At 43.3% G+C, this 288,358-nt stretch overlaps 2 protein-coding genes across 5 annotated transcripts; both read right to left on the bottom strand.

Moving 5' to 3' along the window:
• Window positions 1–1,191: 1,191 nt before the first annotated feature.
• FZD5 (frizzled class receptor 5) lies at window positions 1,192–7,463 on the bottom strand. Its single transcript, XM_059168231.1, has one exon. The coding sequence runs from the start codon at window positions 7,461–7,463 to the stop codon at window positions 5,691–5,693; it is 1,773 nt and encodes a 590-aa protein (XP_059024214.1). The 3' UTR covers window positions 1,192–5,690.
• Window positions 7,464–59,496: 52,033 nt separating this feature from the next.
• Window positions 59,497–243,631, bottom strand: PLEKHM3 (pleckstrin homology domain containing M3). Of its 4 annotated transcripts, XM_059168228.1 has the most exons (9): window positions 243,481–243,631; window positions 222,665–223,837; window positions 218,595–219,517; window positions 202,271–203,206; window positions 176,107–176,252; window positions 164,361–164,554; window positions 139,144–139,207; window positions 90,263–90,420; window positions 59,497–65,767 (listed from the first exon to the last, which is right to left on the bottom strand). In XM_059168228.1, the coding sequence occupies exons 3-9, from the start codon at window positions 219,193–219,195 to the stop codon at window positions 65,590–65,592; spliced, it is 2,277 nt and encodes a 758-aa protein (XP_059024211.1). In that variant the 5' UTR covers window positions 219,196–219,517; window positions 222,665–223,837; window positions 243,481–243,631; the 3' UTR covers window positions 59,497–65,589. The 4 variants fall into 4 exon arrangements, with proteins under 4 accessions (XP_059024211.1, XP_059024210.1, XP_059024212.1 ...); XM_059168227.1 differs by lacking the exon at window positions 222,665–223,837; XM_059168229.1 differs by lacking the exons at window positions 59,497–65,767; window positions 222,665–223,837 and adding an exon at window positions 77,021–90,016.
• Window positions 243,632–288,358: the final 44,727 nt, after the last annotated feature.

Below are 288,358 nucleotides of genomic sequence, written 5' to 3'. Positions count from 1 at the left end.
CCAGGATCACGAGCCTGTAGATGGTGGGGCTGGACCTTGAATCCCTAGCCATCTAGCTGCCAAGCCTTTAGGCATAACCCTCCTACTGCCTCTCAATCCCGCTTTCATTAATGACCAGTTAAAGACCTCTAGATCACTAAAAGAGTAATTCCGGTAATGATTCCAGTAACACTCTGGACCCACCTGTTTCTCCAACCTGCTAAGTTTCTACAGTCCTTTTGGCTCCAGCTTATGGCTTTGCCCTGACCCCCTTTCCCGCCGCGGGAAAATAAGCAATGTGAAAGCCCCGGGAAGACACGCCAACCAGAGTCCTGAACACAAAAGGTACTGTTGCTCTTCTGTCAGGATCCAGCTCACCTAGAGTATTTTCAGTTCTGCTTCTCCCAACTGCCCCAGCTTCTATGGGAATCTGATAACCTTCATAGCACTCACGCTGACATTAAATTACGTACTCTCATATCATTATTCACCTCTTATCGGATTTGTCTTATCTCCCCCAAACAAAATTTTAAGCTCCTAATTACCCAGCTCCTCCTCTTCACGGAGGCCCCTGAGCCTTGCTGGAGACAAGAACTGGAGGCAGTGGTTGGCTGACTGGGAGCTAATCTGCATTTTGTCGAAGCAGCAGCCAGCAGAAAGTCCTCTGACGATGGGATCTCGGGTTTACTGAGCATCTGTCCAGATTATCAGGGACATGCCAATTCCAGAGCAATTTCTATCCTCTCACCTGGGCTCCCTGACTTGTATGTAGAGCTTACTACCAAGTTGGGGGTCTAACTGCTGAATGACTGTAAACAGTTTTGAGAGTCCCTGCTCCCCAAGTGGAAACACAAAACAACAGTGTCACCTCTACTCAAAGAGGTTGAGTTGAGAGTACAGCTGGAGGGTTGATAAACTAGAACACAGTCTCGGGCAATGTCTCGGGTCTTACGAGTATTTCCCTTCATTTCCTCAAGTGAATCACGATTCAGTCACAGGATCGGCAGGAGAAACCTATGAAGAATATTCAAGTAAAACATGTCTCCATTAGTTTTGCTTCTGGTGACTGGAATTTGCTTGAATTTTCTATCAATGAAAACAATGCCGCTTTAAGCACATTTGAGAAATCAGATTATGAAATCAGAACCCATCTATCTGCTCAGGTACTCTTAGAAAGCAGTATGTGTCTTCATAAAAGCATGAGGAGAAAAAGACGTGTACAGCATCTCTTTATTTACTTTACCATTGCTTTAATGCACTTTAAAATTTATCTACATCAATTGGGAACAAAGAAACAAAAATAGACATTTCTTTGTTTTTCATAAATAACTACTCTCCATATTTGATAAAAATTTCAAACCATTATTTTACCTTCCCACAAATATAATACATACAAAATCTTTTCTGAAATAATAAGGTCAGCAAATGAAGGATCTTGAGACTAACATAACCACATACAACTGCTGTTCTACGGACTTCCAGGAACCAAACAAGAAACAAAAACTTCTTAATCAAGATGCTCTGGGTTACCTTTTGTTAATGTTATGGATTCAGAATTATAATCATCTGCCAATAATGCTTTATAGAGTCAAGTTGATTGTCTCCAAATAGGATACTGCTGGCTCCGACCTGTGAGTTCTGGATCTGACAGGACAGTGAGGAGGCACGACAGGCACTGTGCGTCCGTGAAAATCAGAAAAAGGACTGAATGTCCTGGACTCCAACTACTGACTCGGTATGTGCCTCATTTGGCTCAGTAATAAATTCACCTGCACCAAACCCGTATCGAAAGTCACTAAATCTCTCATATATATAATATATATTACGTATATACACACCCACAACACACACACACACTACACATACAGTTTCTAACAACCTGGAGTACTACTGTCTCAAAATGATGTACCGTGGACATGATCCTGGCTGAAATAAATCCTGGGAATTGTCACTGAGCTGCTAGAAGCTTTTCGAGTTCTGAGTCGGGTTACTTAGTGACTTCCACCCGGCCTTCCCTTTGCCCGGCTTTAATGCCTTGGTAGCTTTCTCCCCCTCAGAATCACCCTCCCCCCCCACTCCAGGCATATTTTCTTTCCAGGATCCCTTGACTGGACTTCGGAGGCAAGAGAAGGCACGCGGAGAGGGAGCAGGCGATTCGCAGCCACTGTCCCTCACACCTGCCTAGATTTGTGATGTTCTCTGTCCTTTTTGCCACAGTTGGTGTAAGAAAGCAGTTACTCGAAGCTTTGTCCCTCCTACCCGCCTTGGTCTTTCTGTAGAGCACAACAGTGAAAGCAGCCCCTTTAGCAGGGCTAGCAGTTCATTAAAATATACAGCTACATTTCCTAGCTCTGGGGTTCCCATTCTGGCCTTGAGAGTGCAGGTCACCCACACTGTTGTTAAGGTTCAGTGTGGGATCTATGAGGTCTTCTCCTGGCAGCCAGTGTCGGGATTAGTGCAGCCCTGGCCCAGGAGGAAACAGTCTAATGAATATCATCAACTTGGAAACAGTGCTGTCGGCACAGGATTTAAGCTTGTACATGCGCACAATTACACACAACACACACACACGCACGCACACACATGCCCGCACACACACACACACACACACAGGCCTGTCATTGCGAACAGTCATGTGGAAAGATGACAAAGGTTTGCAAAGATAAACCAATAAGGCACCAAGAAAAATTATTTTCAGCCAAGTTAGACAACATCAAAATGTGAGGAGAGAAATACTGTAAGTTAAAGAGACTTCCTAAAGTCTGGCTAACCGATTCACTAAGAGGTCACATTAGTTCCTTTCGATAACCTTCTACATCTTCACCCCCAATCTATGACGTGATAGAATGCTAAAAGCTGAACCGTGAAAGGGACAGCCTGGAAGCTGTGCATGCCATTCAACGGAACCATAAATCCTCTTCAGCGGCACAAAGCTATCTGTGAAGAAGTTGCCAGACTTCTCCCCCTGCCCCGCGACACACAACCTTTCACTGTATTTGTTTTCATGAGTATGGATTGTTTGCATAATAAAAATACAAACTGGGGAAATAGCGCGTGGGATAGAAGCAGAAGGTGACCATAAACAGATCTGACCTCTCTCCTCCGGGCAGGGATGGGGTGGTGGGCAGTAGTAAGACCCGAGGGAAGCAGGTGGGCTTTTATCCTTGCGGGAAGGGGGAGAGAGGGCAGGCGTGAGAACACAGACTGAAAACAAAGGGGCACCTCTAAAATCGGTTCTACAACTAGACCCCAAAAGACATTACCTACATCGCCTCTCCTTGGCTTTGTGTCCTTTGTCAACACCCTTTTTCTGTTTGGTTTTGTTTAATTGGTCGTTCTCTTAGAGTTAGCATGTTGCCAAAATGAAAAAAAATTTTTTTAAAGAGGAATGAATCCACTTTTATCCATTTCATGCCACAACTTTTAGATATACTGTGCATCATTTCCAGATCCCTCCACAAAGAAAATGTAAGGGGGACAATGCAAATTAATCACAAGGACTGGAGGCAGCAGAAAACTCTATGTAATTTCTGGGAAGACACACTAAATGAGGGAAGGGGTCAAGGTGATCACAAAAGGTCCTCATTTGAAAAACAGAAGAATTGGCCCTCAGACAGGGGATCTACTCCAAGGTTCCAAGCCACAGCTTCTGAGTAAGGACAGGAATAAGATGTGCAAAGTTCTGTAGTTCTACGTACTAAATTTTGTTGAATCCACTGAAATTTTACCTTGTGCATTTTTATAAACACAAACAGCTTTTGAGAGTCTGCAAAACTATAATACCAGGCTTCTCCCTCAGCAAAGGGTTTCAGTTCACTATGGGAACTATGCAGGTCTTTCCTTAAAACCCATGAAGTAAAAACTGACCCGGATTTAAACCTTACTTTCCCAACTTTGGTATAAACGAAGCTCAAATGCCCAGACTCGTCATTTTCCTAGGGAGCCATTCTAAATTTTCCAATTGTTTTTGCTGTTTTCGCTTCCTAAATATAGTCCCCACTCAACCCTGGTCACTGGCATTTTGCAGGCCAATGCACTCTCGCCTCCTTCCCCAAGTCATGGCCTCAGACTCTTCACGAAGGAACAGTTAAACAGATTAGAAAAGCAAACAGAATTCTTTAATAGGGAAGAAATGTGTGTGTGTGTGTGTGTGTGTGTGTGTTCATACATAGGCCTTCGTATATATACACGAATGGTTAAGATGATTTAGAAAAAGAAACAGAATTCTCTAACAGCAAAGTGCATGTGTATTTGCATGTGGGTTCATGCAAGTGTGTGCTGATCAATACATAGGTTTTCTCAGGGGAAAAAAAAAGAGAGAGAGAGAGAGAAACAAATGTGGGGGAGAGAGGACAGCTTTCCCCTACAGCAGCAGGACCCTGATCCATCCTGTGTGTCATTTGTTTTGAGAGACTGCAGAAAGCCGCGTTGTGCTGCTTTGGGACTATCTGACTATTAAACTAGTCCAAAGTCCAGGGACACTTATTTTTCCCTCCTTGCTGCCAATGTTTGTTCACAGGTAGCCAGCCTCCCTCCCCCCAGTTCAAGCACCCCATTCAAGGGTGGGTGTGGTTTCTTAATCACAGCTCTCCAGGAGAGGAGGAATAAGAAAAGCAAAAAGACTGTTTAACATGATAAAGGAGGTGGGCTGGGTGGAGCAGATAAGAGAAGTGTTGGAAATTTACTTAATTACTGGAGGTATGTTTAGTCCTTAAATCTAAAAAAGCAGCCCCTTTAACAACTATCTCTAAGTATTTCCAGAAGAAGGGAGTGGGGGTTTACTTTGACCAAAATCAGAACACAGGTTCTTAAAAAAAAAAAAAAAAAATGGGATCACTGAAGCCTATTAAGAACCACCCACTCCTCTGGCACAAAGCTGCCATTTTACCAGTCTAGAATTCAAGCTCAACCAATCACCATCCTTTAGGTTTTCAATTTCCTAAATGTTTATACCGGCACGCTATAATGCCACCTCTAACTTATTCAAGACAACGCTGGGTGCTGTTAAGAATAAGAATGATTACAAGTACTACAGAAAAGAAAATGAAGCTCGATAAATAAACAAAATCGTCAAACACTCTCTAACCTTGTCACTTTGAGGGGGCCCTAACCTTGGCATGAATTGGGGTTTCCCCTAATTCAGGGACTATAAACAGAGACAAGCAGCTCACCTTAAAGCATCTTGGACACTTTAAGCAGTGAAAGGAGAAAACAAGCTAAGAAAGCACACCCAACAACTCCCCAGTCATAGCAACCTAAACTTTCACTATTCACATTTTTTTTAAAAAAAGACACAAGTATAGGAAATATATTTTCCCAATTAGACCACACAGTTCAAAGAAATCTGAACCAAGCGGAACTTCATTATAATGCCAACCTTAGGATTGTAAAGCCCCCAAAGCAAAGGTAAATTTTGTTGCCAAAATGCAACAAAGTTAAAAATTAAGAAAACTACATATAAATTAAAAACAGGGTTTCCCTAAAAAAAAAAAAAAAAAGGTAGTAAGAAACGCAAAATGGAATACACGCGAGCTGAGCCCCTCTGAGAAGTCCTGGGACAGGTGCTCCTTGAAAGGGCCCTTTTCCCCTCTCCAAGTTGCCCCAGGAGGGGGCATCAGCACCATGAAGGTAAATGGAAGTGAACTTGGCCAAGCTACCAAACAAAACCTCCCCTCCCCCCTCAACTCCCGGTCCCTCTGGGCCTCGGCCTCCTACACGTGCGACAGGGACACCTGCTTGTGGTAGGCGGCGGCCGCGGCGGCGGCCGTGGGGGGGCCCGGGGGCCCGGTCCTGCCCGTGAGCGCGGCGCTCGCGTCATAGTCCCCGGCCGCGGTGGCGCCGCCGCTCTTGTGGCCCCGCCGCGGGCGGCAGCAGCAGCGGCTCGTGAAGCGCCGCCACGACTCCACAGTCTTGCCGGACCAAATCCAGACGCCCGACGTGATGCCCACCACGAGGCACATGAAGTACTTGAGCATGAGCACCCAGTACTCGGGCTTGGCGCGCGGCTGGCCGGCGTCGGGGCCCGGGCACGCGCAGGTGAGCGCCGCCTCCCAGCTCTCGCGGTAGTGCTGCTCGTACAGGTAGCAGGCCACCACGATGCTGGCCGGCACCGTGTAGAGCAGCGTGAAGATGCCGATGCGGATCATCAGCTTCTCCAGCTTGTCCGTCTTGGTGCCGCCCTGCTTGATGACGCTGCGGATGCGGAAGAGCGACACGAAGCCCGCCAGGAGGAAGAGGGTGCCCACCAGCAGGTAGAGCACCAGCGGGCCCAGCACGAAGCCGCGGAGCGAGTTCAGGTTCTGGTTGCCCACGTAGCAGATGCCGGCCACCGGGTCCCCGTCCACCGAGCTCAGCGCCAGCGCCGTGATGGACTTGACGCTGGGGATGAGCCACGCGGCCAGGTGGAAGTACTGGGCGTAGCCGGCGATGGCCTCGTTGCCCCACTTCATGCCGGCCGCCAAGAACCAGGTGAGCGACAGGATGACCCACCAGATGGAGCTGGCCATCCCAAAGAAGTAGACCAGCAGGAAGACGACGGTGCACAGCGCGGGGCCTGTTGTCTCGTAGTGAATGTGGCTATGCTCGCGGCTGCAGGCGACGCTGGCATGGCCCACCACCAGGCGCACCAGGAAGCCCAGCGACACGCATAAGTAGCAGGCGGACAGGAAGATGATGGGGCGCTCAGGGTAGCGGAAGCGTTCCATGTCTATTAGGAAGGTGGCCACCGTGGTGGAGGTGGAGATGAAGCACAGCACAGACCACAGGCCAATCCAGAAGGTGGCGAACGTGCGCTCATCGGGGCTGAAGGAGGGCTGGTAGCAGGGCACCGCGCAGTTGGGCACCTGGCCCGTGCGCACCTTGTTGTAGAGCGGGTGCGACTCCTTCAGAATGGGCACGAAGGGCTCGCGGCACTTGCACACCGACGGGCCCCCGGCGGCGCACTCGCCCCCGGAGGCCGGGGCCCCTGCTGGGCCTGGGAGGGTGGGTTTGGCCGGGAAGGGCCTGGGGGGCGCCGTGGTGGCCTCGCTGCGGTTGTAATCCATGCACAGGACCTCGGCGTCGCGGCCCAGCACCGGGAGGCGGTCGCAGCTCATGCGCTCCGGCCAGGCGAAGCCGTACTGCCGCATGAGCGGCGAGCAGCCGGCCTTGGCGCGCTCGCACACCGAGCGGCAGGGCGGCAGCGGCTTGTGGTAGTCCGGCAGGCAGATGGGCGTGTACATGGAGCACAGGAAGAAGCGCAGGTCCGGCGAGCAGTGGATCTCCACCAGCGGCCAGAACTGGTGCACCTCCAGGCCAGCCTCGTCCTGCGTGTCGTGGTTGAACTGGTTGGGCATGTGCGTCAGGTTGTAGCCGATGCCGCGGCACATGGGCACTGTGATTTCCTGGCACACGGGGGCCTTGGAGGCAGCCGCCGCCCGGCCCGCCAGCTGCGCCAGGAGCAGCAGCAGCAGCGAGGGCGGTGCGGACGGGTCAGGCCGAGCCATAGCCCCCTCCCTACCCTCGCCTCGCCTGCCGCAGCCCGCGCGGGGCCCACGCAGCCAGGGGAAACCCGGCCGGCCTTTCCGCCGAATTGTGTGTGGCGCCGGGTCTGGCAACCTGTTGGTTTCCTTTTCTCTTAAATCCGTCCAAAGAAAAAATGTTTCGGGAAGGCGCTGCCTCCGCAGGCAGCGCTCAGCTCTTCTCCAGATAGGGTGGGGAGGGACGGTTAGGGCTCCGATTCCAGGGCAAGTACTCTTTAAAAAAGAAGCTGGGGGGAGAAGAAAAATTGCAACCACTCCCAATTAGAGGCGAGTCAACGGCACAGTCCCCGCAAGCGCTCTCCAAATCTCTTAAGTTAACGTCTCTCCGTTCCTTCCCCTCCTCCTCCGGGAACCAAACTACTGACTCCCAGCCCATCCCCAGCCCCCCACCTCCCCCAACTCCCTCCACGCTGGGCCCTCCGGGCTGTACCCCGGGGTTAGAAAGCTCAGCCGCCTGGAAAAGGGCGGAGGAACGGGGAAAAGAACGGGGAGAAAAGGGAAGGCGCGGGCTCTCACCTTCGCGGATCCCGAAAGAAGCAGATAGTCGGCCCCCAGCCTGGGTTCTCCGACCCCGGGACACTCGCTCAGATATGCGACTCAGAACGGGCTGGCACCCGGAAAGTTTGGCGATAGGCTGGGTAATCCGAGATGCGGCACATGGCAGCAGGTGGGGGCGTCTCAGACAGGGGGTCGCACCCTGAACGTGGTCGCCGCAGGCTGGTCACTCGCCCTCTCCTCCTCCGGGGCCCCCCGCATGATCCGAGCGGGGCAGAGCAGGAGCAGGCCGTGCGTTCCGCCGGGGGCCGGGAGCCGGACGAAGGGCGAGCGCGCCTGGCAGCACCTGGGCGAGAGGAAGGCGGTGTGCGGCCCCCAGGGGATCCCGCTGCCTCAGTGCACCGCGAGCAGCCGGCGCTGGCCCCGCCGGCACTGCATGGTGCTCGCCCGCCGCCGCGTCCAGCCCGCTGCTCGCCTCCTCCCCTGCAGGGGGCTCCGCGCTCCAGCGGACGCCTGGGGGCGGTGGCGGCGCTCCCGGGACGCGCCCGGCTCGGCTCCTCCCCCGCGCTCTCTCACTCTTTCGCCCACCTCCGGCGGGTACAGAACGGCGCGCGGCGGCGACAGCACCGCGGACACCGACGCGAGCCGACTGGCCTGTCCCGCCCCGCCCGGGTCACCTGCCTCTAAAGCCTGCCGGGAGGCTCCGCCCCTTCCCCGCCCCCTCGCGCTGGGGCTCGGTTGGTGGGCCGCCCCGCCACGTTCTCCGCGCGTCCCCGCCCATTGCCCCGCCGGCTCGGCCTCTCCCCCGGCGCCCTCCGGCCCCGCCCGGAGCCGGCGGGCGGCGAGCGCGGGCCAATAGCGGGCGGGAAAGCGATGGGGGGGCGGGGAGAATGCTAATCGCTCCTTCCTGAGACCCCAGGCGGGAAACCTCTGCTGGAAGTCCCTCCCGACGTCTCCGCGGTGGCCCACCAGGACAGGGCTCGCCGTCCTGTCATAGACTAGCTCCTGAGCCCTCGCTTCCAGGGCCGCACCAGCTCTCCCTGCAGCTAACAGTCCTTCGCTTTCAGCGCTCGAAGAATCATTCTTAGCCGCGGCACCTGCCTCGCTCCGCGCGGTCCTCGTACCAGGTGAGCTCACGCTGCGAGGAGCGAAGGCTTCTGGAGCCACTACTGTGTGTTAGCGCGTTAATCGCTCGTATGTCAGATCTTCACGGTTCTGTGACACAGGTACTCCCTACAGGTGAAGGAGCGAAGGTTTTGAAACTTGACCGAGGCGACCGAGCTAGTACTTTCCCAGGAAAGCCGCAACAGAGGCCTTCTTCAGCCCGGTACTCCGAGCTCCTGGCACACAGTAGGCGCTCAAATGACAACTCGGTATTCGAACCCACGCAGCTACATCCCAGTGTTAACCCCCTCGCACCCCAGCCGTGCACTCTCCGTATCCCCCGGCCTTCAACCTTTACTTTAGCATGTCGTCACAAAATCTTACTGCGGTAAGAAAGTGGTTTTCTTCCAGTCTTAGGAAGACTCCTGAGATGGAAGCCCTTTATCAGTCGAAGTTTAAAATCCCAGCCAGTCCCGAAGTCGCCTGCAGGGAGAAGCGGCCCTGGCTCGCGGCTGGGTAATGGGTGGACGCCCGCCCCCCACCCCCCACCCCCGGGGGCTGCCTGCTGTTGTGCGGAGCTCCCGCGCGCCTCTGGGGAGCCAGGTCGCAGGGAGCAGCCCCGGCCGGCGAGAAGACCCGCTGGGTGCCCCCGCTGCTGGAACACACAGTGGCGCTCTCCAAATAGGTTATTACGCTGCAAGTTTTAAATGTCCTAAAAATGCCTCTTTTCTACGTGTTCTAATTAGGTTGGAAGACTGAGGTGTTTAGCATTCTTGAAATTCATTCACACACTTACAAAGAGGGTTTGAATTGTTTCCCGCTCCCCCACCCCTTCCTTCCCCTGGGAAGAAGGCAGAAAAAAAGCGGGAGGGCCTAGGTACTTCAGGGAGTCAGGACTGGGCTAAGCAGCTGAGATAGATAGACAACAGTCATTGTCGGGTCTCCTGTCCTGGATCCCGTTTGTACAGTCTGGGAGACTGAATTGCAGAATAGCCCTCTCCCTCTTGCTCATCAACAAGGCTTTGTGGACAATAACGAAGAATATGTGCATTAATCCCAGACTAGAAGTTTAAAATGAATAAATACAATTGTTTCACAAGCATCAAAACTATGAATAAATATGTTTACAATGCACCTTACATCTTTCAGTCCCTGAAATTCTACAGGTGTTCATATTTAACCTCTTTTGTGTTTTGGAAACAATTGGCACTCTGGGTCAGCAAACATCCCAGGGTTGAAAGTAGTGGGAGTTGAAAAGCTATGGAATAGCAATCAAAAAGAAAGGGAAACCCTTAGTGGAAAGTATGTGCAGACTGTGAACATGCCAAGCAAGTGCTGTCTCACTCTGTGCCCTTTATGCAACGTGTGTATTATTGGAGATGGACAAGTGGTGGCTAATAATAAAAATTATTTGAAGTTGGAGAATGTTAATCACTCAGGCTGGAATTTGGCCAGAATACTTGTGTTATTTCATTTGGTTCTGATTCAAACAGTGTTATCCACTGGTCTGTAAACCTCTCTCCTCTTAATCAAGAGCAAAATGTTATTTTTGCTTGGAGGTCTCTAATAATAGTAGTAATAACAGCAGAAGACTTTCCCAGAAGAGACTTATTTTGTATTGTGTAGTTTTGGGATATCATTTAAATTTTTGCCTTTTTACATATATTACTTCAATTTAAAAGCATTTTAAAACATGCTGATTGTTTCACATGTGCTAGGCCGCTAAGTAATTCATTTACATCACCTCACTGAACCCCTCACAACAATCAGATGGAACCCGGAACTGTAACAACTTGCTTGAGGTTGCCTATCTAGCCCATTGAAAGGATAGAAATCAAAATGTTCTCCTGAGTCATAATTTATTATTCAACAAGCTGGATAATACTACATGATCTTTTAAAGGTGCAGTTTGTTAGCACCTAGAACGTTGCCAAGCATTCTCTTGTATTCATTGACCCATCTGTCCTTTGATCTAGCCATTCGTCTATCCATCCATCCATCCATCCATCCATCCAAGAAGCCAAATTTCTGAGTTGAAGACACAGCTGCCATGTTAAAGAGGTTTCTACAAATCCAAATTCATGAAATCCAATTTAAATTACTGTTTGAGTTATGTTTTTTAACTGATGAAAATACAGAGGACATTGCTAACCATTCCACCAAAGAAGTGTGTAATGTTCCCAAAGTTTCGAGGTACTGGCTTTGGATTTGGTTACCAGGGAATAGTTGGAGCATTTTTAATATTACTAGGTTTGTGTTCCTTCTATGCGTATTATTCTGTTGAGACACCTGAGAGTTCAATGCTTTAGGAAAGATAGGTAGACTTTGTGTACTCTTCGGTGTCTTTGTAATCAGACCTAGAACAGTATGCTGCACATAGATGCCCTCAATAAATATTTATGAAATAAACTGGGGCACCTGGGTGGCTCAGTGGCTTAAAGCCTCTGCCTTCAGCTCAGATCATGATCTCAGAGTCCTGGGATTGAGCCCCACATCAGGCTCTCTGCTCAGTAGGGAGCCTGCTTCCCCCTCTCTCTCTGCATGCCTCTCTGCCTACTTGTGATCTCTGTCTGTCAAATAAATAAATAAAATCTTTTTTAAAAAATTTATGAAATAAATGGATGAGTGACTGACAACATGAGTGAGATTAACTTTCTAAACTTTAGCAACTGGCATTGAATCCCTATGACCTCTGTCTGTGAGGTTGTCCATACCCTGTTAAACACAGCATGAGTCCAAACCTTGTCTCTGCCTTTACTAGTTGAACCATCTAACAGCTCCAAGTGCTCTTTCCTTCCCTGTAAAATGAGATACAAATAGAGTGGTAGTGAGGGGTGAGTGAGTTGATACGGTAGAGTGATTAGAACCTCATCTAGTACCTGGTAACTATGTAATAGGTCTTAGCCATTATTATTAGTTTCTACTATGGTTCATTCTACTTTTCTATTTTCCCAATCTTCGATATTTTATTGTGTATATTAGTTTAATATTGGGGGAAAAATTACACTTTTTAGATGTATTTTATGTATGAGCACACACTCAGCTGTTAGCAGCTATCTCCGGTACTTAGACATCAGCTCAATTTTTGCCAAAGTAGGGATCATTTCACTTGCCCTGAATCCAAGCACAACCAGCCAATGAGTGTGCGAAGGTGCGCAGGGCTGGCCCAGGAGAGACCCCGCCAGCCGACATGAATCCCACACAGGTGTTTCCAGACTAGCTCCTTACCCATCCTAGCACATTTCTGATCACTTCTTTTAGCAGATCAGACACTTCTAGGTGAGAAACCGCATTACTGACCAGAAGATTAACAGGATAAGTCCTTTCTCCATGTGCATAATGAGAATGTCTTGTTCACATTATAAGTGGAATAATTCTATGACGACCTTTAGTCCTTCTTCCTCCTCCAATGGTGGGGATTATAGCAAAGTAAAAGCTTTCTCTGCCCCCAGAGGAAATGGAAGTACTAATATTTCCCACATTGAACTGTGGCTCTCCACAGCACATTATGAGCATGTGGGGGAGCTTTAAGAACCACTGATGCTTGGGCCCTATTAAATAAAAATCTCTAGTTCGGAGACTTCTGAGATCTTGTTATTTTGGTTTTGTTTGTTTATTTCTTTATTTTTGCTGCTTTGTTTTTAACTCTCCAGGTGATCCTGATTTGGGGCTAGGGTCAAGAATGACTGACATAGGTGGTTCTGTTAACCATAGATGGTTCTGTCCCCCCAAGCTCATATCCAGCGGGATCTTCTGCAGAAAGGGTTATTCACATCCGTATGTAAATGGAATTCCTCGGGAGAAAGTGCCGTCTAATTGCATGTGAGTCTGTCTGGGCTGTGGGCAAAACTGGGTGAAGCAACAGGACTGTGATTTAGTGATGAGACCCTTAACCGCAGTGAGGACTATAATAACATTTTTACATGTATAATCTCTTTTACCCCCAAGAACCTGGTAAGGCTGATATTATTTCCGTCTGATAGATGAAACTGAAGTTAGACGAGGAATTTGTTCTATAAGGTTACACACCTTCCGACTTAGATTTTTCCCAACTCCAAAGCCTCTGCTGCCATCAACTGCAGACTGCAAGTTAAGCCCAGCAGAGAGGGTCCCGAGAACCACCAGAAGGTAAATCTTGAGATAAGCAAGTCCCCTTGTTCCTTTGCACCCCTCTCCTGGGGACTAGGATGAATCTTCAATTCTGGGGTGGTCTCTTGTGGAGGGGGTCCGATGTGTGAAAACACGGAGGGCTCTGCCTTCATCTAGAATCCAGTGTGAATTGAGAGCCAACTTGTTCTTTGGGCTTTGCAGCCTAAGCATGAGGTGGGATGCCCTTTAGACTAGAACCTTCCTGGTACCTTGGCAGAAGAAGCTCTGGTTCAGTAAATACTGATGGGGCACGTGCCATGGGCCAAGCACAGGTGCCAGGGTGGCATGGACTTTCCAGGCAGGGCATGGTGGAAGCACAGCAGAGGTGCCCATCCTGATCTGGTGGCTGAGGGAAGCCCCAGGCTGTGCCTGGAAGGCTGCATATGAGTTGGGCAATCTATTAGGCAGGGTTTGGCACAGGAAATAGAAACTCCTCTAGGTATTTGGAGCAGAGGAAGACAATACTGAGAATCAAGCAGGGTCTTGCAGAATTGTTGGAAGGGCTGGAGGCACAGAAGTCAGCGGGCTACCTGAATTATGGGGTTCCAGGGACCACTGCAGCGGCTGTGTCCCAGAAGTGACAGGACACTGATTCCAGCATTCAGTGCCTCCGGCATCACCTCTTAAACTCTTCTTGCTGGCAGTGGCAGAAGCAGCATGGTGCCTTCTCCTAGCATCTGCCTGCAAGATCTCACCAGGATGCACCTGTTTCATATGCAGACCCAAGTTGCAAGAGAGTCTGGGAAATGTAGTTTCAAAGCGTCCAATGTCTCCAACTAGAAGAAAGGCCTAACAGAATCAATTCCCAGCATCTGCTACAAGGGAGAAAACTGAGAACTTCCTAGACAGAGGAATCAGCACAAGGAAAGGGCATGAGGCCATGACAGAGCACGGCGCAAGGGACTTTCAGGGAGTAACAGAAGCGCCCGAATCAAAGTTCTTCCCTGAAAGCCCACTCTTGTCTAATCAGTGTAGTTTTAAACTTAGATCCCTATGTATACTCTACATGTAGCACGCTTTCATTGCTATAGTACCTGACTTACTCAACTTACTACTAAAGCAGAAGGAGAAAGGAAATGAACCGAAAGCACAAAGAAGAAATAAATGAAAGTATTAGGCGGTGTTCATGCACAAAGAAAACAGAACCTTAAGCTTCCCCAAGCTTACTGTTGCAGACACTGTTGCTGCTTGAGAGCCCCTCCTCTTTCTCTTTCCTAATAGGACCCCAGGTTTTTTGTTTTCTTTTCTTTTTAATCTTTACTCTTTTGCGCCTAGCCTCAAGAAGTTACACGTGATTGGTCCAGCTGATTATGCTGCTGATCGATATTTAGGTGACACAGGTGCACAGGACACAGTTCTGGCCAGTCTGGGAGTAGCCAATGTGAAGCAGGCTTCTCTCTATTATTTTGTCTGCGTGCAATGCCTGCCATTGTGGGGACTGTCTCGTAACCATGAAAGAACTGAGCAGACACACGGGAGGGATGACATTGGAGCTGCCTGAGCTGCCTGCCTCCAGACTTCTTCTTACATGATGGAACACACTGCTAATTTTTTTTAAGCCTGTTGAGTCAGTGTTTTCTATCACTTACAACTGAGAACATCGTGACTACTCACACACAGTCCGCGGGTTTAGAATGAGGATCTGCCCACTTAAACTTGGCTAGTAGAAATCTCTAGGGGAGATTTAAGGACAAGAATTTATACCCTCCCCCCCACTTTTTTCTTCTTCTTCTTTTTTTTAACCAGAAAAACTGTTTTTCATCCTTCAAAAAGTATTCGAGACCCACTCAGATTTCATTCCTGTCTGGCTGAGTTATCATAGGCTGTATTTTCACAACCCTTCCACCACGCCGCTGTTGGAACATTTTACTCCTTCTCTTTTGACAAAGGGTTATGGAGTAACTGTTACAGGCTTGGTCATCTTCTAGGCACCGAGGATACCGCAGGGAACTAGAGGCATAGAGATTCTAGTCTAGCAGGAAGACAGAAAATGACCAAAAACATTTAAATGTCCTGACTCTTATCAGAGGGTGAAAAAATAACCCCGTGGCAGCATTTAGAAGAGGAGGGGCGCCTGGCTGGCTCAGTTGGCTAAATGTCTGACTCTTACGACTCCACTCATGATCTCAGGGTCTTGGGATCAAGCCCCACCTCGGGCTCCGTGCTGGACATGGAGCCTGCTTGGGATTCTCTTTCTTCTTCTCCGTCTCCCACCCTCTCAAATAAATAAACAAATATTTTTAAAAGTACAAGTAAAAGAGGAGGAAATAACTACACTGAAGTTTATTTTATTGTGCTGTAATTATCTGGTCATGTATCGGTTTTTTCCACCAGACTGCATGTTCTTACAACCTTGTTCCTCCTCACCCCTTCCCTGAGAGATTGTGTTTTCCAGAGGTGGCTGCAAAAACATCTCTCATTCCACGTGTTCTGCGGTGTAAACCTGCCACTCCCCATGAGGAGGGAAGTAGGAGGTCCGATGCCCCCTCCCTGAGCCTCAGTGAGCTTTCGAGGATTTTGACCAGCGGATGAACTTGGAAGCGAAGCTGCGGGACTTCCACGGATCGGTCGTAGAAGACCATGCAGCTTCTACCTGCTTCTCTTGGAGCACCTGCTTTCTGAAATGTTCCTTCTCTGGAGCACCTCCTCTTGGAATCTATCTGTAGATGCTCCAGGTGACGGCCCCAGCTGAGTGAGCGTTCAAGTCATCCCAGGCCAGGAGTCTGATACATGAATAAAGAAACTTCCAGATGACTCTGGCCCCCAGCCTCCACTCCTCCCCAGCAGTTCAATTTTCCCAACGGAGGCCCCAGGTATCACAAAGCCGACCCAAGCCATCCCCGCTGTGCTCTCTCCTAACTTGTGATCTAGAGCTTCCATGAGCCTAATAAAGTGCATACTGGTTTACACCCGAGCGTGGAGTGCTTTGTTATACCGGGACGATGACTGGACTATGCAAACCTGCCTTCCTGTGAAAGCTTCGATGACCAAGTAGACAACTTTTTTCCTTTTTGCCTGACCCAGCTGGTGAGCAGCTTAGGCACTGAAGCTCGAGAACTTTCATCCCGCTTTCATCCTGTTGAACCTCGCTGTTGATGATATGCATGTGAAATGTCTAATCTTTTAAAACACAAATCTTTACCATTGATCTTAATATCCTGCTGCAGTGAGTTCCCCAGGTCAATTGTGTGTAGTGGGAAAAAAGTACCTGCTTTTATCCATTTTAAACATGCTTCCTTTTCATCCTATCTTGTCCTCTTGTTCTTCCCCAAGTAACGATATCTCCATTTGGTGGCTACCTAGACACAGAGAACTGAGTTGAGACAATAATCTTGCTTTGAGGTGGTCACCCAGAAGGCCTCGGGTGTGCAGCAACATGGAGCAACGGATTCTAGCTTGTGACTTAAAGGTGCTGGGGCACTCCGTTCTAATTAGTCATAGGTTTAGTGCCAAGCTTTAAAAAACTAGTCTCTTTAAAAAAAAGAAAGTCTCAGGGGCACCTGGGTGGCTCACTTGGTTAAGTGTCTGCCTTTGTAGGGGCACCCGAGTGGCTCAGTCCATCAGTGTCTGCCTTCTGCTCAGGTCATGATCCCAGGACCCTGGGATCGAGCCCCTCTGTGGGCTCCCTGCTCCATGGGAACCCTGCTTCTCCCTCTCCCATTCCCCCTGTTTGTGTTCCCTCTCTCACTATCTCTCTCCTGGTCAAATAAATTAAATAAAATCTTTTTAAAAAGAAAAAAAAAAGCCTCTGCCTTAGGCTCAGGTGATGATCCCGAGGTCCTGGGATCAAGTCCTGTATCTTGCTCCCTGCTCAATGGAGAGTCTGCTGCTCCCTTTGCCTCTTCCCCCGTACCCCCCTCCCAATAAATAAATCAAATCTTAAAAAAAAAAAAAAAAAGAAGTAAATAAAATAGTCTCTAAATTCTGCTCGAGGCAACGGGTACCTTGTGGGGCTGGTAAACGGAGCACAGCGTAATGGGAAGAGCATTGGCTAATACATGTGGCTAATACTTGTGAGCCAGCTGTGTGTCCTTGGGCATATCAGTTAACCTCTCTGGACCTCATTTCCCTCAACTATGGAAAGAGAAATTTCAACCAGAGGGCCCGCCACACCCTTTTGCCTCCAACATTCAATGAAGTCTGTGTTTTTGCCAGTCGTTCTGAAACATCTACATGAATTCTTGGGAAGAAAAAGTCTGTACTCTCAACAGTTTTTCCCTTTTTTGTTCTAAAGTGGGGCTGGGAGGACCCCTGTTCCCCCTGAAAAAAAATCCTCCAATTTTTGGAGAACACATGTTATCTTTTTCCAAAAACAGAATCCGCACTAGGCTTCCATGACCAAAAATAGATTCTTCCCGTGCGGGATAAGTGACAGCTCCCGCAGCCTGCGTCCTTGGGGTGTGGCGGCCGGATCACCCCCAAAAGCCACCTGCAGGCTTGCTTCCCAGGAGCCCGGCCAGTCTCACTGCCGTAAGCCGGTGTTGGCGCGGGCACAGCTTCATACCCAGTGATGAGGAGGGATGCATGGGCGACGGCCTCTGCTGCCTGACCACCTCCGGGAGGAAAAAGAATATTGTCCAGTGAGCAGTGTAGTAGGAAAGATTCAAGTGAATCCCAGACAGTCTGAGATCTCTTCTTCCCCAATCCTTTTTTCCATACAGCAGGAGAAAGCAGTCACCGTCTGGGGCAAAGGGGAAGGCCTTCCGTCTCACTCAGCCTGGACTCACTGAGCTGCTTTCCTGGTCTGCAAACGTGTCTTCAACAGCTGGGATACTTAGAACTTCATGGGCTCCAGCCCCCTTCTTCAGTTCTGCATCTCGTTTTCTCTTACTGAATGCTCACTTGCCAATCTCAAGTGAGGGGAATGCATCTCATTGCTGATTTTTAAATTCATTTCAGAATCACCACTCTTTTTTAATTTTAAGATTTTTATTAATTTATTTGACGGAGAGAGCACAAGCAGGGGGAGTGGCAGACGGAGAAGGAGAAGCAAGCTCACCAGTAAGTAGGGAGCTCAATGAGGTGGGGCTCGATCGCCAGACCTTGGGATCATGACCTGAGTCGAAGGTAGATGGATAACAGAGTGAGCCACCCAGGCGCCCCCAGAATCACCACTCTTGAAGGGCTACCGGGTTGGGAGGACAGACTGCTCCTTGCTGTTGGGTTGGCAAACTCTATCCATGGCAAGGAGAAGCGTGAGAAGGCCCTGCTCCCCAGAAACTTATTTGCAGGGTTATATAACCCCTGAGGTCTTTATAACTCATGGTGTGTATAGACTCTTAGGTTTAGGGCATGGAGTCTTAGACTCTTAGACTTCAAGTAACAAGTAGCAGAATAACAGCAGTGAAAGTGATAAAATAATATATCTAATTCCTAGAAAGACTTTTTTTAAAGTGTGAATTCTAGGGGCACCTGTGTGGCTCAGTCAGTTAAGAGTTGTCTGCCTTTGGCTTGGGTCATGGTCCCAAGGTTCTGGGATCCAGCCCAGTGTCGAGCCCAGGGTCGAGCCGTGCTCGGCGGGATTCTGCTTCTCCCTCTCCCCCGCCCCTCCCCCTCCACTCATGCTCTCTCTCTTGCTTTCTCTCTCAAATTAAATAAAATCTTCTTTTTAAAAAAGTATGAATTCTAGGGGTGCCTGGGTGGCTCAGTGGGTTAAAGCCTCTGCCTTCAGCCCAGGTCATTATCCCAGGGTCCTGGAATCAGGCTCTCTGCTCAGCAGGGAGCCCTCTCTGAGGGCTCTTCCCCCTCTGTTTCTGTCTGCCTCTCTGCCTACTTGTGATCTCTGTCTGTCAAAAAAATAAATAAAATCTTTTAAAAAAGTATGAATTCTAAAGAAAAACCCTCCCCTATCTTCCTTAGTAACGTGTCTCGTGTTCTAAATGATCACACACACCGCCTTCGTGATCATCATCATAATCTGCAAAAATGTTTTGATGTTTTCATTAAGACCATCGAGAAAGGCTTGCAAACATCCCAACAACATCTATGCCAACACTCTCCGTTGTACCCGTGGGAAAACTGAAGATCATGGAGGATGCATTATTTGGCTCTTATTTAGTCACTTAGGTTATTTGGCTAGACCACATCACAAGTGTAGCTGTTTCTTAGAACAGCGCTACCCCTGCTAGGCTGCCTCGGTGTGCTCAATGACTCCTCGGCTGTAGCTAAAAGGGGAACCTAGTGTATCCAACACCACAGTCTGTTCCCCCTTCTGCCTTCCTACACACACTCTAGCTGGGGGATGACTTTGAAGGCTTGCTGGCGTCAAAGCCCTTCAGCCCAGATGGGCTATGCTGCACCAGTGCTTGCTGCTCAAAGACACACTGCAAAGATGGGTTCCTGTTTAAGTAAGCGGTACCTACAGAGCTGCTCAAGCAATGGGCTGCATTTTTTTTTAACTAATAGATTTTATATTTTAGAGCATTGTTAGGTATACAGGAAATTAATCAGACAATCGAGTTCCCAATATCCTCTCCTCCCACTCACAGCTTACCCTATTATTAATATCTTGCTTTAGTGCGGCACATTTGATACACTAATGAGCCAGTATTTATATGTTATTATTCTAAGGTCCATAGTTTACATTAGGATTCACTCTTAACAAAACTAATGGGAGAAGATATTTGCAAATGACATATCTGATAAAGGGTTGCCATCCAACATATATAAACAGCTTGTAAAACTCAACACCCAAAAAACAAATAATCCAGTTTAAAAATGGGCAGAAGACGTGAGTAGACATTTTTCTAAAGAAGATGTCCAGATGGCTAATGGACACATGAAAAAACACTCAGCACCACTCATCATCAGAAGAATACAAATCAAAGCCAAAATGAGGTATCACCTCACACTGGTCAGAATGGCTAAAAAGAAAAACATAGGAAACAAGTGTCGGCAAAGATGTGGAGAAAAGGGAAACTCTTACCCTGTTGGTGGTAAGGCAAGCTGGTGCAGCCACTCTGGAAAACAGAATAGAGGGGCACCTGGGTGGCTCAGTGGGTTAAGCCTCTGCCTTCAGCTCAGGTCGTGTTCCCACGTCCTGGGATCAAGCCCTGCATTGGGCTCTCTGCTCAGCAGGGAGCCTGCTTCCCACCACCACCCCCCGCCCCCGCCGCCACCACCTGCCTCTCTGCCTACTTGTGATCTCTCTGTCTGTCAAATAAATAAGTGAAATCTTTAAAAAGAAAGAAAAAAAAAGAAAAGAAAACGGAATAGAGGTTCCTCAAAAAGTTAAAAATAGAACTACCCCATGACCCAGCAGTTGTACTGGTCAATGTACGCAAAAATACTGATTCGAAGGGACACATGCATGCTGATGTTTATAGCAGCATTGTCAACAATAGGATAATTATGGAAAGAGTCCAAATGTCTATTAATTGATGAATGGATAAAGAAAATGCGGTATGGGGTGCCTGGATGGTTAAGCATCTACCTTCGACTCGGGTCATAATCCCAAGGTCCTGGGTTGAGCCCCACATTGGACTTTCTGCTCAGCAAGGAGTCTGCTTCTCCTTCTGCCACTCTCCCTGCTCATGCTCTCTCTGTCTCTCTCTCAAATGAATAAACAAAATCTTAAAAAAAAAAAAAAAAGGAAAGAAAGAAAGGAAGACCCTGTCCTTCTTTAGGGGAAAAAAAAAAAGATATGGTATATATGGACAATGGGATAGTATTCAGCCATCAAAAAGAATGAAATCTTGTCATTTGCAATAATGTGGTTGGAGCCAGAGAGTATAATGCTAAATGAACCAGATCAGTCAGAGAAAGACAAATACCATATGATTTCACTCATATGTGGAAACAAAACAAATGAATATAGGGGAAAAGAAAAGGAAAGCAAACCAAGAAATAGACTCTTGACTCTAGAGAACAAACTGAGGATTACTGGAGGGGAGGTGGGCAAGGGGAGGGCTAAGTAGGGGATGGAGATTAAGGAGGGCACTTGCTGTGATGAGCACCAGGTATTTTGTTCTACATCACTAAGTTCTACACCTGAAACTAAACGAAGGAAGGAAGGAAGGATTCACTGTTTCTCTTGTATACTTCTATGGGTTTTGACAAACACTTTTCATGTATCTACCATTATAATATCGTACAGAACAGCTCCCCCACCCTAAAAATCTCTCGCGTTTCACTTAATCATTACTTGCCCATCACCCACCCCCAAACTCTGATAATCTCCAATCTTTTTTACTCTTTACAGTTTTGCCTTTTCCAGAATGTCATTTAGTTGATCATATAGTACATGGCCTTTTCAGAATGGCTTCTTTCCTTTATTAGTACACACTTAAGTTTCCTTCATGTCTTTTCCTGACTTGATATGGCTAGAAAGCTTATTTCTTTTCTTTTTTTAATATATACTTTTGGGGCTTTTTATGTTTTTATTTTATTTTTTGACTTTTTAAAAAAGTAGGCTTCACGCCCAATGCGGGGCTTGAACTCACAAACTCACACAGAATTGTGTGTCCTACTGACTGATCCAGCCAGGTGCCCCCGGTGTCTTTTTTTAGAATAGTTGTAGGTCCACAGCAAAAGTGAATAGAAAGGACAGAGAGTTCCCATCTACTCCTGCCCCCTGCTTCTTTCAAGGAGTAGTATACATTTTATGGTTTCTCCATGTCTTTTCATGTTTGACGACTCTTTTCTTTTTGGTGGTGAATAGTATCTCATTGTCCATACATACCACAGTTTACTCATTCACCTACTGAGGGACATCTTGGTTGCTTCCAAGTTTGGGGAATTATGAAAAAAGCTGCTATCAACATCTGGGTTCAGGTTCTCCTGCGGACAGAAGTTGTCAGCTCCTTTGGGTAAATACCAAGGCATGAGCTTGCTGGATTATCTGTAAGAGTATGTTTAGTTTTGTAAGAAACTTCCAGACTGTCTTCAAAAGTGGCTGTACATTTTGCGTCCCCTTCAGCAAAGAGTGAGAGTTCCTGTTCCTCTACATCATAGCCATCCTTTGGTGTTGCTATTCTAACAGGCATAGGGTAGTTCCTCGTTCCTCTAATTTGCAATGCTCTAATGACATATTGTATGGAGCATCTCCTCAGATGTTTCTTTATAATCTGTGTATCTTCTTGGGTCAGGTGTCTGTTCAGATCTTTGACCATTTCTTTAAACCGGGTATGTACGTGTGTGTGTGTTTTTCTGGGTTATAAGAGTTCTTTGTATGATATAGAGCCTCTATCGGATATGTGTTTTGCAAATATTTTCCCCATATCTGTGGCTTGTCTTATTCTTAACAATGTCTTTCATAGAGCATAACTTTTAAATTTTTTTTTAAAGATTATTTATTGGGACGCCTGGGTGGCTCAGTTGGTTGGACGATTGCCTTCGGCTCAGGTCATGATCCTGGAGTCCCGGGATCGAGTCCCGCATCAGGCTCCCAGCTCCATGGGGAGTCTGCTTCTCTCTCTGACCTTCTCCTCGTTCATGCTCTCTCTCACTGTCTCTCTCTCAAGTAAATAAATAAAATCTTTAAAAAAAAAAAAAAAAGATAATGATTATTTATTTATTTATTTGACAGATCCCAAGTAGGCAGAGAGGCAGGCAGAGGGGGGGGGGGCAGGAAGCAGGCTCCCCTCTGAGCGGAGAGCCCAATGCAGGGCTTGAGACCAGGACCTGAGATCATGACCTGAGCTAAAGTCAGAGGCTTAACCCACTGAGCCACCCAGGTGCCCCAGAAGTTTTTAATTTTAATGAAGTCCGACCTGAATTTCCCTTTCATGAATTGTGGTGTTTTATCTAGGAAGGTGTTTTAATGACTGTGAAACAAGCCCTAAAGAAATCCCTGGACTCCATGATGCATCTTGAAAAATCTTGGGAGAGACATCGTAAGCTGGCCTTCTAGCATTTTGAGGTGACTCCTGGCTCAGCAACAGCCTGAACTAACTATGGCTAGACCGTCCCTGCCTCTCAGTCACTGACCGTGCCACTGCCAACTTCTCTCTGTAGCATGTGTGGACTTCAGCTTGGATTTTATGAGGAGGACAGATTTCAACTGAAGTTTTGGATTTACCATTGCTCCTCCATCCGTGATGATTTACTAAATAAGTGATTTTTCTGGCGCTAGCCAAGTATTCAAATCTCTCTAACAAAATTATTCACTTGATCCCATCTTTCTGACACAAACAACTCTCACTTATTTTTAAAAGATGGTAAGTCACTTTCTTTAAAGAAAACATTTTTGACTCTAACATAAGCATGAAACTTTAAATTGGTAGTGACATCATGCAGGAGAATGAGACAAAAATAAATAGTTGTAACAGTTCTGTGGACAGTTAGATGATCAGTAATTTTCCAAGTATCCTTGTTCAACAGTAGACCCAGCTCTTTTCTATAAAGCAAATTTGGCAGTTGTCACTTACAGAATTTATCTTCTTGACCTCACATTGCTGTCTGCTTGTTTGCAAACTATACTGCAGAATGTCTGATATTTGTGCCAATATTATTATTTCTTAATCTACTTCAGTGTGGGCCACTCTAAGGCCCGAATCAATGGTGTTCACAGCCCAGCCCAGAATCTTCTATGTAAAAAGCCCCTATAAGTATTCATTGAATTAATTTGTTCAACCTTTATCCAGTAATACTTACTAAATTATACTTGCCATAGTACTTACTCAAGAGAATTATAGTTCTGAGGAACCACATGTATAAAACAATTTTAAGTGAACAACATTCAGGAAAATAATCCCAGATTCCTGAAATGTTAAAATATAGAACAAAGGAGGAAAGAGGAAGAGTATATTAATGATGTTCAAGTATATGAGGGCGTCCTATTGGGCAAGATGGCTCTTCATTTCCCCACAGACGAAGAGAAGAGGTAGATACAATTGCAATAAATAAAATGGAGATTCAGGACGCATATAGGGAACAAATTTTTTGACTCTAAGATTCCTGGAAACTTGGTGGAGGTAAGCAGAAAGCACAGATAAGAGAAATCAGAGTCTCCTCCAAAGGATGCAGAGCTGAGTTGACTTAGGTAAGCCCCACCCAGATGCTGGAGACAGGGGCTGCCAATTTCCCGTCCACATGCTCTCGGTCTTCACACTTACAAATTAATGTGCAACAAGCAAGTCACGGATTGCAATAGGAACTCAAATCAGTGCCTCTTCCTTCCTTATTGGACCGGTACACGAAGGTGAGTGGTAGGAACAATAGTTATGAAAACATAAAAGTACTTACTAGGCGCTCTGCTGGAAACCAAAGGCAAAGACAAAATGACTTTTGGGGGCGGTCTTGTAAATTTGCAACATCTTGTACTAATAGCTTATTTATGGAGCCCTTGACATATGGGATGACAGGGGGTGGACACCGACGTGAGGTAGGAAGTCCATTGTGAGCGCCAGTTAGCAGGTGAGGAAGCAGCAATTCCGTGAGGTTACCTACGTGACTAGCCCAAAGTTTCTCAACCAGTGAGTGACAGAGCTGGACGTTGAACCCAGATGTTTATCCGGGTGTCCCTGCTGTAGTGCCCAGTGACCTCTGGATTTGGGCAAGCCAGTCCCACCAACCCCTGGCTACTCCACGGGACTTTCTGCTCTTGACTGCAAGGCCAATTCTGAGACCCAGGCCCACTGCAGCCCCCAGGACCTCTGCGCTGCCTCTTAACTGAGGCCGCCCATGGCAATCACCTGGGAAGCTTTACAAAAATGTTGATTGCAGGGTCCCACTCCTAAGGATTTTGCTTTAATTGCTCTTCAGGGCAACTTCAGCAAGGAGGTTCCTGTGCAACGTTTTATCGAAGTATATGGTGCATGTAGAAACGTGCACTGCCCTAAGTATACAGCACAGTGAATTTTTACAAAGCGCAGGCACCTGGGTAACCACCACCCAGCTCAAGAATCGGAAGGTCAGGATCGCCTGAGAAGCAGGCCGGCTCCCCGCCCCCAGCTCACCCAGGCCCCAGCTCACCCTGCCCCCCGCAGCTAGCCTGCCTTCGGACAGCACGGTCCCCTCCTGAACAAAGTTCCTCATTTATCAACAAGTTTGCTCAGCATTCACTTCTTAGGGCAGGAATGCCTGCCATCCTGAGGGTTACCGAAGTCACACCTACAGACCAGGATCAAACACAGTGTGGAGCGCTTCTTGCGCACCCAAGCACCTGCCTGAGCGCTTGGCACACCCTCCCGCCCAGTCCCGGGCACACTCAACACGCACCTTCTTGTATCCCCCTACTTTACAGATTGGTAATCGGAGGCACCAAGAGATGACATCAGTCGCCCGCGGGCACACAGCTTGTAGCTGGCAGAGCTTCACAGAACCTTCTCGAGCCGTCTCTCTGCTCTGGTTTTTATTTTAAGTATCTGTACCAACCGTCCTCTGCCCTTGAATGCCTGGACAGAGTCATGGCGCTCTGGTCGCTCTCGTTCGAGGTGCAAGGAGCTGGGGAGGGAAGGAAAATCCTAGAACCACCACAGGTGCTGGGATGGACGCTGACCAAGGTGTGGTCTTACCTCCCTCTTTTACCTTTTTTTTTTTTTTTGTGACAGAGGGAGAGAGAGCACAAGCAAGGGGAGCAGCAGGCAGAGAGAGAGAAGCATGCTACCCACTTAGCAGGGAACCTGACAGGGGACTCGATCCCAGGACCTGGAGATCATGACCTGAGCGGAAGACAGTGGCTTAACCCACTGAGCCACCCAGGCGCCCCTCCCCCTCTTTTTCAGAGGAGGAAAGAGCCCAGGAGAGATTTGGGGTGCCTTCAGCTGAATGAGGGAAAATGCGAGAGAGGGGGGAAGCCTTGTGGCCCTGGCTGGGCCGCGGGGCACCGACTTCTCCTCTGAGCCCCAGATGCAGGAGCGCAAGGCCCTCGGTTCCCTCTGCGGCCGGGATGTGAGGTTAGCCATGCAGCTCGAACAGTCTGGCGGCGAGCTTCTAACCTAAATGAGATGGAGAACGGATGAGCCCAGAGCTGTCGGAGTTGGAAACGGGGTCCTCTCGGTGTCCCCGGTTGTGCTCATCGGGTGTGGATTGAGCGAGGGCACTCCTGGCCTTCATCCGGCCGGGGAAGGGGCCGGGCACGAGACACAGCTCCGCCAGAAGTTCTCCTTGAAAACGTGGTGTGCCACGCAGGCCTTATTCCTCCAGCACTCCCAGAAAGCAAAACAAGTCTCAGAAAACGTGGGCTTGATTGCCTTTTTATGTCCCTCCTCTAAGATGGCTTTGGAGTTTCTTGCAGATCTGTCCGCCAGCCCACGCCCCTAGAGGCCGCCTCCTCCCGCGGGTCCCCACGTCCCCGGACCCTGCGTCAGTTGCTCTGGTCTTTGGACAGGAGACTTCCTTGGAGCCAGAACGCTCACTCTGTTGCTCTCTAATTTTTTTTCTTTTTTTTTTTTTTTTTTTCAGAGCCAGTTTTCCAATATAAATTACACCCTCAATTACTTCTCTCTTCCTAGAGCAGTGAATCACGCTCTGAGAGGCTGTTAGGGTGGGGACAGCGGGAGACAGAGCCCGGAGGTTCCAGCCAGTGCCTGCTTGTCGCCCTCCTTCTCAGCTTAACCCCCCCCCCCCAACCCCCACTCCGCAGCAGCCGGTGCGGCCTTGCACTGAAGTCACCAGCGACAGAAGCCCCTTCAGTGGGCACTCCTGCGCCCCCCTGTGCTCTGGGCACCTATATGAAGGCGAGGTTGCTGCTTTAGGGAACTGGCCTCTGCTTGGAGGCAAGAAGAAACATCCTAGCTTCACTAGGATGGCTTGATATTTGACGGACATTGTAGACTGCATTAGGGCCTCCAGGCCTTATTCCTTCCTCCGCAACTATGCTCTGCCCTGTGCCTCTGCAGCTCTTCCCGTCAAGAGATGAGGATGCTCTCTGACCCACTGATTCTGCCCATGACACCTGCTTTGGCCAACAGGATGCCAGCAGATGGGATGTGAGCAGAGGCTTGAAAGCAGGCTTACGTGGTTGAGCTAGCCCTCCTGTATCTCTGCTGTTTCCACGACAGGAGCCTGCCTGGGCTAGGCCCCTGGTCCCAGGAGGGAGATGAGAGATGTGTGGAGCAGAGCTGCCCCAGCCGGGCCCGCCCCGCCCTGCCCTGCCCAGAGCAGTCCAGCTGCCTCCGGATGCCTGAAGAAACCCAGCCAAGATCAGCAGTTCTGCCTACCGAGGTTGGAGAGGTGGGAGCTAGAATAGGAAGTGATTGTTATTTTAAGCCTCTCAATTTTGAGGTGGTTGGTACTCTAGCAATAGTGACGAGACGATGACGATGATTATATGAGAAACAAAGGACTTGGCAAATGGGAAGCCATGGGAAGTGAGCAGAGGGGAGAGGAGGGCTGTTGAATAAGCTCTGGGCCCCGAACCTGAAGACGAGTTAAAATCCACTCCCCTCCCGAATTCACTCTGTAAACTTGGGCAGATCATTTCTGGGTCTAATCATAAATTACAGAGTTGGCTTGCAAACTATGAGGGCTTGAGAAAATGTTGGAAAACTGATACGGGCCCTAGAACTTCATTGGTAGGGAGTTAAGAGAGGGATGGGGGAAGGTAGGAGAGAGGTCCCCTGCCCAAATGAAAGGGACAAATCTACTGAGATGAAAATTGGATGATTTTGGAGAATATGTTTGGCCTAAGGCTGGGAGCTAGATTTGGAGCCTAGATATAAAGTCTTGTTTCCCCAGACCAAAGACTCTGGGATACATAAACATTCCTGAAAATGGGAGCTCTTGGGTAGCTCAGAGGGTTAAGCCTCTGCCTTCAGCTCAGGTCATGATCTCAGGGTCCTGGGGTCAAGCCCCCGCATCTGGCTCCCTGCTCAGCGGGGAGCCTGCTTCCTCTTCTCTCTCTGCCTGCCTTTCTGCCTACTTGTGATCGCTCTCTGTCAAATAAATAAATAAATCTTTAAAAAAAAAAAATTCCTGAAAATGGGTTATAGAAGTTGACTTCCTGACAGATCTTCACTCAGAACGAAGCAAAGTTGGGGACAATTATGGAGTCTTTGGTCAGGTGGAGAAGTAACAGGCCAGACTAGCAGTTAGATGTGCTTCTGTGAGCTCTTTTCTTGGCCACTTTAACTTTTCTTGGTTGTTTATTATCTGACCTTTGACAAGTCACGTATCCTGTGGACAAGCAGATGAAATACGGGTTATTCATTTGTTATGTATTGATCATGGGCTACATTCCAGGAACTGCTCGGGGCAGTACGGACAAATCAGGGAATAGGACACGGTTCGCTGGCTGTCTGCCAGCTCAGGCTGGATGAGACGTTTAAACATTGTCATTCATACCAAACATATAATACTAGATCCTTTTTTGGAGGGCAAAATTATAGCTCAGAGAGATTAGGTGGCTTGTCCAAAATCAGACAACTTGTAAGAAAAAGCTGAAAAATTACACTTTAACCTTAAATCTGTGTTGTTTCTATTCAACTATGCTGACTCTTCCAGTTGGTTGTTTGATTTTATTTATAAAAATACTGTGTGTGTGTGTGTGTGTGTGTGTGTGTGCACCTGTGTGTGTGCTGGGTGGCTCAGTCAGGTAAGCATCTGCCTTTGGCTCAGGTCACGATGTTGGGTTTCTGGGATTGAGCCCCACATCCGGGTCCCTGCTCAGTGGGGAGCCTGCTTCTCCCTCTGCCTCGGCGGTCTCTCCTGCTTGTGCTCCTTCTGTCTTTCTCTGACAAATAAATAAATGAAAATCTTTTTAAAATGTTATTTTTATATACTGTTTTAGAAGTACATCTCTGTATATGAAATAGAGTTTGGTGCTTGGATTTTTGTTGTTCTGTTCGAATTCTCTTAGTTTCCAGGACTATGAAAGTAGGTTCCTGAATTGAATAGGGACAAAGCTTAAATGCATAAAAAATAAGGAATGGTTTAAGTGTGTTCTGCTCAATGGTTTACTTTGCAAACATTAACTGGGATGGCTATGTCTCAAACATTATAGGTGAGAGTTTAAATTGTTATGGTTCCTCCAGGCAATGTGAAAATACATATCAAAACTGCAAATGAATATGCTTTTTGTTCTAACAATTCTCACTTGAGAAAGTTGTTCTATAGAAATATAGATCATGGAAGTACAAAATTATTCAAGCAGCTGGAAATAACCTGGAGATACTGATACTGGAAATAACCTGGATCCTTTAAATCAATCTGCACCAGCACTAATTGACTTTGTCTTATTTGGAAGGTGCTCAGATAGATTTTATAAAAGATTTAAAATGACACGTGGGAAGGTCCTTCTCATCTAGTACGGTCTAGCTGGGGTATACTAATCTTTCTATATAAAGACAGCCAGCCATCAAAACCATCACATGATAAAGACTGAGTGTGGAATCAACCTTAGGTTAGGATGAGGAGGAAGTGTGGGCTTGAGGGACTCAGAAGTCTTCAGGAGAATCTCATTTAAGTTAGGGAAGGGTTTAGATAGGACCAGAGATTTGCGGGAGCCAGGCAGGAGGCTCTCTTCACTGAGGCCGAGTCTGGAATGAGCAAGGCAGACTGGAGGCAAAGAGGACCTCTTTGGTGGAGAGGGGAAGATGGGCTTACAGAGTGACTCGGTGGTAAGACCAGAATGGTGAGTTGGGGCGAAACCGAGGAGGACGTTGGACGCCAAGATAAAGATCTGGAATTTTGTTTAGGTGTTTGAGCCAGGCCAGGGGCAACATGCACAAAACAGTGTTTGGGGGAGTGTAATCTAGCTACCTGATACCGAATGGATTGTAGCAGAGTGTGTCTGAGGTTAGCACACTCCTGGAGACCTCGAGCAGGAGTCCAGGGACCGGGAAAGGAGGCCCGAGCTAGGTTGGGAGCCGGAAAAGTAGAAAAAGGAAGCCAACACTAAGGTGTTACTCCTTCACCTACCCTGCCTGGACTTGATTTTGACATTCCCCTGGCAAGTCATAATTACCAGGACAGTTATTATCTTGGGTTTTACAGGTGTATAACACAGGCGATTGTGTAAGGATCCGAGGGTTACGGACCCGGCGTTGAGCTGCGCGGCTGGCTCTTTGTCTGCAGACTCTTAGGGATTGAAAACTAACGTGGAACATGTTTTCCAAGGCACCTAGCTTGCTGCTCAGAAAAACCATAAACACAAGTCCACTTCCCGAAAGCCAAGACTACAGGGTAAAAGTAGTTTTTAAGAGGTATTTTTCTAGTATTCAATCACAACTTTAACTGAGGTTTTCTTTTCTTTTCTTTTCTTTTTAGATTTCATTTATTTATTTGAGAGAGAGTGAGCTAGAGAGAGCATGAGCAGGGGCAGAAGGAGAGGGAGAAGCAGACTCCCCACAGAACAGGGAGCCCAACACAAGGCTCGATCCCAGGATCATGACCTGAGCTGAAGGCAGACACGTAACAGACTGAGGCGTCCATAATGTTTTCATTTAAAAAGAGGGTTGCTAAAAGAACCTGTAGCTCTTCAAAAATTAAGTAGATTTTGAGCGCCATCATGTAAAGAAGTCCATGCTTCATCGTTAGCTGTGGGAAACGGCCACCTCTCGGTAGCGTCACACACTACGCCTGCTAAAAGCATCGTATCTATTTTAAGTGTGACACCGGAGAGGCCACCCCCCAGCAGGGGCACAGGGGATGTGGTGGGGGAGGGTGCAGAATGGCAAAGCCGCTTTTCTGCTTCTGAGTAGTCACAGTATTTTACAAGCAGGTTAGGGCTTGTAAGGAAAAGACTCCTGCAGACATTTCGTTACACCCCAGGGACGCACAGCTCCCACCTGCTCACGCCTATTAGACGAAAACAGACAAAAATGCTAGTGAGGGAAACAGAGGCAGGAGAGCGATCGTAAAAGTCTTCCTGGATCTGACAGATCACTTCTCCGGGGTGACTCCCCGGTAGAGCCTGGTGTGTTTCCTTGAGCAAGCTGTGTCTCTCTAGGCTTCCGTTTCCTCAGGTCTGAATGAGGATGTTGCGATCAAACAAAATAAGATACGTAGAGCATTCCTTCACACACTGTGGCCATCTCTAAGCTTTTAGCAATCACTGGCTATTGTTCTTCTCCGCTTGGCACCCCAAAAATCTAAAAATGACCTTGTACTTTTCCTTGACTCTTAAGTTATTTACTTGCTTGATCCACGCCCCCTACTAGGAGGCGCACTCCTTGAAGGTAAGGTGCTTAATTAACAATTACTTTAGGGACTCCTGGGTAGCTCAGTCTGGGTTAAGCATTTTTTTTTTTTTTAAACTGGATTAAGCATCTGCCCTTGGCTCATGTCATCATCCCAGGATCTAGGAATCGAGTCCCGCACAGGGTTCTTTGTTCACAGAGAGGAGTCTGCTTGTCCCTCCGCCTGCCACACTCTCTCTGACAAATAAAATCTTTTTAAAAGAAGTTATTTTAATTGTTTTTCTTCCCTGCTGAAAAAAATAATATATCACTACGGTGTTGGGGGTGGTGGGCAACAACTAAAACTCTCCCTTCATCTCAACCCTAAAGATAATCATTATAGACTCCTTTAGATATTCTAAAGGGTTGGGACAACACTGAGGCCCCATTTCGGTAAAGGGCCAGAAGGTAAATACTTTTGGCTTTGTGCCCACAGGGTCTCTGTCACAAGAACCCAACTTTATCCTTCTAGCGGGGAAGTAGCCGCACAGAGGACCTAAACACATGGGCGTGGCTCTCTTCCAGGAACACTTCATTTATGAGAGCAGGCTTCAGCCTGATCTGGCCCCGGGACAATCGTTCTCTGCCTCCGGAGCTAGAAGACTGCTTGCTCTCTGATAGAAATATATTGTGATCCACACACACAATTGTGCATTTTCTCATCCATATATTAAAAACAATTTTTTAAAAGAGTAAATCAATTTCAATAGTATGTTTTCTCAAACCCATGTTTTTATCAAACATATGATCAAGATAAATAATTACTGGGGCGCCGGGGTGGTTCAGTCAGTTGAGCATCTGACTCATGATTTCGGCTCAGGCCGTGATCTCAGGGTCATGGGATCGAGCCCTGTGTGGTGCGAGCCTCTGTGCTCAGTGGGGAGTCTACTTGTCCTCTCTCTGCTTCTCCTCCTGCTCCTGCTCTGTCTCTCTCTCAAATAAAAATCTAAAAACAAACAAATATGTAAATAACTATGGAAATATTTTGCATGCCTGTTTTTGTACGAAGTCTTTGAAATTTGCTGTGGATTTTGTCTTACAGCACATCTCAGTTCCAACTAGTCCCACTCCAAGTTTCATGGCTACCAGGTGGACAGCTCATGAATCTAGGTAGCCTTTGTATGTATGTAATTACATATATTTAAGAAAATAAGACTAGTATAATATATAAGTTTTTTTTTTCACTGAGTAATCTTTCTGGATGATCTTTCTTTATCTTCCATAAAGATTAATCTTTTTATAGAACTATCATAAGATCCAGCAATTCCAGTTCTGGATATTTATTAAGAAGAAAATGAAGGGACACCTGGATGGCTCAGTCAGTCGTGGGCTGCTTTGGGCTCAGGTCATGATGTCAGGGACCTGGGATCGAGTCCCGTGTTGGGCTCCTGGCTCAGTGGGGAGCCGCCTTCTCTCTCTGCCAGCCCTCCCCTACTTCTTCGTGTGCTCTCTCTGATAAGTAAATAAAATCTTTAAAAATAAATAAAAAGGAAAAAGAAAGTGAAAACATTAATTTGAAAAGATATATGCACCCCTATGTTATTATTTACAATATTATTATAATATTATTATATATTTGTAATCATATATTAATTATTATTATATTATTATTTATTTATTATGTTATTATTTACAATATTATTACAAATTATTACTATTATTTACAATAGTCAAGCTTTGAAAGCAAACTGTTAATCAGTGGATGAATGGATAAAGAAATTGTGTATATACACAATGGAATATTACTCGGTCATAAAGAGAATGAAATCTCACCTTTTTTTAAAAAAAAAAGATTTTTTTTTAAAAGATTTTATTTATCTGAAAGAGGGAAAATGAGAGAGAGCACACGAGTGGGGAGGAGAGAGAGAAGCAGGCTCCCAAGAACAGGGAGCCCTACACGGGGTTCGATCCCAGCACCCCAGGATCACGATCTGAGCTGAAGGCAGACGCCCAACCGACTGAGCCACCCAGGCGCCCCTTAATTTTGAATTGGTATTTAAAATAGTTCAAGAATTGTCCCTTTACATAATATATTTTATCTATCTATCTATCTATCTATCTATCTATATATCTTTAAAGTAAATTCTTGGGAGTTGAATTGCTGAATCGAAGGCTCGGATGATATTTAACTTGCCAAGCCGGAAATTCTATCCTGTTTTTCTCTGTGTCTCTAGCATGTCGGCACTCAGTGAATAATTGTTAAATGAGTGGATAAGTTAAAATCTCACACCACTGAGAGAGAGAGGGAGAAAAGGGGCAGAGGGAGAGGAATATTATGGCATAAAGTGGAAACAGTCAGTCGCACATGAGGGAGACAAGCAGAAACACACCGAGCTGGTGTAGGGACTAGTGCTTGTGTAACAGTCAGGTAAGCTCCTCGGAACTCAGCCCAATTCCCGTCTTAGAAAGTCTCCAAGCCTTGGGACTTGGGCTCCGGGACTGTAGGTTTCACTGGGAAACTATTCCCTGCATCTGGAGGCCAGTGTGAACCCCAGTCTCCCTGTGGTGGACAGGACAGAGTTTCTAGTTAAGGGTAGGGGGAGAGGTGGGAGGTGGTTAAAGCTGCTACTTCCTCCCAGGAGCGTTGGGAAAACCCCTGCTCCTCAGGGATGGGACAAGTTCCCGACGTTGTGGAGTCCCCTCTGGAAATCTCTCATACCAAGCCCACTCCCCTTCTGGAATGAAAGGAGGCTCAACAACCTGGTACCAAGGGGAAAATGAGGTTGCACTCTCCGATGGCCAAGTGCAGGCCCAGAAAATTTAAGAAAACCTGAATTTATCTTGAGATCGTCCCTGTCCCCCTTCCTGCTGAGAATTCTCTGGTCTGTCTCCCAAAGCAGCCCTCTGGCCACACTCACAGCTCTGCCTCGCCTGGCAGGCCATGCTGGGGTCTCTCAGCTGGCCTGCCCCCACCCAGGCTCCCTTGCTCTCTGGTTCATCCAACCCTCCTCCCCACCCCGATGGGCAACCCCATCCTAACACCTGCCCTCCGTAGCCGTCTGGAAGGCAGAGCCCAGCTTCTTTGTCTCCCCAGAGGCTCGCATGGTGCCTGACACACAGTTGGCACTTAATAAATGTTAGTTGAATAAAAAGACGAAATAGTCTCTGGACTTTTTAGTTTGCCGTCCATGGCATTTGGCCTTCTATATGGAATAACTCACTGGACAAGCGTTGATCAGGCACCAGCCATAGGCCAGGCATGGGGACAGGTGATAACATAGGGGTTCCAAGCGCACGGAGCTCATGATCTGGGATCCTTTTTTGGTTGGTTCTGACATTCCATGGCTCCGCGGACACCCACGGATTGTTCTGTCCTGTTATTCACTCACACAAATTTATTTGAGCACCCATTCTGTTCTAGCACCATGCTATGTCCATACTCTTTCATTCTGTGTCCAAGGTAACACTGGCCCCATTTTATACACAAAGAAAATGAGATGAAATGATTCCGCCAGTCTGCCTATGCCCAGGAGTGAGCGGGACCAGCGATCCGCGCCAGGCGGGCTGTGCCCGGGGGCCACACCCTGTTCATCCTGCGGCCCCACAGCCTGTCTAGGCCCCTCGGGGAGGTGGGAAGAAGCCCTGGAGACCAGCGGGAAACCCCTGTATGCGGGGGGGGGGGGGGGGTGGTGGCCAGGGGCTGCTCTTTTTGGCTGGGACACCAGGCAGCAGGACAGGGAGAGACACCCCAGAATATCCTGAAAGTCCCCGATGGCACAGTTCCTTCAATTACTTTTCTTTTCATCCGTAAACCTTGGGGCTCAGCTTCTCACTATAACTTCTTCTTCTTCATCTTTTTTTTTTTTTCCTTAAAGATTTTATTGATTTATTTGATAGAGAGAGAGCAAGAGAGGGGACACAAGCAGGGAGAGTGGAAGAGAGAGAAGCCGGCTTCCCAGGGAGCAGGGAGTGGGGCTCAGATCCCAGGACCCTGCGATCCTGACCTGAGCCGAAGACAAACGCTTAACAACTTCTAATGACACACTTTGTCTTTAGGTCTTTACTCCAAGTTTCTGAGGGGACGCTCCCAGCCGGGAAGGTTGTGGGCCCCGCAGGACGGGGATCTGAAGAGCCTCAGCTCACTTTCCAGGTGATGTTGGTCTTTTATTTTGCAAAGCAAAGTGCAAGTCAGTGGTGATATTGCTGGTTGGGGACTGTCCTTAGAGGGCACGCTGCGGCATTCAGGAGGGAGAGGCAACCGATCTGCTCCTAGGCCTTCGCCCAGCACCGAGAGGCCCTGCAGCCCCACAGGCCTCCTGCTCCAACACTTCTCACAGCTGCCAAAACGCCTCCCTCCCAAGGCCATGCTTTCAGGAGCAAAGGAAAGAAAAACAAGAGTAAGTCATTTTGATAAAATAAGACCTAATGGATCCAGGGAAAATTATTGTAATCAGAGCCACAGTCATGGTACCGGCCAGGAGGGGAAAAAAAAAAATCGTAAAATAATGCTCACATTATCCTCTATTTCTCCCCCTGCCCGAAGTTCTACTTGGAGTGGTGTACTTTTAAACATCCTGAAGATGTTTAAAATCTTGCCAGAGGCAGGAACACAGAGGGGAAATATTCCTGCCTATAAACAAATGGGAAAGTTTCATGCAAGGGACTGAGAATTTTGAGACTTAACTTGGAATTGGCAGTGGGAAAATGTAACGCTCTGGAAATAATGATCGCAGCATTAGGTCACTTGGGCAACACAGCCGTCCTGCACAGCCTTAAAATGTGGCCTCAGCCTCTTCGCAACGTGAAGCCACAGGAAGGACGGGTCAATTCATTTGTTCAATGGTCAGTGGTCTCTGACGTTTGCAGGGAACTGGGAGAGAGCCGAAGTGAAAACACAGCTCCCCAAAGCTGCATACAGCCTCACGGGAGCAGCGGGGAGACATGTGTGTTGCCGGAGTGACTACAGGGTCGGGGGTAGGAGAGATCGGGAAGCCCAGGGACTGTCTCTCAACTTGCTGGGCTGCTCCCCAGCACCAACCCCTGCAACCTCACCGATGGAACTCCCCTCTGCAAGTGCTCAAGGGCCTCCCTGCTGCTTCCCACAGCACAGGCCTCTCCCACCAGCACGTAGATCTGGGTTTGGATCTCCCGCTCTCCTGGGTTATGGAGGAAGGAAGAAGAGGTGCAGAACCCAGGAAACTGGCCCTGGGAAGCTCCAGAAAGCCCAGCGCATCACTTACGCTCAGTGATGGGGGGCTGGCTGTGCTTTCCCGCCTCGAAGTCAGGGCAAGAGGTCTGAGAGTGACCCACCTACATTCTCGAAATCATCTGTTTCCACCATCCATCTTGTTAACGTGATTGCTGCTGTTTTCTAGGGAGGAAACCGGGCCCCGAGGGACTGATTTGCCCAAACACAGAGCTGGCTTGGGGCTGAGGCTTCCAAATCACAGTCTGTGGCATCTTCTGTTCTAGAATGCCACATCCTCCCCATTCCAGCCCCACCCCCACCTCTCTGCTTCCAGTTCGTCCTGATCATGAGGTCCTGAGTAAGAATGTGTAACATGTTCAACTATAATCCAGCATCTCTGCTCCCAGATATTTGCCTGTGGGAGAGAACACTCCTGCCCTCCAAAAAGCTTGGACATGAATTTTTCTGCACCTTTATTCCTAATAATAGAAAACTGAAAGTGGGCACCTGGGTGGCTCAGGCAGTTAGGCCTTCCGCTCAGATCATGATCCTGGGGTCCTGGGAGTGAGCCCCATGTCCGTCAGGGAGCTGGCTTCTCCCTCTCCCTGTGCCTGCCACTCCCCTGCCCGTGTTCTTTCTGTCAAATAAATAAATAAAATCTAAAACAAAACAAAACGAAACTGAAAGCCGGTGTTCATTGACAGACGACCACACGAACCGAGGTAGGTCCATGCCTTCGAATGTTGTTCATCAATTAAATGGAGCAAATTGTTGATGTTATCCCAGATGTTATGCTGAGGGAGAGAAGCCAGACACAAGTACCTGGTGTACGATTCTGCTTATATAAAGTTCTAGAATAGGCTAAGCTGGAAATCAGATCCGTATTTGCTTGTAGGGGCTGGAAGGATAGGGAAACAGAAGGGGTCGGGGAGGAGATTAACTGGGAACGGGCATGAGGGAACTATTTGGGATGATGAAAATGTCCCATGCCTTGGCAGGGGTCTAGATCTCGTGGGTTCGTACATTTGCTGAAACTGATCAGTTGGTATAGTTAAGATCCGTGCACTTCAGAACTATAAGTTTTGTCTACATTTAAAAATAGGAAAAGAGGGAGGTAGTATGTGATTGTTGCAAAACTTTATAAAGAAGTAATGAAGCAAGCAAAAACTTTTCTTACATCCAAAGCTCACACTTTCGGGCTAACCGCTATTATTACATTATGTAACCTTCCAGAGACTCTTTCTGGGCAAAAATGGGCTTCCCCTGCTCCCTGTGCCCCATGACAATGTGTCCAGCTGAAGGAAGGCCTTCCAGCGAAAAGACTGAAACGGGTTATATCTGAGTGTCAAACTGTTCCATGTTAAAGATGGTTTTTCCCCAATCGAGAAATGGGCAGAGGACATGAACAGACAGTTCTGCAAAGGAGACATCTAGATGGCCAACAGACACATGAAAAAGTGCTCCACATCACTCGGCATCAGGGAAATACAAATCAAAACCACAATGAGATACCACCTCACACCAGTCAGAGTGGCTAAAATCAACAAGTCAGGAAACGACAGATGCTGGTGAGGATGTGGAGAAAGGGGAACCCTCCTACCCTGTTGGTGGGAATGCAGGCTGGTGCAACCACTCTGGAAAACAGCATGGAGGTTCCTCAAAAAGTGAAAATAGAGCTATCCTAAGACCCAGCAATTGCACTACTGGGTATTTACCCTAAAGATACAAACGTAGTGATCTGAAGGGGCACGTGCACCCGAGTGTTTATAGCAGCAATGTCTATAATAGCCAAACTATGGAAAGAACCCAGATGTCCATCAACAGATGAATGGATAAAGAAGATGTGGTATATATTTACAATGGAATACTATGCAGCCATCAAAAGAAATGAAATCTTGCCATTTGCAATGATGTGGATGGAACTAGAGGGTATTATGCTTAGCGAAATAAGTCAATCAGAGAAAGACAACTATCATATGATCTCCCTGATATGAAGAAGTGGAGATGCAATGTGGGGGGTTTGGGGACTAGGAAAAGAATAAATGAAACAAGATGGGATCAAGAGGGAGACAAAGCACAAGAGAATCTTAATGTCACAAAACAAACTGAGGGTTGCTGAAGGGAGGGGGGTTGGGAGAAGGGGGCGGGGTTATGGACATTGGGGAGGGTATGTGCTATGGTGAGTGCTGTGAAGTGTGTAAGCCTGGCGATTCACAGACCTGTACCCCTGGGGCTAATAATACATTATATGTTCATTAAAAAATTTAAAAAAAAAGATGGTTTTTCCATGTTATCCTGATTAGAAGCAGTTTGTGGATATTATGAAAGCGTAAAAGAATGCCTTGGTGACATCATGTTTTTCAAAATGGTTTTTCTTTTGGGGCACCTGGTGGCTCAGTCGGTTAAGTGTCTGCCTTTGGCTCAGGTCGTGATGTGGAGTCCTGGGATCCAACCCCATGATGGGCTTCCTGAGCAGCCAGGAGTCTGGCCCCCCACCTACCCTCCCCCGACCCCCTGCCTCCACCTGTGACCACTCGCATGCTCTCTCTCAAATAAACAATCTAAAAAAAAAAAAAAAGTTTTCTCTTCAGGGAGCCACATTCTCTTAACTCTCCCACCCCTGGTCCCAGGCTCCCCTGGCCTCACGCTAGTCTCACTCTCTCCTGACATCTCAGGTGGTGCTCTTTAACACCCTCTGTCTTTTTTTTTTTTTTTTAATATTTATTTATTTGAGGGCATCTGGGTGACTCAGTCGTTGAGCAGCTGCCTTCGGTTCAGGTCATGATCCCAGCATCCTGGGACTGAGTCCCACATCAGGCTCTCTGCTCGGCGGGAAGCCTGCTTCTCCCTCTCCCATTACCCCTGCTTGTGTTCCCTCTCATGCTTTGTCTCTCTCTGTCAAATACATAAATAAAATATGTTTTTTTAAAGATTTATTTATTTGAGAGCGAGCGAGCCAGCAAGAGGAGGGGCAGAGGGAGAGGGAGAGAGAACCTTCAGCAGACTTCCGCACTGAGTGTGGAGTCTATCTCAGAACCTGATCCCATGACCCTGAGGTCATGAGCTGAGCTGAAACCAAGATCTGGAAGCTTAATGGACTGTGCCACCCAGGCGCCTGCCTCTTTGCAATTTCAACTATGCAGAACACAGTCATTTCCATGGGCTCAAGCCCCCCCGGGGTGCGTGGAGAAAGTGCTCCTCTTTCATAGTCCAGATGTGTGCTTTCCCAAGCGTGAGGGCCCCTTCTTAAAGTCTAAACGCCCCAGAGAAATTCCCTATGACACTTTTAATATTTATTGAACGAGAAAGCAAATGGAAAGGAAAAGCTATTGATTAAATAGATTTGCATTTTATCAATGATGACAGCGTTTACATGCATTAAAATAATAATATTAATAAGCAGCTAATATTTCTTGTGTACTTATTATGTGCCAGGTATTTTGTTAAGTCCCCTATACAGATTATCTATAATTCACCCCCCAACCCCATAGGTAGAAATCACTGTCACCCCGCGGCATACATAAGGAAGCTGAGGCTCAGAGAGGGTAACTTGCTCAAGTTCACACTGCCAGGAAGCAGGCTGAGAACGCTTGATCTTGCCTCCTTTATTGACTTACTCTGTGCACAATGCTGGTGTGCTTAGGAATTCCCTAGCCCCGGGTTAAGCTCAGGGCCTCCTGGGAGCGGAGGGAGTCAGGAGGGAGGCACAGGCTATGTGGGGCACTAAGGCAGGTGCATTGCGCTTAGCCTGGACTCGAGCGCCGATGTGTTTGCTAGCCCGGGCCCTTCCTAAATCCAGCCTCGTCCAACCCCCTGAGCAAGCCATGCCTGAGTTGGCGTCTGTCCGGTCTGGCTTGTCCCTGGGTCCCCAGAGGCTGGAGGGGTTAACAGTTGAGTACCTGTTTGCAGACCATTAGAAACAATAATCACCTTGCCAGTAACCTGATCTACTTCCAAAGAAGGGTCTCGGTTTTAGCAAACAGATTAAGTGGCCCCGTGAAGTGGAGGGTGCGCCCTCGTCACCTGCCTAGACGGCATTTCTTCTGGGCCCTTGGAATTTGTGTGGCGATCTAGCCAGGCCCAGAGGCCACGTCTGGACTCACACCCTTCTGGCGGCTTCTTCCCCTGGAATTCTGAAAACTCTGAACTTCCCCTGGATCTGACACAAGCCCCCACGGGGCTCTTTTCCAGGCCCAGCCATGGGAGCGAGCAACTCTAACGATGGCCCCAAGATCGCGCGCGTGCAATGAGTCCTCAAGGTGCGCCCCACCAACCCCCTTGCGGTCTTCCCTGGTCCTCGTGTTCCCCCCTCCCCCACTCCGCCCAACCCCAACGGAGCCTTAGCGCCCTGATGCCTCCCATTCCAGCGGAGAGACAGAGGGACCACTGTGTGCAAGAGCCTGCACTGCTGGTTAAACCTTCAGGAATTTGGCAAGCGGGTGGTTAAACGTGGCCATCATTAAAAATGAAATAAACCTATAATTACATAAATTATATTTAAAACAAAGGTAATAAGTACTCGAAAGCCATCACTTGCTAATTGCTTTCTTATGTTTCGTGGGTGTCTGTGCTTTGGGGTTATTCACGTGGGTTGTGTCGGAATAGCGGATAATCTGTGCCGCAGTGTGCTACCCGACGTGCGTCCAGGCCCTCCGTTTCCTGACAGCGTGTTGGTCCCTTGAGATCAGCCACGGCGGGGGTGTTGACGCCACAGAAATGGGCAAATGTACAAATCAGGGCTTGCGTTTCCCCCACGGCCTCTCCTCCCTCGAGAGCTGGTGGTTAAACATTCACCAGCGTCCCTGGGTTGAGAGAGGGTGACTAATTCGGCAAGGTCCCGAGCCTGCCCCTGGACCCGAAGCTCACCGTCATGCTGCTCTACCTCTTAAAAAATAATAAACATTCTTCAGCACGTTGATTACAAGAAAATAAAAGGGTTGAAGGAGGATTAACGATTAAAGATGAAAAAACTTAAAAACGTAATCTCCCACAATCACAATATGTACCTTATTTGTATTCTGATTAAAATAAAATGTAAACAAAATTGATGGCATGGTGAGGCTCTTGGAAATTTGGGCCCTGACTACATAGTTGATGATATCCATGAATTATCCTGACTTTTTGGGTGTGATAACGTCATCATTTTTTTTTTAGAACACTGAGTATTTCAGATGAAATGACATGCGAGGCAAGATTAACTTTAATAATAATAAAAAAAGGGGGCGCCTGGGTGGCTCGGTGGGTTAAAGCTTCTTTCTGCCTTCTGCTCCAGTCATGATCCCAGAGTCCTGCGATGGAGTCCCGCATCGGGCTCTCTGCTCAGCAGGGAGCCTGCTTCCTCCTGTCTCTCTGCCTGCCTCTGCCTTGTGATCTCTGTCAAATAAATAAAATCTTAAAAAAAAAATAAAAAAGTGAGTGCCCTTATAGACTAGTGGTTCTCCATATGTGGTTCCCAGACCAGCAGCACTGGGGAAAATGCAAATTTTCCGTCCCACTCCAGACCTACTGACTCAGAAATTCAGTGTTAACAAGCCCCCAGGGTGACTCTGAGGCCACGTCCAGTTAGAACGACTGGTTTAGATGAAACAAGATTCACCTTGAGTTGATGATCATTGAGACTGGGTGACACGTGGAGGGGATGGGGAGTCGTATGCACAGGCGACATCTTCTCTAGAAGTTTAAAGAATTAATAGACACAGGGAGCGTAGGTCTGACGGGGAGGGGTCAGGGTTGCACGAGACTGATGGATTCTCTCGGATGCCTTCACCAGGTCGCATCGATAGGCGCGTCTTTATTGTCTTTTGAATTAAAAATCCAGGTTGGGGCACCTGGGTGGCTCAGTGGGTTAAACCTCTGCCTTCAGCTCAGGTCATGATCTCACGGTCCTGGGATCGAGCCCCACATGGGGCTCTCTGCTCGGCAGGGAGCCTGCTTCCCTCTCTCTCTCTGCCTGTCTCTTTGCCTACTTGTGATCTCTGTCTGTCAAATAAATAAATAAAATTAAAAAAAAAAATCCAGGTTAATGGGTGCGTGGGCTCCAGGCTTGAAGCTGCCTCCTGCCAGCCCTGGTTCAGCCAACCCCGGCTCTTCAGGTGTCTCCTACCCGCCCCGCCCCTTCATTTGAAGCCGTCTTGTTTATAAGGTTTGATCCTGAAATTTCAGATCTCTCAGCGTAGCAACTATTTTACTTTTCAACTTCCACCTAAAGCTGTGTGACTTGAAAATCGCCCCCCTCTAGACCTGCTTTATCAGCTACAGACGTGATGCAATTAATTAACTAGATGCAGCCTCTCACCACGCGCGCGGCTTAACTTCCAGCCCATTGTAGCTCTGGTTTACTTAGCAGATAGGGCCTAAGAGCCTGTGACTGTTTACCTCCCTCTGGAGGGGCTGTCCTGGGCAGATGAATTCATTAGTTGGTGTTTGCCAAGCGGCAGGAAACTGCCCCCCACCCCCACCCCCAAAGAATTAGGTGAGTCTTTATGTCTATCTATTTATTTTCTGTGTAAAATGTTCCGAGAAACTGAACTTACATCCAAGTTAACGTTGCTGTCTGCGCTGCTCCGTCTGCAAACTCCTCCGCCCCCCCCAGCCCCCCCAGCCCCCCCTTCCTCCAACCCACTTTTTTTCCTGTCTCTCATTTCCGCTATTTCTCCAACTGGAAAACTCTTTGGATTTTGTCCCGGAGGATGGAAAAGGTCTGCCTGTCCATTAGATGGGATATTTGAGGATTTTGAGTCTTGTTGGTTTAAATGCCAAATGCCTCCCAAATCCTCTGCTTCCTGGTCCTCTCCAACCCACCCCGCCTCCAGGAAGCTGTCCCCCCCCTTCCTTTCCTCTTTCCCTGCCCTCCCCTCTCTTCTTTTTAAAAAACAGTCCTGTTGAGGTTTTGTCAAGAAATAAGCACAATTTTTTCCCCCTAGGAACTGTGCTTCCCAAAACTCTTGGAGAAGGACGGAGAGAAGGAGTGGCCATTTTCTTGCAGACATGGGGGCAGAAGCAGAAGGGGGGGGCGGAGGACCTTTGGGAGCAGTGAGGACGTTTGAACTCCGCCTCACCTTTCTCAGTGATTACTCCTAGAACAGGATTTCTGAAGTGCACTCTATAGGGCGCTGGCGGTAGAATGCAGTTTCCTGGGCCACACTCCAAGCCAACTGAATCAGTTTCTGGGAATGGAATCTGGGCATCTGTATTTCTTTTTCTTTCTTTTTTTTTTATTTAAGATTTTATTTGGGGCGCCTGTGTGGCTCCGTGGGTTAAAGCCTCTGCCTTTGGCTCGAGTCATGATCCAAGGGTTGTGGGATCAAGCCCCACATCAGGATCTTTGCTCAGCGGGGAATCTGCTTCCTCCTCTCTCTCTGCCTGCCTCTCTGCCTTCTTGTGATCTCTGTCAAATACATAAATAAAATCTTAAAAAAATAAAATAAAAGATCATAAGTAGGCAGAGAGGCAGGCAGAGAGAGAGGGGGAAGGGGAGCTCGATCCCAGGACTCTGAGATCATGACCTGAGCCGAAGGCAGAGGCTTAACCCACTGAGCCACCCAGGCGCCCTAGCACCTGTATTTCTAACAAGCTCCTCAGACCACATGGGTGTCCACTGACCTTTGAGAACCCGGATCCAGAGGGGAAAGCTGGGGGGTCCCGTTCACTGAATGCTTTCTGGATGTCCCGTTCTGCACAAGGGAGAGAAATAGCTTGGCTTCGTATTTTGAAAGGGCAAACTCCAGGTACCCTTTTAAAGAAATGAGTATTTCGTTATTTTGTGTTCGTGGTATTTACTGGGTGTTTGGTATATGCCAGATGCTTTATAATCCGCACGACCCCTCCCTATCTGTATTCCTGTTGTACCCATTTTACAGATGAGAGAGATGTAGAAGACGTAAAATAGTTTGCCTACCTCACGCCATTAACCTGTGGTGTCTTTCGACTCCTGTATTTCCGGCTCAAGGCTGAGCTGTCCCCTCCCAAGCCGAACTGCTGTGGCCCTATTTCCCACACAGGAAGCTGAAACTCAGGACTTCACAGGTATGTTTTTATTTTTACTGACAATCGTTCGTAATACTCGCGATCTGAAAGGTCTCCTTCTACCCTGGGCGTGCGTTAGCCTGTTCTCTCCCCCTGTAGCATGTCCTTCCGGTCAGACAGGGCGGCAGGCCTGGGCCCTCACTGCCGAGCTGCCTGGCAGGAGACTCCAGCCTTCCTCCCCGGCACTGGGGGGTTATGGACCTATTTTAAAGTCATTCTTAAAGTCATTTTAAAGTCACTATCATTGTGATAAAAGTTAATCACAAGTTCCCATTTACTCCCCCACCCCCATTCTCCTCAGAAGCAAGTTCTGTGATCAGTGTAGGGTGATTCCTTGGAGACCTTTCCCCGGGCTTGTGCACGTCCGAGAGATTTCTTCTTCTTAACATAAGTGGAAAGGTATTGTGTACAGCAACCTTTTTCACATCATGACTTATCATAGACTTCTTTCTTGGCGTCCCTCGTTCTTCTAAAAATTGTTTCTTAATTTCTTAAAGGATTTATTTATTTTATATATTATACACACACACACACACACACACACACACACAAAGAGCACAAGTGATGGGGAGAGCCACCCAGGTGTCCTGCATTTTTTTAAAAAAAGATTTTATTTATTTGAGAGAGACTGAATGAGGGAGAGAGTGAGCTCAAGCAGGGGGAGAGAGAGGGAGAAGCAGATTTTCCAGTGAGCAGGGAGCCGGACATGGGGCTCGATTCCAGGACCTTGGGATCATGACCTGAGCCGAAGGCAAGATACTCAACCAACTGAGCCACCCAGGCGCCCCCACCCCCTGCATTGTTAATAGTAAAGGCACACTCAAGAAGTTCAATGACGGGAGGAGAAAGAAGGGTATTTTTAAGGCATAATTAGAAAAAAGAAGGATGATGGTGGGTTGTTTGTTTGTTTATTTGGTTCTGAGGGAGAAAGAGAGCAGGGAGGAGGGGCCGAGAGAGACCGTAAGCAGGGCCCGGGCCGAGTGTGGAGCCCCACTTGGAGCTCAGTCTTACCACCTGGAGACTATGATCTGAGCCGAAGTTAGGGGTTGGACGCTTCACCGACTGAACCACCCAGGTGCCCCTAAAGATTTTATTTTTTTAAGTAATCTCTATACCCAACATGGGGCTCGAACTTACAACCCGGAGATCAAGAGTCGCACCCTCCCCTGACTGAGCCAGCCAGGTGCCCCTAGAATGATAGTGGTTTTTGAATCCAAGTTGGGAAATAACTTTTTTTTTTTTAAATTGAGGTTAAATATCCATAACATAAAATTGGCCATTTTAACCATTTTAGGTGTCCAGTTCAGTGACATCAAGCACATTCACATGCAGTCACGGCCCCCTCCATCTCCAGAGCTCCTGCATTCTGCACTCCTGAAACAGTGAAACAGGAGCTCCGCCCCCCCCCCCCCGCCCCCACCAACCCCATTCCGTCCTACCCCTACTCTACCCGGTCCCACCTCTGCCCTGGCAACCACTCTTCTACTTTGTCTCTCTGAATCCGACCGCTCCGGCTCCTCCTCTGCGTGGGATCACGTGGTATGTGCCTTTCTGTGTCGGTAAATTGCACTCAGCATCCTGTCTGCAAGGATCATCCCCGTAGTAGCATATATCAGAATTTTCTTCCTTTTTAAGGCTCACAGTACCTGGTATGTATAAACCACATTTTGTTTTTCCCTCTTCTATCAACCGTTCCCACCTTTGGGCTATCGTGACTGATGTAGCCGTGAACCTGGGTGTGCAAAGGTCTGCTGGAGTCCTGGCTATCATTTCTTCCGTTGGTACCCACCCGGGGAACTGCTGGATCATAGGCGATCCTGTCCTCGCTCATTCCTTCTAAGACCACATCCGATTCCACTGTATCTTTCCTGTGTTTCCTGGCAACTTAAATTCACTTTTCTATGCACTGCCCACAGATATGATTTTTAATGGGATTTTAGACAATCTTTATGTAATTTGGATGTTCATTCTTTTATCTGTTATACACCTGGCAAAATTTTCACATTTAAAAACAACGTTCTACATCCTTCCAGATCCAAACACTTGTCCTTATCTCTGATTATTTAAGAACTATTTATTGATGAGAATTTTTATTATTCTAAAGATAAGAGCACACAGGCGGCCATCTGGACAAAGCACAGGGCCTACCTCGCGGAAGGTGCTCGGTAAATGTTTGCTGAACGACTGAATTACTTTTGGATAGTTCATGGTTTCATCAGTTTCTTTCTTTCTTTTTTTTTTTTTTTTAAGATTTTATTTATTTATTTGATAGCGATCACAAGTAGGCACAGAGACAGGCAGAGAGAGAGGAAGGGAAGCAGGCTTCCTGCTGAGCAGAGAGTCCTATACAGGGCTCAATCCCAGGACCCTGAGATCACGACCCAAGCCGAAGGCAGAGACTTTAACCTACTGAGCCACCCGGGTGCCCCTCATCAGTTTCTTTTTAAGGATTCACTGCAATCCATCTGATCCGGAAGCTCAATGAAATCCTTCATGATAACTCCTAGCACAGCTCTCCTTAAGTTTAAACTGTTCTACCAGGCTCAGGGGGGAAAAATACTATTAAACCAAATTGCTATGAAAGTCACAGATCATTCAAGTTTCTGTTATTTGAAAAGCACGGCAGGGAAACGGTCCTGCGGTGGGCTTTGTCAAAATGAGGATAGTTAGTGATCAAATAACCCGTAGACTAGAAAAGCGTGGAAAAGGGACCGTAGTTCTTCGCACAGTCCTCCTGCCTCTTCTCCAGAAAAGATTAGTACAGGCTTAATGTGTACCAAATAATTTGCCGAACACTGCACATCTGTTATTTAATCTTTAACATAATCTTGCAGGGGAACCGTAAACATGCATGTTTGACAAATGTGGAATGGGTGGGCTTTGCTCAGGAAGGCTGAGTCACTGGCTGGAGAGCTCGTGGTCCGGAGTGGAGCTGGGAATTCATCCCTGTGCCTTTGGTGGCAGGCACTGAGGTCTTGGCCATTTTTTCATCTGTGTCCATGGTACCCCAAGACCCGACCAGGGTTCCTACTGGGAACCATGGCCAAGAGTGGGCGACCTTGCTGGGGGACACGCATGGAGCGGGAGCAGGAAGGTTTGCTCGTGCCCCTTGGCAGGCTGCGGAATGTAAGTTGGGGTGACTCTGTGAACTTCAGAGCGCCACAGCTTCCCTGGATGACCCCTTCCCCCTCCTGAGACTGCTTCCCTGAGACGCTGCCATGTTCCTGGGGCCGGAGGGGCCTCTAGGATACAGCATGAATGCTCCAACTTGTCATCGCTGGGGAATGGCTCTGCCCCTCTGCGGGATGACGCTGCTTCCCAACAGTAGCCCTTAGGGATCCCTGCCTTTTGAACCTGAGCACACAGGGAGTTTGCAACTCCCAGCTTAATACAGGCATATGTTTGTTCTTGTGTTGCCTCTGAACTTTGTTTCCTGTCACACCGGACAGACGGTGACATCTCCAGGGCCAGAGGCTCTTCTCAAATGTGGCACTGGACCCAGGTACTGACTGATAAAGTGTTGTTTTCAGTGGACAACCATTTCGGAGCCTCTGAGACCTTAGCGTCCGCTGCAAATAAGTGGTATGAACAACTGTTCTCAGAGAGGAGAAGAAAGATTGAATTTTATATTTCCAGAAAGAATGCCGTGTGCCTGTTTGTGAATGCCATCAGTCAGACTTTGAGGGGAGCAAAGTTCCTGCTGGCCTTTCCCTCGTGCTCATCCCAACATCTGGTCTTAAGTGTAGCTCCTTTCCTAGAATTGCCGGCTCTGGTGTCTGTTAAGTAGGAAGCACCCCTAGGGAACCTGGTGGGGGTGGAGGCAGCCAAAGTGAGAAGAGGACCCCCGTTTTACTTGGAGGCATGAAAAAGTAATCTCTCCTTTGGATGACAATTTAAAATAGCATTTGGAATTATCATTCCTACAGGGATATTGTCTTTTCTTGCAAGAGTGTGGATCATTTTATTTATTTTTATTTATTTATTTAAAAAGATTTTATTTATTTATGTGACAGAGACCACAAGTAGGCAGAGAGGCAGGCAGAGAGAGAGAGGAGGAAGCAGGCTCCCCGCTGAGCAGAGAGCCCAATGCGGGACTCGATCCCAGGACCACGGGATCATGACCTGAGCCAAAGGCAGAGGCTTTAACCCACTGAGCCACCCAGGCACCCCAAGAGCGTGGGTCATTTTAAATGCCAAGACACTGTGGGCTCGGTCTGTGATTTTACCTGCACCTTCCTGATCCCCCACCGCCCAGATCTGCTGTGATTTCTACTCCCCCAGCTGCTCTCATCTTTGAAATTGTCCCAGAGTGATCTGCCGTTACCGGCATCAGTTACAGAGTCCTCACTGAAAGAAACAAGGCTCCTTGTGGATGGAAGTGTTTCTCTCTCTCTCTCTCTCTCCCTTGAAGTCTTTAACACGCCAGCCGCCAGATGACCCTGCACTGGTTCGCACCCAGACTGTGACCTTGGCCTGGCAGGCTCCTCCTCGGAGGTCCCTCACTAATGTTAACAGGAATCCTTTGACAACTTGGGAGGAAAGGACTGTAGACTCGTCTTCTTGCCCCGGGCGACCATCACAGACTCCCTTGCCTGGGCTGGGCGCTCCTCTCCCACCTAGGTGTGGAAGGCTGCTCTTTCTGATTTGGAGGTGAGACCACCTGTGGCTACTCCAGGGAGCCCCACATCGCCGTTGTCAGCAGAACGTGCATAGACAGAAGTTGGTGGTTTCCGTCGAAGGAGACGGAAAAGCTTGTTTCCCCTTTCATTGGAAATCTTCCTCCTGAGGTGCTCAAAGACTGTCATTTGCACAGATGTCCTTCCGCACAGACTTGCTCCTTGGCCACAGCTGAGACTGACTGCATGAGGGAAGGCTGTGCTGTCCAAGTGGGAGCTTCAGCCACCAGCGGCTGTTGAAATTTATACTATTTGAAATGAAATAAGGTTAAACATTCCTGTTGTGCGTTGCACTGGCTATGACCGTTCAAGTGTGGGGGGGCATCCATAGGGGCCTCAGGACGCTCCTGGCATTGCAGCAAGTTTGACTGGACCGCGGTACTCTAGGGCACGCCCCTTACCAGAGGCTGCCTTACTGGTCCCAGCGGGGGTGACATGTGCTGTGGTCCTGAGGGACCTGCGTGACACGGGAGTGAGGAGTGTCACCATGAGAATGCACGCCGAGCACGGTGTGGTCACTAGAGGGAAAACTTGATACTTTGAATCAACGTGTACTTCTTTCTCTCTCTCTCTTTTTTTTTTTTTAAGATTTTTATTTATTTATTTGACAGCGATCACAAGTAGGCAGAGAGGCAGGCAGAGAGAGGAGGAAGCAGGCTCTTTGCCCAGCAGGGAGCCCAATGCAAGGCTTGATCCCAGGACCCTGGGATCATGACCTGAGCCGAAGGCAGAGGCTTTAACCCACTGAGCCACCCTGGTGCCCCTCAACAAGTATTTCTTAAATACAGCACTTCATTCAAGGTCACACAAATGAGCATGGGAAATCCTGACACATATCTGTTGCCTTGGAGTTCATTCATAATTTACATTGACTGAAATGGCCTAGAAAGAGGGCTAAAGACAAGAGAAGTGACAGAGGGACACGGAAGAGATACGTAGGCGGTGAGCCTGGTGATGGGACTCTGACTGGACAGTGTATGGAGTGTGCAGTGCAGACCTCATGGTCTGGAACTCATGGTCTTCAAGCTCTAAGTCCGAGTGGGCTCTCGTCCACTGACCACTCTTAAGCCTCCTCCTTGGAAGATTCTGGCATCTTGGGCTCCCGTTACCCCTCCCAAGCACAAGGCTGAGGGTGGAGAGCCAGTGCCACCAGCTCCTCACCTAGAACTTTCGGGCACACCTTACCCTTCTTGCCCTCCTCCAGGTCTGGGGCACCTGAACCAGCCCCCCCCCCCCCCCGCCCTAGAAACAAGCCCTTAGGAGGCTCCATTCTTTGCTCAAGCCTCCCTGGGACTTGCATTTCCTGGCCTTCGTGTTTGTGACATGGCATGGGCCACTATCCGAGAATTTCACTTCTCATTTCCTGACTGAATCAGGACGTGTCCTTTTTGCAGGGGTGGGAGGTGAGGGAGCCAAGGCATCCACCCAGAGCCCAGAATAGTCCCCATGGCACAGCACGGAGAGAGGAAGGAAGAACTAGTGTGAGGGCACCGTGGGCAGCTCTCCTGTCCAGCAGACAGCGGGGAAGGAAGCCAGTGTGTGTCCAGTGCCAGGACTCCTCCCTCTGGTTAGGATCTCTCTTCTAACCCTGCCACACTCATCACAGCACTTTAGGGCCAGCTTAGTAGCCCCTCCACACACACACACACACACACACACACACATGCATACACACGTACACATGCACAGTGAGCCAGCCCGGGTCTACAGCCACCTGCCCCTGGCCACTCCCATCACCGGGGGTTGCGGATTAGAACTCTGGTCTTCAAGTTCCTGGACGTTCCTCCCACCAACCCGTCCATCCCAGGTAAATACCTGGGAACAGCCCATGGTTTTTTCCACTTCAAACATGGAAAAGCCAAAAAGAGGAGGCAGACTGATTAGACAGTCCTGGGTAAATTCTGAAGGCTTCGTTTCTAAGGCGGGGAGGGGGGGGGGTGGTGATTTTATTGAAACCTTGCATGGAGCGGAGATCCTCATTAGCTTATTTATAAAATACATTAATCGGAGTCTGGTCTGACCCCAGGCGAGGCAAAGGGGAGGCCGATGTAATGCCTTTGAAGGGACATAACAAGCACAAAGAGCAGAGTGAAGTAGGTACAAGTTACGAGTTGACTGCGTCCCGCTTCGCTGTTCCAAGAAAACTGTTAAAAAGTAGTAACCCGTGAATATGCTCGTTCCCTGGCAAGTCCGACTCGGTGAGTCTTTGCACTTTCTAGAAAGTGTGGTGTGGGCTAGGTGGAAGATGAAAGGGAGAGAGAGGGGGAGAGAGACTGTGAGTATGAATGCGAATGAACTTGGGCTTTCAGGAGACCAGCCTAACTTTAGGGGGGCTTCTTTGTCTCAGAGAACGTTCCTTGTCCCTCAGCTCTGGTAAGCACCGAACACTTCCGCTGGTTTTAGGGATCAGGGAGGGGGAAGAGAGGGAGGAAAAGCCAGGGGGAGGTTGTGTGGTCAGCCCCAGAGCGGTCGATGGATGCGCCGAGTGCATTCTAGCGCGGGAGTGAGGGCTGCTTTCCCAGGCCGGTCCTGGGTTTAAACTGGGGTCTCGATTTTACAAGCAGAAAGGGCTCTGAACAGGAGTTTGGCTGACAGGAGAAGTCCACGGCCCCTGGGCCCTGGATAGAAGGGCTGGGCCTCGGGGGGCATCTCGCCGGCTGCAAAAAGGACTGGGCTGCCCGGAAGGCCCTTGAAACAAATAAAACAGTGACTCTAAAACGTACCCATATGCTACGTTCTTACAGAAAAATACCCTCTGTAATTAGTTACAAGCTTCAGAGAACAAAATCCAATTTACCTGTCAAAGAGAAAGGCTGAGCGGCTGCTGGGGGCGGGGGGGCGGGGCGGTGTAGGGCAGAGTAGTGGGGGGGGACACGGCTCGCAGGCCCTTCCCTCCCCACAGCCCCTGCTTTTCTCCCCCCCCCCCCCGCCCCCTTCACTTGTGAGGACTGGGGAAAAAAAAAAAAATAGGAAAGTTGGAAAAATCCTCTAAAGACACACAGTGTTCCAAGCACAATCAGGCCACTAATTACTGTTAAGCCCGAGCCCCTTTTTGTGTTCCAGGTTGGGGGGGGCGGGTTCAGCGTGTGGCAACCTCTCGGGTCTTTCATGAGTTCAGGCTAACTCCTGAATAGCAGATTTTTTCCCTTCTCTTTTCAGCGTTCGCTTGCAGCCTTCCCTTCTTTTCCTAGGGCCTTCGTCTTCAACTTCACATTCTCCTTCTGTTCTCTCTCTCTCTCTCTCTTTTTTTTTGGTGCTTTTTCCCCCCCTCCCCCCACCACCTCCCCTTTATTCTTTTTGCTTTTCTGATAGCATTTTTCTTCTGGCGTGGTGTTTTAAGTCTCTAAATGAAACTTGACTGCCCCCACGGCCGGCTGGAGAAGCACAAAGGCCTCCCATTCCACTGGCTACAGTAACGCCATTGTGTGTCCTAACAATGCACTAATTGGTGGTGACAATTGTGGGGCTGGGAGGAAGAGGGGGGGCGCTCTTTTCCAATCAGTGGGCCACCGGGATAAAAGGAGAGGAGCAGGAGGAGGAGGACCGGAGGCCCCCGGGTTCCTGGTGAGAGGAGGGGGGACAGATCTGCTGAGGGGGCACACACCACTCGGGGCTCTTGTTGGGCTTTCTAAATTAAAAATACAAATGAAGGAGAAAGAATTGTTATGGGAAAAAAGTAGACTTTGCCTCAGACAACTTCAGGGTCCTGGTGGTGGAGTGGGGGGGGGGGCGAGCCCCCCTCAGGTCAACTGTGGGAAGGAGAATGAGCCGCCCCCACTTCTCTGTCCAGTGTTCCAGCGTTGCCACTAACGGATGGGAAAGTGGGAGAGGCAGGAGGGAGAAGGCTGTGGGGGAGCTCCCCATGGGATGGTCGAAAGGCAGGTGTTGAGGCTGCTGTGCGGTTACCTCCCGTTTCCACCACATTTCTCAGCCAGGGGAGGAAACCAGAATGGGAGAAGGCTGAGCCTTTGCCTGCTGGTGCATTAGACTCTCACAAAGGCCGGGAGCTCGGGATGGAGACTCTGACCTTTAAACTGGTCCAGAAGCGGAGTTGGGCAGGATTGTAGACCAGAAGGCAATGGTTGCCAAATGATGCTGCTGGAGAAGGCGCGCGAGGCCCCAGGGTGTCCCCCAGAGCTTGCGGGAGCCTCCTAGACACGGGGCTCCCGCCGACACCCTTCCTTTGCACAGAATGACTCACCTTCTGAGACCAACGTCAAACATACCCTCTCCCGGAAGCGCCTCCTGGCCAGGTGGGGCCGGCCCACACCCTCTTTCATGCTCTCGCTCTGCACCCTGAAGACCACAGGGCCTGGCCTCTAGTCCTCTTTTCTGTGTGTGCCAGGCCCAGGGCTCAGTGCCCTTATCCACGTCATTTCCCCTAAACCTCCCAACAGCCCCAGAACTGGGGGATGATTTTTATCTCCATTGAGAAGGCAATGGGGAAACTGAGGCCTCTTAGCCTCCCTAAGAGGTTGGGTATTGCACTCAATCAAGGTCACCCAGCGTCAAAGCAGAGAGGCCAGGAATCTATCTAACTGTTGCAACAGCTGTGCTGGCTCCCAGGACTTATTTGCTTCCGTGCTCGCCTCCCCTGGCCCAACAACTCCCAGCCCCACCCCCCCACCCCACCACACTGGTCCCTGGAGAGTGGAGTCTGCGTCTTTGTTGTCTTTGCACCCCTAGTACCCAACACCGTGCATGGCATACACAGGAGGCCTCCAAAAAGGTTTGCTGACTGAAGGGGGAGGCAGGGAGGGCTGAATTATTGGCAGAACTCCTGAGGTTCCCGTGGGTCTCAGACTTCAGCCTGCATCAGAATCTCCTGGAGTGGAAGGTTGCTCCAACACAGAGCCCTGGGGCCCAACCACGCCCCGCCCCTAGTCCAGGCAGAGCCCGAGAACTGCCTTCCAAGGGCTTTCCAGCTGCTGCTGCTGGTCCAGCTGGACAAGGGCTGCCCCAGCGCCAGCGTGCGTGATGCTAACTCTGCCACCGGGAATCCATTCCTTCCGTTATCTTGGTCTTTTTGTGGCGGGAGACCAGAAGTTTTATTAGGGAGAAACTGAAGTTGAGAACTTTTTGATTATAATAATCTTAGGCTTCTGCCTGCTTTAAATAACGACCTTAGCCATTTATATCTGATGACCAAAATAAAAAAACCATGTGCTTAACCAACCGCACTGCAGATAGCAGCATTTCCAAGAAATCCGGATGAGGCTTTTTTTGGGGAGGACTCCTCACACGGCCCATCTCTCCCACGGGTGTTTTGTGCCTTTGCACTTTTCCCCCCCTGGTCTCTTATGCTGTAGAGCGAAATGCTCATCCAAGGGAGAGTGGAAGGAGGAGATTTGAGCTCTTGTCTTTTTGGTGAGGGCATCGAGGGGTCAGCTGAGGTTTGAGGACCAGAGTGTCAGGTCAGCCCAGGAACCAGAGTCTTGGGTCTCAGCATGTGCCGGGAAACCACAGATGGGGACCCTCTGCCACCCCTACAAGTCAAGGGTTCTTTCCAAACCAACCCTTTTCCTTCAGCTCCTCGTTTCAGTTAGTTCCCAGACCCTGGGTAAGCCACTAGCATCGCGTTGGGGATCACCTTCCCAACACAGAGGACAGGGATGGTGGCTCCTGACAGGTTCAGTCTTGTGTGTTCGCGCCGCAGCCTCGGCTGGGAGCCTTGGTTGGGACAGGATGGCAAATGGACCTTGGAAGGCGTCAAACTGTGGTGAGATGTTGTGTGGGAAAGGCATTGAGTGAGAAACCGGCTCTGGCTAACTTGAGGAGAGAAGCCATTGTTGCATAGTTGATAGAATTGAAGGAATAAAAACCACCAGGTCTTTGGAAGAGCGGAGTTCAGGGCAGTTTCAAGGGAGTTGGATAAACAGAAAGCCCCTTTGTTGGTTGTCATCTGCCGGCACACTCAGCTCCGGTCAAGTTCACACTCCGGCTGGCCCAGCTCAGGCTCCGGGTCCCCACAGTCCGACTGTCACGGGCCACCGGGATGACCTGGAACGGAGAGTATTGTCCTCTGAAGGAAGACGGGGACACCCGTGCCTTAAAGAAGGTGGAAGTGGGGTGCCTGGCTGGCTCAGTCGGTAGAACGTGTGACTTTTGATCTCGGGGTTTGCGAGTCTGAGCCCCACATTGGGTGTAGAGACAAAAAAGAATAGAATCTTAAAAAAAAAAAAAAAAAAAAAAAGACAGAAGGGAAGCTGAGGAGGAACCAGAGCCTTTTACAATTTATCAAGCCTTGGGGCCAGGGCACTTCAGGATCTTATCTTTATTTTGTAAAAGCTTTACTGTTTAAACAAACAAAACAACAAAAGATGTTTTTGAGATAATAAGATGAATTCAATTTGAAACAGTATCAGATAGCAAGAAAACATTGTTAATTTTTTAGGTGCATACATAACAGCAGGTAGACTATCTAGAAAAAAATACACTTCTTTTTTCTCTTCTTTTCTTTTCCCCTGCCCTCCTGCCTACCTCCCTCTCCTCTTGTCTCTTCTTTCTTCCTTTCTTTCTCTCTCTCTCTTTTCCTTCCTTCCTTCCTTATTTATTTGAGAGAATAGGAGAGAATCTGAAGCAGACTCTGTGCCGAGCAGAGTCTGACTCCACATGGGCCCGAGATCTTGACCCCAGCCAAAATCAAGAGTCAGATGCTCAACTGACTCAGCCACCTACGTGCCCCTAAAAATCCGAATCTGTTTTAGATGGGTACTAAGGCATGTGGGCGATAAAATGCCATTATGTCTGGGATTGGCTTTGTGATAGTTCCTCAAAAAAGTGAAAAATGGAAAACAAAGCTAGGTGAAGCAAACAAGGCAAAATCTAATAATTTTTATCTTGAAAATGTTTATTTTTATCTTTGAAAATCCTCCTTTGAAGCAGTCTGTGGTGGGCTGCGCGTGAGCTGACTCTTGGGTGCCAGGGGACTGGTGTGGGGAGACTCAGGCAAGGCTGGTTCCAGGGCTCACTGTCTGTGGGACCACACATTGACACGTGATCGTGACAGCTCTGGCACCTGGTGAAGACTGTCAGCCAGTGCCTGGCCTCTGCTTTCCCCTTTCCACCTTGGCGTGGACTTGAACATCCGCGCGCGGGAGTACTTCCCAAGACACCTGTCGTTGGGCATCTGCTCTGGACACTGGGGCTGCTGATGCTGCTTCCTCTGGTGCCTCGGTCAGAGGCAAATGTCAAACTGAGCATCGGTGAGAAAGCTATCTGGGGAAGTTAACCCAGTTTAGAATTCAAATTCACTCCCCTGCCTAAGCAATGGAGATTTATTTCCTCGCAAAAGGCTTGCATCTCAGCGCAAAGTGCCTCTCGCTGGGCTTGGGTATGCATGCAGGGGTCGTCATGGAGAAAGTTCCTGGTTGATTTCCCTAACGGTGTGTGCCTCGTGGTATCCTCGGAACCTGGCATTATTAAGAGCATGTCATCACAATACAGTACAGAAGCTAAGGCAATTTGGATGTCCTTGGGCCCCAAATTAATATGTGCTTTGTATAGTCTTGTAATTTGGGAGGCAATCTTCCGTAACACAGAGAGATGCTCCTTCATACATTTGAGGTAATTTAGCTCAATGTTCATCTGAAAAGATTACTGTGCTCCTAGCAGCTCTTCAGCTTCAGAACAACAGGCCATCCTGGGAGAACAGGGAAGTCACTGAAAGTGATTCTCTTATCAGTCTGTCTGGGAGCATCAGCATAAAAGCTGTTGGAATTTCCCCCTGACCTGCAGCTGTCTGAGATTGTACAGTAGGATCCGAATTGTGGCATGAACTCCTGAACTCCAGCTGATTTGCATAAAACCAGGGGACTAGGAAATAAAGGTGGAGAATTGAGTTTCCCTGTTGTCCAGGTAAACTGGAAGTCACTGCCCATAAATCAGAATTCTTGTACATTCAGCTATGGGAACACTTTATTATTCCTGCTGGACATTTCTGCCCAAGCTGTGAACAAACAGTTGCCAACGGGAGAGCATGAACTCTGTCTTTCTGCTGGGTGTGTTTTGCCTTGGGCTTCCTGGTTCTAGGTACCAGAGGCCTTTGTTATCCTGGGGGAGGAATAATTCTCTATCCCCAATCAGAATCCAATACAATATTAAGAGATAAATTGAAGACATCCCCCCCTCCCCAATCATGAATGTAGTTCCTAATGATGTTGCTTTAGAACAAATCCCAGATAATGTCCGGCAGCCCCAAGTTCATCTCTAGTCGTACTCCTGCCCCGTAACACTACTTGCTGTCTATAGTTGATTTTGAATTAAGTCATTGCTACGCTGGGTGTTTTCCATTTGATAACCATGGGCACAGAGGAGATGATAATTGTTGAGACCCTGAACCCTTTGGAAAAGCTCACGAATGAGGAATAATTGTCATCAAAGTCACTGACTGCGTCCATTCACCTGTACCTGGCAAATAAGGCTGAAATTCATCAGTTCAATAGGTGCCAGCATTTGGAATGACTCTGGTTCATTTTCAGTTCCGGTCCTTCTACTGAACCAAGGCAAATTGGGACCCAGCCTCAGATTTCATGAATTTCCCAGATCTTTCTGGGCAAGAGGCACCTGGTGCTTTTCTATTTTAAACACCACTCTCAAGAGTTGTGAGGTCAAGTTCGCTGGATGAGCCTGAACTGGGAGCAGACTCTCACACGCATGTGTGTGAGGACAAGTGCAGCAGAACCAGGAGGACTGAACAAATGAAAGGGAGAATACAAGGCTCTCTTTGTAGCCCGCTTAGTCACCTGTGGCCATAACCTGGCCACTTCCATTCAGCAGGCTGTCTGGCGAGAGTATATACTGGAGAAACAGGAGCTCACCACACCCTGGAAGAAAATAAAGGGGGTATAAAGGTGAGGTTTTATGGAAACGATTGCACCCCCTGAGCGGCAATTCCAAAGTACTGTTCTCCCGCGTCTGCTGGGAAGAAGGGCGGCCGCGGATGTGAGAGGGCCGCTGAGGCCATGCAGTCCGTCCACACCCCTGTGCCGCCTTTCCCATCGCGACCACCAGGATGCCAAGCGAATGTTTATTTCAGGGCAGCTTGCTTCATTTCATCTAGTGGTTCTTAACTTGCAGAACACACGAGAATCACCCAGGGAGCTTTGGAGAAATAAACACCCGGGCCCCATCCGGAGAAACTCTTGGATTCGATCGTCCCGACTGTCGATTTGCTTTTGTTTTTGTGTTTCTGATGTGGGAACCGCTGATTAAAGCCATCATCTTGAGCTGTCCTCAAAGGACAGGACAGGGGAAACACTGAGGGGAGGGAGATGCAAATCATCATCTCCTGGGGGTTGGGAGTGAGGAACAAAATAGCGTCTCTTTCCATCCTTCTGAGAACGTCTTTGCATCTCTTCCCTCTGAGAATGCCGAACTTCCTGGAGTTCCCCGGCCTCTCCAGTTTACAGCTGGGGAAAAGCTAACCAGTGCCATGAATCCAGTGAATCCCAGCTCCCACTAGATCGAATGTTGGGTTTGGCTCTGTGAAACATTAACTCATTTCTCTTTATCGCTGATTGTAACAGGTTTCTTGTGAGGATGAAGTCCAGTCCTTCCTGGGACAGAAGGGGCGTGAGCCCCAGTTGGTTTCCCGAGGGAGGAGGCGGAGAAGCTGGGCGTGAACAGGGTTAGGCAGGACTTGGGGAGTGAGGCTCGGGGTTCACCTTTGGTAAATGTTTAACCAGAAGCACCTTTACTAGTCTTCAGTGTCTTTGTGAAAGTGAGTTTAAAGGGCGTTTTGAAAGTCTACTAGAGGACAGCTGTTGCACGCCACGGCCTTTGTGGTGCAAAGCAAGGGCCAGCCCAGGCTGAGTAGTGCAGGGACTCGTGACCACGTCTCAACACCAGAGGACGGCTGTCTTTCACATGAACACGACTCTGCTGCTCACTCTTTGCCCCCCAGATCTGGTCTTCAGGAAGACCAGCATCCTTGCCTAGTGGCTCACTGCCTGCCCCTGGTCTGTCTAGGTGGCGAGAGGAAAGCACATCAAGGAGACATGGGGTGGAGCTACGTGCGGTGGGAAGACCTTCCACCGTGAGCTTCCGAGGGTTTGTCTCAGACCTGATGGAAATCATGCCATTTTGGCAAACAAGAACCATAATACTACTACCACATTTTTAAAAATTGCACTCTATTCTTCAGAAGCAGAGGAAGGGCTGATAAGAGTATTGTGAGTTGATGAATTTAGAAAAAAACAAAATCTGTAAGATTAATATTAAGATATTAATATTAAGATAATATGAAGCTCCTTTCAATAAAACTTAACTCTTCACTTTGAATCAATATCCAGAGCTCATCTTGGGCTTTCACCACCCCTGTGAAAATAGTATTTTAATGAAGTTGTTACGAGAACAGAAAGTACTTTCTCTATTGTTTATTGAGAGCGCGATAACTTTATACATTAGGAACTGGTGCACTTAAATTATATGACCGATGACCATAAAAACTCGGGCTCTTGTCAACAACACAACTTTATCTTATATTATTACAGTTACTGATACTTAAAAATGATATAAACAAAAAGATGGATAAGTTATTCCAAAACAAAAGGCAATGAATTCCAGAAAACAGAAACAACATATATGTGTGTGTGTGTTTGTGTGTGTGTATGTTAGCGCATCAGCTATTTCAAAGAGCTCAACACAGAGTGATATAATAGCCCAAACCCAGAACCGTAATTAATTCTGTACTGCGTGAGCAGAACTAAGGGAAAATGACATGGATCTGATCTAGGAGCCAAACAACAAGCGGAACAGAACTCCTTGCACCCCGTTCAATGCTCTTCATTTGCAAACATTTTCGCCTTTACTATTCCTTAAAGACGGGTTTTTTATTTTCCCTCCCTAAATCTTGTATGGTAGGCTTCTGGCTATTCAAAATAAGATTGTGGTGGGTGACTGAAATCAGAACCTAGGCCTCCAGCAGCAAAAGCCAAATTTAATAGCTTGGTGGACCGCCCACGCCACCCAGAAACATTTTTATCACCATGTGTCCAAGAGGCTTCCCACTTCCTACTTGGAAAACAGGTGGTGAAGGAAAAAAGAAAACCTTTATACAATAAAAGAAAACTCTGTTTCTGTAATTTTTTAATCTTAAAAAGGTTAAGTTCACTGACTTTACAGATTCAAATCTGGAGAACTGGTTTAATTCCTCTACGCGTTGGCCTTGGTGACATCATGACATACATTTCCCCTGAGTTTGGTTAATGAAAGCAAGCAAACAAATGAAGAGTGATTTAAAAAAACAAAAAACAAAAAACAAAAAACAAAACAAACAAACAAAAAAACAAAACCAAAAAAAAAAAAACCACACAAAAAATCCAGCATTAAACAAAGTTAAAACATTATGTGGTTGTGTCTTTTCTATTTCCTGGTAGAAGTGTCCACGGAGCTAGGAAGCCCATGTTTCTGCCATTCTACTTTAACAATGTGTTCCCAAAGGAATCCTTCCCTCTCCAGGTTAAGGCACCAGGTTAAACAAAGGTGAAAGGTCAGCCATGCTTGTGGAATGTACAGGTTCTGAGCGCATCTGTACAGAGTGGCCAGCAGGGAAGAAGCGAAGTGATCCGTGTTTAGGCAAAGGGCTTCCAGTGGGTCCACGGAGGAGACTAGAAGCACGAGGCAGTACTGTAAGGCACTCCTATGGGGAGAGACAGGGAAGCCCAGCGTGGAGGATGAGCGCAGGCTCCCGCGGTCTGCCTACGGCTTTCTGGCCAGGAGGCCTGACACCGGCTCTGAGGAGGGGAGATCCAGGGAAGATCCAGGGGAACGGGAGAGGCTGGTCCACAGCGTGATGGTCAGGAGAAGGGAGTCTTTGCTGTGCTAAGAGTTGCTGTAGCACCTGCCCTGGGCAACGACTGTGGCTTCCTTCCACACCTTTCTAGCAGGGTGGCTTCTCTTTCCACAGGAAGGAACGAAAGCGAAATAGCAGTTGTCCCTTTTTTCAAGCTGAACAATGCTTTCCATCACTTTGGAGGCCACTTGGCGAGGAAAGTGCCCCATAACACGATCACTGGGAACCCGTTTTAAATAAAACTCCTGACAACCACGGTTGTGCTGAGGAGGGCATTCCACACTTCCGACTTTTACCTAGAGTTTAACAGTGACTTAGACTTGACTTTGGCCTGCACCCACTAAGACACACCAAAGAAGACCCTTCCAGTCAGAGGGTCTGAATACAATATAGAATTGTCTACCATGGGGAATTTGCTGGGTGCTAGGACTTAACTGTGCCCCATGCCAGAAACCAACACTTGTCTGCTTAAATTAACCGAGTGGGGCCTACTCACCCATCACCAGGCTCTACCTAGAGCAATGAGTTCTACTGGATGCGGGGTTAGAAGAATCGTCCAAGGTACACAGCACACTAACACTCAGCTGTAGCAAGTACCAAGGGAAGGAAAACAGTACCTCTACTGCCTCAGTTCATGTCAAGGAGAGAGTGTTCATTTCGTTGTGTTTCACCCTAAATTCTCTACTTTCTGCCATTATCTTAGAGTAACAAACGTATTGAGTCAGAAAATTCAAGAAATAAGTGGGAAATTGTATGCATCTCTCCTTACTGGGAAAAGTAATAAAAAAGTGAAATAACCTCTGTATTGACTCTTGGCAGTATTAGAATCAAGAGCTGAAGACTGACATCCTAATCCAGCCACTTCAATAAAATGTGGTGGAGATAAATAATTCTGCCTAAACTTACGGACAGCGGCATTGGCTCCACCCTCAGTTGGGAGCAAAATGTATCTCGGCTTCCTCAGATAATGTCTCTCTTTGCACGAAGTGTTCAGTGGGGCATCCGGTCCTACCCCAATACAGTAATTTATGCATGGCGGGTTTTTTTGGCCAACAGGTAGAGAATAAACCCAGAGGTTTGGAAACCAAATCTTTTCAAGGAGGCACAGGGAGAAACCTTCCAGAGTCAATGTGCAGTGTGTACACACGCAGCGACAAACCAGAGGCCAGACCTCATCAAAGTGGACTCACTCTAGCTTCGCCAGAGTGAGGTCAACACCAGGGTTCTTGCTGCAGCCGGAAGAAAGTCATGGCACAATCCTTTTGCAGGAGCCAAAATACCGCTGTTAGTTGGAAACCACAAATCCCCAACACGACCGATACTCCCTTTTTGGTGGAAACCTAGCCGAGTAGAATCAAAAAGCAATTCCCCTCTCAGCGAATCAAGCGGGCAAGCTCCAAAGAGTATTACCCTTTAGTACTACAGATAGGAAGATAAGGGTAATACGGTCCCCCAAAAAGCAGGGACAAAGGGGGATGACGAGCGTTGACGTGGTTTTCCTATAAAGAGGCTTTCAGCGTTGGGGAAAATCAGCGCTGGAAAAAACACGATGCGATTCCAGTTGACTGCTCTTAAAGCACTTTGTGGCCTTCCCGCAGTGGTGCGAGGGAGGTCTATTTTGGGAACTGGCTTCTCTACTGCAGGGTTAGATGCCAACATTTTACCAAGGTTGGACGGTCTCACACATGAGTTTCTGGCACCGTTAGGAGGGATTTCCTCCAGTGATCCACCGGGGAATGGGCCTTTCAAGTGAAAAGTGGTTCCCCGGAGTCGCCCGCCAGCTCTAGGAGATTAATTGGCCATTTTCTCCAGTGTTTTATGTGTGAGTTATTTAATATGGGATGAGAGAGGGAATGTGAGGGGAAAGCAGGTATTAGCTTGGTCTTAGGAAGGTGGTAATCCACGGATTTGCTTTTGTTTCGACAGTTTCTAAGCAGTGGAACAATTACCCAACAGTGCACCAAGTCATTTGGGTGGAAAACAGTAAGGGTGTTCACGGGCTCTAAGGCGTTCTGGGCTGGAAAACGGCACTGTTGAACTTCTCATGACGACCCAATTCCGAAGCTGGCTCCGCTCGGTCCTATCAGATTTGGGTGGTGGTGGCTGTGGGCCGTGTAGCGGCATACAAAAAGGAGAGAAAAGAGAAGTAGCCAGGAAGTAGTCCTGCTTCTGGGTAGCCAATGGCAATTTTTTATATATATATACATATACTTAAATATATGTATATATATATAAATTTTTTTTCTCTTCTGAAAATAAGCAGAAATTGATGTGGATAGAAGGTTCTCCTTAGGAGTTCCCAGGGAGGCCCATATTTAGTGGGACCCTCTCCATGGGCACCGGTGAAGACAGAGGCCTTTAGAACCGGGATCCAGAATCGCACCCCCAGCAGCTTGGATGCTAGGTGCCTGTGAGGTGGGACAGGGGATTCTGTGCCGAGAGCCAGCATGCTGGGCCAGGAGGAGGGGCGTCTGCACTTTGGGGCTCCGAACGCAGGGTGCTGGGGACTGCCTCGCTGACAGTCGGGATCACGGATACATTAATTATGGTGAAGGCAGAAGTAAGCTACGGTGACAGGGAGCTGCGGGTGGAGGAAAAGGCACTTTGCCATCGGAGCACATCTGTTTTATAATAAGCAGGTCTATAATTCTCTTGTGAAAGATCATGTTCTGCTATCTTCTCTGAGGCTGGAAAATATAAATACTGTGTTTCACGAAGAGGAGGAAAAAGGAGAGGGTCAAATTTGTTTGCCTGTTTGCCAAGTGCTTGTTTGAGATTTTTCCACCCTTTATCTTTTTGTGTGCAACATTCTCTGTAACCGGGGTGGGGGAAAAGTCAACCTGCTTTTCCAAGAATAAAAGGCTCTGTAAGGTCTCCTCGTGAAGGGAGCCTTGGCCTTTTAGCAAGTTTTTATGCCCTTGGTTACAGCTGCTGTAGGATCGGAAAATAAATGAAGCTTGTGGTCTGGGGCCCAGGAACTGGCAGTCTGCACAAGTCTGTCTGAAATGTCTGGCCTCTAAGTGGACGGAGGTATCAAGAGTTAGGATCTGGAGGGAGCAAGGTGTCGGGGCGGGGGGAGGGGGGCAGTGGCGATGGGGTTAAATGTATCCTGTACTTCCCGAGCCACTGATGCTCGAGACTCCAACAGCAGTGAAACTACCACACCAGGAGGGCATTGGAGGCATCTGCTCAGTGGCAAGAGAGTCTTCTCAGTAGTCGCCTGAACATTGTCTCAGGATCATGTATCTTTCTGTTCTGGAAAGAGTTCTGGTTGGAGGATGATTTCCAGCACTGTCCCATCTGGCATTCTGGTCACAGCCACTGGACGCGGCTCCTGGGGGGCCCCGCACTGGAGGCCCACCACTTGGCCAAGCAGCGAAGCAGTTTCTTAGATTTCCTACTCCTGTGATATGATTTTAGCACGTTCTGTTTCACTTTAAGGTGGCGATTATATGTGGGATTATATATTTATTTAGACAATATTATTACATTGAATTCATTATAAGTTTGACATTTTCTTCATCCTCTAGCGTGGGGGTTTTGAAGTCCCATGGTACTTTGATTTTGTAAACAATTTTAAAAATGCGAAAGTGGAAGTGACAGCAAAGGTCCAAGTGAAAGTGCAAACACGAGCCATGAGAAATAAAGCGTTTGAAATAAATAGGAAATGCCCACACGAGATTCTGTGAAAAGAAATTGAAGACCATCTCATAGAATGTATGCATTATCTCCACCAGTCTACAAACCGATGTATTTAACCGCAGTCACAGGAAATTTCCTCAGGCCAGCACCATTACGACCTCATCACTATTACCCATGAAACCCCGGGAAAACTGCTCTTCAGAAAGCTACGTTTTCCACCGACTATGGTGGGGGGCCCCGCGGCATCAGGGGGCGCTGGGATTCACACCCGCAAACAGACTGACACATGCAGTCATTGGTCTCTGAGGTCTTTTTTCTCAGGAAAAAACCCGAGATGAACCTCAAAGCCAGAAGGAGCTCTCCTCATAAATTCGAGGGTGCATGCTTTCTGTCAGAGGGAGCGCACACGCCTCATCTCTGAGCCACTTGGCTCGGCTGAGGTGATCCCCACCTGTGTGGTAGACACCGAGGTGACGGCGTCAGGGACACTGGGTCCTGGAATGATCCAGGCATCGTTCCTGTGTCCTGAAGATTTTCATTCGAAACGGACGGTGATGAGTATTTGCCTCAGTTACTCCGTCCTCTGCGAAGGCTAAAAATAAATAACACGAAAATAACCCGAAGTTCTGTGGTTCTGTAGGAGATGCTTCCTCCTGTGTCCTATGTACTAAAATGGCCCTGAGAGCCAAAAAAAAAAAAAAAAAGTCTGGACTCTAAAGCATTGGGTGTAAACCACGTTTTGCTTGGGAGTGAGCTGCTGAAATTCAAGGCTAAGTGTAATTCAGCTACTGGTAGTTTTCTGGAGCCACGGAGGCTTCACGGACCTTTTGGACAGCGATTTGCACAGAACATACATACGGGACGTACTGGGATGCGTGGCTATGTGTGTGAATATACATCTATATCTAGCTGAAGATGAGACATCCTCCTCTTCCAAAGGGATCTGGCTGGCTAGCTAGGAAGCCGCCGGCTGCTGGCTCAGCGAGAGGTCAGTCCCTGGCCTCGGGCCCCTGCTGAGTCAGGTGTTCTGGTAGGACAGCTCGAACATGTTGCAAGCCTCCTCCAGGCTCTCGTCCATGTTCAGCCTCCGCCAGAAAGATTTCTGCTTCTTCTGCAGCTCCCGGCGGACACACCTCGGGCAGGGGACAGACTTCTCTTTGCATTCGGAATGGAAAACGGCCCCACAGCTTTCACACCTGCAAAAGCCAACCACAGAGATGATGACCAAGGCGGGAATGACAAGACACAGACACCTGAAATCCAGTGGCCTCCGAGCAGCTCAGAGAACATTTATTCTGGGGAGCCCTGCCACCGGGAAGAGCGATGACTCATAGAAATGGGCTCTTTCCTTTTCCAAGATGTTCAAGGTTGAATTTCACTTGAAAAAAAAAACAAAAAACCTTTTTTTTTTTTTTTTTTAAACATTTTATTTATTTGACACAGAGAGATCACAAGCAGGCAGAGAGAGAGGAGGAAGCAGGCTCCCTGTTGAGCAGAGAGCCCCATGCGGGGCTCGATCCCAGGACCCTGAGTTCATGACCCGAGCCAAAGGCAGAGGCTTAGTCCACTGAGCCACCCAGGTGCCCCTTTTTTTTCTTTTTGATTAGAACTGGCTAGGGTGAGGCTGATGGCTTACAGTGGAGAGCAGTCAGCAGTCAACTAGCAATGGTGTGATCATGGGGACAATGGGCAGATCTCTGGAAGCTCTGTGGGTTAGTTTCCCCTCCAATGGCCCTGGGGTAAAGGGACAGAGAACGGGAGTGCCGTGTTCCACTGACTGCAAGCGCTCTGAGCACCAGAGACAACCCCAGTGCGTGACCGCAGTGAAAATGTAGCTCCCCACTTCTGTAAACATGGGGTAAGTGGGCCCCTGTTACTCCTTGCCCTCATTTAACAGTTTGGAAAGATAACATGACACATTTTCATTTTCTGATTGTTATCCTCAGGTCTATTGTCCTTCGGAGTTTTCTTTTTTTTCTTTTTTTTTTTAATTGGGAAAAGCCCCACCACTGTAAGCCCATCTTTATAGCACAAGTAGGAAGGGTAAAGCATGGAAAGTTGGGAAGAGAATATTTTTTAAAACACGCAGATTAGCTTATAGAGAGGAGGCATTCCAGGTGGACGACTAGTTTGCTGTCTCGCTTGGTGGAAGCCTGTGCAATAGTCCAAAATGGATTGTTTCTGCTGCAGCGTCTTTAATAGTAAGGAACTGACAAGCACAACGATGGCTGCCCAGGGGGTGGCTGGCCAATGCAGATTACGGTGCCCACCCTTCCATCGCAGAGCGACAAGCAACTATTCCCTCATCTCAGGAGCTCAAGGAATTGGTTTGACCAGCAGCAGTCCCGGGAGGGTCCAGTACGAGGCTGGGTTCAAAGACGACTATGCAGGAAGCAGTTTTCAGGGCTCAGCTTGTGCTCCTTTTGCTTTTCCTCTAGTACCTTGGGCTTCCGTCCTGGGCATATGATGGTCTTTGGAGCACCATTCCCTGGCATGCAACAGACTTAGCCCCGACATCACTTAGGATTCAGAAAGTTTGATGAAAGGAAGATCCTCCCACCCACCTTTGGACCCAGGGAATGAGCGACAGTGGGAGTGGGGTGGCGTGGGGAGGGGCGCAGGGAGGCAGGCCATACTGATCAGCCGAGAGCCCAAAAGACAGAAGCTTCACTGTACCCAGTAGTCTCTGCCCAAGCTCAGCTCTCTGGGCAAGTAAAACAGAGAGGCAGTATGAAAGTAGGCATAGGGTTACTTGGCCTGACTTCACTTCCCACCTTCAAATCACTTTCTGGCTACCTGACTGAATTGTAGGGCCACCGCCCCACCCCGCCACTCAAGGCCTACATTGAAGCCCTAACCCCCAGAGACACTGCCTGTGGAGACACAGGGTTAAATCAGGTCAGGAGGGTGGGCCCTGATTAGTGTCCTTATAAGAAGAGACATCAGAGGGCTTTCTCTCTCTTCTCCCCCACTGTGTGCACCCAGAGGAAGGGCCGTGTGAGGAGCACAGCAAGAAGGTGGCCATCTTGCGAGCCAGGAAGGGAGCTCTCACTGGAAACCGCGCCCTGCTGGATCTTGCTCTGGGACTCCCAGCTTCCAGAACCATGAGCAGTAAATATCTGTTGTGTGAGCCCCCCTGGGCTGTGGTATTTTAGAGGACAGCCTGAGTAGTCTGTGACAGTGACCTGGAGTAAGGCATTTCACCTCTCTGCTCCTCAATTGCCTTGTCTTAACATGCCCCTCAGAGAGATCTTGTGAGGCTCAAAGGGAGTAACACATGAAGCGTGTCGTGGAGTTCCTGCACAGGAACACAGCTAAGACTGCTCCTTCCAGAGTGAGCAGCCGCCTCTGGGTATCTTTGGCAACTCTTCCTGCATCTGATGGCACCGATGTCACCACAGTGACCTGAGGACATCTTGGATCAACCCCCTCGTGGCACAGATAAGAAGACTGAGATTCTAAGAAGGCTAGTGATTGTCTCATGAGGACACACGGAGTTAGGTTGTGACTAGAACCCGGGACTCTGATAGCCCAACCGTGGCTTCGACTGAGGCCGAGTCATGTGAGTGAGGGGAATGCGCCATCCTGGAGAGAAACGTGGGCTTCCAGTCAAAAGACTCCTGTCCCGATCACAACCCTTTCTTTGAGTGATCTTGGGCAAGTCACTGACTTTCCCTGGTCTCCTCATTTGTAAAATGCTGCTCACGGTGACCTCCTTCCTACTCAGTGGGGTTCTGTGGGACACACATGGGTGACTGTATGTGGAATGAGCAGGTGAACATGACATCACCTTTCATGGTGACTCTTGTCCCTGCCTTCCTCATGCTGGAGCCACACCAGTCAGGAGAGTCCAGCATCTCCCGGCCCTCAGCCCCTCCCTCCTTCCAGGGGGATGAAGGTTAGACCCACGTCTCCTCATGCCTCCTTTCTGGGCCAGCTCCACTCCAGTGGCAATGGCTTTGTCCTCCCTGGGTCACACCTCTGTACCTTCCTGTCACTGAAGTGACACTAATGATAGCCTTATCAAGTAAATTTCCTCCTTCCTGCCCCTTTGCCCTGCTGAGTAAGTGATTTACACACCTAGGGATATTGCCCAAGGGCAGTGATTGATAAGGAGAAAACCATGGGGTTCCTTCAGTACCACTCCCTTATCTCTGCTGATACTGGCACCCCCAACCCCTGCACCCTGCTCCAGTGAAGAGGTTGAGTCTTATTGGGTATTTCTGGTGCAACAAACACTCATGGGGTGGCCTAGGGGCTGAGTACACCTGCTCTTTCTAGCCAAAGGTCAGTAACTGCAAAAAAGTCCAAGATAAAAAATTAATGATTTCAGAATGTAACCAAGTCCTCTTTTCTAACCATTTGTAAGCCAGCAGTCATCTTTTGAACTGTATAATGGACAGACTGATCAATGACCTTCCCAAATTCAGACAATCTATTATTAACTTTCCCCCTGATTTTTTTTTTTTTAAATGAAAAGAATAAGGTCAGGAAAAGGAAGGAGGAAGAGAAACTGTTTCTTACATAAAAGTTATGGTGCTTTGTAAGAAAAATGTGCAGGAAAAATAAAGTGTTTGCATTAAAAAATGCAATATATAGGCATGCTCCTCTTTGAGAATATTATTTAAAAGGCCCTTTCACTTTAAAAGAGTTCACTGGCTCCTTAGTGTTTACTGAATTTCCTGCCTGTATTTAAAATATGATTTTACAATCAACTTTTCAGGAACATAGCTTATATATAAGGTAAATTTACCAATGCAATCATCCATGTGGAAAATTGCAGCAGATAATGAAAGAGAAATGTCCTTCAGTGTTCCCAAGTGATAAATCAAATGAAAGCCAGCCAGTTTCATCTTCATTTCGGAGTTCCCCACTCCCAGCAATCAGCAGTTTCGCTGCCTTTCTGGTGTTGGTTGTACACCACAGAGAACAAAGACCTAGGTCCTCCTTTCCAGTGTCCCAAGAGAACGCAACTACAGGGAAACATATATTTGCTACTGACCAAAGCCATCCAGTGGGCTATTCCTGAAAACGTCTGTTGCTCCACTGAATCCAGGGATCTCAACCTCATACTGCTGGCATTTGGGGCCAGAGAGTTAGTTCTCTGTGGTACAGGGCTGCCCTGTGCACTACACGGTGTTCAGTGGCATCCCCGGCCTCTACCCAGCAGATGCTGGTCACAATCCTTCCCCACCCAGGTTGTGGCAACCAACAGTGTCTCTGGACACGGCCACAAGTCCAAATGCCCCCTGGGAGGGGCAGGGAGATCATCCCAGTTGAGAACCATTGACCTAACCTATCTGGAGAAGGCATCGTGGAGGAAGCACCCGGGGGGACTTACACAGTGCCCCCCACTCCTGGTGGAACTCACAAGTGTCAACTGCGGGCTTACACCAACCAATAAGGTCCAACGCAGAGTTACTGATTCATTTCATTTTCACAAATATATATATATATTTTTAATACATCCTTTGGTTAAGATAGCTGAAACTCACAGGCATTAACCACCCCATGGTTTTGAAAACTAATTTAGAACATCACATAAGAAGTCAATACCCACGACACAATTCCGTGCACGCCGTGGGAACCCTTAACTTTCTATCAACTCACTCTGAGTTTTTGGTCTTCCTCAAAAGCCATCCTGGTGGTTGACCCTCAGTCGCATTTATTTACTCCCTGGCCAAGAATATCGGGGCTGTTTCTCTGTGGTGGTCTTCACTTTGTTATGTCCTCTGTAGGCCATCTAGCAAATCTAACCCCAAAACTTCTACTTGCCCCACAAAATAAATTGCTCTTATGTAAGTGGGAAGCAGTTAGGTTTCAGCAACATCTACAGTGACAAGGAGGCCAGAAAATAGTAAGTAGGACACTTACTGCAGAGAGGAGGGCCGGACTGAAGTGAGGAGCCCCGAGTTCTTGGCCCAGGCTGGCCCCACTGTCCCTGGGGCCTTGGGTAAGTTACTTCATCCCTGAGCCTCTCGTTCTCCACAGAAGTAAAAGGGGAAGGTTGGATTATCTAAGGTTCCTTCCAACTTGCAGATTTCGTGCAGGGCAGGGGTGTGGGGCAGGGAAAGGCTGTTCTGGGTCTTACCCTTCTCTTTCCACATTTTCTTGCCCCCAAGTCTGTGGATGGATGAGTGGGAATTCAGCCTTGCCGGCCACTCCTTGGAAAGCCTCAAACTGACAAGCTGGAACTGAATGTGAATGTGAAGTGAAGTGAAGAGCATTACTTTAAATTTTATTTATTTGCAGCGGTTAATCAAACCATGAAATAGCTTACAGACTAGCACATACAGCTCTGGTTATCAGGAATTTGGCTAAAAAAAGGAGCTGACTCTGCCTCTTTCTCAGAACATCTCAATTAAACATTAAGGATTCCTTTTTAGGGATTTTCCCAAACCTCATCAACACCCTCTCTCCCCCAAGGAAAAAACCCTGAAGGGTTCAGTGCTGTGGGGTCTTTATTTTGGGGGTGGAATGGAGGCTGGCTAGAGGCGGCAGTCGTGTATCGTCCTATGCGGAAGACATCTTGTGTTTTAACCACTGGGACAGCCACCCTGGAGCCAGCAGTATGAACATCAGCACTGCGCACGCCATACGATGTGGGATGAGGGAGAAGGAACTCTAGGCCCGTCTCTTCTGAAGCCATGAACTGTCCACATGTGCCCTTTCCTAGGGTTCAGGGCGGGGGCGTAGCATCACCACTGTGTGTCGGGGGGAATGCAGATCTCATTCTCTTAGTAAAGGCATCATCACGCGAGGCTCTATACATTTCATGAACAGTCTTTGACCTAAACATTGCTTATTGACCTTTGGGAAGTGACGGAGACGTTCATACCCTAGAAATCTAACAGCCACAGACAACGATGGTCTTACTCCAGCTCTCAAAACCAAGAAAACGAACCTGCTGCAAATGGACAGAGCTACGTATGTGCAGGGGGGAAAGGGTTGCTTCTCTGATACGGCAAAGCGGCAAGAATTGCCGGCCGCAGACAGTTTCCTGTTCTGGAATGCTGATGATGTGACACCAATTAGAGACAGGCTTGATGGCTTTGTCTGTGTCTTCCAGATTCTAGCTGCACCCAGGAGGGCCACAGGAAGCTGCTAAAGGCCCCTGCCCCAAGTTGAGGTCAGTGAAATGCTTCTGCTCTGCTCATGTTGGATTTTTCTCCTGCTGCATTTTTATTTTTGGCTCAGGCAACGACCTCAGATATTTCATTAGCTTGAAAGTCAGCCTTGAGTTTGGCTGGATCTCTGACAAGTGGAAGGACAGGCCTGCAGAGCAGGGCAGAGCTCTGGCTGATTTCCACTCTGTGGAGCCCACAGCGACGAGGGCGGGGTGCAGAAATCAGTGCACGCGATCAGGCATGCGAGTGCGGTGGGGCATACGGCTACTATGTCAGGCGCCCCACAGAGCCACTAGCTATTACTGGTTTTTCCAAGAAACCAAGATGGTTATTGAAATCTCTTAGCTAAGGGAGGTAGTTATTGGGGCCTGGTTATTTTAATGTTTTGGGTTGGTGTTCTCCCCTGTTGTTGTGAGTGAGTGAATATAAGCCAGTAACTTATAATTTGCTTCAATGGGAAATCACATAAGGTGTATGTCTGTGGATGTACATATGTGCTATGTATGTACTTACTGTATGTACACAGGTATGTATACTGTTTGGTAGATTACAGAGAACATGTAACTAAACTTTCTAGAGTGAAATGAGTTAAATGTGACACAGTTGAACAGATTCTTCCCTTTGTGGGGAAACAGGTTAAAATAAAGGGCGGTCACCAATCCCAGGCACGTGCTGACGGCTGGGGACAGTCCCAGTTTCACAGCCTCTGCCCGGAGCACCCCTTCCGGTGAAGTCTTCAGCCGGGATTACTAGAAATCTACACACCCCAGATGCCCCCCTCTCTTCCGCCCCAGGGGAAGCCAGTGAATGGGGAGCAAGAGCGCAAAGGGCCTGGAAATGCTGGATCACGGAACTGTTGTGGCTCCATGCGGAGTGAGAAACGGGACTACATTGGGGATTATTCATTGTGGGTTTTTTTTTCTTTTTTTGGCGGGGGTACGGAGGTGGGGGGGCCAAAAGGTACCCACGTGATTTGATGGGAATTGAACAAGACTGGAAAAGATCTCGCTCCTTTGGCCAAATGTCTGGTAGATGTAGGTGTGTATGTGCTAGTATGTAAAGCTATTCCAATAGTTTTGAATGGTAAATGCAAATACAGCCAGATTGATATTGGACATTTCAATTAGGCAGCGTTTGTATGCCTTTTGCCCCTGTTTTTATAGAGATTATCCTTATAATCCCTCTCTGAGCTGGGTACTATTTGTTTTCCCATTTTTAATAAGTCAGTCAGTAAATGGATAAAATGGAATGGGATGATAAAGTATCTGGTGGCTGCTTAGGTCCCTAAACTATTAAGTGTGTGATCGACTCTGGCCTTGATTCCAGCCTCCTGACTTGAAATCTGGCTCTCCTTCCCTTTCAGTTACTCAGCACAGTCCCAAATGCTTGCTAAGACTCAAATCATGGGAAGAACAATTGGTATGCCCTGCAGTGATCTTTTTATTTACCTTTTAATCCCCAGAGTTAATTAAGGAAGAGTTTTTCCCCTGATTGCAGACCACAAAGCCTTTGGCTTTTACAAGTCTTGCACTTTTTGTTTGTAAACCAAGCTCAGTTAATAGCTTTAACAAAAGCTTTACTTAAAATCTTGGCTTTGAAAGAGAATGTAATCAAGGGTTAATTAATTCATTTGTTAATTTTGCTATCCCATTGGGAGTAGTAAATCACATTATCTTTAGTGCCAATGCTTAATAAATGCTTCTTGCTAATTTGTGGATGGTGACAAGAACTTCTCATTAATACTCTATGTATATATATGAAATCTTAATAGATTTGATCTGAGTGAAATAGTTATTTGGGGATAGGGAAAAACTAGTAATTCTGACACTTCTCAGTTTTTTTTTTTGTTGTTGTTGTTTTTTATGGTTCATCTGGGTGTTAATATAATTCTCAACAAATGTCCATCTGTTCTTGGGTTTACTTTAGGAAAATCTCATTTATTATTAGAGAAAGTAAAGAAACTGCAGGAAGATTTAAGAATTTTCTGTAATTTCCAGAAAAAGCTAGAACATATAATTGTAACCATGAGAGAATCTTAAGTAGGAGCAGTGGCTTTCTGTAAAAATTTCTAAAGTAGTTCAAAACACCTAAGAGCCGAAGAGATGTTTAGCAATGTCTTGCTACATCTAAGACAAAGGTAGTGAATATAATAATATTTGGCTAATGTAGATTTTAAAAAAGTTTAGCTTATATATGGGCTTCCACAGATCCAACAATTCTACCTTTTTTATGTAAAACTGAAAAATTCAACTGTGAAGTTTTTGAAGTAAGCCTCTTTAAAAGAAATCATTTATAAGGATGATATGTACCTAAGACTTTGAATGGGATTTACTTCTACTTAACATATTATGTATCAGTTCCTCAAAGTACTAAGACTTCTAATGGAGCTAAATAAAAGGCAGTTTTGGGGATAGGTACAATGCAAAAAATTCAGAAGGTAAACCATATCTAAATTTATGAACATGACTGATTGCTTAGGAATAAGTTAGTGATATAAATGTAGGAGGAGGGAGACATTCAAGTGAAAGACCCGAAGTGTTTTGTCATTACTTTCCAAATTAGCTCCCCTAATTTGTCTCCTCTCACAGTACCATTTTCTTAACGAGATGGTATCAACCTCATTTTCTTTTTTTTTTTTTTTAAGATTTTATTTATTTATTTGACAGAGAGAAATCACAAGTAGGCAGAGAGGTGGGCAGAGAGAGAGAAGGAAGCAGGCTCCCCGCTGAGCAGAGAGCCCGACTCGGGGCTCGATCCCAGGACGCTGGGATCATGACCGGAGCCAAAGGCAGAGGCTTTAACTCACTGAGCCACCCAGGCACCCCAGTATCACATCATTTTCTAAGACTCGATGTGTTCGAGGCCAGTGGTTTTCAAAGTGTGGTCCCTGGACCAACCAGAGAATTTCGTAGAAACGAAAAATTATTGGATGCCACTCCAGACATACTGCATCATATATTCTAGGGTGGGACCTGGCAATCTGTGTTTGAACAAGACCTCCAGAGAATTCTGATGAATATAAAAGTGTGAAAACTACTGCTCTAGGCCAATTGTCTCCAAAGACAGCAGGGCTGACATATTAGATAGCAGTTATAAATATTTAGAACAAAAATATGGACTTTGCAAAATGAAAATGGAAAGTGGTATTGTTTTTATATTGGGCTTTGCATTTCATATCTATTAATATTTTCTCATAGCTGATAGGTAAGAATCTCATTTTACTTTCTTTAATTGGAAGTGATATTAAGCTATTCAGATACAGGCTATTTGCATATTTTTCCAGTAAATCAGTTCATGTCCTTTGCCCATTGTCTAATGACTTTTACTTAGAGAGTTTTAAAGACTTTTTATATTTGGGAAGTTAATTCTTTGTTAAATGTGCTAAAAATATCTCTTCAAATTGCCTGTTTACATTTGTCTTTACAGAACTTTAAGCATTTAACTTTTAAAAAATATATTTAAAAGCATTTGCTTGGGGCACCTGGGTGGCTCAGTGGTTAAGCATCTGCCTTTGGCTCAGGTCATGATCCCAGGGTCCTGGGATTGAGCCCCGCATCGGGCTCCCTGCTCCTTGCAGGAAGCCTGCTTCTCCCTCTCCCAGTCACCCTGCTTGTGTTCCCTCTCTCACTGTGTCTCTCTCTGTCAAATAAATAAAAATCTTAAAAATAAAATAAAATAAAAGCATTTTGCTTCCATGGCTTCTGGGTTTGTGTCAAGCTTAGAAAGACCTTCCCCACGTAAGATGACAAAAATATTCACCCATCTTTTCTTCTAGCACTTTATGGGTTTTATTTTTACATCAAAATATTTGATCCATCTGGAATTGATCGTGATGTGGAGTATGGTAAAGTCCGGCATTATTTTTCTTTCTCCAAATGGCTGTCTAGTTCCCAGTTTCTTTCAAGGAATGGTCCATCTTTTGTTCTGCTAATTTGCTGTGCATCTTTATCATGTACTAAATTCCCATATTACTTGGGTCTGTTTGCATACTTTCTGAAATCATGTTCCATTGATATGTCTGTTCCCATGCCAGCACTGTACTGCGTAGTATATAATACATTTTTATAGCTAATGAAAACGGTCTCCCTTCATGTAAACAACTTTAGAGGTCAATTCTATATTGAATATATTAGGAAAGTTTACTGCCACCCATCTGAATGTTAAATAAAAAATTTTTTGAAATATAGATGATCAACTAATTTTAAAAATTTATAGTATAATTTATAAGGTTTATCTAAAATGAAATGCACCTGTGTAAACATCTCAGAAGGTCAAGGACTAATCCTGGCTTTAGATATTTGAGTTTTTATTTTTTTTGTTCATCATTATGTAGTGATAAAGGTATTGTATAACTTTGGGAAGGTAAACTAACAGGTTGTTTACATGTTTATAAAATTAGGAAACACAATACAATTGTTTAACAGTGTATATACTCTTAGTAATTAAAATTATCCTACCTTGCAGGAACCTAGATGTATTATCTTGGAAACATAACTTTAAACATGGTATACATTATTATTGAACAAAGGAAGATGTGAAGAACAATGCATGTTGAACAGTCCCTTTCATTCAGTGTGAACATTATTTAGAACATTTTTACTCTGCATATGAGGAAAAATTGGATAGAAATGATAATTATGCTAAGAAAATTAGTTACGCTATCTATGTACACAAGCAACAAAAGGAGACCTTAACTACATTGTCAGGGAAGCTGAAGGAAGGAAAGAAAAGTCATCTTTCTTGCTAGCTGCTTTGACATTCATTTCTGTCCCTAAGTCCCTTGGCTTGTTCCTCTTTCAAGCATTGTATGAAAACCACTATCGTGCCCCCCCTCCCACCATCTGGCCCCCACATCTCCCCCACTGCCATGGAAAATTTGCTTATCTCTTTTCATTCTCAATTCTGAAATTTTTCTTTCAAATCGGTGATGTAAGCTGCTTTCCAGCTAAGTCTTTTAATTTAAATTTCCTTCCTCTCCACCATCAAGGATTCTTTCTAGAAAAAAAGTGTTAACTCCTCTTAAGAAGGGCTTTAATATACTTCAGGTTCTCACCTCTCAAGGCCAAACTAGATTTTTCAGTTTAAGTCAAGTCAGCTTAAGTTAATGGCTTTCAATGTTGTCTTTGAATCAGCCACTGGTTCATGACTTACTGGTTTTCATAAAAGGAAATTCCCACATTTCTGTTTTTCACATGAATCACTACTTTTTAAATGCTATCTTTTTCTGTTTTCTCATCGAAAGTTTACAAAATTCTTCCCATTATTTTTGTTGAGAACCTCTCCCCACCAACCTACCACCAGCCATCACCAGAAGTGAGACTAGTTAAGGGAATGTAGTATAGTCTTTTGCCCTCCTAAGGTTAGTTTGTGCATTCCCTCAAATTTTAGGCTAGTGCTGTGAGGACAGGGAGAGGCAGAAAGGGGACTGTACTGGAATTCAACAGCCTGCATCTCCCAGGAGCTAGGCCCAGGTGCTGGGTGGGGATGAGGGCTTCCCTGGGGAGGGTGGAAGGAGGGGGTGTATGTCGGGGGTGGGAGTGATGGGCAGATGACTGCTAAGCTTCTCTCTCATTCTACAAAAGTTCTATGCTTAGACTCAACATAATTGAGTCCAAGCGGCAACTGTGGTAGAGAATGAACATCTACAGACTGCCTTTTCTTTATTTTAAGCACTTTGAAAGCATTAGGAACTGGAAGATGATTATTAATGATAGGTATGGATAGCATATGCCAATGATTCCTGAGGCACCATTGAGCAGTTTAATATTCAGAATACTGAAGTGGTTTAATACAAACATGATAATATACATTAGTTGCCAAGATAAAAACCAAAATAAATAAAGGATTTTTTAAAGGCCAATTTAACAAGATCTTGCTATCTGTAGTCCCATAATTTGTTAGGTGAAAAAAGTCTCACAATATCGAAAACATATACTGTAAAACCAAGTTACTATTTTACCTTTTGTAATTCTGAAGCATAAAACAGTTCATTTCAGAACATACAGCTCAGGCTGCAGAGTCAACATTTTTTGTATGGAAAGGTAAACACTCCTGTCTTCCCTATTGTGTATTCAGGTTACTTATTTACAGTCACATGGAGAAGGAAAAAACACACACTAAAAAAATGACCAAAAAGTTGTTTTGAGAGTTAAATGATCTGAGTGGCTTAGCAAGACTCAAGTTTTTGACATGAATGTTTCCACTGGGCCAGAAAAATATATCTATCCCTAACATATGATAGAATGCTAGCTATCATTCAATGAAGTCATGTATCTTGGTGATGTCCACATTTAAGTAGAGAGTTTCCTTGAAATTGGTTTAAAAGTTATTTAAAATAAAATACATGGAAAAGTGCAGATTTGAAAAACTAAAAACAAAGGAAACTTCATGAATTATTTATTGAGCATTTACTATGTGCTGTTCTAAATGCAGATAATTGAGCAGTGAGCAAATAGAAAAAAGTCCATTTCCTCCTGGAGCTATTATTTCAAAGTGGTAGACTGAATCACAATTTGCATTTATATCTTAACCTCTATAGGTAAATTGTATCAAAAAGAGTCAACCTTGCTAAAAACATCATGACAAACTAGCAAACAGACTAATATAAAATGCCAAGCAAAGGAGCTGAATGAAGTTCTAACTTCTTTGTCAGTAAGAGCTTAAAACAGTGTCATATACCAGGTAGGCAAACCCAGAGGTGGAAGGTGACTTGTCAAAGGTCACACAGCAAATCAGGGAAAGAGTTAGGGATGACATCTAGACTTTTGTATTCCTACTCCAGTGATCTTTCTATAGACTAGTCTGCCTCTACTTTTTAAATGGATCTTAATGATTTTAGAACCAATAAAATTTCCTTCCTGTTAAAGTAGCCACCAATAAAAATCTATCTAGAAACTTATTTTGATATGATGTGATAAAAAAGCTGGATATAAAACTATGTACTTAATATATTGTCAATTTTTAAAAAAAGTAGACATGCATACATATGTATGGAGATTCTTCTTCTTTATACTTTTGGTGTACTTTTCAAATTTTCTATAATGCACATCAGCTTTATATGGTCAGAAAATTACAACATGAGTTAAACAATGATGAACATTGTTCTCTACTCAACTCAACAAAAAAAGTTTGTCTGAACTGCTTAGCGATAAGATGATCGCACAGTATTATCCAGACACCTTAACAAGAAGCTTGGTAAGAAATGTGTCTAGGTGGAGATGACAGCCATCTACTTAAATGACTAAGTGACTTCAAGAAACAATGGCAGCAGCCTCACCAGCGAGGACTGCGTTTATAAATGCACTGTATTTATAAAGTGATTTAATGGCATAAAGCATCAGGTCAGCCCTGAGGGTTTTGCACCAGTCTTGACTGTGTTAGCAGACTTTCTGAAACATTTTGACATGTGACTATAAGAGCCACAGGCCAAGGTGAGATGTTATTTACCAAGTTACTCTTTGACCAAAGTTTAAAAGCCAAAAAAAACTAGCATTGTGTTTGAGGGTTTTTTTGTTTTTGTTTTTTGAAGTCAAGGAAAACCTTCATTGACACAATAAATAAGAGCAGGCAGTCATAGAGCCCAAGAGTAGAACGCTTCTTGGTAAGTCATCACTCTATTTCTGCCGCTCAGAAAACCCGTGAGCTTGATGGGCTTGAGTTTTTCTGCCCCCCAAATGTCCAAATGTTCTCCACAGGTCTTTCTATCTCTGTGAATTTATTCTTTTAGAACACAGGCAGGGATCTCACCCTCTATCATCAGTGTCAGAGGACATGGAGAAAGTTCCTTTTCAATACCACAGAGAGGAACAAACAATAATCAGATGGAGACGAATTGTTCCTCAGCAAAGATACCTAGACGAGGAGTCCACACTTTCTCTAGCTGTTTCAGGAATCCCACACCTCGTCACAATGCGCACTGAGTGGCTGCTTCCCAAGAAAAGCCACAGAAAGGAAATATCATTAAGAAAGTGTCTCTGCCTTGGGGGGGGGGGGTAGCTGTTCCCTCCCTTAAGCCCGACCTCGCCAAGGCTGTTGTCTGTTGTCGAACAGGATGGAACAGGACTGCCAAGCGGGCCCACAAACCTGCTAATTAGGTGCACTGACAGTGTTTGTTTTGGAACCATTTACCAACAAAGGAATGTGTCAGGCTGATTAGTGAGAAAGGGGTATGTAATGTGTGTGTGTTTGAGTCCAGATGAGGGAATAATCCAGGTATTCAGTCTGTTTGTGCAAGGACTGACAAAAACGAAACCTGAACAAATAGGACGCTGCAAGGAAAGACCAGCTTCTGGGCAGTGCTGCTCTCTCGTTCTTCTCTGGAGTTCCGATCAGCTCCCCAACCCCTGCCAAAAACTTCCTGCCTAAACACGAAACTCTCTTTCAAGACATGACAAACCATAATTGGTGCCTCGAAAAATGGAAGAGTCTTTGTAAGGCTGCTGGCAAATCTGGGGTTTGGTGAGTTTCTAGGCACCTAAGTAAGCGACGACTTTGGGCAAAGCCATCTCTGCGTTTATCCTCCAGGGACAAATCAAAGGGAATGAGGGCACAGAACACACAGCCCTTAGTGGACTGCTCAAGTCGTGCTGAGAAGAACCATGCATCTCCGCATTTTCTAGGCAAGAAGTGATCGCATATTTTATAATAAAGCAGTTGCTTTCTCTCTTTTAAACAAACCTTTGTAAGTTCGAGGACAGTTAGCTGTTTGGAAACTTCATGTGTGCGCGAAGTTTCAGGAAGGACAGAAGTGCCAAGGCAAAGACCAAAGACCAGGCTGCAATAAGCTGAGGGGCTCAGGGACAGGGTTGTGTGGATTGCCACGAAATGTAAAACCAATTCACAAGGGTTCTGGGACCCTGGGAGGAGCCTATGTTCTTCAGTACAAGCTGGGCCTTTCTGAAATTTGGCCAGGTGGATGAAAGCAACGGGACTTGGGAAGCCTTCTTTCTCAGTAAGTTAATCTAACAAAATCGGTTTTTCAAATGAAAAAGAAATTCACCTGCTATGGGTTTTCTATGAGGCCAGTGTTCATTCTTAATAGACATATGTAGGAAATGTTCTTGAAATGTGTGCAAACTGGACATGGTGTCAGAGAATGTTAACGCAACCGGTAAGAGTTTGGTGTTGATAAGTTCAGGGTTCTGAGCGCGCTCGTTGGAGGAGGGCAAGGAGTGACCAACTACTGTATACAAAGAAAAACTGGCAAGTTATGCTCATTCTGCTTTTCTAAACCTTAGTGCTTCAAAAAACACAGAACCTTTTTAGAAGAGTAACCGCTGAGCTACAGATGACCTCCCCTCAATAGAAGAACACTTCCCCTGGATGCCTTCCCTGGGGCAAGTGAATGTTGGGAACCCGAACAGGCTGATGTTCACACACGGAAACACTTTCAACAGTAGGTCAGTTGCTTCAAGTTTACAGGTAAAGCTTATGTATAAAGTAGTGAACTCAGACTTTCACTGTACTCCTCTATCTTTGCAGTATGTCCCCCCAATTTTATTGAGATATAATTGACATTTAACATTTATTAGTTTCTGGTGTACAACACAACGAGTTGATAGGTGTATATATTGTGAAATGATGACCACAATGTTTAGTTAACATCCATCACCTCATGTGGTTAAAATTTTCTTCTTGTGATGAGAACTTTTAGGATCTACCACTCCTTTAGAAACTTTCAAATATATGCTATAGTATGTTATCTTAAGTCACCATGCTGAACATTACATCCCCAGAACTTATCTTATAACTAGATAACTATAACTTTTTACCTTTTGACCACCTTTACCCCCTGCCTCTGACAACCACAACTCTGTGTCAACAAGTTTTTTTTTTAAATTTTTTTTATTTAACATATAAGTGAGATTGTAAAGAATCCTTCTCTATTTCAGATGGCACAATTATTTTAAAATTTCTTAACTAATCAGTTTATTTAAAAAACTTTGCCAGAGTTCTTAATGAATGCACATGATATGGTAGGGAGAGCTGAACCAAACAGTAACCATTTATGGAATGCCCACCATATGGAACACACCAGACTCAATATTAAGTATAATCTTCTTACAGTATACCTGTAAGAAGTATACATGTAAATACAGCCCCAAATGGTATGGGGGTCATAAAGTCTTGAAGGGCAATATTTTCCATATTGGAAAGCTTGTGGGGGTGATTTGTATGTCAAATGGAAGAATTAACAAAGCCAAGTGGATCAGACAGAAAGGATGGAACTGATGTATGATAGTTGGTATATTTTGTAAGTTCCATGTTAAAATGCATGCTGAGTGTTTTTAAGATGAAGTATTTATGTACTTGTGATCTGGAAGCATTTCAGGATTCAGGAATGGCATCTTCACACAAATGTGTGTAGCAGGATGGTCTCTTCAGCAGCATTACGTCTTTAATAGGCAGAGAAGATTAATGATATGCAGAGATGCCAGAAAGAAAGCGGGAGAGGAGGTAATTTAAGGGTTTAAAAAAAAAAAAATTAAGTCCTGGGTCACCATGTGGATATATGCGACTTTTTTGCTTTTATATTCACTGCTTTCCCTTAAGTTTTAGAGTGGTATCAGTCTACTCTGATGATTTGTAATTCGGAAGTTAGAGCTTTTATTTCTTATTCTCTATCAAGGAGGGTATGTGGAATTTTATTGCTGTTTTAACAGAATGTTTGTCTCTCTGAAAGCTGTGCTTTCTTTTTTCTAGGAGTGTAAATGTTGGATTAGGCTTAAGTTCTGTGTTCCTGGATCCTACTATTGTATTTAAAATCCTGTAACTTGGATTTTAGTGTTTTCCTATTTAAATCAGAGAGAGGTATGTGATTAATTTGTGTTGGAGAAGAAAGACTACCTCAGCGTAAAACTGTGGGCTTTATCGTCTGAATGGACGATAAAGCAGCCCTCTGATCTCATTAGGAAAAGACAAGGCCTCAAGAAGAGTGACAATGAAATTCAGTGTAAGGGGGACACACGAAGGACCCCCCGAGGTTCCTGGCCATTCTGACCCTGTGCCTCCAGGACTCTGTATTTATCGCCAGGAAATGCTCCTCCCACTCCCACATAAGAAATACTGTTCACAGGTCGCCTGGGTGGCTCAGTGGGTTAAGCCTCTGCCTTCAGCTCAGGTCATGGCCTCAGGGTCCTGGGATTGAGCCCCACGTCGGGCTCTCTGCTCAGTAGGGAGCCTGCTTCCTCCCCTCCTCTGCCTATTGGTGATCTCTCTGTCAAATAAATAAATAAAATCTTAAAAAAAGAAAGAAAGAAAAAAATGGACAGAGCAGCAAAGGGGGTTCTCCCTACTCAGCCCGAGTTAGGCACATTGTCAGCTCCCACAGGCACCCCTGGGCCTCGTGACCCGCCTAGCAATGTACAGAGCGGGGAGCTCCACTGTGGTCTCTCCCCACACACCATGGGCCATTTTATCAAAGAAAGGCGTAGTATCTTACCCCCACCCTAATCGAACTCTGTCCTACTGCTCCAAGTGTAAAAACTTTCAGGATGGCACATATAGGGAGAACTCAAAATAACAGTTTGGGGGAGCCTTCTTTAATGACAGAGGGATGTTAATATCTTCACAGTCTTTTAGGGGGTATACTGCAAAAACGGTCTGAAGACTATAGGTATAGAAGAAACTGTGATGGTTAATGGAAAAAGCATGGATTTTGGAGTCAGAGGTATCTGGGTTCCAGTTTTGGCTTTATCTCTTGGGTCAAGTTCATTGCCTCCTCTGAACCTAGGCTTCCCCATTATCAAATGGAAGGGACAGGATTCCCTCAGAGGACTGGCCTGAGAACGAAAGGACGAGGTATGTAAACTGTTGGCACCGGGACCAGTACATATTAGCGCCACGTCTGTTCAACCCCAACACTGTCTCTCGGTCTGTCAGAGACCATGCTCTAAAAATTAATACTAGGACTCGATTGTTAAATGACATATTCATGAAGCTTCCTCCTGCATAACAATTCAATAAGGAAAAGAAAGTCTACAGAGCTGACCTGTGTTTGACACATGGTCATAATCAATTATGCATGTTAGAACCCAGTATATTCTAATACTGAAATATATAGGTCAGTGCTTTCGAGTTCAACATAGAGCTCTCTCACAGTTTTAGAAATCGTGCAACTGCTTTCTCACCTACAATGTCCATGACTCCTATGGGCGATGCCCCTTCTTGGAGCTCCAGGTCTACCCCCTAGACCGAGGCTCCTCCAACACTTCCACACAACCACCTAATGGCCCAGTCTCTTAGTAGAAACTCACAACTGCTTGTGAGCGAGGAGCAGCCATGTTCACTGTGTGTCTCCAGAGTCCAGCCCAATGCACAAACACAGCATGTTCAATAAATCATTTATTCAAAGAATGGATAGTTTCAGTGCTTGTGGAATTTTTTTTTTTTTAACTGAGTGGCAATTATGCTGCTCAAATGGTATTTAAACTTCTGAGGACACAGAGGTGTTGACTTTAGCAAGGTGGTCGAGGATATATGGTGACGAATACACTAAATGCATCATATCTATGATTTTTTACTGATAGATTTTTAACGTAATAATGGAAAATTTCAAACATGTTCAAAAATAGAGAGACTAGTGTAATAATCCCTGCATAGCTATCACATAACTTCAACAATTATCTTTCATTTATATCTATTCCCTCTTCTCCACGGTCACATTATTATTTTTTGCCACCATCAGATTATTTTGAAGCAAATCCCAGGTTTCACATTACTTTACATATAAAAATTTCAGTTATATGTAAATTTAAAAAATTACCCCATTATTCACATTTATTTTTATTTATCACATTTATTTATTCAGCATATCTTTATGGACATGTTTATAAACTACAATTTGATTTTTTTTTTTTTTTAATTGGAGTGGGCAGGGCAGAGGGAGAGGGAGGGAGAGAATCTGAAGCAGGTTCCACACCCAGTGCAGAGCCCACATGGGGCTCAATCTCACAACCCTGAGATCACGACATTAGCGGAAATCAAGAGTCAAGACACTTAAACGACTGAGCCATCCAGGTGGCCCTGCAACTCAACTTCTGATTAAAATTTTTCCTTTAATAAATCTTTTATTAGTGTTTATTTTTGTCCTTTCCCAGAGACTTGCACAAACTGTTCCCTGTGTTTAACTGGAAACTGAACACCAAGAAAAAGATCAATGAGTTCCTGGAAAGTATTATCAAACCTGGAATGCCAGGGAGGCTGGTGAGGACTCCTTTGCTCTTAGACATTTGTCCAAGCTTAGAGAGTTGCATTTGACCAAGAGAGAAACAGAACATTCTGAACAGTGACATATTCCTTCCTGCTGGCTAAAGGATTCCCTCAATCCACAGATGTGCTAATGTGGTCATTCTGATAATAAGAATCTGGCACCTCCGCCCATGGTCACAGCTATCTTAGAGGAGTGATTCTTCTGGCTGTGATGCGGAATCACATGTGGGCACGTTTGAAGACAGATTCTCAGAGTATTAAAAAGAATCCAATAAGTCTCACAGGAGATTCTGATATGTAGTCAGAGGGAAGCATCTCTCCCTTAGTCATGGGATGAATCCTGGGACCGAGGGCCTTGAAAAATGTGTGTGCAACCTAGCAACTCATGTTGGTTTCATATTCTCCAATAAAAGGAACCTGGGCTCCTTGGTGAAATGGCTACTTCTAGGATTAGGGCAAGAAATATATATGATGAGGCTGGGCCATCTGGTAGCATGAGAAAGTACAAAATAAAAAACCGCACAATGATTTGAGTATATCAAAGTGATGCAGGAGCCAGCTACAAGAGCTGGATGGCCAAAGCTAGAATAGTGTGAGAAACAAATTAAGTAATCTTGGATTATAACCCAAAATGTAAAATAAATATGCATGTGTCCATGCTGGTACAAAGAAATACTTTGAAAAAATAAATGGGAAGAAGAGACAAATCACACAGGCAGAATTCCAAATAACTTTGTATAAACTCCACTCCTGAGGGAACTGGAGCATAACCTTCACTCTTTAAGTGTTGGATAATATGGAAAAGGTGGGGAGGGGAAGAGATCCTACTGTGGAAACACCGGACACAAACACTGCAGTGGTAAGTCACGCTGACATTATGTGCCCGTGGTCTGATGGGATCACGAGAATGGCACTTTGTGTCTGTGGTCTTCCTCCCCAAGCCCGTAAAGCCCAGTCTGTTCATAAGAAAAACATTAAGTCCATCCCCACAGAAGGATTCCACAAAATGCTTGACTAGTCCTCCTCAAAACTGTCAATGTCCTAACAACAAAGTGTGAGAAATTGTCAGTCAAGAAGAGCCTAGGGAGATGTTACAACTACATATAATGTAGTATTCTGGAACAGAAAAAAACCAATTAGGTAAAAACTAAGGAAATCTGAAAAAGCTATGGACTTTAGCTAATAATAATGTATCAATATTGATTCATGAATTAAAACAAATATACCATATTAAAGTAAGATGTAAATGGGGAAACTGTGTATAGGGTCTATGGAAATTCTCTTTACCATCTTTATGATTTTTCTCTAAGTCTAAAATTGTTCTAATAAAGTTTATTAACATTGATCAGCTTTGGTATTTGAGTCAACTGTTCAGTTGAATGTGTTGTGGGTTTTTTTTTTAATAGACTTTATTTTTTAGAACAGTTTTAGATTGACAAAAAGTGAGTAGATAGTACAGAGTCTCCATATTACTACCCTCACCCCTAGTTTTCTCTATTATCAAAAACTTGCATTAGTGTGGTAAATTGGTTATGATGAATGAACTAACACTGATACATTATTATCAACTGAAGTCCACAGTCTAAGGTTCACTCTGTGTTGTACAGTTCTATGGGTTTTGACAAATGTGTAATGGGAAGAATAACTTTACTGCCCCAAAATATTCCTGTGCTTTACCTATTCATCTTTCCTTATGTACCGTGGAGCCCCTGGTAATCACTGATTTTATTTTATTTTTTACTGTCTATGGTTTTGCCCCTTTCAGAATGTCATATGGTTGGACTCATACAGTAGGTAGCCTTTTCAGACTGGCTTCTTTCACTCTGTAATATGCATTTCAGTTGCTTCTGTGTCCTTTTGTGGTTTGATAGTTCATTTCTTTAATCGCTGGAAAATATTCCATTGCATGGATATACCACAGTTTATTTATCCATTGACACATGAAAGACATCTTGGTTGTTCCCAGTTTTTGGCGATTATGAGTAGACACACTATAGACATCTGTGTGCAAGGTTTTGTGTGGACATAAATTATCAATTCATATGTTATTTAGAGATATATCATTAACCCCCAAATACGCTGGAATTTTGTAGGTATTGTTCTGTTACTGATTTCTAGTTTAATTACATTATGGCCTGAGAGCGTACTTTGCATGATATCTATTTTTGTAAATTTGTTCAGATGTATTTTATGGCTCAGAATATGGTCTTTCTTGTTAAAACGTTCATGTGAGCTTGAGAAGAATGCATATTCTGTTGTTGTTGGATGAACAACATGAATTGGCAAAGACGTCAATTAGATCCAGTTGATTGATAGTGCCTTTCAGTTTAATGATAAGCTGATTTCTTGCTGCTGGATCTGTCAATTACTGACAGACAGGTGTTGAAGTCTCACTAATAGTGGAGATGTATGTATAGTTGTGGGTTTGTTTCTCCTCATAGTTCTATTGATTCTTTTGCCGCATGTATCTTGACTCTGCTCGTACACGTTGACTATCGTGTCTTCTTGGAAAACTGACCCCATTATCATTAGGTAATGCCTCTCTTTATCCCTTTGTGAAGGACTGGTATTATTTCTTTAAATATTCAACAAAATTAATCCATGAGGCCATCTTATTTCTTTATGGGAAGATTTAAAAACGACTAATTCAGTTTTTTTACTTGTTATAGGGCTATTCATATTTCTATTTCTTCTTGAGTCTATTTTGGTAACTTGTCTTTCTAGATATTTACCCATTTCATCTAAGCTGTCTAATTTGTTGGAATAAAGTCATTTATGCTATCCCTTTATAATTTTTTTAATTGCTTTTTCCTTCCTGATTTTGAGTAGTTGTGTCTTTTCTCTTAATTTCTTGGTCCTAGCCAAAGAGTCATCAATTTTATTGATTCTTCCAAAGACCAACTTGTGGTTTCATTGATGTATTCTTTTTCTATCTTTCATCTCATTGATATCTGCTCAAATCTTTACTCTTTCCTTTCCTCTGCTTGGTTTGGATTTAGTTTGCTCTTTGTTATCTAGACTCTTAAAGTGGAGTTTTTTGGTAATGGATTTGAGACCTTTTTTCTTTTTTTTTCTGACAAGTTTTTCATGGTATGTTTATAGCTGTAGGTTTCACTCTAAGTACTATGTTAGCAGCATTCCATACATTTTGACATGTTATATTTCATTTTCATTCATTTAAAAATATTTCATATTTCTCTCATAATTTATTTTTTCTCTGACATAGAATTTTTTAGGGTATATTGTTTAATTTCCAAATATTTCTTAGGGTTTCTCAGACTGTTTTCTATTGAAGATCTTAATTCAATGTATCAGAGAATATACTTGATATGGTTTCAATTTTTTAAAAATTTATTGAAAGTTGTGGGGTACCTGGGTGGCTCAGTTGGTTGTGTCTACCTTCGGTTCAGGTCATGATCACAGGGTCCTGGGATCAGGTCCCAAATTACCCAATTTTGGTAATTGTTTAGTGGGGAGTTTGTTTCTCCCTCTGCCCCTCCCCCATGCTTGTGCTTGCTCACTCTCTCTCTTGCTCTCAAATAAATAAATAAAATCTTTCAAAAAAAATTTGAAGCTTGTTTTGTGACCTAGCATATGGTTTATACAGTTGGAAGCATTTTTTTTAAAAGATTATTTATTTATTTATTTGACAGAGAGAGAGATCACAAGTAGGCAGAGAGGCAGGCAGAGAGAGGAGAGGAGGAAGCAGGATCCCTGCTGAGCAGAGAGCCCGATGCGGGACTCGATCCCAGGACCCTGAGATCATGACCTGAGCCGAAGGCAGCGGCTTAACCCACTGAGCCACCCAGGCACCCTGGAAGCATTTTTTAATTTAATTTTTTTATTAAACATTGATTGCAATATATATATACCATAAAATTCATTCTTTTAAAGTATACAATTCACTGATTTTTAACATACTCAAAAAAGACCTTGTAACCATCACCACAGTAATGCCGGGACATTTCTGTCCCCCCTAAAACAAATCTGTACCCAGTAGGAGTTACTCTCTTTCGTTTCCCTGATGTCCCGGGAAACTACTAATCTACTTTCTTTCTCTATGGATTTGGCTATTTGGGACATTTCATATACACAGAATATAAAATATGTGGCCCTTTGTGACTAGCTTCTTTCACCTGGCGTAATGGTTTTGAGGTTCACCTACACTGGCAGCATGTATCAGTCAGGTTCCTTTTCAGGCTGAATTGTATTCCATTGTATGGATATACCACATCTTGTTTATCCATTCATCAGTTAATGGACATTTATGCGGTTTCCACTTTTTGGCTATTATGAATACTGCTATGAACATCTGTGTACAAGTTTTTGTGTGGTGTACATTTTAAAGAAGTCTATAATCTCTAGGCTAAGAGTTGGGGACCTGTATTCAGGAAATGAGGTTGGAGTGTGTGTGTGTGTGTGTCTTTCTGTGTGTGGGGCCAACCCAAGTTCCAAAGTTTACAAAGAGTCTATGTTTACAAAGAGTCTTTGGGTTTAAGAAGAGGCCAGAAGGGCTGAGTCAACTCTTAATATCTTCTCTTCACTCTACATGCTTCAGCCCGCCCTGGCTACGTGCCTTCCCTTCTGTTCTGAACCACAGTGTAAGTGAGCCCTGCTGGGTGGGAAATGAGGCATGATTTCATGGCCAAAGAAGCCAGTGCACAGACACATAAACGGTATATATTTCTATGATGCTTTTAGAATAAAAGGAAAAGTGATATGTATCATTTTGTGATTCAAGAAAAGCAATAGTAAAAAACCCCACTCTCAAGTTAGTGGGAGAAGAAAATCATCCATCAATCAATGAATGTGATGATGCCCAAATATTACTTTGGTTAGAAAAATAATCCCACACAAACTCCCACTTTTCTCTCCTTTGGATCCTAAAACTTTCATCACCACACTGCAGCGCATCTGTGGAGAAAAGCATGTGGTGAGCCAGAGAGCTGTTCCCCAGTGTCTTGTAGTTTTATTCCTGGCGGTCGGTCCAGTTTTAGCCTTACTCTAAGTCTGCGATTTCCCATGGCCTGTCACTTAGCCCTGAAGTGTTGTGAGGATTCTTCCTCCCGGATCTTCATTCTAAAAATGAATCTGAACACGCTTCATTACCTAAGAAGGCAGAGATAGGTGACGTTTCTTTGCAACTCTTATCTCATTCTGGATAAAGATAGTGAGGTGAGCAGAGAATAAACATAGGAAACCAAAGGGTAAAAAATGTTCTCCGAGAATAAGGGAAATTGGCTACAAGGTAAGAGACCGAGATACCGTACTTGACTGAAAGTTGTCCTCATCTGACCAAGTAAAAGAGCATGTGACACATTCAGGTGTACTTTTGTAAGACAAGAGATTCTGTACCTGCTTGTTGAAATATCTTCAAAAGGGTAGAGGATCTCTCCATTGTTACAGATTTCACAGATGAACCCCTTCTGGCTACAAAGACTGCAGCTGTACACGTGTGAGGTGGCAAATTTAATGACCTTGCCCAAGAATGGAGCCAGCTTCCCCTCTATCACCTGTAGAAAGAGAAATGGGACAGAGAAGCAAATCCATTGAGAACCGAAGTCTTGTAGACACCGGAGGACTGGAATTCCTTTCCTTTACACAACAGGAAAACCTCTAATTATAATTTCTCAGCAACTGTGAGAAAGAAAAGACATGGTACTTTCACTCCAAAAGAACTGTCTGGTTTAAACCACTGGAGGTTGGAAAATGAAGATGTTGAAACTTCTTCTGTATTCCTCTTTCTCTATAGTGTGATACAGGGAATTGAGGACAAATGGGGAACGCTACTTTATAACCCAACTTACCGTTTTGGTGAGGTATAAGTGGGACGTGGTGGATTTCCCCAAATAGAAAACAGACAAGGTAAATATTAATGTAGAATTTTATGTTGTAAATTCAATAATATCTATCTTCTGATGAGTTAACAGTACAGCTTTCTTACCATCTCCCCTAAAACATGTAACAAATGTGGAAAAATAGGTTTCCTTTGCTGCTAAGTATGAATATAAAGAGGCTGCAATCTGACAGTCTGAGAGCCACACTGATCCCAAGGTTTTTTGTTTGTCTGTTTGTTTTAAATCTCTCAGTGCTTTAGAAAATGAGCCAATTTGATAATTGGGAGATTTTACAGAAAAATTCAGAATTTTGGCTTCTTCTGAAAAATCATCAGATTTAATAAAAGTAGGCCTGAATTCCTATATGCTGAGGATCCTGGCTGTGACTAGGGGCTGCCTGCTCCTACTGAGGCACAGGCTCTAAAGTCTGCCCTTGTCGCTTCTAGGTCCTGCTGTTTTGCATCTGCCTGCCTCCCACCATTACCATGATGGAACCAATGGCTAGTCAGATCCTTCCTCACTTAACTAATACTGAATAGGCCTCCAAGTCTTCAGCAGTTCAATACTAACAAGAAAAAAATCTGCCTTCTCTCTCATTCATGCACACACATGCCGATTTTGATATAAAACAATGAAGATTAATTGGGAAATAGCTGGACATAACTGGTAACATAGCTGGATACTTTCAAATAAATACAGAATTAAAACGACAATTTTACATAAAAATAACATCTGAGAGAAATGTAGTAAATCACACTTCAAGAGAAATTATGATGTCAAGGTGAATAACTAGTAGTAGCAGATAAAAAGACTATAAGGAATGTAATAATGTATTTTGCAAAAAATGAAGCTATTCATAATACTGGAGACAAAAAAACTCAAAGTGGTTTTTAAACATCATGGAATAATCTTATGATGTTTTAAAAATGAATGTAACAGCAGTTAACTCTAAGGAAGGGAACAGTTGGAAAACCAAGTCTTTCACTCTGTATGTATGTGTGTATATATATAGTTTTTTTGCATTTTAAAAGCTGGTTTTTTCCAAACATTTTTGTATTAAGATGCAGAAAAATAAGGTTCACTGCTTTATAAGATTGGATTTTTTTTTTCTTAATAAAGGGGGTGGAAAATATGCTGGCTGTTTTCTGAGTCAAGCAAGTACATTTTCCACCATTCTTTCACTTAATCTCCTCTGCACTTCCTTTAGGAAGCCATAGGTTTACCTGCTTTTATTTATCTTTTCTTAAGAACAATTACATTCAATAAATTCCAGTAACATGGACTCCTAATACCACCACATGATACACACTTTCTAAGAAATAACCACTACCAAATCTTATACCAACCACCGGTAAACACTTTCCAATGTGTCATAGGGTTATTTCTAAAATGCGGTAACAACAGTGCAGCTGGGTTTGGTTTTACTTATGTTACTCTTTCCTAAACAACCAATGTTAATGACACATGCTGAGATGCACTAACAAAATACAGTCCATTTAGAGGAAAACATCAGGATATAGAACAGTCCGGAAACCAGGTGAGTAACAGTTGTTTGGAGGAACTGAGGGTGTAAAGGGAAGACATGGAGGAAGACATGAAAGTTATCATCTAGGATCTAAAGGAGAAGACTGGTCATCTTATGCACAAAGGTTTTTTTCTTTTTTAAAGATTTTATTTATTTGAGAGACAGAGAGAGAGGAGGGTTGAGTGAGAGGGAGAAACAGACTCCCCACTGAGTGTGAAGCCCAATGTGGGGCTCGATCCCAGGACCCTGAGATCATGACCTGAGCTGAAGTTAGATGCTTAACCAACTGAGCCACCCGGGCATCCCGTAATTTTTTTTTTTTTTTCTCTATTAGAGAACTTCTTTGAGATAAAGGCCATGAACAATTTGAAGGCTTTTGAAATATTTCACCAAATTTATACTGACAGAAATGTAAATTAATTCCCACCTGGAGACTTTGATAAGCTTTAAAAAATTAATCTGGGTGGCTCAGTTGCTTAAGCATCTGCCTGGGGTTCTGGGATCAAGCTGGTATCTTTATAATATTTATTCTCCCTATCAAAGAACCTCACCTATATCTCCATTTTATTAAATCTTCATTTGTTATTGCTTAATAAAATTTTGGGTTTTTTCCCTTATATAAGCCACTCACACTATTATTTAGGTTATTTCAAGGTTAAACTTTTATCTAATATTTTTTCTTATTAGCTATTGTTGATATTTACAATATATTGACATTTGTGTATATCTTATATATATTACTGAATTTTCATGACTCCAAATAATTTTTAGGTGAATCTTTTGGGTTTTCTGAATGTAATAAGTTGGTCCCTTCCTTTCTAATATTATATCTCTTACTATGTTCCATGGCTTATTTCATCATCCAGTGATCCTAAAATAATTTTATATAATAATAGTGTTAGCGGATATTCTACTATTTCCATGAGACTCAAACTGGAAATTACGTAGTCTACGGTGAATGGTTCATTTTACACCATCAAACACATATATATTGTCATTTACCATATTTATTAATTCCCTCTCCTTTTTAATAACATCTTTGAGATATAATTCATATGCCATGTAATGCACCTATGTAAAGTCTACAATTAAATGGTTTTTAGTATACTCACAGAGTTGTGTACCATCATCACGGTCAATTTTAGAACATTTCATCAACACTTGCAAAAAACCCTGTACCTATTAGCAGTTACTCCCTCTTCCCCTGTAACCTGTCCCCCTTCCCCCAAGCCCTAGGGAACCAGTAATTTTTTTTTTTTTGTGTCTCTATAGATTTACCTCTTCTGGACATTTCATATAAATAGACTCTCATACAATATATGGGTTTTTTGTGACTGGCTTCTTTCACTCAGCATAATGTTTTCAATGTTCATGCTGGTTCTCTTTTGAATATCTCTGGTGCAAGTCTTTTCTTCCTATCTTGCCCCAGCTATTATCATTCCTCTCTAGATTAACGAAATCATCTTCTAGTTTTATTTTTGGATGCCAGTCTTTTCCCTTTGGCCCATCCTGCATATACACCAATCAGTTTTGGATATCATTTTTATCAAGTATCATCTCTTCTTTCAAATCTTGGTGAATTCTCATTTTGTTATTAGTAAGAACGCTTCACTCATTCATTTCGTAAAATGCTACTGAGTGACTATGTTCTAGGTGCTCAGTGTACGAGGGGACTGGACAAGACCTGAGCTTCCATTTTTGCTTGGTGTGCAAGTGTCTCCGTAAGCTGATTCTACACTACTTATCCAAGCTTATTTTCCATTTCTTACTATGTATCTTCCATTGCGAGAAAATTTTTCCCTGTATAGAATATGCTTCCTCTTTCTCCTGTGCCTTCAGTCATGTCCTTTCCTCGATTTCAGGTTTCACTTAACACTTATTTAAATTTCACCAAGGCTTCATGGCTCAGATCTAGTCAGCTTGATCTGGAAAGCCATTGTTGGCTACTTCAGCTGTTACAGATCTCTTGTGCTTCGTACGATTTACTTTTATATCATATAATTTAACACAGAACTTGATGCTGTTTTGTACTCTTTAGTATCGTTTAACATGTGATTGTTATGCTTATCCAACTAGACTGAACATAAAAAAAATACGACCGATAAAATGTGATTTTATATGGAGCAGTCTAAGAATGTAAATTGCTTGAAGGCAAAGACTGAGTCTCACGCTTATTTTCAGTATCCTCTCTCTGCCACAGACATGAGTTCTTGCTGACTGACCAGGGATGCCTTCCTGTTTTTCTCCCGGGCAGCACAGTTGCGTGTTAGGGCTGTCTTTGTGTCACAAATATTTTCAATCATTCTGCTGTGTGACTTAGGGAGGAGCATAGGACTGCGTGGAGCTGGTGGCTGCTTAGCTGTTCAGGAACTTCTTCTTTTTTTTTTTTTTTTGCTGCTTATAGTTGATTAATTGTTCTTCCTATTTGTTAGCTTAGGGTCATGGCCACGTGCCAAAGAGCTGAAGATGCTGAAAGTTTTTCCTCCAGAAAAATGAGGTAATAGTCTGTGCATTTATTTTAGAATTTATGCACAATTCTTTAATACTATAGAAAAGAAAACGTCATACTTACAGTTTTCCAGAGGTACAGATAAATTTAGGAGGTTTAGAGCCTGTCTTTGAATACAACTGCTAACAGCATTGGAAATAGAAACACTCTTCTGGCTTCTGGTCTAAAGGTTTCATCACTAAGAGAAGTTAAGTGCTAGGTGTGAAATCTCGAGTTCTTTTTATTTTTTATTTTTTATTTTTTATTTTTTTTAAAGATTTTATTTATTTATTTGACAGAGAGAGATCACAAGTAGACAGAGAGGCAGGCAGAGAGAGAGAGAGAGAGGAGGAAGCAGGCTCCCTGCTGAGCAAAGAGCCCGATGTGGGGCTCGATCCCAGGACCCTGAGATCATGACCTGAGCCGAAGGCAGCGGCTTAACCCACTGAGCCACCCAGGCGCCCCTCGAGTTCTTTTTAAAAACTAGACATTACAGGGGGACCTGGGTAGCTCATCCAGTTAAACTTCTGCCTTCAGCTTAGGTCAGGATCCTGGAGTTCCTGGATCAAGCGCCATATCAGGCTCCCTTCAGCAGGGACTTTGCTTCTCTCGTGTGCACCCTCTCTCTCTCTCTCTCTCTCTCTCAAATAAATAAATAAATAAATAAAATCTTTTAAAAAGTGACCACATCCTTTAAAAAACAAAAATCAGGTATATCTTTGCTCTGGATAATTGCTTAAAAAAGAAATCAAGTGGGGACGCCTGGGTGGCTCAGTTGGATAAGCAGCTGCCTTCGGCTCAGGTCATGATCCCGGCGTCCTGGGATCGAGTCGCACATCGGTCTCCTTGCTCTGCGGGAAGCCTGCTTCTCCCTCTGACTCTGCCTGCCACTCTGCCTGTGCTCGCTCTTGCTCTGTCTCTCTCTCTCTAACAAATAAATAAATAAAATCTTAAAAAAAAAAAAAAAGAAATCAAGAGTCCTGACTCCACCACCTCCTCCTGCCTCCGAGAGTCTTGTAGCTTTCACTCCCAATTCCTAGCCATCCTGGTGGGGGCTTGAGGTTAGGGACATATTCCATAAACATCACGAAGATGGTGGCCTCAAAGAGGACCAAAGCCTGAGGAGCCACTACCTTCATGTTCCAACTGAGAACAACATAGAAAAGAGCCTCCAGGTTGCCAGTGGACCTGGAAAATGACTATGGGTTGGACAAAGTCCAATGTCCAACAAGCCAGCAAGTTGGCCAAAAAGGGCAAAGCCTGAGAGAAGTCAGACATGAGAACTCTTTATGCCAACCCCCAACTGGAGCTCCTGCCTAGGGAGTGTTACTGCCTTGAGACAACAGCCGTCGTCATCAACAGGGCCTGACAGGGTAGAAGTTCCACGAACTGTGCATTTAGATCAGAGTTGATCCAGGGGATTCTGATATCACTGAGAGCAAGTCAGGACTGATCAGGACAAAGTAAACCACAGAACTGCTTCCTTAATAAAACCGGCCAAAGCTTGTTTAAAAAAAACAAAACAAAACCAAATCTGACTATCGTCGTTTTTGCTTCTTGACAGCTTGGCTGTATTTTCTGGTGCGTGGTAGTTTGATTCATCTCTCCCAGAGAGGCTGACATTACAGAGTTTTCCATACTGCCTTAGAACTTAGCTGTCTCTGGGTACTGGGAAGCAGCAGAGTGGAAAAGGCAAAGCTGATCTGAGTACAAATTCTAGTTCATCCGCCTGCCAGCCACGAGACGTTGGCAAGTTACTTAACCTTTTCAAGCCTCAGTTCCGCAACAGAAAAATTAGGATAATATCTACCTTGCAGGGTTGAGGATGGATCAGATCTAATCAAACGAAAGCACTGGACACAATGTCTAACTTAGAACAATTAATTAATAAATAATTGCTTACGATTAGTTTATCTTAATCTAAACAGAAACTTTCATGATTTAGATTCATTCCTTCTTTCAAACACTTGAGATTTACAGCAGAGGGGGGGATAAAGGCCTTTTTTTAAATACATCATTTTTAAAGACTTGATTTATTTACTAGAAAGAAAGAGTGCAAGTAGGGAGTAGGGGAGGAAAGGCCAAGGGAGAGAGGGAGAGAGAATCTCAGGCAACTTCCGTGCCCAGCGCAGAGTCTGACCTCACAGCTCTGAGATCGGGACCTGAGCTAAAATCAACAGACACTTAACCGACTGAGCCACCCAGGCACCCTGTATGTCATTTTTAAGGCATCAAAGTGTCTTTCTGTTTGGATGGGATCAGTAGAAATTAAGGTAAAGAGGTCAGTTCCATTCCCTTTAATACTGCTATGAGTAAGAGAGCGGAGCTCACGTGGAAGGCAGAATGCTGGGGAGAGACATTTAACACATCTCAAGCTTGAGCTGTATCACTCACATAAAAGAACACCTTAGCAACACTGGGAAACTGTCCTTCTTAATCTTTTCTTACTTGTAATTAGCACAGGTTAATATAACTTTGGAATAATCTGTCAAAAGTCACAAGGCCATTCCATGTTTAGCGTAACAAAGAGAGTGGTTTTCGTTAACCAAGTGGTCATTTCAGGATGTCAGGAGTGGAGGTGAACTAGACTGACATGAGGTTTATTTACCCTTCGACTGACTTTGCCCAAGTGGCCAGTCTACGTGAACAAAATCATGACAAAGTAATTAGCAGAAAACATCTGTAGCTCTTCCCACATCTCCCAAGCCCCTGCACTTCTCCTTCGCCTTCCTATACCAAACTGCCCCCTTGCTTGAGAAAAAGGCAGATGCCCCAAAGAGGCAAAATGAGTTTGCTTCTGTTTTCCATTACGCTTCATTTCTTGTACTAAGGAAGGTACTAAGTCTGACTGACTTAGTGGGAGGGTGTGCATGTGTGATGATTTCAGAGGTATTTTACTGGTCAGGTAGTCGAAGAATACACACTCTCATCTGTGATTTAGAATTCTGTGTCCTCTCATCACATGCAAGGATAAGGACAAAAGGCAACGACATCAAGATGCTGTTGGGGCGCCTGCGTGGCTCAGTGGGTCAAAGCCTCTGCTTTCGGCTCAGGTCATGATCCCAGGGTCCTGGGATCGAGCCCTGCATTGGGCTCTGCTCAGCAGGAGGCCTGCTTCTCTTCCTCTCTCTCTCTCTGCCTGCTTCTCTGCCTACTTGTGATCTGTCTGCCAAATAAATAAATAAAATCTTAAAAAAAAAAAAAAAGATGCTATCTTCTGCCTAATTTTGCTATTGTTTACTTTTGCAGTCTTTCTACAAATTCTTTGCATGCGTCATTTCAGGTACTTCTAAAACTCAAGGAGCCATCCAGTGTCACTTTTCATCCTCCAGCTGGCTGACCAATACACCAACTATGCTGACCCTTCCTGTGGGACTGCAGCCCACGGAAGCGGCCTGGTTGAACTTCCAGCTCAGGGATACACACATTTTCCCCCCTTTCTATTCTGGTCAAGACGGTCAGCGTTGGAATTTGAGGCCTATGGCTTTCTTGCAGACTAAGACAACAGACTTTATTTGATTTACTTTCTTGCAGACCAATCAAAAATTACAATTAAGTTAAAAAATAACCTAGTGCTGCCTTCTCCAAACCACAGTTTCAGAAACAGCTGCTTATTACTCATGTGTGGCACCAGGAAATTGCAGTGTCATGTTCAAGGTCTGTGGCCAATAGAGATCTGTGGGATTGGCAAAAGGGCACAAATGATTCTTTTATGTCCGTTACCTTCACTCCCTTGGCACCACCACACCATTCAAAATTTACGGGGGGAGAGGGACAGACCACTAGTAACTTGGGCAAGAAAAAAGAAGAAACTCTTTCTCATTGAATTTCTTTATGCATTGGCTCACTCCTTTCCCCTGATTTGTTAAGTTCCCTTCCATTCCAATACAAGCATTCCTCGGCCATCGTGTAACATCTAGATTCTGGGCAACTGTTGGGAACACTGATAAAGAGCGCCGTTGCACACGACAGAGGGCCCCTCCGTAAAAGTCTAACCAGAAGACCCCATTCATGGTAAGCAAAGCCCCTGCCACTCACTAGTAACAAGCAAGCTTGATGAAATGAAAGAACCAAAACTGCTACACACTGTAAAATGATTTCAAATATAATTTAGTTTGCATATGCTTGGCCCAGAGGACCGTGAAAGGTTGTGGTCACTATTTCTCCTTTGAGTGCCATTTCTCAACTTTAACACGTGGGTACCATGAAGTCTGTGATCTCGGTCAGGTGAGTTTGTGGAGAGCTAGGAAAAAACAGTCCATAGATTCTGCTCAGGTTTGAAAACCCTAACACTCATCTTCATTCAATTCCAAATTTTACCGTTCTTTAAGTCCTTAAACATAGAAAAAAAATATATATATATACCACCATATTATTTTTCTTAAAAATAGAAAATAACCAGGGGCACTTGGCTGGCTCAGTCGGAGCATGGGACTCTGGATGTCGGAGTTGTGAGTTCACCCACATTGGGCATAGAACTTACTTTAAAAAGGGGAGAAAAAGAAAATAACTAGTGTAATATTTTCCTATTTCAAAAAGTTTGTTAAAACCCCATTTTCAAAAAAAAAAAAAACCAAACCAAAAAACCATTTTCCCATAACTAGCCTTTGAGCTCCTTTTCATTTTCTTTCTAAAGAGAGACAGGGACAGCTTGAGTGGGGGTAGGGGCATAGGGAGAGGACAGACTCTCTGCTGCTGCTGAACGCAGAGCCCGATGAGGGGCTGGATCTCACAACCCTGATCATGACCTGAGCTGACACCAAGACTGGGATGCTTAACTGACTGAGCCACCCAGGTGCCCCTGAGGTCCCTATAATGGCTCAGGGCTGGAAGTTGGGGCATAAACAAAACTCTGATCAGCTGCTCCCCACCCCGCTCACAGGACAGAAACTTTGGCTAATCAAGCACTTCACAGCAGGTGGATTAGGAGGTTGCCAATTAGCTCTTGTCTGAGCCTCTCCCAAATGGGACAATTTCTACTTAGACTTTGTAAACTATGTGACAATTTAATCTGGTTGATGTAATTGGGTAGATTTGTGAGTGGTCATCATTTCCATCAAATCGCATTCCGCCTCCCACTGGAAAAAGTCTCAGGGAATAAAAGAAAAATAATTTCAATTTCATTTAATAGGTGAGTGGCAAAGGTGAACCGAAGAACACGAATTTCTTATTCATAAAAATATACGGGCTGGGACAGAGTTTCTCTGCAGCAGGTAACGTGCCTCTGGGGCCACTAGAGAACTTCAGTGGAAGCATCACTGCAAAGGGTGAGTACAATTATGTGGTCCACGCGCCGTGAGCCCCAAGACAGGTCACATGGTCTGACTGAGGTACTGTATTTATGAGGAAAATAGATTAAAGAATTTTAAATTGAGATAGTCCCAGAAAATTCTCATGGTACGGTCAGCAGAATTTTGATTCCCTACTGAGTTACTTAGTTGTTATGTCTGAAATAAATTATATGCAGGTCTCTAATGTTCATTTTGGCTCTAGTTAAGATATTACTGACTCACTGAAGAGTAATAAGGAAAAGCCCTAAATGGTCTTTTAAACTCATCTTCCTTACTTAATATCTGAAAAAACTGTAGCCCTGTGGTGATGTGAGCTGCACAAGATCACCCGGCTGTTTGGTGACAGATTCAGATTCCCCTTCCTCAAGGACCTTTCATTACTCTAGGAAGGGGCCTTCCTAAGAGCATCCGAGGTCAGACTGAAGCGTCTAGGTTTGGTTCAGCCTGGGAATTCTGAGGTCCCTGGGTGCCTACTGACCCACCATGTAGAAACAGAGGATTTCTAAATGATTTCAGTCCCGGCCTGGAGGCAAGATGTGCTGTCTACATCTGCATCGACATCTACCCACAAATTTGAACCGAACTGGATCTGCCACTGGTTTACAGGAAGATTTTTTGGTCCAACATATTTGCTCCTTGTATAACAGTATTTGGTCACATCTTGTGTTGTCTTCTGAATACGGAATATGATTTTAAATATTACATTATTCATGGTTAAACTACTGGGAAAATCAGCAGTTAAAGCAGCCACAAGTTCTGTGACAAAAATGGACTTAACATCAACTTCAAGCCTAGCCTACTTACCAAAACTAGAGAAGCAGCTTCGTAAAAGGAGAAGCAGCTACAGCTGGAAAAAGCAAAGCAAAACAAAACAACTCCCTCTATGCATGAACTGTGGGAGAAATAAGAGAAGGATGGCTTTTCAGAGAGACCACTATAAAAGATCTTCCCAGAAAACAACAAGAGACTCCACATTTGAAGGGATACAGAGACACCAGGAGAAATAAAAGCAAAATTACCTGATCATGGACGGATAGGAGAGTCAGAAAAGGCAGAAAGTAAAGAAGGGAAGGAGAAGTAGGGAAAGGATGGAAACAGAAAAGAAAAAAAAAATTTTTTTTAAATAGTCAAGGCAAATTGAAATGCTCACAGAAAGAACCAAGGACAGCGCTGACGGAGGCTGCGAGGGGAGTGGGGCGCCCAGGCTTCAGTCCCAGCCTTGGGGCTGGTGAGCTGCACAACCCGTTTTGTCAGTCGCTTCACTTCTCTGCGCTCGGCCTCCTCAGCCACGGAATCAAGGGACGGCACTACGTCATTCGAAACTGCAGGATCAATAAGGATCCCTCTCAGTTTGAAGATTCTATGATTTTGTGATTAACCATCAGGGAGAACATCAAAAGGAGCTTGCTGAATACCCCCAGGAATGTAGAAAAGGAGTATCTGGGGAGATAGATAAAAGGTGAGTTTGACCAGACTAATTAGAAGATAGCCAAGGAAATTTTCAAAAGAAGTGAAATAATGTCACCAGCTTTTTATTCGTCTGCTTGCTGAGTGCCATTCAAAGGGGGAGTTAATGCTTTTTAGGAATCATCCCCTCACAGGTGTGCAACCAGATATGAGTTTTCCGGAAGACGTCTGCAAATCCCTTCCTTTCATCAATGCCTTTAATTAGTTCAAGTTTAGATAGCACTTATGGACTAAAAGCACAACGTAAGTGCTCACCATTATTATTACTTAACAGCTTTTATGAGACCAGCAATGCCTAAGATTAAATGAGAAACCAAAATGAGTTTTTGGCTAGAAGGCTGTGATCTAGTAAGCGGCTGGATTACTGGCATGAGGAAAAACAACCTTGCCTATAAACCGAAGGAGGTGCTCTTTATTGGCTGGTGTGCCATTGTCTCAAGACGGCTGGTAATTTCTCTTCTTTGCTTCAAGGAGTCAACAAGCAGTAAACCACCACTCACCGCACAGTACTGATTACGATTTCATACATCCTGTTTTTGAAGAATATTATCTACTGTGTTTGTGGCATTCATATGCTGGACATCTCCAGGTGCCCCTACATTGGAGATTTAAATGTAAAAAGAAAGCTCTAAAAGTATTTTAAAACTACAAAAATATTAGAGAAAAATGTGATAAAAAATATTTACATGAGGCAAATATTTTATAATCTTAGAAGCCCTAGAGGAGAGATAAATGTGAATAGATAAAATTTAAAAATTAGTAAAATTTTCTACACCAGGGCGCCTGGGTGGCTCAGTGGGTTAAGCCGCTGCCTTTGGCTCAGGTCATGATCTCGGGGTCCTGGGATCGAGCCCCGCATCGGGCTCTCTGCTCAGCAGGGAGCCTGCTTCTCTCTCTCTCTCTCTCTCTCTCTGCCTGCCTCTCTGTCTACTTGTGATCTCTCTCTCTCTCTTTCTCTGTCAAATAAATAAATAAATAAACCTTAAAAAAAATTAGTAAAATACAAAACACCACTTACAAAGTGGCACGACAGTAACCAACTGGGAAGGGCAGTTCCCGTCATTACCAAAAAGTGCCCATTTTCTTAATATAGAAAGAGTTCTTTTAAAATAATAAGAAAAACACCCATATAATATAATTTAAATACAGGTTAATGAAATAAATAGGCAATTTATAAAAACTACAAATGGCAAATAACATAAAAAAGATGCTCAACCTTACAGTGGAAAAACATGCCAATTAAAATAATACTGTGAAGTTACTTTTTATCAGATTGGCTAGGATTAAAAAACTGTTGATATAGACAACTAATGCAGGGGTAGGAAAACAGGTACTCTCAAGATACTGAATGGAAGTAAGAATTGGTTCCACCTTTTCAGAAGGCAAGTGGCAATACTTCTCAAACTACAAAGCACATCTACCCTTTGACCTGGCAGTGTCGTATTCACTAATTTACACTACAGATGTAGTTACACAAGTGCTCAGGGAAATATATGAGGATGTTTACTGCAGTACTGGTTCTAGTAGAGAAAGAATGCACTGGTTAAAGATTAAGATAACTCTGAGTGGCTCAGTTGATTGAGCATCGGACTCTTGGTTTTGGCTCTGGTCCTGATCTTGAGGTTGTAAGGTTGAGTCCTGCAGTGGGTCCTGTGCTCAGTGCGGAGTCTGCTTGAGATTTCTCTCCTCTGCCTCTTCCCTGCTTGGGCTTTCTCTCTATTTCTCTAAAATAAATAAAATAAATCTTAAAAAAAAAATTAAGATAGCTCTATACTATGTAGCCGGTTAATCTTTATCTACACAATGTACACATGTGCCTAGAAGTCTACAGGATACTATTAAGTGAGAAAGGCAAGATGCAGGAAGTAGTATTGCTTGATCCCATTTGCAAAAAAATAAAAAATTAAATTGAATTAAAAATTAACATTTGTAATGTGTAGAAATGTCTAGAAGACAGACCAGCTATAGTTAATGAAAGCTACCTCTACAGAGTAGTATGTTGGGGGAGAGAAGGGAAGACTTTAAAAACAGAAATCTGTAATGAAATAATCATAAAGGGAAATTAAGAAAACAATCCCATTTACAACTGCATCAAAGAGAATAAAACAGGGGCGTCTGGGTAGCTCAGCTGGCTGGGCCACTGCCTTCGGCTTATGTCATGATCCTCAAGAGACCCAGATCAAGTCCTCCATCAGGCTCCCTGCTCAGTGGGGAGTCTGCTTCTCCTGCTGACCCTCCCCAGCACATGCTTGCTCTTTCTCAGTCTCAAATAAATAAAATCTTTAAAAAAAAAAGAATAAAATATCTAGGAATAAATTTAAGGAGATGAAAGACTACACACCGTAAACTATAAGAAAAACTGATGAAAGAAACTGAAGACACAAATAAATGGAGATACTCTGTGCTCACAGACTGGAAGAATTAGTATTTGATAAAATGTCCATACTGCCCAAAGAAATCTACAGATTGAGTTATATTCCTACCAAAATCTCAATAGCATTGTTCACAGAAATAGAAAAAAACAATCCTAAGATCTGTATGATAGCTAAGGCAAATCTTGAGAAAGAAGAACAAAGCTGGAGGTATCATGGTACCTGATTTCTAACTATATTACAAAGCTATAGTAATCAAATCCATATGGTATTGGCATGAAACAGACACACAGATCAATGGTACAGAATAGACAGCCTGGAAATAAACCCACAGGTATATGGTCAATTAATTTATAACAAAGAAGCCAAGAATATACAATGGAAAAAGGATAGTTTCTTCAATGCACCGTTCTGGGAAAACTGGGCAGGCACATATAAAAGAATCAAACTGGACCACTACCTTATACAATGCCAAAAAGTTAACTCAAAATGGATTAAAGATTTGAATATAAGACCTGAAACCATAAAATGCCTAGAAGAAAACACAGGTGAAAGCTCCCTGACATTAGTCTTGTGAGGATTTTTTTTGGATTTGATACTAAAAGCAATGGCCACAAAAGCCAAAATAAATAAGTGTGACTACAACAAACTAAAAAGCTTCTGCACAAAAAAGGAAACCATCAGCAAAATAAAAGGACAACTAGTGAATGGGAGAAAATATCTGTAAATCAGATATTTAATATACAAAGTATATAAAGAACTCCTACAACTCAACAGAAAAAAAAATCTGATTGAAAAATGGGCAGAGGTACACCTTGGCCAGGGGCTGCACTGCCACCCTGGGCAACTCTGCCAAGGCTACTTTTGCTGCCATTTCCAAAACCTATAAGGCTCTCGCCACTGACCTCTGGAAAGAGACTGTGTTCACCAAGTCTCCCTATCAGGAATTCACTGATCATCTTGTAGAGACCTACACCTGAGTCTCTATGCAGAAGACCCAGGCCTCAGCTGTAGGCATCACATAGTTTTTGTTTTTGTTTTTTTTTAAAGACTGATTAATTTCAGAAAGAGAGAGAGAGAGAGAGAGAGAGAGGAGAGCACATGCACATGCCCAGGGGGAAGGGCAGAGGAAGAGAATCTCAAGCAGACTTCCAGTGGAGCCCAATGAATGGCTCAATCCCAGGACCCTGAGATTACGACCTGAGCTGAAATCAGAGTCAGATGCTCAACCAACTGAACCACCCAGGCATCTCACCACCACATAGTTTTATACAAGAAAAACAAAGTGAATTAAAGCTTGTTAAAAAAAGAAAAATGAGCAGAGGATCTAAATAGACGTTTTTCCAAAGAAGACATACAGATGGCCAACAAGTACATGAAAGGTGCTCAACATCACCAATCACCATGGAAATAGAAATCAAAACCACAGTGAGCTACCACATTGCATTTTTTAGAATGGCTGTTACTGAAAAGACAAAAAATAACAAGTGTTGGCGAAAAGGGGAACCCTTGTGCACTGGTGGTGGGAATGTGGTGCTCCTGTTGGGGTCCATTATCAAAGGAACGAAACTGAGACAAAGTGAAAGTTATGCAAAGCTTTATTCTAGGCCAAGCATTAGAAGTCAGACTGACCTGCCGGGGGAACGAGACTGAGACAAAGTGAAAGTTATGCAAAAAGCTTTATTCTATGCCAAGCATTAGAAGTCAGACTGACCCACCAGGGCCGCCTCCGAGGAGAGCGACCCCCTCCCGATCTCACAGGCTGGTTTTATAGGGCATCACCGCAGACCCAAGGTACGTGGCTTCTATTGTTAAGGCGTTTACTCCCGGAATCGATACCCGGAACCGACACCAGGAACTACTGGGGCGTTTATTCCCGGAATGAAGTCCGTGGATGTAAACAACAATATGGCTACCTAGGCAATATGGAGTCGCTTTAGCTAAGCAGGCCCTAATAGTTAAACAGGTTTTAACATTAAATCGTCCTTAACACTCCCACTATGGAATATGGTAGGGAGGGTCCTCAAAAAATTAAAAATAGAACCACCATGTGATCCAGCAATTCCACTTCTGGGTATTTATCTGAAGAAAGTGAAAATACTAACAAGAAAAGGTATCTGCACTCCCATGATCACTGCAGCATTATTTACAATAGCTAAGATACAGAAACAATCTAAGTGTTCATCGATTGGTGAATGGATACAGAAACTGACACATACACAGAGGAATATTACTCAGCTATTAACAAGAATGAAATCTTGCCATTTGTGACAACATGGCAAACCCAAACCAACTCAAGCTCACAGATATAGAGAACAGGCTGGTGGTAGCTGCTGGGTGTGGTGGCAGTGGGGAGGACGGTGGTGATAAATGAAATGGATGAAGAGAGTCAAATGATACACACATCCCGTTACAAAATAATTAAGTTACTGGGGTGTAATGTACAGCATGATGACCATAATTAATACTATATTGCATATTTGAAAGTTGCCTTATAAGAGAGTAGATTTTAAAAATTCTCATCACAAGAAAAAAAATGTTTTTATCATCACATTTTTTTCTCATCATGAGAAAAGAAATTTTATTGATAATGTATGGTGATTTATGCTGTGGTGACCATTTTTTCACACAACAGCGAATCATGTTGAATACCTGAAATGGATATAATGTCGTATGCCAATTATACCTCAATAAAAAAGGAAAGAAATCTATCACAGACATTCAAAGGTGGTAACTTCTTAGAAGTAAAAGAGGGGTAGTAATAGTAGAGAGGGAAGAGAAATTTAGGTGGTAACACTGGAAAAACAAATTGGTGACTGTGTAGATGATGTCTGTAATACAGAGTTAAATGTTATTTTGATGTTTGCAAACAGCTTTAAGGTCCACACCTGCGTCTTCTTGCACCCCCACACCTGGGCAAGCTGATGGGCAGCCCAAGTGTTCTCGCTTTAGCACCTGCAGGAGATTCAAACCACCCAATCTCCTGCTTCCTATGGGAATCCTCTCCGAGGCCCACCCCCCAACCACAATAAAAGCCTCAAGTCAGTCTGCTTTCCTCTCTCCAGCCATTTTGGACGTGTTGGAGGCTGCTCTGCTTGTCCCCAAGGCCTCAGTTTGTAAGTAACTAGCCTTTTCATACTTTCAGTATGTATATATAGATAAAAATTCCGTTTCTGGCTGTTTAAATAACACATGTGAGTTAACATTTTATAGTAAATGTTTAAGTTGGTTAAAAAAAAAATCAGTGACAGCTCTATAAAGCATGGCTTTAGAAACATATAAAGGAAATTTGCACATGCGTATACATGAACAGTGTAAAAAACAATCTAAGACCTTCCTTTTTTGGTTTTGTATGGCCTGTGTTTTCACTTGTCTCAATAATATGTTCACTTTCACAAAAGTTCTTGAAAACTGCCTATCAGGGAAACTGTCCTGACTGCATTAGACTTAAAGCTTGTATCTAAGGAGACCTGTTTATCTAATCAGAATGTTCCCTGACTTACAGGTGTTTTTAGGTTTGGGAAGGTAACACTGCCCCATTCAATTAGAATGACTTATAAGATATGTGGATTGTCAATAGCCCTATCTAATACCAGGCGATTTAAGGTCAGGTTTTTGTTTACATAATTATCACTGAATTCTAGACATTTAATCTTATCTCCTTAAATACCTAACTGGGAGTTAGTAGGTAAGCAATCAGGATGCATATTGCGTTTTTGACGAATCTCACTTAAATGTTTTCAGTGCCCTTCTGCAGCTCTGCTTCTTCCTTCCTGCCCTCTCAGAAATGACCTGACCCCAGGGCTCCCTCCCCCGAGGCACATTATTTGATCTTGATCACCAGGCTGGTCCCCAAACTCTTATAGTTTTACATGGGTGTTTTTGTAGTCTATAGAGGGAGAAACAGTATTGATATCCTATTTTTTAATCCACTCCCCAGACATTCAGAGGTCACAATAATTTCATACCACCCAGGGGACTGTGCAGGGCAAGTCTGTTACCCAATTTGAACATTTTTATCATGTAGTTTGGTGTCAATCCAAGAAAGAGTCAATGAACTGACTAACCTGCCTTAGACTTGGTCTTAAACAAAAAAATGAAAACTGAAAACTGATTTTACAACAGGACAACATTTAGAGATAAGATCAGGCTCAAAGAGAAAAGCGTTTTTGAATAGCAGGCCCACATGTGACATGTTCAGAGTTGCGGCAAAATCTAAATGGAAATGGGTCCCAAGAAAGGAAGGCCTGTAAAGAGCCAATTTTTCAGAGGGAGGAGGGAAGACCATCCGTGATCTGGTCCAGCATCTAACCTCCTTCTCCACACGAGTAGTCTGCCTTTCTCCCTTCCAGCATCTCTATGCCACTAGGCCACAAGAAAGACGACTCTTTCGATAGCATTTGCTACAGCTGGTGGCTTTAGCCGAGGGAAAACTGTCAAGCAGGTCATAGTTTTGAATGGGTTGTAGAGGTTTTGCTTTTCCTTGGGCTTTCTGTTCTTCAGGAGCATGGGTAACTGAAAAAAGGATTTTACCTCATTCCCTCAGTCACTTTTATTTCTTAAAATTTATTTATTATTTTATTTTTAGTGACGAGCACTCAGCTAATTGGAACTCCAGGCAATTGTAGAGTCGCTTAGGTCAACTGTGAGAAGAGGCTATCTCTCATACATATATTTTAATTGAGGTATCATATATAGAAGATAAAGTACACAGATCTTAGGTACAACTCAATGAATTTTTAAACATGTGTGTGAAACTACTATTGTCCTACCTGCTCTCCCAGTCTCCAGCCCCAACCACGCCAACCCATTCTCTACGCCATCATAAAACACAGATTTGACCAAGTGATAAAAATGGTATCCGTCATTGCATCACCCCCACAGCAGTGACTGACTGTTGAATCTGTGCCAGTTCCCACTGAAGCTTTTTAATTCATTTTTTTTCTTTAAGCTAATACAAGTCAAGCACTTGGAACGTTTGCAGGCACACAGTGAGCATCAAATTATTATTACATACAAGAACCTTAAAAGGTCAATATTTTTCTCATTACCAATTTGTAGATGATAAAACTGAGGTTTAAAAGGCTTAATTCATTTGCCCAAGGTTTCTCAGCTTAGATGTGTAGAGTAGGGAGCTGGACTCCCAGAGCCCAGTTGTAAACACTATACTTCAGTATGTTCTAGAGCTGGTCTGTCTTTCTTTCTTTCCTTCCTTCCTTTCTTCTTTCTTAAGATTTGAGAGAGAGTGTGTGCGTGTACATGCATACACATGAGTGAGGAGAGAGGCCGAGGGAGAGAATCTTCAAGCAGACTCTCCACTGAGCATGGGGCCCAACATGGGGCTCCATCTCACAACCTTGAGATCATGACCTGAGCCAAAACCAAGAGTTGGACGCTTAACTGTCTGAGCCACCCAGGCTCTCCCAACTGGCATTTCTTTAATGAAAACCCCTTGAAACTTCTTCAGCCCCTAGAAGGTAAGTTCTCAACTCCTTAGCATGCCCTCCAAGGTCTTCCCACAAGCTAGGTACACATCCTATCTTTCCAAGCTTGCTTCTAGTTTCTATCTATTGGGCATCCATCTCCTGCTCTCACGATGCCAACCTACCTTGTCATTCCCTGAAAAAGTTTTGCTCTTAATAACTACTATTTATTGCTAACATCATGTATGAATTCTTTTTTTTTTTTTTAAGATTTTATTTATTTGACAGAGAGAGATCACAAATAGAGAGGCAGGCAGAGAGAGGAGCGGAAGCAGTCTCCCTGTTGAGCAGAGAGAACCCGATATGGGGCTCGATACCAGGACCCTGAGACCATGAGCTGAGCCGAAGGCAGAGGCTTTAACCCACTGAGCCACCCAGGTGCCCCCATCATGTAAGAATTCTTGATGTTTTCTATATTTACCTCCAGTTCTTACTGTAACTGCCCCAAATAAGTAGTAGGCTACTCATTTTACAGTTAAGTAAACGGAGACAGATTCAGGGTCTTGTCTTGTAGTCAGAGAGCCAATGTGCACGAAAGCTGGAGTCTGAACTCCAGCCTTATGATTTCAGGGCCCTGTCCTGCTCTCCTATGTGGCCAAATGTCCCCTAGTTTCTAGGGCATTTTTGATTCTAGCTACCACTTGACCCCATCTTGCTCTGCTGCCTTCCACAGATGTCAACAGATCACTTGTTAAGGAGGTTAATGCTCCATTTCCACTTCGGGCCTTTCCAAGTGCATTCAACCTTTGCATCCTAAAAAGCTGAAATGGAGTATTTCTGGAATATTCCTACTGCAGGCCCCAGGGCCAAACAATTAAATGGCAACTCTGCCCAAACAGAAGGGCAAGTCTGTGACCAGAAGAGGTTGCGGTTTCATGGCATGGGCCTAGAGGGCAGAGGAGCTGCTGCCAGTTAAATACCACATACACTTCAGCAGAGCCTCCAGGGGACATGTGACTCATGAACTCCCGGGACATGTACAATTCCTGAGGGATGAGCTAGTCAGCTTTCCAAACATGAGGACAATGGAGGATGGATTCTGTGGGCAGCCAGAAAGGCCAGACTGGGCAATTTTTGAACTGATCTTGAAAAGCATTTTGTCATTGGAATAGCTAACATTCTTGTTGATTATGTAGAATAAAAAATACTGAAGCATTTGAACATTTGGTACATGTTCAGCCCCTCTGTACCTCAAAAATGAATATTAATGTGCAGTCTGGAAAAGTCTAACTTGACAGGAAGTGGCCGGCTCTGCAACTATCTCCTGACAAGTCCTGGCAGCATTTGCTGGGAACATTCAATCATACTTGTATTTAAGATGATAAAAGAAGGTAATTATTTTTTTTAAAGAAAATATTTGTTTATTTTCGGGAGGGAGGGGCTCTCAAGCAGACTCTGTGCTGAGCATGGAGCCTGGTGCCGGGCTCGATCTCACTACCCTGAGATCACAACCTGAGCAGAAACCAAGGGCTGGACACTTAACTGACTGGTGCCACCCAGGTGTCCTTAAAATAAGTTAATTCTTTAGCTGGTTAATCTTACATAAATTTAAACTACATGTGTTTCTTTTCAAGTCCGGAGCTAAGAATTCTCACTGTTAAGAAAAACTACAAAAATTCAACTTGGAATCAGTACAATTATTAAAGTAATTTAAAAAGTAAATTGAGTTGACAAGTTAATTCCAAAGTTGATCTGGAGGGACAAAAGGGCATGCATAAGTAAGACAATTTTGTGAAACAAGAATATGAGGATATATTTGTGCTACTAGATAGGAAAATATCATAAAATTCACATGACTGATACTGGCGATTAGACTTGCTACTGAGGAAACAGGAGTGATTGCTCAGAAACAGACCCCAGGACACACATGTAATTAGATTATGAAGAATGTGGTATCAAAAGTCAGAATGGAAAGGACAGACTATTCAAAAAGGAGCTGAAATGACTGCTTAACCATTTTTGGGGGGAAAAAACCCTTATAACCTCACTTATAGCATGAATAAAAATAAATCCCAGAAACATTATTAAACATACAAAATTATTTTAATAGATAAGAAAATGCAAATTATTTGATTCTGAAAGGCTTTGTGGGAATTAAAGCCACAGAAAAGCATCACAAAAGGGGAAAGTGGACAGATCTGATCTCATAAAAGTTGAAAACTTATTTTTATCAAAACATCATATATAAAATCCAAGGGCAAACAACCAAACTAGGAAAAAATGACACCTAATGTATAAGGAACTCATGCGAACAAACTGAAAAAATAGCCTGTTCCAAATGGACAAAAAATGTAATTTTTTTTTTTTTGGTAAGATTTTATTTATTTATTTGACATATAGCGAGAGAAGGAACACAAGCAGGGGGAGTGGGAGAGGGAGAAGCAGGCTTCTTGCGGAGCAGTGAGCCTGATGCGGGACTAAATCCCAGGACCCAGGATCTTCACCTGAGGAGAAGGCATGTGCTTAACAACTGAGCCACCCAGGCATCCCAAAATGTAATCATTTTTTTAAAATGTAGTAATAAACATACAAAAAAATGTTTAGCTTCCCAAATAATAATAAAAAAATAGATATGCAAAGTCAAATAATGATGAGAAACCTTTTTTTGGCCTCTAAAATTATCAAAGATCGGTGCACATGTGGCGCGTGTCTGTGTGTGTGTGTGTGTGTGTGTGTGTGTGTGTGTAAAATAACAATGGCTGGGGCACCTGTATGTGCCTTAGCTAGTTAAGCCGCTGCCTTTGGCTTGGGTCATGATCCTGGGGGTCTTGGGATTGAGCCCTGCATGGGGAAATCCCTGCTCAGTGGGGGGCCTGCTTCTCCTCCCTTTCCCTCTTTCTAAAAAATAAATAAATAAATCTTAAAACAATAAAATAACAGTGGCTAATGCTGAGGGGCGAACTTCCCATGTTGGCAGGTATTGATCTATATATCCAGAGCTTTTAAAAAGTTCAAACCCTGACCATAATAATTCCTCTTCTGAATTTATCTTAATCAGAAGCTAAATGATTTTATACAAGAATGTATATCTTAGTGTTATTTATAATACAAAATTGGAAACCCCTAAATATCTAATAAAAAGGAAAAGGCATTAAGCAACAGCAATGGAATCTTCTACAAGACAAAAGAGTTAGTGCCTCTGAAGATTATTTAAATTAAGGCAAGATTAAAATTTATATACTGTAAAGAATGAGCTATGTTTTATACCTAATACATGCATAAAAAAGAACTAGCCAGATGTATATGTAATTATTAACCATGCTGGTGGGCTAATAGTTATTAGTGATAGCAGCAGCAGTAGCTCACCTTGGCTAGGTAAGTGATCTCATTTAACCCTCACATCACTGTGAGATCTTATGTTCCCTCACTGCATGTGAGGATGCTGAGCAGTGGACCTGGGACCCAAACTCTGGTCTGCCAAGGGCTGGGATCTGAACCTCTCGGCCCTGCTGCCTGATGGTTACCTTCTCCCTAGTAACTGTACTTCCAAATTCTGTGACATGAGTATACTTTAATAATCTGGGGGAAAACACAACTGTTAAAAAAGTGAATTGGGGCCAAGAAGCCATTGGAAGTCTAGTGTTCTGTTCTGTGACGGCCTGTGGTATGGGAGACTGAGCCACCAGTGCGCCCTTCCACTCCTGCCCTTGGCTCTGAGTTCTCTCTCTTCAATTTCCTATCTCTTTCTCCTGCTCCTCTTTCCAGTGTACATCCTGGAGTCACTTGGTGGGAAGCCCTTGGTGCATGGTGATGCCATCCCGGGGCTGGTCTGGCCTAGTCCTTTTCTTTCCTCTGCCTCTCTCTTTTCCTTCCCTTCTGCCTACCCTTAGACTTCCTACCAGCCCCTGGGAATAAGCCTGGTTCAAAGTTCTGGTTTAACAAAACAAAACAGGGCATCCTGGGGTTAACTCGGCCTTTCACAGTTCTATGATTAAATTGCATTTTTCGGTGGTTCTGCCTTTAAACTCAAACTCTTTTAAAGAGAAATTTAAGGAGAGCAAAACATAGGAAACAGTGCCAAATGCCAATAACATATTTTAGTCGTTTGGGGAATGGGCAGCTTTAGCAACCGCAAATTCCCACTTATGCAAGGGCTACTTGAGCATTTTTCTTTATTGCTTAGTGACAGAAGCCTGGCTTTAGACCATGGTCAGAGTTGTTCTCCCTTGTTTTCTTTGTCTCTCTTCCTCTGAAAACAGTTATAAAAAGCCTGAGTTATCACAATGAGAGTTGCCTAAGCCTAAAGCTCTAATCAAATAACAAAAATCATTTTCCATTGATGCAGTTAGTTTGGAGGAAAGGGCAGATCTGAGTCTGTCTTGGCACCTGCTCAACAAGCTGTTACACCTGCACTCTACGCTCGGGAGGCTTCACACACGTGACTTCACCACCAGCTGGCAAGGCTTTGGTACCATGTGCTCGGATAGGTGTTCCGTCTCCTTTCTCCCAAAGAAAGTGACGAAAGGGGAAGATATGAATATTGTTTTCTGATTATGCTGTCCCAGACCATAGCTGGCACAATATAAAATGGGAAGATATCCTGAGAGTTCCCTTCTATGACTATCAGGGACTATGAACCCAAACATTAGAGTCCAATGTCATCAGAGTTAGATTATGGTGTGGCCCAGCCAGTGCCAGGGCATGGAACTGGTAAGTTGTACTACACTTGGTCACCAAATAAATTGGAAATAAGGTGCCAGTGAGCTCATGTTTCCATAGCTTCTCCTTAAATTACTGGCAAATGTGAACTAGTCCCTCTAGAGAATAAGTGGATAGCAATGGAAATTTTAAGAAACTTTAAAAAAAAGATTTTATTGATTTATTTGACAGAGAGACACAGCAAGAGAGGGAACACAAGCAGGGGGAGTGGGAGAAGGAGAAGCAGGCTTCCCACCAGGCAGGGAGCCTGATGTGGGGCTTGATCCCAGGATCCTGGGATCATGGCCTGAACCGAAGGCAGACACTTAACTGAGCCACCCAGGTGTCCCAAGAAACCTCTTTATGTATTAAGTACTGAGCATTTTGGTGGTAAGCACATGTACAGAGAAACTGTAAGCTAGGGAAAGCATCCTGGAATGAAGCAGCTTGCAGTCATCTGAGCAATCAATTAATATGGGTGTAAGATATTCGTTTCATTGCATAAAAGTCCATCAACTGATTCTGTAAAAATTGCAAATAAAAATAAGAATTAAACAGTTGGAAAAAGATACAAATATCCTCAAAAAAATACTAGCTGGTAGCGCCTGGGTGGCTCAGTGGGCTAAGCGTCTGACTTTTGATTTTGGCTCAGGTCGTGATCTGAGGGTTGTGAGATCAAGTCCTGTGTTAGACACTGTGCTAGGAGTGGAGCCTGCTTAAGAGTCTCTCACTCTGCCTGCTCCCCCACACCGTGCTCCCTCTCAAAACAAAACAAACAACACAAACAACAAAACCTAGCCAAATGAATCTAGCAACATATAAAGCCTCTGTCTTCGGCTCAGGTCATGATCCCAGGCTCCTGGGATTGAGCCCGAGCCCACATCGGGCTCTCTGCTCAGTGGGGAACCTGCTTCCCCTCTCTCTCTCTGCCTGCCTCTCTGCCTACTTGTGATCTCTGTCTGCCAGATAAATAAATAAATAAAATCTTTAAAAAAAAACAAAAACAAAAAAACCAACCTATGAGCAGTTGGGATTCATCCCAGAAATACAAGGTTGGTTTAACATCTAAAAATCAAACGATGTAACAGACCATATTAATAGAATAAAGGACAAAACCAACATGATCATCTCAGTAGATGCCCCCCAGAAAAAGGAAAAAAAAAAAGCATTAGACAAAATCCAACATCTCTCTGTGATAAAAAGTATTTGACAGACTAAGAAAAGAAGGGAACTTCAACAGATACAGGCTATCCATGGAAAAACTCAGCCAAAAGTACATTTAATGATGAAAGATCAAACGTTTTATACTTAAGATCAGGAACCAGACAAGGATGTCTGTTCTCAACACATCAATTCAACATTTTACTGAAGGTTCTAGCTAGGTCGACTGGGCAAGAAAAAGAAAAACTGATAATGATGATGACAAGATTTGGTATATGAAAAAATTGAAAACATTTTGCTAAGATGAAAGCCAGAAAAAAGTATATTTTAAATCAAGACTTTGTAATTATATCCATGTATATTGCTTGTACTCTTGGAGAGGCTGTGACTAACATGAGCAAGTTCAGAGTTATGGAAACATTTATCAGGAATCCCATTCCAAATAAGGTAAAAAGGTAGTGCTAGTGTTAGAGCATGTAATAAATACTTCATTTCAAAAGAGAGAAGTATAATGTATTTTTATTGATAATGAGTTTCTCTCACTTTTCCCCTATCTACTAAATATATTAAATACTCTGAGTACATACTGAAAGCACGTTGAAAGAGTACCATTGAGTAAGATGCCAGGATATTAGGCTGCTTAGGCATCCACATATTTCAGTCTGGCCCTGCTTTCTGCAGGTACTCTGGGTCATGGCTACTCCCAAGTGGAAAAAAGAGGACATTAGTCTGATGGGTCTGGTCCAGGTCTCCTTGTATTGGATCACAAAGGACTCCATACGGATATGGGACTTAGCATCAGACCAGAACAAACCATTGCCCTCTGCTGCTGAAACTGAGGTCATTGGGCACATGAAGATGAGAATCTGGCTGTCTTTCCATAACAATTCTTTAAGGTACAAGGAAAGCCATGTAAGGGACAGGGCTACTCTGACATCTTAAGAGTTTGTGAAGTAAAAACATGAAAGCCAGTAATATTCACCAGAGGCCTCGAACTGTCTCAGGTCTGAGAGCTCTCTTTGTTTTCTTCCTTAGAACATTGACTATGGCAGCTATCATGTTGATTTGGGGTTGCTGGCCAATGCTGGCTTTGAACTTGCCAGATCTCCCCTGGCTAACTCAGACCTATCCTGACAAATCATCTTAAATTTTGCTGGAGTCTTTGAACTTTGCTTCTTGTCTGTGCTTTAGCCTTACAATTAACCCTTCCAACTCTAGTCTTGACACTGGGCATTTGGGGCCTCCTCTTCCTTTTACAACTCTTTCTGCATCTCCAAATGGCTTCCTTCTAAATCAGCTCTGAAATCTCAGAGTAAAATAATGTGTTGGTCAAAGCATGATACGAAAAAACAGAAAAATGACTTTTCTTCTTAAATATGTCCAAGATTTTTAGCTTCTCCAATCTCCTGAGTCCCAGAAACAACAGCAACATTAAAGAAAACAAACAAACAAAAAAACCAATGACTATTCAAGTATTTCTCAGTTGTGCTCTGAACCTTCCACTTTGGAAGTGCAAAATGAAATAAACATTTTAGCAAATATAAGTATTTCAGTGGACTGGGTGCTCATACTAACTATTTCAGAGATCTCTCATCTTTGAAAAACTTTTTTATTAATAATTAGCACTGCAGTCTTGATATGAAAACTATAAACCCGAGAACAGACACGAGTGAATTTCATAAGCAAAATCTCTTTAATAATTTCCCTGAAGAAAATGCTTGAAATGCCCTTTAGAAAGAGCTTGGCATGATTCCATATCACCCTTCCTGAAGTATTTGAGACTGCTGGGCAATGAAGAGGAATCCTACCATGAATGGTGACTGAGCAATGGCACCCAAATTTCATGTTTTCTGGATCAGCACCACTTTTTTTTTAAGGTCTCGAATTTTTACTTCTTCTAAATAAGGATTTGAAAGACAAACACCCTATTGACTATCACTATCATTTCACGAGAAAGTAATGGGATTTTAAAACTAAAAATGTAGATAGAATATGATTTCAGAAAAAATTTTTTTAGCCTATATGGTGGTATTAAAAATACCCCACATTGTATTATTTTTCTCCTTTCTGTATAATTTAGTGAAAACTCCCCCCGCCCCCAGATGAGCCCTCAATCCATAGAGGGAAGGTAGGGAACTTTCTGATTAGAACGAAGGAATCTCTCAATGTTGCCAAACCCACTGCTTTAAAGTTAACTTCAAAATAGAAGAATCAGGACAGTGTTTCCCAAACTTGAGTCATGTGAAAACACTTTCACAAACGTTGTCATAGCTGCATCCCACCTGCAATATTTACTTAATGCTTTGTTTAGATGGAGTCATTTGTTGACTCAAGTAAGTTTATTTAAAAATGAAGGCCTTATATGAATACCATAAATGGAAACCAGTATCCCTTGCCATAAAATCAAGATAACACAACTGGCTGGAAGACGCTGAGCCTCCTGCCAACTCTGTTAAGAAAAAAAAAAAAGATCAGCAGGTGTTAAGGGTTCAAGTCACAGCAGCACCAGAATAAATCTTTGTTTAATTTAACCTCAAGGACAGAAAGAGAATTGAAGGGAATAATTTTCGCATAATGCAATTAAATGTCATTTAATGCCATGTCCATGTACTGTCTGAAGCATCTCTTGTACCGACCAATATCGTTTTGGTAGAAATTCCACGGAATTAGAGGTGTCCTTGCACAGTAATTAAAAGCACTAGTTAACCTGGCCTTCCTGAGTTCAAACTCTGAGACTCTTCCATGTACTAACTGGTGACTTTGAGCAAGTTATTAACCTGCTCAGCCTAAGGTTTTCATCTAAGAAATGGGCTTAACCATAATACCCACTTCACAGGCTGGTTGTGAGGGTCAAATGATGAGATACATGTAAAGCTGGCAGAACTGTAAATAGTACAGTATGTGCTCAAAAATGTTATTTTTTTTTAAAGATTTTATTTACTTATTTATTTGACAGAGATCTCAAGTAGGTGGAGAGGGAGGCAGAGAGAGAGAGAGAGAGAGAGAGGAGGAAGCAGGTTTCCTGGTGAGCAGAGAGCCCAATGCGGGGCTCGATCCCAGGAGCCTGGGACCATGACCTGAGCCGAAGACAGAGGCTTTAACCCACTGAGCCACCCAGGTGCCCCAAAATGTTGTTCTTAATATCTCACACTTTGAGGAATGCCAAATGAGGATACTGAAGGCCTATATTAAGTTGTATCAGAAATATAGTAATATAGCAACATATTTCTGGAGAGACAGAGAGCTAGGGAAGAAGAATGACCATTCTTTAGTAATTTGGATTAAAAGAGTAACTCCGTACACACGCATCTATGGTAATTTATTGCTTATTTGGCTTGTTTCCTTCCATGCCCCATTTCCTTGGCCAAGAGCACTGCTGTGATATATTTTTGCCTTTAAGGCATAATACACAATGCCTTTGACACAGAAAGGTCACGTCATACGAAAGGCTTTCAGGATCTTAACCGTAAGTTGTTACTTAGGTAAACAAGGTCACCTAAATATATGAGGCTTTTAATTATGAAATCAGTGTCCCCTCTATTTGGTGTAAACAACAGAAGTAACATAGGATTTAGCCCTCAGAGAGGCTACATGTTATGATTTAATTCATATTGCGAAATAGAGTGAGGGAAGACTTACTCATCAGTAAATCATCAAATAAATAAGCTAACATCAAAAAGCAGTCATTCTAGGGGGCTCTGGAGATGGATTAGTTGGTCCTGAACAAGAAAGACATATATTAACATATCCTAAGCTGTTGCCTTTCATGTGTTTCATCCCTTTTGTCCCTGGAACTATATTTAGTACAGAGGGAACAACAGTGCTGCCAGGGCAGTTGAGTAGAAAGAGAGGGTATTAATTTAGTAGCTCTTGGTCAAGGTTAGGTAGGGCAAGAGATAGTGGACAAGTACACGTTGAGTTTGTTAAACTACAAGATAAGGTCATTTGGAAATTTATAGTACTCTCCAGACCCTGTGTTGGGTCTACCTTGATGGTGGCCTCATTTACAAGGATCTGGATTTAAAAAATACCTGTCTGCTTCAGTCCCTGTCCACTTCCCAGGGAGGAACCGTCTCTTCCATCTCTCGGACCTGCTTCTTGAGAACACCTTTATTGCTCCTTCCTCCTCTCCATTCAGCTCTGTTCCTTCCTCCAGTGCCCCAAGTTGAACGCGTCAGGTTTTTCCTTTTGCTGTCATCATCCCCCATTTGTGAGTGGCCTCCCTTCTCCTACAGACCTCGGGATTGTTAGGTTTTTTCTGATCAGGCCAAGTCCTCATCCTCCTTTCTTCCGCTTTTTCAGAGGGTTGCTTGGCTTTTCTATTGAATTCTGCATCAAATGTTAACTATTCTTTCTTAAAAATGTTATCTGTCCTTTCCCACGTCTCTCTTCCCACACTGTCGAGGACAATTTTTGTAAATTCCTTCACTCTACTTTTATAATGTCTGTAAGCAATAGAATGTTCCAGATGCTGGAAGTGGAATGAAGTCACATCTTCTAATCTCCCCTCACACCTTTTCCCTAGGACCTACTCCTTTTAGAAAGCTTGGCTTGAGTACTTTAGGGGAGACCATGAAGAGCAGAAGAAACTCCGCTGCAATACAGTAAATTCCTTTCCCCATTGTTTACTGAGTTTGCACGGGTCTGGGGGTCTAATCGAAAAGTGCCCAGGGGCGCTGGGCTGCCTCAATGGTGAAGCATGCAACTCTTGAACTTGGAGTTGTGGGTTCAAGCCCCGCACTGGGTGTGGAGATTACTTAAAAAATAAAATCTTTTTTTCCTTCCTTCCTCCCCCCTCCTTTCTTTTTTTTTTTAAAGAGTGCCCAGGGTTGGAGCTCATTAAACCTTAACTACTAGCAGTGGCTCTAACTTTCAGTGAGTTCTACACCTTATCTATAAATGGTCTCTATGTTCTGGAAATGAACACTTGGAGCTATTTGATTACAATGATCTGAATGGCTCATTTATGAAAATACAGTAGTGTCCTAGAAACATCACTTTACCACCAAAATAAGGAGCACAATTTCCACAGACATTCAGGCAGAGTCTGCAGCATGCCAGGTGGAGTTCAAGTGCTAGGGGTACTAGGGAACAACTCGGGCAAGGCCCGGCTCTTCTGGAGCAATGACTTCCTGTGAGTATTTAAAGGCCAAGGAAAATGATCGCCATTGTACTGGTCAAGGAAACCAGGTTAAAGCCATCCTATTAAGAAGGTCCTTGGTGGATATGCCACTGTGTTAACAAAAGCTCCACCTCCCTGAACTAGGATACATATTTAAGAGTAGGCAGGTTAAAAAAAAAAAAAAAAATCCTAACCCAACCCAAAAGATAATGGGAATCATCTGTTCTGTTCTCATGTGCAAACCTATAATTTATGGAAAGATGGGAAAGAGAAAGTCCCTGAGGAGACCAGGCCAAGTTCTGTGGTGAAAATGCAACTGTATTCAAAGCTCAGACTGGAAGAGGCGGGTGGAGAGGAGCAAGAAGCCGCAGTAAAAATAACATGGCTGCAGGCAGTCGGCTCCCTTTCTTCTCCGTTCTCGACGCCATTCCTGGGCCATTCCTGGGCCATTCCTGGGCCAAGCTGCCTTCCTCCCTTGCCCCTGCCACCCCAGCCCTTCCCCATTCATAGGTTATTAATTTTTCCTCTGTGCTTTTCATTCATTTTTAAAGAATTCTGAACTAGCTGTAATAATCACAATTGTCACAGGTAATGTCAGCAGTGTAAATTATAGGGCATCTCAGGAAGCAGGGAGTTAACATCACATGAGAATATGTGTTAATGAAATGGAGTCACCAGGAATTTTCGAATTATGAAAAGGAGACCATTTCCCTAAATATATGACCGTGTATAATATATATTTGTACACACTTACATATAAAGTAATTTACTACCAAGAATATGCTGTAAGACCTGATAGTAGAAAAGGCGAACATTCTTAAATGCAATGTTACTGGCAGTATCATTCTGCCAAACTCAGATTTTTTAGTTTTATCTCAATATCACGATAGCTACATGTTGTCTTTTTTGATACTTCTGTTGGCTGTTATCACTTTCACTTTAGAAACCACATTATAAAGCTATGAGTACTAATAAATCAACTATTTTATTTTTTTATTTTTAGAGCAAGGGAGAAAGGCAGAGCAAGGGAGAAAATATATTTTTTTAAAAAGATTTTATTTATTTGACAGACAGAAATCACAAGTAGGCAGACAGGCAGGCAGAGAGAGAGAGGAGAAAGCAGGCTCCCTGCTGAGCAGAGAGCCCCATGCGGGGCTTGATCCCAGGACCCTGAGATCATGACCTGAGCCAAAGGCAGAGGCTTTAACCCACTGAGCCACCCAGGCGCCCTGAGGGAGAAAATCTTAAGCAGGCTCCACGCCCAGCTCGTGAGTCCAGTGCGGGGCTTGATCTCACAACCCTGGGATCACGGCCTGGGCTGAAATCAAGAGTCAGACTCTTAACTGACTGAGTCATTCAGGTGCCCTCAACTGCTATTTTAAATGTATTTTTTAAAATGCCAATATTGGGGCGCCTGGGTGGCTCAGTAAGTTAAGCCTCTGCCTTCGGCTCAGGTCACGATCCCAGGGTTCTGGGATCGAGCCCCGCATCGGGCAGATCTAGGCAGGGAGCCTGCTTCTCTCTCCCTCTGCCTGCCTCTCTGCCTACTTGTGATCTCTGTCTGCCAAATAAATAAATAAAATCTTAAAAAAAAAAAAAAGTAAAATGCCAGTATTAGTGTTTTCTGCTGGGCCATTTGAAATGGCATTTTTATTACACTATTTAATATGCTCACATACTTCAATAAAAGTTCAATATATATGTTTTTGATTGGCTCCCTTATCAGCCATGGAAGGTAAATTATTATCCATGTCAGAGATGGAGAAACGGGTCATCTAAACTAGAAAAGATTGGTGGTAGTGGTGGAAAGAAGATGTGAAATATACACCAAACTGTCCAGGCAGGGAATTTTCTTTCTTTCTTTCTTTCTTTTTTTTAAATTAAGATTTTATTAATTTGTCAGAGAAGGAGAGACCACACAGCTAGGGGAGCGGCAAGCAGAGGGCTACGCAGGGAGCCGGACGTGAAGCTCGACCCCAATGTCCTGGGATCGCGATCTGAGCCATCCAGGTGCCCTCCTTTCGGTTTCTAATGTCTGTTGAAGTGTTCTTACTATTCATGGATAGCTTTAACTGCTAGAATAAAACAGAGAAAGAAAGCACCCCGGACAGGGTGCATGATAAAGCCTCATTACAGTGTGTAAATTAACTGAATTTTGTTAATATGACTGAGGGACTTTTAACAATCGCAGCCCCAGAGTACTCACTAACCGCCAGCCGTTCCTCAGAACACTTGATGTATCTGGGACTCCTTTAATCTCACAATCTTATGTGGGGAAATACTTTAATAATCCCCACTTTACAGATAAGGAAACTGAGGCATAACAAGTTTAAGTTATTTGCTCAAGGTCACACAGCAGGTAAGGGGTGTGGCTAAGATACAAGCCCAGGCTCTTTGGCGCCAGACTCCAGGCCCTCAACCATTACAGTAGTACACTGCCTTTCAAAGCACATGCTTCAGTCCTCCAAACTCAGGACTAACCAATCCTAAAGAGAAACAAAAGATCAATTTAGTGAACTCTTCAGTTCACAAATGCTCACGTATGCAGTAACACAGCTTGAATTAATGCACAGCCCCTTTTGAGCCCATTCTCAACCTTGTCTTCCTCTTCCTGTAACTGATTCATTCATTCACTCTTTATTTATTGGGCACTTCCTCTTGCCCAGGCATTGTTTTCAGTAGTGGAGTCCAGGATGAATAAAGACTTGCATTCAAGGTTGAATTTTTCCACTTATGGACTGTTTTTATTTTCATTTATTTAAGTGAGCACTACACCCAACATGGGGCTTGACCTCACAACCGTGAGATCAACAGTTGCATGCTCTACCGAGCCAACCAGGTACCCCTTGTGGATTATTTTTAAAGGTCGTTACAAGCAGGCCTAAGAACAAAGTCAGGTAACATTTTGTTGGGGGGTGTATAGCATAGTCTTGGCAAGAATCTTAAAACTGCATCTTCTCTGCTCCCAGCCTGGGAACTGGGCAGGCATCTCCATATCCTGGGTGGGAGGGGTTGCTCATTTTCTCCCAAATATATTTTCTGTCCACTCAGACGACCCCTTCAGCACTCTGCCCACCTGGAATGTGTGTCTTGTCTTACACATATTTTGAATCCACCATACCACAGAGCATAGTACCTAGCACTTAACAACTACTTAGAAGGTCATGAAACGCAGTCCAAGTCAAGAAGTGCTGGTGCTTTCCTGTGGTGCTCATAACCATTGTTTTTGAAAGAGGCTAGCATTCTTTTTATTGCAGTAAATATAACATCATTTTTAGGTCTATCTCCTAATTCCTTTTGATTGGTTATACTTCACTGATTTCAGCTTCTCCTCCACTGGTAACCATTTCATGGGTAATAAAATCACAACTGAGGCAATTAGTTGGTTTTCCTAAATAGCATATCTGGCCTCATTAGCACCTTGGGAAGAGAAGACTTTAGTCCTTGTGGTGTCCCCCCTCCCCGCCCCTGATGGATTCAGAAGCTCGCTCCAAGGTCTGAAGTTTCTTTGCCTTCCTCATCTGAAGCAGCTGAAGCAACTGGTCCCCCTCCCCCTGCATTATCCCCTTCTGTCCATCCCGTCAGTGGGGTGGAGACTCACAGCTCATAAGTGTGCTGAAGAAAACCCCAGAGGCAGAAACGAGAATAACTTGCTCGTGCTAACAAAACAAACCAGAATACACAGTAGGGGCCAAGACCTCACAGTAGCTGAGTTCCAAATCTTCCCTTATCCCGAGGAGACAGACTGCCTGCCTCTATTCTAAGCTCAGGCAGTGTGGCTTAAGCAAACTCCTAGAAGGAATTCAAGCCTCAAGATCCATTTTCAGCTTCTCCCAGATCCCCGTGTGCCTTTTTATCCTCACTCCATCTTGTCCAGCCAAACGTGAAAGCTTGTGTAAAGACCATTACATGTCTCACTTTGAAAGGACTTGAATGCCCTTATGAACTAGCTTCTGGCTAAAATCTTTAGTCCCAAGGAGACACAGAAAGCAGCAGCCAGTTGGAAAACAAAAAGAGTTGTTATCTTTATGTCAAATTAAACTCAGATCTGCTTAATATCTTGGCCAACTTATGCCACAACTATCTTGGCCCTTTCCGCTACCCCAAAGCCTTTTGTGGCCAACATGTACCATTGTGCTGCTGTTTGACGCTGTGCCAGAAGCCTTCTGTGCCAAAGCCAAGGAACACCCTTCCTTCTTTGGGTTGTGGGGTAGCAGGGGAGGGTTTCTAATTCCTTTTGTGACCACTGACTAAGAGCTGAGCGGTCAACAATTTGGTAAATTATATACACACCTAAAATGTCAGCTGCATCAGATTTTTGTTCTCTATTCTTCCAGTAGCTGAAAGGAACCTTTAGGCTGAAGGCAATTCTAGAAGAGTTAGGTTTTCTAACCACATTCTGTGGGAGGGATGCTAGCAGAATTCCAGGCACACAGGATCTTGAGCAGCAAAGAATCACTGATAAGGACATATGCCAATGATTTAAACCAATGCCAAGGAATGGGAATTAGCCAGTTATGGACACACAAGTGCATACATACACACACACGAAGAGGAAAAGATAGAAGCTCTACCACAAAAGCCCTTTTTGGAAGCAGACTAGCTATAAATATATAAACACCACTGACACAGGTCAGCCATAGCTATGGATCTAGAATATGTTAAGTCCAAACTTTTAAAAAACAAAACAAAACAAAAAGCAAATTCATAGTGTCATAAGTCTGTATGTAATTAGTATGCTTTCTCTTTGGGACTGTAATATATTCTGAGTGTTATCCAGTTCTTTGTTCTGGAATTTTGCTGTTTTTGATGACTACTGGTCCCTGGGCTGGAAAGAACAAAAATATTTTGACCACCATGGCAGCGGTTAAAACTGACCTGTAGAAATTTTAGGGCCTATGGACTATTTGGGGGAATCTGGGTAGGAAGCTGGGTCTGACCACTACGATTGCAGCATCTGTATGGACTCTCCTGGGCACTACTCTGAGGCTAGTGATGGGCGCATTTACCTAGTTTTGTTCCCCTCTTTGCCTTCTATTCCCTCCTACCCAGTGGTAAGACCTGGCGGAGCTTCAGCAGTGGTACGGCGTGGCCTTGCTGTCAGGTGGGTCTGGTACCAGGATGCTTCCGGAAATAATGTTAGTGCTGGTGAGAAATAGTACAATGGGGTGGTTCAGAGTGTGTGTCCATTGGAGAAGAGGTCCTTCAACTGCAGGGGTAATCAAGCAGCTGGTCATAGTTGTTATTCTTTGATTTGATCAGTCTGAAATATTTCATACAAAACTGACACAGAAGAGGAAATGTGCTAGAATAGGGCAGCTTGTATTTGAATTTCAGCGCCTGTACTTTAGTTAGATGACTTTAGGCAAGTTCCCCTCATGTGTACAGGATGGGTAATAATAGTAGTTATCTCAGAGGGCAACTGGGATTAAATGAGATAATCCATGTAGGTTTAGAACACAGTCCGTCCTAAAGTAAGCACTCTGTAATAAAAGTCACATTTTTTGAACATGTAATAAAAAATAGCTACGATTAATTAGTACAATGTTCTCATTTTATAAAGACCAAGCACCAGAGATACGTAGCTTGGTAAAGGACGAACTATGTTCACCCTGGGTCAGAGGTTTTCCCTGTACTCCCTCCTTGACCAAGTGCGTGAAATGAAAGGCCCCTTGCCCTCAGTGAGTCTGGGCCCCAACAACTCTGGGGTGAAGCAAGCGGACCGAGAGTCCTGGCCCTTTCTCTCTCCTTCTGTCTGTCCGATGATCAGTCCCTGCCCCCCAGCTGGCAACCGGCAGAGAAAGGAGAAAAAGATGAAACCCATATCCATTGTTTTACTACCTGGGATTGCCTAGACCTTCTCTCTGCACCCTGACCTCTGCTCCAGCTGAGAATCCATTCAACAGCATCCTTCCCCTGATTCCCTTTTTCTTTCTCATAAGCCTTCCCTTAGGACGCCCAATTCTTCCACTGTCCATTACCTGACTCTACCTGTAGCCTGGACACACACACCGATATCCAGTTCACCAGATGACCCGACTGATGTGTGCATTTTAGGAGCAAATTCACTAGGTGGCATATTACCTTCTGCACATTTTTTACTGGCCAACTTTTGTGTGCTGGGCACTATTGTGCCATGAGATGTTAAGGTATTAGGAAGTTAATTTGTCTTTGAGGGCTATATACAATTAGTGTATTTCACTTGTTTTGTAGGCTGTCCTTCAGATCCTATTTGTGAAAAATGCTTAAAGTCTTAAGCATCCTATTTAAGGATCTTTCGCAAATGGAAATCTTGACATTTATCCCTTGGAACTGAAGGAGCGGGTATCTAGCCTTCATTCCAGGTTTCTTGCAATGCCCAGAGCCCAGTTATGAAAACTGGCAAGGAAGTCCCAGAAAGTAGATAGGTAAATGTAGAGTGGCTCCTACAATTTAATCACTTCTCAAGGATCATGCAACTAGGGTCCCAGAGCTGGGAGGGGCTGTAAAAATTGTTTAATTTAACCTTTCCCTTCACACATCAGGAAAGTTAGGGCTCCAGAAATAATGCAGTAAAGAGTATGAGATCCTCTTGCGAACAGATTTGTGCAAAGCCAAAACTGGAGGAAAAAAGTGGTCCAAGTTCAGTGTCCTGTGTGAAATTGTTATTTAAAGATGCCCTATATCTTTAATACATGGGTTATAACAGGGTTGAGAATAATCCCCTCAGGGGTTAAAAATCCATTAAGAAAAAACACCAACTTATTTTTGTAAAGCCATAAGAAAAGACAGGGATGGGGATATTTTCGGAGTTAAGCTGTGTTTCCACTCCTAAGATTTAATGGAACACATGCATCCAGGGAGATGCATGGAATTTAAACACAATTCAACATCAGTTAATTCTAAGAGTAAAGGTCCTTCAGCCCCGCTCTCTTCCACCTGCACGTTAAAGGAAGCTAGAAAGCCAATTACACTCACAGCAGGGCCTCTCTCCAACTGCAAAGGAAGAATGTACTGCAAATTCTCCGTGTGCTTTACAAGCTAGTAAAACTATAATTGCAGGTGGGAAAGAAACATGGGTTCTCTTTGTTTCTGCCAACAGCTCAGTCTGGTAAGCTCCGCCCTTCTATAGCTACAGAAACAGTGTGGACTCAGTATTTTTTAAGCTCAAAAAATGTACGTTCTATGATTCTACAAAACTTAAAGAATGCATTTTGTTAAAATTGAAAAGATAATCTGTGTACAGCCCACCAAAACGGCACGCAGTCTTCCAAGAGACAGGTGCTGAAGGCGCCTACCTTTGGGGAAGCCAAAATTCAGCTTCTGGTTCATGTGCCTCTTAGCAAGACCAAAGAAGGCTGGTGAGGCTAGACCAGCATGTGATTCTGACTTGTTCTATCTAGTCCAGTCCTCAAGGGAGGTCTCACTGCCTGGCCAGGAAAGGAGTTGGGGTGGGAGGCTCTGGAAGAGTAGTTCCCCTGTGGGGCCACTGGGGAGGTCCTGTCTAGGACCACCCTGGAGGCAGGAGGAAGCCCACCCAGGGTTCCTCTGCTTTCCCTATCAAGGTGCTGGTCCATGCAGTGACTGGATAGCTGCTGCTACAGTAGGACCCGTGGCTGAGTGCCCATTCAGGATCAGAGAGGCTAAACAGGTAGATCAAACAGGACTTCTGTGTGGTGGCTGCAGAGGTGTCCACAGAGGTGGTGACTTGGTACTGCCCGAGAAAGCCAAGGCAGGCCATTTACGAAAGGTCGCCATGTCCTAGCCAACGCTAACCCCAGCACTTGTGCCACTAGTGAAGCTGGTCGCTCCTAAGCTCTGTGTGTCCGTGTTCTAAGGGCTTTACATGTCTTCACTCCTCTAAGCCTCAGAGCAACTTTTGGGGGAAGGTACTATCATTGTCCCCGACTTTGGAGATGAAGTGCTTCTTGAGCTATGAAGAGAAGGGACTTGTCCAAGGTCAACTAGGGAGTCTGGAGAGAGCTGGCATTCGAATGTGGGCAGCCGGGCTCCAAGTAAATCACCCTGTACCATCCAGCCCCTCTGCAGTGCCCAACATCGGGTATCATCCCCCTTTTGGAGACCTTTTCTCCAGGCAGAAACTTCATTCTCCGGTGGCCTCACACTGGCCTGCTGGTCTCCTAAAGGCTCCTGACAGCCATCTTAATTCTGATTTCTATTTAATTTTCCACCTCACAAAGCAGTGCCAGAGAAAGGGAATCTGGTGATACCTTTTGAATATGATTTATGAACCAACAGCTGAGGAAATGGAGGGCCTCCTTGCTGCCCCCTGACCTTTGTCTTCGGCCTTCCTAATGTTTGCATTGCTGCCCTGACCCTGCAAAGTGACCTGGAATAGCTCGCCTGTTTCCTTGTGTGTGTCTACTTTCAGAGCCCAGCTGTCAGCCTGTGCAAGTCTGTCAGTTAGCATCTCAAGGGTTTAGGATGGGGTCTGGAGCCTTTTGAGAAGCACAATCTAACACCAACCTCCAAATTCCTTCTCGTAATTGAGCATTCATTAGTTTTGTCGGAACAAAAGCAGGCATTCTCTATTATAAAGCAGAGGTCAAAACCAGTGGCTGTGTTTTGTTTGGCCTGCAGAGTGTTTAAATATTGAGAAATTTCACATAAAAATACGGATTTCCGGCTTCTCTTGGAAAACGAAAGAGATGACAACTCTGGGGCTACTGGAAAACAGCTGTCCCCTTCAGAGGGGGATGCTCTCTAGTTTCTCATCACGACCTGAAGTCTCCAGTTGGGCCTGCCTCGGGCAAGGATGCTGCTTGCCTGGCCCCTGCAGCAACCCTGTTCGAAAGCCATATGGGTCTCCTTTAAATGCAGAATGGCATGGTTAGGCTGCCCCTGCAATGTGCTTGGCATACCAGTACAGAACCGGGAGAGAATGTTCTCAGAGGACAGGCGCTTTAATCCTGGCCCCGGCCCTGGCACGGTAAGTGCCTAGTACATAATATACCATTTATCACTTGCTTCTTGTATGGACAGATGAATGAATGGCTCTTGGGAAAGAAGTGAATTTCTGAGTGACAAGAAACCTGTTCAACAGCTTACAGAAGTCCAGGCTTATTAATGCTTCAGCAGCTTTCTGAGTGACTCGTACTGCTCCCTGTACCTTTCCTTGATTTGTTGGGCTATAAAGATCTCCCCTGCTGTCAAAAAGATTTTAATCCTGTTTAAAATTCCCGGAGCAAATGTGTTGATGGTTCACTAGGATTTAGCCAGAAATTTAAAAACAGACAATAACAGAGGCTGCCCCAGTTAGCCTTCTAATTTTACCTCAGAAAGATGGGGGCAATATCACTTGAAAAGCAACAAGTTCCAAATGTAGACCAAAGTGCAGGCCACGGTCCCATGCAGCCAACGGTGTGGTTAAAGACACGTGCGCTAATGCTGTCTTGGGAGTCTGCCGTCCTGCTCCAGCTCTGCAGCAACATCAAGTGAATGGACTTTGTGGAAATACTAGAAACCTCCTTAGCCTTCAACACCTGGCTAGACAGCCTTCTCATGATCCCTCTGGGCCCTTGAGGACCAACTACAAATGTGGCAGAGTGGCTGGCATCAGGGGTCCTCAGGGGTAAAATCCTGCTGGATGTCTTTAGGTTGAGCACAGTCATGGGCGGCCTCTACCAGAAGTTCTTGGCACAAAGACAAAGTACAAAGAGTTTGACCGTAACCAGGAAGAATCACTAGTCTTTTTCTGAGAAAATGAGCTCCCTCAACTTCAGGGCCAGCATAGCTCTGGGCACCCAGTGTGTACTTCATTAACATCTGAATGAATGAATAGGGAGGGACACCCAGCCAAGCCTCTGGTGACTGAGAATTTGGCTCATGTTTCAGGAGCACAGGTGGGATAGAAAAATTATAAACTCCACACTCTGTGTAGCTCTAGCCTGGAGACTCCTTCACAGATTTTTTTCCTCACATTCATTTCTGAAGAAAGTGATTCCATCATACTCATTCCACAAATGTTTGTTGAGACCATTTATCAAAATAATCCTGAAGCATGCAGACAGAACGTTCTTCAAAAATGTCAAAGTCCGTCATGAAAACTTCTTCCTGCTTTCTTCCATGACAGAAACACTGTAGATTAGGTCTGAAACTACCAAGGCCTAAAAGTTCTCTTCCCATTCTCTTCCCTCCATTTCTGCCTATAGGCCCTCACATTTCAACTGAGATCACAGCCTCTAGGAAACCTTCTAACAGCTGAGTTACTTGTGTTCCAGTAACCACTGCTGCACAACAATGTACCCCAAATCTAGTGGTGTAAAACAATCATTTTCTTCTCAGATTCTGTGGGTCAGAAGTTCAGGCAGGATGTAGTAGAGATGGCTTTGCTCTGCTCTGTTCCTGTTGCCTCTGCTGAGAAGACTTTCAGCTAGAGGTGGGAATCCTTTGAAAGTATCTTCACTTCATGCCTAGTGGTTGATGATGGCTGTCGGCCTCTCCTCTGGTCTCTATGGGCTGGTTTGGGTTCCCTTAAAGCATGGTGGCTATTTCCAAGTGTGAACGGCCAGGCTGAAGCTGACCCAGCCTTGGAAGCCACATAGCATCCTGGCATCGCTTCCATGGTGACAAGTGCAGCCAAATTCAGGGAAAGGGAACACAGACGCCACCTCTCGATGGGAGGAACGTCAGAGTCACGATGCAAGGAGGGCATGCGGGATGGGAGATGCTGCGCAGCCGTCTTTGCAAACTATGACTTATTTCAATTGGAGAGAATGTGGCAGAAGTGATGGCTCATTGACCTGCGAGGCAAAGACCCAGCCTGGCTTTCACGGGCTCAGATCGCTCACAAGGCAGCCTGTGGCGATGCCCAGGTGAGGAGAAGCAGAGGCCTCCCACCAACAGCCAGCACCAACTGGCCACTGTGGAAGTAACTCATCTTGGAAACAGATCCTCCAGCCCGAGTTAGGGCTTCTTCCAATGACTGTATCTGGACTACAACCTCCTAACGGAGTCCAAGCCCAAAATGCCCAGTTAAACTGCTCCCAAATTCCTGACCCACAGAAACCAGGGGAGAAAAGGGTTTACTTTTGTTTCCGGTTATGGAGTTTTGGGGTAATCTGTTATACAGTGACACATAAGCACAGACTTATGCCCCACTGAGCAACCACCGTTGTGACAGCTACTTCTCTGACCACGTGGCAGCTTAGCTTTGCTGCCGGTCCATCTTGCCTGTTCCTAGGGATTAACAACATTTGTGTGTGAACTGGCAGGATGTGGGGCTGGGCAGGGAGGGTCTAATTCCACCAACGGTAAAATGGACACTAACCTCACTCTATGTCTTTGAAAGTAGGCCCTTGCCTAGTTAGTATTCTAGCTGCATTTTTATAAATGGGAAACAACAACAATAATACGGTGCCCAAATCAACAACAACCAAAAAACGTGGATGGTTGGAAGCCAGAGTAGAAGCAGGGCCAGGAAACTGGATTCCAGGAAAGTGATTTCAGCACGGACTGAGCCCCAGCCAGTTCTGCGGCTGCTACCTCATCTATTATCATGGTGTCTACGCTTCACGGGCTCCCCTATGACTTCTGAAATCCCATCTCAATCAAGCTCTTTCTCAACTGGAGCATGAGAACCTCCATCCAGTACTTACAACACATGGTCCTCTTTCTGGCCTGGGTTCCCAAGAAGAGCAAAACCTTGCCTTTAGCTACCCCCAGTTTCTGCCACAGGCCTCGCCCTGCCCACCTTCCCCCATGCTTTACTGTGTCTGCGGACCAGGTGTGTGCACGTAGCCGGGTGCGGTGCCTGCGTCTGCAGACAGTGTTCTCGGAGCAGACAAAGACTAACCAGCTGGCATAAAGAGCAATCTGTACCACCACCTTGTGAAGCACCTGCTTAACTAACTGGCCCCATCACCAAAACACCAGAAAACCAGTAGTCAAGACTCCAAAGACTGAAGGCCTCCTGTTGAAGAGTCAGAAGAGCCAGGTTCCAGCCCAGGCACTTAGCAGCAGTTGCCCCTACCCTTTCCCCTGGGACCTGAACCCCCCCAGAGGACTGAGCACGAGGCCTCAACTATTCCACAGCTGCTCAAGATATACCTCTCTGGAGAAACCGTGACTTTCCATTTGCTCTGGTGCCGGCCTGCCAGTTCTTCAAAGAAGAACGCTCAATTCCTTCCCTTTACCCCTGAAGCACACGCTCACTTTTGAAAAATCTGCTTATTTAAAAGGCATGATTTGTGCCCCCCCCCAATAATTTATGGGCCTCTTTTCTAACTCACTGATAAGAACAGCTCTGGCTAAAGTAGCTAAAAGAGATTTAGTGAGGTTTTAATGGAGGCCTCATTCCCACCTTGCTCCAGATTACCTCAGAAGTTTCTGAAGGCAGTGACGGCTGCGCCGGACACAGGCCCGGGCCACGGAACAACACAGGCAAGCTGTCACACTTTGTTTTTCTGCTTGTTAAGTCCAAATGCTCCTAATTAGTTACCCTGCCCACTAAGGCCTGGGTGGACAATGGCGCAGGGATCAGGGGTGCTGAGAGGCTATGAATACAAGTTCCTCAGGCTTGGAGACTGGTGACTCGGTTGTGGGCACTGAGGCGCTGTGTTCCTGTGGACTGTGGATTCAAAGATGTCAGCTTCGTGTGAATAAAGGTCATCACCTGTTGCTTCTTCGGTGAAAGGGCAGCTGTGCTGGGTGCCCACTTAGGCTCGGCCTTTGTGTGCTGATTCTGTGAACAGCGCCCACAGAGAATAACTTTCTCTGATTGTTTGCTTGGTGGGGCAGGGCTGTGCAAAATTGCTCACATACTTCCTCAAAGAAGAATTCAGCAAAGTCTGTTTTTAAAAAGTGGCTTTGAAATCTCCTAAGCATTGCCTTTTGGCGACTGTAGTCACTAGCTAGAAAACTAGCTAGATAATCTTCATGGTGGGACCACCATTTGTGTCGGTTTTCCCCCGGTGCCCATTTTGATAAATGTGTAGGTCACAGAGATGACAACTTCTAAGTCCTATGTGTGTGAGGGACTAGTGAAAAAATGAACTGAAAAGCTGGCTAGCTGTTCAGTACTATTTAGTGTTCAGGAAGTTTGCAACAATGAACAACATATTATCCCAATGTATAATAAGTGTAGATCTTTAGTTTTAGAATTCTGTGCATTGTTTTACAGAGAAGCTCTTCTAATGTTTTGTTTAGGGGCTAACATTAAATTAGTTTGTTTTCCTTGGGGACAGTGTGCTAATAACTTTGGGACAGTGTATGTATTCATCCATACACTGAATGTTTACATGCCCAGTTGCTACGTGTTTACTGCTTTGTCATAGAACAAGCAGTTCAGACCATTCTAGGCAACTCTACAAAGGTGGTAACACATTTGATTTACTTCTCTCTTTCTCTATGGCTCTTGAGTGCTATGGGGCCTTCTCTACTGGCATCCTTCCCACTTCCCATCTCGTAAGTACTCCAAATTCCAGACTGTTCCATCTCTTTCATCATCACGTCTGTTGAAATTTATCTCCCCATGAATACCATCCTGTGCTTCTTTTTTTTTTTTTTTTTAAGATTTTTTAAAAATTTATTTATCAGAGAGGCGGGGGGGGGGGGGAGAGCGAGCACAGGCAGACGGAGGCAGAGGGAGAAGCAGGCTCCCTGCCAAGCAAGGAGCCCGATGTGGGACTCGATCCCAGGACGCTGGGATCATGACCTGAGCCGAAGGCAGCTGCCTAACCAACTGAGCCACCCAGGCGTCCCCCATCCTGTGCTTCTAACTTATTAATAAGACAAGAGAATTTGTGCCAAAATAATTTATTCTTCTCAGGTAGTATTTTATATTAACTGGAATCTAAATGCCTTAGCTGGAAGGTAAGGTCTAGTTTGGGTATTTAGGGCCTGGAGGAGGTGACTGTCCCACAAGCCGGTGTGGTAGGTGGTAGGCCGTGGAGGGGGCGGCGCAGAGGGGCTACTCAAAGCCGCTGCCTCACCCATGGGACCATCCAGTATCCTTTCTCATGAATCACACACGAATGGAATCATTCAGTGCTTAGCTTACATATGCCCCAAAGGGGAGTAACACCAGAAGATTTAGTCATTAGAATACATTTTAGGTTTGTCACAAGAGCACAGGTAGCCAAAACTAAGAAGTTAAATCTGACCTTTCCTTTCAGTAAGTAGAAGGAACTTGAGAAGAATTCTCCTATCACTTACATAGTCTGAGGAATGAACTGTTAAACCAGAGTTCTGATTTGCTCCTTAAGAGCAACTATGACCTTTTGAACATTTAACTTACATATACTAATGTATTCTACTGGTACAATGTGGAATTTTCTTATCAGCAATGTAAGTAAGGAGATGGTCTGTCACATACTTCACAGGGAAAGGAGAGCGCTAATACAGAAAGCTAGTGGAGTCAGAGTTACGGTACTGTTCCTACTGTCCCATTGGGGCTTATCTTTTTTATTGTATTCCTATCTTAAAGTCTTCTCCTGGATTTGTGATTAATGCTAGATAGATAGAAAATAAGACACAAATTCTTTTGTACTTCCCCCTCCTGAAGTATCAAAGCAGGAGAAAGTTATAAAAAGTGCCTCAGTTTCCCCGTTCAAAACATGCCTCAATACTGTCCATTCACTCACAGATGCTTAGTTCTTGTCTACCATATGCTTTAGAAAGAACTGCTGTCAGTTACAAAACAAAACACTGCATTCACACCTCCTCCTCCAGAAAGTTTCTGCTTATGATTTTATTTTGTAAAAATTCAGTATATTACATTAGATTTACAGTCAAAGAGCATGGACTGGTAAGATTTTCTAACAGTATCTACTTGCTGAACAGAAATTCACCTGAAATTCTAAACTGAAGAAATGACAGGCTCAAGTCTGTGCCCCTCTGAGCTCCTAGGACGTGGAGAGCCTCTGCTGCCACCTTTTGCCTTCTTTGGACCTGCTACGAGGCAGAAGGAGTACTTGGTTCTGTCTTAGGTGTTACATGTTATAATGCTGCCAACTGATGAAAGGCAATGACTCTGTTGTTCAACTACTACCTTTACGAAGAGCTAGTAAAACCCAGCGAGCAACTTACCGACCGGTGAAATAAAAAGACAATTAGGGACTCGGCACCAGCATCAGCTACAAATTTTGCCAATCACTGGTGCTCCCTGGCTAATGGCAGGCAACTACAGCTCCCGGAACATCAGGAGGCAGTTCCTTTTGCTAAGCATCATCTACTATTTGTTTCCTCGCATCCAAGTGGACAAAAGCAAAGCAGAAGACGCACAAAGGGACCAGTAAATTCAAATAATGAAAAGTGGGGAGAAAATGGTCTTGAATGTAACATCAGAAGCATGAAGGTAGTTTGAAATCTTCAGCCAAATAGTTGAATTGGGCCTATCTCCTAAACTTTGGGATTGTCACTTACAAAAATGAAAGCAGAGATACAAGAAGGGTGCAATTTTTTTGGTATGAGAATTTTTTAGCATCTTTACCTTAGGTATTATTAGTGTTTTGTGTACCGTATGACTTTAAGATTATTATATATATCCCCCTTTACCATGTGTAGTCAATTCGTACCTTTTTGATTTTTGGAGAGAAGATGTCTACGTTTTGTTTTTTAAATGAAAGCTACTGGGAAAAAATCCAGTTTACTTAAGAGGAATTTGTAGAAAGCAATCTATTGCCTTTAGGAAGGATATTTATATTATCATTATTCAAGATCTATAACTCTTCAGTTACTTGTGTTAGCCTATCTTCTACTCCCTTGCAAAATTTATAAACAAAATTTATAAATTTATTTTTCTATAGTTATTTTATGTGATCTGTTTTTATAGAGACCTTTATTTTAGGAGTGTGGAGGGTAATGAAATGGCGGTAAATAACTTACTCTAAAACTCCTGAAGCTGACATGAAAGCGGACAACCCAGTGGTCAGACATTGGCCAAAATGGTACAGGACAATATGGGGCTGGCAGCCGGCTCCTCTAGTCAGGCTGGACTGCCTGCTGTCATGGACACTCTGTCACAGAGCAACAGTATTTTTTTTTCCTCTCGTGCTCCCTTCTCTTACATATTCACAAGAACAGTTCAGATTCAGAAAACATGCCTGACATTTACTCAGAAACCAAGGGAAAATGGGGTGGAAGGGCCCTTCAGTACTGATAGCCTAAATGCAGACAGATCAAAGCTAAATTCAATTTAGCCACCTCAGGCAGAAAAAGTAATTGAATTAAACTTCCTCTAAATATGATAAGTTTAGGGGATCTTAAAACCAGGCACAAAGAACCAGGTTAGAGTGAGCTGTTGCGGATTAAATGAATGCACCGAGCTCTAGCCCGTCCCCCTGCCACCCCTGCCAGGGAGTTTGATGAGCTGCTGATTGCCTCTATCACTTTACTACGGAGGCTGAAAACTGATTAAGCTGCTTATGGGGCTCCAGGGGCTAATGGGCTGGCCCACCAGGAATACTGCTGTCACTGACTTAAGGAAGCTGCGTGGCATATGTGGTTTGATTATTATAAGGGGGGAAAGTCCACAAGGCATAGGAAAGCTTTAAAAAGCAGGATTTATCACACCAAATGGATACACTACTTTGACACCCTAAAATGAATATGGAACTTCTCTGATTCTTTCTCTTCATCTGGCATAAAAACTCATTTTTGAAAGGCTTCCTCAAAGAGTATTCACTTTGGACCCCGCCCATTCTGTTTGAAACCACCTTAAAAGAATACGTCCAGGCCTTTAAACATACTTCTCAGGTGGCTCCTCAGATACTGTGTCAGGTAGAGTCCTAGAAAATAGGTGAGTGTCTGATGGATATTTTAATTGCGTCTTCTCCTTGCATGCCACTGGGCAATAGTAATTAAGAATAAACCTTTCGGGGCGCCTGGGTGCCTCAGTGGGTTTAAAGCCTCTGCCTTCGGCTCAGGTCATGATCCCAGGGTCCTGGGATGGAGCCCCGCATCTGGCTCTCTGCTCAGCAAGGAGGCTGCTCCCCCCCCCAACCCCCCCTCCCCGGCCTTCCTCTCTGCCTACTTGTGGTCTTTGTCTGTCAAATAAATAAAATAAAATCTTAAAAAAATAAATAAAATAAACTTTTCCCCACCCCGGCCAGCAGATCATTGCTGCTTGTTTATGTAGTAAAGGGTACGTGGGCCTGAAGAAGTGGGAGGAGCTGATGTGTGCAAACACGTTAAGCCTGATGCACATGAGAAAATTAAAACACTACCGTTCTCTCAGACCTTCCCAACTAAATGCCCTAAAACCACTTGTACCATTTAAAATAACTTTCCTCCCTCAGGGTGTACAAAGAAAACACAAGTCTTAAGTTAAAAAACAACACTTAAAGTAGTTTAAAGTCTTGAAAAATGACTGAAGGATTTGAACAGTTTTTAAGTGGACCTCATTTCCCTGGGCAAAACCACCAGTGAGGAAAACAACAAACAACAGAATTGGAGCAGTAGGAGATACTCTGGAAGTTGCCACAATTGTTTTTTCAATTAACTCTTGAAAGAATAGATACATAGAAAGTACTGCTTTCATTTAGTGTCTAAAAGCTTCTGAGGGAGTGAGTTGTTGATTTAAATGATTAACCAAAGCTTAACATATTCAGAACTTTGGGCTGTACAGACTAGATGTTGGTTTTCTTCTTGGTTGCTATCCTGGTCAGTCATTAAAAGGACAAGCACCAATACAAATTTTAAAAGATGATTTTGACTCTTATATGCTCTCTTATGTTTTATTAAACTTTAAAGTCCTCCAACTGTTTGACTTAAGCACAAGTCAAAGAGCTTCCTAGAGTCACTGCTTTTTAGATCTTTTTCTCCTTGTACAATTTTCTTGAGATATTCTCATACCATAAAATTCACTCTTAAGTATACAATTCAATGGGTTTTGGTATATTCACAGTGCAATGTGCACCCAGTGTGCAACCTTCACCACCATGTAATTCCAGGACATTTTCATCAGCCCCAAAGGAAACTCTGGGTCATTAGTAGTCACTCCTCATTCCCTTGGTCTCCCCACATGCCGGCAACCACTCAGCTATTTTCTGTCTCTATGGGTTTGCCTATTTTGGACATTTCATTTAACGGAATCATAAAACATATATTTTCTGTCTGGCTTCTTTTGGCTTGATGTTTTTATGGTTCACTCTTGTTGTAGCCTCTATTGTTACTTTGCTCCTTTTTATGGCCAAATAATATTCCATTGTCTGGATATACAATTTTTTTTTTTTATTTGACAGAGAGAGATCACAAGTAGACAGGCAGGCAGAGAGAGAGAGGAAGGGAAGCAGGCTCCCCGCCGAGCAGAGAGCCCGATGTGGTACTCGATCCCAGGACCCCGAGATCATGACCTGAGCCGAAGGCAGCGGCTTAATCCACTGAGCCACCCAGGCGCCCTGGATATACAAAATTTTATCTGTTCATCCACTGATGAACACTGGGTTACTTCTACTCTTTGGCTCTTAGGAGTATAGCTGCTCTGAACATCTTTGTACAAGTTTTATGTGGACACCAGTTTACAGTTCTCTTGGGCATACTCTAGGAGAGGAACTAATTACTGGTTCTTATAGTGGGCATACTCTAGGAGAGGAACTAATTACTGGTTCTTATAGTAACTGTTTAGCTTTTTGAGGGAACACCAAACTGTTTTCCACAGTGGCTCTACCATTTTACATTCCCACCAGTAATGGATGACATATCTAGTTTCTCCACCTATCTTTGCCAACATCTCTTACTGTCCTATAGTATCTTTTTATAATAAGGTTTTCCCCCATTTTGAATAGAAATTGATTATCCAAGCATATGAAGAAATTACCCCAATGATGGCAGAATTCAGTGCCTAGACCATAATCAACTAAGACACTTTCCCAGTGAGAAAGCAGAAATGAAATGGCCCTTCTGAGCGCTCACCTGCTGCAGATCAGCGAGGGAATACAGGTGGATCTGTTGAAGGAGGTATTCTCTGGGGAAAATTCTGAAAACAAGGACAGAAACATAAATGAACTGCGGTGCTGCCACAAAGCAAGTTTTGTCTCTTTCAAGATCCCTTTCCACCAATACTTTTCTTCCCAGCATTCTCTGAGAAACCTCTTAACAACACCCCTTTTCTTTACACAGATACTAAGATGGAAATAAAAGTTTGATCTTTGACTTTTTTTTTTAAATTCCGAAATGAGTTTATTTCAGGACAAAAAGGAGTAATGCTCTGTTTTGCTGTTTTAACTGTGCAGTTGACATACAATATTCTATTAGTTCCAAGGATTCAACAGTGATTAAATAGTTGTATACATGAAGGGATCACCAAAATTATCATCAAAGTTGTAAATGAGCTATATTCTCTATGCTGTACACTGTATCACTGCTTATTTTATAAGTTTGTATCTTTTAATCTCCTTGCCCTCTATTATCCCTTACCCCATGCCACTCCCCTCTGTCAACCACCATATTATTCTCTGTCCCTATGAGTGTTTTATTTTGCTTTCTTAGACTCCACATGTAAGTAAAATCATATGGTATTTGTCCTCTCTGTCCTATTTTACTTAGTATTATACTCTCTAGATCCATCCATGTTGTTGCAAATGGCAAAGTTTCATTATTTTTTTTATGCCTGGGTAATATTCCATTGTATGTATATGCTACCTCTTCTTTACCCATTCATCTACTGACAGATATTTAGGTTGCTTCTTATCTTGCTTGGTTATTGTAAATAATGCTGTAATGAATATAAGGGTGCATATTCTTTTCAAATTAGTTTTTTTCTGTAGATAAATACCCAGAAGTGGAGTTGATGGATCATATGTGTTTAATTTTAATTTTAATTTTTTGAGGAACCTACATACTATTTTCCATGGTGATGGCAGCAAATTACATTCCCTTTCCCCCAAATCCTCACCAACACTTGTTACTTGTCTTTTTGATACTAACCATTCTGACAGGTGTGAGTGATATCTCATTGTGATTTTGATTAGTGATGTCAGCATCTTTTCATGTTTCTGTTGGCCCTTTATGGAGAAATGTCTTCGGATCCTTTGCCTATTTTTTTAATTGGTTTGTTTTTACATTATTGAATTGTGAGTTCTTTATATATTTTGGATATTAACCCCTTATCAGTTATGTCATTTGCAAATATCTTTTGTCATCCAGTAAGTTATCTTTCCATTTTGTTGAGGGTTTTCTTCACTGCGTGAAAGCTTTTTACTCTGAAATAGTTCCATTTGGTTTTGTTTTGTTTTGTTTTTGCTTATGTTGCCCTTGCCTGAGGAGACAGATCAAAGAAATACTGCTAAGACCAATGCCTAAGAACCTACTGCCTATGTTTTCTTCAAGGAGTTCTGTGGTTTCAGGTCTTACATTTACATCTTTACCCAATTTTGAATTTGTTTTGTATTTGATATAAGAAAATGGTCCCGTTTCATTCTTTAGCATGCAGCTGTCCAGTTTTCCCAACATCATTTATTGAAGAAATTGTCTTTTCCTCATTGTATGTTCTTGCCTTCTTTGTTGAACATTAATTGAACATATAAGCATGGGTTTATTTCTGGACTTTTCTATTTTGTTCCATTAATTAATGTCTGTTCTTGTGCCATTGCCATAGTGTTCTGATTACAATGGCTTTATAGTATAGTGGGAGATCAGGGTATGATACCTTCAGCTTTGTTCTTCCTTCCAAGATTGCTTTTGCTCCTCAGGGTCTTTTGTGCTTCCATACAAATTTTAGGATTGTTGTTCCAGTTTTGTGAAAAATGCCATTAGTATTTTCATAGGGATTCTGCTGAATCTGTAGATTGGAGCTAGTAGATTTGGATAGTACAGATATTTTAACAATATTAATTCTTCCAGTCCATGGTACATCTTTCCATTTATTTGTTTCATCTTCAATTTCTGTCATCAGTGTTTTACAGTTTTCAGTGTATAGGTCTTTCATTTCCTCAATTAAATTTATTCCTAGGTATTTTATTCTCCTTGATGCAACTGTAAATGCAATTGTTTTCCTAATTTCTATTTATGATAGTTTTATTAGTGTATAAAAATCCAAGTGATTTCTGTATATTAATTTTGTATCCTGCAACTTTACTGATTCATTTATTCGAATGGTTTTTTAGGGAAGTCATTAGGGTTTTCTATATATAGGGTCATGTTATTTGCGAAGGGTCACAGTTTTACTCTTTCCAGTTTGGATGCCTTTTATTTCTTTTTCTTAAATGTTTCTTGAAGCTAGGGCTTCCAATACCATGTTGAATAAAAGTGGTGAGAGTGGGTGTCTTTATCTTGTGCCTGATCTTAGAGAAAAAGATTTTAGCTTTTCACCACTGAGTATGTTAGTTGTGGGTTTGTCATATATGGCCTTTACTATGTTGAGGTATGTTTCTTCTGTATCCACTTTGCTGTGTTTTTATTATAAGTATATGTTTAATTTTGTCATGCTTTTTCTGCATCTACTGAGATATTATATAATTTTTACCCTTCTTTCTGTTGATGTGGTTTATCAAGCTGATTGAGTCTGTGGATACTGAGCCATCCTTGCATTCCTGGAGTAAATCCCACTTGATCACTGTGTATGATCCTTTCAATGTATTATTGAATTTGGTTTGTTAATATTTTGTTGAGGATATTTATGTGCATGTTCATCAGCAATACTGGTCTGTAATCCCCCCGCCCTCTTTTTTTTTTTTTGGAATGTCTTTGATTTTGGTATTAGGCCAATGCTGGCCTCACAGAGTGTATTTGAAAGTGTTCCTTTTCTTCATTTTTTTTGGAATAGTTTGAGAAGGATGGGTCTTAACTCTTCTTTAATGTCTGGTAGAATTCACCTATAAAGCCATCTGGTACCAGACTTTTATTTGTTGGGAGTTTTTTGATTATAGATTCAATTTCATTATTAATAATTGGTCTGTTAAGATTTTCTATTTCTTCTTGATTCAGTCTTGGAAGACTGGGTGTGTCTAGAAATTTATCCTGACCTTTGATTCTAATATAATACAAGGTGCTATGAGTCCCATGTAGTGGCCCAGGGATGAGGACCAGGACATCAGGTTTCTTGCACCAGCTGGGTTCCTCACAAGCTGTGTCATCTCAGTCAAGTACTTTCATAGGGATTCTGCTGAATCTGTAGATTGGAGTTGGTAGATTTGGAGAGTATGGACATTTTAACAATATTTTTCCGGTCCATGGTACGTCTTTCTATTTATTTGTGTCATCTTCAATTTGAATTTATTTTGTATTTGATATAAGGAGCTAGTAGATTCAGCTTTTTCACTGTTTTATAAAGATGAATGAATACAATGTCTTCAAATATCTTTCTAGTTCTGTGCCTAAATTAACAGATTTTGGAGTTGAGAAAATTGATTGGTGTGGCAACCTGTGTATCTTTGTCTAAAGGCTTCTATAGCTTTCATTAATGGGGACAATGGTGTTGAGTATCACATTAATGAACTATCCTCTTACATATATAGTGATGAATTTTTGGATAGGTACAGATGGGAATAATGGGATGAAATATTTACATTGGGAGTCTCTGACAAAGTCTAGTATCTTTAGCTGCCGTCAGTTCACAGCATCTGGATAAATAACACTGAATAGGAAACAACGATGAATTATGGGCAAGCAGGTAGGTACCAAAGTGTTGATGGTCAGAACCTTCCCCCACCAACACATATACATTCCCCAAACAAAACTCATGGTGCTTGCTAGCATTTTTTCTGTCTTATGTGGTACTATGCAATCTTCCTGTACCCTAAAGGGAAGAAGCAACCAATTTATCCAACTAACATTTATGACTGTCAAGCACTGTGCCAGGCACTAGGTAGATAATTAGGAACAAGACAGTCCCAGTACTAAGTTCAAGGAGCACTAAGTCAACTGAGGAAAAGGTATATAAACTGATAACTGAGAATGATAAGTTATGGACAGGATACGTACTTTTAGAATGGTTTAGCATGTTGGATCCCAAACCTTGGCTGTCTATTAAAATCACTTGGGGGTGCCTGGGTGGCTCAATTGGTTGAGTGTCTGCCTTTAGCTCCGGTCATGATCCCAGGGTCCTGGGATCAAGCCCCACATCGGGCTCCCTGCTCAGCAGGGAGTCTGCTTGTCCCTCTCTCTCTGCCCCTGCTAGTGCACTCGCTCTCTTGCGCACTCTCAAATAAATAAATAAAATCTTCTAAAAAATAAAAAAATAAAATCAGGTTTTAGAAGATGACAGGGTATAAGCATGGGGGGAACCCAGAAATTAGTTGTTAAACAAAATAAAAGTCTGCTGGTGATTAGTGCAGCCAAGGTTGAGAACCACTGACCTAATATCTAGCTCATTGGGCAATTCAGTGTTTCAGTTCAGTATGCATTATTGGACAAACCCTAGAGACTAAATCATTCATTCCTCCATTCATCTTTCTATCCATCCAATACTGATTAAGCACACCTATGTGCCAGCCCCTGTACTAAGCCACGGAAGAAAGGGCATTAAACCTATTAGATGAAGTCCTTCCCCCATGGATGCCTGGGGTAGGCATATGCTAGTTTGGAGTTCTCCTGGGAAGTATGACAGGCTCCGGAGAATTCTGCTGAAAAGCTCTGTTTCATCCACAGAAATGAGAACAGACTGAGTGGCAAGGCCCTTATATTCTGGGAAATACAGTACAGTTTCAGGCTGGGTTCCCTTCAACTCTGTTGCTTCAAGGCCTCACCTGTGGCAGGAAGTGGGTGTGCATTCCAAGCCCAGTGAGGCAGGTTGTAGGGCAAGTGTCTACTCTTCCAAGTGAGAATAAGCTTCCCTACCACAGAGAGGCTCCCTGTTGTAGAAGGTAGACCACTTCCTTTTTCAACAACACACATGTAAGACAGAGAGAATTGAGAGATCTATTCCTCATGGCACCCTATAGTGTTAAGCACCAGTAACAGTAAGGGGAGCCCACTGTGGGCTGGGCACTTGACACACATCATTTCATTTGATTCTCACAATTGTCTGGCATGTTAAGTACAACCTCCCTTTTACATAAGAAAAAACTGATGCTTAGAGGCAAAGACTAATTTGCCCAAAGTCACAAAGCTGGGATTCAAGGCCAGGACTTCCTGCCTCCAAAGGCCTGTATTCCTTCCAGTTTCTTGAAGGTGGGGGTAGTGGAAGGAAGGAGGTGGGCCATTTAATCTAGCCATACAGTGCATATCTCTCCTAGGTAGAAGTTTCTATCTGTTTAGGCCAGGAGCAATAGAGAGGCACTGGTGCTTTTTAAGCAGGAAAGGGACACTGATATACTTTGTCCTGCCCACTTTCTGAAGGCAATGAGAAGGCGGACAGGCTGTAGGCAGGGACAGTGCTGACACAGATCTGAGAGTCTGTTCTAGGGTAACCACAGAGGATGGTGAAAGGAGGGGAGGGAAGAGATAACACAAGAGACCTTTTGGAAGAACTGACGATGTTTAGAATTAGTGAAAGAGGGCATGACTGGGGGGCTCAGCTGGTGAAGTGTCTGCTTTCGGCACAGGTCATGATCCCAGGATTCCAGGATCGAGGACTGCGTCGGGCTCCTTGCTCAGCGGGCAGCCTGCTTCTCCCTCTGCTTTGCTGTTCCCCTGCTTATGCTCTGTCTCTCTCTCACTCTGACAAATAAATAAAAAAAAAAAAGAATTGGTGAAAGAGGAGAGAGGAATCAAAGGTGACTGAGATATCTAGCTTAGATGACAGGACGGTGAGGTCAGTGGCCTACCTAGGGCAGGCTGTCAGACAGGGAAGGGGATAAGGAATTGAGTTTCCTGTGTGCTGACTATGAAGTGCTTGTAGGAGGGGCAGGAAGTATGGCCCTTGGAAATAGGGATGGAGAGATGTGGAAGACTCAGGGGGCACTTCTGACATCAGCACAAAGGTGACAGTTAAAGCTGTGGGAATGGATGGGATGGACCTAGGAGGGAGCAGGAAGGGGCTGAGCAGGGACAGAGGTTCTTTGTTGTTGTTTGTTTACCTTGTGTTGCCTGGAATTCTCTCAAGTATACACTCTGGTGTTCTGCAATTTTTCTCCTACTTGAAAAATTCTTGTTTTGAAAATAATCAGGATGTTCACATGTACTTGGGTTTCTAACATTTCCTCTATTTGTGAAATGTTTGTATCCTCATACCCTTCACTTGGTTACCCCTAATGTTAACATCTTACACAGCCCACGGTGCACTGACCAAAAACTCACAAATGAAGCATTATGTAGATTATGGACTTTCTTCAGATTTCACCAATTGTTTTACTAATGTCCCCCCCTTTTTTAAAAAAAGATTTTATTTATTAATTTGACAGAGAGAGAGATATCACAAGTAGGCAGAGCAGCAGACAGAGAGAAAGAAGGAAAAGCAGGCTCCCTGCTGAGCAGAGAGCCCAGGACCCTGAGATCATGACCTGAGCTGAAGGCAGAGACTTAAACCACTGAGCCATCCAGGTGCCCCTGTCCTTTTTTTTTTTTTTTTTCCTATTCAAGGATCCAATTTGGATATATCTATATAGATACATATATATCAAGCATATATATTTAATATATATTAACATATTTAAGCATTTGCAAGAAATTGAGTTTATACAGAACATATGTGCAGAATAGGAAACCTAAGAGAATCTTAGAGTAGGGCACCGAGGGTAGCAATGTACAATTATCTAATATGGGGACATGGAACATTTGAGAATGGTTCAGTACGAGGAATAATCTTCCAACCACAACTGCTTAATAATGAAATCCCTTAAATAAAGTACAACAAAAGCAATGTGGCAGAAAAGCACTAAGAAATGGAGACAAATGGGGCGCCTGGGTGGCTCAGTGGGTTAAACCTCTGCCTTCAGCTCAGGTCACGATCTCAGGGTCCTGGGTTCGAGCCCCGCATCGGGCTCTCTGCTCAGCAGGGAGCCTGCTTCCCCCCTCTCTCTCTGCCTGCCTCTCTGCCTACTTGTGATCTCTGTCAAATAAATAAAATCTTAAAAAAAAAAAAAAAAGCAATGGAGACAGAGTGAATCAAGTAAGTAGGCTGGAAAACCATTCCAAGATTAGCTTCTGCCTCTTCTGCTGGTTTGTGCAGACGGAGGTCAGCTGGACACTGAGAGAAGGAAAGTGACTGAAATGGGCTGCAGGAGGAACAAACTCGGGGTAGTTCTCGCAGGCCTCTGCCCCTTAGTTCTTTCTGTTCTAAAATCCTAAAACCTCTATCACAGAGTATACAGGAGATAAAAAATAATTATAAACTTACAGACCAAATCATACTAGTATGCTCTTATTAGAGTATTACAGCCAGTCAGGTATCCAGTTAACATTTACTGAGGGCGTGAAATAGGCCAGAAGCCGTGCGAAGTGCGGGAGATGAATGCGTCAATGAACACGGTTGACGAGCAGCAAAGACAATTTCCAGATTCTCCTTACTAGGCTGGGTCCTTCCTGCTTCCAAACACTGTTCGTTAATTAACTCCTCTTCTCACAATAACTCACCAACTTTGAGCACAGTCTGCTAATGTTATCTATGTATTTATTTAATGTTTCCGCTCAAAATTTATTTCACATGTTTCCTCTCCCCCAGGAAGCACCTTATCTCTGGTCTCCTCTCTACCACTTGTCCGTGTCTACCTCTGTAATTTACAGGAGGTTAGTCGTAACAGACACAAAGAACTAGAAAATGCAATATGTGTAGAAAAGATAAAGGAACTGAGCTTAGTGTGTCTGGAGAAGACGCAACCAGGAGATATGGTGATGACCCTCAAGTACACAGGCTTTTAAGACTAGATAATGCCGATCAGCTTTTCTTTTCCCCGAGGATGGAAAGTGTAGCACAAAAGCACTGAAGTCAAATACGAAAGTAAGTTTCCTGAGAGGGAAGACTGAGAGGTATTAAAATGTATCTCTTGTAGGGATGCTTTTCACTGTAAATAAAAAAAGAAAATATCCTTCTCAGCTCTTTAGAGGTAGCAACACACTGCTTAGAGGAGGTGAGGGTTTTGGAGGCAGGGACACGGGACTTCAGGCTTACTTCCTTGCCCTCGGTTAGCTCCTCTTTCCCGCTGCCTGCCATCCTCAAGGCAGAGTTTGGAAGACACTCTCCTACCATCTCCTGTAGGCAGACCATCCATAGTGGAAGCACAGGGTAAATAACATAAAAGCCAAGCCCAGGAAAGCACCTGCAACTACTCATCTGGGCGACTGCCAAGGACTTTTCCCTGCTGTTGGGGAGATGCACAAGTTGGCTCCTCCCACCAAGCTCTTTAGGGAATGGGGGAACAGCAGGAACTCCCAGGGGCGGTTCCCCTTACACCGTGAGTCTTAAAAGGGGTTGTGGAGAATCTGCAGGCCCAATGTGTGCTCAGGGAGCACTAAATTGCTTCAGGCCGAGCTGACAAGGCAGGACTGGAGTCTGCGGGGGATGCAGAGAAGAATTCACAGCTACTCCAGGGACCGCTGGGGGTGCCATCTGTCTGGGAGGCGAAGCCCAACATCCCTTAAGATAGTCATGTCAGCATTTCTTTTATTAGTTAATGTATTCAATAAAGAATAAATTATTTGCATTTTGTCAGAAAACACAACTTGTGATCAATGTATGAATTTAATGCAAATTAATGGATTTAATGCAATGAATTTAATGCAAATGAAATCCAACCTTCCAACCTCTGTGGCTTGTCACTGTGGTAAAAACCTAAAATCAGAACTTAAATCCTGCATATATTTCATTGCAATAAATAGTCACTGGGTCCATAACCTGTGACAGGCATTGTGCTGGACACTGGCGCTTTGGAGAAGACATGGATTTTTCACATCAAAGACTAAGCAGACAAGTGGGATAAGCAGGCAGTGCGGAGTGCTGAGATCTGCAGACACACACAGGCAGAGGTGAGGGAAGTCTGCAGAGCACCGTGGTCAGGAAAGGCGACCAAGAACTGCCCAGAGGTAATGTGAAGAAGTGGAAGGAAGGGTGTTGTAGGCAGAGGCAGCAGCATGCATGAGAGCAGAGGCTAGGGAGAATATCTTGCTTCTAGGCTATGTATGGGCTGTATGGGCAGATGAAGAGAGCTGTGCATGTGTACAAATATATATACAAACATAGGGACGCCTGGGTGGCTCAGTGGGTTAAACAGCTGCCTTCGGCTCAGGTCAGATCCCAGTGTCCTGGGATCGAGTCCCACATCGGGCTCCTTGCTCAGTGGGGAGCCTGCTTTTCCTTCTGCCTCTGCCTGCTGCTCTGTCTGCCTGTGCTCCCGCGCTCTCTCGCTCTCTAACAAATAAATAAATAAAATCTTTTTTAAAAAGAAAATAAACATATATACACAAACATATAGCCAGGCATGACAGGTCTTGAATGCCTTGCTAAGCATCTATCACAAAAGAGACGGGGTGCAGCAGAAGTGTAGGAGAAAATCATGGTTCGATCTGTGACTTAAGAACAATGAAAGCAGGAGATGGGGGAAGAGGCAGAGGGATGGATCCCTTTTTTGGTCAATTAGGTGAGAAAGGATAGGGGCTAAAGAGAACTTAAAGGGTTCCTCTGGGGTTGTAGAGAGTGGGCCTACCAGGAGATCGATTTCTGCAGCAGAATCCACAGGTGATGATGACTAACAGGAAGTGAAGGCCAGGAAGGAGCTTGGGATCTTTGGGTTGGTTTCCAGCTAGGTCAGCAGGACAACGGCAGTCCCATTTACTGGCATAGAGAATAAGGAAGAGGAACTGTCTTTGGGGAACAGGGAGTTCAGCTGGGGCAGAGGACTGGAGCTGTCCTGGTCGAGTGTCTGGGTAGTCGCAGTCCAGGTGGGTGATCCAGGTGGGGGAGTCCAGGTGGGTGATCTGCGTGCCCTTAGCCTACAGGTGTTAGGGGAAGCCACGAGAATGAGTCCTCGTCTGGGACAACACACATTAGAAAAAGAGAAGAAAGCGGGACCCTGGCAGAACAGTATTATTTAGGGAGCAGATGCAGGAAGACAGGGAAGGAGCAGCTGATAGGTGGGAGAAAAAGCAGAAGAGCCAGTATTAGTGAAGCCAAGGCAGGAGAGAATTTCAAGAAGGAAAAAGAGGGTCCATGGCATCCAAGGCAGCGGAGAGGTCAAATAATTGAATATGGCTGTCACAAAGCCTGAGATGTTTCTTTTGGATTTGGAAAAAGGGCATCATTAGTGACCCTGGACAGGATGATTTCAGGGGAGGAAGAGGAAAGCCAGACCGCAGAGGGGTGGAAGACCATGGCCTACTCTTTAAAGAAGTTAACCTTAACAAAGGAGAGGAATTGGGCCATGGCTAAAAAGGATGTAGGACTAAGAAGGGACTCCCCACCCCTTTTTAAAAATAAGAAAATGTATTATTTCAAATAAACTTTTTAATTGTAGTTAACATATAGTATCAGTTTCAGATGTAGGACAAAGTGATTCAACCTTATATACGTCACAAAATAAACACTGCAAGTCTGGTCCCCATGCGTAGGTATTACAGTGCTGACTACTCCCTGTCCCGCTCTTCACGTCTCTGACTTCTTTGGAAACGGCAGTCGGTACCTCTTAATCTCCTTCACTATTTCACCCGTCCTTTGCCTACCTCCTCTCTAGCAACCACCAGTTTATTATTTGGGTCTTTTTTCATTTTTTGTTTGTTCATGTTTTGTTTTTTAGATTCTACATACAAGTGAAATCCTATGGTACTTGTGTTTCTCTGACTAATTTCACTTAGCCCACCACCGTCCACATCCACCGATGTGGTGACAAATGACAAGATTTCATTTTTGAAATCAGGTTATGGCTGAGTAATGTTCCATTGTGTATATTTCTATCTGTGTATCAGTTTCTTTAGTCATCCACCCATAGACACGTAGGTTTCCATACCTTGACTACTGTAAATAATGCTGCAATGAACATAGGGGTACTTATATATTTTTGTGTTAGTATTTTCACTTTCTTCAGATAAATCCCCAAAGTGGAATTCTTGGCTCATACAGTTTTTATCCTATTTTTAGTTTTTGGAGGAACCTTTATACTGTTTTCCATGGTGGTTGCACCAAGTATGTTCCCCTCAACAATGCATAAGAGATCCCTTTTTTCCCACATCTTCACTAACACTTAATTTCTTGTATTGATACTAGCCATTCTGAAGAGCGACCCATCTTACATGGCTTTGGTTTGCATTCCCCTGATGATTAGTGATGTTGAGTATCTTTTCATTTGTCTGTTTGGTTTCTATCTTTTAGAAAAAAAAATGTTTAATTTAGGTCCTTTGTTCGGTTTTCGTTTGTTTTTCTTTTATTTTTTATAAACATATATTTTTATCCCCAAGGGTACAGGTCTGTGAATCGCCAGGTTTACACACTTCACAGCACTCACCAAAGCACATTACCCTCCCTGATGTCCATAACTCCACCCTCCTTCTCCCAACCCCCCTCCCCCCAGCAACCCTCAGTTTGTTTTGTGAGATTAAGAGTCACTTATGGTTTGTCTCCCTCCCAATCCCACTTTTTTCGGTTTTTAATCAGGTTTTTCTTTTTTATTAGCAATGAGCTTTTTTATATATTTTGAACATGAATCCCTTATTGACAATGTTATTTGTAAGTATCTTCTCCCATTCAGTAGGTTACCTTTTCATTTTATTGATAGTTTCCTTTGTTTGGGCAAAAGCTTTTTGATATTGTCCTAATTGTTTATTTTTGCTTTTGTTGTCCTTGCTGAGGAAACATCCAAAAAAATTTTCTTCTAGTGTTGAGTATAATTTCTCTCATTTCTGATTTTACTTATTTGAGCCCTCTCTCCTTTATTCTTGATGAGTCTGGCTGAAGGTTTATCAATTTTGTTTATCTTTCCAAAGAACCAGCTCTTAGTTTCTTTTTTCGATTGTTTTCTTAGTCTCTATTTCATTTATTTCTGCTGTCATCTTCAATATTTCCTACCTTGTATTAATATTGAGTTTTGCTTGTTCTTCTTTTTCTAGTGTCTTTAGGTGTAAGGACAGACTATTTGAGATTTTTGTTTCTTCTGACAGGCCTGTATTGGTATGAACTTTCTTTTTAGAACTGTTTTTGCTGGGTCTCATAGATTTTGGAACATTGTTTCCATTTTCATTTGTCTCAAGGTATTCTTTAAATTTCCTCTTTGGGGGCACCTGGGTAGCTCAGTGGGTAAAGCCTCTGCCTTCAGCTTAGGTCATGGTCTCAGGGTCCTGGGATCAAGCCCGCATCTGGCGTGCTCTACTCTGCTCAGTGGGGAGCCTGCTTCCCGCGCTCTCTCTCTGCCTGCTATTCTGCCTATTTGCGATTCTCTCTCTCTCTGTCAAATAAATGGATAAAATCTTTAAAAAAAAATAAATTTCCTCTTTGGTTTCTCTACTGACCCATTGATTGTTTAGTAGATGTTGTTTAGACTGTAAGTGTTCATTTCTCTCCACTTTTTCCCCTTATAAGTGATTTCTAGTTTCATATTATTGTGCCTGGAAAAGATGCTTGATAGGATTTTAATCTTGTTAAACTTATTGAGACTTGTTCTGTGGACTAACATGTGATGTATCCTGGAGAATGTTCCATGTGCACTTGAAAAGAATATGCATTCTACTGTTTTGGGATGGAATGTTCTATATATATCTGTTAAATCCATCTGGTCCAAGATGTCATTTAAGGCCACTGTTTCTTTATTTTCTGTCTGGATGATGTATCCACTGATGTACGTGGGATGTTAAAGTCCCTTACTACCACTGTATGACTGTCAGTTTCTCCTTTTGTTTGTTAATATTTGCTTTATATACTTAGGTGCTCCTATGTTGTGTGCATAGGTATTTACAAGTATTATATCATCTTGTTGGGTTGATCCCTTTACCAATATGTAATGTCCTTCTTTGTTTAAAGTCTATTTTCACTTAAAAAATTTTAAAAATAGTCTATTTTGTCTGATACAAGTACTTGCCACTTCAGCTTTCTTTTTGTTTCCATTTGCATGGAATGTCTTTTTCTATTCCTTCACACTTTCAGTTGGTATGTGCCTTTAGGTCAGAAGTGAGTCTCCTGTAGGCAGTATACAGATGGGTCTTGTTTTCTTATCCAATCAATTACCCTATGTATTGTGATTGGAGCATTTAGTCTATTTACATTTATTCATTTATTTAGAAAGATTTATTTGTTTTAAAAAATATTTTATTATTTTTTTTTCAGTGTTCCAAAAATTCATTGTTTATGCACCACACACAGTGCTTCATGCAATACATGTCCTCCATACTATCCACCACTAGGCTCACCCACCCCCCACCCCTCTAAAACCCTCAGTTTGTTTCTCAGAGTCCACAGTCTCTCATGGTTTGTCTCCCCCTCTGATTTCCCCCAACTCACGTCTCCTCTCCATCTCCCAGTATCCTCCATGTTATTCCTTATGCTCCACAAGTAAGTGAAACCATATGATAATTGACTCTCTCTGATTTATTTCACTCAGCATAATCCCCTCTTGTTCATGTTGATAGAAAATTGGGCATTCATCCTTTCTGATGGAGGAATAATACTCCATTTTATATATGGACCACATCTTCCTTATCCATTTGTCTGTTGAAGGGCATCTTGTTCTTTTTTTTTTTTTTTTTTTTTAAGATTTTATTTATCCATTTGACAGAGATCTCAAGTAGGGAGAGAAGCAGGCAGAGAGAGAGAGGAAAGCAGGCTCCCTGTCGAGCAGAGAGCCTGATGCAGGGCTCGATCCCAGGACCATGACCTGAGCTGAAGGCAGAGGCCCCAACCCACAGAATCACCCAGGCACCCTGGTCATCTTGGTTCTTTCTACAGTTTGGTGATTGTGGCCATTGCTGCTATGAACATTGGGGTACAGATGGCCCTTCTTTTCACAACATCTGTATCTTTGGGGTAAATACCCAGTAGTGCAACTGCAGGGTCATAGGGTAGCTCTATTCTTAATTTCTTAAGGAATCTCCACACTTTTCCAAAGTGGCTGCACCAACTTGCATTCCTACCAACAGTGTAAGAGGGTTCCCCTTTCTACACCTCCTCTCCAACACTTGTTGTTTACTGTCTCGTTGATTTTGGCCATTCTGACTGGTGTAAGATGGTTTCTCAATGTGGTTTTGATTTGAATCTCCCTGATGGTTAATGATGATGAACATTTTTTCATGTGTCTGTTAGCCATTTGTATGTCTTCTTTGGAGAAGTGTCTATTCATGTCTTCTGCCCATTTTTTGATGTGATTATCTGTTTTATATGAGTTTGAGGAGTTCTTGATAGATCTTTAAAGATCTTTATAGTTCTACAAAGATTTATTTATTTTAGAGAGAGGGAGAGCATTCTAGGGAGAGGGGCAGAGGGAGAGAGAGAATCTCAAGCATACTCTGCTGAGCATGGAGTCGGATTCAGGGCGTGATCCCACAAACCTGAGTTCATGAGCTGAGGCAAAATGAAGAGTCAAATGCCCAACAAATTGTGCCAGCCAGGCACCCCAGTCATGTACTTATTGCCATTTTGTTAACTGTTTTCTGGCTGGTTTTGGTAGCTGTTCTTTGTTCTTCCTTCTCTTGCTCTCTCCCTTTGTGATTTGATAACTTTCTGTAATGTTATGTTTGATTCTTTTATCTTTGTTTTTTGTGGATCTATTATAGAGTTTTGGTTTGTAGTTACGACGAATTTCATATATAACACTCTTGTATATGGCAGTCTATTTTAAGTTGATTATCACTTAAGTTTGAACATGTTATAAAAGCACTACATTCCTACCACACACCCCCATGTTTTATATACCTGATATATACATTTTGCATATTTTTGTGTATCCCTTAATAATTATTGTATATACAGTTGATATTACCACTTTTGTCTCTTATGGTTTATACTAGCTTTTTAAATCGTCAACCCACTACATTTACTATGTATTTGCTTTCACTAGTGAGATTTTTTTTTCCTTCATAATTTTTTTTCTAGTTATGGCCTTTTCGTTTCCACTTAAATACGTCTCTGTAACATTTCTTGTAGGATTGTTTTAGTGGTGATAAACTCCTTAAACTTTTGTTTGTTGGAAAACTTATTATCTCTCTTTCAATTCTGAATGATAAACTTGCTGGGTATTCTTGGTTGTACCCTTCTTCTTTTCAGTTTACCTGCCTGAATATATAATGTCACACCCTCTGGCCTGTAAAATTCCTGCTGAAAAGTCATCGGATAGTTTTATGGGTACTCCCTTGTATGTAACTGGTTGTTTTTCTTTTGCTGCTTTTAAGATTCTCTCTTTAATATTTGACAATTTTAATTATTATATGTCTTGGTGTGGCTCTCTTTAGGTTCATTTTGTTTGGGGATTCCTAGACTTGAATGTCTGTTTCTTTCCCCAGGTTAGAGAGGTATCAGCTATTACTTCTTCAAATAAGTTTTCTGCCTCAAATAGATTCTTAAAGATGAGAGAGATTTGGGCACATTTACATGCTAAAATGAAAGAGCTAATACAAGAGAAACTATAGATAGAAAAGTGGGGATGATTGACAGAGCCTGGCCCTGGAATGGCCTAGAGAAAATGAGATGTGGGTCTAGTGAAAGCTCTTTCCAACATACATATCTGTACACATATGCACACACACACACACCTCTCCTGTATTTTCTTAATTGACTAGCTTCAGGTTTCTACTAAAATGTTATATAAAAGGTAGTTACTAATTTCTCCAATGTTCCCTCTAAAAGTCAACATACTGGGAACCAAATGCTACAAACTACCTGGAAGCAATCTAATTTAGCAGTCCTCTGGTAGACAGGATCTTTGCTACAGAAGGGTGCTGCCTTCAGCTTTCTGACAAGGCTGCTGTGTTTAGGGTTTTCTGTGATTAAGTGACTTTACTGAACTGCAGGGCTGCTGGCCATCAGATCTGACATCATTTCTCCAGCAAGCCAACCATCAGGAGAGCGCCACTCATGCCACTGCAAGTTCATCTGGTCAGTTCTGACATCAGAGCCAAAGGACGAATGTGTTGAGAGAGTCCACTCCACACTTCACTCATCCATCAAAGGGAATGACATCACTGGCAAGTAGCACTATCAAAATTCTCAGATACCAAAGAACAACGAAGAAACCTGCTAAAGAATCATGGAAATCAAGTAGCACAATCATTTCTATAATGCCGAAGTTTTCTACTTTACCAAGAAGGTAACTTAGGCTTCATTTATAGATTGCTCAAATGAGAGGTGTGAAACAATGAAAATAAAAAAGGAAAAAGTTCCTATATGATTCAGAGTCCTTATATTATGCAGCTGGTAGGTACTTGGGGTTAAAAATGCAGAGATAATTTCCTATGAAATCAAAGGCAATAGTCTTTACAAAAAAAAAAAAAAATAGGCAACCTCATTCCATTTTGTACTTAGGACACTGAGTCAAGTAAGTCAAGATTCATTTAACCCAACTAATTTCTCAGGATGTCAACTCAGCTCCCACCAAGCTCTAAGGCTCATGAGAGACGAGGGACTAGGTCAGACTCTGAAGTAGGCAGACACTTTCCAGGATTTTGAAAGATTTAATAATATCACCATATCCCTGAAGCTCAGTTCTTGGAGGTACACAACTGGCATTTAAAAACCCAGTGATTAAAATGTGAAAAAGTTTATAATGGAAATATGTTAACACATGGAAGAGATAGGTTTGAAAGACCCACCTACACACACACACACCTTGATCACTGAAGGAAATCCTCCAATTTCAATTCTAATTAATAACTGTCTAAATGAAGAATATGGATAGACGTACATAAAGAATAACTTTAAAAAGAAAACCATTTATTCATGCAGGATTACTGTGTTTTCCACAATATGTGGTCTGGGTTGGGTAATTTGTGGTGAGCTGACAGGCTTGCAGTAGCACCCACACTGAAATCAGTACAAAGCATCCCCGGGGAGATGCAATTTGGTGTTCTTGATATGAGCTGCAAACTCTTCCTGAAATCATTACATTAGGCTGAATGTGGACAGGAATCGTATGTCTAGCCATGCTCCCAGCTAATGGAAAAACAATTTTAAATCAAAGGCAGATATTTCGATAGCAACCCACATGGAAGAAACAAGCTTCGGTCATTTCTCTAGATACCTCATTTTGCTAATCTCATTGGCTGGAAAAGTAGGGAGATTGCATCAGACATTATATCTTGGCAGATAGTTATAGGACATAAGGGCCTCTTTTACCTACTCATTCAAAAATGGTGCTTAAGTTTCTTAGTAACAATCTAAAGCCCAGAGTAGGAATACTTGTGAAGTAATTTTGGTTGTGATTATTCTGAGGTCTGACTGTAAAAGTGACAGACTATATCACAGTTACAGATCCTAGCTGAAAGTCTTACAGTATTTTTTAACAGTTCCAAGAACATAGAATTTATCTAACTGCATGGAGTTTTATTTTTTTGTTGTCCCTTAGAAAACGATTTTAGATAATAGCTGTGTATTTCATTTTCTCTCAGAATAAAATCACTTTTTAATTTTCTGAAGGTTTTCAGTAAATAAAAAGCTATCCGTACATTATAATAAAATACGTAGCTTGCCAGAATTCTCTTCAGTTATTAATCTGTTTAGTTTTGAATGACACTGTCTTTTGTGGATAGTCTGTAGCTCCCTTTTAGAGTGCTGATATTGGAATATAATTTGCTAAATAGGATCTCTAAGAAAATGAAGGAAAGGGGAGGAGCTATTAGAGCAGGAGATTAGATGACCTAAAAACCTTAGATGTTCCAGAAGTCATCCAAGGGAAGGGGAATTCTTAAAGTAAAATGAGAACAGCTGCTTTCATGTGTTTTAGTAGTTTTGAAGTCCTGATAGATTCATAATTTGTTGAAACTAAAGCCCCAAATGCAGCTAATGATACTTTTAACCAGCTAAGTTGAAAAACAAAGCCTCAAAATCGGGCTAATATTAAATCTTACAGAGAACAAAGAGCCATATTCATTTACTGAACCTAAGTGCTATTTATATACTTACAGTCCTGATAATGCTTATTCTTCTAAAATTCAAAATTAATTAGTCTTTGTTGGCTGTCAATTGTACAATTAGATCTCAAATTTTGGTGACAGTCTTCATTCACATGGAAGAGACATGTCAAGTCATGCTGTGTAGATTGTGTTTTAAGAACTAGCCTCCCCTAAGAGATAAGTCTTAATAAGCCAGCCTCCTAAATTAAGTGTATTCAATTCCCAACAGCATGCAATCTTTTCTGTTTGTAACAGGTAACCCCTATACCTAATATGGCTGATTTTTTTGGGTGGGAGGGTAGGGTAAGAGGATGCATTGCTATGAAATGATCTCTCTCAGCTTATTAGTTTATGCATGCTTTTGGGTACACCAAATAATATCCTCATTTAATTTTTCCAAGATCAATGGTACATAGGTATGCTCACACATCACAGCACCATTTTTGTTTAGTGCATCATGCTTAAGACATGCATAAGAAGATGTTCACAGTATAACAAGTGCTATTTATATACTTATAGTATACAAGTTAAGTTTTTGGGTTAAAAGTAGTATGTAGAGTATGAAACCATTTTAATGGGGAAAAAATAATCTATGGAGGAAAAGGTCTGAAAAGATATGTACCAAAGTGGTAACAAAATGGCTGGCTTTATTTTTGTTTTTTATAATGACTGGTACTTTTTTGTAATAAGAAAAAAGCTAATAAAATAAGTTTGACCAAATTAAGTGGGCGGAATCTTGGTAACACTATTTTATTCAATAAGCTAATTTATTCAATAAATATTGATTAGCCCTCACTATATGTCAGGTCTAAGCCCTGGGGATAGAGCAGTGAACAAACAGATAAAAAGCCGTGATGTTTTGTAGCTTAGATCTGGTGGGGAAAGCAGACCACTGCATACAGCTGCAGAAATGGAGCAAAGCCCAAACTCCATATTCCCGCGTGACGGTCCCAGATGGAGAGAGACAAAATACCATGTCATCTGGTAATAAGCAAGAAGATGGGAAGTGTGTGGGGGGAGGGGAAGTAAAGGATCCCTCATTAAGGTGACAGTTGTGTCACCACCTAGAAGAGGTAAGGAAGCAACCCTGCAGTTATCTGGGGAAAGGAAAAACAAGGACAGAAACTCTCACAGGAGCCTGCTCCAAGACCAGAAAAGGCCCGTGTGACCAGAACAGAGGAAGGAAGGGACAGGTCGTGGAGATGAGGGCAAAGTGGTAACTGGGGAGGAGACCGCACATGGCCTTGGCTTTTACCGGTAGCGAGAGGTGAAGGGATTCCTTTGGATGAGGGTGACGTCATCTAATCTACACGTTAGCTCTAGCGGTAGTTTGAGAACAGACTGAAGGGGGAGATAGTTCCTGCACGAATGCAGGGGAAAGAGGACAGACCTGGGTGGTAGCAGCGGAGGTGGTGGCGAGGAGATGCATTTTGAAGGCAAAGCAACAGGATGGCTAGAGGGACGGGGGTGCCCGTCAGCTAGATGCGGAGGTCTGCAGCGGGACAGCAGTGAGGGCAGGAAGATTAGCGCTGCTTTGGGCCCATCAAGAGTTTACAATGCTGGCACATCCTTCATCCTTTGTATTTAGCCTCCCCTCAACTCTCTAGAAAGACAGCTTTCCCCGGGGTTAACAAAGGAAGGAGTGGGAAGAGTCTTGGGAAATCAGGTGACACTGATAGGAACTGGTCGGAGAGCTGAGCAAACTGCTAAATCTGGCAGTGCCAGTCTGATAGGATACACACTCATACACTCATTTTTTAAAAATAATGTTAACAAAAATGAGATTCTTTATGATAGAAATTTCTCACTATTTGGCAAAGCTGAAATTTCAGTGAGAACTAATGCTGAACATACTTATGATTTTGAGGAAATGACCAAAGACCAGAAAAGGTGGCTTAAAACGTAGAAGAATCATATTTGGTATTCTCTTAAAACTCTCAAGTTGAGCTGTTTAAACAAGTAGGACCAGATGTTCCATAATTCTGCACTAAACAACTGGGAAAACAGGAGCACTATTCCCTATTGATATCAACTAGTGTTGGAGAGAAAGTAGTTTTAAACTGGTATCACAATAGGAACTTTGGATGCACCAGGTATCCAAGTCACCAAATCACATTTTGATGATAGAGAATGGGAAACATTCAGATATCCACATTAATTTTCTAGAATGTCTTTCCCGAATTGTGTACTTTAACTTCACTCAGAAGAAAATATAGGACTTAAATTTCTGAAAATCTAGTCCAAACAGCTGGCGTCCGTTTGATGTTTTCAGTAGTCTAAGGTAAAATAAGGAAAGTGAATAGAATGAATTTTAAAATATATTTTTCAAATTATCTTTTTAAAAGTTGTTATTTATTTGTCAGAGAGACAGAAAGCGAGCACGATCAGGGAGCCTGATGTGGGGCTTGATCCCAGCACCCTGAGATCATAACCTTAGCTGAAGGCAGATGCTTAACCAAGTGAACGACCCATGGGACATCACCATCTGCCACCTCCCTGCCTTCCTTCGCACTCTTCTACGCGACCCCGATCAAAGCTTTAGGAGAATTAGAAGTGGTTCCTTGTAAGAGTCTAGAGACCTCTGGCCATCACCACTGCCAACAGTAAACGTGCTGGGGAAAGCTGCAGTGATCTGGTTCTGCGCCGGGACTCCTGCTAACCAGCTTTGTCACCTCAGGCAAGTCACGTAGCAGCTCAGAGTCACAGCTCTTTCTCTTCTTTCTAAATACCATCTGTTTTCCATCGAGAAGGACTGCTGTAAAGAACAAATAATGTATTTTTTAATTGATAAAACCGTAATTATCTTACATGGGACCAGGTACCACCACAAATAAATGAAAGGGGCTGGTGAGAAGCAAAGCAGGGCCACAACGTAATCTCCACTGAATGACCCTGGAGAACAGGAGCAGGACAGACTCTGCGAAGTGGAGCGCCCACGATCTAGAGCTGACTGCTGCTAGGTGGTAAGGAGGCAAGCCCTGTGTCATCAGAGCTTCTGATTTCCTCAGCAACACCACGGAGCTTCACTGGGTAAACATGAAAGCTCCTGGTTCTTGAGCTGTTAGCAACTATTCCACAACTTTAAAAGCCAGGAGACCATTCCTGAAAGGCCAAATGAAACATGTCTGAGGGCCAAATTTGGCCCCGAGGTGCCTGTTGGTGACATGTGATATACACACGCATCTTACTGTTCCTGTGTTTCAGAGGGATATATAGGGCTGGGACCCCCTACCAGTTCTTCTCAGTGTCCTTCCCAAAGACTACCCGATGGCTTCTCCTCGTGCTAAGATTTTCCAGAAAGTTCTTCACGTACCTTCATGTGTGGATACTGTAAATAACTCTTCTCGTGAAAAGTTAACTGGGCCTTGAACCAATCCAACAGGGTCACCATCTGGGAGTCCTCAGGAACCGTGAATTGTCAGTACTGTAAACATTTTAGACTTCATGGAAGACACTGACTTTTTCTAAACTAATCATCCCTGCCAGTCAAGATTTGCAGTACGGGTTCAAGAACAAGGCATTCATTTAACAACAATCACAAGAATACTGAGGATGAAGACGGGGCCGGTCATCATCACGAAAGGCCTAAAAGCAAACTGTGACTTCCCTAATAAGGCGACGACCGAAGTTAGCTCTCTGGTGGGGAAGCACCAATACGATTAATCAGTCTGTTTTCGGTTTTCTCACGACAGCAATATTAACAGTTTGCTTTATTCTGTTTATATGGTGCTGACAGGTCTTCAGCACGTTGGGCCTACTTGCTGGGGATTAATGGCTACTCCTCTGCGGAGGTAAAAACCAGGCAAGGAGAAAAGGTCTTTCACAATTAGATAAGAACTGGCTTCCCTTGCTCTCTTTTGCTTCCCTGCTGCACATCAACTTCTCTTTTAATTTCTATCAAGGTTACATAAGATGTTCGATCCAGTAGGTTCTTGTGTTTAAGTTTTACTTTAAATGTTGAGTTCCCAAGTGAAACAAAGGGAACCTTAAATATTATATCTAAGTTCATCATCTCTCCTATCAAGGGTGCTGTTGGCTAATTTTGTTTTTAAAATGCCAGACTCCTTATAAAGGTAAAAGGTAAGAGATGGCCTCTGGTGACAGGAATTTTAGCATATTTGGTGGGTAATGGTTCCCCTTTGACCTATGGTTATTTAGTGCATACTTTAAGGCAGCAGAAATGATACTAAGTACGGGCCAGCCGTAAGAAGTATAGGCATCCCAGAAATAGTCTTATTTCAAAATAAAAAGATTTAAGATAAGTCAAGACCAGCCCCGTGTAAGTACTGCTTGTACTGGTATCCTTTTCTCTGTGCCAGGATGGGAAGACATGGTAAACCCAAACATACAAGTATAGAGAAACGGAGATAACAATTTCTGAAAAAATCAATGTGCCTCCTCTAGGGTTCTGTAGGAATCTTTCTTTGGTCTTAAGGAACCTCCTGCCCCACCCATTTTTATGCAACAACTGTATGAATAAGTATGCATCACATACCCAGGAACCTCAAGCCCTGTGGCCAGAGTGAGCTCTCTAACCCACTTCCTCTGGCTCACTGCTCTCCTGACAGAGGAACAGGAAAGGGACTGATTCTAGTTGACAGGGCATCAGCGGAGGCTTTTTTTTTTTTTTTAAAGATTTTTATTTATTTATTTGCTAGAGATCACAAGTAGGCAGAGAGGCCGGCAGAGAAAGAGAGGGAAGCAGGCTCCCCGCTGAGCAGAGAGCCCAATGCGGGGCTCGATCCCAGAACCCTGGGATCATGACCTGAGCCGAAGGCAGAGGCTTAACCCACTGAGCCACCCAGGTGCCCCGAGCAGAGGCTTTTGAGTGGAAACTTCTAACACAGACTTTTAAAGCCAGAGATAAGAATATTCTAGGATAGTAAAGCAGTATCGATAATAGTATTTATTGAATGCTTACTATGTATAAGCACTATGGTATGCACTTCAGTTGTAAAAAAAAAAAAAAATTTAATTCCCACAACAGAATGCATTAAAGTAAGTTAAATCATGTTTGAAGTACAAGATATTTGGCAGTAGACCAACATACTGGAGGAGATTTGCATAGACCTTGAGTTCCGTACTTGTACTTAATAATTTACCTGACAGGAAGGTTCAGTGAGGGAGGTAGGAAACTGGCGTGAGGCTAGTTGGAAGGATACTGCAACAGTCCTGAGACTCCAAGCCAGGGTGTACATTGAGAAAAGGAGAGGAAAGATTTGAGACTTATGCCCAAAACACAACCAACGAAATTTTTTTTGACTGATTTTTTAGTTCATCTATTCATTCAGGACTTATTTTTGAGGGTTGCAGATGGGTCAGACACTGTGTTAAAGGACATCTAAGGAAGAAATAAAATCCAAAGACTGACTCCCTCCTCAAAACTGGGCTACCAGCCATCATTCAGTGGTCTCAAGTGACACCGCAGTAGACATGGGTCCAACCCTCCCTCCTCTCCATCCTCCCATTCAAAACTTACTGAGTTTTGGTCATGAACAAGTGAGGAGAGAAAAATGAAGGGAAAAGAAAAAAGACTGCTATCTTCATTTTCATAGTCTTAGGAGTATCTTCTTTCCAGAACTTTCATCCCTTTTCTGGTGGTCTGGCCGTAAGGCAGAACACAGTGGTAAACCACCAGACTTTGGGAACAGCATAGGTATTCTTAGTCATTCAAATGAAGAGAGGACCTACTTACTTTCTAAATGTATTCGCTGAAATGGCATATTTATTCAAAGCAAAACATTGTGTCAGAAAGATATCTAGGGGCACCTGGGTTTCTCAGGTCAAGATCTCAGGGTATTGGGATCGAGCCCTGAGGTGGGCTCCCTGCTCAGTGATGATCTGCTTCTCCCTCTTCCTATGCTTCTCCACCCAGTCTGTAATCACTCTTTCTTGCTCTTTCTCTTAAATGAATAAATAAAATCTTAAAAAAAATAAAAGGAATTTAATATGATTCCCATGTGTAGATTTTAACACTGTCTAGAAGTATAGGCACAAGAAAAACTAGCTCTGAGCAAAGCCAAAAGTAAATAGAACAAACATACTCTGAACATTAAAAATCTTGTATCTCATTTAGTTGGTGAATTAGAGACATATAATCCTATTGCCTTTCAGGGAAAGCCCTGATCTTATAAAATTAAGATTTGCCTAGCCTTTATAAGAATAAATTCTGACCAACTTCTAGTGCTTTCTGAAAAACAACTAGGTAATAGAATGACTACCACTGAGAGGTATTTTGCTTTATGGCAGCTGCCTTTTCATTACTACTTTATGAGAGCTTATCAAGATATTATGTATTCCTCACTATCTACACTAAGTTCTTTTTAAAATGTCTTCTTCAGATGGCTGGAGTTATGTCAGTTTCTTTGGGTCTAACCAGATCTCAAATAACAAACTATATCACTTTAGTATTTTTCAAAGGTTCTTTTGCATGTAGGCTCACCTCCAGAAACCATGACTAAGGTATGCTTTCGGTTATTTCTATTAAAACATTAAGAGGTATTTTTAGGGACCTATGAACACCATCAACAATTATTTCAAGTGTAAGCTCGTTCGTATATGCCAAGGGTAAGACTTGAAATGCCCATAAAATCTAACTGTAAAAGAAGGAATCTGATGAGAGCAGGCACATTTTATGCTGAGTTTTATGCTGAGGATCTGAACCCGGTAGGGACTTGTGTGTTCTACGAACTCTGCGACGATAACGAAGCTACGGAAGAGCAGCCTGCACGGACGGGACATGAAAAGGCAGAATCCTGGGCTGTGCACCTTCACCCCAGCCTCCACCGCCCACGCCACTGCCCATGCCAGCTTCTGTACGGAAGGTAAGAACTAAACCACCAGCCACTTATTTCCACTGAAAGATGTCTTTAAGTTATGGAACAGTTCAGAACACGCTCATCTTACAAATGGAAGTAGGAAAAGTGTAAACACTCCGGAAGCCATCAATGAGGACACACCTGTAATTATCCTCTCAAGTGAACCTAAGGGGAAGAGCAGTTGTCACCGCTGTGGGAAACTAGTTCCCTGCATGACAAGCCTTCAGTTATGCTGAGATAATTACCTTCATTTTTCTGGGCTCAACCAGAGAGGACTTTGGAGAAAAAAGTCAAAGGTGAGCCCAGAGGGAGAGGCGCAGAACTCGAGAGGGTGCACACTGGGAAGGCCGGGGAGATGATCTGAGCGCCCTCCCCGCGCGAGAGGCAAACCCAGTGGAACTGCCTGGCCCGGTGACCTACCTGCGGCGCAGGTCCTCGGCCACGGCGGCCCGGCAGCTGAACAGGTAGGCTCGCAGAGATTTCAGCCGCTGCCGCAGCCGCACCACGGTGGCCAGTGGCTCAGCGTGCAGGTACAGCATGGGGTTCTCCTGCTGGATGTCGATCAGGGGCTCTTCGTACACGTACTCCAGAAACTCTTTGGCCTGCTTCGATACCTACGAAACAAACTTCCTCAGTCAGTCTGGCAAATCATCTAGCTTGCCACACCTCCTCCAAGTAGGAACCAGAGTTTAAATATCAAAGGCACATTATTTTCTGAACAAGCCAAGAGAAAAAGCCCATAATTTAACTACATATGAATTGTGTCTTCTCTTTCTCTCTTCTGAGAACTTGTAAAAGTAACCTTGGCATGGAGAGGAATTCATTAATTTTGAATCTTGATTATGGTGGTGATTACACGAATCAACATGTGATAAAATGACACAGCACTATATAGACCCACGATACCCATGGCCACTTTTTTTTTGGGGGGGGGGGTATATTGTACCATAAGTGATCTAAGATGTAACCAATGGGAGAAATTGGGTGAAAGGTACACAGGATCCCTCCTTATCTGTGCAACTTCCTGTGAGTCAATAATCATTTCTAAACTTAACACTGCTGTTAAGTCTTAATTTTTCATTTTAAAAACTACACACATATATATTCTGTACCACTTTTATAAGTAGCCTTTTTAAAAAAAAAAAGGTAAATCATGTACATATTACAGAATTCAAAAGGGATAAGAGGATAGCTTAAAACAATAATCTGCAGAAAACAGGCTGAAAAAACACACTTTGGTTAGCAGAAAGGAGTGCTCTTTGAATGACATTGAGCTTGGGCTGACTGACTAATCTATCCATCCAATTCTATATCCACTTCTGGTAGTAAACATCAAGACTATGAGAAAGTGAAAATGCCATTGTCATTAGAGTAGAAACACAATGCATCTGAGATACAGAAGGAGTAGCTTAAATAATGTGTAACAAGTGGGGAATTTAGGAGAATCTTTACATATCAATTCACTGATACCAGTTGTGGATTGGCTAATGATATGCAGATTTGGCTTAGTTTCTATTTAGGGAAGGTAAAGCCTCTCTAAAAAAGTTTCTACCAAAACTGCTCTAGTACTGGGAGTAATGGTAGAATTCAACATTAAAAAAAAATTTGCTTATTAAAAAGAAAACTGAAAATCCACTATGCCTTACATTCTAGGCTAGAAGTGTATTAATGAAGATAAATAGGATACAGTCCTTACCCTTAAGGGACTCACTATTTAGTATCGGAGATAAATATTTAGAACAAAAACTACAGGTAGCACATAGCCTGTCCTCTACTACAGAAGAAATACAGACGAGGCCCTCTGGTAGCTTAAAGGAAGGAGAAATCAGCTCTCTGGGGCGGAAGGGAGCCCCTGGCAAAGCAGGGTATACTGCCTCAGGGACTAGAAGGATAAACAGAAATTCACTTGATGGGCAAGGGTGGGACAAGAGGGGATCACTACTAGCAGATCCAACCCAGAGAACCCGTCTATATGAATAGGTGATAACTAAATGTACGGCTGTCATATGTTGATTAAAACACATTTGTGTAATTTAGTATTTTGTAATATAAAATAAAACTCATACATAAGTTTGTTATAAAGAGATACAAAAAAGCATTGTTTTTTTTCTTAATAAAAGTCACCTTTTTTTATTAGCATTATTTTTTTTTTTTTAAGATTTGACAGAGACACAGTGAGAAAGGGAACAAGAGGGAACACACAGTGAGAGAGGGAACACAAGTTCCCTCTCCTTAATAAGAGAGGGAACACAAGGAGTGGGGGAGGGAGAAGCCGGCTTCCTGCTGAGCAGGGAGCCCAAAGCTGGCTGATCTCAGGACCCTGGGATCATGACCTGAGCGGAAGGCAGATGCCTAACGACTGAGCCACCCAGGCGCCCCTCCTTATTAGCAATTATTTTTGAGGTACCTGTTGTGTGATCCTTTGGGGGGTCCTGCAGTTACGTAGGTGGTGAGGTTTACAGTCTCTGCAAATCAGCTCACAAGAAGGCACCCAGAATTAGCCAAAACCTTCCACCACTTAACTGGACGGGAAATAACAGTTGGCAGGGATACATAATGCCTCACTCTGAGGCACAGAGACACAGGTACATGCCACATAAATACCACAGCAGGCATCAGTGGAGAATAAAGCAGTCATGGCCCTGTCTTCATGTAGCTCAAGGTTCGGTGGAGAAAAACAGAATTGGTTCAAATATTTTATCATGGCTAAATATTTGCTATATTTAAATATCTTAAGTGGGGGGAAAAAAACCTGATGGTGTTCTGAGAAATGAAGTACAGTCCACTTGAAACTGTTGCTGAAAATGATGTATTGTACAATTCAATTAGTCTTTCTAGCTCTATTGAGCAGTGTTTATACTGAGTGAGGGCCCTGCTGAATTAGGTTAACAATACTACCTTTTAGTAGGTGAACAGAAGGACAAAGGGCACTGGCCAGTCTCCCAGGCCTGAAAAGGCTTCGCTCTTCAGGTGGTACTTAAGCGCAAAAGGGGGAAAAAAAAGTCTTTTTCAGAGACAGTAAAAGCAGGGAGACAAATGGGACAGCAGCTAACGACATCAGTGTTTATAAGGTGAAATTACTAGAAACAAAAACAGAGCTAGTTTCAATAATGTCTAGGGCTCTGCTTCACGAAGTTATTACCAGTGTTGAGACTACAGAGCGTAGTGTGACCGCCGCTGCCGCCGGAGTGGGCGAACAAATCCTTGCAACACTGAGCCATGTTCTTGGCAGCACGGCTGAGCACATGCTCACTTTTGAGAATCCACCACTTACAATGGTAAGAATTTTTCAAAGAACGAAGAATTTGGCATCAAATGCTATTTTTGCAAAAGAAGAGTGCCGTATCCTCACTGATTTCCTAAGTTCTAAATAACCCTGCATACTGGTATAAAGATTCCACTTTCGGATTCACTGTAAATAGAAGCTTTTTAAGAGAGATCACGTTAAAACACATATAGATACTTAGGGAAGGAAGCCAATGATATTCTTAGGTGATAAAGTTTATATGAGAAACTTTCTTTCCTGTTAACAGAAATATTACATAAATTACATAAATTATATGTGAACACCAAATATATTCCACCTAAGAGCTACTGTCCTATTTTCTGCCAAATTATGAAAACCCTGAAAAGCCTGAGTGCTATTTCAGATGTATATAAAAACTCAGCTCACAGGTGCAGATAGATGGACCCAATACATCTTAAAAAATGATGTTGGTTGGCATTCTTTTCCATGATCCCACTCCACATCAGAAACAACTTTTGTAGGGCCAGTAGTTCATTTTTCAAACCTACTAATCTCTTGAGATTTTACCAACACTTAATGTTTATTAGTAATTAATATAATTTCTTACTATAGCTTTTTTAGGTTAAAAACAGACTAAGCTCTAAGAACTCAAGTCTGTGACTTGATTTTGCCAGTTTGTGAACTGGTGCCCCCTTCACAACAGCGCTGCAGTCTGAGGGATTCAAGAGCTGAGGAGGAGGAAGTCAAGGCCGAAAGCTGCTCCTCCACACCTCACACATGGGAGTCGTCGGAGGAAACACCAAGTGGGTTATAATCAGCTTCAAATTATAAAGACCAAATGTGCTCTATCAACAGATGTATTTATAAGTAAACATATTTGTTATTTGAGCAGTAACCATCATCGGTATAGATTTAAACATAATACGTCTTTTGTTAAGCTGGTGACAGCTACCTCTTAAAAACAGAATTCTCAAATATTCAGGTTTACGTAATTCTGAGAAAGAGGTTCTGGAATGGTGTCCTGGTATGTTCCCCCACAAAAACAGCCCCGGGTGAGAGAGCAGTGGAGCAAAGGGAATGTTTAACAAGAGGCAGCAGTTTGGAGACCATGGGTGGGGGTGGGAAGAGTGAGGACTTCAGCTGTTGTGAGGAAGAAAAATGCAGCAGAATAAAACAGATGAGAACATAGTTTTAGAATAACAAGAATTGGTGCAAATAATCTAGTTCCATTTTTCTCAGCCTGTGTTCTAAGGAATACTGGTCCCACAAAAATGGTGCTCTGAAAATACCACCTGCCACATTCTTCGCTTTGTGATTCGGCGCAGCATGTCAGCCTATGAAAGCCTGCGGACATGGCGTCTGCTTTGCCTGCTCAGCCCAGCAATTTCCCAAACCCAGCTGCAGACGAGGCAGCAGTTTAGGGTTGTGCGGGACTCGTGCAGGGGGCGGTGGGGATGAAACTCCGTTAGAGGCCCCTACCCGAATGGAGGTAGGGGCCTCTAACTCCTTCCATCCTCTTGCCATGCTATGACCGCCCAGGGCTGCATTCTCTTGAGGCGTCCGGTTCCAATTCCAGAGCTGGCCCGGCTGTGACCCTCCTAGAGAACCCTCTTTTTGAGCAACACCTATTAACAAACATTGAATCCAGACAGCTTAAGTGACTTAACTGCTCAGATCTCTGGATACTCTATTCTGTGCTTTTTAGCATTATTTATATTCACAGTTTTTTGTATTCTTTAATAACTCTACTGTCAACTACCCATTTGTTACTTCTCAAAAGAGGTGATCCCTGTCCACATTCTGTCCTTCCCTTTCCCCAAACACAAAGGGAGACTAACTGATGATGGAATTTGGCAGTATGCTGGCCACTTGATTTTAACTATGAAACAAAAGTACAGTCCAGTAAACCATCCTTTATCCAGAGGCACTTATTTGTGTATTTGTTTATAATCTTTCTCCCTCCGTTGGAATACGAGCATTCACTATGTCCCCACTGCCTAGAAGAGTGAGCGTGCTGGGTGTTCGACAAACACCTGCTAAAGAAATGAACGAGGGCTTTACACTGCTCTGGCTGTGACTCTGAACCACACACTCTTACTTTACACAGACTTCTAACAGCTTCTGATGGCTCAGCTATTTGTTTCTAAGCTCACCACATCTTTAGAGTTGAGAAAGTAGACAAGGGGAAGGACAGCACAGTCACACCAGAAGTGACAGCAGGAATCCCGGTACCAAGGAAGAAAGGGGCCTGCAAGGAGCTACAGGTAAAAGCGCAGCACACAAAACTGACTGAGGACAGTTTGGAACATGCGGCAAACTCAAAAATGTACAAACCTACATCCAGGAAGGTGTCCTCAGTCTCACTCGTGAATGAAAGAACGTACATTCAAAACGATGTATCAAGTTATTCACTGAATCATTACCTGTAATAGCAAAAGACTGAAAAAAAAAAAAAAACAAAAAACCAACAATCCAACCAAGAAAGGACTGGTTAGATTGTCATGTGTGTGTAAAAACATGTAAGATTCATGGTAGAATATGGAGTGTCTGTAGAAAAGACAAAGCAGGCAAGGCCTGGAAGAGGGATATGATCGAAACGGAGGGGAGAGCGCTCCAAGAGCATCACGTAGAGACCACCCATCCCGGCTGTTGGATGAATAAGCACATGTACGTAAATTTCCTCTGGAAAGCCGGGTAAGAAAGCGTCATCTAGCTGCCTGTGGGAAGAAGAACACGAAAGGTGGGAGGAAGATGATCTCTGCATGCACACCCTTTGTACTTCCTGAATCTGGAAGTTTGTGGAAGTATATTATATTTGAAAATAAAGAATAAAAGTATAGCACTGCAGGGCAGTTTCCTTTGGAAAAAGTAGCCTTCTATACCACATTAAACCACACCGACGTAATCACAGGACAGAACAATCATATTTATAATTCTGGGGCATTAAAAAAGACAAATTCCTATACATATTTTCTGAAATAGAATATATGGAGCTAAGTGACAGTTAACATTTAAAAAATAATAAAAGTAACAATTACATTATCACAAATTTGGAGAATAAACATCAGGAAAGAAAAAAAAATGTATCACAGTCTTACCACAGTAAAATAACCACTTATGCTTTGGTATAATGTTTCCTTCCCTGTATTGTCCCCCCGTGTTCATTGTGGAAAACCGTGGCAAAATTCTTACTAAAATCAATCCCAAGCATAATACTTCTTGGTCCTCTTAAAATAGGCAGTGGGGGCTAACAGAGGAGGAATCAGGAGATCTTAAGGTTAATTGCAATTTGTTCACAAAATCTCCAAATGACTCTGAACGAGTGGTTTTTCCCAACAGTGAGCTGCTCTCCAGCTCTGCGAGAGCAGCACAGCTTGCCCTAAATGCCTCTCAAGATGTAGAGATAGGAAATAGTTTATGTAACATGGAAAACCCCTAGCCAAATGGAATGTGAATATTCAGGCTAGGACATAAAAATATTTTTTAAAAGCACAACAGAAGGGAACTATTTAGGAAGATCTGAGGCCAAGTCTGAGGTCCTCACCATCTCTTTGTCATGCTTGATACTTCTGAATGGGAGGATGGAGAGTAGGGGGAAAGCTGTCTTCAAAGAGTTTCATTAGAAAATGGCTATAGAACTCAAGGACAAGGTTTAGGTGCTGTGTAATCCCAGAGCTCAATTTAATTTGCGGGATGCATACTGGAAAATAGATGAAATCCTGTTTTAAAAATAATTAGGAGTATTATTACTCCAGAGGACAGACAAAGAAATGCTTCAGATGACAGATTTCAATCTGCTCTGCAAAATCATTTTTTCACTCTCTTAAATGGATATTCAAGCCAGTCACGTACTTATTAAGGATAGGAGGCAGATCTAGCAGAATGATGTCTGGTCTTGGAAACTGATAGGTCTGAATGGATCCTCACAATTAGAAACATTAAGTTAAATGCTGGTGTCTGGACTAAATGAAATACAGTTACTTAATGCCAGCAAGAGATGATCCGATAAAATCGACCAGCTCTGTTCTTGCTTTAAAATCTTCCCTGGTCCACTGACAATCTGGGAGGAAGGTCTGGCAAAGGAGATTCTCCTCATGTACAACGTGGATGAAGCGAGGGTACTCAACACCTTCAATCAGTTACTTACCCTCTCAACATCAAACCTTGTCATTTGAATGACCAGCATGGCGAAATGTCTGCTCTAGAGAAAAAGACTACAAGCATCAGTGATGGTTAAATTGGCGGTTTCAGTGGCTCACTGCAAACAGATCTGGATCTCCTCCAAGTCCATCTTTGTAAGCCATGTCCGGTTCTCAGACTTTCCTTCTCTGGTGCCACCTCTGCTGTTGTAACTCCCTAGAGTGCGGCATATTCTGCTGGCAGGTGCCACCAAGCCTCAGCTCTGGGTGAGCGCGGGGCCGGGACTGCCCCCCTCACTTGCTCTTTGTACACCTCTCAGCTGTCAAAGCCCTGCTCTAAGCAGATTAATCTAAATAATCTAAACCAAACTCAACTCTACATATACTTTTATCTAATACACACGGCAAATATATTTATAGCCTATATTCCGAGTGTCATGTACAAGATGCAGAGGAGAGACTGATAACTGGGAGAGGGGAAGAGAGGAACTGGCAGAGGAAGGGAGGTTTAAGACAGGCTCGCTTAGGGTCTGCCTTGCTGAGTGAGGGCAAGAGGAAGATGAGGGGTGTGAAACAGCACGGCGGGACTGAGGAACAGGACGGACTGTGACCTTACTGAGGATGCTCATGGCGGGGGGCATGAAGGGGCTAGAAGAGCAGGGACCAGAGATCACAAAAGATCCTAGTGTCAGGTCAAGGGATTTGTGTTCATCTTCTATACACTCATAATAAAAGCTGGCATTAACCAAGCACCCGTGTGCCAGTCATGGTGCTAAGGGCTTTCTGGGAATCACCCTTTTAGGGCAGCAGCCATCTGATGGAGGAGTTGCTATTATTATCATCACCACCTCCATTCTAAGGGTGAAGAAACTGAGACCGAGGGCACAAAATTTACCCACAGTGCGATTAGGGTTTTCTGAACCATTGCCCAGGCAAGACTGGCAGGCAGAAGTGGAGTTAGGAGGCTACCAAACTCCTTCATGGGAGTGACGCCCAAGGTTCGAGTTTGTGAGGTGGATGGCAGGTGCACCGGCGTGCAAATCCCGCGGTTGGGTTTTGCTACCTGATTAGATGGGGTGGGGGTGGCAGAGGGAAGAGCCCAGGCTGTCTCCCAGCGCTGGCAGTGAGTGGGGACTGGTGGGGCCACAGACATTCCAGAGGCACATGTGATGGGGGTGATGAAGCCGATTTGGGGGTACCGAATTGGAGGGGCCCATAAGACAGGCCTCATTCCTTCACTGAGTCAGTATATATTCTTGTTACCTACTACGCACCAGAAACTGTGCGAAGACATGTTCCCTGTGCCCAGGGAGCTCACAGAGAGGAGCGGCATAACTATGTCTTAGGCACAATTCTGTTTACTTCACATGCATGAACCCATGTAACCGCCAGAGGTCCCATGAAGTGTTATTGTCCTCATTTTACAGATGAGGATACTCAAACACAGAGATACTACATAACTTGCCCTGGTTAGACAGCTATTAAATGACCAAGACAAGGCCCGAACTCAGGCAGTCTGGGTTCATTTTACAAATTAGTAAACAGGTTCAGGAAAGTTCAAGTGATTTGTTTCAGCAAATCAAGCCCCAAATAAGAGGTGGAGGTAGGACGTGGACAAATGCCTGTTTAACTCCAAGCTCCTACTACTTACCCCTTAAGTAAGTCTAATTATAGACGCACACACACGCACACACACACACACGGCACGGTGGTGGCACGAGGGAGAGAGCTAGCAGTGCAGCAAATAGGGTAGGGTGGGGAATACCAGAAAAGGTGTTGCCAACGAGGACATGGTTTTATCAGCTCTGGAAGAATGAAGAGGGGTTCCCAGATGGAGAAAGGTATCTATAGTACATGTGGAAGGATGATCTCTAAACAAAAGAAAGGGCTCTTCTTCCTATGATAGGAGGGGAAGCAGTAAAGCCAGGTACAAATATGGATACATTTGTAGGAATTCATATCCATATCGTATAGTGTTAGTGTTGTCCTCGAAGTGGTGGCAAGGTCATACGCTGAGAAGGTTGGGGATGAGGGACCATGAAGACACTCAAGATGTGAATGGTTACTGGAGACAGACCTACCCAGGGATACAGAAAAGTACCAGCCAAATGGCCCCTCACAACTTTTGTGTTTGTTTTAGACTTCAAATATTACAGGTGGGTGACAGTCTGGGGTCCCTTCCCCAAATACCCTGTTCCCAGGTGATACAGTTACACTGACACCAAGTCTCAGACACCTATTAGCAAAGAGGTACACAAGCAGCCTTACAGACGATGTTTGGACCAGACACTTTGTGTGGAAGGTTCATTCAAGGCAGATGTGACAGCATTGTGGCAGAAGGATCAGAGAAGCTTCTAGTCACTCAGGTACCAGAATTCTCTGTTCTGGCAGAACACAGGACCATAAACGAATCCTACGCCTAGAGTACGTCAGCGGATTAGATCCCCCAACTTGCCAAATCCTGCTGCAGGACAACCCCCGTATCTTGAAGACTACGAAGTTGAAACCAGAGCTAAGATGCTATTTGGTAGTTAAATCCACAGATCTCCCTTTTAGTAGCAAAAATGGAGCTGCAGATAAGGGTAGGAATCATCAGGGAGCTGAAACTAATGAAGAGAAAGAGAGAAGGCAATAAACTGGGAAGAGAAAACAAAAAAATGAAGCCAAGGAACTGCAACATTAAAGGTGTAGGCAGAGGACGAAGAATCAGAGGTGACTGAGGAAAAAGAGAATTCGGAGAACCAGGAGTGTGTCTTCCAAGTCAAGGCAGAAGAACTCCTGGTCCAACACTGTATTCCGGAGAAGTCCAGTAGAAAAAGAAACTAACAAGGGTCAATCAGATTTGGCAAAAGCGATGGAAGAGCTAGTGAGCCGAGGCAGAAGCAGCACCTTCTACAGGAGGAGTGATGCTGCTTCTCTGGGCGGAAGGAGCACAAGGAGGACAGACGTAGACGGAGACAAGTTTACCAAAGGGCTGGCAGAATCACTGCCTAATCACTCCTGTATCTCTACGAAACAGAAGGTAAAGGCACTTCCAGAGTGACCAGGGCTGGGTCTTTAATCTCATTTTAGAATCACGGGTGCTGGGGTGCCTGGGTGGCTTAGTCGTTAAGCATCTGCCTTTGACTCAGGTCATGAGTCAAAGGCAGGCTCCTGGGATCAGGGCCCACCTCCGGCTCCCTGCTCTGTGGGAAGCTTGCTTCTCCCTCTCCCACTCCCCCTGCTTGTGCTCTGTCTCTATCTGTCAAAAAAAAAAAAAAAAAAGAAAAAAAAAAAAAGAATCACAGGTGCTGAAATAAATCAATATGATGACAGCTACTGATATAAACAGAAGGGAACTTCCCTGAGCTACCCACTGGCACCTATACCCAGACTCTGCCTTTTCTCTTATTTCCTGCTCCAAGCAAAGGCCAACCCCCACCTACATGATTCTTTCTCACTCAACCATATCATTCTAACAATTCTTTCTCTCCTAGGTAGTTCACATCAGCATAGAAAACATGCTGTTATTTCTTCCATTAAAGCAAAAATCAAACTTCCCTCTGGTTACTCCCCATCTCTCCTTCCATGCCCTTATCGCAAAACTTCTCAAGAGGTCTCTGTTCTTGTCACTTATTTCTCTCCTGTTCCATGTCAAACTCACTCCAATGAGACCTTCTCTCCCACTGCTCTCATTAAGTCACTCATTACCTCCACATTCCTATAGCCCATGATCAATTCTCAGTGCTCATCTTATCTGACCTACGTATCAGCTTATGTCACAACTGATCTGAAGACACATTCCTTGTGTGGCTTGTTGAGCACACGAGGGTCCTCTCTCTACTCTCCCCTCTCTACCCTCTTAAGGCGAGTGCCCCAGCGCTCAGACTTCCTTTCCTACTCGGTTGACTTGCATTTTTATAGCTACCAACTCTGCTATTTGTACTTTTGGGATACCCTGCTAGGTTGTTAGCAGTTACTCTGCAAAGCATGCTTCTCACTTCCTCCCTTTTTAAAAAATAAGGAACAGTCCAGCTGAAGGTCTAAGGGTGGCTCAGTGAACCGCTCCTTGGTGTGGCCATGCACCCAGAGATCCTCTTAGCTTCTGGTCAGATTCTAGTTCCAGGAGAGATGGACCTGCTGGAAGACTGACCTTCACATGAGTAGTAGTCCTACTCAAAGTAAGAAATACCTTGATTACATACAACCTCTTCTTCAAAAGTCACTAGTATGCCCATGCATGCGTTATTTTCCTATTTTTTTTTTTAAAGATTTTATTTATTTCACAGACAGAGATCACAAGTAGGCAGAGAGGCAGGCAGGGAGAGGGAGAAGCATGCTCCCTGCTGAGCAGAGAGCCTGATGCGGGGCTTGATCTCAGGATCCCGAGATCATGACCCAAGCCGAAGGCAGAGGCTAAACCCACTGAGCCACCCAGGCGCCCCTATTTTCCTATTTTTATCCTCTGACAATATTGTGATTTTGGAGGTAAGATCTAATTTAAAAAAAAATAAAACAATGAGGCCTCTCCATCTATCAGAATTAGCACCCACAGTTAATTATCAAGGCCCAGAAGTAGAAACTGCTATATTATCTTTTTAAGTGAGAAATGAATAAAAAGTCGTAGTTAAGATGCCTTTAAATGTGAGATATTTAAGAAGCATTAGTTAAGATCTCGTAGCTTTTATGAGACTACCTAGTCAAGGCTGCTTAAATTCTTACACCATTATTTCTTAATCCACACGACGACAGCTGAACACCCACCCTGCGATTCTGAGGTGAACTCAGACTCTGGGCTTACCTTGTACTTTGAAGTATCCCAGTTGTGGACTATGCGTGCCGGGATGAGGAAACTGTCGTCCACGTGGCAGCCGCTGCAGTAATACCACCCACTGTAACTGCACACCTTGGCCTTCCCACTGGAGAGACCTATGGATCGCTGACATCCTGTCGAAGCAGAAGAATGAGTCTCTGATTAGTGCTGTACTTTTTTTTTTTAAGACTATATTTATTTATTTGACAGAGACACAGCGAGAGAGAGAGAGAGCACAAGAAGGGGCAGTGGGAGAGGGAGACGCAGGCTCCCCACTAAGCAGAGAGCCCAACGAGGGACTTGATCCCAGGACCCTGGGATCATGACCTGAGCCAAAGGCAGAGGCTTAACGAATGAGCCACCCAGGTGCCTGTACTGTAGTACTTTTAACACCACAGAACAGGTTACACAACCCTCAAACAAAAGTCTGCAAAAGGAAAGAAAAAGAAAAAACTTCAGAGAATACATGTATAGATGTGTCCTTCTCTTCCTAGCCCTATATCCTCAACCCCTTACCTTCTACGGGGCTGCCATAACTGGAATCTAATATGGTCCCGTTTCTGGTCTCTTCTGTGTCTTCTGCATACAGTAGTCAGAGATCAGCCTCTCTACAACTCCACTATTAGCACTTCACTTGTTCCTCATAAGCTCTCTTTCCACCACCAGACATTTTGCTGGGGACTTCTCATAAAGGATCTTACATAACGCGTACAACACATCTGTGAGATGGCTTTAGCCAATCTGAGGTCACCGAACCGGGAAGAGGTAGAGTTTGGATTAGGCTCTAAGCTGGTCTGAGTTTAAAATGATTCTAAAAACCGGTACGCAGTCTAGCTTTACTTACATAGTCAATGAATCCCCCGACTGGCCCCTGTATCACCTTTCCAACTCTCTACTCCTACTACTCTCCAATAGAAATACAACTTCTTTATTGCAATCAGAGAACTCTCCTTGCTATTCCCCAAATAAACAGTGTGCTCACTCGACCCTCCGTACGTTGGTGCATATTACGTCTCCTTACACAAAACCCTCTTCTCTGATTTCCACTTTGCCAAATCCTGCCCATTACTCAAGACCAGTGGCTGCCGGCAAGTCATTGCTAAGGCCCGAGGAAATCCATGATTCTGTGAGCATTGTCCTGGGGCTCTCGGGCAGACTGGTAATAATCTAGGCCCTGTCACAAAGAAGCCATGCTTTTTCTCCAGGTAGGAGGCACTACATTCTCTTGGTGAGTACAGAATTCCCATCAGAACCCAAGGAACTAAATCCAGGCAGCCCAGAACAGGTAATCATGATTATACAAAGAGCAATATCATCCTGACATTTCTGATCAACTGCTTTCATTTCAGAAATCTATTTCTGGATCATGGCTGGATTAAGAACTGCACTGACCAAAGAAATCTCACATTAAGCCTATTTAATGATAATATCATCACCCCCCCACCTCCTCCTCATCACCATCACTGTGGAACCTCATGTCCATTAAAGGGGCTCTGAACAGTCTATTTAACAAACTGCTAACCTAAGAAAAAACTAATTCACATGAACTCCATGAATGAAAATATCACAAAAACTCAAAGGACTTTAATTTTCATCACAAATAAAATGGTATCAGTAATCAAGCAGTCTTGCTGTGCATTCTCCAGGAAAAGAATTAGATCGTATTGCTTTAAAGACAAGAGGTACTAAAAGACAGTACGTAAGGGCATCGGTATTGTGCTTCAAAAGCTGCACACTGGTCCTTCCTGGAATGACTGTTTCATTACTGTTGAGTAGCAGCAAAATCAGAACAGGTTCCTGTTTTTCGGACGGGCTGAGCAATGAGATGTGTGCGACAGACAGAGCAGCAGCACATACACATGCTGCTGCTGTCCCTGAGGGAAGGTGCAGTCCTCGGTCACCATGAGCAGGCTGTGAGCTCCGGAATGTGTTTGCTGCACTGACTGCAGTACTGCTCATCTGGCATTTAGCACACGCTTCCGGAAACTACTGTGCCTTTTTATGTGCTTGTCCAATAAGAACCACACTAGAAACTCCTCAAAGCAATTTCTTATCCTCAGTACTTAACACAGAGCTTTACATACAGCAGACCATCAATAACTGTTTATGTAGAAAGGATGATAAATTGAGTATTACTTGGACACACATACACCTGGATATAAAGAGATTCTAATTTCTCAAAGCTCTTTCAGAACCGATTCCCCTAACCTGGTCACCTGCCTCTTAAAACAGCATTCTTTGGTTAATAACCCCGTGAAAAATATGTTGCCCATTCTAAGAATTACACATTGCTCATGTGATCATATATGGACTGTGAAGCAGAATTCAGTGGAACTTGACACATCCTAGACACTGGGATATCGCTGTTTCCAAAAATTTGCTGATGGTCAAATTGAACACTGAAATGACGATGAGTAAAACTCAGTCTTTTTTAAGGATTTAGAAAGTGATCATGGTCCTGCAGGAACTCCAGATCATCATTATAGTTTAAACTCACCAAAGAATACAGCAAAAATAAATTTGGGTCACTTTAGTTTTTTGGTTGTTTGAATTTTAGATATAATTAACATTAGCAAGCATTTGCTAGATATTTATATATGCTTTAGTGGGTACTATGTGTATATCAGTCTATAGTTTTTAATGACTTTATTATGATTTTTAGATGTAACATACATAAGCAATATTAAAATACACAAATATGCATTTTTTAAGAAAGTATATGTTCTAAAAATTTGTATCTCAACCAGGCACCCAGGTCCAAAGCCTAACACACTGGGGGTTCAACTACATGGGCTAACTAAATTAGCTAAGCATTCTTACCACTGTGCACTGGTCTCCAGGCTCATCAAAGAGAGAAGGGCTGACAGAGCGTGGCTAGGGCTCGCTCAGGCTTTAGGTTAGACAGAAGTAACAGTTCTTGGGTGTCTTTACCTTCATACCTTATTTAGAACGATGCTCTCCTACTTGCCATGCCGAAATCACCCCTAATGATCCAGAAGTAGGTTTGAACCTATCTGCATGCTTAGGACTGTTTTGGATACATGGTGTACAGACAAGCACAAGTCCAAGTTAGAAAGTCCATTCTTGCCTAGGACAGACTGTGAACGTGACCCATCAAACTCTCTAAGTCTGCTTTCCACGCTGCAAAGGAAGGGGCCATCCTAAATCTGTGGTTTGCCAAATTCAGTGAGTGTCAGAATTTTCTGAAGAAGCCTGTGAAAAATGTAGACCCCTCCCCTACCCCAACTCCTACCCATAAGACTTTGATTCTGTAGCTCTGGATTAGAGCCCAGGAACCTGTATTTCTCCCCAACCAGCCAACTACCACCAGAGACGCTGGTGGGGGAAAAGCTGAGAATGGCTCCCTGGTTTCCAGGTGGCTGCTAAGGCACCTCCAAGCTCTAAAATTCTAATTCCATTCAAGCACAGAGGGTGTGCAGCCCCTCAAATGAAAACCTTGTAAATGGTCATGCAGTATACTCTCTCAGCTTCCAAAATCAACATTTCAGGTTCCCAGTCAATTTCTAAAAATCTGCTATGTAGAAACAACCTGAGTTCATTTTACCAGTGTTTTCCCACAGCATTCACGGTCTCCACTGAGAAGCATCTTACTTGGTTTAGAATTAAAACTTTTAATCTCCAAATTCAATGTAGTATTTGTTATTCAAAGAACACAGGAGGGTCAAAGAAGATTAGAGGCTAGTGGCCTAATGCAGATTCATTTTCTAAAAAACACCACTTACCATTTATTTGAAGGAAACAGCTATTTTTTCAATTAATTTTAAGATTCCTTTTTTAATATCATACTAGCAAATCAGAGACTAAAAATGTCTAAACAATTCCCCTAAAGTTATATGATCTGGATTTTACTTTATCATTGTGATGTTTTCAACAGGGCAAAAAAAATGTGTTTTTGTAAAAACGATTATGACAGAAACACATTTTTTGAAGGGTGCCAAAGCTGGACTCTGACAAGCGACATTATGTCGAGAAAAACAGAACCGCAAAGCAGAGACAAAAAATAATTAATTGAAATAACTAATTAGAGCTTATTTACATATTATATTTTTATGTACTTTCAAACAGACTTTTGAATAATACTTCTAAATTAAGGGGTATTTGTAGTAGGGAACCCTCCACATATTGGATCAAAGCAAATACATTCTTCCCAGTCTCTTTTTGAAACTTTTCAGAGGGTGTTCAATTCATAGGAACAAAAAACTATCTCACAAGAGAACTCACTGGCCTTTTTTTTTTTTATTGCTTCCCACCCCACTTCAAATCTTTAATGAACACATGCTCTGAAGAGCTTAGCTTCCCCTCTGGTACTCTTTTGGAAACAAATGTTACCATTTAACTGAAATCCTATTTGCTGCATGTACAGTCCATTTCCCAAATGGCCTTTCACTAAAGACGACCAAAAGAATCTGTTGCCAGGGGTTGAAGCAGAAATTTTGGCATAATTCTCCACAAAGGCACAAGCTTTCTTCTAACAAGTGTACCTAGTTAGCTCAATTGGCGGCAACGTGGTGTTACTGAAGCCGAGATCTTGAGGAGAAGCCAACCACCTTCTCACTGCCTCATGGCTACCAAATCTGCCCTCCTTCCCCTGACCAGCAGCTGGAAAATTCATGGGCATAAGAGGAAAATGACGTGAGCTGTGGCTAGATCCAGGTGGATCTCCCTAAGGAAAGAACACACAATGCCTTCTAAGTGTGGTCAGCCACACTACCTCCTTTACTCAGTTTGGTAAAGTAAATTTGGTATTTTGTGTTTGGAAGGTAGGAAATGCTCTAAGAAAAAAAACAAAGGCAAACCAAAAGAAAGAAGAGAAGGGGGTCTTCCTAAAAAAGGGAGGAAAAGAGATAAGAGTAAGGGGATAAATTTTCATTTTCTCTTTTAAAAGTGAAAAAACTGGCAAGTTTCATACCCTCTTTTACTATATGCACACAATGGAGGGAGAGGTGGCCACAGGAAGGGCAAAAGGACTGTCCTTGCCTCCTTACCCCCGCTGTCCAGTGCCCTGGTGCGGGTCAATGACCTGTGGTAAGCACTTTGTAAAATGGGGATTGAAGGCCTGGACTTTGATCCAAAGCTCTACAAACTAGATTTTCCAAAATGAAGGAAAACAGAAATGTGGGGGGCAGGTTTTCAGTGACTTGCTACTTTATAAGAATCAGCAGGAAAAAGGTCCTACAGAACTCTGTTTTCCAAGCTTACAGTCTACAACCATTGACTCACTGTTGACTGAAAATACAGATAGCACCCGGCAATCCCATGCAGCTGTCTCTCGCTTCCACAATGTCTGCATGAAACAGACCTGGGGGACTACCCCTTCTTTCAACCTCCAACCACCCCCAACCTCCTTCCCAGGTGCAACCTCCAAAACCATCCTTTCTTGACCATCCTCTGCCTCTGGGACCAGCCAACACTGTTTTTTGTGGTTAGCTCCTTACTTCCCACCAACCTTGAGCTCCTAGATTCATCAGAATTATTTCACCAAAATAGAGGCTGCTGTCAACTTCTGGGTCAACCTACATCTGCAGGCTTTCTACACCTACCTCTCCTTGGGCTTCTATTTTTGGCTGCAATGATGTGGCTCTGGAGGGCATGTGCCAGCTCTTCTGCCAGGTTGCCCAGGGGAAGCATGAGGGTGCCCAGTGTCTCCTGAAGATGCAAAATCAGGGCAGAGGAGAACTGACCTGGGCCCTTTAGGATAATCAAGGCGGTTCTACCCGCACAGACCTCCATTTCTGTGACTTCCTGGAGAGCCACTTCCTAGATGAGGAGGTGAAACTCATCAAGAAGATGGCGACCGGCACGCCTGGGTGGCTCAGTTGGTTGGACGACTGCCTTCGGCTCAGGTCATGATCCCAGAGTCCCAGGATCGAGTCCCGTATCAGGCTCCCGGCTCCATGGAGAGTCTGCTTCTCCCTCTGACCTTCTCCTCGCTCATGCTCTCTCTCCCTGTCTCTCTCTCAAATAAATAAATAAAATCTTAAAAACAAAAAAAAGAAGAAGAAGATGGCGACCACCTAACTTCTGCAAGTTAGGGCATGGGCTGGACTAGCATCTCCTGTAAAGACTCACCCTCAAGAAGGACTAGGAGCCTCTGGAGCCCAGTGGTCTTTGAGGGGTTCCTCTGTATTCCCCAGGTATCAGGGTATCTATTTCCTGCAGCCACTAAGCAGTTTTTTAACACCCTGAAGTCCCTCCTCAGCTGTGGACCAAATGGAAACAATAAAGTTTTTACAGAAAAAAAATAAAAAGAAAACATAAAGCCTGTCTATGCTGGATAAAAGCTTTAATGTTTGTTTACTCTTCATAGAATGTTTTACTAAGATTACAAATCATATTAAATACATTAATAAATACCAAGTAGATTCCAACTCAAGTTGAGAAGTGTCAAGATTCATTGGTCTTTCAGGTAAACAATGATTGAGAGACTAAAGTCAATATTTAGTCAAAATTTATCTTGAAAGGCAATAAATCTTGATTTTTGCCAAGGCAAGTAAGTAAATATGTGCACTGTTCTAGAGATTCTGACTGCTTTTTTGTCTACTAAATAGCTACACTGAATTAAAAGTATCTGTGACACAGATTTTCACTTCCAAAGACATGGTTTGGAAGATGTTTGTGATAAGGTGCTTCAGTACCAATATTATGGTAATATAAGGTCAGAGAAGGTTAACAATAAAATGTTATTTCTCCATCTAGTATATTTAAATCAGTCTAAACTTAGTATTTTTTCACACTTGTTTTCTTAATAGTTTATGACAAATTTTCTCATTAATTTCTGTGCCTGTTGGCTCTTTACCCAAGACTCTCAAGAAAACAGTTTAAGTAATTTTAAATGGAAATAATAAATAGGTAAATGGATAAACAAATACATAGTACTTACTATATGCCAGGCACAGACACATATTTATTATCAATTCTACAAGGTAGGTACTATTTCCATTTTATAGATTAAGAAACTGAGGCAGAGTGTGATAAAGTATTCTGTCCATGGTTATACAGTTAAGAAAGAAGACAGAGCTTAACAGAAGTAGCTGATGTGGTACTTGATGAGAAACGCTAATATATATATGGATGAATTTCCATGTAGCTATTTCCTATATATAAAATATTTTAAAATGATCTCTTTATATATGGCAATACGAGAAGTAGAGGAAATATAAATCAATTATACAAAAGAGCATAAGTTACTCTGTCAATGAATTAGCCTAGGCCCTCACAGCATTAGCATCACCCCGACTAAGAAGGATGAAGGGGACAGGAGTGCAAATCTAGATGGTGGAAAGCTCAAGATAGTAGAGATAAGCCAAGGAGGAAGCAACAGCTCTAACTGTGGAGACAGGGGAAGGCTGTGCAGGCCTAGGGCATTTGAACTGGGCCTTGAAAAAGAAAAGGGATTTTGGAAGACAACAGCTCAGAAAAATAGGGGCATGTTTGGAAAATGTTGATTACTCCAGATGTCTGAAGCCCCCGTAATGAGAGGGGTGTTAGGAAAAAAGAACTTGGAATCATAAACTATAGCTAGAACCTAAGAATCCTGAAGGCTTAGGGGGAGGAATGCTTACTAACCAATAAGATACAGGAAGAGCTAGAGTTGTTTGAGGCAGAACAGCAATCTGAGCTTCGGAAAGATTAACTGGCAAGAAAAAAAAAAGGAAGGGGACAGGACAAGTTGGTAAGTTATTGCACCAGTCTGGGCTAAGTAGGCAGTGAGCTTGGGAGCAGGAAGGGGAAAGAGAAGGAGATACTATGGAGATGAACTGCAACATTTTTGGTAACTAATGTGGAAAGGACTGGGATTGTCAAAGATGCCCATGATATTATATGAGAAATCCATCAGTCAGAAGGGGCAGGTGGTTTCAGGGAGAAAATGCTGTTTGGGGCGTGAAGACCAAAAGACAGAGTGCAAAAATTTTGAGCTACCAGATCTTCTGACTCCTAAAGCTCAGCTGACTGAGATTCATTCCCCATTACTGTATAAACCAATTTGAATTTGATTTTCTGTTAGGTGACTGAGAGCATCTGATGTATTTGATACTGAATAATGGCTGGTTAAGAGTTCTCTTTATGTAACCTAATATTTTTACCTAGAGCTATCCATTAAGATGCTAAGGTCTCATTATAAACCATTAGGTGGTACGATATAATCAACATGCATTTCCAAAGAAGACATTTATTTCTTTATAAAGAAGGAAGTAAAAGCCAAGTGAGGAAGAGATGACAGCACAGTGGTTCTCAGCTTTGTGACAGCACAAAGGGCAAAATAAGAGGTCTGAGTATGGACACTATTAAATCACTTTTCCCTGCAAGTAACAGATACAAGGTCTATCATGGGAAGGAGGAAAGCCCTCTCACCAGCTCTACTTTCTTAGCCGAAAGAAAAGATTCGTGCCACTACGTTCATTTAGAGTAGAGAGGTATCAAAGAGAAGCCTTATCCACACTGCACCACCACCTCCTCAATTACCTGCCAGGAACACTGCTCTTTTCTTCATGAAGTAATCCTTCTGGTGAAACACTCGCAACCAGTAACTCTTATTTGGAAAACTGCAGAAAGGGAAAGGGATGAACTGATCTGATTATTTTAAACATAAATGTGGCCAGCAGTGGGAATATTGTCCCTCTGTCACAGTCTACTTCCCGCTGCCAGTTGTCTCTTAAACACAGGAGTAGCAGGATTCCCCATATTGTACCCTGCAACCCCAGACAAGGAAAGGAGTTCAGCCTCACCATCCTTGTAATAAAGCAAATGCTGGTCTAGGCTACTTGGAACTTACATACTGAAAGCTTTGGGGGAAGTTGTCTTATTTAATCAATAGTCTTGGATGCCTGGGTGGCTCAGTTGGTTAAGTATCTGTCTTTGGCTCCGGTCATGATCCCAGGGTCCTGGGATCGAGTTCCATACCAACCTCCTTGCTGAGTGGGAGTCTGGTTCTCCCTCTCCCCCTGCTCATACTCTCTCTCTCTCTCTCAAATAAATAAACAAAATTAAAAAAAAAAAATCAATGGTCTTACTGGAATGTTCCTCTGAACCAGTGCCAAGCCATATACAAGCCCGAGACAAAAGAAAAATTCAGTCATACTGATCCTATTTCTAAAATTTTACATTTTATTCATCATGGATTTTTTTTACATTAATTGAGACTTTTCAATGAGGTTACATGTAAGATATTATTTATCTCAATACTGAGTGGTTGGGGGAGGCATCCTCTTAAGTCGTATGCCCAAAGCAACTGCCTCACTCTCCCTACAGGGTTCAGCCCTTTACTGAACCCTTTTGCCTCACAGAGTTTGCTGTGTACCCCAACGATGGTCCTCCTACAGTGATTCTCCCTGATCTTTAACATTCTATTAAACCACCACTAACTCTCTTTTTGTGGCACAGCACTTTATAAAGAAGTGAGGAAACCCAAGTGAGGAAGAGAAGACATAGTCGGTAGGCCATGTTTCTGTGGAACCACAGCACAGTGTTTCCACCTCTATTTCAATGGCTTTGAAAGGTCAATAACCTCTTACTGGCTTAGAAGTTCAGATTATCTTTTTGATTTCCCTGAGAAGCAAGCTGTCTTTCTTTAGCCTTTCTCTGGAACCTGTTTCCTTCCGGCTTATACGCAGAAGTCTCTGTGTACACCAGCCTTATCCAGCCTGTCGCTTCTGTGACAAACACTGTCCCGGTAGGGGCTCCTCAGACTTCTCTTTCACGTCACTCCCCGCTCTGAATGCCTGCTCCTCTTTCCTTATATTTTTTTGTGAGTCTCATCCCTTTGAACTTTACAGGGTCTTTACAACACAACCTTCCCTCTTCTTCGCTAAAACCCTCGAAAAACCCTGACAGCATCTCTTAGAGTAATTTCTACTTGAGCTATTTTAGTAATGACAACAATTTGATAAAATTAAAGTCATGAGAGTGGATCCAAGTAGTACTAGGAACAGTCTCAAAGTGAAAGAGATCACTTTCATCAGCTTCCCTTAAACCCATGCTTGATTTTTTTCATTTTCACCCAAACCAAATTCTTTATGTTCTAGAAGATTTAGGGACTGTCTTGGTGTACTCTCTTCCTTGACCCTTTTCCCTATGCCTTTTTTGGTCTTCTTTCTTTTTTCTGTCTTTCTAAAAGCACAGATTTGTTACCACCTCCAAAACTAACTTTTAACTCTATGTGTAGTATCTGAAGATAGACTGCTTGAAGCTAGAAGGCAAGACACAAAAAGACATCCACAAGCAGGAAACTCCCATTCATTGGGCCTCAAGTTCCCATTTGAAAGGGACCCCCTAGAGGAGTATCCGGCCTCCTCCCAGACGGAGGCGTCAGCTATCTGACTAGTGGGTTTAGAAGAACCCTGGCATGTTCGGCCCAGCCTTCAGGAAGCAGTTTTCCTGTTTGCTGTGGAAAGAAGACATGGCCTTTGGGACTCCAGCTGTGACCATGCGAGTAAGTCCCTCTAATGTAAAGGGTCCATTATATAACAGTAAGTGCGATTGATATGCAATACCTGTGATGTTTGATCTCCATCTTCTTGACCCCTGGGAGCAGAGTGAAGAGTTTTGATACTTAAACTCTATAAAACCCCTATCAAGATGATGGCTCTGGGGCACCTGGGTGGCTCAGTGGGTTAAAGCCTCTCGGGTCCTGGGATCGAGCCCCACATTGGGCTTTCTGCTTAGCGGGGAGCCTGCTTCCCCCCCTCTCTCTGCCTCTCTGCCTACTTGTGATCTCTGTCTGTCAAATAGATAAATAAAATCTTTAAAAAAAAAAAAAAAAGATGATGGCTCAGACACACACTATCTACCAATGGGAGTGGGAAGGAAAAAGGAAGGCAGTCAGGCAACACATGGCAGTGGGTGACAGGGATCATACAGGAAAGCTGGGCTCGGCGTCTTGCAAGGAAATCCTTTGCATTACCGGGTACCTTTCATTCAATTAAAAGTCTTCATCTTAACAATGGATGAGAAACATCATTTTTCTAAAGGTTTCCCGTCTAGTATTAGGCCTCAATAAGACTTCCACTCATCTAAGAACCTCTTGCATATTTTCTAGGGGGAAAATGCAGTGATGTACAATATTACTGAATTAAATTTGGCACTTTTGGTTCTGGTGGTATTTTGTAACCTACGAACTGCACACAGTCAGCAGTTTAATCTCCCTTCAAGTTCGAGTGTCGAAGATGCTGACCAGCAGGACTACTAGCGCTGGCCGCGGTCATGTAATGCATCAGTGGTAGGGCTGCAGACAGAAGACCAAGCTCTTCTGCCCCTAATGCATTACTTATCCCACTGAGTCTACACGCTTCCCAGTCACCAAATCATGTGTATCTATTATTCTGTCTGGTCTCTAAAAGCCTGGGGGCTAAGAAAAATATCTTTATGGATAAAGATGGAGGAAGGAACCAAGACTTTCAAATTAAGTCTGTCCTCTGTGTCAGAGGTACAGGCTTAGTGATTTGACAGGGAAACGATTTTCAGTAAGGCTTTTGACTCAGCCCCACGTGATTTACTTACTTCACTGAAAAAATCAGCCAGATACAACCCTTGGTGTGTGTGTATATATATATATTTTGTTTGTTTTAAGATTTATTTATTTATTTATTTATTTGACAGACAGAGTTTACAAGTAGGCAGAGAGGCAGGCACAGAGAGAGAGGAGGAAGCAGGCTCCCTGCTGGGCAGAGAGCCCGACGCGGGGCTCCATCCCAGGACCCTGGAATCATGACCTGAGCCGAAGGCAGAGGCTTTAACCCACTTAGCCACCCAGGCGCCCCAACCCTTGGTATATTGATACATACCTGGTCAGAATGTGATTTTCAGCACAGTGACTATATTCAACAATATTCTATTGTATACCTGAAAGTTTCTGAGAGTAGATCTTAAAAAGTCTCACCACCCACACTCCCGATAGGTAACTACGTGAGGTGACAAATGTGTTGACTAACCTAATTGTGGTAATTACTTTGCAATATATATGTATATCAAATTGCCACATTGTACACCTGACATTTATACAATGTTATATGTTAGTTATATTTCAAAAAAGCAGGGCAGGGGGGAAGTGAACAAATTCTGGGGATCTAATGTATAGCATGGTGACTACAGTTAAGAAAACTGTCTTGCAGGGATGCCTGGGTAGCTCGGTCAATTAAGTATCTGCCTTCAGTTTAGGTCATCGAGCCCCGAATCAAGCACTGCATCTGGCTCCTTGCTCAGCAGGGAGCCTACTTCTCCCTCTGCCTGCCGCCCCTCCTGCTCATGCTCTCTTTGTCTCTCTGACAAATACATAAATAAATATTTCTTTAAAATATTGTATACTTGACAGCTGGTAAGAGAGTAAATCTTAAATGTACGACAACAAAAAAATGTGAACTGTGAGCTGATGGATGTCTTTACTAACCTTAATTGTGGCAACCATTTCAAAATATTCATGTATACCAAGTCATCACAATGTAGACCATAAAGTTATACATTATTTGTCAATTATATCTCAATAAAGCTGGGGGAAAATAAAAGAATGTGACTTTCAATCTTCTGGAAACTCACACAAGCCTCCATGTCCTTGGTTTTGGAATCCTAGTTCTCTCCTAGAAGTGGTATATAACACACACTAAATTAGCTAAAGTTAATAAATGAAATTAATTTTCCTGGTCACCTTTATAATATCTATTTAAAAAGAAACTATTTTAAGCCAAGATTTGAGAGTGTATCTGGGTCAGAGAGTGGGATCACAAAGTCACTGGACGTGCACATCATCCCACCGCTGGGAGGGCTCTCACCGGGCTGGGCCGACCAGGGCCAGCTTCCTGGCTGCTTCTGAAGCGGCTTAGTCCCAGAAGACCTAGGAAGATACCACTAGAAAGCTCCCCTCCCGCGTGAGCGCAGTCCGTGCTGGAAGGCACCCACTAGCAGCAGACTGGAAATGAGAGAACAAGGTAAACAGGCCAAGGCCGCCTCCTTCTCGGGGGTGCAGCCATATTTAGCACTTTCCCTCCTTTCATCTGGATCGCATTTTTGCTGTCTGTACTGTTGTATAATAGAGAATTGTCTCATCTTCCTCCCTCACTCCTAGCAGGGAGTTTCTAAAACTCGTGGAATTTCCTGAGTGATACCAGGGTCTTTATTATTCTTGAGCCCCCTGGATCACAAGTGACCTTATGGTACTGAGGTGGCTTATGGTGGGTCACCAAATAGCTTCAGATAGAGGGTGCTCACCAGAAGGACCAACCACTTGATTAGAGGGTTTAGACTTTGAACCAGCCTGACCTCTTGAGAAGGAATGGGGACAGGGACACCTGGGTAGTTTGTAGGTTAAGCATCTGCCTTCGGCTAAGGTCATGATCCCAGGGTCCTGGGATCGAGTTCCGCATTGGGCTCCTTGCTCACCTGGGAACCTGCTTCTGCCTCTGCCTGCAGCTACCCCTGCTTGTGCCTTCTCTCTCTCTCTCTGACAAATAAATAAATAAAATCTAAAAAAAAAAAAAAGGAACGAGGGCTAGAAACTGAGTTCAATTACAAGGTCAATAATTCAATCAAGCATGCCTATACAATGAAACCCTAATAAAAACTTTGGATACTGAAAGTCTGTGGAACTATTCATGAACTGGTTTATGAATATACTGATGTGCTAGGAGAGTGACATGCTCTGATTCCATGGGCGAAGAACACAGAAGGTCTGCATTCGGAACCCTCCCAGAACTTGCCTTCTGAGTCTCCTCATTTGTATCCTTTCTAATAAAATAGTAATTGAGTATAGCACTTTCTGGAATTGTGAGTTGTTTCAGCAAATTATTAACCTGAGAGGGCTGTGGGAACCCCCAGCTAGTCAGTCAGAGTGTGGGTGGCCCAGGGACATCCTGAACTTGTGGCTGGCATCTGCAGTGGGAGCAGCCTTGTGAAGGATCAAGCCCTTCACTCATGGGGTTTGTGCTAACTGTGCGTAGCTCGTGCCAGAAATGAATTGCAGTACACCAGTTGGAATTGAAACAATATGTGCATATGAGAGGAAACTCTGATGGTACAGTGCCTGGAGTAGGGGTTTGCACCATGTGTTTGAGGAATCCTAGTCCTACAAAGAGGGGGTCAACTAAGTCTGGAAATGTAGTGTATTTATACCTCATGTCAATACAATAAAGGCTCTAAAAGGTTACATAGCAAAAAAAAATTTTCTTTCTGAGTCTTATTTATTTAAGTAATCTCTACACGCAACTGTGGGGCTCAAACTCATGACCCTAAGATCAAGAGTCACATGTTCTTCTGACTGAGCCAGCCAGGCACCCTGTATAGTCAACTTTTTTTTTTTTTTTTAAGTCCCTGGAAACCTTCAAAATCTTAACTGGCTTTCCAAAAGGGTAATGATTAGAACTGTTTAGTGCACACCTACTATGCACCAGATGCAGAGCCAGGGAGATAGCAATGAACAAGACAGTACAGGCAAATATAGCACTTGCAGTCAAGGGGAGGAGACAGGTATTAAATGAACAATTACACAAATGACACTATAACATCAATTATGAAGAATGCTAGAGTAAGTGGTACTACACCAGCATTACAGGGGAGAGAACTAAATAGGTCCTAAGTCAGTCTGCGGGATTGGTTGAAGAAGGTGTTCTTGAGAAAGTAATGTTGAAGCAGTGACCTGAAGAAAGAGTTGGGGGTAGAGGAGATGCTGGCAATATTCCAGGGAGGGGCAACTGCATGTGCGAAGGCACTGAGGGGAGTGGGAAGGAATGGTATATTAGAAGAACGTGGTGAAGTCAGTATGTCCGGGACTTGGGTATGTGGGAAGAAGTGACAAGAAGAGCTGAAGGTGAGGAGGTGGGCAGGAGTCAAATCATGCGGGGTCATTTTAGGGATCCTGGTCTTCATGCCAAAAGCTGTGGGAAGCTACTGAAGGACTGTAAAGAGGTCTACCAGGATCAGTCTGCAGTTTAATAAGATCACATTCACTACAAGACAAGGTTGGGAAAGGTTAGAATGGAAGCAAGAAAGAAGACTGGTTGGGAGGTCACTGTGGTTGTCCAGGGGAAAGATTACTCTGCCAGTAGCAAGGAAATGAGGGAGGTAAAGGCTATCTCAAAATTCAAATACCAAATATGCTTATCAAGTATAAAATAGAAACTAGGCATAACATTAGGATGTACTAAAAAAGATGCCAGAATGGGAATAAAAGACTTGAATTAATCTCTTTCTTCATCTGTATTCATCACTAAATAGAACCCTGTTAGAATACCATGGTAGTTTCCAGAATGTAAGGAAGACATGGAAACCTGGGGATTATCAGCAGTTGATACCTCAATGGTTAAAATGCTGGACATATGTAGAAGAAACAGTTAAAAGAAATGCACTTACATAACCTAGAGAAAACTGAAGTATGGCTTAATTCATTCACTAAAAACATTCTATGGGTTAGGGCAGTGGTTTCTCCAACTTTGTATGCATGTTAATCAACTGGAAATTCTGTTAAAATCTCCAGACCCAATTCCAGAGTCCTAACGTCAACAGGGCAATTTCTGGAACTGTATGTGGCCCATGTCTGTTGAATGAATGAATGATTGGATGAAAATAATATTGCAGGAAATAAATTGGTATTATTCTATTACTAGATTCCCTTACCTAGGGATGCATTTACTCATTTCACTTATGTTTCTGCTTTTAGGCAGTGTAATGAATTCTAGAAAACCTCTCAAGTAGCTCTTACATTTAGGAGTCTATGAAAAACTTAGTTTTTCCAGGAACTTAGCTAGAAATTAAGAATACATACCTATCCCTAGGTAGGAGATCCCAGCCTATCCTAAAACGACACTTAGACTAATTTCTGCCCCAATGCAAGGTCAGTAAATAGAAACTATTAATTCAATGCACAGTCTAATAGTACATTAACACTCACTTCAGAAGTTTAGCTGGAAATGAACACATGATGAGAACAATGTTAACCATAAAGGGAGCTACAAAAAGGGACAAGAACTTTCCAGACCAAAGTATAGCAACAAAGACTGGGAGAAATGAACAGCTTTTAAAAAAAAAAAAGAGAGAGAGAGAGAGACAGCACAGCTATGGCCTATGAAGTTCAGGAAGGTCTATCAAAAGATCCGTATCTTCTGAAATTCAAAATGATTTTATTCTTCTGAAACGTATCAAAGACCAACATGTGACTTCTATGATGAGATACCAGGAATAAATCAAAAAGCAAATTTATATCCTATAAAATCAAACAGCCTACTTATATAAAGTGATCAAATCTCTCTGAATTTTAGAATGTGAAATAGTTCAAAACCCAAACTATAGAACATTCTTTTTCCATAGTCATATTACTACTTTGGTGTGTATTCAGATTTCCAATGTACATTTATTTTTATTCAAAATCATTTCCTAGACCAAAACATTCAGACTGCAAAAAAGGGTAAAAGCAAATTCATCCAATGATAAACATCAGAATCAGGAAAAAGATGCCTGTCTCCTGTCTTCTTAGTCAAGTGATATTTCTACTGGTTTAAAATATCTTCCCTAAAGGAAAAAGGTATTGCTTATTAAATGAGGTTTAAATGAAGGGACCACATTAATTTTCTCTAATCTTCTATAGACATTCAAAGAACCGCAGAATGAGAGATAAAAGGGACCACATAGAGCAAGGCTGTTCCCTCTAAAATATCTCAGACAGATGGAAGCGTTGGAAGGAAATTCAAAGACCTTTGAGTTCAACTGTCTGCTATAATTACTCATTTGTCTGGCCTCCAATTTTCAATTTCTGTGAAGGCAAATAATGGGATTATTCTGTTCACCATGGATCAAGCACAGTGCTTAGAACATAGTAGGGCTTCCACAAACAGAAGAGCCAAATCAGTAAATCTTTCTTTTGCAGATGAGAAGGCTGTAGCTTAGACAGGTTAAGTGTCTTGCCTTGAGGTCACAATTCCAGTTCTTCCAGTCTCACTGGCCAGGGCTCTGGACACTCTACTAATTTTCACCTATGGCCATCAAATCTTAAATAAGGGAAATCCATTCCAATATAGACATATCTGTTCCCTTGGTCTGGTAGAGTTACCCAGAGTAAGTCTATTTCCTCTTCTCAGCGGCAGCCTTCAAGAACATAGCGACAACCACCTGTGTCCTTCCTATTCCAGGTTACACGTGCATGGCATGGTTCACTAACCTACCACATGTTGATAGATGTAGCTGTTTGTTCTTCAAAAGCAGCTGCTGTCAATGAAACTTCCAGATGTGATCTGGCCAGCGCAGAACACAATGAGGATATAACCTCTTCTTTCTGGACTTGTTTCGTGAATGCTTTTGAAGTAAACACAGAAGCACAGATTCCCTGGTCTCCCATTGCTTCATTTGTACATTCACATGAGATTCCCATTAGATCAAGCGTCCTGTGCCTTCTATCTTTGTAGTTCGTTTTCCGAATGTAAGCATGGGACTACCTATTTATCCCCACTAAAGTCACATCTTGTTTCGCCCATTCCTCTAGCTTGCATTTCAGAATCTGGATTCTGTCATTTAGCATATTAGTTGTCTAAACTAGTTTTGTGCGAGTTGCAAATCTGATTATGTATGCCTATGTTATCTTTATCCCGGTAATTATTGTCATATGTAGGCAAATAATAAAAGGAGCTACTCCTTATATGCACTTACTATGTGCCAGGCACTGTTCCAAGCCCTTTTACCTCATTTTATTCTCACTACAAACTGATGAGGTGGATGTGATTATTTTCTCACATCTAAGGTTAAAAAATGGAGATGCAGAAAGGTTAAATAAGTACTCAGGGTCATAGAGTGAGTAGCAAATCTGGAAACTCAGTCTGATTCCGGAGTCCTTGATCGTAACCGTTAACCACTAAGTGAGGCTCATTCTCATTAGTATCATGTACCTTTACCAACAAACAACGCTCTAGGCTGATCAGGATCCATTAGTCAGCAATCCCTGCGTAAAGCTGCCCATCATTCCCAAAATGACAGAAACATAATCTCGGAAAACTCATGCTTCTCTGTCTTAAGGATTTTGCCAAATGCTCTTCTTCTTTTAAAAATTTTTTTAACAGAACCAGCCTTTTAATTCTTTTTACTCAAAAAAGCTTCATTTTATAAATTGAGCTTTCTACTCTGTTCTGTGCCTTCAATGATTCCACAATTTTCTGCTCCCCAGTAAGGAAAGCATGCTTGATCCTGTCATGAACACACTTAGCACACATGAAACCGCCATAAGCCCTACTGATGTGTTTTTTTCATTTTAGAAAACCTCATAAGAACTGTAGATCTCACAGCACGAACTTCTCAGTCAGCCTGGGCACATACCACAGGTGGAATTTGGTGCTTTCCCAACCTTCTTCGTATAAAGCTAAACGATTCTATTACCAGGGGTTTGGGACAGCCTTGTCGGGTTTGAGGCTGTTTTTATACAAATTCTGGACCTTTGTGAATACCTATGGATGCAGTCCCCAGAAGAAGAGGGGGCAAAAAAAAAAAAAAAAAAAAAAAGCCCAGATAATTTTCTGAACATTAAGTGCCATATGGCATGGACCTGACCGGTCTGTCTAGTAACCCCTCATTTTTCTTTGTGCATCCACAACCAGACTATAAAATGCGGGGGGTCCATAGTCTATAAAGACTATGCTTCCCTTGTATCTCCCACAGCACCAACTACACAATGAGTACGCAACAGAAATTCAAGATTTATCTTTGATAGATAGGTAGTAAAAGCCAAGGAGATTTCCCTGAGTTTAATTCTATAGGAAATCTCAGGATGAAGTTTGGAACGGAGAAGTGGGAAGACACAGTACTTTAGCTCTTTCGCTTTCAAATTCTCTACAACAGGGATTCTCTAGCATATGCAGAGAGGGGACGTACTGGTCTCCAAGCCAGTGGCCACGAAAGCCTAGCCCCTTACCTCCCAGTCCCATTCTCCTACTCACTCTCTTCAAGTTCCCATATCCTCTTGGAGGGGATTCTGTAAATCTTCCAAGAGAACAGCCTGCATAAATTATTCCTAACTGCGTATCCCAAGGTGCCTGGCAGAGCACGTGTGTGGCACACATGAGGGGTTTAATAAAGGCTTGTAGAAATGAACCCTCCACCAAAACTCCACTTAAAGATTTTACTATCAGCAACCCCTCCATGGTCATATTCAAGGTTGGGGAAATAAAACTTTGCCTGTCAGGACACACACACACACACACACACACACACGATTACTCCTCTGGGAGACAACAACCCAATACACTAAGAAACAAAATGACAGAAAATGCAAGGTAAGAAAGCAACAATAAACTAAAATATCCTCTCTTATTCAAGATGTTTATATGTTTTGAGGGGAATATCTCAGTTTTTCTTTATTGTCTTATTCTCCTCCAATTGGCTATCTGCTTATTCCTTAACTCAAATAAATCTTCACCTTACTATCATTCCTAGCAAGTGAAAGACAAAATTTGAAAATAGTACTAAAGATAGGAATTGGAGATGCCAAGGAAAGTCCATCTTTTTATTTCTGTTTCTCTTTTCCTTAGCAGATACTGTACTTTGGCTACTAGAGGGTCCCCTAATTTTTCAAATGAGAATCAAAACAGATTTTGACTATGCTAGAAGTCACACCCCCAACCCCCCAGCCCCAGAGCATAATATACGACTTCTCTTCTTGGCACTTAAAAACCTACATATCTTTCTTAACCTACACTCATATGCATAATCATATTCCAAACTCAATTTCTCTTCTTCTTAAGAATTGCTATTCTGTATGATTTACTTTAAGGCCAGTAAGTATCTATGCCTAACCCAGAAATATTTCTTACTTCCAGAATGGCAACTATTTAATGAATAATTAACCACTCCATACTTTCTATCAGGAATGCTTGCATTACCAGGGTAAAGGTATCCCTTACGTCTAAGCGATGTCATAAAATAGGCCTTTGCCAGAAAGACACCTTCATTTATCATGCGAAATGCCAAGCGGTATTAACAAGGTCGATTCTGTTTGTGTAATATATTTTGCTTTCAGAGGGGCTTGAAATGATTTGTTTTTGCAGCTGTAACAGAGTTAAATTAGGGATTTAGCTTCTGCTTAGCTAGTTGAGCATCTATAACCAACGGCTATTAATGATCTGCCACTAGTCATCTTCCCACGACTTTCAGCATCCTGGGGGTACTGAGTTACACCCCAGCAGCCAGAGTTTACCCTTGAATAACCAACCCCGGCTTCTCAGAAACTGAGGGGAGATGAAATCTTTCAAACTGTTATTTCTTACTGCACAACCACCCTCACTCCAACATGTAAATGTTATTAGTGCACAGATTTTTAAAAAGTTGGGTAAGCAATTTAACTGAAATATCTTAGTTCATAGACTAGTTTCAGACATCCGTCCTCACAAAATGAGAAACAACAAAAAACGTTTGTGATCCCAACGTGCCAATAATCAGCCCCTTTCCCCTTTTCTCTCTTCAAACACCACTGTTTCGTCTTAAGTGGAGCAGGGGGAGAGGAAGTTTGCTCCCATAATAAACTTGTCAAACGCCTGCCCTAGGATTCTAATTCCTCTCTACCTGTTTTTATCAGCTGAGAGCAGCCACTGAAATGCTCTGAGGGGGAAAAAAAAAAAAAAAAAAGCAAGGGGAGAGATGGGGAAAAGGGGAGGAAAAAAGGTGGGGGCAAAGAAAAACTGGAGTGCAATCCAAACAAAAATGAAATCACGCGCATGCACACACACAGACACACACACACTCACTCAGATACACAAAGAGAGAGGAAAAAAATGCCCCCCCCCCACCTCAGGTCCTAACAACATACTTCTTTATCAGAGGTTCATTGTCAATCAATTAGCCGAGGCAGCAGGGGTCTGTGAGGTGGGGGTACCCAGGGAAACAATGGGCAGCCCTGTTGTATTACTATTTAATCACTTTGGCTAAATAAATAGAGCAGCCCTGAGGTGCTGTCATGTCAAGGGAATTTATAACAAAAAAAAAAAAAAAAAAAAAAAAAAACACACACACAAAAAAAACCTTCATTTCTCCTTGGTCATTCCTTTTTTTCCCTTCAGGACAAGAGAGGGTTATTACTGTAGCCTTAAGTTCCATCTTTGTGTTTCTTGCCTTTGATTCCCACTCGGACCCTGCCACTTTCTGGCACTAATTTGTCAGGCTGAACAAAGAGAGGATTTGTACCTCCCGTAAGGTCTCAATTAGGAGTGGCTTCTGCTGTATTATGTGCCATTCAGGGAGGACACAATGCCAGTAATTACAGGAATTTGCACTAAATGGCTGAAGAATTCACAGCAAAACTCCCCCCCCCTCCTTTTCTTTGGGCTTACTCCTCCCAAGGACTTGGGGGGAAAAGGAAAGCAAAATCTCTTAATGCCAGAAAGATGTAATTACCAACAGCAGTCCCAAGAGGTTAAACAGCAGCCAAAGGAGTAAAACCATAAACCTGACAGTGTGAAAATAGTAGAGGGGATCCCCTCGGCTCACTATGTTTCGTGCTCTCTCTTCTGTTAGCATTATTCAACTTCAGCCCATAATCAGGAGTACCGTCCCACAGTGGCCATCCAATATCACTCCCAGATTACAAAGCAGGAACAGAAAGAACGCTTTAAACGGTGAGCTTTGCAGCTCCCTCAGCACCTAAAACAAGGCCCTGAGCCCTTTGATTATAGTACTCAACTGGTAGGTTTTTCGATTGCCAGGAAATTACAGAAAAAACAGCTGTATGTACTTGTGCCAAGAGAACCATGCATCTATCTACTGAAAGGAAAAGGTATGTACACAAGTCTAATTCTGGAAGAAAACAGAACTGCTGCCCTGTGATCTAATTTATAGAGCATATTGTGAGCAACCTAATTTAGAACGACTTACAGGTATATACTTCATAAATATTTTAATAAGCTGCATAATCATTTCTTTTAGTATTAATTTTTAATTCCACAGGTGCCCCATTGCCAAACCAAATTTTGAATCCCAACCAGTAACTTCACTAGAGAATCGGACCTCATTTTCTTCCACAGAGGTGTTCCTGAAAAGCTGTACTAAAGCAGCACCGAATTAATTGTTCTGAAATACCACTTGCATGCATCATATGCTCTCTCTGCTCAGGAACCTTCTGTGAGGGGCACCTGGGTGGCTCAGTCAGTTAAGCCTCAGCCTTTCACTCAGGTCATGATCCAGCGGTCCTGGGGGGATGCCCTCCCCCGCCCCCGGATTGGGCTCTCTGTTCAGCAGGGCTCCCCCACCCCCCCACCCCCCACCCTTGCTCCCCTACCCCCGCCTACTTGTGATCTCTGTCAGATTAAAAAAAAAAAAGAAAAAAAGGAACCTTCTGTGACTTCAGGATCACATGTTCAGTTGAACCCTATCAAACTCCTTTTGCGGGTCAAAAATGACTGAATAGCTGCTATTTCATATAGTTGTATTGCCACCGCCTAACTGTCACAGTGGCCATCTGACACTGATGACGTGCTGATGTGATTAATGTCGGGCTCCCTGAGTAGACTGCAGGTTCCATGAGGGCAGGGGCCACGTCTGTTTTCTTGTAGCACAGACTTCTCCAGATGCACCTGGGTTTTTGACACATGGGCAAAACCTCAGCACATGGGCAGAAACTCAGCCCATGATAAACAGGAGAAGGAAGGAAAGAACTTCATTTCCAATGGCATGTTTTCAGGAAGAAGGAATGCAAGTGCAAAGGCCCTGGAGGCAAGAATGACCAAGGTAGATTCCAGAACAACAAGATGACCACTGTGGCTGTGGCTTCCTAGCATGAGGCAGCCATGCAGCTGAGAGGAAGCCATGGAACAAACCACACATCATCAAATACAACTATAAAAAGTTCAAGCACATGTTAAGAAATACACAGTTATATATAAACATGTATTTTCAAAACCATAACCTCAGGCATTTTGGGATGGTCGTGGTCCATTCTCTCTGCAGGGGCTCCTTAAGTTTCCAAAAAGGATATCAAAAATTCTTCACCTTCAGAAATAATTCAGTGAAAGAAGGCCAAGCGCACTATAACGTAGATTTAAAAGCCAACATTTGTAGCTCGCCCAGATAGCAACTGAATGACATCATAATAAAGAGCTGCTCAGGGCAATCTTCCACTTTTAAAGTTTGTTTCCTCAAAAATATTTAAAGGGAATAAATAAATAAATCCCTCCCAAAAATATTTAGAGGGGGAGGGGCTAAGTTGACGTAAAAACTTACATTCCAAAGACACTCACAACTGTGAAATACTCTGAATTAGCTTCTCCTTAAAATAACAGATAATGCCAAGTTCAAATAAAAACAATTTAGTTAGCATTTTGATGTTTTTGGAAGGTAAACATACTATGCAACTAGATTTTTCACCAAATGGATATTTTTGTAAGGATGAAAAGTTAGGGGACTTAAATACTAAATGAATACAACAGCTGGTTTAGATTAACTGTGTCTGATCAATTTTTAAAGTCCCATCTGCTGTAATAATCTTCAATATAATGAACAACCTCTCAAGTAATTTTAAAAACATTCAGAGGTTTGCTTAACAAGTTTTAGCCTTTTTCTTTTGAGACTCTGCCCCCTACAGGAGATGAAGTATTCCTACCTGGGGTAGGAAACCAGTATTCATGCTGCAATTAAGGAAAATGAAAAGCGACCATGTGTAGCACGAAGCAACTGAATGTAGCATTTTCTGATGGAAGGGGTCCTAAAATGACATTTAAAAATCTCTACTTTGGAATCCACCATACTACACAAATTAGGACTGACTTCTTCCCACCCCAGATTAGAAAACTACCTGCGCCTTACAGAACTCCAAAACAGAGCATGAAGGTAAGAGCAGAGCAGAGCAAATGAGTTTTAGATTTCATTTCTCCTGCCTCCTGTGTTCCGTACCACCACCCATCCCCAGCCAGGCCAAACTGAATAAGAACATTTAGGCAGCAAAGGGAGATACCCTACCACATGGAACCTAAAGCAGCTGCCAAAAAGTTCTATCCCTGCCCATTATGTAATCCGTCCCTCTTTTTCTCTACTTAGTTTCCTTCTCCCTGCCTCTTCTACTCACCTTTGTCTTCTTCCTGGTTTCATTTCTCCAACCGCTAGTATGTGATGGACCTGCTGAATACTACCTCTACTTGCATTTCTCCTTCCACTGAGTGCTAGAAACGCTGCAAATGCAGTCCCGAATGTGGGCAGTGCACACTCCATCAGGAAGCAAACTTATGAGAGCAAGGTGAATTAGGGGTCAACTATGTGATGATCCTTGTGTAATCCCTGAGGCTTTTCTTCCTCCTTTTACTAGACAGTTTCCCAATTCAGCTATTCCAGTCTCTGCTTTGAAAACTAAGCTGAGCTATTTATTCTCCTTGACTCCAATAACACAACAGATTTGTTGACCCTATCAGCAATCCAAACCCACAGAAGTGTATCATAATTCCAGAATCTTCACTGAGTCAGCATCAATAAATTACTGTTGGATGACTGAACTCTGAAATATATGCACTGATATAAGACACTAAAGGGGAGCCTGGGTGGCTCAGGGGGTTAAGCCTCTGCCTTTGGCTCGGGTCATGATCTCAGGGTCCTGGGATCGAGCCCCACATCAGGCTCCCTGCCCACTGGGGAGTTTGCTTCTCCCTCTCCCTCTGCCTCTCTCTTGCTTTCTCAAATAAATGAATAAAACATTTTAAAAAAAGAACACTAAAATGTCAATAATTTCTAAAAGCTGAGGTAAAGCTAGTATTCCCTTATTTCAAAAAATTTTGCAAAAGTAGCTGGCTGACTTATCACAAGGTCATTCACACCTGCAGATACATGCAAATCACCTAGGAAGGCTTCCTTACCGGCTCAGAGTTGCTGGTCTCTCCTACCCAACTCTGCAACTTTCTGCTTCATAGTAACTGAGGCCCTCCAGAGAAAGCACAGATGATCCACTTAATCGCCTCTTTAGGTACACTATTTGTCAATAGAAAAGGCAATCATCCCAAATAACTTAAACTGAAATTTTCAATGTGTCACCACTATTTGGGTTTTAAGGCAGAGACAAGCAAAAATTGGAAATTTGATCTTGGCTGGTGGTGAGCTTCCTCTTCTTTTTAAAAACAACATAATTAAATCTGATACACTTGAATTAAAATCTTCCAAATCAGGTTTCCAATTAAATTACCTTCGTGGCAAATTTACCTTACAGATACATTTCCTGTCCAAACTGTGGGGTTTAGTGAAAGCAAAATAATTTCATTTAGTTTATAGTAGATATATAGATTTGGTTTAGTGAGGGTTTTCTTGTCTAGTTTGCTGGTTGGGGGAAAAATGAAAGGAATGGGAAGTAGGGGAGAGAAGCGATAATAGGGTTTTAAGAAATAACAGATGACTGGCCTTGATCTCTACTTTGTGCCTCACCCTTCCACAACAGTTCTAGAAGCCCTGGCTTCCCCAGGATGAGGTACAGGCCTACCGTGACTCAGAGGTCATCTACTGAATCATCATCTACCCTGTTGTTAGCCACCTCCAGATTTTCTGTCAAGGCTGACTCTAGATTCTATCTTAAGGGGATTTGACAAGGTCATGATCAATGACAGTCACCATGACCATTTTTCTTCCCTAGTCAGCAGACAGCTTTGGGCCTGAATATCTCCTTTGAGACAATTTATGACAGCCACATTTCCTGTGACCTTTATTTAAGAAGACAGAGGAAATGGAATCACGGCAGACACAAGAAGCCTAAATTCTAGTCTAATTATGCTTCAGCTAAGTCATTGTGACTCAGTGGGGTATATCCTATCTGCTTTTACTTACGTCACCACATGGCATAAAGATAGATGTTTTGATGTAGCGAACTCCTTGAAGGAGATGCTTTTTATTTTTTTTTAAAGATTTTATTTATTTGTTTGACAGATGGAGATTACAAGTAGGCAGAGAGGCAAGCAGAGAGAGAGAGGGAGGCAGACTCCCTGCTGAGGAGAGAGCCCGATGCGGGGCTCCATCCCAGGACCCCGGGATCATGACCTGAGCTGAAGGCAGCGGCTTTAACCCACTAAGCCACCCAGGCGCCCCAGGAGATGCTTTTTAAACAAGAGACCCACTGAGGGCTGTGACTGGCCCACTGAGGGGATTTCTAAAGTGAATTCCAATGGTGAGATTCAGGATTGTTCTTTCATAAGCTTTAGACTAAACCTTTGCTTCATACCTGCACATTTGAAACTCTGAGCAGTGAGTCCTCGCTCCAAAGACAAAGTTGTGAGAATGCTGAGGAAGCTGGTGGTCACAGACTGACGTTTGTTCTTCCTGAATTCGTGCCCACCCATCTGATCCTTGGGTTTGCTTCTCAGGGTGACTTGCAGGTTTTGCTCTGTACTCCTCGCCACATTGGCTGCTGTTTTCAGAGCCTCCATCCACTCCTCAGCCCTCTGCCGGGTCTCTGCGCGGAGGCGGAGCACATCTTGGGGGAAGATGACTTGAAAGCAAGAGTCACAGTCGTCCAGGTTGTCCACCTGGACAGCCAGACACACGTCCACATGGTAGCTTAGCAGGGGGTCCTCATCTAGCTTGCCAGGCTGGAAAGCCATAAGGTAGGTTCTGCTCAGCACGAAAGTAAATGCCTTCCAGTTGTTCTGGACAGTGAGCCTGTATAGCGTCCCTGACTTGATAATGTTTTCATATTGTTTGGGGCTATCCAAGACAGGGGATGGTGCGAGCAGCTCACTGGATTTCTTCTGTAAAGAGTGATTCTGTGTACAGTCAACGTGATGACCAAGTCCGGGTGAGTTGGCCAGCTCATCCTGCCGCCCCACGTAACCAGGCACGGCGGCGTGCACGACTTCCCAAAGCTTCTGCCCCCAGTCCAAAGCCTCCCATGGTGATTCTGCCTTTAACTGCAGCTGAGTGTTGTCATACAGAACGGTATCCACCAGCCTGGCCTCGAGGTTGCCCAAAACAGATATGCTCTGGAAGTGTGAAAGCTGGTAGGTGGCATAGAGGGCTTGATTGCCACTGCTGTCGAGGCTGTAGAAGTACAAGTTGTACGGGGAGAGCTCTGCGTAACAGCTTTGCCAGTAACTGTCATGGTCCTTCCTAATCTCCAGGTACCCCTTCTTCAGAATGTTTGGGAATGCCTGCTTGTGTTCTAGAAAGGGGAAAAAAAACACAAAAGAAGCAATGTGTATTAATTTATGAATATGAATGAACTCGATGAGATGAAAAGGCAGGTGCAAGAAACTAAAAAGAGATAGAAGGACATCTTCCTGTTTCAAAGCAAACACAGGAGAAGCAGTACAATTTCAAGATAGTACAACTGACAAGATGTAACTGGGGGGAAATTTCAGATCTAAAAAACTTCACAAAGGTGGAATTATGAGTGTAAGATTAAGTACAGAGGGGTTTGGTTCGAAATATCAGTGTGACATGCAGAGGTCTGTGTGGAAAACAGAAATACAGGAATAACTAGGATTATCCCCCATGGGCCCATGAAATAACTGTACTTCCCCAGGATTCCATGTTTTCTAGGAAACATTCTACAGAGCACGAAATATAAAAGAAAGAACATTTCGTCCTGTCACTTGACCTAACCCCTTGCTAATCTCCCCATCTTTCTCTGGGTTAGGAAAGCCAGGAAGGGTCAATGGAAAGGACAGAGTGACAGAGCAAGAAGCGCACCACTGATAAACTCCTGTTTCTCAGACACCCCATTAGTCCTCAAGGCCACTTCATGAGCCTTCTGTCTTACAACCACCTCCCCAGGCTTGACTCAACCGACTTGTTTTAGGTCTCTGCTTACCTAGCAGTTCTCTCTCACCTCTGAGCCTGGATGGGCTTACGCGGTTCCTGCTGCTTCCAGCGCTCCTTCCTACCACTTCCCCCAGCTACCACACACCTACCCTTCACTACTTAGCCATCCTCTTTCAGGAACAGAGTTTGTCCTGACTCCCCCAACCCCTCACCTACAAACACACAGCCCTGGGTCAGTAACAGGTATCCCTATAGTTCCTCTCTGATGGGTTCCTGTCAGGCTGTAGTATAATAGTGTATTTAAATATCTGAACAATTAAAATGAATTCTGAAGTTTTTAAAGAAGCCTGTCCTTCCCATTGGACTGTAAGCTCTGCTGAGGACAGAGGAGATGTTAGTCTTTCAAACTTATTATCATAGCACATAGTACAATGCCTGGTATACAGTAGGCTCTTAAAAAGTACTTGTTGAATGAGAATTATGGCTCCTAGCACAACACTCAGCATATAGTAGGTATAATTTCTTTCTCTTCCCCTGCTTCACAAGTTTATCTGGTTGTGCCATCTTTAATCAATACTTAGCTGCAATGTATGTAAGTTTAGTACTTTAACAGAAGGAGACTGTCATTTGGGAGTCATTTGGGACTTCCTGATAATTTTATCAGGCGTGAAAATGACATGCAAGAAGCAGCACCCTCCCTGATAGAGATTTCCATTTCTGAAATTTTCATTTCATTCTGTTTCTTTATTTCTTTACTAACACACATCAGAGGCAGTCATAAACTAATTGAGCCATTCCCTAAAGAAGACAAATCATACTCCCAAAGGGTATCATATCTGATCTTGGCTTTAGGGGGAAAAAAAAAAAGGTAACACAGATCTTGATCTTAAAATAGCAAACCAAATGAGAAAAGGAGAGAAATGAGGCAGAGAAAAGCCAATTTTACCTGCTTTACATCTCCAGTCCTGACATTCATTAGTATTTCTGTGATAACTCAAAAGCCATTAATTTCTTGCAACCTACACTAATCCCTTTGTAGAGAGATAATGGATGCCTATTCTCAGTTATCTATCTTTTCTGATAATGCAATAAGGGAGGCAGTGCTGTTAGAGACACTGCTGCTACCCCTCCCCCTCTCATTTCCATCAAGCGCTGATGGTAGTTCAATCTTTTCCATAATAAGACTCATAACCATGCATCCCTCTGTCCCCATCTGTCCTGTGACCCAATGGCTCAGCTACGCATCCCTAAGTAAAATAAAAACTACTTTTCTTGCTTTTAGCTAGGAATTTTTCTCTCCTTTTCTTTCCTCCCTGCGAGCTTTCTATAATAGCAAGCATGAATTAGAAATTCTGCTTTAATTGGGTCCAAGCCAGCAGCAAACCCGATTAAAAACTCATCTCTCTCTGGTTGTCCAAGCTAGGGTGGTAGCTGCCAGTTTGGGTGGACCAGGTTAGAAGTCCTGCCTGGGTGTCTCAAAAGTCCCCTCACCTCCTCAATGCAGAGTAAGGGTAGAGAATGTATTTTGTTTCCAGATTTTTTCCCCCACCTGGCTCAGCCCTCTCTAAAGAGGTACATTAAACTGAGACAGAAGAGACTGGCGCTGATCACAGGAAATGGCCCATATTTATAGGCTGCAGTTTGTAGCGTTAATTTCTTGAAAAAGAACAGTCAAGAAGAAAGCAAACAGGATCAAGGATAGAAAGCTATCCTCTAGGGTGCGTGTTCCTCCCTGGAGGGCCTAGTTATATCAGACCTTACTAATATTTCCTGTGTGAAGTACTGATGTCTTTGAAATGTGGAGGGCGGAAGAACGACCAGTTCTCTTTAGCCTCTAACAAATGCTACTTTCTGTTTCTATCTTAAGTTGATTTTTAATATTTGGCTACAGACAAATCACGAGGTATATATTTAAATCTAAGCTTTCATTAATTTATAGTTCAACTTTTATTTCATTTCAACTCATTTAATTAACATCCCACACATTACTGTAAATTGTTCAATTTCACAAATGAGTTATGCAAAATCTATAAATGATTCCAATGGAACCACTGACAAGGATTATCACTATTTCCTCAATTAATTCAAAAGCTGATCAAATGAAAAAGCTGATGAAAAGCTGATCAAAATGAAATCACTGTACCCAAAAATTTCATATTGAAACCATGAGTAATTCCTTGTGAAAAAGAGGAAAAGAAACCCGACCCACCCCTGAATTCATTTCCCCACTGAGTTCCACTTTGGCTGGTACGAAGACCGGTCCAGGTCCTCTGCTGTGAAAATCCCTTCTTCCTCCTCTCGCCGCCCTGCAGTACCAGCGCCGCAGTTTAAGGACGGCTGCTGTACTGCAGAGGAAGGAGGGCACTGTCCCCATCAGGCGCCTCATTCATCTGCCAGAGTTCCTCTTTTGCTATTATTTCCTCTACCTGTTCTCGGAAAAGTCTCCTTTCTCATGGCCACCACCTTAATCAAGGTTTGCTTGTTTGTTTTTTATTGTGGTGTAATGGACATATAACATTTTAGTTTCAGATGTACAATTCAGATGTAATGATCCAATATTTGCATATACTGTGAAATGATCACCACAGTATGTCTAGTTAACATCCGCCAGCATACATAACTACAAAACATTTTTTTCTTGTTATGAGAACTTTTAAGATGTATTCTCTTAGCAACTTTCAAATATGCAATACAGTACTAACTAGTGTTGCCATCCTGTAAAGTACATACCAATGACTTTTTATTTTATAACTAGATAGTTGTACCTTTAATGCAGGTCTTAAATGAGCTCCTTCCTCTAGTCCTCCTCCTTCCTGGCCATCTCACACACTGTTACCAGCGTCAGGCACAGCCCCTCCCACCGAGTAAAGTTCAAACTCCTTAGGACATTTTATTATGGAAAATTTCAAACATACTCCAAAGCACATAGAAGAGTAAAATAAACACCCAGGGACCTATCCTTCAGCTTTGGAAATCAAATTTCTGCTATTCTTGTTTCATGGGGTTTTTTTGGTTGTTTTGGCTTCAATATTTGAAAGCAGATTGCTAACACTTTACCATTTCTAGTGTAAATACTTCAGGGGGTATCTCTAATCTGACAGATAAAACTTGAATACACACACACACACACACACACACACACACCCTGCTTTCACACCCAACAACATGAATAATCCTCATCTAATCTACAGTCTATATATGATATTCCCAGATTGTCTAAAAAAGTTTCTTTATACAGATGGTTTGTTCAACTTAGGTTCACACATTGATTTGGCTAATACATCTTTTAAATCTCTTTAAATCTATAACAGTTCTCCTTCTTTTTTTTTTTTTTCATGCCACACATGTTTATTGAAGAAACGAGTTCCCTTGTCCTGTAGAACTTCTCACATTCTAGACTTGGCCGAGTGTATCCTCATGGTATCGTTCAAATGTTCCTCTGCTGCCCCTGTTTTCTGCCAACTGCTACTTAGATCTTGAAGTTCATTTAGACTTTTTTTTGGGGGGGCAAGAACATGTCACAGAAGGTTGTCCCACTTCTAGGGATAATAAGATTGATGAGGGGGTTCAGAAGATGTCAGTCTGACCCCTCCATTGTAATTTTCCCCAGTGACCTTTCCACACAACGCAGGTACTTTTCTCCACTCCCCCACATTCCAGCTAGGTGACCTGATGCTGTTTCCAGCACTCACCCCTCCCAACTTTGTGCATGTTCTCTCACTGATCTCCCTGTCTAGATCTCCCCTCACCTCTGCGTGGGTGCTTTCCTCACACGAGGGCAAGAACAAAATCTTACCTACTCTTTTTTTAAGATTTTATTTATATGTCAGAGAGACAGAGCACACTTGCACACAAGCAGAGGGAGCAGCAGGCAGAGGGACAGACAGGCTCTCCGCTAAGCAGGGAGCCCACGTGGGAGTCGATCCAGGATCCCGTGATCATGACCTGAGCCAAAGGCAGACGTTTAACCGACAGAGTCACTCAGGCGTCCCAATATCTTACTATTCTTGAAGACCTTCTTCATTCCCTCTAGTTGAAAACAACTGTCCTCCCCTGAACCCCCAAGGCTCTATGGCTACACTACTCTGATGACTCAGATTTCAGATACTATCTCACATTTATCACATAGGTATAAAATTATGTACCATAATTATTCAAAAGATCAGAAAGAAATGTAAAATGCAGCAACAAAAAGTTTCTGCCTCCATACTCCAGCAACCACAATCCTCCTGTCCAGACTATATATTATTTGATATGAAGCCCTCAGACAGGATATGTATACTAAGAGGTACATTATATTTACTTACATAATTATATAATTATTATATAATTATTAAATACTTACATACTTTCATTTTTATTACTTCATGCATTTTTCTCTTTTTAAAAACCAGCACATCCCAGATCACGATACATAAAAGAAACACTGAGGTAATCTAGTTTACCAAGAAAATCTGGACTGCCTGAGTCAGCACAATGAATGAAAGTCACAAGAATAGGGCAGCGAAGACTGGGAAATGATTACAATGAAAGACAAAGAGCAACATTTTAATGTTTTCAAAGAATTCAAAAGCCCAATGTGGTGCCAATATTCTAAAGCAAAGTTATCTAGGCAAATTTAAAGGACATGTTTAAATCCTTATTACAAGATTAATAAATGTAAAAGGAAGCCAAAGTGGAGAATGAAGGGAGAAGACCACACACTTCAGTGTAACACCGTCTAAGACAAGCCTGAAAGGACTGCCTTTCAAAGTCTGGCAGATATATTACATTTCTTCTGTGGTGGGAGGGGCTGGGGGCTCCTTTGGGTCTCCTGTAAGTAAGAGCACTAAGACCCTCATGAACACTCCACCCTCATGACCAGGCGCCTCCCAAAGGCCCATCTCCTGATATCATCAGTTTAGAAGACAGTTCAACATGTGAAGTTTGGAAGTGACATAAAATATTCAGACCATAGCACCAGTCAAACAGAAACTCATGGTGCTCAATTTCTATCACATCTTTAGTCCTGACTATTCATTCTTTTATTCACATAGTGGATCCCAAACACAACCCCCACAACAATTTTTCCATACTTCCTTTACTCTTCCCCAACACCGAATCCCACTGCCTCATTTTGTGCACTGCAGGGAGCTCCTTTGCACATACTATGCTAGGTTTCATGTCAGCGTTGCGCTGCTACCCGATGTCCTGCACAAGTGCTCCGGAGCACAGTGGCTAAGGCCAAAGGTGTTGGAGCCAACGAGCCTAAACTGAAATCATAATTCTGTACTTACTGGCTTGAGACCATGGGCAAATTACTTGACCTGAGTCTCAGTTCTGTCATCTTTAAGATGGGCTATCATAATAGTACTCTTGTGAGAAAGAAATGAGTAGCTCTTAGAACAATGCCTGATACATCGTGAGTATTCAACAGATGTTTCTTATTTTGGTCATCTGGTCTCAAAAGAATATTCTTGCCTCCTTGTTAAAGCCAACCCTTCCACCTCTATGCTGTGCCTAATTCCTTCCCCACCTCTTTAGAATCTCGTCCTCTGCAACATCTAAATACTTTCCCTCCACAAGTCTCTTTTCTTCCTGTCTTCCAATACCCTAAGGTTTGTTGTATCTATTTAAAAAGCATTCACTTGATCCTACCTCTTGTCCAGCTCAATCTGTCTCCTTCCTTCAGAGGCCAAATTCTCCCACTGCCTCCATGTCCTGTTCCACACAATCTGGATTCTGACTATTGCTGTGACCTCATCTCACATCATCTAGCATCCCTTCTCTCATTCCAGCCACATTCTTTTATGTTCTGTGAGCAAGCTGAGTGCACTCCACCCTCTGAACTCTGAGGTTGCTATATCCTCCATTTGGAACTTCTCTCTGCAGCCCCACTGACTTACACGCCTCCCAGTTTTTCCCCTCAAAGGTGCCATCCTCAGTGAGGCCATCCTTTACCACCTTCATTCAAGAGCCCCCTCTCTATCTTATACTTTGCTTTATTTCCTTCAAAGAACTCTCTCCTTCTCCTTGAGGGCAGGGACCTGGATGTCTCTCTCACCCCTGTATACTCTGTGGATGTCTCCATAAATATTTGTTGAATATATGTACAAAGGACTCTGCTAGAATCTGTGGACACCAAATGAATCAGAAACAGGTCCTGTCAACAGATCTATGGCCCAATTGAGCCCTTCTTTTTCTTTTTATTTTTTTAAGATTTTATTTATTTGACAGACAGAGATGACAAGCAAGCAGAGAGAGAGAGAAGCAGGCTCCCTGCTGAGCAGAGAACCCGATGCGGGGCTCGATCCCAGGACCCCGAGATCATGACCTGAGCCGAAGGCAGAGGCTTAACCCAATGAGCCACCCAGGCGCCCCAAGTCCTTCTTTTTCTTTTCACAAGTCCCACTTTCTCTTTGGCCCCAGCCACCCTAAGTTTGGACCTTATCACTTCACAGCATGAAACTAGCAGAGTCTTCTAATTGGTTTCAATTCCTTCCATTCTTTCCATCTATCAATCCATCCTATACTGGGTGGGGGGTAGGTAGGCTGAGGGGAATCAATAAATAGCATTCCTTCATTCACCCAAGTTTTAAACCAATTGAGATTGACAGACATTGTCAGACACATGGAGAACATCAGCCAGTTGGAGGATGCAGCTTAGGGATCCTCCTACCAATCTGACCCCTCGGACTCTAAGTTATAAGCAGTACTGATTACCACAGATTACCCCTCCTGGGGGACTGCCCATGAAAGGCTGATAGATGGAGAGGAGCAGGTCTGGAGGAACAGACCAGAACCAGTGCTTCCTGTGAGAGAGGCTGAGTTATACAGACCCAGTTCCTCTCCTAAACTTGCCTGTAAGTTGCTGTTCCCTGGGGATGGAGTGTGCAAAGGGAAGGAAAGAGGCCAGGAGTGTTAGTCTAACTGGTATCCCTTTACATAGACACAAAACTTACAGGAGAGGAGGTTCCCTGGTACCTACCCACACTACCCCTCCACCCTGTTGACTTACATACGTTTTATAAAATACCACTTTAATTTTGATTTTCAAGTAATTTTCAAGTGCCTCTTTGCTAAACATATCATACCAAGTCTGTCTGTTTGGCTTTGAAGGTCCTCCAGGACCTCAGACTACAACTCTCAAAAATGCAGCCATTTCCACGTTAGCCTCCAGGCCATTCCACACACATGCTATGTTCACCTCCATCTTGGTCTTGTGCTCAACCCTCTAAGCTCAGCCAAAGCATCCTTTCCTCAATGAAGACCTTTCTGACATGCTAGATTGTCTCTTTTCTTTATATTCCTAATAAACAAAACACAGTCTTTCGAGTCTTTGTGTTTCATGTTATAGTTTTCAACTGTATTTAAGCCCCAGAAACTAGGGGGGAAATTTTTAAATAGTTTTAGGTTTTTGTTCTCCTCATTAGAGGCACACAAGAGAAGTGACACAGCCAAAAAATACTGCAGGAACCAAAAAGGGGCTGTGTCTTGACATCTGAAATATGCTGCACAGGCCAACACAGCCACAGCTCATGGATACTTGTTAACAAACATTTACGGTAGAAATGAAGTAGACTCAAGTGATGTCTTTTCTGAGGGCTACTTTGGAGACCTTTCTTTACAGGTAAAGGAAACTATCCCATTTGCTCTCCCTTCATAATAAACCCACGGAAAAAGATATATTATTTGTGAAGACTCTTGTAGAAACAGACCTGTAACATATCTGGCTACATATTAGCTAGAGAGACATACCAACTTAGGGATCTTTTCCATCTAAGTTCTTTGCTATGGGCAACAGTGATAAGAGCATTAGTCCATACAGTCCTGGTCAATTTCACTTCTAAGTGTGAACCCCACTAGGAGATCACAGACCCAGCTTCTTAAATGCAGAGGCTTTCTGCCTTCTGTGACAAGGGTAATCCTTAGTCTTTAAGAATTTTGTGACCCAGAAAACAATTCCAAACCAACTTTCAAGCTATGCTCATTCAGTGCCATGGTGGGCTTTTACCGTGTTTCCCTAATCTATAGGAATTAAGTACAAAAGAGTCTCCCATATTAGGCCAGCAAATTTTAAGGTAAATGGCATTTCATTAGAGTATCTTTGGGTTACATTCTAGAATCATGGCAACTTAAGAGTCGGAAGGACTAGAAATCCAAGGTAGAACTTCTCAGTTGCTTACCTCATTAACTAGTCCCCCCACTGCTTTACCAGCAGAACCCTAATCTTGTTCAGGTATGGTGGAGATGTTCAGAGAAGATGTCCTCTCCCTTACTCCACGGAAAGAAGCAAGATTTGTTAAATCCAATCACAGAAATGCTATTTTCCTTTGCCAGGCTTTGCTTTAGGGGTAAGCATGTGACTCTAGCTACTGAGGGTGGTGTTATTGGAGGCCACTGGAAAAAAGACCCAGAAGAGGTGCTCTGGTTTTCTTTCCTGACTTTGGCTATTGATATGTAAGAAAATGGCTCTTGGGACTACTGTAGCTATTTGTACCAATGAAGATAAAGAAAACACATTACCAGTATACTGAGAAGCAGAGCAAAAAGATGGAAAGTACCTGGATCTTTGATGACCCTGGGACCTCCTACATCTCGACCTCTTAAGTGTTTTTTGCAAAGAGTGCCTGATATTCACTAAGTGCTCCACAGCTACCTATGAGATGGAAGAGAATGGAAGATGATAAATGGCCTTATTATTTATGCCACTTTTAGGTGGGTATGCTAGTTAACTGCTTCTGAAAATATTCTTAACTAACTTAACAGATTTAGAAAGAAATTCCAGGAAGCAAAATGACTTGGCCAAGATTATACCACAAAGAGTGCAAGTTGAGAGTAGAACTCTAACTTCCAAACCTGGAATCTAGATCATACCATGTTTATTTGTGGTGGAAAGAATGACCTAAACTTCCTCGGGCTTGAGAGACAGCATTATTGAGTGATTACGCGTGGCCTCTAATGTCAGGCCTGGCTCGGAATCCTGGCCCCACCACATACTACTGCATGGCCCTGGGTGAGGTCAACTTCCTTAAGACTCAGTTTCCTCATTTGTAAAATCAGAACAAGATCATCTATCATATTAAACTATTATGAATATTAAATAAGATAACACACACACGTAGCACAGGCCTGAGTGTCAAGTTAACTCTCATTTAATGATAGCTCTTACTGATAGTATTAACAAACTTCATTCAACTGAAGTTAAGGCAAGAGAAGCCATTTCTGTTTTGGAAAACAAACAGAACAAAACAGTACTGTCCTGTTGTTCTGAGCACCCAACACATAAAATTTAACCAGACACTTCACCTATGATCATACTTGGTACAAAACAAAGTTTTCTATGATAACAGTTTTTGGCATCAAAAAACCTCCAACCTAATGTGGGAGATGGATATACAAGCAATTACCTATCATTCACAGCAGAATTAAATGTGCTGTGAAAACACACAGTGAAAGAAAAAAAAAAGAATTTTAATTGAAAAAAATATAGAAAGGTCTCAGGGAGGACATGGCATTTGGATCAATCCTTGAAAGATAATAGTGGCAAGGAAGGTAATCTGGAAGAGAAGAAAACCTGAGCAAAGGCTCAGGAGCTTCAAAGGACACGGCACGTTCAAACATGGCACATAGGTGGGGTGAGAGAAGGTGCTAGTGATAAGGCTGGGAAGACGTCTGCATGCTTTATAAAATTTACACTTGATTTTGTAAAGAATGGGGAACCATTATTCATTTTTGAGAACAGAATAGTGTGAACAGATTTGTGTTTTAAGAAGGTAACTCCAGGGGCACCTGGGTGGCTCAGTGGGTTGGGCCTCTGCCTTCGGCTCAGGTCATGGTCCCGGGGTCCTGAGATCGGGCCCCGCATCGGACTCTCTGCTCAGCGGGGAGCCTGCTTCTCCCTCTCTCTCTCTGCCTGCCTCTCTGCCTACTTGTGATCTCTGTCTGTCAAATGAATAAATAAAATCTTAAAAAAAAAAAAAAAAAAAAAAGAAGGTAACTCCAGCAGTTTGTGAAATTAGTGACTACAGTTCTCTTTAGCCAAGAAAGATAAGCCATATTAACAGAGCAATCACAGAAATGTTAGAATTAGGGTATGGGCTGTCGATAAGGCATGTTGGGTTTCTAATAGCTGCCACAGGCCAACATTTAATAATGTAACCAGTGGAAACTATACACCATATGAAATCAACTTTCTGTGACCTATTTTAGCAACTTCTTTGTACCGACTAATCTTGTTGAAGGATGAATCATAAATTCAGCAAGAGACCATGTCCTGGTGACCTCACTTGTTCTAAGCCCACAGGAATATTCCCACCTCTACTGGCTCCAAGGCTTTTGAGAAACATCCTAATTGAAAAAGCAGTCATTTTAGTTTAAGTCCCAAACTTCGCTTTTTTTTTTTTTGAGTGAAAGATGGGGAAAAAGGGAATGGAAACAGAGTAACATAAAACTCAAGATTAAAAAAAAAAATCATACTGCCAGGGTCTTTCTAGCTCTAAAGAAAACCTCTGCTTGAGACCTTCTCCTAAAGTACTTAGAACAAGAAGATACAGGGATAGAAATGGTACCAGGTCACCAGAGAGTGAGACCAACTGACACAAAAACCCAGCTGACCACTGCCCTTGCCAAGCAGATGAAAATGTGAACACAGTCAGGGGGGAAAAGGAAGTCAAACTCTGGCAGTGTGTTGAGTTTCAGAGCTCCATAGTTAACGCAAAGGATCTCTTAAAAAAAAGATTTTAAAAATTGCAACCACAGCAGTTCATCCAAAAGTAGAGTTAGTTACAAGGCACACAGAAGTTCTTCTGTGTTAAATAATTTCGACCATATACATATTTCCATGATTTACCAATCTGACTATAGTTAATTAGCTCCTATACAACCATGGTCAGAGTCAGTTCAAATACATCTTAAAATGATATAATTTTAGATTTGGGAGGGTCTTAGAGACAATTTAACCTGCTTCTCTAGGTTTTTAATCAAAACCAACAGACAAGTGATTTTTCCAAACCTACACAGTGCGTCTTAACTGACTGTTCTTTCCACACACCCCTCACCTTCCTCTACCATGTGTATATGTTTATAGGTCTAAGTCTGTGTGTATGTGTGATCTATCTTTCATACTGATAACATATCTAGCATCCGCATGTTCATATGACTTTCTATGTTCGTACCTTAATTCATATTTACATTTGGATTATAATTCTAAGATGTTAGGACCCTGTCTTCCGATCTCATGGGAAATTTGCTGCCACCTATGGTGGCTGTATTATTATTCATTGAATAAGAACAGGATGATATCATATAAAGGGGAAAGGGTTAACTACAGATATTGATCTGAGAGTATGTCTGTACAGAACTAAGACTGGTGCTAGGACTAGCAATGATACATCCTGGTGGGAGAACTAGGACTGTCCCCCAAGCCTAGTTTCCTGTCATACCTTGCTACAGGCTGCCCAGGGCATGGCAGTAAGGAAAGGAGCTGACCATGAGGAAGCTTTGTGTCCACTACCTGTCCTGAGAATGTTTAGAAATAACTGCCTCTGATGTGAAGTGAAGGACATGCTAACTAACTAGACAGGGAACTCCTTCTACAAAGTACAGGTATATCAAATCATTCTAACATACACTTTAAATAATGTCTTCCAACTTTACAAATTATACTTCAATAAAGTTGGGGGGGCCGCCTCTGTTTCCATCTTGCCTTAGATCTCGTGCTTCCCAGTGATTTATGACCTGACCTTTTCAACATTACTATCCCTTGCTCAGATACTGCACAGTCTTAGCTGGGTTGGATTCAAGCCACAATCCATCAACCTGGTAGACCCACTGACCATAACCTTCATCTACTTAGCAGTGGCAATATTCCCTTGGAAGAAGCCTGTCCTGGGTCTGTCAGTGCCTGAGGCAATAAGATTTCTAGAATACATCCATCCATAGGCTTCTAAGTAAGACCGAAAAAGATAGCCAAAGATCAAACAAAACCCCAAAGTCGTCTTTCCATAGTTACAAATCCATGGGGTCACCTCACTTAAGCTCTTCTGTATAGTCAGTGTTCAAGGGTATGAAGGGAAAGTTACAGTCTTCCTTCCGTGGACTCGCTGGTCCCCTAAAGCACTGTGGCCAGTTCTGCAATGTCCATGTACTTCAGTGAATTTGTTAAATGCAAAAACGAGTCCTTGTTTAGCTAGGGCGCTTTGTCCTTCTTGGTCCTTCCTCGCTGGTGATCTCCTGAGGGATTAATTTTAGTTCTGTGATCATCATCCGGGTTTCTCTTCCACACCACTTCCCATCTTCTACATCCACAGGCCTGACTGCTAATAAGGCTTTCAAAGCAGAGGGTTCTGGAGACCGAGAACTACTGGCTTCCAATGTAAGGGTACAGCTCCAGCTTAGTGGTTAAGAGCATGGACTCTGGAGAGAGGCTGCCCACGATCAAATCAAGGATCCACCCCACACCAGCTATGGGACTCTAAGCACATTACCTAAGCTCTCTGTGCCTCACCATCTCTGTGTTTCACCACCCTCAAAATGGGGTCAGTAAAAATATCCATACTGCAGGAGCATTGTATGAATTAAATAAGCTGCTACTTGTAAGAAACTCAAAATTAGTCAGTGCCCACTGTTACTGCACCATTTTCTCCTCCTCCTACCAGAACTGGGCTCTCTCACTCCAAGGACAACACACTCGTGCTCAGGTGTTGGTTCTGAGAGTGACAAGTAGGCTCCTAGTCTGTTTGATATACTCTGCTCTCATATATCCCAAGCAAGAAGCTAGGGAAGAAATGATCTTCAAATCCAAAGCAATAATTTTCTTTAAAGAAACACTATCAGGGAACGAGGAAGAGTTGAGGAGTGATGCAAAATGACTTCAGAATTACTTCAAATGATTGCCAACTTCAGAAAGACGAAAGGGCAAAGCCCAATTATCACACCAGGCTTTGTGCTCACCAAGCAGCAGTCAGATTCTTCCACAAAAGGGAATCCTAACTGTCCCTAGGCAACCCAGGAGTCTGCGAGGTATCTGGATACTCCTCCAAGGCCAGAGCAACATTCTGCCAATGGGAGAGGCCCCTTTATAAGCCATATCTGTTTGATTTTCTCTTATCACAAGGATAGTGCAGGGCAGCCTTTGAGATGAAAGCAAATCTTCATTTTTCACTGCTGCTAAAGAGCTCCACAGAGGGGATGTGCAAGGTGTGAAATGTTAGATGATGGCACGAGGGTGGAGGGAAAAGAGGGTGGGGTTTTCTTCTAGAAAGACGCAAACTGCCTAAAGAAGTTATTGTTGTTAATCTATCAGCTTATCAGAATTACATTCATTGCACATTTTAAACAATTTTTTTGAGCAGAAACTATGTTCAGAGCACCATATTAGGTACTGAGGATAAAACAAGAAACAGTCCCTTTCTCAGTGATCGGTGGAAGACCGTAAACAGCTGATCACAAATCAGAGTGAGGGAGGGAATGAATGGCTTACTTCCCACTAACAAAGCCATTCATGAGAAAGCACACTTCAGGAAGGCCAATTTAAGAAATACTTACTGTGAGACCCTTTTATAAAAGAGAGTATGGCAGAGAAAAGTAGGAGTGATTGGTAGTGTCTCTTTGATTGTTATGGATGATTTTCAAATTTATTTATTTATTTATTTATTTTTAAGATTTTATTTACTTATTTGAGGAATGAGAGAGAGAGAGTATGCCTGAGTAGGGGGAGAAGCAGGGGGGGAGGGAGAAGCAGACCCCCGGCTGAGCAAGGAGTCTAATGCGGGGTTGATCCCAGGATCCAGAGATCACGACCTGAGCCAAAGGCTAACGCTTAACCGACTGAGCCACCCAGGCGCCCCGATGAGTTTAAAATTTAATTAACAATAGTAATATTATTAAATATTTAAGGTATCTAAAAGAAAACGCTCGGAGAAATGACGAGATGGTTTGTCACACCTCACAGAATTCATGTACATATGTATGTGCATGAAGCATGAGGGGAAAAAAGAAATGGAGGGCCCCACAGCACAGGGTCTGAACCAACCTCTCCCACCTTGTCCTACTAGCCTCCATGGGACCCCCTGCTCCCCCTGCACCTCTCCTCTCTTCACTCGGTTCCCACTGTACTCTTGACCCAGTGTCCTCGACCGCGAACCCCTTTCTGCATCTTCGTGTCTTTCATGGGCCAGCTGAAACTCCATAAACTCTCGTAAGCCTTTCCTAACCAACCCAGCACAGTATCTTCCTTCCTTCCTCCGTCCTCTCACAGTCACTGTCACTTGCTCATCGAAACAAGCTCCAACGGTAGGAAGTAAAACAAAAGCTCCCTCACAAATATTTCAGCTGATGTCTATTTCCTCTCACTCCTGGTACCTTCCTGAGTGTGTGTTAGTGTCTGGTCCCCTTGCCTTAAGTGAAAAGTTCTTTAAGTTAGGGATAGGATCTTTACACATTTTTAACCGCATCGCAGCACAAGGCTATGCCCCCTGTGTGATCAGATGAACATCTACTGATGTGAACAAGCACTGTCAAACTCTGCACAAAGGCAAATACTGCATGAATTATGAGCCCATGCAGATTCTAACATACAACGTTAGAAAGAGAGAGTTAACCATAGTCATCTTTTCACTCAGCACTTCTTATGAAGGCACCAAGAATGAGGCTTCAGGTAAAAGGTGAAAGCAAACTGAAGAGGGAGCTTATTAAGTAAGCAAACCCGGACAGGAACATTGAAGAGTACGCCACTCCTGAGGTAAAGGTAAGAGAGACAAAAGAACGTCAACCATCAGTCAACAGCATCAGAGATAAAAACATACCAGTATTGCCTTGAGCATCTTCGACCTTATTTGGTGAGGACGACAGAAAAGCGGGCCTGGCGAAATGAGGGCCCCGGAGACATGGTGGCTGCTGCTCCAGAGGCATGGTTTGGAGGACTAGCCTCCAGTCCACCTGGGTGACATCTGACCTTGACCGAGCATGACCCGGCTTAAAAGTAGAGGTCTCATCCAGTAAGTCATTGACGGAACGAGGCCTGTCCCTCCGACGCTGACACACATTGAAAAAGTTAAAGGTCGATGCTTCCTTTTGTTCCATCCAGGAAAGATTATCTGGGGCTGTCCCTTTCTGAACCATAAACTGTTCTTTGGCAGGGAAGACATTCTGAGCTTTGGTTCCTAAGAGCCTGCTCTTACAGTGGTCCCAAAGCAGGCCCCCCTTGCCCAAGGACGCAACATGTCTGATAGCACCATTGTCCGTTATGTTAGTGAGTACCTCGTGCCCCACCAATTCAGGGACTTCCTGAATCCCATAAACCTCGGCTTGCTGCACAGCCTTTTCTAGCTTACTGTCAAAAGTACTAAAGAAATCTTCAGTAACTTCCAAGGCTGGGCTGATATCATCCACTTCCAAAGCTTCCATGTTGCAGGCTTCACGAAGCCTAAGGCTCCTCCACTGGTTCAGGAAAGGGCTTCATGAACACTCATTCACCCAACAAAGAGAGCTGTGCTTCAGCAATAGAGTTCCAAAACAACTGAAAGAAACCTTCATTTGACTGCCTAGAGCAGGCGGAGCACAAGTATAGTCGATGTTTTTTCAGTCATTAAAAGCATTTGCTAGCAGCTAATGGCCATTAGCAGAAGTACAGGAAGACAAATGCTCCTTCAAGATTATTCTTCATTGAGATCTCCGTAAAGATAACAGGAAGTGCTTGTCAAAGCAATGCCATGCAATCCTTGATTTCCTGGAAGAAAAGAAATAGCACAACATTGACACATGGTTCACTGTATTCTATGGTACACGAAACTGCCCAGCAATTTCCCCATCTTTACATCTCTTCAATGGCAGACATGCCCAGAGGTGGGCAACACCTAAACAGAAGCTCCATTGTCAAGAGTACACATCACTACCCGCTTTGTGTTAGAACCTACACAGAGCAGGGTAGAACACTTGATAAAGGGAATTAAGGTCAACAGCTTTTACTCATACAGAAAAGCCTTTGAGAGCAGTTGTGAAAAGATTGTCCTGGCAAGTCTCTGTGATATGCTGACCTAAAATGTAAGCAAAGAGACTAAGAATTCTGTGTCTGGGCCTACACCATACTCAGTCTAAAAGTCACAAATATATGAGTTCTTTCACAAACTTTGAAAGTGCTGATCATTTGTCAGGCTAAAAAGCACAAGGGGGAAGTACCCAGGGAGGCTCTGCCCTTTTATTAAACCCTAATGCTACTGTGTTTGTGTTTCCCAGGCTTGGATTATGTAATACCTAATGAATGCCTCTGGACTTCAGAATTCCTCCAGTCAGCTTGAAAGAAAGGCTTCAGGCTCCAAACTCCCAGATGTTTTGAGGATTGGTCTAGGAGTACAGGTTGAGCCTCAAGGTTGGGCAGAAAATAGCCTTCATGAGCACTAACTCGTTATCTCTGGGAAAGATGAGATCTCCAAGCTCAAGCTTAATTAGCACAGACCTTGACAGTGATGCTGTCCAATATGGTAGGCACTGGCCATATACAACTATTTGAATTTATAATAAAAATAAAATGAAGTTTCTCAGTCACACTATTACAATCCATGTGCTCAACAGTCACATACAACTTTGTGTTTGCACCCCAAAAATGAACAAACAAAACAACTATGCAAGGGGCTTTTTTGCCCTTAACTACTTACAAGTAGGTAAAATTAGGCAGTTAGCAACAGCTCTGCATGTTCCTGCGAAGGTTCACAGATGTGCTTTTTTCTGTTTAAAACTGCATGATCTTATGGTTCATTAAAATCATTTTTAGCACTTAGGTCATTAACCATTACATTTAAATCAACAGTACCAATCTACATTGCTTAATATATGTAAATTAAACTAGTATATATAGCCCTTCGTTTTAAAATGTGTCAACAGGTTTGCAGTTTACAGGAACTCTGTGGTTAACCTCTTGTGAAGTGATAATGACTATGAACTTGTCTACATTTTATATTTTGATACTTATTATGTTAGCCCTTATGCAATAGGCATTGATTGACTTTTAGAGATAAACAGTTATAATAGTTGCAAACAGGGTTTCTTTTCCTGTGTTTACAGTTAAGCCCTGAGCCTCTTGAATTGTGCAATAGGGTTTTACTACTTCTGTAATTTTGAAACATAGGATTTTTAGTTTCATCTTCTATATCAGAGGCTATGAAAAAGAAATACATAATAAATCATAAAATTTTCTTTCTTTACCAAAATTTCAAATAAACATAATAAAGTATAAGCAAGGATAATAATAATAATGATGATGATAATGGACTCAAAATGGAGTCACTTGTGCAAAGCCCCACATCAGCAAATCTAGATTATACCTAATCTCAGCCTCAGTACTATTAGCCTTTTGTGGGAATGTGACCTTTCACCAGTAAATCTAGAATTACCTGATCAGCACTAGTGAGGTAATCTGATTCATAGATCCCTGCCCTTCCCCCAAAGAAAGGTGACGTGCTTCCACCCCTCTTGCCTATAAAAGAGTTCATTTTGTAGCGCCTTCTATTTACTAGATGGGATGTCACCTGATTCGTAAATTGTTGAATGCAGCCAAACTGATCTTCAAGTTTAATCACTCAAATTTGTTTTTTTAAGATTTATTTATTTATTTATTTATTTGACAGACAGAGATCACAAGTAGGCAGAGAGAGAGGAGGAAGCAGGCTCCCTGCTGAGCAGCAAGCCTGATGTGGGGCTTGATCCCAGGACACTGGGATCATGACCCGAGCTGAAGGCAGAGGCTCTAACCCACTGAGTCACCCAGGCACCCCATCAAATTTTGTTTTTTTTAACGTAAGTTTCCCATTTTATAGAAGAGGCACCAAGGTGCAGAGCAGTTAGTTATTCATCTAAGACTGTATCACTCATATTCCTTTCCTTACCCCGTGCTTAAAATTCAGTCTGTAATCATAATAGAGAGAGTACATGCTTCAAAGTGATTTTTTTCTTATTTTAAATCAAAATGTCTCGAAATCTACTCTTTGTGCTCTCATAGTCTGGTTAGAAGCATATAACCACTGACGGCCATCGCTGCTAGCTTGCGGGACACTGTTACCCCACACATCCTAAACCAGTTACTGTTAGACAAGGAAGGGAACTCTGAAGTCATCCCTCCAACTCCAACCTTTCACAGAAGGGGACATTGAGGCCAAGGGATTATGAGATCACATGATCACTTTTGTATGGATTAGGAAAGTCTTCAAAAGAAGGTGCCCTTTGGGGGCACCTGGATGGCTCAGTTGGTTAAGCAACTGCCTCGGCCTAGGTCATGATCCTGGAGTCTCAGGATCAAGTCCTTCTTCTTCTTCTTCCTCTGACCTCTTCCCTCTCATGCCTTCTCTCTCCCACTCTTTTGCTCTCTCTCTCTCTCTCTCAAATAAACAAATAAAACCTTATTTAAAAAAAAAAAAGTGCCCTTTGAGTTGAGTCTAAGTCATTCCTCCACCTGATGGCCCAGTGCACAGGGTGTGCTGCTGGTCCTTCCTTTGCAGGTGGAGGTGCAGACTGGTTACCAGGGACAGGATTCCCCAAGAGGAGCGCAGCAGAAAGCCCTCAGAGGGACTCGAGGAGAAGCCATTTGTGCAGACACCTGGCTCACCGTGCCCCTCATACACCGCAGGATGGCCGGGATCTGTGACATAACAGCTCTACTTCAAAGGGATTGGGACCTGGGTCTCCAGCAGAGGTGGGGAAGTATGGGAAATGGGTCAATATTTTGTTTATTTTGGCTATAATACTCTTCAATTTGTGAAGTTAATACTCTCCCTTATAATGGGTCAGGAAAATATTATCAGCGGGGTTGGGTGGGGGGACACCTAGGCTTGTGATGTCTGACACCACACTGGATGATTTTATGCAGCTTTTTAATGGAACCCACCTTCCCTTCCTTGAAGCAACTAACAGCTGGACTTGGCTGGAGCTTATTCTCTGCCGCTCCCTCCTCGGATGAAGGAAATCTTGCCCTTTGGGTACCATGGCCCAGACCGCTGGAATCAGGGGCGGACTCACAGCTGCTGAGCAACAGTGTTGGGGTTCAGACCCGGTTAGTGCACAGCTCGGGTTGGCCACTCCTTTTCATGCGGAGCCCAGATCAGAACTGGGCAGAGCCTTGGTCCTGTCTTGGCCAGGCCTCTCCTGGGCTCTGTGGGCTCAGTGTCCATCTCACCCCCTTTGTGAGGCCGTCCTGCACTCCCCAGCCCTGGGTGCATTCCGCATGGGAGAGCGGGCCTCCACCCCAGTCAGTGCATGCTCTGAGACAGGCTCGATGGGGAAGGGTGGCCGCTGCTGGGCATATGAGCTGATCTGAAAGTTTGGGGTGCTCCGGTGATGTCTCTGGAAGGGGGTTTGGGGCTTGGAGGTGTTGGGGGCACTGCAGGGTAAAGAGGGAGCAAGAACCAAGGAGAAGGGTTTTAAAGTGAGCAGAGACTGCAAGCAGGGAACCTGAGGCGCGGGTGTGTGGTGGCCCTGATGGGTGGGGGTGGTTTCGGCTGTGCTGTGGCCCCCAGAAGCCCTCAGCTGTATCTGGAGACCATCTGACAGGGGTGGAGGGGGCTGGGGAAGAACTACTCTGAGGGGGCAGGCAGGGAGGAGGACTTCCTGTTTTACCCCACCCTGAGCTGGCAGCACTGGAGGGTCATGGCCATGGCCTGGCACCGGCTCTTGGGAGTTAGTGGTTAGTGGCCGACTGAGTCCTAATTCCCTCTCTGAGCTGCAGGACTAAACCTTATGTGCTGGGCTTCAGGAGCCTTGGAGTGACCTAGAGGCCCTGTATAAGGCCCCAGTTCCTTCACAATTTCCTGAGGTAGAAAGCCAGAACAGTCTGGAGGGGCTGTTCCTCAGAGCTGTGTAACATGAGGCCAGTGTCTTCTGGAGCCTGTTGGCTTTTCTGTGAAAGAGAATGATGCTAGACGCCTGGGCAGTGACAGCCACACTCTTCTGAGGGACCATTACTCCTGGTTCTCAGATGAGGGTGAGTGGCGAGCCAAGGCCATACTGGCAGGCCAGGTCCTGAGTTGAGTCTAAGAAATTTAGAAGGTATGCGCCTGAAAGGCTAGAAACAAATTAGAAAGAGTAAGTTACTTTTATTAGCAAGGAATTTTCAAGTTTATTATATGACTTTCCATAGGCGATGTGGTGAGCAATATAGTGGAAACGTCTGAGCTCCAGGGTTAGTTCTGGGTTCAACTCCCAATTGTCTCATATGAGCTACGTGATTTGGGGCAAGATTTCCCTGACCCACACCCACTCCGTTCCAAATCCTTCTCTAGGCTAAGCAGTATGTCCCATTATAGGAATTTTAATTTTCACTATTTAGTGCTTTCCATTGCCTCTGTTTGGACCTTATGCAGCTATTCCCCCTCCTTTCTGATAGAAAGATGCATTTAACCTTCTAATCATACCTTAAAAACTTCTCCTCTTTTCCATGCAACCCAGCCTTTTCCTGACACTCTTCCTTGTCTTCATCCACTCAGTCACACGGGCCTTTCAGTTCTTCCGAGGGACTCTGAGGTTTGCCTTTTTGACTTCCAGTCCTGTCCTCAAGGCTGTTCTCCTTGCTGGAGGGGTTACCCTCCCTCTCTCTCTTTTATATATCTAATGCCAAATTATCCTTGGACCTAACATCAAGTGACAGAGTTGTATTCTCTAAAGATGGCCACAACAAATTCTATGCCACATGCTTTTCTAGAATGAGATCTTGTTATTCCTCCGTCCAGAACTGACTTTATTTTTCCACTCCCTTGAATCTGGGCAGGATTTGTGATATTTTGTTCAATAGAGTGTGGCAGAAATGATGCTGTGCCCATTTGAGGTACAGCCCTTACCTGGCCTGGCAGCTTCCTCTTCCTGTCTCTGGGAGCTCTAAGCTGTTATCTAGGAAGTAAGGCTGTCTGCTAGAAAGAGAGGTCACACTGCAGCAGGGAGGCATCAGGCATGTGTGTGGAGAAGCCGTCTTGGAAGAAAGCCCAGTCAAGATTGCAGAGGATTCCAGCCCCAGTCAGTATCTAACTGCAACTCATAGGAGATCCCAACAGAGAACTGTCCCAATGAGCCTAGGTAGCCCAGAAAGGTGAGAGGCAATAAACTGTTTTCAGACACTAAGTTTGGGAGTATTTTGTCACACAGCAACCAATAATCAGGACTTGTTTCTTCCTCAGGGACACTATCTGGTTAAATGTCCTTATTTAAGTTTCCATGGCACTTGCATATCTGTAAGTTGCACACTTCACACTTGTAATTACCAGTTCCAAAGTCAATAGCCCCTCTTAGGCAACAACTGTGTCTATTTTGCTCACCCTTGGACCTCCAGAACATAGATGCAATTTAGTAAGTATTTTTTAAGTAAGTTAATGAATTATTTTTGAGTGGCTATCTTTAGGATCATTAACGTTGTTTTCTTCTCTTTTTCCTTTTTTGCCATTACCTCTGACTTACCCCAAGGCTGTTTCTAGCAATAAATAGTAAGGATAGTTGCTGCTTTAACAGTTAAAAAAAAAAAAAAAAAAAAATACTCTTTAGTGTAATAAATGAATTGACAGACCAGTGAAAGAGGTCCAGCTCTTTGCCTGTATTTGCATAATACAAATTAAATAGCTAAAAAGAGTTATTGAAAGTTACAGTGATTTATTCATTCCATAAATATTTACTGAAGCAGATACTGAGTTCTAAGCACAGGTGATACTACAGTGAACAGAACAGACAGAAATCCTGCTCTCGTGGAAGTTACATTACTAGAGTAGTGAACTCTTACTGTATGCCAGGCACAGCTCGAACTGCTTTCACTGCCTTACCCTCGGGAGGCAGGTGTTGCTGCGAAGGCCTCCTGAGAAGGAGGCGCACTCCCCCATTCCCTGATCTATCTGATCTGTCCCAGCCCTCCTCTCTGACGTCTTTCCTGAGGACTCAGTCCTTTCAGGTCTCTCATTTCCCTGAACGTCTAACCCATCACTGAACAAGTCAACTTTGTAAACCACCTTTTCCCCCTCCATTAAGCTAGGAGCTTCGGAAGGGCCCCACCTCTACACCTGTGTCCCTGTTCCCACAAGACCAGAAAATCTGCCTGCCTCTTGCCTTCCTCCTTCTAATGCAGCCTCCACATCATTTCTCTTAATCCTTCAGAGTCTCCCCAGGAGAACAAGAGTCAGCAAATATTTTCTGTAAGGAGTAAATAGCTTTGGCTTTAGGTGCCATACAGTTAGGTTTGCTACTCCTCACCTCTACGGCTGTTGTGTGCAGAAGGCAGCCATAGACAAAATGGAAATGAATGGGCTTGTCTGTGTCTGATAAAATTTTACTGACAAAACAGGCTGATAAACAGACTGTGGCATTTAGCTGTGCAATAAAACAGTATTCAGCCTTTAAAAAGCAAGGGAATGGGACCCCTGCGTGGCTCAGCGGGCTTTTGGCTCGCGTCTTGATCTGCTTTTGGCTCACGTCTTCATCCCAGGGCCCTGGGATCGAGTCACACATCGGTCTCCTTGCTATGCAGGGAGTCTGCAGGTGGTGTTTAAGGGGTATAGATATTCAGATTTGCAAGACAAAAAAGTTCTGGAGATCTGTTTCACAGAAATGTGAATACGCTTAACACGACTCACAGAAAAAATGGCTAAGATAATAAGCTATCTATGTGTTTTTTACCACAACTTAAAACAACAACAGCAACAACAACAAGCAGAGAGTCCGATTTTCTTGTGGGCAGTAGTCTCCTCTCAAAGATCTAGTCCAGAAAGGAAGGAACTACAGCTCCACCAATTACCAGCAAGGGGACTCCAGCAAGTTATTTCCCTTTTTATTTTCCATTTTCTCATTTGCAAAATCAGCAAACCCATAATACTTCTCTCTCAAGAGAGTTGAGAGAACTACATAAGACAATGGCATGGTTCCTGGCACACAGTACATGACTAACCGTGGCCTAAAAGCCACCTCTATCTGCTCCACCATCCCTCCTCCACGAGCTCATACTCTCCCTACTCCCAAGCCTCCCTCCCATCTGGCCAACCTGTAGGCATGTTCTCACCTCAGGGTCTTTGCATCAGCTATTGCCTCAGAACCAACATGGCCAACTTTCTCCTGAAGTGATTGCTCATGTCACCTTTTCAATGCAGCCTACTTTGACCATACTATTTAAAATTGTAACATACATCTCCACCCTGGACTTCTGATTCCCTTTACTCTGCCTTTTTAAAACAAACTTATAATTTTTAAAGTTTTATATTTACAAAATTATTGCAATGATAGTACAGTGAGTACCAACAAACCCTGCAGCCAGTTTTTTACCATGTGACATTTTACATTAGTATGGCACATTTGTCACAATTAATGAACCAGAATTGATACATTATTATTAACTAAAAGTCATATGTTATTGGGATTTCCTTAATTTTTTCTAATATCCTTTTTCTGTTCCAGGATTCTAACCAGGACACCTCATGAATTTAGTCATCCTATCTCCTTAACCTCCTCCTGGCTGTGAGTTTCTCAGACTACTTGTTTTTGATGACCTTGACAATTTTGAGGAATACTGACCAGGTATTTATAGATTGTCCCTCAACTGGCATTTGTTTGATGTTTTTCTCACGATTAGACTGGTGCTGTATGTTTTGGGGGAAAAAAACCCCACAGAGGCGAAGTGCCATTCTCATCAGGTCATATCAATAGTAGATACTATCAACATGACCTGTCACTGTTTATGTTAACCTCGATCACCTGGCTTGACCCTTTCTTCTTATGCAATTACCATCTTCTAAAGTGCCATTTAATTTACTTATTTATTTAATGTTTAGTGTTTCTACCTAATAAAATACAAGCTACTCAAGGGCAGGAATTTACGTTCACTTTGCTCAATAAGGTATCCCAAGTGCACAGAATAGTGTCTGACATGCTAAAAAAAAAAGGCACTAACTATTCATGTGTTGAGTAAATGCACTGTTCTTCTTCTGCATCACATTCACGCCCTTCCGTGACCCATCCACCTCTCCCATCTGTAGATGCTAACCAATACTCGTCTTGCTGTTTTATTCCTCCATGTTTTGCTCCAAGTTGGGGAGGCCTTCCCAATTGCTCAGGCTCTCTCTTAGCACCCTGGGTTTGCCACGCTGCACTGAAATGATCGACAATCTCTATCCCGCGTATCCCACTCTACGCTCTAAGCGACTAGACACCAGGCAGAGTGCCTTACTTAACCTCTTTTATGATCTTTGTGTCTTCATCCTTTGGGGCTCCATTTTTCAACAACCTCATTCTTTTTAGAACCTCATCTTCTCCCTAGGATAGATATGCCTCAAATTCATGACAGTACAAGGATGTAACGCCAAGTTTAGTCTCTACAAGCAAACACCTCTTCCTAGCTCGCCTCATTTGGTTTTGAAATTAATTAGAAATAACAACAGCATATTCAGACAGGTCAAAATATGAAGATTATGTTCCTTTGACAAAGTGAACTAAATAAAATGAGTGTGTGTGTGCAGTGTGGTTTGCCTCAGCACAAAGCCGGAAATTAGGAGCTAATTAGAACTGTGTTCTAAATCTGGCTCAACCACACACACACGTGCTGGGTGGCCTCTGGCAAACCATTTAACCTCCGGGCTCTTTACTCAGCTACCTGTATCCAATAAAGTTGCTAACATCAAACTGCTACGCCCGTGGATCACTCACTAGGTAGCTGTTCCAACATGCCTTTAAAAAATGTAAACTACTCTATAATTACTGAGCGCTCCACTGGACCTCACCCATTCAACAACCACATGCTCCTAGACTAGACCTTCAAAGTTATGTCAGCCCAACAAAGGCAAAGTCAGCAACGAACAACTTATAATACACTACTTTTCAGCCAAACTCAATGATCTACAGATATCTTATTTTTAAATAAAATACCCTTTCTCTAAAAAGGGCTATTTCTCCTATTTAATGGATTGACAAACTGAGGTCCGTTTGCCAGGGCGGTAATAAAAGCTCAACCCAAGGAATCCCCGGCATGCATCACAATGTAACAGGATGGAGAATCAGTGTATTGCTATCTTTAACAAGGAACTCTGTTGTTTACATGCTCATTAGGCCAGGCTAACTAACAGGATGACTACGGCAATCCTCCCACATTGAGACAGAAAAGCAGATGTAAGCAATAATACCCGTCCAACCCACACAAAGGTGCCATGTTCTCCAAGTTGGATGGTAGAAGTGCTGACTTCCTTCCACTTGACTAACTAACTGCCTTACAACTAGAATTGAATGAGTGCTGAGAGGTGTCTGAGGCCAGGCAGTTTTAGAAGCAGCTGGACTAGAGAGAAAAGGGCAATACCAAAGACACCTAGGGTGAACTCCTTCTGCCAATCCATTTTCAAACATGAGAATTTAGAGGGATCACCAGGACAGTCAGTACATGTGGTTCTTCACTTCAGTTAAGGCTGGAGCTGACTGAAAAATTTCTGAGTTATATATAATGTAAAGAACCCACCACAAACCGATCTGACCCTAGTAAGATGACCTTTCTGGACTATGAGGCTGTATGAGATCATGATTTTGTCATGGTGCTTTGACCTAAAGACAACGCAGGCGTGTGGGGGCAAAGCCACAAGCGGCAGATAAGGAAGTAATGTCAGTGTGGACCTCTTAAGGAGTTTGGGGTCTTTCAGAGGAAAAGGACAGCTAGAAATACAGATGGAATCCCATTTCAAAGGCCCAGAGGAACCTTAAATGACTACATTCTAAATAAGTTTTAATAAATGAGAAATCTACTGCTATGTAACACATTAGGAGAATAACATTTTAAAAAATAAGTGGAACACTGTTTTTCCACTTCTAAAAGCAATAAATATTCATAGAAATTCCAGAAAATACTGACAGATATGGCAAAGAAAATAAAAATCATCCATGATCTTGTAACTCAGAATAGTTAGGTGTGTTTTATCTAGTATTTACTTGGAATCAGATTATATATACAATTTGGGCACACTGTCTGTTTATATATATGCTCAAAAAGCAAGTATTACTAACCTTGAAAAGAAAAATACAACCAATGTGCCAGAATGTGCTGTGCCCATTTACACCTTCAACCTGGCACAAGGCTCCACTCAATGGAAACTCCCTTCTACAGCTCTCCAGAGACTTCCTCAGTACACAACTGCCAGTGTTCCTCCAAGTCCTGACCCTCCTTGACACTATTAACCAGCCCCTCCTCAAACATCGCTGTGGTTTCACAGACATCACACACTCTGACCTTTTCTCTCATTTCTACTGCATCATTCTGGGTCTCCATCTTCCTCCCTTCCTTACTGACCCCTTTAGCAAATGTGGCACTGCCTGAGCTCTCATCTGTAACTACAGCTACATATTCTCCTGGGTCCATTTATTCACACTTGTCAATAATTGGTTTGTATTCACGCCTTCTAAATGTCTGATGTCGGTCTCAATCTCAGGCCTGACCTCTGGTCCTGGGTTCCCAACTATTCTTAAGACTTTTCCATCTGGCTTATCTCATGACAAAATTAAGCTCAATTTGTCTAAAATCACGATCAGTTATTCATTCATACATATCTGCTGAACGCTCACCATGGACTGGGGACTGTTCTAGACACTGGGGGGACAGTAGCAAATAAAATCCTTCAATGAAGCTTCTGTTAACAACAAGGTCCAACTTGCTCACCTGACGCTCTAAACTTTCACAACCTTGGCCTGGCTTGCCTGCCCAACTGCTCATTTCTCTTCTATGATAAACTCTTCCTCCAAACTGCAATGCTATCGCTCAAATTTTGTCTTCCCAACTCCAAAACTTTACTTAACACAGTTACCTCTGAAATACCCCCTCCCCACCTCTACCTCTGAAATTCTATCCACTCCACAAGCTTCAATGCCACTTCTTCCGTAAACTTCCTTTAAGCCCTGATCCTAAACAGTCTGCTCTTTTCTTTAAATGTCCACAGGATGTCTGTGGTATTGTCCCCACAACATATACTGCATGCTTCCTGTTCTTTCTGAAATGATGACAATAATAATTATAATTTATCAGAAGCCCATACTGTGCCAGCTACATTGCTTGGAATTTTGTATCTCTAAGCCTCACAATGTATAGTAAGTATTATTACCTCCATTTTACAGACAGAAAATGGAGGCTCAAAGACAAATAATTGGCCTGAGGTCACGCACCTACCCAACTGGACTTACAGCAACTTGAGAGTGGTGATTTTAATCTATTTCATTTTTAATAACCCCCTCTGGGCCTAGAACTATGGCTAGTACACAATAGGTGCTCAATAAATATTTATTGAATGAGCAGCTGGATAAAGAGTAAATTTTCAAAGCAGTGACATCTGTAAATATAAATACCACTCTGATTTTCTGGCAAAAGTACATTTGAATTCACTGTAAGCTCATTTAAGTAAAAGGCGAAAGATTTATGCGATCTATAGAAACCAGCTTTAAAAATAACATGGCAAAGGATAGGCAGCCAAGACCTCACTTAGACCTTTTATAGAAACAAAAGCACCTATGCAGCACTAGGGAATCATTTTGTGAACCACTGCGAATCAGTAGTTGGGTTGGTCTCATTTTCCATTGATTTAGAGCTCAAGTTCTTTCTAATACCAGTAAAGAGACATTTCCTTTGAAATACACCAGACAATCAATTTAAAGCATTTTTCAGTACATCGCTGTCCTTGCTTATTGTTTGCCACTCAAAAATCATTGAGACATTTGATGCCCCAAGATGTCTTCCCAGAAACTAAACTAAATATAAGCGTGGCATTTCAAATCTCAGATTGCTTTGCTTTTGAAGGCAGTAATGTTACTCTGCCCCATTTGTCGACCACTGGACTGGAAATCCATGGCTCCTGATCAGGAATCCCATTTCATAAAACCACCAGAGTTCCAGTATGACCCACTTTAAGTAACCAAACAGACACAAACTTCAGTTGTGTGTCTAAAAATGCAGACTCAAGGGGCGCCTGGGTGGCTCAGTGGATTAAGCCGCTGCCTTCGGCTCAGGTCATGATCTCAGTGTCCTGGGATCAAGCCCCGCATCGGGCTCTTTGCTCAGCGGGAGCCTGCTTCTCTCTCTCTCTCTGCCTGACTCTCCACCTACTTGTGATTTCTCTCTCTGTCAAATAAATAAATAAAATCTTAAAAAAAAAAAATAAAAATAAAAAAAAATAAAAATGCAGACTCAATTTTTTCCACTTCCCTTTACCTCCATGGCAAGGAATAGAGATTAAAAAACTAACAAAATACCCACTCAAATAATCTAGGAATTAGGTGAAGTAGGTGAAAACTTCCATCATAAACATCACATCTTGCTATAGTCAGCCTCCAACTGCAACAGGGAATATCTTCTTAGCCCATGCAGGTGCCATCTGAGCCACGCCAGTTGGCAAAAGCTGAATACGTGACAAATCATAACAATGAAAGCAACAACCACCACAGAGGTTCACAAGACCCTGATATGCAAGCTACCCAGAAAGAACCACGAAAGTAGTTTTAAAGATGTCATCAACTCATAGAACCATTTGGCTCTACTGAGAATAATCATTTTCATATGCATGGCTTAGAGTATGGTTTATGAAGTTCTTGATAAGCTTCTTGATAAAAAAAAAAAAAAAAGAACTAGTAGTAAACAGAGAGAATTAAGAAAAAGTAGCAGGATTATTTTTTTAAAGATGATGAAAGAGAAACCAAGATGACTCATCTCTTGTCAGTCAAAGGCCCTAAGGAGAACAAAAAGAGGTTCCTGGAATCCCTGTCTAATCACTGGGCCAACCAAGTCCAATGAGAAGGTCCATAAACGGAGCACCTGGGTGGCTCAGTGGGTTAAAGCCTCTGCCTTCGGCTCAGGTCATGATCCCAGGGTTCTGGGATTGAGCCCCGCGTGGGGCGCTCTGCTCAGCAGGGAGCCTGCTTCCTCCTCTCTCTCTCTGCCTGCCTCTCTGCCTACTTGTGATCTCTGTCAAATAAATAAATAAAATTTTTTTTTTTTTAAAAAGGTCCATAAACTCTAAGTAGACTGAATCCAACAATTCATCATCCAGGTTGTTTTTTTTTTTAATTATTTTATTGTGTTCTTTTAGTCACCATAAAATACATCATTAGTTTTTGATGCTATGTTCCAAGACTGTTTATGTATAACACCCAGTGCTCCAGGCAATCCAGGCCCTCCTTAATACCTGCCACCAGGCTCACCCATCCCCTCACCCTTAAAACCCTCAGTACGTATTTCAGAATCCACAGTCCCTCATGGTCGGCTCACCCTCGGATTTCCCCCAATTCACTTTTCCTTTCCTTCTCTTTTTTTTTTTTTTTTATTAAAGATTTTATTTATTTATTTGACAGACAGAAATCACAAGTAGGCAGAGAGGCAGGCAGAGAGAGAGAAGGAAGCAGGCTCCCTGCTGAGCAGAGAGCCCGATGTGGGGCTCGATCCCAGGACTCTGGGATCATGACCTGAGCTGAAGGCAGAGGCTTTAACCCACTGAGCCACCCAGGCGCCCATTCCTTTCCTTCTCTTAATGTCCTCCATGTTATTCCTTATGTTCCACAAGTAAGTGAAACCATGATAACTGACTTTCTCTGATTGACTTATTTCACTCAGCATAATCTCCTCCAGTCCCATTCATGTTGAGGCAAACGTTGGGTATTCATCCTTTCTGATGACTGAGTAATATTCCATTGTATATATGGACCACATCTTCTTCATCCGTCTGTTGAAGGCCATCTCAGCTCTTTCCACAGTTTGGCTACTGTGGACATTGCTGCTATGAACATTGGGGGTATATATTCACCACCCAGTTTTGAGTTTGTTCAATGGGACAGAGGTGTCACAGTGAGAACACAAATTTCTGAGACCAGAAAGGGTTAAGGTCCCAGCACTGACTTCTAAGCTAAAGGACTACAAGCAAGTCAGGCTGATTCAGGACTTCCGGGCCCTCCTTATCTGCAAAATGGAAATCCTGCCAATGCCTGCCTCTGTCTACCTTAGGGAATTGTAAAACACAAATGCAGATAATGTATGTGAAAGCTCTTTGTAAAATCTAAAGCAATTACTATTCCTGTTAGAAGCTAGCTAATTCCTAACCATGGAACCATTTATACTCCACAAGCCTTTACAAGGATGGACTAAGAACCCAAACACTTGATAGAGGCTAGGGAGACCAAACCAGAGCTTCTGCCCTAGAAGCGCCTAACAGCTAGTGGGGAAACAACATAAAACAAGTGTAAACAGTGCCTTAATAGAAATACTCAAAAGGTGTTACAGGAACATAAAAAAGGAATCATTAATAATCAAGAGATAATAAAGAGTTGTAACAACTGAACACAATTAAATGATGTAGCAGTCTACAGAGAGATGACTTCAGCTGGAAGAAACCAAAGACAAAGGAAACAACCAACCAATAAAACCAATCATACCTGCTCTAGAAATGATGCTGCTTCTGACATGAAGCTGTCAACCTATGGTAAGAGCTTCAAAGGCTTCACCAAAGGGTAAGCTCACAGTAAACTAACAACGGCACAAATGGAAGGCACTGGTACAGAGCGCGCTTCGCCAGCTGCCCAAGTTTTTCTGACCCAAAGAAACACCACTGGCGAACAGAAGGCCACTGCTGCATGGCTGGGATGTCATGGAAAACGAATAAATGCCTCATTTCCTATTGACTTTAATTCCTTAGGTCACTGCAGCTGATTAGCAGAAGGGAAAATACTTACAACTTTAACCTTCAAAACAACAATCAGCCTATGGGTTAGCACATATTCACAAAACCAGTTCCTATGGGCATGCAGGGTAAATGTACATCAGAAGTAATTAAATGATTTTTTTATTTCTTTCTCTGCTACAACGGAACTTGTTAAAAAGTGAGCCTGGGTCTTTGTTCAAATGGCATCCTGAGAGTATCAGACCCATGATAAGGTCTAAGCAAAAGGACGGGCTTACTCAGTGCCCATGAACAGCATCCATGACCCCTCCCTCCCTCTTTTACTTAATCTGTGACAACAACCTTGACTACCAAGCAGCCTCTTACAGTTTTGTCAGGAAATAAGCAAGGCTGGCAAAGGCAGACAAAACAGTCTATGACCTTCAAAGATAAGGACAAGGTAAGGTAAAATAATAGGATGAATCTTTGTTACTTTACTATGTCCAACATGAAGGTCAGAAAAACCTCTGTCCATCAAACAGAAAAAAGGAAAAGTTCACAAAATATGAAGGAGAAGAAGAGTAGAAACTGCATTTTCATCTCCAGTTCTGGATTTAGATTTCTTTTATTATGCACTATATTCAAGAGTATGGAATAGGATTTTTAGAAAACAATGCAGCAGCATGTACACATTCTGGAGTTCTGACTGATCCATATTTCTTTAACTTTTTAAGATTATTTATTTATTTGAGAGAGAGACAGAAAGAGAAAACAAAGTGGGGTGACGGGCAGCGGGAGAGGGACAAGCCCCACTGGGTGTGTAGCTCGACATGGGACTCGATCCCAAGATGCTGGGATCAGGACCTGAGCCAAACGCAGATGCCTAACTGACTGAGCTGCCCAGGCATCTCTCTTTTTAGCTCTCTTGACTGGAAATTAAGATGACAGCATATGATAATTGGGGCTCAAATAGCTGCTCATCCTCCAAGACTACCGCTACTAAACTCATTTAAAAAGCCCTACAAATGGCTCATTCAATGTAGACAGACACATTTAAGTGTGGAATGATGTATTTAACATTTAAAAACAAAACGAAGACAGTTCTTACTAGTAAGCCAAGATCAAGATTAAAAAAAGTCATAGCTAATATTTCGGAGTCCTCACTAAAGGGCAGTCATTATTTACGCGCTTTATCTGCTTCACGTTGTTAAACCCTCACAATGACCCGGTCAGAGGGCTGCTATTTTCACCACTTTACAGAAAAGAAAACTCAGATTTAAACAGATGAAGTTATGTGTCCAAAGTAATACAGCCAGTGAGCGGAAGTAAGGCTCTAAAATGCACATACAGGGCGCCTGGGTGGCTCAGTGGGTTAAGCCGCTGCCTTCGGCTCAGGTCATGATCTCAGGGTTCTGGGATCGAGTCCCGCATCGGGCTCTCTGCTCAGCAGGGAGTCTGCTTCCTCCTCTCTCTCTCTGCCTGCCTCTCTGTCTACCTGTGATCTCTCTCTATCAAATAAATAAATAAAATCTTTAAAATAAAATAAAATGCACATACAGCTTTGTATGGCATTTAATAGCAAATTAATTACCCTCGGATAATATAGCTAAAATTTTACAAAATGGTGCTTTGCATTTATGTTTGCATTAGTGACAAACATCAGCAACCTTAAATTACTTATTTTAATAATCTATTTATTTTAAAATCTTTGTTAATCCCACAACTCAAAAAAGTTAAATGCTCAAAATCATCTTTATACCCAGAAAACTGCTTATACTCAATTTATTGAAAAAAATCACATCTGTAATACTTGTGTGTCATATGTAAGGTCTCTGTGGGAATGGTGGATGAGAGGTCCCTGAACAAACAGGGTAAAAAGCTGTTCTCTAACTAAACAGCTAACCTTAATTCTCTTAGTGACCTTGAACACATTACTTAGAATGTCTGCAAGAGTATAATAACTGTGACTTCATTTAGGCCAAATAAGTGCTTTTGCAAATGTTGACATAGTCCTAATTGCCCAAACCTTTTACTAATGTTTCCCTAAGACATCATTTTTCATTTAGCTGATAAATAGAAACACTTGTAAAAATGTTTACTTTAAAAAAAAAAAAAAAACTCTGCTAATAAGTGTTTCTGTCAAAAGAATTAAAGAAATATTTTCAAATTAAATGTGACTATAGATAATTCCAACATATTCTAACTATTAAGGCATGCCCAAATAAAGTGCCTCCTTCTAAAGCCAACTGAACTCTTTTGGGGGAGGAACAGAGATAAGAATATCATTGTACATGGGGTTCAATCCAAATAACAAAGTTGACCCACAACCTTTAGTCTTGTTTCTTAAATCTACTGAAAGATGGTAAGCTCGGGTTTCATACGACCACACTACTAGGAATCCACAGACATCATATCTACTATTTCGGTAAGTGACAATCACTTTGGGACCAAGATCTGGAACTGGAAGACCTCAGTTTCAACATTCCATGCACAATGACCGGAGGTGTGACTCTAGCCAAGCCATGTGAACCTGAACTCCAGTTACCTTGATGCAGGTCAAATAAGGATACCTGTCCTACCCTCTTCAAAAGTTGTCTTGGAGAGCAAGTCAAATGACATAATGCAGTGCTCTGTGAACTCCAAAGCAAGGTACAGGATGCCCACGGGGGTTGTGTGGTGCCAGGGAAAGGGTCCACGTGGTCTCTGATCTCCTCTCATTATAAACCAATGAACTGGCACAGAGTGGAGACAGCAATCACTTTAGGAAACTCTGAGACAGGTTTATAATCTACTCAAAGAAGGCCTGCACTGTTCAGTGCAGCAGGAGTTGCTGTTTCCACTTTTCTGGTGGTCTTGGAGTGAGGAGATTCACTAGTGCAAGAACATGATGATTCAAAAGGAGTATCTCTCCTCAAAGAAGAAAAACCGAGTAAGTAAAACCCACCCTTGTCCTCCAAGCTCCTCTACAGCTAAAATATTTTCTCCTCTTCCCTTTTAATTCCAAGTTTCTAGAAGAAACTTGCTCTTTTTGCTTTCTGACTCTACTCCTCACCACCCATTCATTTGCACCTCCAGAGGAAATGCAGCTCTGCCAGAGGCAAAGGTCATCAACAATTTCCTTGTTGCTAAACCCAGGGGACTTTTCACTGCATGGCCGACCTGACCCCTCAAGCAGTATCTGACCTACTGCATGCCGGCTCTGCATCGCTCTCACGAACACACTGATGCAGCCTCTTCTGCTATTTCTCCTTTATCTCTGGATGTTCAGTTCAGTCCCCACTATGAGTTCCCCTTCTTATGCTCGTATCATAAATGCAGGCAGTCCTCCATTTCCCCCATAACCCTCTTGTTTAGTTCCTCTTCTGTCTGAGTGATCTTCATTTCTGTGGGCTTCAGTTGCTGTCCATGTGGTAGAAGAAGAACAGATTACTCCCCTGAGCTCTAGACCCACAAACTTCCTCTTGGATATCCTCTATAGGACTCCTTAATGTGCACTAACCTAGCTCCTCATCTTACGCTCAACTTGTCCCTAGACCTGGTATTGTCCATACAGTGAAGGACACCATCATCTGCCCCAGAAAGTGAACATTACCCTTGACCCTTCTGTCCCCTTCACCTGCAATCACTCCAAATAGCAAGTCATATTAATTCTACCTCTACCACGTGTGTCAAATCTAGCCCTTCCTCTCTTTCTTTACTGTCTTAGTTCAGACACCACCGCCGAGTCTCCTTCCCTTCAGTCTTTCCTGTCATCACAATGCAACCCAAGTGGGCTTTCTAAAATTAAAACCCTGCTGTCTTCTGGAAAAACCATACACTCCTTAACATTGCCTGTAAAAGCCCATGGCCACTTGCTTTCCTGGGCTCATCTCCTGAATCTCTCTTTACCCTCACCCCACCCCACAACACACAGGGACACAACTTGGCTAATTTAATTTAGCCTTTGTGTCTGTGCTGAAGTGTCACTTCTTCCCTGACCTCCTACGTCCATTTTAGTCTTCCCTCTTATGTGTCCCCAGAGCACCCTGATCTTCTCAATTATAATGCCTTTAATGCTGTGTAAAATGGCCTGTTTACTTGTCTGTCTCCCCCACTAGACCGTAAGTTTCATGAAGGCAAAGACTATGCCTGTTTTATTCAAAGTTGTACTCTTGGCTCTGATACAAGAGCTATGTGTCACGGTACGAAACAACTGCTCAACTCTCACTTGTTCAGTCAATGAATCAATGAATCCCTGAGGACAGAGAGAAGTAGTTCTGGAAAAGCTCAAGTGCTGACTCGAATGGATCAAGAATATATGGGAAAATATCATTTACTTAGTTTCCTGGAGCATAAAAACTGCTGGTTACCTTTCTAATGTTTTCTAGCCTGTATATGCCCTGCTCTGTGACTAAAACTTCCATTTATAATCATATAGACAAGCCACAAAGTAAAGTGGATATTTAGCAATTTCCCTGTTAGATAAATGTCCACAAGTGAACTGGGTAACACAGAACCAGGCAGCTTCAGTGTGTACTGGATTATACATTGGCTACACTAATCAAGACACCAGGACGGATAAATCTCTCCAGTACTCACCAAGATGGCATAGAATCAGAGAATCCAATTTAAAACATGTAACTCAAATGAACAGTTAATATATATGAAAAAGAAACAAAATGTTAATGAAAACAGCATGCCTGACATCTCAACACAATGGCGTCTGTATTTTAACTTTAGTTTTGCTCACAACTCACGCTGTCATCAAGACTAATCACATCCACAGACCAAATATAGTTCTCACCTTAAAATTATGTGGGCTTTTTATTGTCTGACCAGTAATGTCCACAGTAGCCAATGAAGGAGAGCAAACATAACGCATGGAATTTACTACTGGTGTCATTTTTAGCATAGCGTCACTCAGTACTCAGTTCTCAGAATTATTTAGCTTGCACTAGAAGCTCTAAGCTAGAATATGGTTCAGCGACTTATGAACCAAATACAAAATCACAGTCCCCATGAAGAAAATCACCATTTGGCTAATGCAAATGGAGCAACAGACACTCTCTGGACGTTTCTCGTAGGTGTGAATGAGTAGAGCAAAATGAAAACCGGAAAGGAACCAGTGTAGAAAATGAAAACATATCAGGGATCTCTGCTCCTAAAAATTGTCCAGAGACGGAGAATCCTAAAAAAAATCTGCCTGAATGATTTAATCTTTCCCAGGTTCCTATTAAACTCAGGTTTTCTGAAACAAGTAAAGCAGTACCCATCTACCTACAAGCTTCTTACATACGTAAATGCATAGCTTCACTTGAAGTACTATAGGAAGGCTGCATCCATGATCAAACTGGAACAGAGAATGTCACGTTATCTGACAAATACCCAATGAATATTACCACTGGGTGTTTTGTAACGCAGATGTTACCAGTCTGGGTCCAGCTTGGTTTTGCTAGCCAGAACAGGCACATGTCTTTCTTTTTGCAAATGGTTACATATCCATCACAGTTCTCTGTTTTCCACTTGTATAATTAACCTAGGTCTAGTGCCTAAAGCCTAAAATCCATCAATCTATGAGAAAATAAAGCTACATTAAGCATTTGTGAACATTAACTGTAAAAATATTTCTAAGTTCCTTTGCTAGGAGCTTTAGGTCAAGGGGTAGGAGCATTAGTGAGGCTGTTCATACATGCAGCCAAAGAGCTTTTCAGAAAGGTTCTATCATTTGCTCACCCCTCACAGCATTTGAGAGTATCTGCTCCACTGCACACTAACTAAGGTGAAGAATTGAAACTGTTAACAATCTATGTAAATTTAAGCACTGGAAAAATGGAGCCCTGCTGTTGTTCCAATTTTCATTTCTTTGATTAATGAAAAGGGAACATATTTTCATACGTCTATTAGCCACTTAATTTTCTCTTTTATGGATAGTCTGTGCTGTCTTTTGCCCACTTTTCTGCAGAAGTCTGTTAGTTTTCTACTGCTATATAACAGATTTCCACAAAATCAGTACTTTAAAGCAACGCCTATTTCTTATTTCACAATTCTGAAGGTCAGAAGTCTGGGTAAGCTTGACTAGGTTCCCTATTCAGGATCTCTCTCAAGAGGTCAAAATCGAGGTGTTGTTGGCCAGGCTGGGCTCTTATCTAAAAGGCTCTGGTAAAGAATCCAGATCCAAGCTCATTCAGGTTGGTGGCCTAGTCCAATTCCTAGGTTGTGCCCCCAAGTCTGAAGCTCCGGTTTCCATGCTAGGCCACCCCCAGCAATTCTAGGCATCCTGCATTCTTCAAAGCTCCTCCATTCCTTCTCAAGTGTCGCCTTCACCCTCAAAACAGCAACAATATGTTGTTCCTCCTCAAGCTTCAAATTGTTTGGATTTCCCCAGCCAGAGAAAGCTCTCCACTTTTACGAGCTCCTGTGATTAGATTAGAACTACTCAGGTATCTTCCCTATTTTAAATTCAACTGTGTCCTATAACACAATAGAGTCAAAAGAGTGATATTTCATCATCTTTACAGGCTGCGCAGATTAGGGCATGCAGTCTTGGTAGAGGGACATTTTTAAAATTCTGCCTCCTATAGAATCATAGGTATTCTTTCTTATCATTTGTTCATGCTCTTTATGGTAAATCTTAATTGTATGAATTTACAAATAATTGACTCTTCCTAATGACTATAAGAAGTTGCATTTGCACAATGGCAAAGTTAACCGGATGGGGCCACTCTATGCTAATAAGAATTCTGAGGGGCATCTGGGTGGCTTAGTCGGTTAAGCCTTGATTTGGGCTCAGGTCGCGATTTCAGGGTTGTGAGACTGAGCCCCACATTGCACTGGGCATGAAGCTTGCTTAAGATTCTCTCCCTCTCTGGGCACCTAGGAGGCTCAGTCAGTTAAGCATCTGCCTTTGGCTCAGATCGTGATCCCGGGATTCTGGGATCAAGCCCTGCATCAGGATACCTGTTTAGCCTGGAGTCGGCTTCTTCCTCTCCCTGCGCCCCTCCCCCAGGCTTGTGTGTTTTCTCTCTCTCTCTCTCTGTCAAATGAATAAATATATATTTTTTTAAATTTAAAAAAAGATTCTCTTCCTCTTTGTGTCCCTCCCCCTTCTAAAAGAATAATCTTTAATACCTAACTTTGCCACACTGATTTTTTTAACTGTGGAAAAATATCTACATATTTGCCATCTTTGCCATTTTCAAGTGTACAGTTCAATAATAAGTACATTCACACTGTTGTGCACCAATTTACAGAACTCTTCATCTTGCAAAACTGAAACCATACTCATTTAACAAAACTCTCCATTCTGCCCCTCCCCCAGCTTCCGCAACCATCATCCTACTTTCGACACTGGTTTATTTTTATTACATGTATTTTTTAAAAATCAATGAAAGAGGGGCGCCTGGGTGGCTCAGTGGGTTAAAGCCTCTGCCTTTGGCTCAGGTCATGATCCTTGGGTCCTAGGATGGAGTCCCGAATCATGCTCTCTGCTCAGCAGGGAGCCTGCTTCCCCCTCTCTCTCCGCCTGCCTCTCTGCCTACTTGTGATCTCTCTGTCAAATAAATAAATAAGATATTTTTTTTTTAAATCAGTGAAAGAGTTTATTTTTTAGTAATCTCTACACTCAACATGGGGCTTGAACTCATGACCCGGAGATTAAGACTCACATGCTCTCCCAACCAGGGGCCCCTTTTGTATTTATTAACAAACATGGATACAGCAATTATTACACACGCTGTTTTTAATGCTTTAAAAATACTAATTCATTCAATCCTCATAACAACTCTATGAGATCAGTACTATTATTAAACCCATTCTACAGATTGGGAAATACAGCATGTAACTTCCCATACAGAAAGTAGAAACCTGGTAGTCTGGCTTTATAGTTCTTGCTACGAACCATTATATTGTGAAAATACTCATTTTAAAGACAAACTCGTAAGGCATTAATATTGTTTCTTTGATGTACTTGCTTTCAAAACACTTTTTTTTAATTTTTATAAAAGATTTTATGTATTTATTTGACAGAGAGAGCGCACAAGCAGGGGGAGTGGCAGAGGCAGAGGGAGAAGCAGGCTCCCTGCTAAGCGAGGAGCCCAGTGTGGGGCTGGGATCATGACCTGAGACGAAGGCGGACACTTAACCGACTGAGCCACCTGGGGGCCCACAAAACCCTTCCCTATGTGCAATTTAATCTAATACTATTCTACTAATTAAAAGCTAGACTCTGTGATGGAGACATGTCTCTATATAGCCCAATTTCGGGTGAAGGCATTTTCGAAGTTAATGAAATGAAAACCGCCTTGTATTTGATTATAGGTACAACAAATTAAAACTTACATGTAGTCAATTTATAATAAAATACATTATGAATGAATACAAATCACAATTCGCTATGACTCCTGATATTGAAATATTAAAGAAAAGAAAGTGTTTCTCTTTTCCGAGGAAAAACGAAGGGGAAAAAAAAAAAGTTCCAAATAAGTTTACAACAGCATAGCTCCATCTCAGTTTAACCTGTTAAATTCAAATCTGCCCTGCTTTACAAGCTATAAATCTAGACCAATCTCGGTTCACCGTTCGATTATCTATGTCAGCAGACATTTACTTCATTTACGGAGTGGGTCTGAAACGTCCCCATCCTGGCTGGGCAGCTTAGTTATCCTCTCCCAGAAGACCGCATCACGCTTGTCATCAGCCACACCGCATCATGTACTACGCCTTAGAAACGATCGGCGTCCACGGAGGGAACCGCGGCCGCGTCCCGGCGCCCCGGCGCGACGGGAGGAGGGAAGGCTCCGCCGAGACGCGGGTTCTAGGACCCAGAAGCAGGGAGACTAGAAACAACGCACAGGACGGGATCGGCTATTTCAAACTGCTTTCTACTTATATACCCGAGGTATAAAAATAAGCGGACAAGGCACCACGCCATCTCCCCTCACCCACTGTCCGCAGTCACCAGCACGAAGTCAAAACCCGAGTAGGAAAGAAACAGCAAAATCATCGCCACCCCGGGGACACCTCGGGTATCTGCTACAACACTGTCATCCCCACACCCTTCCCCCGCGGGCCAGCCGGGCAGCACGGAAGCCGGCAGGATGCTCACCTGGCCGCCGGCCGGGGCTCTCCCCTCAGCTGCGGGGCTCGCAGCCTACTCCCGGCCGGAGCTCGCCCTCAGGCAAGCCCGCCTCACCGTGACAGCGCGCGCGGCCGCCGACCGTCCCAGCGCGGCGGACTGTTTACAAGCGCGGCTCGCGGTCCCGTTCTTAAATGCTTCCCCCCAGATACCCGGGAAGCGAGACCCGGACACATAAGGTTCCGGGGCGCAAGGACTGGTCTTTTTTTGCCTCAGGACCCGGCCGCCAGGCAGGGCCTGACTGGCACAGCCAGGCCTTATCTCTGTTTCCTTCTGTGCGGTTTTTATCACACATATTTTGGAAACAATGGCGGGGGCCGCAGAGTCTCCTCACGGCTCCTCCCATCGCCCAGATGGATGTTTGCAATTGGAAAATTTCACTGGGCACGTCCGCAGGATTGGACCCATTCTTAGCAGCTCCCTAAGAAAATTACTCCGATAAGTTCTTTCTGAAAATGGGACTATTGCAACCTGGAGGTTGCTTCTCATTTCAGGTTTGGAGCTGCGGAGAAAATCCATTTTCACTGGCCTTTCATGTTGTAGACAGCAGGTTGAAAGGGGGTGCTCTTCAACCCTCATTCGGATTCCCGGGAAAGAGAGAGTGGGGTGGGGTGTGTGTGTGTGTGTGTGTGTGTGTGCACGCGCGTGTGGTGTTCATATACGCACCGACCGGCGCCTGGGTGCTCGTAAGACACCCCATCCCACCCAACCCACAGTGGTTTGGGTCACTTTCAAGATCTGCTGGTCTAGCTGGATAAGCTTTTCCTTGGAGTTTTCCCGCTCTATTTCCTGTCATAGCACCCTTCCTAACCATTTCCTCAATTTATAATTATGCGTGTATTTTCCTATTTTATTGGCTTCTCCACCCCTACCCCAGCCTCTCCTATAAACTCCGTGAGGGCAGGAACTGTTTCTTTTCTCGCAACTGGCACAAAGCACCATTCAAATGAATGAGTGAAGAAAAGGCTGTCAAACAAAGAAACAAACAAAACGTTGTCCAAGGAGGCTAGAGAAAGCAGCTTTAGGAAAGAAATGGAAAGGAACAGGGTTCCCTGTTCCCAGAGGAACTCACATGTTCCTTTGTAAATGCACTCATCACGTTGTTATAAAGTCACCCATATACTTCAGTGTATAACAGTCTTTCAGAAAAGTGCTTCTCAAACCCAAATGTTAATGTATGAGGATCCTGTTAAAATGCAGATTCTGATTCAGGTCATCTGTGGTAGGGTTCTCTGCCCCTCTAAGGCGCTCCCAGGTGATGCCATATTTTGAGTGTCAAGATTCTCAGATACCTGTTAAAAATGCAAATTCCTGGGTCACATATCCACAGATTTTTATTCTGAAGGTCTATAACAGGATCCTGAATTTTGTGACTTGCCCAACTGCCTCAAAGTGCTTTCAGTATAGGTGATCAGTGGACTACCCTTGAAGAAAACCTTCATGGTTCTTTGAAGTTTCAGGGCAAGAGCCTCTGCATTGTCATTGTTTAACCGCTATGCGTTAAGCACAAGGTCTGGCACATAAAATGCATTAAAAAGTCACATTTGCAGGATGTCTGGATTTATTCACTATCACTAATACACATCCTCAGCACCAAACCAAGGGGGTGATCCCAGAAAAGCGATGAAAAGTCAAAGGCTGAGAACAATCTCAGCTGGGCAGGCTCTCAGGCCTCCATCACGTCAGCAGGGAACATTTTACTCCTTTAAATATAAAGTATTTAAGTTCCTGTCTCCATTCAAATGGCTGTCTGCTAACAGCAGTCCCGCCATCTTTTCTTTTCTTCTTCTTTTTTTTTTTAAAGATTTTATTTATTTATTTGACAGACAGAGATCACAAGTAGGCAGAGAGGCAGGCAGAGAGAGAGGAAGGGAAGCAGGCGCCCTGCTGAGCAGAGAGCCTGATGTGGGACTCGATCCCAGGACCCTGAAATCGTGACCCGAGCCCAAGGCAGCGGCTTAACCCACTGAGCCACCCAGGCGTCCCCTTCTTTTTTAATAGACTTTATTTGTAGAGCAGTTTCAGGTTCACCCGGATATGGAGAGGGAAGTACAGAATTTCCATATCCCCCGCCCCCACACAGGCACAGCCTCCCCCACTATCAACATCCTGCACTAAGATGGTACATTTGTTACAATCAATGAACTTACATTGACACATCGTTATCGTTATCAACCTACATCCCTGGGGTCCGCCCATCTATTTACCCGTCTTAGGACCTCACCGGTATACCAGGATTACATCAGTTTGCTGGAGGGAGCTTGAGTTGGTTTGTGTCTCTTGAAACTGAAAGCTTCCTGAAGGACATTCCACCTTTTCAGAAGTGTCTCCTGCATACTCTTTTTCCTCCAGCTCTGTACTCCAACACATTTTTACCGCCCCTGAATACTCCTCCTTTCCATTATCCTGCTTTAGGCTCCCCTATTATATCTCCTTCTGCCTGCTCTGAAGGTCAGGGACTTCATCTTATTCATATTTGTATGTTCTACAACACTTACATTTGTATGGAGTAAATGATCTCAATGAATGTGCTTTGAAACAAAATGAAATACCAAATGACATGTCAGGAGATGTGATTATTATATCTCTTCATTAAATTTTTTTCCTTTTAACCTCCCATTTTCTGCGGGGATGATCAGGCCAGGATTCAGTAAAGCAATGCTGTCTTCCAAGAAATGAAACAATAGTCTGATCAAAAGATGTTTTAAACTTAATCAGAAAATTTGGAAAGCTACTTATAGCTTAAAGTTTGCAAGCCAAGTAGACATCACTCCCATCTCCCAAGAAATGTCCAATAAAGATGATTAGGATATTCAATGAGAACAATAAAATTTGTCTCCTCAGATAAATTAAAAGCATTTGAGATCTAGAATACTAAAGTCATAAAAGGAGTCACTTGTTGAAAGTACAAATGGGCCTGCTATTCAGCTAGCAGACATCCACAAAGCCCATACCCGGTGTTCAAATACTGAAACAGTTCCATACAGGTTGGTAACTAGCTTCTGTCCCTAAGCTTCCTAAGTGTCCCGAGTCTCTTTTTGAAAAGTCTCCTCCCCACCCATCCTAAGATCCAACACCCAAAGAGTTAATACCTGACCCTATTCTGCTGGGATGTTGGGTGTCAGAAGGACCCTGCTCTTGCTTTAGGGCCAGAATTCTTTCTGATTAGTTGATGGTCTGGCCATACACGTTTTTACATCTTTTGACTATCACTTCTACAGAAAGGTAAACAGCGAGGAAAAAAGAGAAAAGCACTCAATAAAGCAAAATATTCGATAATCCCCCACCCTATCACTACATACTATTCCTTTTTCAACAGGAAAGCTCAAGAATTAGTGATAGAATCTTACAGAAAAACTTCTTTTATTGAGCAATTTGAATGTGGTTCATTTTAGTCATTCAACAAGCATGAACAGGAATTAATTGTTCTCTAGATAGGAGGTTCATGGTGGCTTGTGTAACAGTAAGTACTAACCAGGGCCTTCATTAAGAGCTTACTTCTGGGGCGCTTGGGTCACTCAGTCACTCTTGGTTTTGGCTCTGGTCATGATCTCAAGGGTGGCGAGATCAAGCCCTGTGAGGGGGCTCCCTGCTCAGTGAGGAGTCTGCTTGAAGAGTCTCTCTTCCCCTCCCCTAACTCATGTTCTCACTCTCTAAATAAATAAATAAATAAATATATTTTTACAAAACACAAAAGAGCTTACCTCTTGAACAACATCATTTGTCATTGGAGAATTAAAAATTGAACTCTAGCTTAGAGTCCACCAATAAAACCTCAGGACTGATCAAATTAGTTAGAGAACTGACAGTACTAGATGAAACATATTTGGCAGAATCTATTGAATTTGAACACAGAAAAACTTAATGATTTCATATGTGCACTAAGAGACAGTCATGAATGTTGATAGAACCATTTCTCATAATAGTCTCAAAGTGGGAACAACCTAAAATGTATATTGATAATCAAATGTATATACTCCTGTTACCATCACATAATCCAAGAAATAAGCATAGTTGTTGCATATGTCACAACTCACTAATTTGTATACATTAATTGTGTGCAGGTTTTTATATATTAATTATACCTCAATTAAGATGAAAAAAATCAAATGTATATAGAAATCGTCGTATGCTTGAGCAATAGACACTCTTTTTTTTTTCTCCTTTTTTTTCCTCTCTTTTTTTTTTTAAGATTTTATTTATTTATTTTGAGAGGGAGAAAGAGAGCGAACATGCAAGCACCTGTCAGGAGCAGGGAGAAGAGCAGAGGGGGAGGGAAAGAGAGGAGGGAAAGATAATCTCAAGCAGAACCCATGCTGAGCGTAGACCCTGACTCAGAGCTCAATCCCATCTCCCCCTAGATCATGACCCAAGTCAAAACCAAGAGCTGGATACTTAACAGGCTGAGCCACCCAGACTATCCCAAGCAATGGACACTCTTAATAGTTACATTGTATAATATTACACACACCAGCTTCACCAAGCTGTTGAGCAAATGAAAGGCGACCAGTCAGAATTGAGATGTACTATCAGTGTAAAATGCACACTAGGTTTCTAAAACTTCATATGTAAAAAGAATGCAAAATGTCAGGGACCCCTGGGTGGCTCAGTCTGTTAGGCATCTGCCTTCAGCTCAGGTCATGATCCCAGGATCTTAGGATCGAATCCATATTGGGCTCCCTGCTCAGCAGGAAGCCTGCTTCTCCCTCTGCCTGCTGCTCCCCCTGCTTGTGTGCTGGCTCTCTCTTTCTGTGTCAAATAAATTTAAAATAAAAATTTAAATTTAAATAAAATTTAAATAAAAATAAATTTCATTTATTTATTTATAAATAAATAAAATCTTTAAAAAAAGAAAGAATGTAAAATGTCTCTAAAAAAAATTGTAGTGATTGCATATTGAAATGACAACATTTTGGATATACTGGAATAAATAAAGCACCCTTAAATATCTCCAAAAAAAAATAGTTAAAAGCTTGTTTAAGAAAAACTGTCTCCATCTTGATGTGGGACAGAACCTTTTTGTATGATATATTCTCAGCTTCCTTCTGGGAAAACCTAGCATTCCTGATAAAGGGCCTAAGCAATCTGCAAAGCTTAGATAAACTGGAACAGTGTGAGAGATGTTGCAGGCCGAGTTCCCCCAGAAAGCAGACTTTGAGAGTTTGTTGTGCAAGAAAGTGCCTTTGGGATCAACACATGCGCCTGGGGCGGGTGAGGGGCTAGGAGTGGAATTGGGCAGGGGGAGAGGTACAGCTGTGAGCCCCCAGGAAGACAGCCCCAGCCCCCCTCACGAACACCTCTGAGACAGAGGGGCCTCTCAGAGGCTTCCGGCGAGTCCTGAGTTGGGCTGAGAACAGGAGTGTGCTGGCAAACTGACTCTCAGAAAAACCAAAGCCCTCCTCTGTCCGTGTTTGTCAGTTTCCGCACAGCCAGTACCACACCATGCCTAATTTTAAGCTCTGGACGTCATGTCACTGAACATGGAGTTCACGACGGGCACTGTCTGTGGAAGCTGGTCCAGCACAGCACGGACCAAGATGGCCAGGTCTTTACACTCCCACTTCCCTCAGTCCATGGGTGTGGGCCACTCTGGGAGAGAGCGTGGCCTTGGGCCAGTGGCTCTCTGCCCCTGAAGGGGCCGACTGGTGGAAGCAACATGGGGACAGCACTCCCTTCTGGAAGCTGGCACCACAACCCTTTTCGGGTGGGGGATTTGGGAGCTCATCAGAGTCTACCTGGGTTTCCATTCTGGGAAACCAAACACCTGCCCACTGGGTTCACTGACAGGGAAGGGGCCCGTCATCATTCACTGCTAGATGGCAGAGCTAATAGATAAGTGTGTGGGGAGATTCCCAGCTGTCTCCAACAGTAGCTATCCGGAGAGTGAGGAAGGCTAAAGAAACCCCAGAAGTTCAGAAAATTCGGGGGAAGGATGCAGATGCTCCGACAGGCCTCTCCAAAAGCGCGAGGGCTTGAGCCTGCCTTGCAGAGATGGAGAGCTGAGGTGGAAGAGCGAGGGACGTTGAACCGAAGTTGCTTTGCCTGTGGTTAGAATCCTGGCCCTGGCGCCTACTGGCTCATCTCTGTGCCTGGATGTTATTTGACACAACATTGTCATGGGTAAAACCGGGATGATGACGACGATGATGATGGTAATGATGTTATCTACCTCAGAGTGTTGGTGGAATAAGTGAGTTTCAAGTAAGGGTCTATAATCGTGTTGGCAATATTAGGCCCCCAATAAGTGAGCTGTCATTAAATGGAGCAAAATGTAAAGATACTATATGGCAGACATACACACACACACACACACACACACATTATATATATATACATATATATATGTATATATATACATATATATATAAAATATAAAAATGTATAAATAAAAATCCTAAGTTGAACCATAATTTATAGACTAGCTGTGTGTGACACACACACACTTATATATATATATCTATATTTTTTTAAATTTTAATTTGAATTTATGTATGTATATGAATATGTGTGTGTGTGTTCATTTGTTCATTCACTGGAACCAGGCAGGCCTAACTGATGTTTCTGGGGTCAAGAGCAAAACAGATGGTTGTCCTTAGCTTCTCCATGTCTTGCTCTATGAGGCCCCACATGGGCATGAAGACACCTCTGCCACCAAGTCCTAACATCCAAAGTCCTATCATCTACTGCTTCCCTAGCTGTAGCCACTCCTCAGGCCTAGGAGGACACACTGCCAAGTGCGGCAGGGAGACAAGCTCTGGGGGAAAAGTCTGTGCAGCTCTGGAGGCAGACTTCCCAGGAACCTGATCTAGGAGGAGAGCGCTCCAGATAGCCAGGGAGAGATGCAGCCAGAGGAAGACCTAAAGCCCAGAGCCTAAGACAGAAGCCTAATTGCCCACATCTAAGGACAGTCCTCTCCTGGGTGATTCTACTGGGGATCAAGAGTCTTAACGCAATATTTTGTCTTTGGTACATGATGAATTATGAAAAGGTAATTGTGTTGCAAGAGAGGCTTTGTTATACTAGAAAAAGCACTGGATTAGGGGCCAGGAACTCTGAATGATGATCCTAGCCACAAAGTCAAAGACCACAGATTACACATATACTTATTATGCCTTACAGCACTACGCACTGTGATGGTGTGTAGTAAGATCAAATGAGCAATTTATATTTATAACATCCAAGATTACTGAGATTCCAGAATTTAATTTGTTTTTGGAGAGTGAATTTTTAAGTTTTTATCATTTTGTTTTGTTCTTTTAAATTTTTAAAAAATTTAATCTTGTTTGTTTCATTCTTTTTTTAATGCAGCCCAAGGTCCAAGCCTGTCCCTAACAGCTGGATTCCCTTTTCCATGTGCATGATCAAAAATTCACCTTCCCCAGGAGCCAGGTGGCTCAGTTGGTTAAGCATCTCCCTTTGGCTCAGGTCATGATCCCAGCGTCCAGGGATTGAGCCCAGTGTCTGGCTCCCTGCTCAGTGGGGAGTCTGCTTCTCCCTCTCTCTCTCTGCCCCTCTTCCCTGCTCAGGTGCCCTCTCTCTCTTGCACTCTCTCAAATAAATAAATAAAATTTTTAAAAATTCAAAAAAAGATAAATTCACCTTTCCCAACACACCCAAATGAACTTTCGCACTAATCAGTCCTTTTCTCCTGATGGGGATCACGGACAGAGGAGTCTAATGCCCAAAACAATGAGCCTGTCCTTTCTTATTTCATGCATTTTAACTAATTATTATGCAAATGAAAGGTTTTTTTTTAAAGTTTATTTATTAATTGATAAAGAGAGAGAAAGAACTCAAGTAGACGGAGCAGCAGGCAGAGGGAGAAACAGGCTCCCCATTGAACAGGGAGCCTGATGTAGGGCTCAATCCCAGGACCTTGGGATCACGACCTGAGACAAAAGTAGACGCTTAACCAACTGAGCCACCCAGGGGTCCCTTACAAATGAAAGTTGTTAACCAACAGGTAGGTTGTTAATGATGCAGGAATAAGAAACTAACATCTCTCAGATGCTCTTTATGTTTTTGAAAATAAATAACACCAGAAATTTAAATTATATAGAAGGAGCCCCCACCCATAAACCATTCAGTTACTAAAATGAAAGGTAAAAAAAAAAAGTGAGAACTGTATGGAACATCCTCTAGTCTTCCCAAGTAGAATATTTCTTGGTGTCTTTCTAGAATGCAGAACCAGAGAGTGGTTCCTTTATCCTGTTAGTCACAGTGTGATCATTCTTTCCAGAATTTGTCAAGTGTGTGTGTGTGTGTGTGTGTGTGTGTGTGTGTTGTGGGTGCTCTGTGATACTCACTGAGATGCATGTAACTCACTTTTGTATATTTGTATGAGGTCACCCACTTCCTTACACTGGCCTGTTTTCACACTCTGCTTGTTCCAGAACCGTCAGATCAGACCATTCTGGAAACCTGAAAAGGTCTTCCAGACAGAGGTGGGCTAGAGCCGGTTCTAGCCAGCCTGCATTCACTAGAACGTTGTTTCACACATTTTCATAACAAAGTTGCTCATGCTTGAATTTACTCAATTCCATATAGAAGAATGTGACCCTTCCCCAAAAAAGTGAGGTTGCCCTTTTCCCACATACTCAGTCAGGATATAACCTCTAATTACCAGAAAAAAGAGCTGCCAGCATCGAGAGAGAGAGGGCCACAGAGGAAAGTATTCCAAGCATTTTGGCATTCCTCCTCTAGGTTTTGTCTCCTACACTTTTCCTTCCACATTTATAAAACTTTTCACATTTTTCAACTCTGAGCAGTAGACAAGAATTAGGATGGCTTTATTTTCTTTGCATTATTGTGGTTTGGGACTTGAAGTTCTTCAAAGTCAAAGATAACTTTAAGATCACATCCAACCAAGAAATGCTTAGTAAATAAGAATGACAGGCATCTTCTGCAAGTATTTGAGGGTCGCTTGCCATTTTTAGGAATAGATTTTCACCTGATTGAAGACCTGGTAGACATAGTGATATGCATTTGATTCCTGGGAAGGATGAGTTTCCAAAGGAATGGTGGAAAAGAGAAAGGAAGCAATGTTTAAAACTGACCCCCACCATAAACTGAACTTCTCAAAACACACACACACACACACACACACACACACACACACACACACACTCATTGGCACACAGACACACACAGAGTTTGCTATTCTTTAGCTAATGGGATTGGCACCGCTTAAAGCAGACTACTAGGTCATTGTCTGAGAACACAGCAAGAGAAACATTATTTAAAGGCCATTCAGACCCGAAAAGTAGCCGCTGAGCAGAGTAATTATCAGAGACTCTCCATTAACTCGGGCATCTTTATTCTTTGTCTGCATTGGTTTAATAAGGCCCGCTAATGGGACTATGGGGGAGGGGCACGCTAATGGTTCTAAAAAAGCCCCTTCTTGGCCCTTTTATTACTGCGGACTGTCCTTCGAGATGCTAACAGTAAAGCCAGAAGTTATCATACTGCAAAATGACTTTCACAAAAACTTGAGTAGGACCCCTGCCCATTAGGACTCAGATTTCTCAAATTAGGAAACATCTTTGTTTTTTTCTCTCTTTTATTCCAAGGTGTTTTACTCCCACTTCTCTTGCTGGACCTTTGATTTTGGGGGGGGGGGGGGGGGAGGGGTAGTTGTCATTGGAAACAGCAGCACTCAGTGGTAAGAAAGCAGAATGACACTCCTGACCAATTTTGCCTTTGCCTTGCTGCTTTCACTCATGGTCCCATAGTCTACTTCTCTAGAAATATTGCCCTGCCCCCCTTCTTTCTTTAAAAATTTGAAGCCAGAGTCAATTGCACACTTATATGTGAAACTTCTGTCTTAATAATCATCCAGCTTTATAAACAAGGCCTCAAACACTCAGGTTCCCTGGAGGTTTGCACCATACAAAGGGAGACTCTCATGAGTGATTAGTTTTAGCTAGAAAGTTGCCTGAGCTGTTCTGCTCTCATTTCCCCTACCCCAACCCTAGACCAAGCTTTCATCTTGTCTTTCTTGGACGACTGCAATAGTCCCTTAGCTTGGTTCATCATACCACCACCAGCCCTTTCAACCCATTCCCTTTACAATAGCCAGAATGGCTTCCTATTCCCCATAGGGATTCTTAATGTTGTCTTTGAGCCCCACACATAGTCTGACCCTTTCCTCCTTTCCAGTGACATCTTGCATCACACTCCTCCCAACAGTGTGTATCAGTCACTGGGGCTTTTTTTCAGTGAATAAACATGTCATGCTATTCCTGCCACAGGGCCTTTGCACATCTTCCAGGTGGAAACACTCTCTGTTCTTGTAGCTTCCATTCATCCTTCAACTCATCTCAGTACTCAGATCTTTAGAAAAGCCTTCCCTTACTGCCCTGGCTAGGTTGGCAACTCCTATTTCATGCATGTAAAGCACCATGCATTCCTCCTTCATAGCACTTACTTTAAGTATTTACATTTGTTTGAATGGTTTATGTTAATAATAATTACCTAATAATGACTCTCAAGAGACTGTCATGAGAAGAGTCACAAACTCCCTAGGCAGTAACTACTTCTGTGGGGGTCTCATACCCTCAGTGCCCAGTATAATTTCTGTGACCTGAGGGCATAATAAATATGTCATGGTTAATAGTGACTCAAAATACTGTATCCTACTCCTTCATACCTGTTTTCAATTTATCAATGAAAATTTGTTCCCTGAAAGATTCCCATGACTACTCCATTTGGAAACTACCTATATCCCATATTTCCCCCTACCTTCCCACATCAATATAGAGGGCCAGGTCTCCTTTCTTAGGCAATTAAAGACTACTTTTCTAGTTTTACAGGTCTAATGAGAAGCACATTCTTATTCCCTGAATGAGTGGACCTTTATGTAGTAACACAGATTCACAAGCTTTGTGATTCCTCCTGTCTTCTCAAGACCTGGTGGGAAGGAGAAGCCAGCATTAGAGCTTCTCAGCACTCCAAGCACACTGGGACAAAGACCAGGGGGAGGAGGGGAGGTGGTTCCAATCGTCAGTGGTTCTCAAGAAAGTTGGGGACTTTCTCTTTTGGTTGCTGTAAGAAGGGTGGGTGTCAGAGCAGGTGCAAAATGGCAGGAGAGATTGGGTGTGTGTTCTGTTACTTGGGGCTATTCTGGAGAGGCGACCATCAGGTTCGCCTTTATGGCTCAGCTGAGTGTGTGCACAGTGACTTGAATGAGTGAGGCCAGGCGTTCATACAGGAAGCTCACCAAGTTTGGTTATCTCATCTCTACTTGAAGAAAAAAAAAAAAAAAGCTAGAAGTCAATGGTATGCTTGCATTTCACACTTAGTCATGGCCACCCAAGTTCAGACTACACTAGTATAATTGAATTGCATCATCCAGGCTCAGGATTCCACTAACATAGGGAACAGTCTAGAAAAATTAAAAAAGAAAGTATTTTCTTACAATTTTTAATTTTAAGTAGGCTTAAAATTCGCCTACTTAAAAATTTTTAATTTTAAGTAGGCTTAAAATAAGCCCCCAGTGGGGGGCTTGAACTCATGATCTTGGAATCAAGAGTCACGTGTTTTACAGACTGAGTCAGCCAGGAGCCCCTAGAAAGAAATTCTTGGTGTTTTCAGAGACTCTGAGTCCCCAGAGAGGATTGTTCTCTGAGGTATGTATGGACATTGTCTCTCAATGGACATAAAGTTGCTCGGCTGCACACAGGGGTTCATGATGCGTTCAAGTTCAGAACCAGGGCCAGAAAGTTTTCTGGAGCTCGTACTAATGGAAGAGACGGGGCAAATGCTTACATGATCTTCACCACCCTCTGCATTACAGAGAAGCCTGCAAACTCCCGAGCCTCAGCTAACATGTAGCCTGTGAACAACTCTTGGCTCTCGAAATGCAGAAGAGACAGAAGGGTATAAAGTGGGGTTCCTACCCACAAGTTGTCGGCCTTCTAGTGGAAGAGACAAGTGATCTTATTTCAAAGAAATAAAATCTTATTTCTTTGAAATAAGATCACTTGTCTCTTTTACGGAGTCTAGAAAGTTGTGTCCTGGACCAGCGCCTCTAAAGCGTGATCCACAGCCCACAGCCCTGACCTTGGCCCTAGGGAATCAGAATCTCTGGTGGTGGGGGGAAAGGGGTAACAGGAGCATTAACAATCCTTTCAGGGGCTCTTTACATACACCAAAGTTTGAAAGACATTATAAAAGTTGAGGAAAGAGTCTGAGTGGATTAAGAGTCTGGGGAAGAGCCTCAGGGAGACTCTTGAATTTAGTCTGGGCCCCCTGGAAGGGCTGGTAGATAGGATTTGAAAAACGAAAGTTTCAGTGTAGGGCATTCCAGGCAAAGGGAGTAACAGGAAGAAAGGTGTGGGGCAGAGAATAAACAGGGCGTAAGGGGGACTGAAGCCGAAAGTCTGGGATGATCTGAAGGCAAGACGATACCTTGCAAGGAATGGGATTTTGGAAAACATGTTGCGCAGAAACCATGAATAGATACATATGTGGATATATATGGAGACGTACATCTATCTATATCTACGTATACAGAGATGCATATAGCTTTTGCTGACTTCAAGGTAGTTTTTTAAATAAAACCACAAAATAACTGAGATGCACATCATGCAGAAAAATTTCCCTGTAATGTCCATTCCTTTAGAAATATCTTTACACCTAGTCTAATCACCTTGTTCCACCAAAAACACCAGGCAGAATTCTCCTCCATTTAGAAAGCTTTGTAGCTTCCTTTGCTCACGTCACAATCCACTCTTTGTATCTGTGTCAGTCTGTTAGTCCTAATGACCTGCATCTTGCTTTTTCATGGCCCCACAGTACTTCATCGCTTAATGATGTATCAGCTAGTGAGGTAGCATAATCCACTGCGTCTGTTCTTGTGCTGGGATGATAGCAGGTGTTTTACAATATAAATGTGAAGGTGGCTGTGTATGTGGTGTGCCCAGACTTTAAGAAGGTCAGCGAGAATGGAGGTTTCGGTGCTCAAAGCGACCTGACAGCTCTGTACTTGGAGGGAACCTTTGGTCCTCCATCTGTGTCTATGTCCAGATGTACACGTAGAGCTACTACCTCTTGACCTCTATCTTTATATGTGTATCTATCAAACATTGAATCACATACAAAAGCAAAATGGAAAAGGCTGGGGCAGACTTCTTGAGACATGTTTAAGAAAGACCATTCTCAGCTAAAAATTCAAAAGATAAGAAATAAGTGACGCCGAGGATGCAAAGAGAAAGGAAGCCTGATGCGCTGTTGGTGGGAGGGTCAACTGGTGCAGCCATGGTGGGAAAGAGTATGGCGCCTCCTCAAAAAATTAAAAATAAAAGTGGCATACAATCCAATAATTCCACTACTGGGTATTCATCCAAAAAAACCAAAAACATGAATTCGGAAAGACAGATGCACCCTTATTTTATTGTGGCACTTTTTATAATACACAACATACGGAAGTGGCCTAAGTGTCTATTGACTGATGAATGGATAAAGGAGATACGATTGAGATAGATATATAGATATATAGATATACTCTATATCTATAGTATATATCTATATAGATATATCTATAGATATATATATACACTAAATATACTATATCTAGGTATATATATATATATATCTATATTTAATATATATAGATATAGTATATATCTATATATAGTACTCAGACATGGGATATTGGAATATTACTCAGATTTTAAAAAGTGAGGTTTTTGTTTTGTTTTATTTTGCCATTTGGGATAATAGGGATGGACCTAGAGGGAATTATGCTAAGTGAAAGAAGTTAGACCGAGAAAGACAAAGAGCACATCATTTTACCCATATGTGGAATCTTAAAAACAAAACATGAATTAACAAAAAAAAATCAGAATCAGACTTAAAAATACTGAGAACGGGGTGTCTGGTGGCTCAGTTGGTTAAGCGGCTGCCCCTGGCTCGGGTCATGATCCCAGAGATCAAGTCCCGCGTCAGGCTCTCTGCTCAGCGGGGAGCCTGCTTTTCCCTCTCCCTCTGCCTGCCTCTCTGCCTGCTCATGATCTCTCTGTATCTCCCTGTCAAATAAATAAAAAGAATCTTAAAAAAAATACTGAGAACAAACTAAGGTTGCCAGAGGGGAGGATGGGGGTTGGGAAAAATGGGTGAAGAGGACTGGGAGGTTCAACCTTCCAGTTATGGAATGAGTAAGTCAAGTCACCAGAATGGAAGTAAGGCCCGCAATGGAAACATAGACAGTGGTATCAAAATAAAAATGTGCTGAAAGGGGCGTCTGGGTGGCTCAGTCAGCTAAGCGTCTGACTTCAGCTCATGTCAGGACCTCAGGGTTGGATCAGCAGGGAGTCTGCTGTATGTTGTACACCTGAAAATAATGTAAAATTATGTGTCAGCTACAGTCAAATGCAAACATTTTTTAAAGATTTTATTTATCTATTTGTCAGAGAGAGAGAGCACAAGCAGGCAAAGTGGCAGGCAGAGGCAGAGAGAGAAGCAGGCTCCCCACTGAGCAAGGAGCCCGATGAGGGTCTCGATCCCAGGAGCCTGGGATCATGACCTGAGCCAAAGGCAGCGGCTTAACCGACTGAGCCACCCAGGCATCGCAAATGAAAACACTTCTTAGAAGCACCTGGGTGGCTCAGTCAGTTAAGTGTCTGTCTGGAAGTCTGAAAGTCTGTCTGATCAGAAAGTCCGTTCAGTCATTACTGCTGTGTCTGTGAGTCTTTTTGTCTACCATGATTTATCCTGAGTTTATCCATCAGGCTATTTCCTGAGGAGGGAGACATTGAGAAAATAGCTATCTGATCATGCAAATTTTCACTAAAAATATGTTCTTGGGGTGCCGGGGTGGCTCAGTGGGTTAAGCCACTGCCTTCGGCTCAGGTCATGATCCCAGGGTCCTGGGATCGAGCCCCACATCGGGCTCTGTGCTCAGCAGGGAGCCTGCTTCCTCCTCTCTCTCTGACTGTCTCTCTGCCTACTTGTGATCTCTCTCTCTCTCTGTTAAATAAATAAAATCTTTAAAAAAAAATATGTTCTTGACCTCACTGAGGACAAAGCATGGGCCTAATTCGGAAAGAGAAGGAGCAAGACTAGATGAGCAGAGAACTGTTTCACTGCTAGGGGGCTTGGACATTAAAAACAAGAGGCACAGAGTCCCGATCACTTGGTCATTCTTGTCCTTCTGGGAGTTGCTTTGTGGATGGGCCCAGTGACTTGTACACGAATGATAAATGGTTTAGTATTGCTTAGTGGCCCATGGGTGCTTCACTTTTGGCAAATTCGAGGACTTGAAAGTCGAGGGGCACCTGGGTGGCTCATTCGGTTAAGTGTCTGCCTTCAGCTCAAGTCTTGATCCCAGGGTCTTGGGATTGAGCCCTGCATTGTGTTCCCCACTCAGCAGGGAGCCTGTTTCTCCTCCCCCTGCCTGCTGCTCCCCCTGCTTGTGTTCTCTCTCTGTTTCCATTAAAAAAAATAAACGTCTTAAAAAAAAAAAAAGAACTTGAAAGATGAGTGGACAGAAAAAGAACAATATTTGTCTTTATAGTCCCCTGCTCCTGGTTTTCAGTCTCCAGGCCTTGTGATATTTATTCAGGTGATTGAATATTGAATATGATAATACACGATTTTATCCTTTCTTGGTCACACACACAAAAGAAAGTAACACAAATGGAAAAAATGTTAGGCTGTAAAGTACAAAAATATTAAAATACAAAAAAAGTAGAAACTGAAATATTTTTGGCCCAGAACAATTAGTCTCTACGACATCAGAGTTAAGCTTTTTTCTTAATGGATCATCCTTCCGGCTGATATAATAAAACACTGCAGACTGAGTAGCTTATAAACAACAGGAATGTATTGATCATTGTTACAGAGGCTGGGAAGTCCGAGATCATAGAACCAGCAGATGTGGTGTCTGGTTAAGGACTCTTCCTCATCAAAAACACCTACTACTTCCTCTGTCCTCACATGGTAGAAAGGGCAAGGTCGTTCCTTGGGGTCTCTTTGATAAGGCACCGATCCCTTTCCTGGTGGGGCCTCCATCTCTCTGATCTAATCACCTTCCAGTGGGGATTGGGGTTGCCTAAGCACCTCCTGATATCATCATCTTGCGGGGGAGGATTTCTGTGAATTTTGGTGATACACAAACATTTGGACAACAGCACAGATATTTCTCATGTAATAGCACTGGAAGGACTTAAATGGTAGTGGTCCTCAACCACAGGTTTCTCCTTATGGGAAATTCACGTACGCCCCAACTTCATTTCAGTACCTTTCCAGCAACAGAAGAATTTAATAGCTTTAATTTCCGAGCACTTTACCTAAACAATATCCACTCCCTCATCCCAAAGGAACCCCCAACTTTACGTGGGATGACAATGCATCGAGGTAAAAGAAGACTTTATATTCCACTCTCTATTTCCCGCTCTCCCTTGTGGTTAGCAGTGGCCAGACCACAAGTTCTAGCCATGGAGAAGTAACCAGAAATCCGGGGGAGGTGACTTCTAGGGAAGTTAGTGTTTTCCTCATAAGAAGGGACAGGTTTGGTTTGGGGAGCATTTTGCCCTGGCTTTTTGTGCTACATCTGGCATACCATGTCAGCAAAGGATCTTAGGGTTCGACAGCTGTTTTGTGAGCTTAAGGGCAAAAAGCAAGAATGTTGGTGCAAAACACCAGAAAGGGCGGGCCTCCCCGAGAGCAACACACAGCTGTTCCACCAGCCCTGAGCTGTCGCTTACATGGGAAAACCATTTCCCTCGCTTTCTTAAACCTTTCTATTGGCTTCCTGACACACGCAGTGAGAGCAGAATTCTACGTGATCAGACCCCAGTCCTCTCTTTGGAAGATAAATAGAAAATAGAGAGACCTATCGTCTGGCATTTAGCTTCACAGCGGATTGACCAGTATTAGTCAAACTAGTGGGACACCAAGGGCAAAGTCATGGGAACGACAATGAAACCAAGTGCAATTGTCTGCCCTTTATGATCTCCAGGTGCCAGCAAATGTCAATGACGTCAGCCAGTAAGCATTTCTCGCTGAAAAACCTTTGGTCTAACTCTTCAACAATTGCTGAGGTCACTGAGTTTAAATCATTTGCATGAAAACTTGAACACTGCACATTTTATTACTACTGATCCTTTAGTGAGCATCATGTTCTTTTTTAAAAAAAGAGATTTTATGTTATTTATTTGAGAGAGAGAGAGATTGCACACCAGTGGAAGAGGGGCCAATTTGAAATAAGTAATAACAACAGTGACTGCAAAGACAAGGTATCAGAACACGAGTTCGGTTCAGCTCAGTTCACTCTCCTAGCCCAACTCTGGTGACAGTGTCTTTCCTAATGGTCTGAGTTTTTCCTAAGGAACACCAGGTGACTTTCTTCGTGGCTCTCTAGCCTCCTTTCTGTCACCTTAACTCTTCCATCTCTTTGCCCTCCTCTCTGTACTTTGATAGTGACTTAACTTATCCTCTATGTCATGACAGCCTCCATCTTGCAGTGTCTCCTATGTTTTCTCCCTCAATTCCAGCATTCTGTTTTAATTTCCTTTCCATCAAAAAAATAGTAATATTTTAAAAATGGGGGGGGGGGGTCGCCTGGGTGGCTCCGTGGGTTAAAGCCTCTGCCTTCGGCTCGGGTCATGATCCTGCGGTCCTGGGATCGAGCCCCGCATCGGGCTCTCTGCTCAGCGGGGAGCCTGCTTCCCTCTCTCTCTCTCTGCCTGCCTCTCTGCCTACTTGTGATCTCTCTCTCTGTCAAATAAATAAATAAAATCTTTGAAAAAATAGTAATATTCATTTCCTTTCCATCTTTCCTTATCATATCGTCCTTCCTTTAAAAATCTTGCTGCATTTTTATTTCATCCAAATGTGTTCTCGTTTTATTCTCTTCTTTTCATCACACATAACCCTTCCCTTGTTAAGCGATGAGGGCTATAAGTTCCCTGAAGTTTTCTTCTATATCTTACAGGGCATACAGTTCCTGGTGCAAGCTCTTCCTGGGAGTCTCCTGAAAGTTGTTTCCTTTCTTGGATCCCGCAGAGGTTTGTTGTGAGGCTGTCGTGTCTTGTTCTCCTTCCTCGTCCTTGAATAAAGCAAGCTATGTCCAGACTGAAGCTTCACCACTGGGCACATTCTTGAATCCATTCCCTGTGAAGCAGAATAATGCTTGAATCCTCTCCCCAGTTACAAATGCGGGAGAGATCACACACACAGCTCTCACATCAATTTCCAGGCTTTCGCTAGCTTTCACTTGTGCTGTCTCATAAGCGACACCTTTCCGGGGGGCCCACGCCTTGATTATGTCTCAACCCATTCCGTCCCTTCCCTCCCCTTAGAAGGAACACTATACCAACATTTCTCATAAGCCTTTCCTTACTTTAATTTCTATACACTTTTATCACCAATGGGGTAATGCCTCCCTAAACAATTTAATTAGTATTGGCTCTTATTAACTTCATTGGAATGGAGGTTTATATGTTTTGTGACTTGCTTCTTTCACTCGATCTAATGCATCAGTCAGTGCCCTCAGTCATGCAGGCAGACTCCTGCGGTTGGCAAAGATGGTTTTTTTTGTTCACTATGGGGAGGAAGAGCTCACAGGGGGAAGCAGGAAGAGAGTTTCTGATTCCTTATAGACCCTGAGCTTGTTGTGTTAGGTGATTTGGGGGAGAGTTTAAGGAAGTGGGGCTTTGCTCTGGTTTGGAGAAGCCTGATCTGGGAAGCTAGGGTTATTCTGCTATTGGGTATCACGCCAAATCTCACCTTAAAGAAAGGGAGACAAGACCGAGGGTAAAGCTATAATTGGAAAAGAGGCAGCAGTCACTCCTATCCGTTCTATAAAGGAAAATTTGGTCATAGTTGTGGTTTGGGCAATATTCGTGTTTTGCTGGAGGCCGGATAGGAGAAGAGCGTACTGTTGGTTTTGTCTTGATCTATCACAGTCACAGAGTGGCGTCTTCTGACATCGTCCTGTGCGAAGCTATTTATGTTCTGCAGCACACCAAGGCGTGCGTCCCTGTGAGTGGCTGAAAGCACCAGGCTGGCTCCTGGATATCGGGGGCTGCTTGTCCCTTTCTCAAATGTTGATGGGATGGGTCTGTCATTACGTGGAGCTCCAGTTTCTCCGTTTTCACCACTCAGGAGTGTCGCCGCGATGCACTGACATGGATACAACCATATTTCATTTATTTGCTGTCGATGGACATTTGAAGTGTGTATAAATAGGGCCGTGACAAATAACACCCCACTGGCCCGTGGCCTGGTTTTTCTGATGCTTTAAGCTTAACGTGGTGCATGGGGACACCAAGCCCCAGAATTCCCTGCGGCCTCTTCCTCTTTGCTGCCCCGTCAGCACTTGACTTAGGGGAACCAGACCATTCATGGGGCCACACGCATGGGGATTCTTGAAAAGTTTTGAATGGAGCCAGTAAAGAGTGAGAGAGTAAAGACAGAGGAGAGGCAGAGAATGATCGATAGGGTCCTGGTCAGGAGAGAGAAGACGACATCTAGAGCCTCTGTGAAGGCGTTGGCCTCTCTTCCACTGGGAAGTAAACCACAAACATAGGAATTCTTGGAGGAGGGAAGGGGAAGTAATTGTAATTGCTGTATTGGGCTGGGGTGGTCAGGGAGGGCTCTAGGGAAGACGTTGGGTTGAAGCTGGATCTTGAAGTAAGACTGTGAAAGAGGAGGGCAGAAAGGAAAGGGGGCAGGCTGATCTAGGGATGAGGCAAAAATGGTGTCTATCAAACAGTAATGCAAGTATGGCGGGAACCTTATGGACAATAACAGTGGAAAGAGATTTAGGAAGAGATTAAGGAAGACTTGACCCCCAAGCTAATGACAAAGTCTTCCCCCCTCAGGAGAGTTGGAAGGCATTTGTGCAAGGAAGTGATGGGATGAAACAAACCCATGTTAACCCATATTGATGTGGCACCATCAATAGTGTTTCAGACTAGATTGGACTAGGGTCTGGGCATAAGCAGTCTAGTCACTGGTGAGTAGAATAAAAAAGAAGGGTTGGTTCTTAGGTACCCTCATGGCTTCAGCCAAATGCTTTCAATCAGCAATGGAGACTGTAGACCATGCAGCATACAAACTAAACATTCACCGACCCCTCTCTCTCCCCCCCAACAACCCTACCTTATTCTATAAGAGTGTCCATTTGTCTTCTAGTAGCCAATCAGGAGGGAGTTTAGTGTGGTGGAAAGAATATTTGTTAGAAAAATGAAAACTTTCAAATGTATAGAAAAATATAAGGACTAATATAGCCAATACATTTGTGCCCACTGTTAGAATTAACAAATGTTATTATTGTGTGATATTTGCTTTTGATATTTTATTAAGAAAATATTATAGATTAAACCTAATTCCATTCTCACCTTTCCATCTTCATAGGCAACCACAATCACACATTTGATGTTGACCCTTTCCTATGATTTTTAAATAAAAAAATTAAAAAATATGTAAGATGTACAACACAATGATTTAATATACATATATGTAGTGAAATGGTTACTAAGTCAATCTAATTAACATATCTCAAGCTGTTTTTTGTGATGAGTCCCTGAGATTTCTAAATATCCAGTTTTTATTTTTAATTTTTAAAAATTTTTATTTATTTGAGAGAGAGAGAGAGAACAAGTACATACATGAGCAGGGGGAGGGGCAGTGGGAGAAACAGGGCTTGAACCCACGACCCTGAGATCATGACATAAGCCAAAGGCAGATGCTAACCAAGCCACCCAGACACCCCAAATCCACTTTTTAAATTTATGCAAAAAATTCTGTTTCTACCACTCAGTAGCTATGGAATCTTAGGCACATTACTTAATCCTACCTGTGTTTTTCAGTGCCATCATCTATTAAATGGAAGTAATAATAATAACAAAAAATATAAGGAGGCAAAGAGGATTAGGTGGGTTATCACATGTAAATCACTTGAAAGAGTGGCACATGGCAAGTGCTCAATAAATATTATTTTTATTGTTTTCTTGGAGATCTTTCCACGTCAGCCCATTTAACTCTATGATATTTTGAAAGGCCGTATAATACTGCCTTAAATGGCAACCTCCAGAGTTTCTGATTTTCCTGTTGCGTACAATATTCTTCTATACGCAACTTGCCAAATTTGTGCAAATACACATATGGTTCAGTTTTTGAGTTTAAATCTCTGAATCATTTAAATTTTGAAAGGTATTGCTAAGTCGTTTGCCAAAACAGTGCCAGTGTGCATTTCCACCATTATTAACTGAGCTTTGTAATCTGATAAGCAAATTCATTGATCTCACTGTTCTCTTGAATAAGACTTAGAAAAACATGGTTTTATTGGGATATAATTCCCATATCAGACAACTCACCATATAACATGCACCATTCGGTGGTTTGAGTGCATTCACAGAATCGTGCAACCACCATCACACTCAATTTTCATGACCTCAACAACGACAACAAAAACATCCGTACGCATTAACAGTCACCCCTCTTTTCCTCTGATTCTCAGTCCTCCAATCCTAGGCAACTACCACTCTTAGTCCCACTATATTTGTCTATTCTGGGAATTTCATGTAGCTGGAATCATACAACATGTGCTCTTCTGTGTCTGGCTCCTTTCACTTAACATAATGTTTTCAAGGTTCATCCACTTTGTAGCATTTATCAGTACTTCACTCCTCTTTACAGCTGAATAATATTCTATGGTATGGACACACCACATTTGGTTTTCTATTCATCAGTTGATGAACATTTGGATTGTTTACACTTTTTGGATATTATAAATAAATCTACTTTTTTTAAAGAGAGCAGGAAAGCATGATGGGGGCAGAGGAACAAGCAGACTGACTCCCCACTGAGCACAGAGCCCCATGCAGGGCTCAGTCCCAGGACCCTGAGATCATGACCTAGCCGAAGTCAGACACTTGACAGACTGGGCCACCCAGGCACCTCTAAATAATGCTACTTTTTATTGTTAAATAATATTTTTGTTGTATGGATATATTCAATGTATTTGATATGTAATTATTACTTTTTAAAGATTTAATTCACTTACTTGTCAGAGAGAGAGAGAGAGAGCACGAGAACAAGCAGGGGGAGTGGCAGGCGGAAGGAGAAGCAGGCTCCCTGCTGAGCAAGGAGCCCGATGTGGGACTCAGGATCTATCCCAGAACCCCAGGATCTTGACTTGAGCAGAAGGCAGATACTTAACTGACTGAGCCACCCAGCCATCCCTTGATATGTAATTTGTTAATTGTGAAAGAGACGAAAATTTTAGTATATTTGACCATTTTTCTTCTGATTTGATTTGATTTATTGAGTTGTACCATGTATTTTATATGAGTGATAATTTCTTTGTCAAGTGTATTGCAATAGTTTTTCCAGTTCATATGTGTTCAAATTTGTTTTTCTCTTTCTTTAAGACTTTAGGACTATGTGTCTTAGGAAGTATTTTAATATGCCAAGATTATCCACCAAATAATAAATTCACCAGAGTTTTCCACCACTAATATTATAGCTTTATTTTTTTATGTTGACCATCTTTAAACCTTCTGAAATTTTTTGCATATAAAGAGTATGGTAAAAGACCATTTTATTTTATTTTTTCATTCCTAGTCAGTTTGCCAGCCACTACTTATTAACTAATACATCTTCCCTCCTCTTCACCTTCCATAAATTTGATCCATCTACCTTTTTTACACATTAAGTTCAACACATATTTGGACTTAATTTGTTTCATTCTATTCTATTCTATCTAGCTATTTCTTCTCTAGAATAAAATATGTTGATTATTATAACTTTATAGGTCATTTAAAATATGGTTGTACGAATTATTTCTCCATTACTCTTTTTTCAGGAATATTTCTAAGTACCCATTTCCATTTCCTAATGAACTTCAGTACTATTTTCTCAACTTATAAAAAATCACCTTGGTGTTTTATTTTGTTCTGCATTAAATTTATAGATCGATTAAGAAGTAAATGGTTTTATAATTGTGGAGAGTCTTCCCTTTCACTGCTGTAGGCAAAGAGGGAGAAGCTGAAGTGGAAGAGGAGGAGGAGGAAGAGGGGAAGGAAGCCAAGAAGAGACATTTTCCCTCATACTTCATACTTACGATATAACAAATTGCATTTTCTCTCAGATTAGCACAAAACACTTTCAAAACATCACCTCAGTCTCTAAAATATCTCATGCAATTACCATTTCTAATTTATAGACTGAAAGTTCATGCAGAATCTTGGGCAAGTTCTTTAAGTTTTATATATTTATTCTTAAATGATTTCCTTTCTTTTGAATATTTATGAAGAAATGAGTGAGTATAAATCTTTCCTGCCTTTAGGTTTTTGGCAGTGTCTGCCAGAGTAATGTAAAATAATGGATGGGGTTAATAGAAAAGCTATATATATACCGACACGCATGAATCTAATTGATGGTGACTGTGTCCTGATTTAAGTTACTTTCTGTAGATTTGGGCTTCTATTCCAACTTTGACTCTTATCCTACAGTCAAAATTATTTCCAGATTATCCAAAGTGATAGGTAATAAACAGAAAAATAAACTCACACTCCTTCTTAGCTCCTCATACCTCTTCATTTTGAACAGTTTCCTTTGGAGAATCATAAAATTAAAGGTTATTTTCTTGTAATTTTCTCTCTCCTAAATATTTGGATAACACACTGGGGTGACTAAATGGAGAGTTCAAATCTACCGTGAAGACAGGCAATCTGTAAAGCAAAGCTAAGAATGGAGACTCCAAATGCACTTGGAGTACCTGGAAATTACACCTGGCAGCCCACAACCTTTTGTGCTTCTTTGTTGTACCATATTTTCTGGCAGCAGGCTTTCAAGGGTACCTTTATTTCACTGATTACTAAATTAGTGTTGGATTTAATGAGGGAGATCTGTCCTTTTATTTGTGCCTTTTTTCCTTCTTCTTCTTACTTAAAAAAAAAAAAAAAAGGATCAGCATCACAAAAGCTTTGTACATTTCTAGTTTGCTTTTGATGATGTGACCATTTGCTCCCATCTATCTCCATGGTAATAAGCTTCCTCCACCCCCACGCTTCGAAGCCTCAGATGCTTAGGAAGCTTGGGGACTGGAGTAGAGTTGCATGCTAAAATGATGCAGGGAAACAAATTGTCTTTGTAAATAGGCCCCATCTTCAAAGCATTCGAATATTCTTCAAAATGTGATCTATTTTTTCCTTTGCTTGAAAACAGGTGTATTTTAGATAAAATATTCAAAAAATATTTGAAAGTAAAATCTTGTATCTTAGGAGATGCATGGCAATAAGTGCCCATATTCGACAACAAGACTTGGACAGGATTTTAAAACTGAAGGAGCCTCAGACTTCATCTAGGACAGGATTTTATTGAACATTTGAGGAAACCGAGGCTTAATAAAGGTCATTGTCTTGCATCTAACCATAGCTTGGGGCTGGGGCTTTTGTCTCCCAGAAACTATGCTTTTCTCTGTTACCAATATTTCAACAACAATAATTAATAACAAGTATAATTAATTGTTAATAGTATTATTGTTATAAGTGATACTAATAATAGCTATCAGTAATATTAATCAGAAAATAAACAGAAGATGAGCTATAAAATGCAGCTATTATTATGTCTGAACTAGGCAACTTTTCCCTATAACTTGAAGTCTGTTACAAGTTGATCCTTCAGATTTCAATAATGTTCTTTTTTTATAAATTCATAGAAATCAATATTCCTAAAAGAGGATTTATAGGCATATATATATACATACACATATGTCTATATAACATATAGATAAAATATTAATAGTGTTAACTTCTGAGGAGTACTATAGAATTCTTTTTAATAATTTTCTGAATTTAAGATTTTCTGTTAAAATATATTACTTTTAAGAAAAAAAAGTCTTTAATTTTAGAAAGAGAATTTGTGCATTTGATGCTTAAGAGATAAATCATTCACACTTGACCCAATCCCACTGTACTTTCCCTACAAAATGCAAAACAATTTATGGTTCACAGTCGCTGAAGATATTCTGCTCTGCTCTCCCTTCTGAGACTCAGTGGGGCCTGGGATGGCTGCATTGTCTCATCCTTCACAAAATACCTGGGATTCTCACTTAGCCAGGAGAGAACAGCCTGGAGAAACTAAGATCCTTATAAAGAATAGCCCCTTCACAGCCTTTTTTTTTTTTGGATCCAGATTTTGCTTATCATTTTGCTTAAGAGCTATTTTTAAGGTAAAGCTGATATTAGTGGCTACTGCAGAGAGCTTTTCTCCTGAATACCCAGGGGACTTTAGGGGCTTTACCCCATTTATGATCTCATTAAGGTATGTATTTGGTCTTAAGGGCTCATCATAGTTCTACAAACAACCCCCAAACAATCAATTGCCTTGTTCTCTCTCTGAGAACAAAGAGGTGTTTAAGGAGGACGACAGCAGCGCACGATGTGACACAGTGACAGTCCCCAGCACAGTGCCCCATGTGTGACAAATGCTAAGAAAATGTTCCATGGCTAAGTGGCTCCAATGCAGAGATTTTATCAGGCCTTGATTATCCGGGAGGGCATCTGCCCCCCAGGTAAGCTGCATTCTGATCATGCAGCATCTGCCTGAACAGAGCCAGTGACAAGCTGTAAGTTCATCTCCGTCTCTGACCGTGCAAAACGTGGCAAACAACTTAGTTTAACCTCCGTTCATTTTTTTCCCCTGCTTGATTACAACTGAAATCAACTTGACCCAAACATCCTTTATTACCAATACTAATATTGACTAATTCCTTTGAGAAACGGTCAAGTGCTCATTTACCATAGCTTCTTTTACATCTGACTTAATTGTTTTCCTGGGAACAACTCTAATTGGATACTAGAGAAGAATGGGAAAGGTGCATAGAACTTATACTGAGATATTAAAAATTAATGGGAGTAACCAAGTACTTTAACATATTTATTAACCAAGTATCTTGAAATAATCCAAAACATACCTTCAGATTTTTTTCTTTTTTGTCCCAAATTGGCTCCTTCTCCAGTAGTCATTCCTTTCTCAAAATATGGCACTGGTATTCATCAGGTTGCTCAAGCTAAAAGCCACAGAGACACCCTTGGCTCCTGACTTCCCCTCACTCCCAAAGTCAATCTGTCAGCAAGTCCTGTTGGCTCAACTTCTAAAACATTCCTGCATTTCTGTGCTTCTTTTCCTTTCCACGGCTGTTCACTGGTCCAAGCCACTTGCACACGAGCAACACCAATGACTCCGAACCAGTCCACCACTTCTGACCTTCCCTATGACCTGTTCTCCCCATGGTAGCCGGATTGAACACATAGATCAGATCATACAGGTCGTACCTCTGCTAAAAGCATCTCTTCTCATAGAATAAAATCCAAACCCCTTGTTGCCCAGAGTCCCTGACTGATCTGGGCACTGCCTACCTCAAGGCTTTCCTTCCATTCTCTCCCTGGCTTTACTTTCCAGCTGTGCCAGCTTCCACGCTGTCCCTAGCTCTACAGATGCTCCTCCATGCCCAGAAAACTCTTCTCCAGCCACCTTCCCACGATTTGCCCATTCACACCATTTGAGTCTGCCCAAATGTTTTCTCCTGGGGAAGACTTGCCCTCACCATCCCATCTAAAATAGTATTTCTCTCTTTCTCTTCTTGACTTGTCATATTCTTCCTCTGGCTCCTATCACTATTTGGAATGACATGACATAATTTAACGTGCTTGTTTTCTGTCTCTGCTTCTAGAATGCAGTCATCACAAGGAGGGATGTGGTCTTTCTCGTTGTCCATTATAATCTCAGCTCCAAGAGCAGTTCCTCACTCATTCAGTATCATAGGGTGAATGAATGGTCTCACCTGAATCCTTTCTTCTCTGGAAGAGAGCATTTGTGGATGTGGATCCATGCTGGAGGTGATCAAGGTATCTGGAGAACAAGAGATGAGAATGTGACATATACCAGAGCAAACACATTGCATTTCTATGCAAATGATGGTAGACATAAGTGAGTACATCACAGCTATTTATGCTCTAGATTTCTGTAGCTCAGAGAGGTGCTATCTGAACAGCTAAGCATTAAATGCTATGTAAGTCTCATTGTAGTCATTTATAAAGATTGTCATTTATGTAAGTGCTTATCGTCCCCTTCAGGTGGTTATCTTGAGGGCAAAAACCATGGCTTGTACATCCGCCTGTATTTTCTGACAGCAATCTGCTAACAGTAGGTAATGTGTAAATGCTAGCAGAACCGAATGAAATTGGCCCTTTCAAAAATTTGCATGAAGTTGGAGGTTCTGGTATGTGTATGTCTGTATTTACATTCAAACTAAAAATACCTATTTTGAAGTGATTGGATTTGGACGACATGTCACTTCTCCCTAATTCAATTTATTAATGATCATGATCCCAATAAAAATAGCAATACATGTTTTTACAGGATCAAATTAGCTGATGCTAAAATTTATATGAAAAATAAACAGTCAGGAATAGTCAAGTGAAAGAAAAACTGTGAGTGGGGATTAGCCCCATCACATATTAAAATATTCTGAAGCCTTACAATTAAAACAACATCTTTTATCCTTGGGTAGGTTGACCCAACACCACAGAGATGTCAATTTCTCTTAAGTCAATTTTTTAAGATTTTGATATTTATTTTTATTCTTAGAGAGAGAGAGAGAGAGCAGGGGGAGGGGCAAAAAGAGAAAGAGAATCCTGAAATAGACTCCCTGCTGAGCACAGAGCCCAACACGGGGGGGGGGGGGGGGGCTCGATCCCAGGACCCTGAGATCATGACCCGTGTTGAATCCAAGAGTCCGATGCTTAAGCAACTGAGCCACCCAGGTGTCCCTCCTAAGTCAATATTTGTTATCACAATCCCAATAAAAAAGCTCTTTTGTGGAACCAGACAAGTTGATCATAACGTTTATGTGAGAAAATATGAAATATCATCAGGAAAACAATTTAAAAATTCAGGGAAAGATTGGATCTGCAAGTTAAAACATACTGTAAAGCCTTTATAATTCAAACAGTGTGGTATTGGCCAACGACTAAACAGACTGATGGAACAGAATAAAAAGCCCTGAAATAGAACAAAATCCATTCAGGAATTTAGTATATGAAAAAAATGGCATCTCAAGCCACTGGGGAAAAGATAGACTTCTTAATAAATGGTGCTGGGACAATGATACATTTGGAAAAAGATAAAATTAAACCCCTAATACCATAGTAAAGAATCAATTCAAAATGGCCAGGGATCTAAATGTAATATACTAAATCATAGAAGTATTAGAAGACAACATGAGTGAATTCTTTAACACTGGTGTGGGGAAAGCCTCAAAATCCAAGAGCAGTAAAAGAAAGTATTTAGATAACTTGACTATATACAAAATTATTAGAAAGAGTTTTTCTTTCTTTTTTCTTTTTCTTTTATTCTCTTTCTTTCTTTCTTTCTTTTTCTCCTTCTCCTTCTCCTTCTCCTTCTCCTTCTCCTTCTCCTTCTTCTTCTTTTTCTTCTTCTTCTTCTTTTTCTTCTTCTTTTTTTTCTTGGCATGGCTAAGAACCCCAGAATAAACAAAGTCAAAAGACAACCAATAAATTGGGAGAAAATATTTTTAAGTTATAGCACAGATAAAGGGCTAATATCCTTAATATGCAAAGAACTCTTAAAAATGGAGAGACAAAGGACCAAAAACCTGATAGGAAGATGCAAAAAATACATTGATAGACAATTCTGGTAAGAAAAGTAGAAAAACAGTTTTAACTTATGATTAAATAAGAAATAAATCACCTGTGAAGGAAAGAAAAAGAAAGAAATAAAGAAAGGAATCACCTACTTCAGTCTCCATCAACAAACAGAAGGCCCAAATCGGATAACTTAGGAGAGTTTAATAGAGTCATTCTATAAAGAATGATGCGGGCCCTAGAACTAGCAAGAGCCAGGAGGCCATTACTACCCTAGGTCTGCCAGAGGAGAAGGTCCCTTGGGGAGCCAGGGAGCCAATAACACAATGACTCAACTGGGAGGAGCCATAGGAATAAGCGCCAGGATTTCATTCAGGGCCTCCACCCAACCCCCATTGACCTGCTAGAGGCTAGTTTGCCTAGAGGCTGAACTCCACCAGAAGCCTCCTGGAGCAGAGAGCAGATGCAAACAGGTAAAGACATCTGGAGAGATGAATGGGAAATATTCAGATCACCACATATTTCAAACACAGTGTGCACCATAATCACAAGGGAATCTCTGTAGAAGATAAGAGCTTGAGTCTGCTCCCCTTTAGGAGTGAGAGCTGGACAGGAGTTGAGTTATACTCGAATTTCTGTTCTCATGAATTTTACTATAGGTGTTATCACAGCCCCAGTAATAAAAGTGTGGCAGCTGAAGATAAGCAGGGATTTTTGACTCTAATCCTATTGAGAATGAGACTACGTCTTCTCTCCTTGACTTTGGTCCTGCTATCTGCTCTGACTATGGAACAAGATAGAAGTGTGGTTCCAGGCTTGCTCTTAAGACACTGCAACTTCCCATCTCTTGAGATGTTGACTGGGGTCCTGACGTGCCATGCAGGAAGTCTGACTATCCAGAGGCTGCCACCAAATAAGGAAGGCTACTCTGTTAGCATAAAGAAACCCTGTGAAGGGAGAGAGAGGGAGAGATGGAGAGAGATCCCCAGCCAGCACCTGTGCTCCAGCCCCCACCCTCCTCCAAGGCATTCAAACTCATTTCAGATGAGGCCCCAGGCATTCTGGAACAGAAATGAGCTCAGCCTTGCTGTGTCCTGTCCAAATATCATAATAGTGAGTTCTTGTTTCAAGCCACTATGTTTATTGTACATCAATAGGTCATGTGAACAGAATTCGGTACGTGGAAGTGGAGTGCTGCTGTAATGAATCCCTAAACCATGTGTCACTGGCTTTGGAACACGGTGGCAGGGAGATGCACAGAAAGCTGTGAGGGGACTGCTGGTTGCTGGAAGGGGCGGTGAAGGACTGTGAGAATGTTGCTGGAGGCTGGAGAACACAGACCTTTGTTATATAGTGGCAACACTTTGTTATATAGTGTGGCAACATTGTCATCTGCGATCTCTGGATGGTTGGTTACGTAATAACTCATGGGGTCGGCCAGGGAGCCGGGCAGGCAGAATGCAGCAAGTGCCTTCTGGCTTTTTCTAGTTACCTACGATAAGCCGTGAGACCAGAGCGATGATCTAAGGAAGAAACTGAGCAAGTATTTTGCGGCACTGGAAGGAAACACGAAAAAGCAGGATTTACAGCGTTCTACAATAAAATTGTTTCTCATCTCCAGTCCTTCTCATGAAAAGATTCCCACATGAGAAATGACTTTCCGGGCTAAGGTCAAATCCAGAGCGTGGCTGGGAGGAGCTTTGCTAGAAGAATGCAGGGTAGCCCCCGCAGTACCTCTACGATGTGCTGCGTAGACCGACTCGGCAAATAACAGAGCTTTTGAGAATTTCAAGGGTGTTGCTCCACATTGGCCTCAACGGAGGCCCCAAATTTCTAATGTATAAAATGGGCATCTTCACATCTCCTGCTGGCCTATTAAACAAAATACCATCCATTCGTTTTAAATAGAGCCGAGTGTCTGTTTTGTGCCAGGCACTGCACCACTGCTTGTAAATTCCCAGGAGATCTCATTCTTCAGGACTCTGGAACAAGAAATGGGAATCCCCAGGAATTCTTAGGAATTCTCAAAATCTTAAGTTATTTGGTATTTTTCTATGATGCCTTCTTTACGTGTTTTAAATGACGGATCATTGTAAACAGTGAACCATTTTTCTGTGATAGGGTTATACTATCTGAAGATTTCTGTGCAAAAGCTGTTAATATCTTCATGGTTTATTATTACTAGGAACCTATATATTGGTACAAGATAATAAATTTCAGTGACATGTAAAAATAAGCACTACCTGATATAGACCTTTGATAACAGAAAATATTAAAAGAGGGGCACCTAGGTGGCTCAGTCAATTAAGCATCTGCTTCTGCTCAGGTCCTGATCCCAGGTCCTGGGCTTCCTGCTCAGCGGGGAGCCTGTTTCTCCCTCTTCCCCTGCTCCTGCCCCCACTTGTGCACACTCTTTTGAATAAATAAATAAAATCTTTTTTTAAAAAGAAAATATTAAAGGGAAATATCAACATAAAACAAATCCCAAATAATTTTAAAAATTGAAAAATACAATTAAATTTTAAGTTCTTGTTCTTAAAATGAAATTTAAAAACATATAAAGCATAAATTGCCCTAATTGTCTTGCTCCTTGTTTTATGACAAATATTCCAGATGTAGACAGATCTTCTATTTTGTGTTGACATGAGTTGAATTGTTGAGAGTGTGTCTAGAAGCATCTTCAAGTTGGTCATTATTGGCTTATTATGGATACATTTCCTTTTTTTCCAATGATTAAAATATTTTCTTCTCTGATTTTGATCTTGCCCTTGAAGTCCATATTGTTTCTGTTAATTCAGACTTTATAAAGTTCAGTGTCAGACTTCACGATGGAGAGACCTCAACACTTCTCTTTGCATTTCTTCTCACGGTTTCCTTCACAAGTCTTTCCATTAATGATTTTGCTAATTGAACTACTTCATTCTTTTTTTTTTTTTTTAAAGATTTTATTTATTTATTTGACAGACAGAGATCACAAGCAGGTAGAGAGGCAGGCAGAGAGAGAGAGAGAGAGGAAGAAGCAGGCTCCCTGCTGAGCAGAGAGCCCGATGCGGGACTCGATCCTAGGACCCTGAGATCATGACTCGAGCCAAAGGCAGAGGCTTAACCCTCTGAGCCACCCAAGCGCCCGAACTACTTCATTCTTGCTTGCCAAACCAAAAATCTGTCCACCTCATATAAACTACTGACGATGCTTAAAAACTTAATGAAAGACATTAGACCTTTATTCTGCATTAAGCAATTCGACCCTAATTTCTTTTAAAAGCGTACTGCTCAAAGCAGAATTCTGATTTTGCTTAGAAGTCATTGCATTGTGGTTACTTTACGCACGCTTCAACTGCTAATCAAACTGGTTTTAAGAAATTTCAAGGTCTCACAATTTCAAAATATTCCCTTTCCAAAAGTATCTTAGTTTCAGTGGACAGAAAATATTTTTTTAATCAGATTTAGAGTCTTTGAAAATCTTTCAATCTTTTTTTTTCCTTTTAGTTTATTTCAAAGTGTTTTGCAGTTCAAAATGACCTGTATGTTTTTTTTTTCCCCTATTCTTGTTGCAAAAAGAGAATTTCTCACTGAAGAAAATTCTGAAAAGTTTTGCCATTTTTCTTCCAGAAATTGCCAGGAGGACATCATCTTGCAGTTCATAGTGACTGACACCAGCTACATCATCTGAATCAAAATTACTTGCTTTCATCTTTCTCAAGTTCAGAATCCACTCTGCTCACTGTTCTTTTTTTTTTTTTTTTCAAAGATTTTATTTATTTATTTGACAGACAGAGACAGACAGAAATCACAAGTAGGCTGAGAGGCAGGCAGAGAGAGAGAGGAGGAAGCAGGCTCCCTGCTGAGCAGACAGCCCTATTCGGGGCTCGATCCCAGGACCCCGGGATCATGACCAGAGCCGAAGGCAGAGGCTTTAACCCACTGAGCCACCCCGGTGCCCCGTGCTCACTGTTCTTGATGCTGTCTCTCAGGTGTTTGAGTGACACACTTGGGTTACCGCACAGTGAAGTAGAGTAACTGCTGAAAACTTCATTTTTTTTTTTATCCCACTGTATGATCGGTAATTACAGAGGCTGGTTGAGTCCTTCAAATGAGTAACATCTCTATGAAAATATTGAAACATTATTTCTTGTGGGAAAAATTATTATACTTTCCTCAACTCATTTCTCAACAGATTCTTCCCAGAATTCAAAACACCACCAACTTTCTGAGAAACTCTGGGAGGGAATTCCTACGTGGTAATATCGTGCTGCTGCAGGTGCAGGGGGTAGAGAGACCTGGATCCTGCCTTCATGGAAACAGGGGCTGTTTCAGGGAGTGAAGAAAGAGGGTGGTATGTCCAGGGATGGATGGAGCATATTTATTGAGTATTAAGGGGTGGTGGCCAAAAAGGAAAGCTATGGGTAGCAATGATTTAAAGAAACAGTTCATTTCTCTCCCTTGTAAAAGATACCTAGAGGCTGATGTTGTATGCTCTGCCCCATTCCACAGTTCCATGAGGTTCTCTGGCTCCTATCTGTTCCTCATCACTGCCATCTCGGGATACAAGATGCTTCCCGAAGTTTCCGTTATTACATCTGCATTCCAGACCGTAGGAGGAAGGCAGCTAGGAAGAAGGGCTTGTCTGCTTCTCTTCAAGGAGGCTTCTAGAAGTCCCATTCCACATTTTTACTTACATCCCATTAGCCAGAAACATGGCTACGTCCAGCTGCTGGTGAGTTTGGGCCGTGTGGACTGTATCCTGGGCAGCAAAGTGCCCAGCTGGAGGGCAGGATTCCGCCGGGAAGGGCGGGTAGGAGTGGGTGGTTTAGGAAATCTTTTCCTAGGAAGTGACAATCTGGAACTTGAGTGGAAAGAAGCGTCTTGTCAGATGATGGGAGCAGAAGGGGGACAAGAGCAAGGGGGACAGCGGTGCAGAGCTTAGGTGATGAGGGGTGCCTGGGTGGCTCAGTCGGTTGGGCATTTGCCATCAGCTTGGGTCGTGATCTGGAGGTCCTGGGATCAAGCCCTGCATCAGGCTCCCTGCTCAGCGGGGAGTCTGCTTGTCTCTCTTCTCCCTGCTTGTGCTCTCTCTTGCTATCTCTGTAACTCTCTGTCTCTCTCACAAATAAATAAATAAAATCTTAAAAAAAAAAAAAAAAGAACTTAGGTTATGGAACATGCACGATGTGAGGAAGGAACGAGAGGGGAAGAGCGAGTCCCGGAGGTAGGCAATAGCTAGACCACATCGGCTTTGACCCATTACCATGAGAATGGCCCATTAGTTTCTAAAAATTTACTAGAATGCTTGACTGGAATGAATGCTAAAGAAATCTTAGTGTCTAATGCACTGGAAATGTCTTGGTCTAATCCTGATTTCATCCTAGATTATTTAACAGGATGTGGCAAATTATTGTTTGTTCTGCCTTTGATTTGTCTGTGGGCAACATGTGTAATTATACAGGCTCCTTAGCTGCCTCAGTGAGAAAAACATGGTGTCACGTGGCAGATCCATCATAGAACGCTTTCTGGAGGGGTGTGGGGTGCATCAGATGGGAGGGACAAGGGCGTGGGGGGTACTAATAAATTAGAAATAGCACCATATCTACGATTTGTGGTTGGCTCTTTCAGGATGTGTAAAAGCCAAGAAAAAAGATTTTTGAAAAATCACTCCTCTTCCACTTTTTATCTTTTTTCTTTCTAAGGTTATGAACATTTGGTAGGAATTTATATCCTACTCTCGGGCAAGGCTCTCCAACAACATTTACATATGTAAATGTTCACTTGAGTTTTTGGTATCTGTTGAGCATTTCGTGTTCAGGGAGAAAGGAAGCTAAGTAAAAGCTAGACTTTGAGCCTTTAGGGGAATTGCCACAAATGCCTGTCTGTGGTCTCCCTCTAGTGGACTAGTTAGGCCTAACATTTAAATGCCACCTGACAGCCGTTTTTCTCCAATATTCTTTTTTTTTTTTTAAGATTTTATTTATTTATTTATTTGACAGAGAGAGATCACAAGTAGGCAGAGAGGCAGGCAGAGAGAGAGAGAGGAGGAAGCAGGCTCCCCGCTGAGCAGAGAGCCCGACGCGGGACTTGATCCCAGGACCCTGAGATCATGACCTGAGCCAAAGGCAGCGGCTTAACCCACTGAGCCACCCAGACGCCCTCTCCAATATTCTTGTCTGCCAATACCTGCTCACCCTAAGGGAAAATGCAGTCGGGTTTCCTAAGCCGAGTACAAGCTCCCATATGCTTGAAGAACCAAAGAATGAGCTGTAAAGATGAGCTCTAGGTTTTTTGGTAAAGACTCAGAATCTCCTACTCTTCCTTTTAGTTCATTTTATTCCAAAGTGTTTGGCGGCTTTTGTTCAAATGCTTGGCATTCTACCCTCATGTCACATCCATCCTTGGGTCCCCTGGATTTTGTCTTCTTCCAAATAGTCTTCCTGTGTTTGACTTCCATGCTGTACATGCGCGCGTGTTTGTGTGTGTGTCCCACTGCAGGCTTGAAGGTGGGTGGGGCTTGAGATAAGATTGTGAAGTTGAGTGTATGAGGGGTATGAGGGAAGGAAGTGAAAGGGTCCAAACTTTCCATCAAAGAAACTGAAGCTGGCAAGATTCCTTTGCAACCTTTTTTTTTTCCCTTAACAAAGGTGAAATGTATAGACATGGAAATATACTTTTGAATGTAGTGTGTGTGTGTGTGTGTGTGTGCGTTTTCTTTAAACATTTTATTTATATGTCAGAGAGAGAGAGAGAGCAAAAGCAGGAGGAGCAGGAGGCTTCCCACTGAGCAGGGAGCCTGATGCGAGACTCAATCCCAGGACCACAGGATCATGACTCAAGCCAAAGGCAGACACTTAAACCACTGAGCCAGCTTTTGGTTTTGGTGAAGATAAGTAAAATAAGCTAACAGTGATCCTCCTTGGTAAAGCCTTAAGGTTTACAGTAAAGTAATTGTAATAGATGACCTAGAATAATGCAAAATGAAATTTACTGTATCATAGCATTCCCAGTAGGAAAGGAAATAGACAAGGCTCCTTCTCCGTGTGGAGGTGATTAGGTAAGTGAAGGCAGCACTGATATTGTCTGAAGAACTGGGACTGGGTTTGTACTTGCCCACTTCCATTTCTGGGGCTTTGGGCAAATCACACATCCCTGAGTCTCATCTGTTAAAGTGGGGATATTCATGCCTGCAGGGTTGGGACAGGGATCAAGAGAGACTTTGAGAAAGTCCTTTGTAAATTGTGAAGCCCTAATCAAACGTGGCATTTTATTATTATCAAGTAATTCTATAGGTACCCCTGTCTTTTTTAAGGGGAAGGGGTGAGGCCCTGGATATTGAACCCGAGGACGATACTGATGGGGTAAGTAGTTGGATTAGATCAAGTGTTTACGTAAATATTTCCTGAAAGTTCTGTGTAAGCTGCTGCTGATTGATCCCTCACCCTTCCCACTGAAATTTATTAGCTCAGAGCCCAGCAAAACTGGCCCCAAATGTTGCAATCATTACCGGCCTACCGCGTTTCCTCTCACCAACCTGTCTACAAAGCCAAGAGAGATTTCTAAGAATTACCTAGGATAGTATAACTTCTCTGCATAACCCTAACATGGGAGCTCCTTCTTGTCTATAGAACAGAGGCCTTACTATGGCCTCTGAGGCTTTTGGCCCCCAACTTCTCTAACTTCATAGTCTCCTAATCCGGTCTTCCATCCAACGTGGTAGGTTGGATCTGTGCCTCTGGTAAAGTACACAATAGTGTCTAAGAAGCTGGGCCATGGGCCAAGCTGAAGAAGTCAGATTGAGTGGACAGTACAGTTGGAAACAAGAAGCAGACCTTGCAAGGATGTGACATTCCCTCACAGACCAAGTAGCCCTGTGGTCATAGAGCCCACGAGATATACCCAACCTTATAGAACTGGTTTTGAAGTTCTGTTGAATTGACAATTACAATGTCTTGGGGTGCCTGGGTGGCTCAGGCAGTGAAGCGTCTGCCTTTGGCTCAGGTCATGATCCCAGGGTCCTGGGTTGAGTCCCACATCAGGCTCCTTGCTCAGCAGGAAGCCTGCTTCTCCCTCTTCCTGTCACTCCTGTCACTGTCTGTCACTGCTTGTGCTCTCTCTCTCTTTCAAAGAAATAAAATAAAATCTTATAAAATAAAATAAATCTCTTTCAAAGAAATAAAATAAAACATTTTATTTTATTTCTTATAAAATAAAATATTTTATTTTATATTTTAATATAATATAATTTTATATATAATATTTATAATATTTATAATATAATATATATAATAAATATATAATATATATAATTTTAATATAATATATATAATTTCAATATAATATTTTATTTTATTTCTTAGAAATAAAATAAAATAAAATCTTACAGATTAAGACATTGTAAGAAAGAAAACTACTTGAAATAGAAAGAAAAGAAAGAAAACTATTTGCAAAGAAAATGATTTTTCTTTGCAAATAAAACTGTTTGCAAAGAAAACTATTTGCCTTGTGTGCAATGGTGGCAACTATTTAAACACTTGGTGCATGAGGCACCTGGCTGGCTCAGTCGGAAGAACATGCAACTCTTGATCTTGGGGTTGTGAGTTCAAACCCTATGTTGGGCATAGAAATTACATAAACAAACAAACAAACAAACATTTTGTCCAGAAGGCAACCTGTAGTTACCGGTCTTGCCTACACATTAGAATTGGCTGAGGAACTTTAAAAACATTAGGATGTCTCAGCCCTGCATCAGAATAACTCAGTCTCATCTTTGGGGTGAAGCCAAGCTTCAGGGTTTTTGGAAAAACTCCCCAGGTAATTCAAATGTGCAGCCAGCATGGAAAAGCACTGGTCTGATAGAACGTCTCAGAGTGATGGGCTGAGGGGGTTTGAGAAGATGCCGCATTGATGGTTTGTGCAGAGAGGAAATAAATAAGAGGAGGTAGCGGAGAATTTACCAGACACTGAAGAGGGATATATACCCCTTAAAGAAATAAAAACTCAAGATGGAAAAAAAATAGCAGCCAGAAACCACACATGGATTAAAAAAATACTGTCTCAGGAAACATTTTCACAATCTAAGGGTAAAAATTGATGAATTACAGAGAAAGAAATGAAAACCCACCAAGCAATTCATAACTATCTTTATGAAAGGAGAAAATACGATTGTTTCCCTAAAAGGCAGGGAGGCTAAGCTTTAAATGAACTTCTATCCACATTTATTAAAATGGTCAAATATGAGAGGCTGTCCACTTGGGGGAGAGTCCAGGGACGCGTTTGAAGTTGAGCGGCTCTGTAAACAGTGTTTGTTTTTAAATTTTTTATTTTTTATAAACATATAATAAATTTTTATCCCCAGGGGTACAGGTCTGTGAATCACCAGGTTTACACACTTCACAGCACTCACCATAGCACATACCCTCGCCAATGTCCATAGTAAACAGCGGTTTTATGTAGACTAATTACATGTGTCTGCCCTTGTGGTGAAGGAAAACAAGTTCCAGGTACATATCGGCTTCTGGAACATTATTGCATTTGCTCCTCACAAAAGGCCCGTGAGGCAGATAGGGCAGGAATTGGTGTTGGTCTATGACAGAAAAGGAAACGGAAGCTCAGAGGGTTCCATAAAACCATGCAACTAACAAGAAGCGTATTGGGCTCTTGTGACCCCAGATCAAACCTCTTCTCGTCATACACTCCCACTGCTAGTTACAAGTGGGAGCCTTACAAAGCCTTGGTTGTAGAACTTTACAGAAGTTCCAAGTCTGGTTTTCAAAACGAGATAAGAGATTAAAGGGCCATATTTAGACCTATGGTTGTGGGAAGACTTGGCCATTCAAAGGAATGGGATTACTTTGCAGATCACTCTCAGGCCTTGAAGAGATCAGCAAGGCCATTGACCCTTGTGTTTAGACAGTTTGTGGTAGAACAATCTTGCAGCTTTACACATCAATTCCATTCCCGGGTCCACTTACTTTCATCAACAGGAAGCCCTTACTTAACCCTAAGTTCTTCCAGGATCATGTGAAAAAACCATTCTAAATTCCAAGGAAGAAGGAAATCCTGTTCTGCTTTATAAAGTTGAAGTTGACAGGGTGTTGACCTGAGAAATCAGGATGTTATCAATAGACTTCAGCATCTGTGTTCCTCATAGTAATGGAGTGGGTAGCTAGCTGGCCCATTGAGTAGCTGGGGTATTTGCTACATGCTGTGACATAAAACAAGCTCCTGACCAGGGCATCTGAGTGGTATAGTCGGTTAAGGGTCCAACTCTTGGTTTTGGCTCAGGTCATGATCTCAGGGTCCTGAGATCTGGAGGTGGCTTGGGGGTTCAGTTTAACTTAACAAGCAGTTAAGCATCTGCCTTTGGCTCAGGTCATGTTCTCAGGGCCCCTGCTCAGTGAGGAGACTCCTTTTCCCTCTGCACCTCTCCCTGCTTGTGCTCTTCGTCAAATGAATAAATAATAAAATCTTAAAAAAAAAAAAAAAAGAAAGAAAGAAAGAAAGAAAAAGGGCACCTGGTGTCTGCCTTTGGCTTGGGTCATGATCCCAGGGTCGGGGATCAAGCCCTGAGTCAGGCTCCCTGCTCAGCAGGGAACTCCGCAGGGAAGCAGGGAACCTGCTTCTTCCTCTCCCTCTGCCTGCTCTTCCCCATGCTTGTGCTCTGTCTCTAATAAATAAATAAAATCTTTAAAAAAAAGACTTTCTCTCCCTCTGCCCCACCCCCCACTCTCTCAAATGAGTACATAAATCTTAAAAAAAAAAAAACGAAAACAAACGAGTTACTGACTTTCTTTGGATTTTGCAGTGGACATCACCCGGGTGGCAAACATTTTTTTTTTTTTTTCCTGCCAGGCATCCACACCAGTTTCTAGTGCCCTGTGTTCTTTAGGGGAATGCCCTTTCTTCATTCTCATTCTGCATAGCTTAGGTCTCATGGACTCTATTCCCCAACTCTAGGATTTAGTTCAGGTTTCCTTTTCAGCCATTCAGAGCACCCTATTCCACTGACCCCAGTGACTACCTCAGGAAAGTAGAAATTAACTCAAGCTAGGCTGGTGCGACTCAATGTCAAGACTTTTTCAGAGCTCTCCCCTGGGATTCTGAGACACAGGATGCGGTCAGCCAGGAGCTGCTGAGGTCCACCATAAGGAAAGAGCCTGTTGGCAATAAAGCCAGAGCTGAGGGAGGCAGAGCGCTACGGGGAAGGACTGCTGATGATCTCGTCTGAACCCCGGCACCCATCCATGCCTAGAGCTTTTAGATTACATAGACCAGCAAATTCTCTTTTTTTGTTTAAGACTGCGTGAGTTGGGGGCGCCTGGGTGGTTCAGTGCGTTAAGCTTCTACCTTCAACTCCGGTTGTGACCTCAGGGTCCTGGGATCGAGCCCCACATTGGGCTCTCTGCTCAGCGGGGAGCCTGCTCCCCTCCCCCCCCCCCGCCTGCCTCTCTGCCTGCTGGTGATCTCTTGCTGTCAAATGGATAAATAAAATATTATTATTATTATTATTATTATTATTATTATTTTAAAGACTAGTTTTCAGTCTCTTGCCATTGGATGAGTCCTGCCCAACAGTGCAACAGTAGCCTCAGTTCAGAGTTACCTCCATTCTGACCCGGGAGGCTGATCTTACTTTTCCTATTTTGCCAAAAGACAGAAATGAAACTCCGAGCGTAGGTCACACGACAGGTGATCTTCTCCTTGGTGTTCTCTGTGTAAAGCTGGGCGCCTGGGTGGCTCAGTCAGTTACGCATCTGACTCTTGATCTCAGCTCAGGTTGTGATCTCAGGTTCGTGAGTGAGTCCCCTGTGGGGCTCCATGTCTATTGTGGAGCCTACTTCAAAAAAGAAAAAAAAAAAAAAAGCATTTTGAGGATTAAGTGTAAAACACTGAACACTTATCTCTAGCAAGTGAGATATTTGTTCATATCCGCTTCTTTAAGAAATCAACTTTGCCTTTAATTTTAAGTTTAGGTTAGGTTATTAAAGATGTCTACAAAGCTCCATTATTATTGAAAATGAAAGCTGGACATTTTTTTTTGCTAAGTTAAAACTTATATGCAAGACTTTAAAGGAAGGGAGAGAAAGGTCGAGGCTCACTTAAAAATGTAATTACTGCATATTTTTGGGAGAAAGAGTCCATGAATTTTAGGTCCATATTTCCTGTTGTTGTTTTTTTTTCTCCCCGAAGGGTGGTAAATAATATTGGTTACATTTTTCCTTACTTTTCTTACTACTATGGATATCAAAACTGGGGAAATAGAAGGGTTTTGGATTTTTTTTTCTTTTCTTAATTTTGCAGTAGTTACTTGTGCTTTAAATCTTAAACTCAACTTAAGGAGAATAATACATTGACTGCATAATAAAATGTACAGAATCGATCATACAACAGTTAGAACAACAGAAGCTTACATCTATTGAGTACAGAGTAGATACCAAATTCTTTGCTAAATGCTTTGCATATTAGTTTGTTCTTCACAACAACCCAGCCAACCACCTTGCTGTTGAGGCTCAGAGAGGCTCATCTAACTCACTCTGGCCTCCTAACTGGTTAGCGGGAAAACCTGATTTCAAACCCACGTCAGTCTGATTCCAGGGCTTAATTACCAAACTATTCTGACTTAATTTTCAATGTCTCCTTTGATCCTAATTATGCAGAAGTGTAACTGGGGAAATTTTGCTTGCCGCACAGGGTGATTTTTAAAAGTCTAAGCCAAGGGGCGCCTGGGTAGCTCAGTGGGTTAAGCCTCTGCCTTCAGCTCAGGTCATGATCTCAGGGTCCTGGGATCGAGCCCCATGTCGAGCTCCATGTCAGGCTCCCTGATCAGCAGGGAGTCTGCTTCTCCACCCATCCCCGTCTCCTAAATAAATAAAATCTTAAAAATATAAAAATTAATGTTTAAGCCAGTATTAAAAGTCAGAATGGTGGGTGGATAGTCACCATCAGAATGTATAGTTCTAGATTTTTGTGGAAAGTGAGGAGATCTGGCCGCACGGGGCCTCCTGGGTGGGAGGTGGCCGTCCCTTTTGGGTGGGGCCGGTCCTCTGGACTTGGCCCAGTTCTCCGCACTCGCTCGAGGCTCCCTGGCGTCCTGCTTCCACCCCTCCTTCTGTTTATCAGTCCTTTGTCTTTAAGGAAATAGGTCCAGGTGTACCAAGCCTGTTGAAGGCCTTCCGTGGTCCCCTATTATTTGTAAGTCCTTCATAGCCTGCTCCACCCAATCTCTCCAGGGTCTTCTCTGACCTCTCACCCCTGACCTGTGACCCACCTTCTTCCTCCAGCCACTGGGGGTTCCTCACAGTCCGCCTAACACACCACGCCCTGTCATGTCTACGCGTGTTCCAGGCTTTCTCACGACATTCGGGCGGTTAGGGCGTCCTTCTGCTCTTTCTCTGTGGTTCGATTCTTACTCAGACTTTAAACTCCATTTCCAATGTCATCTCTTTGGAAGACAGCAAATCCTTTTCTGGAATTCTCCTTACTGACGCTGGAAGGATTCACTTCTTCCTCGCCTCTGCAGCCCTGCACATCCTCAGCTCCTACGCAGGTAACCACATTTTTACCTCATTGAGTTAACTGTGGGCCTGGCTCTCCTGCTAGACTCCCAGCTCCTTAAGGGGAAAGGCTCTGTCTTGGTCCTCTTTGCATTTCCAGAGGCTGTTACAGAGAGGGGCTCAGTCTGTGTCAGTCCCCTCCCCTGTCTCCCTGATGGTAGCACCTATCTTACCATCTCTGAAATTTCTAGACTTACCTCAGCAGCGCTGGTTCCTGGGGCAGCATAAATGCTTGCTGAGTCTGTGTTGAACTATCAGTGAGTGAATGTGTGCTGTCACCGCAGGTCTTCCCCTGTTTCTGAGCCAACATTGAGTTTGGCCCTTCTGGGACCTTCTCTCTCTATCTGCTCAAGTACCCGCCAGGGCCAGCAGCTCCTGGTACCTAAAGGCTCTGCCCTTCTAAGATTTATTTATTTATTTATTTATTTGACAGAGAGAGAGAGAGAGATCACAAGTAGATGGAGAGGCAGGCAGAGAGAGAGAGATAGAGGGAAGCAGGCTCCCTGCTGAGCAGAGAGCCCGATGCGGGGTTCCATCCCAGGACCCTGAGATCATGACCTGGGCCGAAGGCAGCGGCTCAACCCACTGAGCCACTCAGGCACCCTAGGCTCTGCCCTTCTAATCACAAGGCCAAGGAGAGAGTTGACTTAGGAACCAACTTATGTTAAAATCAGTGTTCTCAGAAGCACTAGAGGTGAACAAAATCCCAGATTGCTGCCTGGACACCAAGCGCCTTCTCCCCACCAGCCCGCCTGTCCCTCTTGTGGGAATTATGTTTTGCTTCACCTGCCTCACCATCTCCCCTGAGTGCCCCATTGGGACAGAAGCCCAGACTCACGCTTCTGGGACGTGGTTTCCAGGCACCTGGCCAAGTGCTCGAGGCCCATCTTCATGGCTCCCATTATCCTTTTTATTGACACAGCGTTAGGTCCTGCTAGCAATGTTCTGTCGCTATGCCTCACTGGGTCTTTTTGACCACTGATGAGAACTCAGAACTTACTGGCATTTGTGCCTCTCTCGAACTTGGTCATTTACCCGGGAAATCCTCTGTTGGAGTAGAGAGCAGGTCTCTGCTCCTGTGTTAGGAAACTCCTGCCGGGAACCCCTAGCTTGCCTTGCAGAGTTGTGTCCACTCTTTCCCTGGGTCTTCTCAGCCGCTCCTTCCAAGTCGAAGTTTCCTCTATGTCTTCTGTCTTCTGAAGATAGATCTTGGACTTCCTAGCCCTTCAGGTAACTATCTTGGCACACTTTTCTTCTATAAAAACAACAAAAAAGTGGGGCGGGGGCACTCCTGGATGGCTTGTCGGGTAAGCATCCAATTCTCGATTTCAGCTCAGGTTGTGATCTCAGGGTCATGGTTTCAGGGTTGTGAGATGGAACCTGGAGTCTGGGTCCGTGCTAGGCATGGAGCCTTCTTAAGGTTGTTTCTCTCCCTTTCCCTCTGCCTATCTCCCTCCCTTTCTATAAAAAGCGAAACCTCCAAAAATGTCATATTATTTTTAATTCAAGATGATAAGTCATAATCATAATGCTATGGGTTTTCCAGGCCTGGGCTGACAAAATTTCTTTTTAAAAGAATTCTACGAGGAGACTGTCCGCACCCCCAAGTCTCTGCATCGTAGGTCTGTGGCCCTCCCCTCACGGACTCAGCAGCATCTTTTCCAGCCAAGTGGCCAGCCCCCTCCTCACTACCGAGATGGCTGACTGCAGGGGCATCCTGCCCTCCTATTCCTGGTCCTCCTAGGAGCACAGAGACAGGTTTCCTCTGTTCTCCGACAGCAACATCGGAGCGCATCCTTACTGTTTTCTCGCCGACAGTGACTTACTGGGCTAGTGCGGCACTTTCCCTGTCTTCATTCTCTTTCCTTGTTGATCTTGTACGAATGGTCTCTATGAGGAGACCCCTGCCATCGTCTTGTGGGGTCCTGCAGTAGAAACACGAGTGCTGGCTCAGCGAGCCCGTTCCTCCCCAGATGAAACAGGATCGTTGACAGGGAGGTGGGCCAATTACCGCCAGGCTAGGCCTGCACACGTATTGCAAGAACGTCCCTTGGAAGCTGGGATCCCACTGCACACCTGTTACAGGCCTGAAATCTCAAACTCAAACAGCTCTCGCTTTCAAGTTTTTTGATGGTCTTTCTCTTCTTTGTTTGCAGGCTTCTTGTGTGTGGGGGTGGGGGGTGGGGGGAGGCTCTTTCCCTGCCTCTGCCTCTGTTTAGGATGACATTACAACCTTCAGGTAAATCATGGCTAAAAACGGCATGCTCTGGGAGATAGTGCACACGTGTCTCTGTGTCTTCTGCCCCCTCCCCTAGCTACCCCGTGTCTCCCTCCACACAGAGGCAGGAGAGCTTCCTGGTGAAAAGTGAGGACTCTGGAATCAGGAAGATCCGACTTCCAGTCCGGGCTCTGCTCCCTCTGTGGCTGCGGAGCCCTGGGTTCATCATGTAACAGTTCTGAACGTGTGTCCGGGTTACAGCAGGTAGGACTCGTGTCTTAACTCCTAGGGCTGCTGTGAAAGGATTGAAATGGGTGTGAAGTGATTGGCACCAGGCCTTGGAAACACCATAATAGTCAATTATTAAAATCAGCAGATTTTAATGGCAGGAAGAAAGATGATCAAAGCGCGGGCGGCCTTCCCGAGCTGCGGCTCTTTCAACGCCTGCTAGTCCCTGCTCGCTGACGGGT

This window comes from Mustela lutreola, chromosome 3 (genome assembly GCF_030435805.1).
Source record: "Mustela lutreola isolate mMusLut2 chromosome 3, mMusLut2.pri, whole genome shotgun sequence".
NCBI lineage: Eukaryota > Metazoa > Chordata > Mammalia > Carnivora > Mustelidae > Mustela > Mustela lutreola.
The sequence above is the reverse complement of the archived record's forward strand: the minus strand, read 5'-3'. Positions and strand labels throughout refer to the sequence as shown.

Excerpts from the sequence above, each read along its gene's own strand:
- FZD5 (XM_059168231.1), bottom strand. The coding sequence starts at position 7,463 with ATGGCTCGGCCTGACCCGTCCGCACCGCCCTCGCTGCTGCTGCTGCTC.
- PLEKHM3 (XM_059168228.1), bottom strand. The coding sequence starts at position 219,195 with ATGGAAGCTTTGGAAGTGGATGATATCAGCCCAGCCTTGGAAGTTACT. Across the intron at positions 203,207-218,594 it reads AGATGCTCAAGGCAATACTG|AACACAAGCAGGCATTCCCA; the intron begins GTATGTTTTTAT and ends TCCCCTTTCTAG. Across the intron at positions 90,421-139,143 it reads CCCTCGCTGATCTGCAGCAG|GTGATAGAGGGGAAGCTGGC; the intron begins GTGAGCGCTCAG and ends CTCTTTCTACAG.